The 288,358-nt window shown below is 41.8% G+C and overlaps 8 protein-coding genes and 1 long non-coding RNA gene across 13 annotated transcripts in view; 4 read left to right on the top strand and 5 right to left on the bottom strand.

The window, feature by feature from the left end:
* The window catches only part of hs3st3b1a (heparan sulfate (glucosamine) 3-O-sulfotransferase 3B1a), a 12,333-nt gene extending 5,364 nt beyond the window's left edge, over window positions 1–6,969 (top strand). The window contains exon 2 of the mRNA XM_034220260.1: window positions 5,081–6,969. Coding sequence (XP_034076151.1) covers window positions 5,081–5,699 — 619 coding nt within the window. The 3' untranslated portion in view covers window positions 5,700–6,969. The remainder of the gene's footprint in view (window positions 1–5,080) is intronic.
* A 25,944-nt stretch (window positions 6,970–32,913) lies between these two features.
* LOC117548486 (peripheral myelin protein 22-like) lies at window positions 32,914–35,647 on the bottom strand. Its single transcript, XM_034219811.1, has 5 exons — window positions 35,475–35,647; window positions 34,636–34,726; window positions 34,356–34,449; window positions 34,116–34,256; window positions 32,914–34,008 (listed from the first exon to the last, which is right to left on the bottom strand). The coding sequence occupies exons 2-5, from the start codon at window positions 34,711–34,713 to the stop codon at window positions 33,854–33,856; spliced, it is 468 nt and encodes a 155-aa protein (XP_034075702.1). The 5' UTR covers window positions 34,714–34,726; window positions 35,475–35,647; the 3' UTR covers window positions 32,914–33,853.
* A 13,855-nt stretch (window positions 35,648–49,502) lies between these two features.
* cdc42ep4a (CDC42 effector protein (Rho GTPase binding) 4a) lies at window positions 49,503–61,809 on the bottom strand. Its single transcript, XM_034219810.1, has 2 exons — window positions 61,563–61,809; window positions 49,503–52,481 (listed from the first exon to the last, which is right to left on the bottom strand). The coding sequence occupies exon 2, from the start codon at window positions 52,361–52,363 to the stop codon at window positions 51,323–51,325; it is 1,041 nt and encodes a 346-aa protein (XP_034075701.1). The 5' UTR covers window positions 52,364–52,481; window positions 61,563–61,809; the 3' UTR covers window positions 49,503–51,322.
* Window positions 61,810–65,510: 3,701 nt separating this feature from the next.
* LOC117548663 (protein sidekick-2-like) lies at window positions 65,511–158,039 on the bottom strand. The gene is given in 46 exon segments (XM_034220057.1): window positions 65,511–67,424; window positions 68,751–68,880; window positions 71,225–71,369; window positions 72,508–72,648; window positions 72,734–72,898; window positions 72,985–73,110; window positions 73,221–73,382; window positions 74,040–74,177; window positions 75,675–75,861; window positions 75,980–76,095; window positions 76,205–76,306; window positions 76,727–76,783; window positions 77,011–77,146; window positions 77,240–77,310; window positions 77,586–77,689; window positions 77,813–78,014; window positions 78,231–78,425; window positions 78,575–78,673; window positions 78,921–79,110; window positions 79,276–79,391; window positions 79,485–79,722; window positions 81,135–81,285; window positions 81,447–81,556; window positions 81,710–81,831; window positions 82,005–82,196; window positions 82,311–82,409; window positions 82,509–82,704; window positions 82,901–83,016; window positions 85,727–85,908; window positions 86,252–86,392; window positions 87,549–87,696; window positions 88,750–88,886; window positions 89,175–89,351; window positions 90,167–90,269; window positions 90,635–90,802; window positions 91,072–91,188; window positions 91,658–91,799; window positions 91,802–91,854; window positions 91,976–92,059; window positions 92,313–92,503; window positions 92,931–93,042; window positions 98,081–98,214; window positions 100,607–100,754; window positions 100,996–101,102; window positions 109,630–109,792; window positions 157,745–158,039. Coding segments are annotated over 46 exon segments (6,681 nt in total). The 5' UTR covers window positions 157,902–158,039; the 3' UTR covers window positions 65,511–67,013.
* Window positions 158,040–165,928: 7,889 nt separating this feature from the next.
* On the bottom strand, window positions 165,929–181,726 carry LOC117548732. Of its 2 annotated transcripts, XR_004569364.1 has the most exons (4): window positions 181,657–181,726; window positions 168,196–168,256; window positions 167,291–167,523; window positions 165,929–165,993 (listed from the first exon to the last, which is right to left on the bottom strand). It is a non-coding gene; the product is annotated as an uncharacterized LOC117548732 (long non-coding RNA). The 2 variants fall into 2 exon arrangements; XR_004569363.1 differs by lacking the exon at window positions 181,657–181,726 and having other exon boundaries at window positions 168,196–177,939.
* Window positions 181,727–182,954: 1,228 nt separating this feature from the next.
* Window positions 182,955–185,349, top strand: LOC117548651 (keratin-associated protein 5-4-like). 2 transcript variants are annotated; one of them, XR_004569356.1, is made up of 4 exons: window positions 182,955–183,173; window positions 184,028–184,137; window positions 184,832–185,107; window positions 185,196–185,349. XR_004569356.1 is itself a non-coding variant. In XM_034220037.1 (3 exons), the coding sequence occupies exons 1-3, from the start codon at window positions 183,128–183,130 to the stop codon at window positions 185,228–185,230; spliced, it is 357 nt and encodes a 118-aa protein (XP_034075928.1). In that variant the 5' UTR covers window positions 182,983–183,127; the 3' UTR covers window positions 185,231–185,277. The 2 variants fall into 2 exon arrangements, 1 of the variants encoding a protein (XP_034075928.1); XM_034220037.1 differs by lacking the exon at window positions 184,028–184,137 and having other exon boundaries at window positions 182,983–183,173; window positions 185,196–185,277.
* Window positions 185,350–190,438: 5,089 nt separating this feature from the next.
* LOC117548598 (uncharacterized protein K02A2.6-like) lies at window positions 190,439–194,558 on the bottom strand. Its single transcript, XM_034219961.1, has one exon. The coding sequence runs from the start codon at window positions 194,027–194,029 to the stop codon at window positions 190,439–190,441; it is 3,591 nt and encodes a 1,196-aa protein (XP_034075852.1). The 5' UTR covers window positions 194,030–194,558.
* Window positions 194,559–209,163: 14,605 nt separating this feature from the next.
* Window positions 209,164–281,094, top strand: LOC117548650 (protein tweety homolog 2-like). Of its 3 annotated transcripts, XM_034220035.1 has the most exons (16): window positions 209,164–209,254; window positions 209,340–209,453; window positions 209,564–209,674; window positions 260,626–260,798; window positions 265,482–265,593; window positions 269,840–270,060; window positions 272,140–272,235; window positions 273,621–273,693; window positions 275,518–275,587; window positions 275,683–275,738; window positions 276,946–277,038; window positions 277,128–277,220; window positions 278,070–278,212; window positions 278,333–278,515; window positions 278,730–278,808; window positions 280,062–281,094. In XM_034220035.1, exons 4-16 carry the CDS (start codon window positions 260,674–260,676, stop codon window positions 280,140–280,142), a joined length of 1,425 nt encoding a protein of 474 aa, XP_034075926.1. In that variant the 5' UTR covers window positions 209,164–209,254; window positions 209,340–209,453; window positions 209,564–209,674; window positions 260,626–260,673; the 3' UTR covers window positions 280,143–281,094. The 3 variants fall into 3 exon arrangements, with proteins under 3 accessions (XP_034075926.1, XP_034075925.1, XP_034075927.1); XM_034220036.1 differs by lacking the exons at window positions 209,164–209,254; window positions 209,340–209,453; window positions 209,564–209,674 and adding exons at window positions 256,875–256,981; window positions 258,219–258,307; XM_034220034.1 differs by lacking the exons at window positions 209,164–209,254; window positions 209,340–209,453; window positions 209,564–209,674 and adding an exon at window positions 256,576–256,981.
* A 2,426-nt stretch (window positions 281,095–283,520) lies between these two features.
* LOC117548705 (charged multivesicular body protein 6-like) lies at window positions 283,521–288,158 on the top strand. Its single transcript, XM_034220117.1, has 8 exons — window positions 283,521–283,757; window positions 284,193–284,302; window positions 284,711–284,798; window positions 285,009–285,095; window positions 285,468–285,533; window positions 286,818–286,898; window positions 287,577–287,652; window positions 287,757–288,158. The coding sequence occupies exons 1-8, from the start codon at window positions 283,692–283,694 to the stop codon at window positions 287,804–287,806; spliced, it is 624 nt and encodes a 207-aa protein (XP_034076008.1). The 5' UTR covers window positions 283,521–283,691; the 3' UTR covers window positions 287,807–288,158.
* The last annotated feature ends 200 nt before the right edge of the window (window positions 288,159–288,358 follow it).

The following is a 288,358-nucleotide window of genomic DNA, read 5'->3' as shown; positions in this document are numbered from 1 at the left end:
AGTTCACTCCATAATATCCCCTTGAGTTGTTGACTTTCTCATCTCTCCCTTTAGTAGTATCTTCAGAGAGAATGTGTTTCCTGCTTCCATCTTTCTCTTCACAGCAGAGACTCACTGACAGCATGTCAGAGCAACTTTAGCAGCAATCTGCCTCAGCCATCTTTGGTTTACTTCTTTGAAGTCTTGTTTGCGTTTGCAGTTCCCTTAAGACCAGCATGCATCTGTTGGGAATTACCCAACCGTACCAATCATTCTATATGTTGGAAACACACATTTCATGCAAAGAATAGATAATCTAATTCTGTTTTAATAAAACTCTAACATTATAATTGCGGATGTTTTGACAAAGTAATTAATGCCAATTAAAGTGAAATACATGTGTTCGAAAAACTACCGTCTGTAGTCGACCAAATGTTTTGATTAGCATCACTTTGCTCTTAACTGTATAACAACAACATTATTTGTTGTATTAGTACCAGAATGTAGTCGAAAATTACATTATTATTTTACATTGGTTTTTTTTCAAAGGAATACATTCGCGTTAGTCACCTGCTCTCTTTTCTTTCTGGGCTAGCTGTTTCTTTCAGTTTTTCTCAGAAGGCCGTTTTCGTTCCTTTGTTCGTTCAGAACTCGTCCAACCCTTTATTCCAAGAAACTGTACTTAAGCTCACACAATTGGTTAGTCATTGTTCAACAAGGCTGATGTCTTTCTGCATTTTGCTGAAGTCACTTATTCAATTTTCCTTTGTACTTTGTGGCATTCTCAATACCAATTTTGAGGTTTCTGCTGGTGATAGTGCTGCTGGAATAAAAAGGTCAGGCAAACTGATTCTCTCTCACTACTAACTTTCAGATTTGTTCCATTTAAACTTGTATTCAGACTCAATTGATATAATTAGACTATATGACGCAATGTATCAGCTCCATCTGGAGTACATAAAAATGACACTTTTTTGCACCATTTAGCTAGGCTTCTCTTAAATTCACTAAATATGTCTTTTAACACAGTTTCTAATTCAATAGCCTCAAACATCCATACATGCTGATATTGATTCCATTCAATATGGGTCGTCATCACAAATCCAATGTTAGTGGTTTGGCATTGTCAGTTTATGTTGTTCAGCATAAACATACAACCCTGAAAAATAGGTTCCATACACAACTTATTGCGACTTTCCAAATTGTTGTGTGGGGGAAGCCGGAATTTCCCATACACTGTTTCTTATCCTCTTCCTTCTCCTCCTCCTCCTCCTCCTCTTCCTCTCTTCAAACTGGGCCTGTTTCCCCAGGCAGCCAGGTGGCCTTGAGTTCTGCATACTGACGGTAATAATCATTGTTGTTCAGGAATGCTGTTAAGATACTGAACGCTGTTGGACCTCATATGAGAAGTTCCTGAGTTCAAAGCGAAATGGTGATGACTTTCACACGCATGATAAGATGAGCTGCAATGACCACAAACGCCTCCACTAAAGATGCATTCTTTACTTTATTTCTGTCTGGAACTCATCCCACAGTATACTGTCTGATTAGTACAAGTGGCTGCATACCACCACCTCTCATCCTGTCTTTGAAAATGTTTCCCACAGTAGCTCAACCCCTCTTAAAGCTGCAGTGTGAGATTAGGACTCATCATGACATTAGATAATGATGAGTTTTTTTCCGGAGCAGTCCCTTGTCACAGTGGTCTGAAAAGCTGAAATATAGATGCCAATTAGAGTCAGTCAAGCCGAATTCTGCAGGATACAAAAAGTTTTGTTAGAGTTTTCTTCACCTTACTTACTCCTGTGAACTCATCATTGAGGGCATCATCCATCAGTCGAGCACAAAGCCACACGCAGCGACGTTGTAAATGCCTTACCTTTGAAACTGTTTCCTGATAACGGTACATGTAAACAAGGCAACATATTTCAAACACCGTCTCCCCAGCAGCCAGTTTAATGAACACACCTGACTGCCCAGCAGACAAAACAGAGAAAGATTACGCAACAAACTGCTCCTGGATTTATATCTGTGCGTAGGTTGCAGTGAGGGTGATATTCTTGTGCTACCGCTGCAGGAAACTGCTGACACAGCATCCAAAGTGTCCAGCGACTTCAAACTTTGACTTAGGCTTCTGGGGTCAGGGGGGTCGACCATGCTGTCTCCATCCTCCAACAGTGCACCTGATTCCATCTAATCCTCTCCTTGCTCATTCCAGTCCTTCCTCTCTTGCTTTATCTAATTCTACTAGCAGTCTTCCTCTCAGCCTCCCTCTGTTATCTCCTCAGACCCTGCTGTTCTCATGTGAGTTTAACACGACATCTTAGAGCAGAGGAGGGTTATCTGTATGCCCAAGCATCAATATAGATTCATTTTAGTGCACTAATTATAGGTACACACTCTAGAAGCTTCCTGGCTTCATGACTTTAGAGCTCAATTAGATGTTATATGTTTTCCGCATTATGAAGTCCAATACAAACATGCTTCATCTGTGAAGGGGTAAAAGTCAGCTCGCTGTGGTTTAATTCTAGATAAAGGACTGCTTTTTTTGTACTACCTTAAAGCTGAATGATGATTTCAGGTTTGCATGGCTGATTGATAGATGAGGATGCACTGAAACCTATTGGTTCCAGGCGATATTATTTATTAAGCAGAACAAATTGTGAAAGCTTGCTACATCTGCCCCCCTAAGGCAACTCTCTCCCTCCTCGTTCAGTCAGAGATGTTCGCCCCTGCTCTATCTCTGGTAAGATGAATAATGCATGTTCTTCTTACACAGATTGTTTTGCTCGGGGACTGAGTGGAACGTTTGATTGGTAGTACGTTTGTATGTCCCTTGAGGACAGGCCTACAGTGCTACACTTGTGTGTATCCAAGAGATGCTGAGGATAATTGAAGTGGGTTCTGATGGATTTGTTTGTGTCTCACACACCCATTACCTTGTTTTTTCCACCACATACAATGGTGACTAAGACACTCAGGGAGAAGAATAAATGTGTAGAGCCTCAGGCCTCCAAAGATGGGAAAGAGCAGAAGGTGGTGAAATTGCATAAGTAAGGGAAACTCTTGTGTGCACTAATGAGCAATGGGTGATGCATACTGTTCCCATAATGACTAGCTCTTTCCCAGTGCTCTGCTCAGCAAAGACCATTGCTTGTTTTCACCACATGCATTTGTAAGATGAAAGCTGCTGGGTTTGGGGAGAGATATTGATGCTCCTTGTGAGTGTACCAACATATGGTTGAAAATGATTCTAATAACTTTAATGACATGGCTCCTCCGCTTCCCGTTGTTCGATTTTGATGAAAAGCTTACAATCAAAACATGAGAATATTACCAAATTCTTTCATTATTTAAGATTTACAGTTGACTGATTTACACTATAATGAGGTATGTTCGGGAGGCTGATGCTTCTGAATAATGGCGTATATTTATTTTCCATCTTTAGCAGGAAGCAATATTTCTGCACACTGCTTTTGCTTTTAAGGCCTTTGTTGAATTTGTAAGAGATAAGAACTGCAGGGACTGAAATGTAAGTTTGATGCAGATAATAAATAAATCTCTTGAATCTCCTGAGTGTGTGAATCTCATATTTTCTTCTATGCAAGGCAATAAAACATGTATGAGTGATGTTGTGTTCACAAGTATCCGTCCCCAACAAGAGTAGTAACATGCGGAAGTGTTCACAGCTGGTGATGAGTTTATTATTTTATTTTACCCGGTTTACACTGTAAATAGGTGAATACTCGGTTAGTCTAATTTTTTAGTATGCAGTCTGGGGTGGATTGAATAACATTGTTATATTGTTGGAGTGGATGTAAAACCATTTCATATCAAATGCAGTTTGCGTAGAGGCGGGCCGCTCCGACACAGTCTTGAAAAAACAACATTTGGGTTTCATGCAGCTGTACAGGAGTTTGTGTGATCACATGTATTTCTTCATGGATTAACTTCTTACCATTGAGTCTCATCATCGTGGCCACATATCTCTCTCGTTCTCTCTCCCGAGACAAGCCAGCCACCCAGCCAGCCAACAAGGCAGTCAACCAGCCTCTAATGCTCCAGCGTGTTTGGCTTAGTCCTAATCCCCCTTGGCTCACTTCAGCCATTATCCAGTCAGGGCTGCAGTTAACAGGCTATATTTATGATCAACCAGAGCCGTCCAGGGTCAAGAAGAATATGCAATTATGGGGACAGACAGCTCCCAAGCTTTGCATTTTCTCCTGAGAAGTGCTCCAAATCCTCCAAATCTTCAAATTTCACAAAACATTACAGACAAGTATGAAGAGAAAGGTGCAGTCGCTGTCATCTGTCTTGGCATGACGTTAAGAAGCATCATTCTGCCTATTCACAGTTAAACCGCCCTTTGTATAATATAATGAAGGTGTGGAATATTTCAATGTGAGGATTGTGGGGTTTGAAGAGGCTTGCGGTCTTAAGGTAGATTAAATTCAGCTGCAGGAGATTAATGTATTCCTTCAGGGTTTGTTTTTTGGAATAAGGCATGAACTGTGCATTGTCAGCAGTGATTGATAGCACCCCAGATTTACCTACCAGGCCCTGTCACTTTTAGTACACTCACGGACTGTTAGTGTTGCTCATGATGTCTTCAAGTGTCTTCTTGATGATGATTGACTTGCTTCAGCCTGACAGTACTTTAAACCTGCCATGGAGCTACTGCATCAAAGTTAATCTCATCTCCCTCTATGTGTCTTTTGTGGGTTGTTACCTTTTTTGAATTGTCAAGTCAAAATCAAGTCAAAGTCAACTTTATTGTCAATCTTTCCGTTTGTGTGTACAGACAGAGGGATCGAAATACCGTTTCCCACAATCCCGAATACAAAAATACTAATATATATATAAAAATGTGTATACAAATATGTATATACCTATGTATACACACAATCAACAGACACATTTATACATATGCAGACATTAAGACATAAATAAAAGCACAACAATCAATATATACAAAATAACAGTCACTTCAATATCTTTGGGAAATGTAAGTGGAAAGAAGACAGTGTACAGAGTTGGTTTTGCATGCCATAGAATGCCTGCAACACACATTTTAAATAAGTTTGTTTGTGTTCTTTTGCAGGGAATTAATGCCAAAGTCATCAGAGGGCCAGTTGACCATGGAGAAGACCCCCAGCTATTATGTCACCAAGGAGGTCCCAGCAAGAATCTACACCATGTCTAAAGACACAAAGCTGATTGTGGTGGTCCGGGATCCTGTCACCCGGGCTATCTCAGACTACACCCAGACTCGCTCCAAGAAGCCGGACATCCCGTCTTTCGAGAGCCTGACCTTTAAGAACATCTCAGCGGGTCTGATCGACACCACATGGAGCGCCGTTCAAATTGGCATGTATGCGAAGCACCTCGAGCGCTGGCTCCAGTATTTCCCCACAGAGCAGCTGCTGTTTGTCAGCGGAGAGCGTCTGATCAGCGACCCTGCAGGTGAGATGGCTCGCGTCCAGGACTTTCTTGGGCTCAGGAGGGTGGTAACGGAGAAGCATTTCCACTTTAACCCAGCAAAGGGCTTCCCCTGCCTTAAGAGACCCGAGGGGAACAGTAAGCCGCACTGCCTGGGGAAAACCAAAGGCAGGACCCATCCTAATATTGACCCAGAGGTGGTCCAGAGGCTAAGAGACTTTTATAAACCCTACAACAGAAAGTTTTACCGAATGACCGGCCATGATTTCGGCTGGGACTGAGAGGGAAACTATGATAACTAACTGCTGCTGGTCTGTGTTTCATTCTGGAGAAATTGTTATACAGTGTGTGTACAGTATTTGGTGGATGTGTAAAAAGTTCAGAAGTCTATTTTATGATAATTTATTGTTATGATATGAACTCACTTAGCTGCCTAACCAGGTTTATTCATGACCCACCCAACATTTCATGATCAAGTTTTAATTATTATTTGAGAACATTAACATTATTCTAAAAGCACAATGTTTTTACGGGTATTATGCGTAAGGGTGGTATCCTTTCTTTTTACAGAATGACACTTTTTTTTGGCTTCAAACCCCCCTTTTTTTTTACTTTTCCAAATGCTGCTTTTGCTTTACCTTAAGATGAACGAGATCTAACTTTACAAACAACTGGTAATATCCCCTTAACATTTGCCTGACCCTCAGAGGTCTGTGGACCCACTTAGTCAGGTCGATACAGGCCTCAGCTGATCCAGTGCCACTTGCCAGGTCGATCAATATAGTAATAGCTCCTCATCATGTCAATTAGACCTGAGTGATGGCATTGGCTTGATCTCTCCACAACGCAATAAGACATGGATCCATTAATGATAATAAGTTTATGGTTGACCCTTGAGCCAACTTCAAATAAATATAATAACATATAATTCCAATGCAATGTTTTGACTCAACCATGGTTCCTACAGAGGAATGTTTTGAGAGGTTTAATCCAAAAGTCTTGTAGGATTCATTATGCCTAGTCATTTATTGCTTTTTTATAAAAGAAAATGATTAATATGATTTAATCACATTCATTGATCTGTACTGAAATGGCTCTAATGGATCATCCTGCAGAGATTTTTTAATTTTTTTTACCACAGGTAATAATTGATGTGTTAATGATGCCCTTACCCATAATTCACCAGCTGAAATAAGCATCTTTGTATTTTACTTTCAGTCGCTAAAGAAGAGTAAAATAACCTACCTTGGGCCAAAGTCCTCGCTTAAATGTCATGTATGGTTGAGTTTTATTCAATCTTTATCGAAATACATTTGTAAGCATTTTAACAGACGTCATCTGTGTAATGATGTACTGCAACCCCGCTGCACTACTTTGCTGTATGCATTGCTATACAAACTTTAAAGGAAGCAGGTTTGATTGAGAAATTGATTAATAGGTGCGGTGATGTCATTTTATGAAGTAAGAAATAAACATGTTTTACCAAAAGCATTAACAGTTATCTTTGGCTTTATTAAATAAACATAATTTTGCTATGTTATTTGAAAAACATTGGTTGGTGTCATTGTTTTATTTTCCGAAAATGCTGAACTTGTGGTACTCAACCCCCACCTTACCTGTATACTGTACTGCATCCCTGCAGGCAAAGGTGCACTGCTGAGTCTAATTCACCATAAACTGGCTAATTAGCACAGCGTTGTTAACTACTTTTAGCTTCCTCAGCCCATTATCCCCCCGGCTTTTGTTGCCATGACCCCAAGAAACACACAAGATTCAGGTTACTCATATAATAATAATAATGCATTACATTTTTTATTAGAGCGCTTTTACAGGTGCTCAAAGCGCTTTACAAGTACACATTACACATATTAGACATGTAAGAGTCATTACTGCGGACATTACCCACAGGAGCAAATGTGGGTAAAGTGTCTTGCCCAAGAACACAACGGCCTGAAGCAGTGGCGGGATTCGAACTGGAGTTCACCAACGCTCTAACCACTGCGCCAAAACCGAAATATGGTGAGACATATGAAAAATACTGGGTGACACTTGACACTCCACAGCCGATAATATGAAGTGAGGTCAGATTTCAAGCCGCTGTTTAAATGTGTTTATGTGCATGTAAACAGGGATATATTTTCCCTGTCCGTGTGTTTGATCCATGACATGCTGCTGCTGCTGCTGCAATATTCTGTCACAGACTCACAGTCGTATGCACATTCGCTTTTGTTCCCCGAAGCATTCGCTAATCTTCTGTTAAAATGTTCTGTCATTTTTTTAGAGAAGCACCACTGGTTGTCTATGTACTTGCCCTAAGCAACCTGTCCCATCTATCATCAAGAGCAAAAGGTTACGGTTCAAGCTAGATATGAATCACCCCGCTCTATTAACGAAACAACCTTTATTTAACTCTCCAGAAAAACACCCTCATTTTCCTGGGGCTGCCAGAGGTGATGAACCAGTCTCCCTGGTGGCAGCCTGCTAGTCTGATCACTGAGGAAGCAGCTCCCTTTGCAATTACAGGGATAGAGGAGGGGTGCTGTAATTGCTATGCTTCCAACTGGGGAATTGCTGTTAGCACACATCCCTCCAGGCTGTTGTAAAGGAGGCTGCTGTTGTTTGAAGGTTGGCAAGACATGAAAATAAATCAAATCAAGTTTTATTTATATAGCAAATTTATAAACGATTTTTGGTCGAGCCAAAGTGCTGTACATATAATAAAAATAGCCTACAGTAGAGACACTTTACAGCTAATACAACAGCACAGATTGTTCAGAATATCAGTATGACAATACGACACCCTCTGTCCTTAGACCCTCACATCGTACAAGGAAAACTTCCAGAGAAAACCCACAGTTTAAGGGGGAAAATGGGAGAAACCTCAGGGAGAGCAACAGAGGAGGGATCCCTCTCCCAGGACGGACAGACGTGCAATAGATGCCGTGTGTAAATCGAAGAGATAAGACACCTGGCAGCCCTCAGCATCAAGCGACTTTACACATTCACTTGCCAGCTACCGCTCAGGAATAGAATCAGAGCCGCTGAATATGAGCGAAGGAAAATAAAACATCATACAGCAGCTCAGTGTTTGGTTTGGAGAACCGATGTACAGAAATGTGGAGATTGGGTGCTTGCAGCGCGATGAACTGTCACCTCATTATGATGTCAACGAAAAGCCTTTATGTTACAAAGTGTCACTCATGCAAAATGTGAGTTTGACATGTTTGACCTGTTCCTGCCCAGAAGTTGCAATTTATTCATCCATTCTAACATTAACATTTAGTCAAGTTCTCCAAAATCACTCTGTGACGTTAATAATTTAGCCTTTATGTGACATTAGCAATATATGCAGAAGGAAAGAGAGAAATCGACAGTGAGAGAGAGGGGGGGACATAGGTGCCTCTATAGGGAAATATCTCAAGGACATGGTACTTAGACTTAGACATACTTTATTGTCATTTCAACAAGACACAGAGTGTACTATTAAAACGAACATGCCTCAGCGTACTTTAGTGCAGAGATACATAAGGCATATACTTCAAAATGTAGCCTACAAATGAGAAAACAAGGGGTGTAATCCTGTCATATACTGTAATGTCTATTGTACTTATTTTGTTCTCTCACTGACTTCAAACCTGCAATGTGTTGAGTTCTGCGGAGACTATGACATGTTTGCTAATGCACCTCAACTTTTCTTTTGGAAAAAGGTGAGAATACTTTATGTTGTTTATCTGCACAAGCTCTTCTTTGAGAATCTACAGAAGATAATGAAAGTTGAAAAGGTTAAAGGGCAGCAGATGTTTAACATTGACAGCAAGTATAGTTCAGATAGCTGAAGCTTCTTTAAATACCAGACGTGTGTATCTATAAATAGGTGTGCTTCTTCAAACAAACTCCTATGCATCAAGCCTGTTGTATGATCATGAAACTATTGTCCCCCCAGTAAGGTTTAAAATAGCATTAAAAAAGCAAAAAAGCTCTAAACTTGAAACTACTCTTATCTATAGGACATAACTAACATAGCACAGATAACAGGGAGATAGTGTTTCCTACTGTAGTAAACTTTGTCTCAGTAGTTATCAGGACAATTGTCTTCCTCTCTGTCCCTTAATCTTCTGTTCTGCATTGTCCAAACCCTTAATCCTAATCCAATTGGAAGGGCAAGCAATAATCTGAGACAGTAGATTTAGAGTTGACATATATGTGCCGACATAGCTAATCCACATCTAATTCCTCTTCCAAAATGGCTTCTTAGCAATGTGTGGGACCAACTTGATGTGTGAAACTTCAAATAAAACCTGGGTGGGAAATAATATTTCAAAATGAGGAAGATGTTTTTCTAAATTACAGATGTATGCGCCACACAACCACACCCCGGGCTTGTTAGGTCCAATCTAGAGGTGCTGCTGTCAGCTCTACATTGGCAGGATACGGTAAATGCTCTATTGCATCTGAAAGCAACTTGTCATAACACATAGTGTAACTAGACATTTCTCAACATGTTGTTCCTTTAACAAGACAGGTTTCTAAGACATCTGTTGAAATGCAAAGGAGCTGTGGTTAAGTACAATTAATTCTCTGTAGTGGATATTATTGCTCCAGGGCCAAGTATATAAAAGGATAATTCTGTGTAAAACCTCATTCTCATCATTGTGTAAACTTCAACAGTTCATTAAACATTTGAGAATTGGGTGGAGAAAACCTTTGTGATAATGCCATAAAAGTATTTACTGTTGCACAACATTCTAGCTAGAGAAAATATATAAAAATCATATAACAGATTTTCACTTTATTGCGGTTATAGTTTAGGATTTGTGAAAAAACCTTTGACATACTTCACATTTCAGCTGTGAATGTGTCAAGACCTCTATTTTCACACTTCTCATTATCACTTACTTAGACTTATATTTTAGCACATAATTTGCTGAATAGGATAGGTGAAGAGTTGTGAGACATCTTTTTAATCACATTTTGGATTCAGTAATTGCTTTGACACTAATTAGCCTTCAAGCATTAGCATAGCTCCATGGGTGAGCTGTTGGTATTAAAATGCCACTTATATGCTCTCATCTTGACCTTAGAGCAACACTGTTTTCTCCGGATAATGTTGTGGTTCAAATGTCCAGAAGACAAAACCTTTTTTTTCCTATGTCTTTTGTCTTTAAACCATCAACCTTATTAACACAGCTGATCTTCTCCCTAGTGCTCTCCAATAGTCGGGCTTCAGGCTTTGTCCCAGGAGATTATTAGACTTCACATATGGCACTCAACATGGCTGTTCATTTGTGAGCTTTGAAGTTTCTTGGAAATGTTTCTTTCATTATCGTGCAAAGCATTCCAATAAGCAAACAATGTCTCAAATGCTCCATTTTGATCAGCCCTTGTTAATATCACATGTTTTTTAGAGAACAAACAGATGTTGTGATGTTGTGAAGACTGAATATTGCATCATCATCTGCGGTGTAACCAGAGTTTCCCTGGAGAAAAGGGATGAAGGAAGAAGTGCCATCTAACCAATACAGGCAGTTCTGTCATTAATGCTCAGTCTGTGGTCTCTCAGCACTCATTGTTGCAGTCGCCCGCCTGCCTGGTACCACTTTAGACTGTCCATTAGGCCAGACCAGTCCTCCAATCCCAGCGGCATGCCATTGTAATGACTTTATCACTCCACCTTATTCATCCCGAGTCCTAGATAGCAAAACAATTTGGGCTGTTGAACTGTTGCAGGAATGTTGGTTGCTGGTCTTATCTGATGTCTTTAATTTTCTTTTATTTACATCAATCACAATGAGCCTGCATTTGAAAATCAGCATTATATGCTCAGACTCTGCCACCTGTGAGGCCACCCAGCTCAGACATTTAAAAGCTTTCTAGTCTTATCCTGCTTTCTCCGTAATGAGGCATGTACAGTCCCCTGTTCAAAATGGACCAATGTCACCTTCATAATCCAAGATTTGGATCTTGAGGGTTAGGGTTTTGTGGGACTCTCAGTGGGATTATTGACTGGATTGACTGGGGCATGGTCTGTTGTCTGTCTGCAACCTCCAGAAAGGCCAAGTAGGAGGATTTCTGTCCTTTAGCCGGTGCTAATCTTGAGTGGAAGGCATATTTTACTGTTTAAACTGGCCTCAGGACCAGACATCTAAACATACTGTATGTGTGTCCTATAGGGATGCTCTTTTAAAATAGTGCTCCTGATTACAGAGCATGGCAGAGACAGCCCGCCCGGCATTGTTATTTAATTATGGCTGTGTACAAGAATGAAAAATGCAAGATGTGGGATTTCACGACTCAAGGACTTGTTGTCTTCTAACAGAGATCTTACTGTAAAAAGTAACGGGACAGTAATATGTGTGCCTTGAGCATCGGAGGAACACATCACACAGAGGTAATTTCAAGGCTTTCAGGGATTTAATCTGATTTTGCAATTAAATGGTTCGTTAAACTCCTGCTCCTGGGATTAAACGGAAATTAAAGCAGTGCCAGAATGGAGAAGGGAATTTCCCAAGACACCAGGCTCTGTTTATCTCCCAAAACGTATCACTTATCTCTCCTTCAGTATTTTGATGTATTTGGTGCTCATTTTCAATACGCCTCAAGATTGTGCCTTGCAAAAAAAACCTTATATCATATATCTTAATATATTTTTGGTGTTTGTGCACACAGAGGATGTACAATGTACAATGTAGCATTTAAATAATTCAGTAGTTTGACAAAAGTTGAAATAAGAGAAAAGATAACCCTTCAAACTGGATTTTATTTTATCATCATGTATTCACTCATGTCTAGTAGCCTTCACTAAAGGCCATATTAGGCCAATATACTGCAAATGAAAAAGGGCATTGAGCGCCACAAGGGGATAAATGAAAATGTGCGGCAACTGAAATTAGATCCCGTCGTGAAACCTCTTACTTAGCCTTGTGAACTCCTCGTACTCCAACTTTTAAAGTTTGGAAATAATTCATAGTGAGCCTCAAATTGATTCCCAATGAGAATGCCATTCACGCTCACGATTACATTTCATATCTTTATAGAGCCTGCTAACTTTTCCTTATCTGAAAGAGTCCCGTCCTTGATCTCCCTCTCCATGCTGTCCTCAGTCGAAAAGCAGCATACATCAAGGTCTCGATTCGTCATGGGCTCTATTGAGTAGAATTCCTTGTGTTGCCATGGCATCAGGGGAATGCTGTCACTCATTGTCACTGAGATGACAAGCTCTCATTTCCTTCTTCGCTACTACATTTGCCCTTTTGTAAGTGTTGTTGATGCTCAAACTCGAAACAAGCAGAAACTTGATATGAGAGAAAAACAGATTATCAAGTTTTATCTGCATGATACCAAACTCTTGTGATTAATTTAGCGAAACAGCGGAAATGCCAAATAATGAATCCCAAATGAAGCTTTCCTCTCACCAGGAATCCTCCCACTCGTATTCCTCTTTCCTTCCATACTCAAGCCAGTGCTGCTTCATCCCACATCTAAAAGCCTCAGCAATTATCTTGTAATTAATTCAAAACCTTACTCTCTTTTGCTTTTCCCTTTGATGACTTCCATTAAGTCACATTGTGAGACAACATGCAGAACCCCAAAGCTCAGTTTTTCCATCCTGTGGGTGAACACCAGCTGGTCAAAGTTATACAGAGGACCTATTATAGAACCTCCTCTGATCTCCTTTCTCCCAGCTTCCCAACACAGCCACTAGTGCACAGTGTATCGAAACATGTGCTATCTCAAAACGTGGGTGCTGCTAGAAGTGGTTCCCAGTATCATTAACATCTCCAGTATCTATTGTTCACTGGGTTTCCCTTGATGATGGCTCAAAGCCTTGGGATTAACAAGGTGCAGCTCCCATTCTATCTGCCTACGTTTCAACCAATTTGTGGAAATTGGTACAGTAATGTGGTCGTAGTATGGACATTAATTTCAGTCATTACCCACAAGAGAGATCCTTATCTAGGTCATCCATCCTATCTATAGTCTTAGTTCTGTTGTTTTCCTTCATGTGTCACCTTCCATTCAACTGTTCAGTGAGTGAGTGTTACATGCACGTTGGCAGGGGGCTGAGTGCCGCTATGCTAGTTTGAGTAGTGTAGCTCCAGACCCACCAGGGTTTCTATCAAACAGCTCCAATCTTTAATAGTCACACACTTTAAAACATATCTTCTCACCTGTCAGAACGTAAATTAGGAATATAAATAGGTAGCATATCCTCAAAGAGAAGAATTTAGGGCTTTTCGACATTGGCAGTCAGTCATGGTTTAATTATTTTGATATCATATAGAACAGGTCTTCACAGGTTCAAAAAAGTGTGTAATTTTTCCGTAAATAAGTGTTTCTGTTGACTCAATGCTATGACACGTGTGGAATTAAAAGGAAAACAGTATCCCTTTTAGCACAAGGCCAAATATACTTCCTAACCTGAGATGTTTTATTGAGTGGGCTCGCAGATGACCACCCGCTCGATCCTGTTCAGCTCCGGCTCATCTGACTTGGCTGTTGCTGCAACCTTCAACAGTACAGAGAGAAAAGGGTGGGAGGGATAATAATGTGGTGGGTGGGCGGCTGGTTCGGCTTTTTAACTCATGTCCTCATTGCTTCAACCACACACACACACACACACACACACACACACACACACACACACACACACACACACACACACACACACACACACACACACACACACACACACACACACACACACACACACACACACACACACACACACACACACACACACACACACACACACACACACACACACACACACACTTTCTAGATGTCATCCCACATTAACAGCACTGTGACATGGTCCCTGCTACATCCAGTTATTAACTTTGCACAGTTAAACAGTTTGTGTTCTTCTCAGGTCACTTACTGGAGCATTTCCACCAACCAGTGACCCATTACTCAGAGGACTGGGTATGCTCTATATTCGGAGAGACAGGACAGACTAATTCAATTATTTCTCCAGTAACACAGCTACTATTATCATTATAATGACTTTCTTATTTTCAAAGAATAGGCTGCATGTGGCCATTTTGACTCATTACACACAATTATTATAATAGTGTTATTTTATGATTATTGTCTAATCATTTTGCCATCAATTTCCACTAATTTCCTAATTTAAGCAGTTTTGTAAGAGAAGATGTAAGTAATCTTACAGCTAAACCGGAAAAAAAGTATGTTTGGTTATAATGTAATTTTGGTTTGATTGCATCCTTAGATGTGCATTGCAGCAGGTCCAAGTATTGTGGTGGGGAAAGTAGAGCAAGTAGTTGAGGGGGTTGTTGATAAGATAGACTTTACAGCCAGATGTGGGTTGTGACTGAAATAATTATAACCAAAAATCACCCGCATATTGATTGTGTAATCTCCTACAAAATACTTTGCTACTGAGTTCAGTATCTTCATAAAGGTGTTTTTAACTTTCACTTTTCTCAGAATAATGAAACGACATGGTCAACACACTCTCACTCCATAATCGTCCAGGATCGACGTTTGGTCAGTGTCCGTGGCGTGCAGTTGTGACGCTCCTAGGCTCCTTCAGCTTCATAAAGGGACGCAAATAGCTTTCAACTGATTGCAATGTATTCCCATCTGCGGCGGGATTTGACGCTCATGGAAGCACGGCATTCGTTTGTGTCGGCTGCCCTTAAAGGCAATGTGAGCGTCCATTCTCATTGGATAACGGAGAATTGTACACCCGGAAGTAAGTATTCCCCTTACTGTCGATTGATTTTACAGTGATATCTGCACTACTCATCGACTAAAAAACACCAGATTATCCTTGTTAATTACACAACATTGATTGGTTTAAATTGTGTGCAGTGCTTTTGTATTTTTCCCCTTCGATTCGGAGAAACAAATATTTTTTCGGAGTAAAGGATGGCAGAAGACACTACACTACCCAGAATCCCCAGCTATCGTTTGGACTACACCATGTGCTCTGTTTGACAAACCCCGTGATAGTCCTCAAGCTCTGTGATTGGAGAGTGTGCACCGAGGGTTACGCCGAGCCTCGGACAGCACTTGAAATGGGATGGAACCACGGCAGACTGTCCAAAACTGGATTTGAACGGGTCCACCGCGTCCCCCCTCCCCCACCCCGTCCCCAGAACTACACATGCTGGCTATTCTGTTTCGCAACATGTTCTCTATCTATGGCAGGGGTGCCCAACCAGTCGATCGCGATCGACCGGTCGATCGCGGGGAGATTCCCAGTCGATCGCGAGATGTGTCTAAAAATAGAACAACAATATTCTGTTTTATCGTTAATGTCCTATAACATAATCTTCCTGTGCCAGAATAATGCACTTGAACGCATCAAAGCTTTGTGATTGGCCGGCGTGACCCCATGTGTCGGGGCGTGGCTGGTGGGCAGTGGGCAGTTTCGGTGACATTGTCCGTGTCAACAGGAGTGACAGTCCGCACACACACAAGACCGCAATTATGGCAGAAGCAAAAGAGCCCAAAATATATCATTTTCACTCCGAGTGGGAGGATGATTATTTTTATCTATTCCAATTCAAACTCCATCTGTCATCTGCAATGCGAGCGTGGCTTTATCGAAGAAGGGTAATTTAGGAGCGGCATTTTCAAAACAGTGCACAAACGCTACGAGACGGAACTCCCTCCTAATTCTGCCCTACGCTCCAAAAGGGGAGGGGCCTGAAAGGACAGCTAAATGCACAGCAGTCCATTTCCACCAGGCCCAACAACAAGAGCAAGGCTGCTACCATAGCATCTTATCGTGTCAGTCACGTTCTTGCGAAACACATGAAGTCTTTCAAAGATGGCGAAGTTGTGAAAGAAGCATTCCTGGAGGCTGCAGACGCGCTTTTGGGGACAGTAAACAACAACAATAACAGTAGCATTTCAACAGGTTTTTGATATAATAAAAACTCAAGTTGGATACCGTTATTAATCAGCTGTGAGTTTTAGTTTGTTTGAACCTAGTCATTATAATTATTGTACAAAATGGTATAAGAATGCAAACTTAAATTGATTATAGTCTATTATCAATTCAGGTTAAGAAACTGTTGCTTGCATCCTATTAAAGGCATTTATTTTTATACTCTACTAAAATGCAACAAAAAATTCTTATTTATTGCACGTTGGCAGCAGATTCCTGTGTAGCTTCAGATCTGAGTTGTCTTATTAGTAAGCCTAATTTATACTTTTGAAGCAACACTATTTCTATATAATGGCAAAGAAAGGGTTCAGCGTCTTTTCTTTTCTCCCTGAGTCATATGTGGCAGCACTGTTCAATGTTTCTTGAAAACATTACCCACTGTAGTATGTGACGTGTGAATAAACTCCAACTCTGTATCAACAACACTGTTGTGTAACTTCAGTTAAATACTTGTATGTGTGTATATTAGAAAGAGCCGAGGTAAGATAAAGGATCTGCAGTATTTTATGAGGTATTAATCGTACAAAGGTCAGTTTTATACAAGTAGAAGTGTGTATGTATCTTGTAGTAGGCTGTCAGTAATGGCTACGCCTCTCTATTTGGACTGGTAGATCTCGGCAGACTGGCAACTTTAAAAGTAGCTCTCGGTTCAAAAAAGGTTGGGCACCCCTGATCTATGGCATGTCTCTACTGGGAGTTGTAGTTTTAAAAGACGTTTTCGTATTTCCCATAATAAGAAGTTGCCAGTATTAAACTGTGTACATCCTTGGAGGTTTAGGGGATAGGAAACACTCACATTTAAAACATATAATTAATAAATGGGTGAAAATTGCTTGTGCCCATAATGGCCAGCATTAATATACACACATGCCAGCTAAGGTCAGAAGAGCTTTATTTAACAGCTGGTCTTATGTTTGTGACCCCTGTTGTTAATTGATTACATTACATTACATTAATTGATAAGCCTGAAACATGCACTTGTCAAGGTTCAGAGGCACATTTTGCAAATATGGCAGTAGCCATCGATCAGCTTAAGATAAGATATACTTTATTGATCCCAAGTTGGAACATTTGCGTTACATCAGCATGTGTAACAGTTGTAAATATGCAATGGTGTTTATTTGTAAATCATTTAGTATAATCACACAAATTCTGTGCTTTATATTTAACAATTCTGTGTTCTTTATTTATTGATTGTTCAATACCTGACAAGGCCGGAGATGAAATTCATACATCTTATAAGAGTATAAACATTATGTATAATATCAGTTAAAATAAGTGCTTCAACATAGTTAACATTGCTGGAGGTATGCACAAATATTGATAGATGTCTTGCAATGCACTATTGAGGAACCTGCGACCCAAGTTTTTCATTCAATGCATAACTACACCATAGTTGTGTAGGCCTATATCAGGGGTGGCCAACCAGTCAGAGGTTAAGAGCCACATTTTTTCTATGTTACTGCAAAGAGCCACATCAAACACACAGTCACTGATACCGCTTGTTTCAGTTTTTTGTTTTCTGGAGACAAGATTTCAACCACGTCACTGATGCATTTTTGTGGCATTGGGATATATATTTTTTAAATCCTCTGGAGCAGAGAGGAGCTGTGAATTATTGTTATTGATTAATGCATCAGTGTTTCTTAGGGTCAAAAACACTAAACCCACAACTTAAGATGAAAGCGTTTAGTTTATTTAATAAAAGAGCACATGTTCAATGTGAAAAGTGACAGTAGTTATAGATTATTTGCAATTTGGTGCTACATATATATATATTTTTTTTATTATATATATAACACCTTCAATTCCAGGGGGGGGCGCGGGGCTCCGTTGGCGGGGCGCGGGGCTCCGTTGGCGGGCAGCGCCCCTCTAAGACAATGGTAGGGGAAACACTGGATAGTGTTTAATCAACGATAGGTTTCCCCCCCCTCAAAGGTGATTGGTTCACTGCATCGCAGGTATTATTGTGATTGGCTCTTGGGCCACATCAAAATTAGACGCGCTGTCATCCTCTCATACTGACACCTGACACCACACATACACACGTAGGGAGAGCCGGGACGAAAGTAACACGGGACGAAAGTAACGGAGCTATTTTATCCGAGCCCGAACAACTTTGACCAGCCAAATTACGTCAGAATTATCAGCATTCAATACTTAACAGACCTACTAAATATCAGGTTTAACTGTCAGTGTTGTCACGATACCAACATTTTGGTTTCGATACCAAGTCAAGAATTGCGATTCCGATTATTTTTCTTAAAAAAAGGGAAACAGTCTTAAATGTAATTATTGTGCTTTATTTCACACCAGAACCATAACCATAACACAAACTTTTAAACAATGAGAACAATAAATAAAATAAATGACAAGAATTCGTATTAAATAAAATTAATACATTTCTTACAGACGGGCCTCGTGGTGTCCGTAGGCTTGCCCTCACTGTCAGAGATATAGCTAAAATACATCGCTTCTGGCGTCTTTTTTCTCAACAAGCCGAGGCGCAGCGGCAGTTGTACTCCCACTTGCAGCCATGCTTCTGGTTTTCTCACATGCTCTGGCAGCTAGCGCGTGCACGAGAGAGGGGAGGGACTTAGAGCGTGCTTGAGAGGGGAGGGACTTAGAGCGTGCTTGAGAGGGGAGGGACTTAGAACGTGCTTGAGAGGGGCGGGACTGCAGGCACGGCTGCAGTGCAGGGAGTGGAAGCAGAGCGCTGAACACACACGGCTCTTATTAAAACAGCGCTTTCTCACCGGAGTACTTTCCCCCGTCATTCTTAAAGTACCGATACTAATGAAACGGAGGAATCGTAACGTTTTTAACGGCAGGGTATCGCGGTATACCTTTCAAGTATCGGTACACCATGCAAAACTAGTCAGGAGTCAGTGTCTCTCCCCCAAACTCACACATATAAAATTCGATATGAACTGAAGAGCCGCATGAAACTAGGCAAAGAGCCGCATGCGGCTCGAGAGCCGCGGGTTGGCCACCCCTGGCCTATATGATATGTCAATAAACCTTAGAAAATCTTGAAATCTTGAAAGGGATGTGAAAAATAGTCATTATATACAGTCTTTAATGAACTATTAGTAGAGAATAACGAGTAATGAATATACTTTATAGGGATCCTATTAATATCTAATAATAAAAATAATGAAATTCAATAACATGCTTTAACCACTAGGTGTCCCTTTATATCAGCTGTGCACCTTTATGGTGTAAATACAGCCTATCTACCAATTGGATCAAATATAAAAGTCAGCCGAATTAGTGTTGATACTGCAAGGAGACGTATTGTGTGAAAAGAAATGTAAGATGTTGTTTAATGGCTGATATATTTATGATCCACGTCACGTTTTCAGTTCCTCATGTTTGTCTAGAAGTCTTCTCATCAGGGCTCTATAAATACAGAACTACGGCAGATATGTAATATTTAATGCAGCCGAACCGTGTATTACAATGCCGTTATGTGATGACTTTCAAAGAGAAAAGCAAGCACACTCGGAATAAAGTATTCTTTTATTTTTAAGTTTTCGGTCTGTTTCCGGTATTTGTTAATGACGATGTGCTGTGAGAAGTGAGACTGGAATTGCACAGGGGGAAATAACGTAGGCTATCTTTAGATGCGGATTTTGTTAAACTAATATGTTTGCGCTGTGGACCAACACTATACGTTGACGGGGAAGGGGGTAGCAATAAAGATAACACCATTAAACAGTTACACAACATAACAGAAATAATATCGATAGCAGCGTCCCTAGCAACCACCTTGGTAACAATGAAAACGTTCTATGGACGCAATTTCCTGAAGTAATCTTCGTAATAACTAGCAAACTAAAGATCATGTACATCCACTGCACACATAATCTGAAATGACAACTCATATTTCTCGCATCAAATGACATCAAAACGCATTTTAATGGCCAAACTAACTTTAAAATAGGCATTCTCCACCGAGTATAAAACGAAGTTCGGCCATGTTTGTTTTTTCTGCAGGGAGAAATTTGAAGATCACGTGACATAGACGCCAGCCATTGGAATGAATGGTGAAAAAAAACGAGGTTTGTCAAACAGAGCACATGGTGTAGTCCAAACGATAGCTGGGGATTCTGGGTAGTGTAGTGTCTTCTGCAGTGACGTGCGGTGAGGTTCATGGCTGGTGAGGCACTGACTCTTTCAGAGTCAGATTTACAAATATTATATTCTGACCTTAATCGAAATATTCTGTTATTTTCAAAAACTTTTTTGGTCTGATGTTTCGATTCATTTTAAACAGACCGTTCAACAAAAGGATACCCACCATCTAAATATTGGATTGTTCTTTCTTAGTAAGAACCAATTTTCATTACCAATGTGGTATTACCTTGACTTGAAGATGAAGTCCATGCTATCCTTCTGGACAACAATCTCCTCAAGTCCTCCTTATCTTCCTCTAGTTTCAAAAGTCTAGTTGTTGTTCGCGTCTATACCGTCTCTGCGTAGAATAACAGTAGCAACAAGGACCTGTGGGCTCACGTGCGCCCCCTTCAGTGCGGCAGAGGTTATGGCTGCCTCCCCTGGTGCTTTTTTCATTGCCGTTGTACGGCGAGCAGGCCCGGACTGGACATCGGGAGGACCGGGAGGTTTCCCGATGGCCTGGCCTGTTAAGTGGCCTGCTGGCTTGAGGAATTTTTTTTATGTATTGTGAACGCTGCGCAAATGTGGGTCTGACTCTGCCTCACAGAGAGGTGACTGGCTGTCTACATGATGTGGCCTGCCGACATGGCCACTTTCATACAGATCATACACTAATGCCCTCGATTGGTCTCGTGTCATTCAAGCTCGGGAGGGTGTGTATGTGTGGCGCGAGCAAGCGAGAGAGAAAGCGCGTGCACTGGTTACGTGTATTGTTGTTGTTAGCATCCGGTGCTAGCTAGCGGCGCTAACGGAATGAGCTGTCAACAAGGTGGAGGAGAGTCCTCTCCTGTCAGACTGAGAGACTGATAACAACAGCTCAGGTGAGGTAAAGGACTCTCTGAGTGTTTAGATAGTTAACTTAGTCTAAGTTCACTGTGGGTCTCAAACGGTTTGGTCACCATTTATGTAAACACATATTTCCATTTGAAGGGGGAGTGATTAGTACAATATGCATGAATAATACAAAATAAAAAAGTTAACTAGGTGAAAAAAGGTTAAACTTTAAAAACTTGTTGAGAGCTAAAACTAGTCTTTGCTGCTGCCTCAAAGAGGAGCAGGGGGAGAGGAGGGAGACAGGAGAGGCTGGTTCAGGAGCACAGACACACTATGCCATGCTAACTATAAATGAACCAAAAACAAATAAATAAACAAGTTTCAATGTTTTTTCATATTGGATATGGTATGTTATTGGTTATGGCCATGTTCTTATGATTTTATGATTATTTAAATGTGTACAGTTCTGTTTCATATGGGTGTAGTCTCTTTATTTCCCCCTCAAAGTGCACCAGATTGATGCATTTAAGTCCAACATTTAAAAAAAAAAATCTTCCGCGGGGACCCCCCTAGAGGATTTGAGGTCCACCTCCACTTAAAATATGTTCACATGGATAGGTTCCTAAATAGATTTGCACTTTAAAAAAAAAATAGTAACCCATGTCCATATGTTTATTCTGGGGTAGTTTTAAAGTTTATGACTATCACTATGGGCAGCAACGCTGTAAATATTGACAAATAAATCCAGGAAAATTACACAAAATAAAACTGGTAGTGGCCTGGTTGGGTGTATAATTCCCGGCCTGACTTATTGTCCCAGTCCGGCCCTGACGGCGAGCCTAAATATCATATATACGTGAAATAAGTTATTTAGAGACCATGGATGGCGAGGATAAATGTAATAAAGGGATCTACAAACATTACATTGGTGACCTACAGTGAGATGGTAACAGGCATGCGCTTAGTGCCCGCTTTCCAGACAGTTTCTGTGAGGTAACGCATTCTGAGGTGAGGCAGAGCTCATCTGTGCCTCACCTTACCACACAGTAACTGGCTTGAGCGCGCTCACAAAATAAGTGCCCGCGCTAAATTAGTGCCCGCGCTCCAGCAAGTTACTGTGGGCTTACGTGAGGCAGAGCTCGTCCTTGCCTCACTTCTCATCGCTCCCATGTAGTTGTAGCGGAGCTCGGCAAATTTGCTGATTTTGACTATAAAAAGCGATTAGAATCAAACATAAATCACATTTACAACACAGATCAGTGGAGACATTTTATTATTATTACTATTTAGTTTTTCTTTAGTTGTTTTTCCGTTACATTGTAGTATGGCCAGTCTATGAGTATGACAGGTGAGGCTCTGCCTCCCCTGCCTCCCCTGACTGCACGTCGCTGGTCTTCTGCCATCCTTTACTCCGAAAAAGCTTCCAGTTCTTTATCGAGTCAGAGTGGAGCAGGAAGTTTTGGTCCTGTAAGCACATATTTTCTCAAAGTAAAAAGAAGGTTACATTCTCTTGTTTCACCTGGAACATCCTCTGTTTACTTTGGAGTGGCCTTTACTGCAATGTGTTGTACACTGTGCAGTAAATTATCAGTGTAACCAATTTCCAACAGTATTAGAAATGTGTTATTTTACAAATTATTTCCCATGTTTTTTTGTCTTTTGTGGCATGTTTTCTTTCCTTGTTTTCCAACCAGACGGAGAAAGGCAGTTTTTTGAGTTAGCTGTGTCTTGGCGTCTTCGCATTTGGTCTGTTGGCGCTGAGTGACTGTATTAAAGCAGAGTTAGGGCTAAGTAGGAGTATGTTTATGTGTGTGTGTGTGTGTGTGTGTGTGTGTGTGTGTATGTATGTGTGTGTGTGTGTGTGTGTGTGTGTGTGTGTGTGTGTGTGTGTGTGTGTGTGTGAGAAGGGAACACTTGAATTAAAAAGACCAAATTCCACATAAATCAGCAACAAATCATTGCAAACCACAGGATCAAAGGAGCTGTCGGCTCTAAAGATGGCTTTATGCCATGGGGAGGCGTGTGGTGCAGTGGATTGTGCATTAGTGTTCGGATCAGGGGGTCACAGGTTCAAACCCCACTGCAGTCAGCATGTCGTTGTGTCTCTGGGCAAAACACTTCACCCCAAATTGCTCCTCTGGGGATTGCCCACTGTATTGAGTATGTAAGTTGCTTTGGATAAAAGCGTCTAACAAGTGACATGTAATAATAATAATAATGCCCTACAAACTTTGAGAATCGCTTTTAGCTCATCAAGAACTCACCATCCACCCAGAGACAGCATGAGTACAGCTCAGAAGACTCCGCGCTCAAAAGGCTCTCTCTCTATCTTTTCCCTTTCCCTCTTCTCTCTTTCCTCCTGCAAATAATGAACAGACTAAAAATAAAGCTCAATATCTGACCTACATTGTAAGAACATGTTCTGAAGCAATTCATCTTTAGAAAAGCTTCTTAATACAGGAAGCAAGTGCACACCACAGATTACTTAATTTATATTGAAGGCAGTTTAATAGCTGACATGACTTTGCTGCACTCGTCCTCGTCCTTGCCTCTCACTCAGTGTCTAATACAAATCTTTGTCAAAGTTCAGCCTCAGGTTTCGACAAGAACATCATGTCAGATCATTTATGGGGTGTGAACTAGAAAATTGTCTAATTTTGTCATACAAACAACATTCTTCATATTATTTCCTAGAGAGTGAATGGCCTTTTGCATTTAACAATACATGGATTTATGATTTCCTCATCTTCTTTTCTAAAAGTTGTAAACTGAGTTTGGTTTAAAGGTCACCTACAGTATTATGCAAAATCCACGTTTTCATGTCTTTGTACATAAACATGTGTCTCTTCTGTGTAAAGAGATTCTGAAAGTTTCAGGAAAAGATATTCTCTCACTTTTTGCCCTGATCCATTTATATAAAAACCTGTCTGAAAATGAGCTGATCAGATTTTGGCCACTTTATGATTTTATAACGATTTTTTGGCTTTAACCATTAGCCAATAACCAACCAAGCTTTGACTGATAACACATTTTTAAAACGTTGGGATAAACCCAGCGGGAGTGGCAACAACTTACTTTGCAGGTGTGCTCACAGTAAACAATTTTGATGAGAACATTTCTGCTGCACTATGTCACCATATCACTCAGTGTCAAAAATGGTTGCCCACAACAAACATCCTGCAACATCCTGCCTCACTGTGTTTTTGAGCAGGCTGCTCCAAGATCAAACAGACTTTGGTGAGCCTCAGCCGTCAGGGTTGATCAACGACACTCACCACTCGTCTTTAGCGGCGGTTTATAATGTGAACGCTCACAGGCTTCGCATCAGGCCGCTAGGCTCCGTACATCTGGCTGTGCAGTAACCACCTACAACTGGCCTTGGTGTATTTGCGTGTACATATAAAGTTAGCTAACACATGCAGAAAACATGGGTTTTAAACAGTCTGTGTGTAAAGGAATAGTGACTGTGTTTACCTTTGAGTGTTTATCTCAGGTTTTATGGCCATACCAGATTTATGGTGCTTGTTGTGCTCTGTTGGAGGTAGGGCAGAGGAACGTGTGACATACAGTCCTGCCCTTGCATAGTCCTATCACACATCCAGAATTAATGGACCTTTCTAATTGAGATGGCACTGAGTAAACAAATTACTGCTCTCATCGCTATGTTTCACAGCACTGGGGTTCTTTATGTGTGTGTGTTATTAAGTGTACATGAATATACTTTTACACGTCACATTATTTTTAAGTGTATCCTGTATGATGATTTCTTCTGTTGACTTATGTGGTGCTTCAGTCAGATGATGTACAGCTTTAAGGATATAGCAAGTCAGTATTTGACCGCTCTGCTCCACCATGGGCTTACAGCAAACAAATCCTCATGTTACCCTCTGCTAACCCAGAGCTTCTTCCGAAGAATCCTGCTTTTCATGAGCCAGAAGTTTAGTGTTTACAAAAGGAACATAGTGTGAACTTTGGAGCTGAGAAAAGGCTTCTTGACAACCACAGATATAAATAAGTCTTATTAAAGCGCATTAACACATTCGGTGACAATGAAGATGTAACAGCTCATTACTTTTGTCAGAAATTCTTTCTTTTCAGCAGATAAATGAATGCAGGGATTTGTAAGTAACAATGCTTAAAGGTGGGGTAGGTATTAAGTCATTTCGGACGGAGAAACAAGCTCGAGTGAGCTAGAATTTGAAAATACACAACCGGAGAAAATCTGCCACTTCCTTACAGAGCCCCTCCTCCAACACACACGAACGCGCACATGACCAATGGGCACGAGATAAATTTGTGCACAGATGGAAGGCTGACAGGCAGGTAGGCCGTTCAGTTATTTTAGCCGGGCCGGCTAAAATGATTGGTCGTGCTTTTTACAGTAGGCCTACCTACTGTGGCTTCCACAGATGACATTTTTTAATGGATTTTTTGTCAAAGCACTTAAGATATATGCTAAGAGCATTCCATGGAATATAACAAAAAGTGTATCTCGAGCCGGTTTCTCAAACTTACCTACCCCACCTTTAATGAGGGATATTATTGATACAGTACATTGTGGACACTGAGTCATATACCAACCACTGTCTGTGCACTGCACATTGACAGACTTCTTGGATGAATCATGTGAAGGTTTGCAGGTTATTCTTCATTTAAATGCAGCTAGCAAAGGGTCAAGGCTCTTATCTGACAGCCATCAATTTCTGCAACTAGCTGAGGAGGAAGCAATTACAAAGTTTATCTCCAGCCAAGTTTAAAGACCTGAAAAAAAATGCTTCACACCATGTTGAGAGTTCAAGGAGAAAAAAAGGGATCTACAATGTGGGTTTCTGTCCATGGTATAACTACCTTTTCTTTTGATCACTGTCCTCACTATTGGAGTGATATAACTATATCAATGTTATGTTTTCATTTTGAACTAAATAGGTAAGCGTCAGGCAACATGAAAGTCTGTTTTTTTAACAAAAAAGAAGACAGATTATTGTCCAAAAAAGCTTTGCTATCCTGGTCTGATGGGGGTGACACAATGCTTCATGCTTCACTTCACTGACCAATAAGAGCGCTGTGTCTGCAGGTTGAAAGGTTAACTGGCTCATTTGTTGATGCTCTTTTTGATATGGCTAATGATCACCTTTGTTTGCTTTTGCCACTTGACACGTCTTTCAAAGATATCCAAAGAATGCACATTTCTTTTGAAGCTCCACATTTTTTGAAGCTTGGCATGCTTTTGTTAAGGAAATCATTTTCAAGGATATGCAGTAAAGAAATACGTGATATTCCAGAAGCTAGATGTATAGCTGGCAGAAATAAGGTACATGCCAGCTGTGCAGAGGGTGCGCCTGGGTTGAAGTGTTTTCTGTCTTAACAACAATTCACTCACCAGTTCAGACTTTTCCAAAACACATTTATTGGGTTCACAACCATGTGTGGGCCTGGGGCAATTTCTCTGCCTGACACCATCAATGAGGAACAGGAGGCTAAGAGACATTTGAATTAACCTGACTTGTCTCAGTAAACTGTTATTTCGGTAAGCATAATACAAAATGTGTTTTTGCAGAAAGACACTAGAGTAAAGGGGTGGTTTTGAACAAATTATATCTCGGAAGATCTCAGAAGAATTTGTGGATCGAAACTTTCATGACTTTTAATAACTTCAATAGCAGATTCAAATTGCTCTTATTGGAATGTGAAACTGATTAGGTTACCCAATAGTCTCATGTGTCATTGTATTGCTCATATTTCATGTTGACTCGCTCAAATTAAAAATAATAATACAATATAGTGATTGAATTGAGACTACATTATGCAGGTAATTAAATAAAGTTCCTTTTCAGACAAAATAATATCATTATCTTTTGAAAAAACTGATAAGGGAAGATATTGTTACACACTTCTCATTAAAGCCAAATTGGTTGATTCATGATGAACCAATAGTGTGTGCAACCATCCTTTCGTAGCTTTACTCTTGCAATTGTACAACCTTCGAAATGTCCCATCTCAGCTGCAGGCTGGGTAATCATTAGCGATGTGGGTGCTAGTTCATCCAGACTGGTTTACTGCAGAGGAGTGATCGCAGAGCAGATGTTTGGGCTCTTCAGTCTGCAGACAACATGACCAGAGGAGACATGGACACAGTCGTTAGATGAGACATTGGAGTCACTGTCAATATTTGCACAACACAGACGTTTAGGGGAACCTATTAACCCCATCTGAACTCAGGAGTCTGTACTCTGAGCAGATCTTCCTCAATTCGCTCTCACTCTGTCTTAATATTTGGGTGACCGACCATTCTCCCTGACAGGGTTAACTATGTGATAACAAGATTTAGACTAGCTGCTTACAGCTGGGGTTCCTCAGTGTTTACAGGTTTATGTCAGCAGCTTTAAAAAGGGTTCCTGGCCTTCGTGCTGCTTACATTGCCCAGTCACTATCACATCAACACTCTTCAGAGCTCTTATTGGGAATTCTTACTCATACATTCTATTTGACGATAGGAAGTTATCTCTTTGCTACTCTAAATCCCCGCAAAAATAAAGGCACATTTTGATCATATTGTGAATAAGTTCATTTACACATGATTAACTTTTTAGCTGTTGCGCTGTCAGCCATTGTATCTAAATCTATGTAATTCACTCTAAGACTAGATAGAACACACAGAAGCAATTTAAACAGACAGTAACAAAGATTATATCTTTTGGGGTGGTCCTAATAAGGTGAGTGGACCTGACCATTAACATAATCAAAGTTGCGGCACAGAAACAGACTTTTTACAAAAAGCTGTAAGTCTCTCTTGCAGCAAAGTATATTGGGCACAACCATTTCTCAATTGAGGACTAATGAGGATAAATTGCCTTAAACGTAACCTGACTTGTAGTCATCCTGAGCTGGAGAGGAAGAAGGAGGAAATAGGCCATTACATCCAATCAGAGGATGCAGGCGATCCATGGGATTTTTCTGCTGACGAAGCCGAAAGATAAGAAAAGTATCCTGGCAAAGAGTCTGGCAATCTGTTTGAGCAGATAGAGTCTGGGAACTGGCAACTTCTCGATCTACCTGTGTGTGTTTGTGTGTGGCTTTGTGTATGTGAACTTTTTTAGCTGGTGTAAGCAACAATCTTATCCATCACCGGCAGCGGTGTGTTTGCTAAAGGTGTAACTCTAGCTTCCCTCCTTCCAGACTCCAGCAGCCACCAGGACTCTGATCATCAGTCACCAGAGAAGGGTATTGAGGCTGGGAAGACAAACAAAGACACCCAGCACAAGCACCTACTGCTCGGCTGGTCTCGAATCCCCATCCACTCTAAAATCCACCAGGGAGACTGGGGCCACCGACCAGGGTCAGTGAGGTTGAAATAACACAGCTACTTCAGTTTGACCCCTCAATTAGGCCAAGACCGCCATCCTTCATTTGATCTGCCAGCAGATATCACATCCGCCACTCAGGCTTATTTAGCCCACTGACAGATGAATGCCTTTTTATATGCATGCATGTATGTATGTATAAGTGTATATCTATTTCAGCGGTGCTCTGTTACTATGAAATCCAACAACGTTGTAAAGAAACATAATAGATTATAAAAATAACTACAAGAAAGTTAACACAAATGTTCACAAGATGGCGGAATTAGCAAGGAATTATTCATATGCAGAAGTTTTAGTCAATTACACGGAGAAACTAATTCCTTAGAGTACTATACAAAGGGAGTTTTTCAGTACCGTCAGCCTCTGACTCCAAAAGCAGTTTCCTGGCACTAAATAAGAGAATGATGTCTTAGCGAAGAAACACTTTCATAGACAAATACATTTAATATTTTCATTTCGGGGTGATCACCTTTTCAGTTATGCGTTAAGAGAAGATAATCCCTTTTGCTCTCAACTATATCATGTTTTCAAACCATTTGTGTGCCACTCTGTGTGTAATCATCCTCACGTGCCTGGATGTGCAAGCTCTCACAAGCTCTCTCAAATTATCTGCATATTTTCATCTCCAGCTTAAATGTGGGAAATGTATTTGAAGCCCATAAATGGATCAGCAGCCGCGCAACCGCGCTGCTCCATGTTTCCCCACCGTGATGCATCTCAGCACTGTCACACTGCTCTCTCATTTGGAGGAGCCCTGCTCAGGCCTGAAACACCAGAGAGGGGCAAGACACTCTCCAACTCACTGTTGTATAATTAAAGGAGAAACGTATGCCTCAGTAGCCTCGTCACACCAGTATAGTAACCCTTGTTTTCCACCAGTGTTAGATTAGAAGGTCTTTGTTGCTGGTTAGTGGCTACACAGCTTTTCAGTGTGTCTGAAGTATGTGTGTGAGGTGTACAACAAGTTAGCGCTGCTTCCCAAATCCCTCCATGCTATTTTTATGGATATAGCCTGAATGTGCAAATGAATAGCAGTGAAGATGTTGTTTTTTCTTTGCGTATGCATATGTGCACGTGTTTAAGTCAAACGAAGAAAAAACAGAATTCTTGTTTCTCACGCCCTTGTCATCTCCCTCCTATATCTTCAAGTCTCCCTGTGAGTTTTAGGCAGTTTCAGGCAGGAAATGGGACAGGGGGATTCCTCTACATGGCGGGGGGCTTAGGCGGATGCTAGTGGCAAGATTTAACGGCAGGGGTCATGGGTCAAAGGTGACTCCAGGTTCCAAATGTGCAACTTTGCCCAGATCATGTCCGGGCCACCGTCAAAGTGGGCAGCCAGCCGCACTCTAATGTGTATTAGCAAGACAATGGGAGAGGAGAGGGGCGGGAATAAGATGGGCTTTGATTTCTCAGAGATTTATGGGCGTGATGAAATCAGCTTTGAATAAACTGGGCTTGCCCATTTTCTCTATCATTTAGCTACATCTGAAGGCTCCGGGGTTTGTTCTTGGAGACAGAGAGCCTGGAAGAAAAAGGCAACAAATCTAAAGAGAAAGAAGAGAGGAGGGCTACAGCTTCCTCTGACGTACTCACATGTCCCATTCAGGCACCCATCAGCTGGCCGCAGTCCTATTGTATGTGCTGCTTCACGACCATTACTGCCCCACCAGAGACATTTCCATCCGTGGACTTATGGAAATGATCCTGATGCGTTCCTGGGATACCAAGAAAACACTCGGCTGCAAACATGTAAATGTCCTCGGCTGTTGTTCTGCAACAGTTTAACACTTGAGAGAGTCAGACATGTCAGTGAAATATCCTGGTCTGTATCAGGTAGTTAAACAGTGTTGATGTATCTAAACAGCTACGAAGGTAAGGGCCCAGTGGTGATGAGGGTGGCTTCCTCTGAATCCCCTCTCCCCCATCCTGCATGTCCTGCAGTAAATACTAAGTGCCCCCTGATGACCCTCCCAGTGATAAATAACCCTTGGGGTTGAAAAAGAGCTGTGAGGCCATTATAGGCCTCAGGAGTTTTCTTGACATCTTCAATATGTTATCAGTATGCCCAGGGACTTTAACCAGAGCAGCATTAACTGGCCTCTCTTTTGTGTCACAACTGATGAACCAACAAACCTGTGAATGTGAATGTAATCCACCTTCTGCATGTTCAACAGGCATACTAAAGGTATATAATTGATACAGTAGGATTTAACACATGTTTGTAGGTGTGTATGTGTTCCTAGGGAATTTTGCTTGCCTGAAAATCACACAGCAGGCGTTCATATATGTGTGTGCACAGATGGCTTTGGGTAGTATTCAAACTAATGGTAATTGCACCTTGGGGTCTGAAGAAAAGGTTGGTGTTTGTATTTCATGGCTGCTGGTGTTTTCTGTGAACATCACTGCAGTCTGAGATGTTTGGATTCTTGTCATATAGCAGTAACATGATTCTTACATGAAACTTTAGGAACATCTACATTTCAGTACAACACATTTACACATTTAAAAGTTCACCTAAATATTTTATCCCCTTGGCAAACAACACTATTTTTGTACATTTGAGAGCTGGCACCCATAAACTTTACTTCTGATGTTAAGTAAGACATATATAAACTGGTTTTGATCAAAGAGCAGAATCCTGTTTCAATAATCCAGTGTGGTGACAACTTCTGAGAGGGAGCATGAGAGAAGATTAGTGTCATGTTACTCCAGTATTGTTCCACAAACAGAGCTGTAAATGTATCTTCTTTAGTGAGAACAGATATATATATATAAAATGCTACATGACTTCAACAGAGTTTTAATTATTCCTTTCAAAATTACAAAAAACTTTAAAAAACATCTTTTGTGAAAATGAATTACAAGAAAGGTGTGTTGCAGTCACCACCTAGTGGAATTATAAGCAAAGTGCTTGTCATATTTGCAATGAGTGTCAACACTAATTTGTGGGATACGGATTATTCCATGTACCTGTAGAACAAAAAAAGAAAATTAGAATATAACCAAGGATATTTACTCAAGTACTGGACTGTTTAATTGTGAAAGTGTATGTCTCTTTATACTTCAACTAAAGGGAAATATTTGCTGCATTCATAATTTTACAGCTTTATTGAATAATTATTTCCTTTGCCTTGTTCCTGATGATAAATACACATCAAATAGCAACTCATAATATATAATAATATCTTATAAAGAAGTTCAAAAGTTCAGCTGCAGCATTAGTAATTATGCAATGGCATTACTTTTTATTTAGTAAAATATATAACACTTTACCAGTAGCCTATACATGAATTAATCCTATTATGACATTTAATGTTGATCCCTGAAACGGTCTCCAATTATTTTACAACAACATATAATACAGATAGTTTTGCTAATATGGAATCATTGTGCTGGCGATACAGAACAGAAGAAGCCTGTGTTGTGTCTGCAGTGTAGGTATAACCTGAGTAATAGATTTTGTATTGGTGGTTAAACATTTTATAAATGTGAAAGAGAGGGGATAATCTGTCAGGGAAACTTGTCAGGCATGAAAGCAGATCTGTGTTTTTTATGATAAGCTTTACGGGGTAGCAGCCAATGATCTAAAAAAGGTCTGATGTTTAACAACTTTTCCTCACAAAGATGCTGTTGCGGCATTTTTCTTGAGTAACATTTAACTGTATTCTTTGATTTATGTTGTTTTGCTGAAATAATGTGCCAAGTTACCAGCAAGTGTTAACCATGTCCTCAAACTGCAGCCAGATGGTGCTATTTGTATTTTCAAAGTTTGTCTGTTTATAGTCTGAACATAAAAAAGCTATTTGATCAGCAGTTTTACTGAGCAATCATTTTTATTACGAATAACTGTGTTCAACAAACACGTTTTTAACTTTGCAAAAGCATTGATGTCCCTCACTAAGAATTGATTGTCTATTTCAACTCAATATATTTATAATATATAAATGTGTGTCTATGTGGTGATATTTACCAGCATCCGAGTTCCCCTGGGGTTAATGTCCTGGGCTGGGAGTGTTTTGTGTGTCAAAGCTCCAAGTGTTAAAATGAAGCTACTGCAAGGAGCTGTGTGACTGAACGTCAGTCTTAAACACTTTTGTAATTTGCCATTACCCATACATAGAGTTATTTAATCAGATAGTATACAAACAGTCAATTAACAAGACATATAAGGGTCAAATGTGATTGCGTTTTGTGAGCCCCAAAAGTATTCGCACAGCTAATTTATCCAACTTTTGCAAACTCCATATAGAACAGCACAAATCATTAATTTCAAAAGGGTTTATTAAGAAGAATACTGACAAAAATGCAAACTGTTTGTTTGTACAAAGCAAATTAATCACAGCACAGGACACACTTTCAACACAAGGTAGGCTATACATTTCAAGAATAGTAGATACAAAAGCACCATTTTTTAAAACTACATAACAAAAATCCAAAACATTTTTATATTTGGTATATCAAGTAAAATGATAATTCAGAAAAACTTCATAAGTTTACTTCTTAGTGTTATTTTTATTTATTTATGAGGAGTTTCTCATTTCCTTCAAGAACAGATATTCTAAGTAAGGCACGTGGTTCAAAGCATTTGACACTCAAAGACAAAACATTTGAAAAGCTTGATACTCTGGCGGTTTAAGCGACATCTCTTTGGCACAGCTGCATGATTTGTGAGAGATAAAAAAACTCTATCACATAAATGAGCATGACAATGTTAACTTGACAACACTATGTACAAAATGTATGTAAAAATGTTATAAATATGTCTAAAAACCACAGACACTATGTACATATTTGTACTGAAGGCAGGATTACTCATCTTTGTTATCACACATGATGGATTTGTGGAAGTCAGGTGCCAGGATGCAACAAAAGTCAATATGTCTCCAACACATTTACAAACACGTTTTAAAGATAATCTGTCACCGCGGGAAACACGTGTAGTGACACTCAGCTTGTGGTAAGATTCACGATGAAAACAGATACTTTTCAACATGTGAAGGGAATGTAGTGGATACTGAAATACAGCAAAAAATAGATCCCCAGCCGTGTTGTCTAGATTTTTTGTTTGAAATGATTAGTGACACATCCACTTTTGTTGTAATGGTTGGATGTCAGTCTATGGTCTGTGGGCAGTAGGCACAGTGCGATGTTTTTCTTGTAAGGGGTATCCTAACAACCCCTCCTTATTTCTCCTCTGCTCTCCTCATTCTTTCTTCCTCAGGACGATATAAATGAGACCGCTGATGAGAGTGAGAGGGAAAGACACCCAGGCCAGCACATAGGCGTAGCCAAATTTTACGGATCCATCATCTGGGCTCATCACGGTGTAGATGATCGCCGCACACATCACGAACACACCTAGGACAAATGAAGAAAGAGGTGAGGAGGATCTGAAAGCTGATGATCTCATGACTCCACCAGCATCTGCTCAGGGTGTGACCCTTCAGTGATGAAGTCATACTCACTTGCCAAGATCTGGAAGATGGCGGTGAAGAAGAAGCGTCCGCCCTTGACCAATTTGAACAGCTGAAACAGGAACGCAATGAGGGAGAAGAAGCAGAATAGCAGGGACAGGATCATGAGGGCTTGCACTGCCTGGAGCCAGTCTGGAAACAGATGAAGAGCATGGGTTTAGAAACACATTCAATTCTGCAATGAAGGCACAATACAAAATGTAGTTTGTTTTTTCCAGAAAGCTGACAAACCTTCACTGATGGCTGGCTTGCAGTGGTAGCCTCCATTAGAGTTTGTGCAGGTGTACCACAGATCTGTGGTTCTATCCCCACCTACAGACCAGGTCTGGTAAACACAACAACACAGAGACATTTGAACACACTGCAGCATCCACAGCACAGCCTAGAACTATTATAAACGGGACCAGAAATGATCATTACATTGAAATAGTTGTCTAACTTACTCACATCATGAGCCTGTGCTTGTTTTTTTTTCACAATTTAAAATTATTTGATAAACAGGAATACTTACACTTGCTGCCGTCGACACGATGAGAAGAATGAGAATGATGAGGTGCATAACAAGCACTCCGAGCAGGATGAGCAGCATGATTCAAGTAGATCTAGAGGGATATAGTACAGAAAATAAATCAATCCACATGGGTTTACAATCCCTCCAAAAAAAAGGCGTGCAGGTCAAACTCATCTCGACGTCAGGTGGCGCTGTTCCCTCGCTTCTGCACTAACCGCAATGTTTACCTCAATGTGAAAGTATCACCTTACACTCAAACGTAGAAAGAACAGAAGGGGAGAACTTTAATTCCTTCCTGATGGCAATAAAACAGTCAATGCTGAGTTTAAAGTGAGGCTGAAGTAATGCAACTACATCGATTCTCAAGTTGATAACAAGATGTTGAACTTTTTATCCATTTTAGAGTTCCAAATGGTTTAATTAAAAGTCATTTTGTTAAGGACTGCGCGTTTGCAAACTAAGTTAAAGACCTCCACTTTGGAACTGTATGAAGAAAGGTCTATATGAGTGAGAAAGGGTTGATTCACGACTAATCAATGCATGCTGCTGGAAAACAAACGCAACCCATCTGCAGGAGAAACATTCCAGCGTAGTGGCGCCATGCGTGCGCCTCAACGTTAGGTGTAAGTAGGCTATCTAACTTTAAAAAATGGTGAATAACAAAAGAGTTAGTCGGGTAAAGCCGCAACATATGAGACATATATTGCATTTTCGTGCTGTGTAAGTAAATCCAAAGTCGATTTAAAGTCCAGGGGTGACGTCTTGTTAAATGGTAAAAAATAAAAAGTCAATGAAAAAAGTTAAAACAAAAGGAACTCCGGCACATTACTCCAACTTACAAGTGGCTAGGCAAAGCAAGAAGCTTGTTTCCGTGGAAAAGGGAGTGCTGAAGTGAAGAGTTGGGGAAAGTCTCAGCGAGGTTCTGCGTCTCTCGACTTCTTTCTCTGTAGCTACTATTCCAGATGTGGCTCACACACCCCAGTCAGTCTCTTTCTCCGCCTGAGAAACACCGCCCTGCAGGCCCTGCACGTCACCAGAGGCCCGTCCTTTTTTCCCCTTTCCGTAGTAGCCTATCCCTTGGATTGCCCTTAAATCCACAGGATTGTTTGGAGAATCCTATGCTATTATAGTGCAAAGCCCTGAAAAATGTAAGTGAGACTCCCTCTGCATGTAAGCCCTAAAGCATACATTATTTCACTCCTAGTAATAAAACACCAATATGACATAAGTAAAACACAATGATGGCATGTTGTGTTTTATGATTCACGTGTTAATTCTATTAGTATTATTTTTGATTGTATAGATGTGATGTTTCTCTATGTAAGGCCTTATCCTGCCTGATACATCTCTATTAATTTTCTTTTCTTTTCTTTACCGGACACACGATGTTGGCGACCTAAATAACTACCAGCACAGTTAGGATGACTCCTGATGACCTTGTTCCAGATGGTTGGAGGTGGCTGGACAGCCCTCTGACCCCCCCCCCCCCCCACCCAGACTGGCTGAACTCCAACAGTGCACATGATCTTCGTAAACCACATGTCCAACAGTGTACTGTCCAGATGGTGTGTGTGTGTGTGTGTGTGTGTGTGTGTGTGTGTGTGTGTGTGTATGTATGTATGTATGTATGTGTGTGTGTGTGTGTGTGTGTGTGTATGTGTGTGTGTATGTGTGTGTGTGTGTGTGTGTGTGTGTGTGTGTGTGTGTGTGTGTGTGTGTGTGTGTGTGTGTGTGTGTGTGAACAGACCAGCTCTCTGGAGGCCCTGCGGTATGCCCAGAATGCCTCTGTGTGTGAAGCAGGCCTCCTGTTTACTCCTGCGCCTGCAGAGAGAAGGGAGAGTCTGTCCAGTGCCAGGGGGAGCTTACACGGTTCAATGTTTCGGTCATGCTAAATGGATGGAACTGCTTGGATCTCCACGCGCACATGATTCAAAGATGAGTGACAGAGATGAGCTGGCCACAGCCCGACGTGGTTCAGCATCCATCATTACACTGTGGTCTCACGCCATTTCCTTACAAGTCACAAAGATGTTAGCCGAACCAGAATGAAAATGACAAGAGTGACACACATTTCTGTTTTGAAAGCAGCCCATTCCAAACGTGATTGTAATCAGCTGCTGCAGTCGGAGAGCACAGCCCGTGCCGCTCTCTCCCTTCTCTCTTTTTTTTTGGCACATCAGGTGGATTCCTGTGGTTTGTGTTAGTAAACACTCGAGGGGAGGAACTGTAGGCTGCTGCTCAGTCTCTCTGTGGGATGCTGGGTGAGGCAGTGATGTGAGCCCTGGCAGAGGTGAAGGGGGCAGAGAGAGAGAGATATTTGACTATCTGCCGACCACTCAGCTGGAGGGGATTCTGTTATGAAGATGTAATTGGTGCAGTGGTCAGGTGGAAGGCAGCTCCAGCACCAGCAGCAGGGTGAGGAGTCAAACCTGGCTGCCCAGCTGGAGCAGGTGTGAGCGGAGACTATAATTGTCCATCACTCGTCTCTATTCAGAGGATTTCCACACTGTTTCTGCATTGTTACACACAAAGTGGGCCTTAACATGTTAAAGCTACTCTTTGTTTTTGATACGAGTTCTCATAATACAGCATCTGTGATACATTCCTCTGTTAATGACGCTTCACTGCAGTGAGCAACAACGTGCCCCACCCTTTCTGTGCTGCAGATATTTGATACAACAAGCTGTGGGATCATACTATTATGAAGCAGTAGGATATTAAATATTGTTTTATTAAAAGACGTGCACATATTCCCAATTAAATGAATCCTCCATACGGCTATTGTTTGAAGTGTTGTGGTAATTATTTCACCGTGAAAACCGTTTCCCAGTTTCTGTCAGAATATCAAAATATGTTTTTTCTTTACTCTGCATATGCCAATCTCTTTGACTGATTTCTTGGTGCCTTAGTGATGGATCAACCATAACTCTGAGGAGTTATGATCTTTCTCACTGAAAGTACTGGAAGCCATCCAAAACCATTGACCCGTCCCCCTGTTCTTCTTTTGAAAGTGTGGGATTACAAAGCAAACAGGCAGAAGCAGCTCACCACCAGTTACTATAGTTACGGCCATTGTGGCGAAGCTGCAGTTGAAACTTAAAACCAACACACCCCGTTTCATTCAGGGATTCATCATGTGAGCTATATTTGAAAGGTAACTATTTAGAAAGTAAAAAGTGTGTCATTTTAAACCTGAGTATTTTAAATTTCCCAAAAAGGCATCACGTTAGTGAGGAAGAGCTGCACTGCTTTTAAGAAGAACCTCAAGCAAAACAGCTGCCCCAAAACAAAACCACATAGTGATTTAACTGTTGTTGAGTAAAAATACAAATCGAAATGCTATGAAACATTGGGTTGTGTATATTAGAAGAAAATCTTTTTTTACTTAAAGTACAACAACCCCAAGGAGAGAAGGGATCCACAATGTTGTTGACTCTAGTTTGAACATAATCCTCTATTCTTACAATGATAATATGTTATTTTGTTGGTGGCTTGATATGGCTGTTTCCTTATATGTGAATCTATAAAAACTTCTGGATTGGATTTCTGTGTTGAGGGCCGCGATTCAAGGTGAGTATTAACTTTCGTTTTCTTTTTGCCATCACTGGAAATAATCTCAGGTGTACGTTTGTTTATTCAAAACCACAGCAGCCCAGCCCCTCAAGTGCTCATATCAAAAGTCAAGTCAAGACTTGTATTACAGTCGAGGTTACAGGAATCATCCGCTGTTTTGTGAGAGACTGAGTCCGCCTCACTTTTAGCCCAGCCCTGGTATATAGCCCGGGCTGCAGGAGGGGCCAAATTACGCTTTTAGACTTCTCCAGCTCCAATAGCAAACACAGGGCGGAGGGAAGAGTGAGACAATTAAGGATTAGGTTTGGACACAACCCTGTTTTGGCTGCTTGGAGGACGTCTTAGTGGGACAGCTAGACAGTCAATTTTACTTGTGGGAATATGAAGGAATGGTGAAACACCTCAGTGCTCCTTCACCTTTGGAAGCCACTTCCAAAACAAGAGGAACCACTAAAGCTCTGAGGTCAGTCTGGTCAAATGTCATCAGGAATAGCTGAAAACGCCTCTCCGTAAAATATCTCACTGGACATCTCTGAATCATCACAGCTGGAAAACGTTGGAATGTACAGCTGTTTACAGAACATAATGTATTTGTTGCAGCTTACAACTGCCGAAATCGAAATACAGTATCAAACACATCACTAAGTTCCCTTTGCAACCATAGACAAGGACATTCCTCTTGATGCATTTGACTCTCCAGGATGTGTAGGTCTTTTTCCTTGTGCCTGTTCCTCAGGGCTGAACCGTCCCCCTCTGTCGCTCTTGGTGTTTGTGTTTCACCACTTAGTGACTATCAGATAACATCCCACAGACCACGCAGGAGAGGCGCCCTCCAGACACAGACCTGCGTTAAAAGATTGCACACTTAGCAAGGCCATGTCAAACTGTTCACACACAGTGACACTGATACTAGATTGCATGTTTACACAGTCCATAAACATGAACAAAAATTGCCCTCAGAAAAAAGACAAGCTCACTGATTCTTCCACTGGGATCAGACCAGGCCGCAGACTATACTATGCAATGTCTGCAGCTTATCTATGAGAGGCTGTACTATCAGAAATCTGTGCTGGGTGTGAAAGCAACATAATAGACCGGTCTGTGTGCAAGTGTGAAGCAGGATCACATTCGGAGTATCTGTGCCTTGCATGCCCCGTCTCACCTCTCCCATTTAAAACTCTGAAGCTCCAGAATGGACCGTGACTGAGCTGAAGATCTCCATTGGTTGAAAACTAAATCAGATTAAATAGGCCAAGATGTTTTAGAGGGGTGAGGACTTTGTTTCTTTCACTTCAGAAATGTGCTTGTCCCTCCTAGTGAAGGAACAACAACCAAATAAATCCGAGACATACGGCATGACGATCTCCAGATTGTGGCACCCTAGTGATCTTAAACATGTGCTAATCATTAGCCCCTGGCTTCCTGTTGGAGTCGATGTCATCAGCACACATATCCCAACAGGCAAAACCAGCATACAGACTGTTGTTTCGAATTGCAGCGATATAGGCCTCAGGGGTTTGGAATGAAGCTATAAACGCTATGAAATAATTCAATTTGAATCGCCTTTTTACACAGTTCTCCTTGCTCTGTTATCCACAGATGAATATCTCAGCTGCATCAGACACACTTCACTGATAGTTAATTGTAATTCCAATCAAATGTCTTTGAATTAACACTCCTGGTCATATGATTCATTTGGTGATCTGCAGCTAAAATCCCCTTCAACTGCCAGAGAAGAAAGTAGTTCTTGTCCTCTTGCTATCAGTGGTTCGTTCATTCCTGCTGCTCTGCTATCTTTTCCAAGCAGTGTATCTGTGCTCCTTTGACAGCTAACAGTGCAGCCCTTACTCTGCAGGCTTCCAATTCCAACTGTATGTAGAGAAAGGTGTGTGCCAGCAATAATTCTCTTTCCTAAAGTGTTGCCAGCACTTTGAAACTTGTGTAAATAGTGTATACATGGAGAATAAGAAGCTGAATCTGACAATTAAGTGCATTGTCTAAAGCATGTATTTGTTGTAGCGTTGTATAACTAATATTCAGAGCTGCTTCTAATGTCAAAGGTCACGATAGGCCAATGTAAACACCTAGCAATGATCTCATTTGCTCTCTGAGGTAAGAGGATTAAAACGGGTGAGTGCAGCTCTGATACACTGGGGTCATTAGGAGGTTTTACACCTACTATTTTAAAGTCTGTATAAATCAGCGGAGTGGTGAGTTGGAAAGAGTATTAGCTGCAGGACAGATATAAAAATGCTAGCGGTTGTATCGTAAAAAGGAAAAGAGTCAAAGGAATAAACATGATAAGACAGTCGTAAAGCATGCAGCTGAACAAGCTTATGTTTTATCTCTACCTCGATCTATGAGTCACCTGCTGACACATGAAACTAAACTTGATAGTGGAATCCATAATACCCATGGTGTTTTGATTTCCTGGCAGTGTGTTATGAACAAGATGACTGGTCAAACTTTGTTGCCATTGGGAAGTGGGGTGATAAAAATGAACAGCGATAAAGCCTGGCATGTAGCAGAGACTCTTTGTTATGTGTGGATTCTCAATGTCTCCAGGTTTTCAGAATCTGCACTCTTCATGTCTCTGCACCTACATTGCAGGAAGGCAATGACTGTAACGGCACTGGAGTGGCACTTTCTACCTTTGGTGTGTTGTGACATTCCTGTAGAAGAAACAGCAGGTTGACAATTTAGTTTTTCAGTTAGATGTTTAAGGAACTATTGGATTTTTTTGTAATGTAATGTCATACTTATAGGTTATTAAAGGCTTTTACAAGCTAAGTATGTCAGGCATTTTTTCTAAGAACAAATGTAGGAACAGTCAGAAATGGTCCAGAACAAATAATTGGATTTGAACAAATAGAAAACAGTTGGTTATTGCAAACAGTGATTAACCATCTCTGAGCACAGTAAGGAAAGTATGTTGCCACAGAAACTGATATCTCATAAAAGTGAAATTCCAGGAATAATACATGAGTTTCTTTAATGAAACATTTTTCAATCATGAACAATGTTTCCAAAGTCTTCATAAAACAGATCTTGCCGATTAACACTTGAAACAAGACAAATGAAAAAGTGTCCTCCCTAAACGTGCACATTTGTCACATGTATGAAGGAGGGCACAGGAAGAACAGCTTGATCTACACAGACTATACTACTCCAGCAGGACTTAAGACATAGCGGATCCCACCCACTCATATCCCAGCCTAACCTCACTCTTTATCCAGAGCGATGAAAGACGTTGGGATGTATTGTTATGCTTTATGCATTCCAGATGAGACCTTAGCCTGTTCCCCCACCCATGTGAGTGTTTCAAAACATGTGTTCCGCTAAGTTTCTTTATGTAATGAATTTCACTCTTTCGTGACAAAAGAAAAGTTGGGTGTGGTCAAAAACAACAAGCAGACGGAAACAGACACAATATATATATACATTTCTTAACATTTTTGAGTTTTTTGTAGCATTTCATTGTATTTTTCTCTTGGTAAAACTAAATGTTTGGAGAAAAAATACTTTTAAAAATACAAAAGTTGTTATCCAAGACCAACCTAAGGAATGTACATTACATCCTGTTGCTGGCCATATGGTGTGGGCCAGTGGTGAACTCAGAGAAGAAAATATAGCATGGCAGCTTGGATTGAACTCTCCACTTTTTCAGAGTTGTGGGGGATGGGATGGAAAGACTTAATTGAAAACAGCAGTTGTTTTTATATTTTCCATTAGAAAATTCCCGTTCAAAACAATTACCTGGGCTCTGTTTACAATGGGAATACAATTCGGATACATAATGGTTCAAATCTACACCACTGCAGGATCTAAAGCCACTATTTTGGGCTTAATAACTAATGTTTAGTATAAATACTAGTACAAGTAGAAACACGTGTTGACTAAACAAACAAACGCAGGCATAAGTTGAAAATGCATGCTCATGGAAACCAGTGAAGCCACAAAAGTAAGCCCTCTCCTTGTTTCTCTCTTTTACACACACAGAAACGACACACTCAATCACAATACAGCTGACAACCTAAAATGCCACTTTGGGGATGTGGGGGTTTTCCGTGGAGAATATTTAATTCTCTGAGGTCATGGTTGGGTTTGTAGATCTCCAGTCAGTAAGAACTACACACGTGGTTGTGGGAGGAGGGAGCAGGGCGCTGGCCAAGTCCTGAGAATCACCAGACTTAACTACAGTGCCATTGTTGCACTATGGATAACTGGAAACTTTACAGAGAACTGGAAATTCTATGGTTACGGTAAAACCTGTTCACCTCTCACCATCGTATCCAAGGATCTGTGTGACTGAGATAGGATGGCTTGATGCCAACTCTTTCGGTTTCGTTATTGAATTTGACTTTCTGTGGTTCACCCACTTAGAAATTATTCTCGGTGCCACAGTCAAGCCCTGACAAATGACCAGCGCCTTATTCCCAATGAAACTTGCTGGTGACCAGGAAATTCCAAATTCTATCAGCAGTACTTTCCATTGAGTAGCCTTTCCTCAGTGTGTGTGTGTGTGTGTGTGTGTGTGTGTGTGTGTGTGTGTGTGTGTGTGTGTGCTTGAGTCACTGTCTGGCTGGCTATATTTCTTTAGTAAGAACGGAGGGACAGGCTGCAGACGACAGGCAGCTGGAGCAACCATAACACACCCACTCACACACACTCTCACACGTCACACACAGATTGCAGGCCACCCTGGTCACACCCAAGGCATTCCAAACACGCGGTGGCCGGCACTCACACAGTGGTCTCTAAACATGCCTACAGCTCTGTGGGTAACTCGCTCTCACTGTGCACGTCTGTGTGTGTATGGGCACACATGTGAAAGAGGGGGTCAGTGTTTGATAGTGTTCAAAATGGCAGCACTGTGCTGTTTTCCAGATGCAGTGCTGGGGTATACCATATGTTGCTGATGAAGGGCTCAGTTCACAATAAGAATAAGAATGAATAGATTGAGCAGGGACAGTGGGTTGAGTGTGTCTCCTCTCTCCTCCCATCCCAGGGGCCATCAGCACGGTGACCTCACCCTGCCTCCACCCCACACACCCCCCTTCCAACACTTCCTGACCGGCCCAAAGCAGCAGCACAGCTGGAGCATGCACCGGGAGAATTGAGAAGAAAAACAAATCCTGATTTGCATGATTACTTATCCATTCCCTCTCTATTTGTTCCACCCAGCTCTGATTCATATTTTGTCCGACCTCACTCTTGCTCACCAAGTCAGTCAAATATCCACGTAAGCACTCTTGCATTCCTCTACACTCACACACATTCACGCCCCCCTCCCATAAAGCTTGAGGTTTTCGCTGTCAACATGACGTTTTTCAGGAGATTGTGGTGTGAATGAGGCAGTGCTTTGCTTGAAATGAATCTGCTACAACTTTCTATGACTCTTTCAGCATCACAGTGAGCTGTCACTCAAAGTAAACAGCTACAGATGGAAAGGGTGGAGGGGGCTTTAACCAGGCTTTACCTTGCTAGGTACACTGCCAAAAGGCAATTGTCTGATCCAGGAAATGCTTCCGAACTCAGAACCAGACACGCCTAGATATCACATGCAAAGCATCACTTTGAGCGTTTTCTATTCAAAATAAACACTGCAGATAGATTTCGATTTCAAGCCTGAATCCACGCAGAAAGAAAAATGTCTCATGACAGATACGAGAATTTTAAGGTTGTTTAAGAGATAACTGGTTATAATCAAGTATTTGATCGAACATTTAGAATGAAAGCACACATGCCTGCAGGACAGCGACTCTTTAAAAGATCACCAGTGCTGAACACTCCTATCTTCTACTTCTGTTATTCAGAATTGAGCAGCAACATGTAAAATGCTAATATTTGGCCTACTATTGCAGCTTGTGTACAATGTCCATTCTGAATTTTCTTTCAGAACTCACTTTTTTATAAATCACTCTCACTCTTGTCTCAGTACATCATTGCTTGATTGTTTCACTGAAGCGAAATGTAAACCCAGCCTAATTCAATCTTTGAATAATCACAGATAATAAAATAAACACAACTCAACCCAAGCCAACAGACATGCACACACAATACATCTGTTTATGGTCTGCTGGCTGTGATTACAAAAGAGGGAGGAGGAGGAGAGACAGAGCCTGGCCAGCAGGACGACGAAGAGCGCCAGCATCGGCCGGACTTTCCCCCCTCTCCTCTCCAGCTCAGTCCAGAGGGAACCATGGCCAGAGGGAGGGGAGCATTAACTGAATGACGGAGTTGTTAAGCGGAGGACCAACACCCAGTACACTGTGTTTTAAAGTCATCTCTCCACAGCGCTGGGATTCCTTACCCTAGTGTTGTTTTCTATCTTCACACACACACCCTGATTTATGATGCTATCGAGATTTGAGGGAATTGAATGAGCCTTTAAACTACTGGAGTGCTTCCACCAGTGGAGGTTGCGTATGAAGTTGAAAACTGGAAGGTGATAGACTGTAATGGAAAGTCCGTCTGATTGGCTCTGCCAGAGCTGATATTAACAGGTGCACTATGAAATCACTGAGGTTAAGCTCATGTGAACAGGGGAGACTGTGTTTTATAAAACTAACAGAGGAATGCTCAGCGGCCTGAACACAGCCCCTCATCACACCCAACCAAGTATGAAGTCAGTGAAGGAGGAACAGTTTAAATACCCCTTAATATAGAAGTCAGAAGTATTTTGAGGTGATGTCATTGCTATCGGGTTGCATAACTTGGTGTCCTCTTTGTCACTTGCGTATAAGAGCAAGTAGCTTTCAACTCCCAATCTAATATCCGCCCACTAACACTTTCAATTAAAGTATTTTTTAACTATGTAAAATAACTTCAATGTGAAATTAGTTTAGTTTATGTACTTTCTACATGCAAGGCTAAAACATATTAAAAAATAACTTTGGATTGCAGAAGAAAAGAGATGCTAAATAGAGAAAGTAAGTTAGACAAAATGATCCACGTATTTCCTGTTTATCATCAGGCATCAATCTGTTAGGTTGTCCTTCAGTTCTTTCTGCCTCTGCAGTGAATGAGTGGCACTGGTATCACTCATTATGTCACGGATAGACGGAGGATTAAGTTGTAGAAGGACTGGAAGGTCAAAGTTTAAAGCGGGCCTATATGAACTGACCCTTTTTGATCCCTCACTTCCTGGTCAGCTTCAGAGTATGTTGCTTCACAGTTGGCATGCCATGTCTGCTATTAAACAAGGAGGGCATTGTGTGGACATACAGCCTCTGTTGAGACGGCGCCAAATCTATGTTGGCAAGGATGTAGCCCTACTGTGTGATCAACATCTTAAACCTCTTTCAATCCTGGGTTCACTGGTACATTTCAGGGATGGACGGACACAAACTGTGTGACATTTTGAAATCCTTTAAAGGTCACCTATCACGCAACATCCACTTTTTCATGTATTTTATACATAATCATGTGTCCCCTCTGTGTAAAGAGATTCTGAAAGTTTCAGGAAAAAAGACTCACTCACTTTTTGTCCTGATCCATTTATAAAAACCTGTCTGAAAATGAGCTGATCAGATTTTGGCCACTTTATGATGTCATAACGATTTTTTGGCTTGTGTAACCATTAGCCAATAACCAACCACGGTAACCACGGTAACCCCCCCCCCCCCCCGTCTGATGTTTGAAATTGTATTTAATCAACAATTGGATAAAAACGATGTGTGTGAAAGTATTGGTTTCACAGTGCATTATAGGTATGGGTGTGTGGAGAAGTGTAACATGTGTGGGGGAATATAGAGTGCTCACCGCCCTTCAGTTTCAGCCAGCCGTGGACATGCCTTGGAAGGGAAGCGGCCCCTGGCAGATTTCAGGGAGTAGAGCGCAGCAGAGCCCCCAGCCCCATACGATGTGGTCATGGCTGAGTGCAGGCCAGGCCAGACCTCCTGGGGATCCACATGGCTGATGGAACCGCTCTTCTTCTCAGCGGAGTGAGACAGGGTTAGCAGAGCACTGCACAGACAGAAGGGAAGAATGGAAAATGAAGGGATGAATCATTGTCTCTGCTTATGGTTAAAATGACTCCTTCATGTTCAGATTTTAGTGCTACGTGCTCGATGCAGAATCAAAGTGAAAGTTGATTTTGTAATTGCAGAGTACATTTTGAAATCATTACTTTGTAAGGAAAGAGGATGTTTGTTGGTTCATAGCAAAATGAACAAAACAACTTTCAGCCTGCAGATTTAGCAATTGTGGTTCCAGGACAGAAATATTTAAACAAGTCCAGCCCAAAGAGGCTATGACACAATCTCTATATTAAAAAAAGAGCACTCAACAACTTAAGGGATATGAGATACAGGAGCTGTGTTTCCCTCAGATTAACTTCTCCATCTGAGTAAGCCATTCCCATATTCTGACATACCTGCAACAATCTCTGTGTGGGGAAGACTGCCCTAATTTTAAGAGGATAGGCTAATTTTTCACAGTTCAGCGCAGGCATCTGAAGCTCTTTAAGGAGAGGACACCGGAGACGTTTTGCATCCTTCCCGCTCCTCCTCCCACCATGTGTGTGTGGTCTCCTGCTGCCAGCCCTGCAGTTCCAGGGTTTAGAGGTCAAGAGGTCAACACTCGGTACTGGAATGTTTATGTTCGCTGCTCCTGTTAACACCAATAACCGTAGTGCTGCGTCCTGCACTGCTAGAGGAATACCTCTGCCTGTCTTTGACGAAACAAAAGGGAAAATCAAATGATAACATTTGTTTGGTTACTTGGCAGACTTAAGTTAAGGCAAATGTAGAGCATTTAAAAAAGGCAAATATTAATTACTCTGGCAATAAGTGCTGAGATTTAATCAATAAAAAGACAGCCAAGGAGAGAAGTCTTTACAGAGCAACTAGCAAAGATACACGATGGTCATCAATGTCAAACTTCTTTCCTCTTAAATATCATTTGAAATAAAAACATAAATGAAGGCACTGACGGGTCTTACTCCCTGCAAGATAAATTGTTTCCCATTCTTAAAAAGGTAACTTGGCACAGTTCGGATTCTATACATCTTGTTATGGGCGGGTCTTCTCACTGGGGTACAGTTTGCCCTCCCAGATGTGTGCATACATTTGGTCAAAGATATGCGTATCAAAGCATGGGAAAGGATGTCTGGACGCCATCTAGTTTTTTTTCAATCTCACTTCCAACCACAAACACACAGTTGGGGCTATGGACCATGGCACTCGCTCTCCAGTTCTGTGTCAGCAAAGCAACTCCTCACACTCACACACACACTGCCCTCCTCTTCTTCTCATTGCAGAGCTCAACAGCAGAAACGCATGTTTGTTTATGACCCTTTAAAAAAAAAAAGAGAAAAGCAAAATACTGCTGCAAACATTAAAGAAAAATGCTGGAACTGCTTGGGGAGTGGTCTGGATTGTTTGGGGGGAAGCTCACACGCTTGTGTGTGTGTGTGTGTGTGTGTGTGTGTGTGTGTGTGTGTGTGTGTGTGTGTGTGGGAGGGAGGGAGGGAGGGAGAGGAAAGGGCACAGAGCCAGGCAAAGGGCGGTGGGTGTATGAACAATTTTGTATTCTGTTCCTTTTCTCCCCCATCCCCCACTTTTTACTTCCCCTCTCTCCCTCCTTCATCCACCCCCCACCACCTACCCTTCCCCAGTCCCCTATACCAGCAGGTTGTTTAATACTTTCCAGATTTCAGCATGCCGTCGGCCTCCTGGAGGAGCTGCAAGTCTGCTGATGGAATTTGGCGGAAAAGGTTGTGGGTCCAGGCAGGGGATTCTGACTAATAAACCTAAAGGCAATGAGCGCCTCCCATTGGCGGCTCGAGTTAGAAAATGTGATTTGGAAACCAAAGGGAAATGACATTTGACAGCCTCTGAAGCACATGAGAAACTACATCCAGCGTGTTTGAGAGGGAGAAACAGCTGCAAGGCAGACTCCAGTTACAATGACTTTCTATAGGGGGAGGGGGGAGCTGAGCCTCCTGAACAAATCTGCTGTCTCCGGTATCAAGTTTAAATGTAGAGGGCAATGTCAACAGTTGTGTTCAGACCGTGCCTCTTGCCACAAATAATCAAATGTTTCAGTCTTAGTGATGAGTTTTTATGTAGACACTGAAATGTGGGCATAGCACTGAAACATTTTTCAAATAAAATTCCAAAAATCTTTTTTTCTAATGATCTTTTGGAGTACAAGATAATAGAAGATGAGAGAGGGAAGATTAATTTACAAATCCAGTCTAACAGCCATTTCAGTGACACACCCATCACCAGATGTGAGTCTCGTACAACCACTAGGTGGCAGTAGATAACAAGATTTAGACAAAGTGAGTAACAGCCTGGATGTTGGATCATCAGCACAAGATGAATTATTCAGTTAGGGGTGATTAAAAAAAAGAGTTTTCGAAACCAACACAAAAGTGGTGACTATTAGAATTAAGTATTTCCCTCTCAAAGACACAGGAAAAAAACTCTAAAAAGAATAATGACTTCGTTCAGACAGAGAAAAGTAGGATCAATACACAGCAATCAATATAAATGGCCTGTTTTTACCACAAGTGTAAGAATAATGTCTTTGTCTAGGCTCCTGGCAGATTGGACGATGGTGTAATGTGACTGTGAAAAACTGAAAGTGGAAGGAGATTAAAGATCCCCTGAAGTGGAGATGAAAGATTGAATTGAAAAAAAGGACACCAAAGAAGAATGAGGCTGTGTTTGCACAGCAATCAGTTTTAATGTGGAGGGATGGTGCAGGGGTGAGAGATTGAACTGTCTGCAGCGAGTGTTAACAAAACAGAGCGCTTTGGTCTTTGACCTTACCGTGAGGGGTTTTACTAGCGTGTGAAAAACGAAAAGTAAAATCAAAAGTGACAGAACAGTTTTAAGTCTGGGATGATAAGTGGGATCTTACCTGACAGCCAGAATATTCCGTCCTCCAATCAGCATGGAGAGAAGGATCACCCATCCTCACTGTATATGAAAAATATTCTCCATTCTCAATTCACCTTTCCATTGTCTGCTTTGATGTAGCCATGCTCCATGAAGGTATCAGTCAGATGTGCTCTGAACTTAATTTCACACACACACACACATTTACTCATGAGTCATCACAGCTTCTCAGCTTGTATAGCCGATACTTCAGAGACACTTCCAACTAGGCTTCAATTGCTTCCTTCCTTCCTCTGCTGGGGGAATCAACGAATTGTGGTAGGAAATGGCGAAGGCAGTCAAGGAATTCCTTTGTTAACGTTGCTGAATGAGTAGCACTTCAACTGTATTATGTTCTGATTCACTGAGACACATTGGTTATAAAAGAAGTGGCAGGAAAAGAAAGACGTTCAGGATTTATTTTATTGAAAAATATAGGTTATTTTCGACAACACAGAAGAAACAGGTATCAAACAAAGGAAGGCATAATACACATTACACAGACAACGCCCCATTCGCACAAGGTTGTTAACCCTAGAAATGACCTGAATATATTATGTAGTGTTTGAGTGATTGGAAATATAAATATCCAGTTATACAAATTATTTATTTTACTCGCTCCCCTTCATGATTCGACACAACCAGGAACACATCTTTATTTTTTCAATCTATGAGCTCTGCCTTCCACTTAAATGTCCACAGTGATTACCCACATAGAGAAGCAAAGACAGACAGATTTGACAGGCTCTCCCAAAAGTGGGCTTCACAAGTAAAATTATTTTTAGCTAGAAAATTGGGATTTGGCACATCTGTCAGTTTCAGTTAAGGCAGTGAAATCAATCAGTGCAACTGAGCCTCGATACTTCTGGCCGTGGCTTTTAATGATGCAAGAGATACAGTCAAGCTGCAATGACTATGCAACTTGCATAAAAATAGAGTTTTTTTTTATCCCCTTGCATCTATCGCTAGCTGTGTCTTTCCTTTTCATCCACATATAAACGTAAATAACAAAGCATTTTTTTCAAAGATAAAACAAACACCAAATACTAGTAGTGTCTGGTTAAATTGTGCCTGATGCACTGATTTTAAACAAACCTTAAATCCATCACCATGAGTAGTAGTGGAAACAGTAAGGCAGCCGCTGAACTAATCAAGATCATTTACACAATTCAGTTGAACCACTGTAGCTGCATGGACGCATGAAAACAAGGAAGGAAGTGGTTACCAAACTCTTTTCAGTTTCAACTTGAAAGGAAACATTAGTCAGAAGGAGGAAGCTAATTTGTGTCAGTTATCAGAAAACTATAAATTCATAATTATGATGTCTTCAGGATATAATCTGCTCAGTGGAAAGGGACAACAAAGTGTACAATCCCTCTTCACACCTTTGGCTTCCTGTAGTAACACAATTCTTTATAGTTAATACAGGCCAATGTATCTAAATTCATTTATAACCCTGCTTTTCTTTAATTACACAGAGGCTAAGCCTGTGAATTAAAAACAGAAGATCATTTGGGGTCTGGGCTTTGTGGTTCAGCTTTACAGCAGTGTCACAAGGACCCAGAGTTACATAAGGGAAAAAAGCTCTTGACAGATCTATGGCACTTTACTATAATATTTTCAGATGAAAGGAGCTCAAGGCAGGGCTTCACACTCCAGTGACAAACACAGCCACCTTTATTGTGACAAGATCACCAGCAGTAATCCTGTGGTGACAGAGGCCCTCTGTTCAGCTCAGGCCTCATGATGTCCCACAGTCAGTGAGAGAAAACACAACAACATGAAGAAGAAGAAGAGAGACAAACCAAATTTGAAAAGCACCTGAGAGGGAAGAGACAGAAGGCATGAGCTGAGCTTTAGTTATGGAAAGTGTTTTCCCCAAAAGTTTCTTTCCAACTCCTTTCACTCCCTGCTTACTTCTGGAATGTTCCATATTCAGAGTGGCTGTTCTTCCATGTCAGTTCCCTCAGTGTTCAAAAGGTAGAGACGGATTGACAGTGGAGGGTAACGCTCTCTGACAGATGGGCTCTTTCAAAAGAAGCAGTCACTCTCTCCTTGCGGACCTACAAAGTAATAGTTCTCCCTCTTTTTCACAGTCCCATTCCCACATTACCCTTCAGACGAAAGTGTCTTATTTCTGTTCAAGTGCAAATCCACACTGTCAAAGGACTTGCTAGTTTCACATAAACCTCTTCCAGAGCCGTGTCCTTATTTTTTTTTCAGTCTCACAAGCGGATCTCATCGTCCTCATCCTCCATGAAAGATGAGAAGTTGCTCTCCTCCTCTGGCGGGGCACTGAAGGTGGCGCTGTCTGTATCGCCTGCGTACGTCTGGCTGTTTGGTTTCTCATCCAGGGCCGCAGAGCCAGAGCTGGACATGGAGCAGCTGTCCAGATGCTGCAAGTGTTTGGGGCGAGTTTCGGGGGTGTACTCTGGGGTGTAGGGACCTCCATGCTCTGGCCCTAGATCTACAGAGCTGGCTGGTTGCAGAGAGGCCTGGTGCTTCATTTCCTCTTCCTCCATCTCCTCCCCTGCTTCCCCATCCCCATCTTTCTCTCCCACCACGCTATCTTCCTCCTCACCGTGGATGCTGAGAGGCGGTGAGGCGCGGCCCTCGCTGCTCTTGCCTTCCTCGTAGCCTAGATCGTCATCCTCCTTCTCCATCACCCCGAGGATGTCCCCCAGCATGGAGGGTCCCAGGTCCAGATGGAAAGACATCACCGACTCAGCGTGCTTCATTCCACCGCCGTAGTGGTAGGGGCTCTCTGGTAGCTCTGTCAGCTCCCCGAAGCTTTTCTCTTCCAGCTCAAGAAAGTGAGAAGCTGCAGCTCCGCCCCTCCCGTCCCCCTCCACGTAATGCTTTATAGGACTCGAGGACAAACTCTTTGCCACCAAACTGTCCCCTCTGTCCTCATCGTTGAGAAAGGGCAGAGACATGGCGTTCTTCACATAAGTGGGTGACCCTCCAGGAGTGTCCAGGATATCCCTCTGCTGGTCGACCCTGTTTACAGATTGGGAGCGCTTGCTACTCCTGAAGGTGCGAGACAGGAGGCTGGGCCGAGGGGAGCGGGGCAGGGAACTGCTCTCAGGGGGGGGTTCTCCTGAGCGGGTGCTGAGGAACGAGGTGTCTCCGAACGCATCGCCACTGCGGCCCACATGCATGGTGTGGCGGAAGTCTCCCAGCGGGGCACTGATCATCTCCCGGGTCAGGTCCATGCGACGCTTGGTCTGGGAGGTGCCAGACACCAGCTGTTTGAGGATCGGCATGGTGACCGATTAGTTTGGTTTTTGGAGTCAGAGAAAAGCTTCCAAGTCTTTGATATAGTCCTTATGAGAGACGTTGGGCTGATAGTTGACTCTCCTCAATTGCAGTCAGCGTGGGAACCTGAAAGATTAGAATATAATTAATTAAATGTGTTAATTGTATCAAAATAAACGTGTCCTTAAATTCTAAACAAAAAAAAGACATTTGAAGTAAACACATCTGCCAAAATGTTATGCACAATTAAAAAGGGGGACATGCTGTTCAGTAGCACCTCCATGACAAACATATTTACGAATATCAAGAAGAAACATATATTAAAAAATAACCTTACATGTATAATAATAAAAAGTCATCAACATAACATTGTATAGAATATTCACACCAAGCGTTTTAATCCCATCAAGTAAATATAAACATTTCTAAGAATCTCATGTTCCACTAATTACAAGAGCTGAAGCTACCAATTATGCAAGTCCATAATGATAAGCAGCACTCTTCCAACATCTCTGTGAGATGACCTCTGAAATGCACTCAGGACATGAGGAGCACCACAGGATTCTGCTTTGACTGCATTATAATTGAGAGCAAAACACCAACCACAGACCAAGATGGATCAGAAAAGGATAGCTGGGGGCTGCCAGGGATTTTTCTGGTGCGAAGCTCAACTTTGGCAATAAAAGTATGACTAAAAGCTAATCTTGCAGTCACAGATAAAGTAAATTATACAATAAGAAATATACCCCTCACAATCGAATATGTTATTCAACATTCGCCATTGTTTGACAAAAGGAAGATGCAATTGTGATCCGAGACATGAGTCCCTAGCCATTTTCTTCTTCCAAGACAATGGTGTATAAGCCTATGAAGCTAGCTTACTGACAGCTGATAGAAACCGTGTCCCTGCATTATTGAAACATGCAGCGGAGACAGAGAAGCCTCACCGCAGGCTGACAGCAGTCTGCCATTTCTGCAGGTGCTGCACTGGAGGACAGGAGCAGGAAGTCTAATTAGCTATAAATCCCCAGCTCATAAAACACACATACAAAGAGCACTGTCATGGTGGTCTGCAAAAATGAAGTGCAAGCCGTTTCTACTGACAGACATCAGACACACATGCATATCATTTGTGAGTGGAAAGTCTCTATGGTTACCGCAAGCAGGCCTAAAGAAAGCGCTTACCTTGCTATCGGCACTGTGCAGTGCACCTCTCTGGCTCGCACAGTGCATTTTTCTGTTTGCCCACGCTGACGCAGGAATATCATGAAAAGTCAGCACCTTAACCTTGGCTTTGGATTTCTCACAGACAAGCTTTCAAAATATATTTAAGTCAAGAGTTGTTTTTGGTAGTAGAGCCGTTGGGAGATTTAGGGTGTTTAATGTGACAGGCTTTTAAGTGCGCTGACCTCATTCTTCAGTCTCCACCCCCCACCCAACCCCTGTCTTTGCCAGCTGAGCGTACTCTTCTTCCTGTTAATGCCCTCACCTGCTTTGGTTTCCATGGAAACACCCTCCTGCAAGCAGAGTGTTTCCTGTCAGGGGCTGCGGAAGGCTTGAGGCTTCATGCAAGCATGCAACACATGGCCTCCTTCTGTGTCAACCCAGAGCTTGTACAATGCACCCTTTGAATGGGATGTCTGCTATGTTTTCACTCCTTCATCCATGTTGTATATATTTGTATAAGTGAAAATGGGAATTCATACAAATATATAAATGTTACACTACATTGGGCAAGGAAATAAATGTATCTATAGTTAGAGAAACATATACATTTGAGATAACAGCGTTTTTGACTCGCCATGTGAAAACTTTCCATGAACTCAAACGGTTGTGCCAAAACACACACACAAGATGAAGAAACATGTTTATTATTGAAGCTGCGTGTAACGATTTGTTTTGGGGAAATAATGATGGAAATATTTCACACCCAGCCAACAAACAACCTTTTTTTCTGGCTAGTTAGCTTCTGGGTGGCATACACAGGCAAGCAAAAACAACCAGCAGATGAAACGAAGGATGACGGTGAAAGCCCGACTCCCACTCCTCCATCTCACTCCCCTGGGCCAGGATCAGGCTGGAAAGCTTTAACAGTGCCCATTGCAGGGACATGGGTGCAGACATGTGTTACAGACCACCAGACAGAACGTTCATCAGCTAAATCTAAACCAGGCAAAGGCCTTTAGCAGCAGCATCTATCTGATCTTTACATCTTTGTGAAAGTGTGTGTGCATGCACGTGTGAGCGTACATGTGAACGAAAAAGTGAAAAAGGGCCTGAGAAGGCAGCAGTTAGCGTGGGAACTACGGGGTCACAGCGGGAGGATTGACTTTATAAACAGACTTTCACAACACTGAAGGTCTGGCTGCAGCAGAAGACCCAGTGGAGACAGAGAATGTGGGACAGAAACAGACAGGAAGAGCTAAGAGGCACATCTGCATCTTTTCACTTTGACTGCAAAACGTTTACACACACTCCACACTGACCTACAGACCTTGATCCCTTTGGATAACAAATGAATCTGAGCAGTCTTGGTGTGTGGATGTGGTATTTCTAAACTTCTGAGTAAAAAGCAGCAGTGCATGAATGTCTACACACTGTGATAAACTTGAGCACACTGGGAACGATTCCAACCCATCGCCAGTGCTGCCTCACTTCTCTCATCTTTTCACATCTGTTCAAGTAAATGATATTCCAACCCATTTCCCCCCAAATGTATTTATGTCATGGGAAATGTAATGTTAGCTCTGTTTATAGATCACATAACTCAATTATCAATATAAATACCTAGCCAGGGTCTAAGGAGGGTTCTAAACTGCTTATATATATATATTATACAGTTATAGCTGCTACTTTGTGGGAAGATAAAATACTATCACCCACTTCTTCAGAGGGAAAAGCACAGATATAACGCAAGAAGGAGTTACGCAGAAATGGGTTCTTTTACTGAGCGGGGTGAAAAGAGGCAGCACTAAATCAGACGGCAACCTGGGTTTTGGATCTCAAGGGAAATGCAGCAGTCATTTATAAACACTTCAGAGAAATGCTACATCACAGGAAGTGAAAATACCAAGCTTAAGCCATGACACAAAATCACTTATACTGTCTACATGCATCGATTAAAGTTGTACAACTTAGCTAACAGCACACCTCGTCAGAAGATTGAATTGATATGCGAGACACCAGACTAATGTTTAACCTGGATACTTTGTGTTTAAGACAAATGTTAGTTTCCTGTCAATTCTCTCACACCCTCACAAGAGATCACTCACAGACATACACTCCAACACCACTAATGGACCGTTTCCCTAATTGAGTATTGATTCATCTTCTTTGTGTTTAACTTGTTCAGTGTGTATTCTACAGTCTGGGGAGGGGTGCTGCTACAGCGATGGGGGCTTTGTGTCTGCCTCATTTAAAGTCAGTGACCTGGATGGACAACCACATGACCTGAGGGTGAAAAGACATTGGGGGGTTGGAGTCCACATGCACCCAAATAAGTTGAAGAGCATCCGTCTCACTAACTTCTTAAACTGCTCTGCTTGTAAAACACTGATGGCCTTAGCATTTGTAAATGCCCCATTTGTTCATTAAACTCTCGTTCATTTCCATATGTTTAAGAGCAACACAACCAAGAGTTACTGTTCAGTAATTGGCGAGCACACATACCCACACACATGTTCCAGTAATTAAGTTGACAAATGGCCTGTAGAAGTAGGTATCTGCCATGCAACTCAGTTAGTGCGGCTGAAAGTCTCATTTAGAAAAGGAGCAGCCCAAGGACAAACATTGGAAATCACATTATCTCTGAATCAGACAGACCGGGAACAAGAGACATAAAGCTGATGCTGCCCTCCGAGGTAAATAAAGCAATGAGAGTAAACATTACAAATACATCTGTATTGCTTGCATAAAAGCCAGATTTAGCTGTTGCTTAAACGGTGCACTTTAGGGAATTCTAGATGGCATACCATTTGCTTGCTATGTTTTGATTCATATCAAGTCGTTGACCTATAGGCTATCTGAAAAGTGGCATCGTGCCCCGCCAATACATTTCCCTGGCTCTCTCCACCATGGACTTCCAACACAGCAAGCAAGCCAAGGGCTCATTTTGATCAAAGTGCAAATCCTCCGTGGTCTAAAGAGCAAGGCAAATCTAAAATCTGTACAATTTTGAAATTCAGACCACCCTTAGCCTGCAAGTGTTGGCTTTGGGTTTTTTGTGGTCAAATATTTTATACCAATCTTAATCCAGTTTAAAAATAAATGTATCAAATAAAATATTTACAACATTTTAAAGCAAAAATATCAAAATGGTTTTTGAGAGGATAATTAATTATAAAACTGAATATTTGGGGAATCTTTTTTTTTATCCAACAAAATAAGACATTTAAGCCACCACAGAAGGCTCTGGGAAGAAGTTAATTATTTAAAAAAAAAACCTCATACATTTATTGACTCGATAACTGACAGAGACATAATGAATTTAAGTTTTAGTTGCAGCCCTGGATAGAAATATAATCAAATAAGGAAGGAGAGATTCATCCTTAATTATAAGAAGATTAAATAAACACCAATATATTACTTGCAGATAGAATGAAGAAGCCCATGTGTGTATTTCTGAAACACAGACGGCAAAAAGCTCACATATCAGTGTTTGCCCTCCCTAATAATACCTGGCAAGCTAGTGTGAAGCGGTCTGATATGCTAATGACACACATCACCCAGCAGGAGACTCTGCTTTGCACAACAGATCAAAGCACAACAGATTTTTAGAGCTTCCCTGCTAATAAAAGTGTCCCTAGGATTTTTGAATTGGCATTCATATCAATGAGAACTACATCTGTTGCTATCCTTAGATCAGTGAGTAAAGCATTTGAGGTAAGCAACTTGAGCTAGAAGATCAAACTCATACGAAATCAGCAGTGTTTAAAAATAGAATTCTGAATATGGTCGATAAATGTACAACTAAACAGTTTTATATTATCTGTGTTGGATCTGAAGCCACATCATCAATAGGGCAACTATACAATTCTGTCTTTAAGAGCAGGTCAGAAGAGTTAAAAAAGAAAGGAAGAAAAGAGACGTATGATGACACTTTCAAAAGAGCCCACAACTGATGAAAGGGTTCCTGGCAATGATTACACCTTTAGCAGTTTAGCTCAAATGTGTGCTAGCTGACCTGAGAAACTGAAGAGGAGAGGACTCGTCTCTTTTACAGTTTCAGCTGACACAGCCTCCAGACAAAACACTCCATCTCTTTCTGTCCATCCTTGGCTTTGGTGAAACTGACAGCTTTTATTACAGACACAAAGAGCGGGTGACAGACAAGAATGCCATACTCAATATCAGTGCCTTGACGAATGTAAAGTGTTCTGTTGTGGTGTAAAAAAAACTGCTACACATCATTTTCCTAAATCTACAATGCCTTTTTCTACACAAACACTATCGTCCATTCCCTGTAGTCTCTGAGCAGAACTAAAGTCCCAAACATGGGACTGAAATGGCAACCAGCATGGCTCGACATCAACGTCATCTGTGTACTGGGCATGGCATCTGAATACAAGTGGAGGCTCCAATCCAGAAGTTAATATCTCAACATAATCAGAGAGAATGAAAGTTGACAAGAAAATAAACACTTATTATTATTAGTTTGGAGGAGGTTATGTTTCAGTTTGGTTTTCTTAGTCTGTTTGTCAGTAGGATGAAAGAAGTGTTTAATCTGAATCTGGGTTTATGCACTATATTTTGTTTATTGGACGGCACAGCAGGCAGCGTTGTTGTCCACCAATGGAACATCAGTGGTTTGACCCCTTGATATGCGAGTGCTTGTAGATGGTAATCTTTCCTGATGATGAGCAGGTGGCACCTAGTACAAATGTGTGTGAATAGGTGAATGCTGCCTTTAGTTGTAAAAGCGCTTTGTAGTGGTCGGATAGACTACAAAAGCGTTTTATATAAATGTAGTGAATTTACTATTTATGGGAAAGGCCTTGGCAGTGTCTATGCTCTCTGAGTGCCCTTCTAGTTTTGAATGTATTTGGCAATAACACATGGCTAAAAACCTTCCTAGCTTTATTATTCTCATCCAGCTGAGCCTGTAAGGTTAACATCTTGCTCCATGTCATTAGTAGTTGCCCCCAGTCACTACAAAACACACCTGAGCACTTTTAAAATGGGTATTCACAGAATTGCACCAATCTGACAAAATTACCACTGAGATAAGTGGCTTAACTGTTAACTGTAACCCTAACCTCGACACAGCAGCATGCTTTTCAAAAGTACATATTAGACTGGTACAACACAGCTTAATATGATAGAAAAATGTGTTAGCATGGGGTACGTCCACAGGAAGGAAAGGGAGAAAATGAGGCGGCAAACCCTCCGATCTCTCCGGAAATCTACTCAGCCTGCCCTTCCTGGCCACTCATAGCGTAAACAAGGCCTCCATGTCCTCCATCATACAGTATTACTGACGGGCTAACCAAACAAACACAGCTCATATCTCCATTAACCTTCAGTGCTGTGGGCTAGTGCTGGGAATGTGTGTTCAACTAAATGGAACATGCATCATATCATGGAGCGCCTCAACTTTATTGACTTGACGCTGAACACACCGGAACTTAACTCTACAGCAGATATTGAAGCCGAGTCACAGATGATGACAGATTCGACCTCAGGCCCAGGTGTCCCTATCGTCACCCAGGACAGACTGTCACCGACCAACCAGGTGTCTCTTAAGAGCTGCAGAGAAGTAGTGAGGTTACAATTTGAAACGCTCCAGTGGAAACCTGTGCTTCTCTATGGAAAGAATGCAGAGAACTTATGGGATGCAGAGAATCTTGCTTTAAAGTGCTATATAAATATAGGGGTCAGACAACAGAAAAGCACATACTGAAAGTACGCCAAAGCTGCTGCTAACAAAAAGTGGAGGGCTCTTCGGTGTTTGTTTTTTTAGTACAAGTTTCCACTTGACTTTTGCATTGTGGCTGTCTCCGAGTGGATAATAAGTGTACTGTGAAGTGGATACCTCTCAAGGTTTAATATACAATTATTGGATTAACACAAATCAAAAGCAGTTCAGGTAGTGACAAAAATCATCATTACATTTTGTGCAGTGACATTGTCTACCGCTATGCTAATATAAACTACATCCAACAATAATGAAACAGGATGGCAGAGAAGAATAAACATTTCCTCTGGGTCACAGTACCAACTGCAGCCAAGCAAACAAAGCAAAGCATGCTGGAACAGACCAGAAAACAATGGCACTAAACAAACGACACAGGAACAAACACAGCATTCAGACACTGAAATATGAGACGCCCATAGAATTTGATGTTTGAATACTAGGTTATAAAAAGGTAGGTGGCCGCAAATTAATGAACTGTTGCTTTTTGTCACAAGTCACACCATAAATGATGTATTGAGAGACTGTACATTTTCAACAACTGGTACATTTACCACTAAGGATTTTCTGTAACATTTGCAGGCAGGTAGTAACTAAGAGAAAAGACAACCACCCAACATGATACTTATGCTACACATCCTTCAAAAGCAACTGTCATGCCCTCTATAATAATCCTGTGGTTTACTATCACCATCCTCAGAGGCATTCCAGGGAAGAAAAAAAAAACAGTTTATATTGGCATTTCCTGGAATGTGAAGGGGCTGGACAGGACACACACATTGCCACAAATGAGCACACAAACTACAACGACATGTTCAAACATGGGTGCTGGACCATACACTCAGTGGCCACAAATAACACACTGAAGTTGCACTTCAGCCCCACCGCAAAAGGATTTTGAGACAGTGATTATCTCAAAAAACAAGTTAGTAAACTGAATCCTGAGCAGGTTGTGTTCTGGGATGTGAGCCAGCAAAAGCTGTCTACACTGTGTGCTGTGGCCAATACCAGAGTGGTTGGCACCGTGTCCAACACCACACGGAGGAAGGATAACTTTCACCTTCGGGCACTAAACACATGTCTCCTGTAGGCAATTAGACACTTGTGCAGGCTGGCTGAGAAATGTGTCGCCTGTTCTCAAAAGGCATTTCAAAAGCACTTGGCTCTGGGGAAAAGCTAAACCTGCTAACCCTGTGACACTTCAATCTTGCTGAGGAGGTTGGGTTGTTGCTGTGTCATCAACCTGAATCCATCATCGTCCAGGCAGAAATATTTGACATCTCACGAAAGCCCTCTGCGTGTTTGGGATTAGACGGTACAGATGTCACATTAACCCGTGAAAACAAAGAAAGCCACCCGGATGGCCTCACAAGAAGAGACATCAGATAATATTATCTACTCAAACAATTGCTGAGTGAGGAGCTCTTATCAGTATGTCGGCCAAGGCCTACAGACCTGAGGCCTATCACCTTATTATCCAGTCAATGTGCTCAAAAGATGCCATCCTGTGAAAGGCCCTGCCAACTAAAACAGGCTTTGGGTTATGTGTGTAATGAACTGGACAAACAGGACAGGCGTGCACTGCCTGACATGCCAAAGTGTGCAGTGGGATATTTCGTTTTTTAGTCACCTGATCAAGTAAACTAAGAACAACAAACATGAAGGCCAAATAAACTCATTCTCAGTTTACAAAAAACATATGTTTACAAGTAGTGTCAGTATTGGGAAGAATACACGTTTAATACACTTAATATGAACTGAAAAGCAAAGTGTCACCAAATATATTTATGGCCTAGTTTCGAGTATTTAGAGGCTCACTTCTGTCTATATGAGGCCTTTGAGAGCGTTCTAGCTTAGTGAAATGTGAAAAGCTAACGTAAGAAACCAATGCTTTAATTATAGCTACAAAGCATTCTCAGGTAAGCTAATTTTATGGACATATTCATGTTACTGTTGAGGGGGTTTCAGACACAAAGGCCACGGTAGACTCTACCCACAAATAACTGCTACATGGACTAGAAATAAGTCTTCTTAAGTGTCCATTTGACAGCCCTCTTGCATTTATCAGTCTAGTCATTCACTCTCATTACAATAAAGCTGTGATTCGGGGTGGGTCAATGGCAGGAGAACAATAAGTAGCTGACCACAAAAGCATCAGCTGCCTCGCGCACCGTGCGCTCTACTGAACCGATAAATAAAGCAGCTCTGTTAAATACATATTTGAGCTGTATAAACAAATAAAAAGGTGCATTTTATGTGGTTAGTGAAAGTACAAACATAAAAGCGCATGCACTTACCGAGCATCCCCATTCATAAAGCCGGGTGCTGCTTCACTTTCAGGCCCCCAGCAGGTTGACAAAGGGGTTCAGCAACCGAAAGCAAACGTAAACCGCTCGGATCAAACTGGAGAAATCCACGGAACTGATCGACAGAAAGATCTATCTTTTTTTATTTTTAGAAACGTTACTGATGCTCTCACTGCATCCTCAGAAGCGATGCTGCTGCTGCTACTCTGAAGCCAATAACTCAGCACAATGCCTGCCTCCTGCCTCGGTAGTGTGTTTGAACACGCCCTCTTTACAGGCTCCTTAAAGACACAGGCTGCCAGCATGGGGCCACCAGACAGCCTCAGTCTAATTTCCTCCCCCCTTAAAGGTGGGGTCGGTGTCATGAACACTAATGGCACATTATTATTATTATTAAACAGAAACCTGAGAAATACATCAGAATTAACTGTAATATAACCAATCGTGCTTTTAAATGGGCTCATATATTTTAAAATGCTAGAAACCATTTAGAATGTACATACACCTTTGACATCAGTCCAGAAAATATTAATATTGTCAAGATTGTATGTATAATGCAATTAGCAGTATAACCCATAACACTTTTTTCTTTTTTCTTTGTGGTATTAGAAGTGGCATGGCTGATGATAAAAAGCGGTGTGAGAGGCCTAGTAAACCTTTGTGAAAAACCTAGACATACTGTATCAAAGGAAGTTGAATAAAATAAAATCTTGCATCCTAAAATAAAGTTTCTAGAAGGTGCATACAGGGAGACACCTATCTAATTGTACATGATGAACAGCATACACAAGCTAACACGGCTAAAATGTGGGACACAGTATATACATTTTTACATTACATTGCATTTAGCTGACGCTTTTATCCAAAGCGACTTACAATAAGTACATTCGACCAGGAAGACACAACCTTGAAGAAAACAGAATCATATAAGTACATCAGGTTTCATAGAGCCAAACATTTCAAGTGCTACTCAACTGGCTATAGATAAGCCAGTCCTTTATTAGTATATAAGTGCTCTGTTAGCAGTTATTTGTTAGTAATTCTATCGCTCGAGGTGGAGTCGAAAGAGATGAGTTTTCAGTCTGCGCTGGAAGATGTGCAGGCTATCACTCTTTGTGCTGAGAATGATGCAAAATTAGAGACACCCACAGTTAGTAAAGGCAAATGGGGTTGTTGTATATGGCGATTAAATACAGATATCAGATTTGAATCACTTGTTATGCAAACTATTTAGACATTGATGATAGATGTTAAAAAGTGCTGATTTATTTCTCACATACTGCAATCACTGAAGGCTGTTTGAGTGATTGACCCATTTGTTTAACCTATAGTGTATTCCAGGTTGATCAGCTGCTCTCCGTCAGTGACCGCTAATTTGTATTTTTGCAATGGTAATGACTGGGAAGCAGCCGAGGAACACCCCAAGGATGTGCATACTCACCCTGAGCTCAAGAGAAAGGAATGTGTGAATGGTTGATAATTATCAAAGGGCAAAAGTCACACTTCTCCCATACACAGATAGAAGGACTATATATTTTTTCTTTTAGCTCATGCTGTTCCCGAAAATATCTGCATGTAGAGTGTCAATAACCCACATTCAAAAGTTATTTCCTGCCTTTGGCTAAGTTCCCAATGTGGTCTGTCCCACCAGCTGATGGGAGAACAGGACTCTTTAGGATGAGACTTTGACTGCAATGGCCTTTTGTCCAGGAACAAGCTGCATTCAACTATTAGTCGACATCCACGACATAAAATGAATCACTTTAACTACTTTCTTGGCTGACATCCACTCAAATAATCATTAAACATTTATTTTATTTTATATGTTTCCCCATAAGAGGGCTCATGTCACTCGATCTCCAAATCTGGTTATTGAATTTGGCAAGAAAGGTAATCAGAAAAAAACAAAAGCCTGCTTTTACTGCACATACAGCTGGTCTATATATGTATATATACAGTATATTATACAGTATATATATATATATATATATTTCCCCCCCCAAGCCTTGATACTGCTGTTATGGGTGAACACATTCATTTAGCACATGATCATTTATTTCTTCAATGCAAGAAAGTTGGAAATAAACACAGCATGGAAGGAATCTGAACTTCTGCAGAGGAAAAATCAAGTCTGCATGCAGGTGTTGCTGCATGAGCAATACGGCTACAGTCTTCTTTTGTTGCAGCTTTGTGTATTGCACTGTACGCTTTGACAGCTCGGTTCAGGAGAGGGTGTTTGCAATGGAGTAACAGCCTTTGCCTCATCCATTGATACGTATGTGTCTGATGCTGATGTTTAGTCTTTCCAAAAGTCTTTTCACAGTTGAGGCATTTTGGACATTCAGGGTAATCTTTAGCTGTCTGGCCTTTTGATGTTTACGTTCCTCCCAGATTGTACATGCCCTTTTAACTTTCCAGGACTATCAGTTTGGCAATCATTTCCAAAGATGTGGTCTGGGGATGTGGATCTATTCGGTATGGCTGTTGATGCCAGAGGATTAGACAAGGAGCTGCTTGATTGAACAATTTATTTCTGCAGTGTAGGGGGATCCATCGTCTATCTTTTTAGTTTTGTTATTTCACAACAGAGAGTGTAAAATGCTGCAGCGTTAAGACTATAAAGCATATCAGAGAGCAAAGACCAAATCCTTTAACCTTTTTGCATTGTAACCCCGCCCATGACATTTTGGGTGGCGGTGGCAATTTATTATGGACAAATACCATGGCAAAGGTCCAGAGACGGCTGGTTAGTTAAAAATGAAGAAGAAGCCTATACTGACTGCATACTAAGCGATATGTGACTTGTGCATGTAATGCCATAATATCAGAGCACTTCTTAAACTTTTTAGAAGCTATGACATCCCATTTCATTTCCCATCATACATCATGATTTTGTCCTCATTTTGAAAACAGCAGTCAGGCTGAGTTAGCTGTGTCGCAATTGTGCTCTGATTAACTCCAACAAGCGTCGTCAGAATGAGGACGCACTGTGTAAGTCGCTCCCATGAGGAGATACTGAACCGAAATGTAAAAATGTAACAGATTTGTTGATGTGACGCCTTGTCTGTGCATCTTTGTGTATGAACAGAAGATTATTCTGTGTGCCTCTTCACAGTGAATTGAGTAGCATTGAGTGTGAATAATTACCATCATTTAAATTTACAAAACAGAATTATTCAAACTGGTACAAAGCAATGTTATATTTAGTTTTTAAAACTGAGCTTTAGTTTTATTGAAGAAACAAGTTGGGCTATAAAAAATACACGAGTTCCTGATTTCTTGCTGGGGAATACGTCTGAGAAAACCTAAGATTTACATCATTGTGATGCCACTCAATGATACAGAAGTTAAGCAATTTGCATACATTTTCCATACACTTTTGCACATTTAACAATCTAGCAATGGGATTTATGTTGTCATTCTTTGGGTCTTTTTAAAAAAAAAATTCCCAACGCTATCAAACTGTATCCTTGACTTGACTATGTTCCCTTAAAACCCTCTGGTTAGGGAACCCTCTCCCTTAAAACCCTCTGTTCCAGCGTCCTTTGCTTTGCTTAAGATCAATGTTTTCCAGCCTGAAATAAGGAGATTACCCAGGCACACACTCCAACCCTCCCCCAGCTTTTCAGCATGCTTGCACCGGATCAGGTTCTTCTTCAAATTCTTCCCTGTAAATCGTGCTCTTATGCATCCTAATTATGTCTCTGTTGTGGCTGAGAGAATCAGGTCATTTCAGCTCTGTAGGATCATGTGTCATCTTGAATCACTTTGACTTCCAGACCATGCAAACAGCTCTTACATAGTTGTCAGCAGGGTCTGATACAGTTTTTCAAAGCTTTACCACAATGTCAGAAGTCACCTGCCTTATTTACCAGTACATATTATTCTCTATAACATGGCATTATATTATCAAATATTCAGATGAGCCATAAAGAAAAAGCCGTTACAAAATAGAATAATTTATTTAGAACTATCATGAATAGGTCCATAATGTCCCTTCATGATGCATACAGTGATGTTCACATTGGATATTTGACAGATGGTGTTTTGGAGCGACTTTCTAACTTTATACACTAAGGGTCCACCTCTGGAACAGCAATGTCCCATTCAACTTTTGTAAACCAGCATATTCAAAAGAGTTGTAGAAAACATCCCATCATAACATATGTATACAGTCAGCATAAAACACATTTTCAGTCATCATAGTAATGGCATGTTACACTGTAACATGTTGAGGACACATTATTTCACACCAGGATCCTTTGTGATATATTTCATGTACAATAGTTGCTGTCAATAATTCAATAAAGTTTCTTAAATAAACCAATATATCCTAAAGCTGCCCTCTTCTCCAGCCTTATTAACAAATATATCATATCAGCTTTTTTACTGAATGTTTACTGTCTGTAAGTTTCATGTTGTCTTATTTTTTATCAGTTTGTCAAGAAAACACGTTAAAACAAAATCAGTGTTTTCAGTTTGGTCACAGTTCTATATGTGTCAGTAATCTGATGGTTATTCTTGCACTTCTATAACAAAATGTTTCATGGTGATAAAATCTTTTGAACCAACAAGATTTGTGCTTTTGGTCCTCAGACATATTCTTTGATAACTTAAAAACAAACTGATGCACATTAAGAATGTTGTCTTAGCTTGTATATCTAATGACAAGAGTACTGGAACACAATCAACACATTCCCCAGACTACTATAAAGGTGCCACGATGCTTTAATGTGATTCATAACATTGTCACTAGTGGTGTTCGGAAAATGTTTAGCTTGAAGCTGAATGATATAAATATCTGGTAAACAATATAAGACATGTACACATAATAAACACATAATGCAGTTCCAACAATGATCAGGCAGAGTGAGGGTCAGAGGGCCACAGTGACCGCTAGTGCCTCTCTCCAAAGTCAGAGTCCATTTCTCACTATCAGTTCATTCTTTGTCCAAACATGATAATACTCCATCAGAGTTGGTGTTTCCACTGACCAGTCTCAGCAAACAAAGTGGTCCATATTCTATATGGTGCTAAGGTGGTTCTTTTTCTATAAAGCTCTCATATTAAACATTAATACAGTGTTTTTAAAACAAGGTTTTTACTTTTTTCAGAACCTCAGGTTCTGTTCTCCCTTGTTTACATGGTTGACCCTTCACATGAATGTACTTAAGCAACGCATAAACACTTTCAAATGATTGTCTTTCATAAAATACATATCACATGGACTTACCAATCACACGCGCTACACACAATCATACACACACTCTTCACAGAGGAGAAAACGCTATTCAAGATGCCTGCAATGCGTAATATTGAGCAACAACTCTGCCAAATAGACAGAAAAAAGAGAGAAAAAGAGCAAAATACAAACAAACCAACAACAACAAAATCAAAGACTCGTCCTCAAGGTCTTGTTGTTATTGGAGTGAGAGCTGTGTGTCAAACAAAAGAGGAGAAGCCCGCGGTAGGTGCCTGAGCGGCACAGCCCAGGCTGCTGGGGGGCCGGTAGAGGGTGCTGTGCTGGCTGGGGGGGTCGGAGGACAGCAGGGAGGGGGTGGGAGTCCGGCTACCCTTAGACCTGAACAGAGTGCCCTGGCCCTGGCACTGGGGCTGTGGGGAGGGGGCGCTCGGGGGGAGGAGAGGTGGCAGCGGGGGCACGGGGGGTGGATGCTGTCGTGACTCATGCTCGACGAGGGGCTCGGGCTGGGAGTAGCCGTATGCTGGCGGACGAGAGACGCCCTTCGGCTGTCGTCGCCATGAGTTGTAGTAGGTGGGGTCGCTGATGTAGTGGTTGACAAAAGAGTGGGTCTTCTGCCGGCTTTGATCCATCTCATATTCGCTGTCACTGCCCTGTGAGCCAATCAGAGAAAACAGTATAAGACTGAAATTATTAAACTGTTTGCTCTGTTTACTACAAACACAGCTACATTTATATGCTCTCAAATCAAAGCTAATTCTAATACAGCACCCGAACTCTCAAACTGCACACTACTGGGCCATAACAGAGCACAATATATCTACTGAGAGACAACTGGAAATCTATCAATGCATGTGTAACCCTAATGATCACAACACATTAGGAGCTCACCCATACCTCTGTCGAGCACAGAAGTGATAAGCGTACACAAGAGTGTCCTGGAATTGGACAGAGACCATGTTTACAGTGTTGTTAGTTACAAACTGTTTGCGTGGGAGAATTCTGTCACTGTTTCCGCACACTGACCTTGCAGAGAACACAAATGGTTAAACAGAAAAAAGAGCAACTTAATCTCACAGCAAACTTTTCAGACTTGGTAAATGTGTGTGCCTGACAAGTGCCTGCCCATCTACTGCTCTAGTGAGATACTGCAGCTTAACAGATGTTAAAGCACCATTTATTTGCACAAGTGGCAGGTAAACAGTGGGAGGCTTTGTGGAGGAAAAGAATAACAGTAGTTTGTGTCTCCCAGGAGAGCAGTGTTTGTTCAAACCGGGGTGAACAATGTTTTGACTGTGCAGGTAGCAGATAAATTGGCCAGGGAGACACAGGGGTGTGGGCCGACAGATGTTCACAATCTGCTGCTATCGGCTTCTCTGGCTTTGCATCATCACTTCTAACCCCCCCTGTCCTTTCACTGGACCTCCCTATTTCAACACACACACAAACACACTGAGCTTTTCGGATCATCACATGATGAGCTGAGAGCCAGAAGCCCAGATTAATACAGCATTTCCTGTTAGGGAAATTAATTAGTTGTGATGAGATTTCAAGACACATGAGACATGAGAATTGGGCCTGTACTTCCTTCCCATGGGAGAAATAAGTATTAAAAGGCAGATCCAAATATCTCAGCCATGACTAACGGAGGATATTTAATTTCGGGGTTATCAACCTGAGGCAAATGTGTTGCTGATGATTTGCAGAAATTATGCCAAATAATTAGTCATCTAGCATCTAGAAAAGCAGTGATTATATCAAAGATTGGAGGTTATAACTAAGATGGAACTTGAATGGGACAAAAGTAGAACATTAAATAAGAAAAGTACTTTTTTGAGTTTGGAAAGGTTATGACCCTGGAGGGTTTGGTCACTTCGATTTAAAATTCAAACAGTTGAATTTAACTTTGTAATTTAAATACATCTCCTATTCCAGACAAGAAGTGGACATGGGCTGTAATCCAGGGTCACAGTGCTTACCTGAGAGTCAGATATCTCAGAGGGCTTCTCGGTCAGACTGCTGCTCTCTGCAGGGATCAGGTCATTGTACTTAGTGCTGACATCCTCATCTGAGTAGTGCAGGCTTCCAGGGCTGGGTCTTGGTGGAGACCTGGACCAATAGAAAGAATGAGACAGAGAGTGTCTGTGAGCGACAGAAAGCACAACTGAGAGAGAGAACTGAAGACAAATGTCCCTATGGGAAAGTCAAATGGCTCTCTTTTTTGAGGAAACATTTGAGTAAACTTAAAACACCATGTCATTCATTTAACTGGGATGATTTATGTTAGCCTGCAAAATAGTTTTACAGAAGCTTCACATCCCATGGGGAATTCAGTGGGATCAACATGCAGAGATTCAGCACAGACTCATTGATTATGAAAATTATATCTTGGTTCAGACCAACACAGAATGGGTTATTTCTGCATTCCTGAAAGCCACTGTTACACAAAGCGGGGTGGATATTATAATTGGTTCTATTCTATTCCATTTCCTTCTGGTCGTGGCAAAGTGTCAGAGAGGCATTTGGGCTGAGTTCTGCATGACTTCAATTCACCACAACCATCATGAGATGCACAAACAGGATCCTTTATGAAAACATATGAGCATCTTCATGAAAGGATTCTTTGTGGTGATTATAGCTGAATTGCTGTACAGTCAGAGATTAAGACCTCTTGCAGAAAAGCTGCATTGCCCTGAGTTTTTTTATGAGGGCAGGTCAAGTAAAGGACTCCTGGTTTCTTTTATCTCCAGTCATGAAGTCCATAAAGTGAAGCAGTAAGAAACATCTGTGCAGGCAATTATTTTTCTTCTTCTGCTGTAATGATTGCTGCTGTGTTCAAGGTCTGCTGGGATTGAATTGAATGATCAGAGGGCAGAAACTGGACCCCTACCCTCACATCACTGAGCCACATCAGTGGGCTCAGTATATATCTCAGGCTAACACAGCATTAGGGAAAGAGATTGCTCAGTTGGTTTTCTGAAATAGACTGAATAATTATATAAAGTAGGAATGGCATGAAAGTACACGTTTAAATGATCTGAAATGGAAAGCCTTGTGTGTGGGATCAGAAAAGACACACTCACTCCACTGTGATGTCAAGTGTTATGTTCCACTGTAGTAGCCTCTATTCGTGAAAGGGTTAAGGAAAACAGCAGACAACCTTGACGACCTCTCAAAAAAAATGAAATATGTTCTGAGATATAAGCGGGAGCTAAATCACTGGGAATGCCAACAACAGGAAGCTTAGGAAGACACAACATGACAACGGCCATGAAAGGGTTGACACAACAGAGACATCTCCTCTGGGTTAAAGAGGATGACATGAGGGGGCGGACTGTGAACAAAAAAAAAAAACATCTACTTGGGAGTCAGACGAGTGAGATTCAGACATCCGGCCATGTGAGTGTAAGGGAGGGGCCATGGATCTTGCCAGTGATCACACTCCAAAATGCTGCAAGTGAGCTATGAATTATTTAGGAGCACTGTATTTCTCCCATTGCCTTATCTGTCTAATTCATCCGTCTTTCCCTCACCCTTTCAAATATCCCGCAGCGAGCCCTCCCACTCTTCCTCCTCAGTCCACAGATCATTAGCAGAGAGTACGGTAGCATATTGGAGCTCTTCAAAAGAGATACAGAAACTCAAGACTCTTTGATCCCCTTCTTGGACTTGTTAGTCAAGTAAAAAAAAAGCACATATTTCCCTGCCTTTAGTGCACCCCTTGCACATTCCATCATAATGTGAGAAAACCAACATCTTTTTCTTTTTTGGCTTTGACAGGAAGCAGACTCTGGACTCCCACATCCCCCAACCCAACACGTGACCATCCACCCAGTCACCAATTATGTGCTACCCGTGTCTCTACACATTCCCTTTGCCTCAATGCAGCAGTTTGTGAAATTCCTCTTATCTAATATTTACCTAAACATGACCAAAGAGACAGCCTGCCAAAGTCCTGCTGTCTGATAGAAGGACATGTTATCATACCAACGGTGTTGTACTTTGTGTTGACACAGCTCTCACAGCACTGCATGCAAGAGAAACTGGCCGGCTCTGACCCATAAGGACTCTTTGTCTAAAGCTGTGATGGACAGACAAAGAGCAATGCAGAAGCTCATGAATGCTAATTAGCTGTTATTGTGCTGTCCCCTTATAAATGTGTGCTTCACACAAGCACTGAATGTCAACTAGGGGATCAGAAGCAGGCTCAATCAGCAGCTGGGCTCTTTGAGGCGCGGTTTGTTATTTCTAGACAGGCAGATTATCGTGAGGTAACTCACTATATAACTACGATATTGATTGCTGCCTGTATCACAAATAACACTTATGTAAGACTGCATTGGCAGACAAAACTCAGGCGAAACTTAGCTAACAACATGTTAAAGTTGTGGAACATTGCACGCAGGAAACGGATGCAACAGCTGAGCATCACGGTTCATTTCCAGTGACTGACCGTGTGTAGATGCCGTTCTTGCGGCAAAAGGAGTTCTTCACAGAGAGGCGTCTGTTGTTGAGCTCCAGGGTGGGGAAGCGCCCCTCGTCCAGACGCACCATCTCTCCGTGGGTCAGAGGCAGAGCGGTGCAGTTGGAGTGGTTGCCTGGACAGGGGTATGAGGATGACACTGTGTGGGTTGTGGAGTTAAACGAGTGATTTGTGATCTTCAGTCAAAAATACAATCATTCTTCAAGATTATTTAAGTACAAAATTAAGCCAAATAAACTATTGGTAATGCTTCAACTACTGCACATCGTTGTTACATTGTATTCAACACATCCTCCTCATTAACATGCACAAAACAATTGAATTGTGCCTTTTGACAGTCAGTCAACCCAGTGTCAAGTCATGGCCTCTATTAAAACAAACAGATGAGCTTCATGGCTGAGAAAATTGGGGAAGGATTTAGGGGTTAAGAAGCCCTCTTTGTGTCCCCGCACAAACATGGTGCTTGTCTGAACTGGTCTCGCCAAGCCCTGTTTACTGACCCTGGTAACCCTGGCACCATGCTAAATACTGACTGAGCTTAAACGTCTCTGGTACGAGGCTTTAGGAAGGCTTGACCGGACCCTTCTCTTTCCCCCCCAAATGTCTCGCCTTCCCATCTCACCCCTCATCATTACTAGCAGCTTCATGCAGCATGTGACCGATTATCCCCGGATGCCCTCACTGTGATTCATTTGCCAACCATAATGTGAAGTGTTAACAATAAGTCTACTACCTGTATAATTGATTAACCTTCCCAATGTGTTTTTGTGTTTGAACTCTGATAAACAGTTTATAGGAGCAGCAATGTCACTTGGGGTAATTCAAAATCATGAAAATTGGCTCCTTGATGCAGTGTTGGGAGAGCCTAGTGCTGTAGTTATGTAATTACTCTCAGTCTGACTAATGACCTGAGCATTAGGCCGCTGCCAAGCCATTTATCTCAATATTGATCCTTGTGCAGTTAAACATGAACAATAATGTTTATTCACCTGCCTATGTCAGCTGTTTTACCGGTAACCTTTACTCCCATCTTTCCCCTGTCAGCTAAACAATGTTAAGAAAACCTTGGTAATTCATCTAATTGTCTGAGCCTTCAGTCCCATTTTCTATAATAGACTATGGATGTGCAATCGTTAAAATGTAATTCTCAGCTGAGCTGTCTAAGGGTTAGACAAATTCCAGTCAATAGCTTAGGTTAAAGAAGCAGACAGAAAAACAAAGACGTGAACAGCACATTTTCTTGAGTTTCCTACCTGAATCAGTTTTTTTCGTGTATTTTTTACTCTGGCCTCGGATGACGAGAATGAAAACAAGGAGGAGGATGAAGATGAGGCCCACCAGGGCGATCACCACCAAGAACCACCACTCCTCATAGAACGGAGACACTTTCTGGGCTGAATACAGAATGATTAATAAGTATACAATCAACAAGTATTGTTATGTTAACACATTTTGGGATTATTGTTCTGATTTAAATACCTGATATAGAGGGGGAGGGGGCACTGGGTGATCCGTAGCCATAGTCGTTGACTGCAATTACTCGAAAGTCATAAGTGACCCCTTCTCGCAGGATATCCAGGTTAAGAGTGTAGGATGTCACTTCCTTAGGGATGTCTTTGATAAGGATATCCCACAATCCTTCATCTAAAAGCAAGATAAGAAATTATATGAAAAAGGAACTGTAGTTGAGCTGTTGGAACAGCAGACCGTTTTTAATGTATGTGGCTCACCGGAGGGTCTGGCCTCAATGACGTAACGTGTGATTGGTGCACGGCCCTGATCCCCACTGGTCCAATGCAAGGTGAGGGCGGTGCCATACCGAGAAATAAAGGGTTCTCCTGGAGGGCCTGGGGCTCCTTGGGAAGACAAAAGTGGTGGATTGTTAGAAAAAATGGGATACATGAGAGAGAAGCAAGCACTCAAAACATATTATGGGCAGATATATCTCATATTTAGAGAGTCCCACCTTCTCCAGGTCCAGTCGTGATGTTGGCCTCCACCTCCGGGCCATAAGTGAGTGTTTTGGCCCGGATGCGATAGTTATACGTGACGCCATCGGCAAGGTCTTTGATCTTCATCCACAAGGGAGCGCTGCCCTTCACATCTACTGTCACAATCTTACTGACACCTGGAGTGCGAGGAGAGGAGTCTGTACAGGAAACACTAAGACTCTAGATACTGCGTTCTACAAGCGACAAATAGCATAGCATTTTGCATACAAACAAGACACATTCACAACTGTACACCGGACTCACAGACTATCAGAGACATACATATATTTGCATGAATATCAGAAAAAGGTTTATTATCCGGCAGCTTTCTAGATATCCTGATAGGAAGAGACACCGGGACCTTTTTTATAATAGACCAATTGATATTCCCTGTCTTAACTGCAATGTTCGGTTTGCTCTGGGTCCATTAGCGGATAGCCGAGGGACCGCAGCGGCCTCAGCACAGCATTCCACCTCTGCTCCCAATTACTTGACAATCTGATCCAGGCAACCACACTTAGCCAGCTATTAGCCATGTTTCTTTCAGCGAGAGAGGAAGCTGTGCATAGTCTCACCAGATAATTCCAACTTATTTTATCACCCATGCCATATATATACTATATGTTACTGCAGGGCCTGCACTCACCTGCAACAGATTAGAGCATGAGCTTAAGCAGCGTGAGTTAAAACGAATATGGTAACTAGGCAAGAGACGGTAAATCACAGTCTGAGAAAGCCAGCTGAGGGATGTCGAGACGGGGCAGAGTTATTAGGCTACAGGCAGAGTTTCTCACCATCCACTGGAGTGCAGGGTTCATAAACCAGCCGGTAGCCTTCGATGATGCCGTTGGCCTGTTTGGGCTCTCCCCAGGACACGTTGACCGAAGTGGTGGTCAACTCACTGAAGTGGATGAAGCTGGGAACACTCGGTGCTTTTGATGTAGAAAGGGAGGTGATGACAGTTGGATCAATTCACAGTGCAGAGACAAAACACTGCATACACAGCTCTCAAACTGCTGAATATGCCACTTTAGAGAATATATTAATGATAATATTTGTACATTTTCAGTGTTAAAATGATGTGAATGGTGCATAAACTGTCATAGATAAATAATAATTTGGAATCTTTATGTCATTGATTCTTGACAGTCCTCCTTAGTGGATATCTGAGTTTTCCCACATGTCAAGACGCATTTTGTTCATTTTCAATAGGAGTTACTTTCCTGTTTGCTTCAAACTGTCATGCCATTTGGGTAAATTACACTCGCGACAAAAGTACATTTTGGCAAGCACAACAGGGAAATTCAACGGCAGAAAAAAGTCTGTAGCAGGCAATCTGATACAGAAAACAAATCCTGTCATGCTAGCTGACAATACACTGAAATACTATGAGATAAAAAATGGGAGGGATTTCATTGTTCATTGTTCTTTGTCAGATCAAGAATAACATTATGTTTGGTGTCTGTAAAAACAGGTACTGTGGCAAACAGTTCAGATAAATCGAAGAAAAGAAAGAAAGCGTATTGCTATTTTAGCAAATGAGTAACTAAGAGTCAACAAGAGTGGACAATCATTCTGCGACCTTGAAAGGGAGCCGTGAGAATTGTGCCTGCTGAACCAACCCAGATCAAGCTAAGAGTCAGGACTTCGGCACAATTCTGCATAATTCACAAAAGCTTGTGTTGGCTCACTTCCCAGTACCCTGTGGCGCAGGGAGCCAAAATTCCTGCGTGTGTTTTTAAAGTTCTCAGCACTTTGTACCCCTCGCCAATGTCACAGCCTTCAAGGGGGCGGAAAAGACAAGAGAAATGTATACTGTAAACCATTTTTGTGCTGAAACCGCAGAGGAGGGACTCTCACTGGCTGGTAAACACAGACGTCTTTGTCCAGTTGCTGCCAAAAAACTAATCTACATGTGTCCCCCGCACTCTGTATTCATTGCTCCTCCGCTGTCATTAGGCTTCCACCCTCGTGGCTTGTCCTGGATAAAGGGGCCAAGAAGAAGCTGATCTCTTATGCTATATCTCACAGGAACAAACTAAACTCTTAGTTTTTGGCGAGTGGGTCTTGCTTTCTGTAACCTTATTCCAGTTTGCAGTTATGTGTAACAGAGTGACTCAAAAATAAAGCACTCATTATCTTTCCTTTTGTAGGCACACTTTGTGACTAAAGAAGAAAACCGACCTTGAGATTCTACTCCACACAATTACTTGAGCAGCATATACAATACGGTTAAACACTGAGAAGGAGTATCATTGTGCAGACGACAGAGTTAGACAGACAGTGGAAAGGCAGAGGCTTTGAACGATATAAAGAGCAGTGATATGACACTTGGTGTTGGCATCAGGTCTTAGCTGCATGAAAAATTGCATTTGCTTTTTGAACAATCAATGTAATCTCCTCAACCATCTGGATTTATTGCGGCTCACCTGCTTGCTGAGTGCGCCCTCTGGTGGGCAGGGAGCGGGGCCCATCCCCTGCAGCATTGAAGGCTGCCACACTGATCATGTAGGTGGTGTAACCTGTCAGGTTTTTAAGCTTCACCCCGAGCTCCGGCAGGAACAACGTACGCAGACGCTCCGTCTCATTCTGAAGCTGAAACTCCCAGAAATAGATCTACAAACAAAAAGAAGAATTCAGAATTTTTCGGGGAAAATATAAAAAATGAAACAGGCATGATGTAACTTTGGCTGATTTTGCAGTAACACAGGAGAAAAAGACAAGTTATCGATACCTTGTAACCCTGTATGTCCCCATTCTGAGCATCCAGAGGAGGAGGGTCCCATGTGACATCCAGCTGTGTGGCTGTTGAGGACTGGATCACCACATTTTGGGGAGGGGATGTTGGGACTAGAATGGAGCAAAATGTAAAACATATTTATTTGATATGTTCTATGACTTGGTTCAAGAAATACAGATTTAAAGTTAATTAGCACACACGGTGAGAGATGAAACATACCGGCCTCTCCAACAAACACTTCTTGCGGTGAACTGCTGGGACCCTCCCCCACAGCGTTATACACACTGAGACGGATCTCGTAGCGCTTGTGTTTACTCAGATCTGAAAGAAAAACGAACCCATTGCAGCTTTTTAATGTAAGAGTTAACATAAAATAATAATAAAAAGAAGTTACTCTAGAGAGAGACACAGTCTTAGTGAAGCCTGTGGCAAGACAACATCTCAAATTCCCCAAAAAAGGGGGGGGGGGGGGTTGTACGGCAAAGTGTTGAAAAGATGGGGTTGTTGTGGGGACAAATGGAAAATATGTCATCAAATTAAAAGAAAACACACTGATATAATGATAGGGCAGCTTGGAGAGGATCAGCAGCCGCCCCTTAGCGGATACAGCTGAGTGGGAGTACGGGAAAAAAGGCAGTTGCTGTAAATTATTATACAAATGACACATTTGTATGTACGAGATGACACACAAGCAGATGGAGAATGATGGAAGAAATACATAAAGGGAGAAACAAGACTTACTATCCAGTTCATATTGGGTGAGCGAGGATTCACTTAAGTTCCTGATGTTGTAAGGAGCTAGAGTTTGGATAGAGGATGGGAGTTTTTGAGAAAAACTAGGGTAGATCACAGGATTGGGTAGCAATATTAGATGACTTGTACGTCTAAACACACCACAGGCCTGAATGATAACATCAAATTAATACTTGGATGTAATATTGAGTGCATTTGAGACTCCAGGTGGCACAACTTTTAGTATTTAAGCAGCAGTAATTGATGGATAAGCAGGGAAAAAGTGAACTCACCAGCCAGATCAGCCCATTTGGCAGAAGGACTGTTAACAGTGCGGACAGTGAAGCTGCGTATCCGGTCATAGTGTAACTCCCGGAACCTGACTCTGAAGCCCAACAGGACTCCGTTTATATGATCCTCAGTAGGAGGCTGCAAAGAGAAGAGGTCTGCTTGCTTAGTAACCAAAACGTTCAAACATTGATCCATTCTCAAAACACAGTGCCAAGTAATTCAACTGCATACCTGCCAACGAACAAGTACGGACGTGGTGGTGTGAGGTGTAACAGACAGGATCGTTGGGGGTTTATCTGGGGCTATAAAAAAAATAAGGGTGGAAAAAAAAGAGAATTTTGTGTTAGCAAATCAACACAGCTGAGCAGAGTGATATATAATTCAAACAGTCTGCTGGAGAACAGCTTGAGAGTAAACACACGCAGTGTTGACGTAAAGCATTTTCTGTGAAAATCCAAAGTCAAAACACTGATGTAAAGTCATGTTCATAAACATATAAAAGTGTTTTTGCACAACCGAACAGAAAGTCGAAAACTAATGAATGTGCTGCATGATCGGGCCAGTCTTCAGATCTTACCATCCTGTAGTGTAGTGATGGCCTCACTCTCCTGGCTGTATTCACTGTCTCCAATGTCATTGGTGGCTTTCACACGGAACTGGTATGAAGTGAAAGGCTTCAACCTTAAGAGAAAGAAAAAGAGTGGTATGTGTGCATCATGTACAGCGTGTTCTGCCTTACTCATTCTTTTTTCTGACTGAGAAATAAAAATGGCTGATGCTGAGGGGGAATATAAGTGGACTAACCTGTCCACTATGTATGAGTTTGTCTCGTGGCTGACTGATGCAGAGTGGACAGTCCAGTTGCTGTCGGGCAGCTCTCTGTACTGAACTGTGTAGTAGCGAACCGGGGAAAGTCCGTCGCTGCCAGGTTCCCATGACAACAGTACTCTGCGAGCCTGCACTTCCTCTTGAGGCACTACGGGACGGCTTGTGGGTTGGGGTCGTGCTAAAGGGCACACACACACACACACACATTCATGATCACTTTAAAACTTAAAGGGATAGTGAGTTACTTATTCATAGTCAATTTCTAAAACTGTCTGACTGCCATCTACCGTAGTAATGCACCGACTCTAGATAAGTTATTTATACTACCCCAAGTCAAACAATCCTTAATATTTAGAGGCGATTCATTCAAATAGCTTTAGTATTTTTCACATACCTCTCTTCTCTGTTGTGACCACCAGAGCTTCAGCGGCCTCACCCCAACCCTTTCGTGTCTGAGCGGTGAGACGGTATACATAAACTGCTTCTGGTTTCAGTCCGGACGCTGTGTACTGCCGCGCGCTGGGGCTCAGCACGTCTACTGTGGCAGCGCTGCTACTCGAAGAGTTTCTTCTGTATGTGATCTGATAGGCTGAAGGACGAAATCATATCAATATAAAGTCATGCAGGAAGGACAATTGAGCAAATAAAACAAATTGGCTGCACAGAAATGGAATAGCAGACAAGCAAAATAGCTTCCCTCTAAGCTCATATGTGAAAGTCTGTGTGCTGCAGACTCACCCAGGATAATGCCGTTGGGCTGTGCAGGAGGCTGCCAGATGAGCCTGACTGAGGAGGTTCTGACTTCTGGGAAGAGAATGCCAACTGGAGGGCCAGGGACTATCACACGCAACATTACCCAAATGACAAATCAGGCAAGAGTATTAGATGTGACAATTCTACTGATTAAATAAGTAAGTTAAAGGAAAATCATCAAGTCTTATTACATTTGTGATTTAGGCTACATTTAAATACAATATTCATTATGTGATTAGCAAATCATGAAATTATAAGCAGAGTGATACATTAGTCTTTTTGTTTTTGTTACCAATAAGATCAAATAGGCTGGTAGGGTGGTTGTGTTTACCATCATCCAGGGTCCGTTCTAAGATGGACGGCGAGCTGCTCCTTCCGTCTCCTATCCGTGTGAAGGCTAGCACCTGGATCTCAAACAGGACATATTTTCCCAGGGTGCTCAGCTGGACACTGTGAGTGGTGTTGCCCTCCACCTCCCAGAAATTGGGAGCTGTGTCTGAGTCCTTCTCCTTATACACCACCTGAAATACACAGGGAGTTTCAGACAGTTAGAGGATTTATTCAGGTGATGAGGAACAGGAAGATATTTTTTTTACTCTAGTTCCAACTTAACTTTGCTAAATATTGATGCTCTGATTACATATTGGTCTGAAATATAATTCAGATGAATGCTGTTGACTGCTGACCTTGTACCCCAGAATGAGTCCATTACGGTCTGTCTCTGGGACTTCCCCCCACCGCACCAGGATGCTGCTGGAGGTGGTGGCGAAAGCTGACACGTTGGTGGGGCCACTGGAGGGTACTACAGTCAAAGGTAAAGGACTAAGCTTAGCACAGATCAAGCACATGTGCTCGTATGTGTGTGTCATGTGTAAGCATATATTTCCTTCCTCACCAGATTCCCGCGTCCTGCCGTGGACTGGCTGGCTCCAGGGCCCAGAGCCGATACCATTGATGGCCTGAACTCTGACCTCGTACTCCATCCACTCCTCCAGGTCCTCGATAGTGAACTCCCTCTCCAGCCGGTCCATGATGACATGGGAGAGAACTCCCCCTTTAGACCCGGCTTTAGAGTACTGGACCCGGTAGCCAACGAGATCTGGATTCCCATTGTACTCCCACTCCGGAAGAGGCTAGGAGGATTTTTTTGTGTCTTTATTCCCACAGTTCAAGCAAGACCGTTGTAAATTAAATTATAACTGAGGGCATAATGAATCAGTAAGTCGTGAGAGGCCGTACTTCACACTTATTTTACAACAGCTAAGAGCCGTTGTCAGGAATGATGAGAAGTAATATAGAAAGAGAAGCTAAACCCTCTTGGCACTTACTGCACTTAGTGGTTTAAAAAATATAGTAATACTGCATTGTCTTCAAAAAAAGCACATTCACTAAACCGGTTGAATCAATAATAATGTAATTCTAATATAGAGCTGGCAATAAAGGCCTTGAAGTGAATAGGTACAGGTTTGAGTATATCATTAATATTGAATTTATATGTGATTTCAGGGTGTTCATAATCCTTTTAAAAGTCACTCAGCCAGCAGGAGTGTAAAACTAGACCTTCTTGTTTTTTATGCAGTATGTGTTGACACATGCACATGATTTAGCAGAAACCAACCTAAATATGCACTGGGGCTATTTATATAAAAGTGATGGTGTTCTTGGAAATAACATGGTCTTCTTTTTAAACTTCCAATAACATGATGTGGCATACACACTTTAACTAAGATTTTAACACACACACTCTATAATATGCTCGCAATCATTGAGTTCTGTCATTCTTTTGAAGTGTCATATCACACAGCTGACACCGAACTGCTGTTAAATCCAGGTGACATGCTCTCTTTCTAATCCTTCATGAGCTGCTGGAGCATTTTGCCTCTGTCTCTCACTGCCTGGCGCCGCTCAGGCTCTGGCACAGTGATGATAATGGACAGATGTAGCGAAGAATACATTGGCCAAATGCTGACGCAGGAAGCAGCAATAGTCAAGGACACAGTGCGTGCAGCTTTCCAAAAACATTATTAGTGCCTTTAAGTGTATTCATCAGATCACAACCCAGAGAGTACAAGAATAAATTGATAAAGTACAAAATAGTGAAAACGTGCCGAAATTAAATTGAGATTCTCAGACGAGAGATGCTTGTCAGTCAGATGAGGTAAAGCCAACTGTCAAAGGGAAAGTCTTCACCTAATGTCAAACTTTTTAATATATAAGAAAAACATGTTTTGGAATTTAAATGGGACAAAATGAAATTTACAAAATCTGATTTGACAAAGCTTATCTTATCAATGTTGTATCCAATTAATATCCCAAGGGCATTTTTTCCATTCAGCCCAACATGATTTCCCAGCAACGAGAGAACAAAAAATGATAGACATTTTTCAAATAGCTTTTGTGCATGCAAAGGCATACATAATTGAGCGTAGTCTGAACAGAAACAGTCAAGAAATTCATATCTAAATCTAATAATAATCTTATAAAACTCCAGTAACTTCATACAAAGTGCATCAGGCCCACTGAACAATGACTTGTTACAACTTACCACCCAGCGAAGCCACAGGCTGGTCTCACTGGCTGTCCGCAGGGTGACATTAGCGGGGGCGATGTCGGGGGCGGCCTGCAGGGTCTCAATCTTCCTGGAGGGCTGACTGGGAGGACTGATGCCCACAATGTTTACCTGACGCATTCGGAACCTGGGGTAAGAGAAACCAGCTGACGGTGAATAAATAATCTAAAGATTGGTGTTTTATCAAGATTTGCTGGTGATATTGAAAAAAGGATTAGATTTATTATTTAAAACTGGATTAGATGGAACTTTAAAAATGCCCAAAAGGAAACTTGTGTGTGTGCTCACCTGTAGAACGTATAGGGGTTCAAGTCCAGAACTTCCAGTGATCTAGCATCGGGTTCATTAGTCAGCTGATGAACCATCAGCCACTCTTCATTCTCTCCTATTATGCCAATCTGTAATGCACAGAGAGAAGAGGGTAATATCAGCAGCATAACTCATTAAAATAATGCAATGGCATCGTATAACATGCGTGCAACATGAAGACATCAAACTGAAATAACAGACTGCTGTCATTGTGTTAAAAATAGATACAGTACGAATCTCACCTGGGCTTCAACATGCCAACGGGAGATGGACGTCTTGCCATCATAACCAGGTTTGAACTGTATGGTGACGGAGCGAGGGCCGATGTTTGAGATGGCTAGGTTAGTTGGAGGACCGGGCAACTCTGTGGAAGAATAAAGAGGAAACACAGATTAAACTACATTTCAGAGTTTTTAGTCATCGGTGAGTACAAATCAGTTGCGTCACAGTTAACTGGTTGAAGCCCTTTAATTGGATACTTGAAGTATAGATGCAATGTCAGCTGAAAGTCAAATAGTTTGTTTAGTTATTTGTCACCTGGTGGTACACCGGAGGAAATAGTGGAGGCGGAGAGCTGGCCCTGGCCCTTGGCGGTCATGGCTGCTACCTGGATGGTGTAAGTGGTGAGGGCAGTGAGCCCTGTCACCTTGTACTCCTGAGTTAGGTTGGGTAAATAATGGGTCACTCGAGTATTGGTCCTGTTGAACTCCTCCCAGGAGATACGGTAGCCTGGAAAAAGAGGCCAATCCCAAACAGTGTTACACAGTGTTCACAGCTCTGTGACATAAATAGGAAGAAGCCGAGAAGACACGTTTACGTTACATAGTTATCTTTAATGGATACCTGTGAGAACTCCATTTTTCTCCTGAGGCTCCTTCCAGCTGACTTTTAGTGAGGTGTCCAAGATATCAGTGAAACTAAGGTGTCCCACAGCGCCAGGGGCTGTAAAAGAGATACAAACAGACGGTAAATGAACCAAACAACAGCCTGACATGCAATTATCTGCAGATACTATATAATGTCCTGAATGGGAGAACTTACTGTCCTCATGGGTGCGTGTGCGCTGAGGTGGGCTGCGCGGGCCGTCTCCAGGGGTAGTGAAGCACAATACCGAGGTGTAGTATTCTGTGTACTTTTTCAGGCCAGAGATGTGACCAACATGAACACTGTCCTGGAAGTTGGGACGGGCCGTCTTCACACTGACCTCATTTGAACGAGTGAGTTCCCACGCCAAAAGCTGGAAATTATACGGGACAGGGTGTTAATATTGTGGCACACGACTGGTGGCATCAAAATGTATGAACCAACTTATAAAGTAAAAAGTCGAATAAATAATGTTGACATATTTGAAGCCTGTGATTCATGAAAATATAGAGCTTTCAAGCTAGCTCTGACCACTAGAGTGCACCAGTTGACAGAAAGGGGCTGCTCACCTTGTATCCCTGGTTGATTCCATTGATAAACTGTGGGCTTGGGGCACTCCAGGTAAAACGCACCGTGGTGGAGTTGACAGCCTCGACTTGTACATTTCCTGGTGGTACGGTGGGCACTGATCCAGAGTATGAAAGAAAACAGAGAGACATAGAGGGGAGAAATAGATGGGGAAGAAGAGAGAATAGTGATGAGATAATGAAGGAAAACAATAGGGAAGGAAACCACTTTTTCCAAGAGGAACTTTCAGACTAGCCTGGTTTTTTTTATTGTGGCCCTTTTGGGGGAAGGTAGAACATGCCAATCAAACAGGGTGTGAGAGCACTTGCCTCAGGCTGCTTCCAGATAAACCCTGCAGCAGTCTATTTGAAGTGAGCAAGTGATTCTGATGTAAACCTCAGCGAGTCACTTATTAATGAAGCTGATTGGCCAGTATTGCTCCTCATACTGTATCTCCATGCCATAATTTGATTCCCTTCATGTGTATTTAAATGCACATCGTGATCCGCTCTCGAGCCTTTAATGGAGCGAGTGATGGAAACAGCCAATTCATGAGAGCAGAGCAAAACAACATAAGTGCCTTGTTCACTGTCGTTTTTCACTGACGTTGACTTGGATGATGAAATTATTATTTATATATTTCAAAGGATAGTTTTTTCTGACTAATACAGTACATTTTGAATGCCGATTCACCAGACTCTAATTGGGAACAGCTCATTTATTCTACTTTTACTCAGATTGATCAGTCATCACTCAGAGTATGCAGAAGTTTCCAAAGTTTTAACAATAATGTGTGCCAGGTAAAATCCATAATTTCTAAAGCAATTGAAGCTCTAATCCAAGGCCGAATTTACCATATACGTTAGGGGGACACACATCCCCCCCAATATTCAGATACGCTCAAAATGTCCCCCCCCCCCCAATATATAGCCTAACTGATATACAAAAATAAAAATGTTTGGTCCCCTCCAATGTTGACTCCATGGTTACGGCCTTGCTCTAATCATCCAGCGAAAACTAAACTAGCATACATTGAAGCCATATTTGAACGCCCACAAACAAACAAATCTTCCCAGCACATAACATAAATTAACTAGAGTAAACAATTAATACTCTACTACAGCAGCATGTATCGGGATGAACAAATAAACCGTAAGAAAAGACCAGAGAAAGCAACTCAAAAGCAACGATTTTGCAACACAATTATACTAACAACCTAGATAGACAGAATATGTTTGTGTGTGTTTTAATGAGGGTTGAGACCATAGACTGTATGGTTGAGACTTGCTGCGTTCAAGTAAGTACGAGAAATAATTGATGCTTCTGCTTTTCTGTCTTTTTGTTGCTCATTGTTTTGCCTCTGTAAGGTATGTTAGACTTGCTCATGACAAAAAGCTATCGACATAAATTAACCTGGAAACCAGTGTTACAGACACAGCATCACAAACAGCTGTTAAACTAATGAAATAAAAATATCTGCCGATTCACTCTCTGTAAGTGGAGTGGCACAGATTTCACAATTTTCTTATGAGTGCTCTTGAGAATATCTAGTGAGTCTGGGGTAGAGGATCTCTCTCTCTATGGAGTGGAATTAACATGACAGGAATTCAGAGATATGTGATTGTGTTAAGCCTTTCAAAGCTTTATATACAAGTTAAAGGAAATTAAAATAAAACTGAGAGCCAGCTCAGCTCAACTAAACCAAAAGTGATATCCTCTTCCTTGTGTTTGTTTAAGTCTAGCAGCAGAAATTTGAACTTGAAGTGTAATCTATGAATTGACTTTTCAGGAAAGACAGTAAAGAGAGCATTATTCAATCTTCTTGTAATGAATGGATTAACCTTCCAACACGCTGATGCATTAACTATAGCCTACTTTGGCTATATTTCTCAAAAAGCCTCAGTTTTACGTGCCAAAGATAATCTTGGATTTGGCTTGATACACGTTACAGTGACAAATGTGACTTTCATCCTCTAAAGATCTTGAATAGGCAGGGGGAGGCGAGGAACATAAGGTGCTAAAATCACTGGGCGTGACGGAGATCTCTAGCAGTATGACACCGGGGAAAGTTCACAATGTGTGTTCTAATTATACTACTCAGCATGAAGAATGAGAAAATAACTCAACCGAGGCAGCTTACTTTGGCACATCGAAAGGTATGTCACAATCCTGATCATCACCTGGTAATGTCTGTGCAGAATGAATTAAATGTGTGCTCTCGGAGAGGCCGGCTGACCTCTCCAGGTGGTCAAAATGAATGATTTATTTTCACACCACTACAAAAAAGGTGATGCAATAAAAAATATCTACAAGATGAAAGGGTTCTGAAAATAAAGACTAAAGTAAAAGCTTGGCTTAAATAAAAAAGGCTCTTTTGAAGCAGAAATGAACATGATACAAACCAATAAGCAGTGCTGAGGTAAATACACATTTCTTTAAAAGCCTTGCTGTTTAAGTCTGTACTGCTGATTGAGACTGATTGAGGATTAGTTAAAACTGCTGTACTCTCCTTGACAATGTGTGAGAATCACCTTTTCAAGGTAACCAAAGGTGGTTTTTAAAATGTGCTGCGGAGAAAATATGGCCATACTGGTCTTAATTTGATCGTTATATTCACATGATTGGATTAACCATCAGTCGGAAGTTGTATGTCGCAGGCTTAACATTAGCCAAGGGACTAATATGATGAGGCTGCCAAATGACATTTGTAGGACTAAATAAAGCCTGTGGTACTTATAGCAAATAAGCTGCAGGATTTTTAAATGTGTAACCTAATGCTTTCTGCCAGGCCTCCTTTTATGCAGTGTGGTATTATGTGGTGCCCTCACCCCCTTGCAGTGTCCATTCAGTGACTCGGTGGCTGTAGGTGCCTCGGCCTGCTCCGTTATAGGCCGCCACCTCAATCTCATAGTTGGTCCAGATGATGAGTTCCTCCAGGAGCAGACTGGTCTGGTCTGAGTTGGTGATGTTTTTCATTTGACAATCAACTGGAAGCCCCGACAAACAATACCTGGTAGCACAAGGAGTAATTGTTAGAGGAGGAAGGAAAAACAGAAGTATAAATCTATTAGAAAGCAGTTTCTTGGAAAAAGAGCGGGAGGGAGAGTAATGGAGGAGAAGCCAGGCAGAAAAGTTTTAAAATCATTACAAAATGAGAGGTGACAATGAATGAATGGAAGGGAAGGTATTTAATTGGCACCAATTACTCTACTGCAGCGGTGAGCATGAATAAAGCGAAATGGAGAGGAAGAAAAGGAGCTGACATAACAGTTATTATCACATCTGAATGGCACTGGCCCTGACGGGCACCTATCTCTGGGAAGAAATAATGCAGGCTGTCATGGTCGTCTTACCTGATGATGTAGCCCTGGAGTGGCCCATTCTGATGGCTCTCCGGGGGGGGCTGCCATTGGATCATGATGGACTGATTGGTGCGACCACTTGCGATGACTGTCTGAGGGGGGGCGCTGGGAGGCTCTTCGGGAAGAGTTAGTCTGCAGCAGCAAAAAGTGAAATAGTAAAAGGGAGGTGAAAGAAGAGACAGAGTGAAACCAAGCATTAATTATCATGAGTTGCTGCATATGTCCATCCCATTTCATCATAGGCATCAAATCATAGCAAAGCCCGCTTACTGTATTTTTTTAGGAAAACCTTAAAGGAAAGTTGGGATGAGTATGTCTATGTCTTTGTCCAACACATTCTCTATAATACTGTCCACAGAGGGACATCTTGCTACGGCATGACAAGGATCAAAGAGGCCTTGGTGAAAATGGAGCAGCACAATAGAGAGGCAGTGCGAGTGAAAGAAAGATATAAAAGAACAAGAAAGAGAGACTCAGGCAGACTTTTCCCCTAAGCCAATTTAAGATGACATCTTGATTTCTCCCCAGTACACCGGAGAGCTGCTCTGGAGGAGAGGAAGCAGAGTGTTTAGGATCAAAGAGATGTGCCCAAAAGATGCCTTAGAAAAACCCTCCACCCTCACTGATGCTCAGTCTACCTCCTGTGGTGCACATTTGTCTGGGTACATTCACACAGGACCTCAGCTGTGTGAATGAGGAGTGTGAAGGGTAGTGATGGTTATGAGGGAGAATGTAGTGATTGCTATGAGGGAGAGGGTAGTGATGGTTATGAGTAATGCAGATATAAAATCAGCAAATTGGTTGTGTTCATGCGTACAAGGTCAGACAGCAGTTTGTTTAGGTGAACCATTATGAGGTATGAATGTGCGTGGGGTGTGCCAGTATGATGATGAACGTTACACTCGAGATTGGAGTCTGTGGGAAGCTCTGCCTCTTTCAAGCCTCTCTGCATTTTACAATGCAGTACAGCACCGACAGTTAATAGGAGGCAGAGCGATGAAGCTGGGTCAGCGCTCCCATCAAGTCTCCACAAAGCGCAATTTCAGCCCATTCACAGTTTTATCTTGAAAAGACACGTCCCCAAGCTGGCTCATCTCTCACTCACTCCCACAGGAGAGAAGACAGAAAATAGTGCACTTACAGGAAATAACTGTTTTCTATTGAAACGCCATGAAGAAGGACGAGAACAAGTTGTTCCAGAACTGTGAAAGTCGTCGAAGTTTTGTTCTCGCCAGTGTTCACATTACACAGCAACATCTTTAATATTCAGTAGATGCAGCTAACCCACCGGTCAGTCTCCTTGCTGAACTGGCCTCTGCCCACGTCGTTGACGGCACACAGGCGGAATTGGTACGAGCGCGCCGGGATGAGACCCCCAACAGTGACCCCGGTAGACTCTGGTTCAATATTAGCCAGCAGCACCGTCCAAGGGGCATCTGCGGTGGAGAAAACACACAAATAAACAGAGCTGCAACAGCAAACGAGTGGTAAATGACCTTGCTTGGGAACATTCTTGAGAAAAATCTATTCAGCAAATATAAATTATTGTTATTCTTAGCTATTGCACACCATTGTTTCATTTCCAGTAATAATATTGCAGCTACTGATAAAAACGGAGTCATTTCTTTTGTATACACTTCCACTAAATATCAGATTGAAATTAAATGATCCGCAAACCAGATCCCCATCTGCATACTTGGATTTATTTTCCTCTTAATGAGTTGTCATTTTATGAGTAAGCCTGAGCTTCAATGAGAACTAGCTGAACTGTTTACTCTCTATGGGTGAGAGCATTCCGACTCCTTTGATTTTATCAAGAGAGAGGAAGACAAGAGCATTAGGCATCAACATGATTTGGTTCCCCTGATCATTGAGAAGGAAGAGAACAGGTGAGGCAATTGAGTTATTCTGATTGCTCAGGGTAAGAGGATGCGACTGCCAATTTTAGGGACACAATGAAAGCGTACTATATATCAAGAGGGGAAGCAAATAAGTGCTTCAAGGCAGAACAAAGACATAATACTGACTTTAATAAGACAAACAAGACATTGTTGCCTTATTGAAGAGAATATGAGCCGCTGTCGTGGATATTTTAAACTCGTCAATACTGTAAAGATGTACAATGAGAGTAATCAATAATAAACTGGTGAAAGCAAGCAGCGCTGTCTTTTGGTTATTTATTTGAAGCTTCAAAGGTACATGTCTCACAGAGTATAGAGTAGTCTGCAGGAGTGCACACAGGGTATAATGTGTGTGTGTGTTTTATAGAGGACTGTTGCTGTGCAGGAAGCAAAAGAGATAAGACTTTCTCTAGAAACTATTATCTTACAATGCTCTCATAGGGAGAGCCGCATCCTCCAGGTAGGACCTTGGCGGGAAGCTACCGTGTGGTACAACAGGTCGAGTTGACCAAACAGATTCTAAGCATAATATCATCATTTGGTTTTACCATATAAAGTAATATAAGAAATTGCCACTACACCACTCACTGTTCTCTGAGACCTCCAGGATGTAGCGGATCAGGGGGCTGTTGCCATCGAAGGCCTGGGCCCATGTGAGGTTTATGGCCCTTTTCTCTGTCGTACTCAGAACTGCTATTGGATTTTCTGGAGCATGGGGCAGTTGCCTGTGTGTGTGTGTGTGTGTGTGTGTGTGTGTGTGAGAGAGAGAGGGACGAAGTGATAAAGAGAAATTGAATCAGACAAGAGAGGCAGCAAATAACAGCATTAAACAGCCAAACTGAGAGCATTGCATTGTAAATATTAGAGGGTTTGATGGATTAGAGAGGAGAGCAGCGATAAACCACAACAGTGGGGGAAACATTCATCCATCATGTCCCGGAAGGGCGTAAATAAGCCGAAAAAAATACAGACAGCAAGATAAGACAGGGCAGACATAAGGCAAATATGCAGACCTGACTCTGAGGTGGGCATTGCGGGAGTCATTGCCCCCCACTGAGGTCACCCTGCAGGTGTATGTTCCGATGTCACCCGACCACGTTTGGGAGATGTGCAGGGTCCCGTCGGGATCCTGCCTCAGGCGTGGGGACGTGTTCACGTCAATCACCGAGCCGCTCTTCTCCCACACGTACCTGGAGGTACATTCATATACAAATATAGGAGTAGTACAGACACACACACTCGCACTCTGCGTGTGGTGACAGCAAATCCGTTTGCTTTGCGGAAGTTCATACAGCAAACACAGAAGGCGCTGACACCGATGAAAAGCCTTGTGAGGCTGATGGGAAAGGGATTTCAATCTTAAAGCCATCTTTCTCTGTCACACATACAGTACAAAAACTCTCCTCCATGCATTTTTTCCCTTGTCATAATCCCAACCGTACATATGCCTCCCAGGCCCATCTTTACACTTTACACATGCACAACCCAGGAGCGCCTGTGATTAATTGCGACTGTTCGGGCTTTCCAGCTAATCTCCTCTGCGTTGCGTTTAATTAAAGGGCCGCTGTCTGAAGTTATTACTCTGTTTACATATCATTGTTTACCCCGAGATCTGATCAATGCCTCGGGCCCACAGATGACAAGCACTCTAATCACTGGGCTCTACAGACATCATCTCACTCCCTCTGAGACAGATGCATGTGCACACACTCATGATCAAGAATGTCGGAAGAAGTTAGGAGAAGCGATGGTCTTAATTCTCAAATCTTCCCATAGAGGCCGTATAAGGGTGGATAACATTACAAGATCTCTTGCTGATTGTATAAACTAATTAAGTGCAAAGTTAAACCCGAGCTTGTTTTCAAAACTTGGGTTGCATTAAGTATTAGCTGCTAAAAAATTGTTAGGGTTAAATGTGAGGACATTTGTACATGATTTAAAAAAAAAAAAAAGACAATACATTTGACAATATTCCCACAAATATTTCAATGTGTGTTATCGTTACCTCACAGTGACACTGGGGTCATGGGTCACACCGCAGGTCATAACAGCCTTGGTCCCTTTGATGACACTCTGGTCTTGTGGTGGTTTATTGATGCGGGTTCGTGCTGCAAAAACACATCGAGGTTGTTATTCAGAGACTATGCAACTATACAACCATTGGGCGAAGTATTTTACGAGGCTTTGTAAGGACTGATAAAAGTCATTTAAGCTCAGAAAACGACTAAAAGCATGAGTCATTTAACTATACACTCATAATAGCTTGACAATGACCTCCAGCAACCAGGTACTTACTGCATCTAAGTAAACAAGCAATGGATTCAAAAATAAATGTGCTTCTTGAGATTTAGTTTGTAGTCAGAGTTTGCAGTATTTCACATCTGTGCCGGATATGATATGAAATGAGGACACAGGGTTGGCAGAAGATGCAAGCAACTAGAATGATGTGCAGAGAAAGAGGGTATCTTCTTACCCCAGACCAGTAGGTCAGATGAAGCCTCATCTATCCCCCTGGAGTTACTGGCCATGCAGGTGTAGGTCCCGGCGTCAGACAGGTGAGAGGGACTGATTAGCAGGCTGCCTGACTCCAGCAGGGTGAACCGAGGCAGCTGGACAGAGCCACTCGCCAAGACACGTTCACCTGCAGGGAAGGGAGGAAGTGATTGATGGTATGGGATAGAAGACAGGGAAAAAATGGGGGAACAGGGAAGAAAGAGAGATTAGGGTATTGGAGAAATGTCAGGTAAAACAAACAGGAGGGAAAGCAGTGCAGCAAGTGTGAGGCAATAAAGCTTGTTTGGATAAATTACATATTTTGAATCCTTTCCATGGCTCTCATCTGCTTTGACAAGGCCAAACGCGGCATAATAAACCCCCCACCGCAACACCTCATGCTGTTAGCCCACGCACCTTTCTGCCATGTGATGGCTGGCCGTGGGGCTCCTGACGTTTCACAATGCAGAATGACTGACATGCTGTCAATCACGGCGCTGTCAGAGGGGCCAGCGGTGATGTTGGGCGCAATACCTGGGAGGGGAGGGGTCAGCCACGCACAGAAACACAAGCACACGGAGGAACACAATCAGATGAGACAGGGGTGATAATGAGACATAAACAGCTTTCTCCCTAATAAAGCAGGCTCCAGCTGAGAGCTTAATAGACTTGACAAACGAAGCGGCTGTCAGGTCTCATTCTCAAGGACAGCACTGAGAATCTGACAAGGCCCCTTCATCTCTCTGCTTCTGTCGCACATTCTCTGATTCAAAAATAGCCAATAATTGCAGAGCATCCAAGGTGACAAATCTGTCAATGTGAAGAGATATATAGATAGATGGGTGTCGGAGGTAAGACAGAGAGAGGGGAGAAAAGAGGATTAGAGATGAGAACAGAGGAGCGGATTTAAGAATAAAAAAGAGAAGGAACAGAAAGGGGAGGATGAGCAGAATTAGGAAGCAGACGTGCAGATAGCTTTGAAATATTTTCAAGGGGGACCTACTAGTAACAGCGAGGTAGGTGTGTGTCTGGATCTCTCCTGCGTGATTGCGGGCAAAGCACTGAAACATCCCAGTGTCGTCTGGCAGGAGACCGTTGATCTGGAGACTGCCTCCCACCAAGACCCTATACCTGGGGGATCTTTTACCGGGCTGATGGGCACTGCATCTTTATACCACACTATGTCTGGCTGCGGCGTGCCTGCAGAGGAAGGAAAGGATTATTTGTCTTCTTTGTCACTGTGCTCTTTCTTCTGTTTTTGTTTCATACTTCTTGCATCTTCACACATGCACTAGCACACAGATAAACAAACAGCACTGACCTCGTGCCTGGCAGGGGATATCCACCACCTTCTCCATCTCTGCACTGATGTGAGTTGGAGGCTCTTTCACAAACAGAGGATATTCTGTTTCAAAGAAGGAAAAAAGCATAAACATTGCTGCATTAAAGCCTCTAAAAAAACAACTCAACATTTGTCTGGCTTTTTATCTCGACCCTTCTCTGGTGAACAAGCATTTGCAACACTCTGGATAACAACATCAACTGAATGATTGAAGTTTAAAATGTTCTCTCAACATGGGGGTTATCATGGTGATGTAATATTTGGATAATTCAGGCTGCTCTGAGCAAGGTTAACATGTAAGCTGTTGGTTGTTTACCTAGAACGTGCAGGAAGGCCCCGGCAGTGACTGAGGCGACGCTGCTACTTCGGAGTGACGCCTCACATTCATAGAAGCCGCTATCACTGACTGCAGGCAAACTGATGACCAATCGACGGCCAAAATCTCGGATCCCTGTACTGACCAATACCCCGTCTTTCCTCCAAGTAATACTCATTTTAACGAGGGGTCTGTAGGAGAAAAAGATGAAAAGGAGAGAAAGAGAGCAAGCGATATAAAAGTGTAGTTTGGGTTTTTAATACAGATTTATATTCTTTTTCAAGGTTACGGAGCACCGGGGGAGCAATGGGATACATCTGTCATTCTGATTAAGTCTTTGAATTGGAGATAATAGTCAGAATTTAGGAGTGAGATTGTGCGAGATAGGGAGAACAGAGCGAAGCCTTGAATCAAAGGGAAGAATGGAGGACAGCCTCAAAATGAGAGACGTACAAAATACTTTTCTATCATGTTCAAACATAAGGTTTCAAGATTCATTTGAATGACAACATATTGGATGTGGAGGTGAGAAATGGCAGAGGTGTTTTGATAATGTGCATCTGTCTGTCTGTGTGTATATTTTCCTCAGTACTCATGTTTGTCTGTGTTAGCACTTACCTTGCGTTAGCGACACACTCCATGATAGCCTCGTTTCTCCCCATGGTTACACTGGTGTTCTTGGGGGCGATGATGATAGTGGGGGCGATGGGGTCTGCAGGTCCTCCCACATCTATCACACAGGCACACAGAAGAAGATAGAAAAACGTGAACAATCTATAAACCATAAGCAGACCTCAGATTACGCATGTGTATCTGCCTGACACGGCCAACTGAGCAAGACTACATCCTTATAGAGAAAAATCTGTCACTACCACCAGCAAGTAGCCGGCATGCCACCGCCTAACTATTAACACTCCTGTCTTTACTTTTAAATCCTCTTTCTAGAGCACACAGCATTTTCCTGAGCACAGTGTTAGCCCAGGTGTAGAAGCCATTATTGTAGCATAATTGAGACAAACACAAAAGGCGATTAAATGCAGCACCATCACTCACAGGTTTCACAGAGCCTCCAGCCAACCATCGATTCACTGCCCTCAATCAGTGATCTCTCTCTGAATCTGATCTCATTTTCCCCCACCTCCCCAGAGTACGGGTATGGGGGCCTGTGTGCTTGTAGGTTGTTTGAGTGATTGTGGCGTTACGCGTATTTATGGTGTGTGTTTGTACAGTACGCTCGCATGTTTTGTGTTCTTGTGCTCAACCATCGCAGGTATTAATAGGCCCCCTAAGTCAAGTTTTATTATCATTATTGCTATTTTTGAGCCAGCCTCATTGTACAATGATACACTTTCAAGTCCCACTTCTGTGGAATCTCAGCGGTGTAATGACAACGCTTCCTGTACAAACACTGCCTGATGTAGGCGCAGCCCTCCTGATGGCTTATTGCTGTTTGGGTCTGCTCTCCTTTTGATTGCTTCACTCTAGTCTCCATCTGTAGCGTGTCGTGTGAATCACGATTTCCAGTTGCAGCGCATTTTTTCAAAGCCAGTTAAATAAAGTGAATAGGTTGCTGTGAAAATACAATTACAATGTGAAATAGATAGTTTGTTGGGGCTCCCATATATTCTTAAGTGAAATGCCAAAATCTATTAAGCTGAGGGTTGAATGAATGTCTTGGGTGCAAATGTAGACCAAAGATGCTAATTGTATTTAAAGTAGTTATATAAGCTAACTTTTAACCACCCTACAGCTTCAAAACAAGCAGCTACTGTAGGAAGGAAAAGAAGACAAAGTTAAACGAAGCCGCTGTTGCCATTTTAGTGACATATACAAAAAAAAAAGGATGAAAGTTTACAAAACTAACAACATACCTCCATTTTTTATTTTCAAAATAGGGTTTTGAAATGATAAATATGGACTGCTTGAGTGTGTGTTATTCAAAAGAAAAATATTTTGAGGCGGATGATTAACCCATTGATTGATGAGTAAATAGATACATTTTTGCTACGCTGCAGACGAATGAAAGGATTTAGAATTATAGCATTTCATCACGGCAGTGCAAACATCATCTTGAGGGCATTATTGACGTTATCATTTATTTGCGAAGTGAGGACCAATACATCCATGTAAAACAACTTGTTGTCAAGTCATCAGAAGAGTCAGGAATTGACAACAAATTAAAAAGGATGCAATGATTGACCAAGTCCAAAGGATTTATGAGGAAAAATCACTTGGGTTAGAAGTTATTGGCTAAAATGTAAGATTACTAGCAGTTGGCTGATTTATGTCGTTTTTAATTATTCTTAATTAAAGGACAAGATTATGTGGAAAGTTTGATTGGTGTGGGTCTTATGGTCTCTGAGCTCCTGACATATAGTGCTGTAGTGGAGAAGAAATAGACGAGAGAGAGGAGAAGGAGAAGAAGGATCGACTTATGGGGAGAAAAAGGGAAACATTGTGTCAGCGCTAATGTTCATTTTCTACCAAGAAGAGCAAGAGAAGAAGAATAAGGCACAAGTTGGCATTCCTTTTGGGGCACCACTGTGAAATAATCCCCTTCAAATAGAGTGCTGACATTAGACTTTAATATCTATTAAATGTGTTACAGATTTGTGTAAATGTACAAATTAAACCAGTTTGTTAAATTAAGTTAAATACCATAATATTTGGCTGAGAATATGGTCCATGTTTGCCAATCACACAATGAAAGCTGGAAATCCATTAGACAAGTCAAATAACTCATTTTATTTTCCGGAAGACGTGATTGGTTCCTTGGCAGATACTAATTAATGTATGCAGTTCCTAAACTCTCAGTGCTGAGAATACCTCAAGTGTGTAATCTTCTAATTAAAGGGAAAAGTAAACAACGTGGTGACCCGCATAGCAAGTTCCTGATACTAATGTCCACACATTGTCAACATATGTCTGTGTCCTAAGACATCTTAAACACCAGTCGACCGTAGATAATTTCACCAGTCTAAAGAAGAAATATGAAAGCAAGAAAGCAAAGCAAAATGTCTGCCCACTTTGAGTGTTAGCCAGTGTCAGTTTGCTTTTTGCTATAAGACTCATCTCTGTGTCATTGGTATGCCCCCTTTGGAACAACTCGCTCCCTCCGCTGCATATTAGTTTCCTTCACAACTGCAAAATGAACAAATGCAACAGTAAAAACCTTATTGACTTTCAGATGCAAAATACGGTTGTGTGATCCGCAAGGTCAGATTCAGTGATATTCAGTGATATCTGGTCCCCACAGATTGCTGTGTCATGCGTATTGAGCACTGAATTACAAACACTGTATTAACAATATGATGAGCAGATGCTGAAGCGAGCGAGAAGCTGTTATTAAAATATGCATCTCCACATGGGAGCCGGTTAAATTCTCATTTGATAGTCAAAACCACATTAAATAGCTCATTCAAATCACATGGGATCCTCTGATATCTTTTATCAAATATTTGCGTGTGGTTTGAAATATTACCACAAATATCTTCATAGCCTGCTCGGAAATATATTTTGGTGGCTTCTTAAATTGTCTAGTTGTAGTCAGCAAGTCATTTTGTCTCGTTGAAAGTAAGAAACAGTGGGTGGTAGAATATGAATAACTTTGTTCAGATGAAAGAAGGTGATAGTAGGTGGGAGGATGGAGAAGCATCAGGTTCAGCTAAACACTAATGATGTAACTATACACATGCAGGAGCATTGCCAAACTTATTTTGAAGTTGTGTGAGCATGTTTAAGTGACATCGACCTTCTCATCTGAGAGAAATATGTGTGTGTGTGTGTGTGTGTTTAATCATTCCCTGTGTGCTCAGTGTCATTTTCATAAATCTGCTTTTGTGGGGTACGATTAAACTGAAGGTCCACTTTATAGGTCTGTACACCGAGACAGTCAGAGAGGTGCTGCAGGAGCTCCACCTCACACACCTCGTGACTGTATTTCACTTCTCAAGACAGAGGTCGGAGGAGGACGACTGTCGAATGAGAGGACGACCATTGAAGGAAATGGTATGATTATATCTGTTTTCGCAGGGAGGGAAGAAGAAGCGGCAGAAAGGACTGATATGATGGGCGGCCAGTAGAGAGCGCTACCTCAGTTTTGATTGTCTTTGACTGATCACCTGTTGTGTAGCTGCTCTGTTCAACAGAGGTGGGAAGTAGTGGAGTACAAATACTTCGTTACTGCACTGATTTCTCCAAAATTACCTACCCCACCTTTAAGTACATTTTTCTGATTTTCAGTAGTTTACTCCACTACTTTTGATGAATTTTTACTTCTTACATTTTTAACACAAATACCTGAGACTTTCTACTTCTAACAGTTTCAAAACAGGTTCCTTACTTTAGTTTTAATCTGTGTTTGGTGGCGTGCTCATTATTATTTAGAGTCAGTGCGTGCCTATTGATTTTAAGACGATCCGTGTATCCATCATTTCCTGGTCTTCTCTAAAGAAGAGGGCCCAATGAAAACATTGTCATGTTGCCGTTGTTCAGCATGGAAACATTCATTAGCTAACAATGACATTATTGTTCCATTAATATAAAGGGAGGTCAGTTACTCTTAAAACAATTTATGGGTACTTTTTTAAGTACATTTCAAAGCCCATACTTCTTTACTTTTACTTGAGTAAAGAAGTTTAGTCAGTACTTTTACCAGAGTATTTTTAAACATGAGTATCTGTACTTTTATTTGAGTAAAGGATGTGTGTACTTTTGCCATCTCTGCTGTTCAATAAACAGATGTTGAGCTGAAATATAATATGAACAAAACTTTTTGGTAACACGTTATATTAAAAGTAGGGATGCACGATATTGGTTTTTTGAAACCGATACCGATAACTTCCTGCTTCTCAAGACCGATACCGATAACAAAAAAATATTTACGCCACTAATTATTTTAACGCGATTAACGCATGTGTATTTTTTTTCCTCGGCCGCCCGGTAGTTTCAGAGCGCATCGAGTTTAAAATACCATCTACAAGCTGATGCTGACAGCCCCGCTCCTGTCGCCCGCTTGTGGCAGACCACACTTCCACGCTCACCGGCAGGCACCGACTGGCTGTTGGGAGGACCGGGAGGGTGTGTGTATGTGTGGCCCGAGCGAGCGAGAGAGAGACTGTACGTGTATTGTTGTTGTTAGCATCTGGTGCTAGCTAGCTGCGCTAACGGGTATACGGAGCTGTTTAAATGAAAACAGAGGAGCGACATTTCGCCACAACTGCGCCGAGCACTTGACTTTATGCAGGAAGCCAGACAGTGGGACATTGTACGAAAAGTGTGCGCAACATGATTGCATCGTCCAGGTAGCTCCGGTTCGAGCATATGCCTTGAGTTGCGTCACAGCCAGGCATGAGTTAGGGAGCGCTGGATTTGTGAAAAACTCCCCTCTTCCTAAACCACAGTACTGGCAAAACGGGAGGAGCCGAGTGAAAAACAAGCGCCCCTCATCCCAATCCACCCACACCGCAGTAATTTTTCTTTTTTTTACCCCACAAAATATATTGTATATTATCGGGGCTATTCATACTGGTATCGGGTTTATCGGGATGACGTCATAATTCCCATCCCTAATTAAAAGGTACACAAATTAACCATCAACTAGTTGTTAATCAACATGCATATTAGCAGTATATTGGTTCTTTATTAGTCATTATAAAACACTTATTAATGGCTTATTCTACATGATCTAATGACCCGCTAGTGCGGTGTGTTTTGTTGGGTGAGAGAAAGCATTTTTATGACGCACATGGATCTGTATGTGTACTCACTCTCCACTGTCAGCATGATGGGCTGACTGGTTTTGTTCTCCCCATTCTTGTCATTGACCGCCTGGGCGTAGTAGCGTCCCGCATCAGGGGCCACAGTGGACAGGATGACCAGCGTGTTGTCCAGGGTGATGGCACTGTATGAGTAAATATTCGTGCACACACCAGTTCAAGATACCTTTTATAGACATTGCATTGCCTTACATGAATTCCCATGAAACTCACTTAAACTCAGCTTCACAGTAATAAAGACACAAACAACTTTAGGTAGCATTGAAAGTAGTTAAATCAAAATGGGGTCTCCAATCCAGCTCCCTATTAATCAATCATCCCCAGACAACGGGTGTGCGTTACAGATGTGTCCTACGCAAAACAACACACACACACACACACACACACACACACACACACACACACACACACACACACACACACACACACACACACACACACCACACACACACACACACACACACCACACACCACACCACACACACACACACACACACACACACACACACACACACACACACACACACACACACCACACACACACACACACACACACACACACACACACACACACACACACACACACACACACACACACACACACACACACACACACACCACACACACACACACACACACACACACACACACACACACACACACACACACACACACACACACACACACACACACACACATAAATTATGTCTGCAAAGAAGCATACAAAAACAACTTTTATGAGCACTTTCATTTTCAAGTTACTGCAGTGTCTTAAATGAATCGTTCTTGATCTTTCTCCTTATTTGAAACTCACAGCTTTCGGGTATAAATACAACAAGTAAAAGACAGTAAAACTAATTGAGGTGAGTCTTGAAAATAAATTAATATATCTAGATAGAATAATAAGTCTTTCATGAGCTTTGAACTTAGATGTCTACATATTTTAAGTCTAAAAGCCACAGTCAAAGCCAATCTGTGTGCAACCTACCCCAGTGTATAATGAGATGAATAATTTCAACAGACAGATGCTAAAAGGGTAAGCACATAAAGTCAATGATCTAGCAATAAACACAGCTATATCTTGTAAATTATGTAAAGTTGATATAATGTGTGAGCATCATTTTGGCTTGCCTGATCAGAGGAGTGTATTCTAGGCTCAAGATTGACTTGACATTTGTGATAATTGTAAAAACTGCACTCTAGCAATTAGCTTAAAAAAATACCGAGCTATTAATTTAAGATCCTTCTCGAGTATGGCTAAATGTTGGTTAGGCTGATAGGCTCAAATGTTTGAGAGGGGCCCATTAAATGAGAGCTGACGGTAAGCACACGGCCAGATTAGGCTCTTCGTATCTGTCAGCATCTGCCTGATCGCTGCAGGATAAACAGACACACTCCTGGACAATTAAGAGCTGTGACACTCACAGAGTCAATAGACACTTGCACCGACACACAAACAACAACATACACACACGCCTGTGAATATCAATGTGGCCTGACACAAAGCAGGCACACAAGCGGTAAATGCAAAGTGTCCTGTCAGTGGCTCTCATTGTCACAGAGCAAAGATTCACCGCTTCACTTCTGATAAGAGTCAGCTGCATAGTTACTGGCTGTGGAATGGGCAGAATCATTAACAGAAGGGGTTGAGGTTTTTACTCTGTGCTTGTGCTACCTTTTTTGTTGGCCTTGCAGGCAGAGGTAACACGCACGATCCGTTCTTGAAGCAGGAGCATAAAACTCAGGGTGAAAGTCTTCATGTCAGCTATGGCATGGTAGAGTTAAGCTGCTGAATAATGCATGAGAAGATACTTTTTTGAGAAGTTGTGGAGTGCCTACCTCTATTTGTCTGAATATCAACATTTATTTCAGGTTTCATGCTTCACAATGTCTCTTCAGGGGAAATTTCTTATTTGAACAGGCAAGAATCCAGTGAGCAGAAATAAATGCTACTACACACAATGAGACTCGCAGCAAAGCCCATACAGATATACAGTCTCCCACTGTGCACATTTAGCCTCACACATTTTCTTCCCAAAAACATGCACACACAAATCCACCCAGGGGTGAGAGCTGTCAGTCAAACATATCATCAATTGTGGCCTTTTGTCCAATTTAGTCTAATTGGTTCCCCTGCTGCCTTCTCTATCTCTTCCCTTCAATCATTCCGCCTGCAAAGTCAATAGGGGCGATATAATAACCCGCTTTATCATTGAGAGGTGATTCAATGATGAACACTGGGCCCGCGCCAACATTTGTTCATCAACTTCTCTGCTAAACTTCACTCATGGAGCTGGTGGTATTGGAGGAAATCTATGAGCGGTATTGAACTTCTTTGAATTCTCTGAAGTGAAAGATGTTCTGCTTCAACAGCAGCTCACGTTCATCGACAACTATATATATATATATTTATATATATATATATATATGCTATTGCTCAGACACAAGCAGAGACAAAAAGAGACACACAAAAGAGCAGACACTCAGATCAAACCAAACTAACCAAAGTAGACTTACATTCGGCTGCTGGAGGGAATCTTACGCCCATCTCTGAACCAGGTGATCTGTGGTCTGGGGAAGCTGTGTATTTGCGGTGAGTGGATGAGAGCACCCTCACCCTGAGATACAGTTTGAGACCTCTCCACTTCCACAAAACCACCGATATCTAGCAGGCATAAAGAATACAGTTTAAGAAGTGGAGAATTAATACAAGAAGAGAACATTTTAGAAATGAATCCAGCAGAAGGGAAAACAAAGATTGTCATAATTATCACATTATGTACCTTTCTCAAAAAATAAGCTTCTTTACTCAGTGACTCATCCACATACTGTGCTTGACAACCCTTTAATAAAAACGGTGTCCTCCTCTTGCACTATTGGATGTATGGAAATAAACCAACACTTACAGGCAACCTGTACTTCAGTACTGCACTGCATTATAGCTCCCACTCGATTCCTCACAATGCAGCGGTAGTGGCCAGCATGCGACCGGTCCAGCGAGGGCATCAGGTACCTAATGGGTATACACAACACAAAGATCCATTAGTCATCATCAGAATGACAGACAGCAGCATTTGTCATATTTTTGCTTTTATCCCTCACACTCAAGATGCTAAATGTGGAGAAAAACAGCATAGAGAGTTCTCATTCATAACACTCCGTTCGATGTCTCACTATGGGATGCGCCTCATCGCGGAGCAAACAGAAGCATCAATCTCATTACGCCAATCCTGATTGGCTGGAGATCTTGATGTCAGCGTCAGGGAAATCACCCCCTATAAGTAGCTTGCGCCACAACGCATGCGCCATTCAAACACCTCTTCTCGCTTCAGAGCACATCTCTATAGTAGCCGGACAAGCTTAACGGTCCACAGACTGAACCCAAATATAACCATTTCGGTCGACGGGCGCTCGCCGGCTACTCCTTCTGCTTTGCAAGAAGACGGTAATACTAACGCCAGTTAGTATTAAAATCGACCTCGCCGTTCTTTCCCCGGAAAGTAAGGTAAGGTTTTGATTTTTCTCAAGCTAGCTACGCACCTGTTGCTAGCTAGCTTCCCCTTACTACCGACACCACGGTAGCGAGGACGCTTTTCTTTTTCTCTCTCACGGAGGAGAAAAGGATTAGAAGTATATTGACACACCAGTCAATATTCTTTGAGAACAAAGGACCCACACCGTCCCTTTTTCTCTGGATTAAGGACGGGTTGGTAACACTTTTTCTCTCAACGACGTACCTGTTACGAGCGGGTCCTCTCCACGCCACGAGGCGAACAAGATGGACGCCTCTCCCCCCTCACACCAGAGGAGTCAGGGACTCGGAGGCTCGGTCATGCGGCTGCGGGTTGAAGATAGCAGGCACAGACTCACACCAGGTCTGCTCGTCCTGCCTCGGGCTGGAACACGCCCAGGAGGCTATCGACAACCCCGGCTCGTGCGGGCATTGTGCCCTTTTCACCCGAAAGAGCCTCCACCGACGGCTAGCACACCAAGCTAGCTTATTGGAACAGGACTCCCTCATGTCCACTGATTCGCCGTTTGGCAATCAAGACACGGGGGGCGTCCGCCGCAGAGACTGAGCCCCTCACTGTGTCGGTCTGGGGCTCACTAACAGCGGGCAGCTGCGGAACCGGGATCCCACGCCGTTCAGGCCGGGACCCGGTGGCGGCAAGAGACGCGGGGAACGGAGCCCCACGCCTCACCAGGCGGGAGCTCCCGGCGAGACCTCACCATGGCCTCGCCCGCAGAGGCTCGGCCTGCTCCGCATACCGCCGATGGAACTGCTGGTGGCAGCCCACCTCCCACAGAGGATGGGTCACCAAGCAGGAACCCCACGCTGCCAGCGAAGGTGGACCGTTTCCAGTCGACCATGACTGAACGGTCCTACAGAGCCGCAGCGTTGTCCGCCAGGGCTCTGAACGTTGTTCAGGATGTGCTTGACATGCCCATCGTTCCCGAGGGGATTTTCGGCTCCGCTCTTGCCTCCATGCAGAGGAGATGCGAGTCGAAAAAGAAGGAGGACGAGGCCCTCCACCTCTGCCTCCCTCGAAGGGCCCAGCCGCTGCCTTCGCAGCGGCAGCCCTTCGTCCAAGCTGCTCCGAACCCTGCTCAGTTCAAAATACCAAAAACGCAGAGGTCGCAGTCCGCCCCGAGTCTCCAGCCCAGGCAGGGGACGAGGGCGAGCTGGCCTAGAAAATCTCCGGTTCCGGCTGCAGCCCAGGCGCAGCCAACCCAGAATTTCGGCCAGCAGTCGAGGAAGAAGAAGCGAGCGGCGTGACAGCCCCTCCTTCTCCCCTCTGTGACAGAGCTGGAAGTCTACGGTTCCCCAGCTCTAAATGTGTTCCCGCCGCCTCGAGAGATGCCTCAACACCATCCTCAAGTCCGCGTAAACACATGTCACACACTTATTGATTTTTCTGTCATAAAACATTTTCCGCTGACGCATCCAGGCTTCGAGCCAAGGGCGCAGCTCGAAAATGAAAAGAAAAACAATAAAAACAATAAACAGTCCGTCAACTGTTCCCCTTCTGAGAGCAGCTACGGCCTCTCTCAAAGGGCGGACAATTGACGGGTCTGTGAAGGCACCACCGTCACGCGCATGCGCAGTGCCGGCTGGGGCTGTAAAGGCACCACCGTCACGCGCATGCGCAGTGCCGGCTGGGGTCGTGAAGAAAAGCCCGCCCCGAGTCCCCAGCCCAGGCTGGAGACGAGGGCGAGCTGGCCTAGAAAATCTCCGGTTCCGGCTGCAGCTCAGGCGCAGCCAACCCAGAATTTCGGCCAGCAGTCGAGGAAGAAGAAGCGAGCGGCGTGACAGCCCCTCCTTCTCCCCTCTGTGACAGAGCTGGAAGTCTACGGTTCCCCAGCTCTAAATGTGTTCCCGCCGCCTCGAGAGATGCCTCAACACCATCCTCAAGTCCGCATAAACACATGTCACACACTTATTGATTTTTCTGTCACAAATCATTTTCCGCTGACGCATCCAGGCTTCGAGCCAAGGGCGCAGCTCGTAAAAATGAAAAGAAAAACAATAAACAGCCCGTCAACTGTTCCCCTTCTGAGAGCAGCTACGGCATCTCTCAAAAGGCGGATTACAGGCGTGTCTGTGAAGGCACCACCGTCACGCGCATGCGCAGTGCCGGCTGGGGTTTTTAAAAGCACCACCGCCACGCGCATGCGCAGTGCCGGCTGGGGTTGTGAAGGCACCACCGTCATGCGCATGCGCAGTGTCGGTGGGGATTGTCGAAAGGGGGCACCACTGTGTTCAGACACTAGAGGGCCCCATAACACAACAAATAGAGACTCAGAGGGGAAGAGATGTGACATCTCCACTGGCTCTAAGGAACATGCAGTGGAAGATGCTCACATCATCTGCCTGGGTTTTCAAGACAGTAACACGGGGCTACAGACTCCAATTCACTGTCACCCCCCCCTCGCTTCTCGGGCATTCTGCATTCGCAGGCCCGAGGAGAGTCAGCCCGTATTCTGGAGAAAGAGATTCTCTCTCTCCTAGAAAAGAGGGCTATATCTATTGTACCCGCCGAGCAGAGTCAGGGCGGCTTCTATTCCAAGTACTTCCTCGTTCCCAAACGGGGAGGGAACGGAATTCGGCCAATACTTGATTTGAGGGCTCTGAACAAATATCTAAGAAGATATAAGTTCAGAATGCTCACTCACACATCTCTGCTGCGGCTCGTGCGACAAGACGACTGGTTCACATCAGTCGACCTGAAAGATGCGTATTTTCACATCCCAGTATATTACCCACACAGGAAATATCTGAGATTCGCATTTCAGGGGATTTGTTATGAATACAGAGTACTCCCCTTCGGTCTGTCTCTCAGTCCAAGGGTGTTTGTACGATGTACGGAAGCCGCGATAGCCCCGTTAAGACAACAGGGTATTCGCCTGACGACCTACCTGGACGACTGGCTGCTTCTCGCACAGTCGGAGCAGGAGGCTGTTACGCAGACGAATGTCCTCGTAAAGCACCTGCTCAACCTGGGTTTCATAATAAACACAGAGAAGAGCATGTTGTGCCCCGCGCAGACTATACTCTTCCTGGGTTTACGCCTGAACTCGGTGCCCTTTTCAGCTCGCTTGTCAGCGGAAAGAGTGAAAGCTTTCAGAGCTTGTCTCGCTCTTTTCCAGCTGCGCAAACATGTTCTCTTCAGATCATGCCTGCGATTGCTGGGGCTCATGGCGTCAGCCATCCTGGTCGTACGACTGGAACGCTTACACATGAGGGAGTTTCAGCGCTGGGTGGCCGCCCTAAAACTAAACCCCGCGCGCCGTGGCGCGCAGACAGTGATGGTTACTGTGAAATGCGTAATGGCACTGCGCCACTGGCTGCAACCGACTTTTCTAGTACGAGTTGTCCCTATGGGTGCTGTCCTTTCACGGAAAGTGGTTACCACGGACGCATGTCTGACAGGTTGGGGAGGTATTTATGAAGGTCGCCCGGTGAGGGGTCTCTGGAGCAGAGACCTCCAGCGGGCACACATAAATTACCTGGAGCTTTTAGCGGTGTTTCTCACCCTAAAACGCTTTATGCCTTTCCTCAGGGGACATCACGTCCTCGTGAGGACAGACAATACGACCACGATATCGTATATTAACCGCCATGGGGGTTTGCGTTCTCTCCAGTTACACACACTGGCGCGCAAACTTATCCTATGGAGCGGTAGGCGTCTCCTCTCTCTGAGAGCGACGCACGTACCGGGAGTGAGGAACCTCGGGGCAGATCTACTGTCCAGAGGTATACCACTTTATGCAGACTGGACTCTACATCCAAGGATTGTGAGCCAGCTGTGGGTGCGTTACGGCAGAGCCGCGGTGGATCTGTTCGCATCGAAAGACAACGCTCAGTGTCAGCTGTTCTTTTCGATGCGCGATCTAAATGCACCGTTAGGCGTGGATGCACTCGCGCACAATTGGCCCCCGGGCCTTCTGTACGCGTTCCCACCCCTGGCTCTGATACCCCCAACTCTGGCCAGAGTGAGAGAGCAACGCCACACACTTATCCTGATAGCTCCGCACTGGCCAGCTATGTACTGGCTGGCGGAGATATATCAGCTGCTGTGCGGGCAGCCATGGCAGCTCCCACTACGCAGGGACATACTGTCCCAAGCGGGGGGGGCGATCTTTCACCCACACCCAGAGCGCTTGGCTCTATGGGCCTGGCCCGTGAGTGGTACAATCTAAATACAGTGTGACATGACGCTGACCCTGGCAGCTGCCAAGCGAGCCAGTGGCACTCATGCACTATCTGTACAGTTTTCATGCACTCAGTTCGCCCCAGGGCAAACAGAGTGTGGTTGAAGCCTGACCCTGCCTTTATCTTAAGGCGGTTGGTTCAGGTACCACATTTGACATTAAGGCATCCTCCCCGCCACTGTATTCCTCCGGGGAACAGCGGCCGGATTTGCCGTGTCCAGCCCGTGCTTCACGCACGTACAGGGACAGATCAAGGGTGCTTTGTCATAATGACCAACCCCTTGTGTCCTGGGCTAACCCTTATAAGGGCAAGCCTGTTACTAAGCAACGGCTCTCCCACTGGTCTGTGGAAGCAATTGCTTTGGGGCTCATACGAGTCAGAGTTCGCAGGCACCCTCGGGTCCGCGAGCTCTTTCGACTCAGAGTCTGGCTGCATTCTGGACTCTGTCCAGGATGTCTCCCATCCAAGACATTGGTGCAGCGGCGAGCTGGTCCTCGCTGCTCACTTTTGTCTGCCTCCTAACAGGCTGGACGTTCTGCTCCCAGAGTGACTCAAGCAGTGCTGGGCACCTGGTTGAGTCAGAGCTCTACCTGTTAAGTTCTGGTTGGTTTGGTGATTTTCGAGATAAGCTCGTCTGGCAATACGGGAGCTACAATTTCCCATAGTGAGACATCGAACGGAGTGTTATGAATGAGAACTATAGGTTACTTACGTAACCCCAGTTCTCAGAGTAACATGAAGTGAGATGTCTCACCAGACGGCCCTCCTTGCTATGGTGAAGCGAGAAGAGGTGCTTATTTTGAATGGCGCATGCGTTGTGGCGCAAGCTACTTATAGGGGGTGATTTCCCTGACGCTGACGTCAAGATCTCCAGCCAATCAGGATTGGCGTAATGAGATTGATGCTTCCGTTTGCTCTGCGATGAGGCGCATCCCATAGTGAGACATCTCACTTCATGTTACTCTGAGAACTAGGGTTACGTAAGTAACCTATAGTTTCTTGCTGGCAGGACTAAAGAAAAAACATTGTTATTTCCGTCAAGGAGGTTGTGTTCTGTTTGTTTTTCTGGCTGTCAGTGGGATTATAGAAAAAAACGACTGGCCAGATTGTTTATGAAACTAGGTAGACGGGTTTAGCATGGTTCAAGGATACCTACCTTTTGAAACCGGATTCCATTCAAGGGGCATTGACATTTACATTTGTTAGCATTTCAGTATTTGTGCTGCATTCATTTGGTGTTGGAATAATCAGAAAAATGATTTCCCTAAAATTCCAGGAAACAGCTTTCAACTTGTTTTAAAAAAAGGCACTGAGCAATACAATACAACACCTTTTATTTTGTCATAAACAAACCAAAGTCTGAAAAACGTATTCTCCAGTGGGAAAATGCAGCCATCCGAGGAGCACGTGAAGGCAGCATTTCCTTGGTGGAGGTTTTTTCTGAGAGCCATTTTAGTTATTCTGTATCTTCCGTGGGTTTAATCAAATCACACAAGCAACTCTCACCTGTTAGTCCTGTGCGGCCATAACACTGTCTGTCCCCTGATGTGCATTCATGTTAAATGGTGTGTGTGAAATGCTAGGTAGATAACCCAGAACTGAGTCCCCTTTAATTGGTTTGCTACAGCCACTTAGGAGTGAGGAATCCACCCCTGCCATGTTCCCACTGCACTGCAATTCAGGGAAGGGGTGGATAGGGGGGGGGGGGTCTAGTCTGATTAAATGGATTCCAGTTCTCCTCTTTGATCAGGGCTGGTGAAGAATAACAAGCAGAGAGCTGGCCTGCAAAGCAGACCCTGAGACTAAGCCACGTGAGAGCATAGCCAAATACTGAAGAAAGTCAGGGAAAGAAGAGGAGGTGGAGAAGAGGGGAGAAAGGATGTGAGAGAGGGAGAGAGACATACAGGGGTGGGAAAGTGTGTGGTAGTGGTGGGGTTTGGGGAGTGGTGTAGCCAGTGATAACAATCAGACAATGCCACCTGAGAGAGTCTGTCCATGTCTAGGGGGCTAGACAGACTGTGAGTAGAGCGTGAAGGAAACAAGTCTAGAATTATAAATAAACTGACTTTCACCTCAGACTGCAACTGTGATTTCTGAACACGCATGCAGGCTGCCACACTGGCACACAGGCATACCGTAAATGGACAAATGGGAACACTGATATATTCCCACATACAGTATACAAGGCGTTTCCAGGGTTGGTTTGTAGCCAGTGCCCGGCTGTGAAACAGTTGATCGTGTTTTCACTGCAGAGACACCTGCTCTTGGCCCTGAAAACGGGTTCAACTTGGGCACCATTGGGCATATTTGCTTGGCCAGTACTGAGAACTGAGAGCCACAAAGAGCCTGCCACACGTCAGAGGCTTCAGTGGAGCAACAACGGTTTCTGGGAACAGTAGAGAATTATTGCAGAAGCAGTAGTGCAGAGATCCCAAAGTGGCTAGAATGCAAACACACACACAAATGCCGAGGAACATTAACCAGGCATGCGTGAGACGTATTATTTATTACAGACCATACTTTGCAAAAAAACATGCCTGCTTTCATTGTGGTAGCAACAAAGCACTCATTCAAAGTATTTATGATGCATAATTAATATTCTGTATGTCTGCCCGGTTGTTGTTCCACGACATGGAGTTTTATATAATGTGTGCTTGCATTCCTCCATTAAACATAACAGAAATAAAACAAGTACTTATTAGTATGTTGGCTCTTAATCTTATAATGATTTGTCAAAATGGCTTCAGTGGCTAGGCTAACATAATCCATGTAATGAGAAAGAGAGATACTCCACATACACAATTCTTACTATTTCCTATTTCTTTTTTCTGCAGTATGTTGCCAAACATGGTCAAATATATATTTATAGGGAAATATGCATCAGGGGACAGTACTTTCTGTGGCAGCTAGCTTTAAGAACTGGCAGGCTATCCAAGGTGTAGCAGTATCGGCCTAACACTCCGCAGTTGGCCAATGCTACTGAACCCTACTGGCACACTATTGGCCACGTCACTCTGGAGAAGAGTATACAGTCGAGGAGGTTGTGCTTGCAATCCATCTGGCTTTTGGAACTTTAATAGCAACATGGGCACAGCTCCAACGTAATCTGCGTCTGTTGTTGTGAGGGATCTTCACGCTGCCACGTAAGCAGTGAGGTCATGATGTGGCTCCTCTGTGGCTCTGGTCCGTGGAAAAGCGCGCTGGTTCTTAAATGGTTGTACCAACTGCAAACCAAACTAGCCCCAGCACTGAACTTGAACGAAACTCATTTCAGTGGAAAGGGGTAAGGGCCTTGTTAGCTCAGGCTATAGCTTTGTCTGGACACTTTGTGCTGTTAGTAGAATTCTTAAGCCATGTGTTTAGAGGCTGAAGTATAAGGGTAATACAAAAGTGCCCAGAAGAACTCCACGGTCAGTGAAACAGCATCGTTCTGCTGACAGAGCAAAGTAGCCCACCCACACTGCACAATCTGATGAAGAATATGCATTGTTAGATTTTGTTGCAGCAATGATAGTTTCAACAAGCAGCAAGAGAGAAAAGAAGAGTTATCTGCTCGCATCATCTCTGCATGTTGAATACACTCTGAGATACAAATCGGAATAAATCTGACAATCCCCTGAACAATATGTTATGTCCTAGGGGAGACATGCAGCCAAATCAGTCTTGAATAAATCCATAGAAATTAGTCTTCAATATGAATGAAAATGAGCAATCAAGCTATTAGTTACAATTAAATGCCCACTAAAATGTCCCATGTAGTATGCTAATTATAGTATGCTAAATAAATGATAGAATCAGCTCGGGCAAGCAAGTTTGCATTCCTCACCTGTATTCCAAGGAGAAACGTGTGAGCTCAGTCCCATTGTAGATCCATTTGAATTCCAGGGGCCAGCTGCCCTCTGCCATGCAGGTAAGGACCAGACGGTTCCCCTCCAGATGAACCTGGGTCTGAGGAGGCTCCATCTTAAAATAAGGTGGGACATCATCTACTGAAAAAAAGAAATAGAAGAAGGGAAGGAGAAAAGTGAGAGTGAGGTACAAATAAATATTGTAAAAGGAAGGAAAGGAAGGGTAAGAAAGGCAGCAATTCTGTGATTCAGAAACCCCTTGAGCAGAAACAACACAATTACAGCAATTCACAGGACATAAGGACTCAGAACAAGCTATTTGCATGTTTCTCCTGCACTGATTGGGAACTTGAAGGTCGATGGGAAAGCCTGCCAAAAAGCACATGACATACGTTTTTACAGCGAAAGCAGGCTACTCTTTTATTTCAAACTGAAATGCTTTGGCAAAGAGGTAGAAGAGCAATTTTGCACAGCAGAGGAAGTGTAAATGAACTCTTCCATACCTCTTGATCAGTAAAAGAGGATGGGGAGAAAGGCGGGGGATGGAGAGAGGAGGGGAGGGGGAAAATACAGAAAGCAGAAGGAGAGAAATACAGCCGAGATTGTACACAAAAAAAGAGTAAGTAAGTAGAAGGAAGAGCAAGTGCAAAACTAGGGGAGCAAAGGAGGTGGGGGTGGTAGGGGCTGCTTTAGAAAACACAAAGTTTCCCAGCCCTAAACCCCCTTCTGTGACAGGATGAGTTATGCTCTGTGCTTCCCTTCATTTATCTTTATAGTTCTCTAATGCAGCCAGATTATACAGGCCCCATCCGCAACACTGCACACAGCCAGGGCAGCCACAGAAAGCCTTTAAGGTGATACGCAAGGTCCAGTACTGGGCTTGGAGACAAAGTGCTTTCATTTGAGCTGATGAAAAAGGCATGATCAGACCTATTGATCTGTCTGCCTTGCAAGCCACAGGCGACACTGACCCGATTGTGCCAGTGTTTGTGGCGGGCTAATTAAAGTCTGTATTAATAGTTGCAGTAAGCTGCCAAGGCCTGAAGCACGCCTGGTCGTCGGTCTAGCACACTAGCTGACTCACTCTCACGGCAGATTACTGGAGCCTTATTTTCCATTTTCTTCCACATACAGGTTAACGCTCCAAGATTGATGGCGGTGAATGCAAGGGACAGTGCGGTTGAACCAGGTGAATGTGAGGGCAGCCTCACCAAGCAGGAAAGGGGATGTAGAAAATTGAACCTGATTGAGAGTGTAAATAAAAGAATGAGTGTGCACCTCTGTGTCTCACATAGGTGGCCATGCGCACACTAACAAACTCAGATAAGACACACATATACTGTACACACCAGCACACACAATACCCCTGGAAGCTGCAGCCTACTCCCCCTTCTATTACCCTCAAAGACACCACTCATAAAAGGAGGCAAACAAACAGCAGCCACGTCAATGCTAAAAACAATTTCCCACTACCGAAATAATCTGTTTTTCCTACCCTTGTATGGACTTTTCCTAAACAAACACTGTCAAACCTAACAGGCCCTTGAAACTGATCTGTCCGAGCCCAAATGTAGAAGCCATTCCTTTTGTTCCCCAGGCAGTAGGCCTACCCGCTGGAGTGGTGGCTTGACTGTAATTCCATCCACCAGTAAATGCATTCCACACACACACACACACACACACACACAACCACACACACACACACAACCACACACACACACACACACACACACACACACACACACACACACCACACACACACACACACACACACACACACACACACACACCACACACACACACACACACACACACACACACACACACACACACACACACACACACACACACACACACACACACACACACACACACACACACACACACACACACACCACACACACACACACACACACACACACACACACACACACACACACACACACACACACAACACACACACACACACACACACACACACACCACACACACACACACCACACACACACACACACACACACACACACACCTGGGGCTTTGTGGCTACATGCACTTAGCAATGCTTCTCCATCAACAAGCCTCCATTAGAGACCTGAACATGCCAAACCCAGAATCACACATTGATCGTCTGAGGCGAGAAATATGCGTAAAAAGTTACTGACGTTATTACCATTGTAGTTACCCGTTTGAATGCCTTTCATGTGTTTATATTGCCACTGACTATCCGTAGCACCTCTTACCAATTTTACATTTCGACCGAAGTCTATATTTTCAGGTACAACCTCAGAGAAAAGGTCACTATTTAAGATCAAATACTGTTCAGGTCCGACGTCCAACAAAGATTGCTCACCATGCAAACACATCTGAAGTGATCTTTAGGATCTTTAAGACGCAGTGAAAAGTTAAATGACTGCTGACTGCTAACATTTCTTACTGCTGAAGGAAGATGGGAACAATTCCCTCGCACACTGGGCTCTTGCAACTAATGAGTTTCCGACAGAGAGCCTCTCCACTGACCCTCATTCTCCTCTTCCTCTTCATCACTGTGCTTTTGATCTCTGCAGTGAACCACAGAGGTTAAAAAAGGCTGATACTTGTTGGTGCCTGTGCTGGACAATCCATTTGTTTTAAGAGTGTGTTTTCTTATTTTTATTGTTTCTTACGTCAGCCACTGCAGATAAATACTTGTGCATGTCAACGTGGGAACTTCTGTGTTTTTTTTTTGCTCATGCAGGTAAAAGCTTTCCCATGTAATAACAGTACAAGCTCTCATTCACTAGAGATGGCTCACTGGAGCTGAGTGTGCTGCTGTCAATAATGTGTCAGTTGTTTTTACCTCCATTGTTGTATCATCATCGCTTAGCGGATCCATCATTTCTCTCAGGTGTCATCTAGTCTTACAGCAGTGTGGCTTCATGTAACAAAAGCATGCTGTACATACCAAATACATACAGCAGTACATGTCTCGTCGTGGTTACAGAAACACAATCCAGTATAGACAAACATGTGAATGGACATTCAACATAATGATTGGAGGACAATGGTCCATCAGAGAAAGGCTGAGTGCTGCACTGTGTCAAGGTAAAGCTGACATCCTTTCTTGAAGGTACAGGGGTGGAGGGATACAAAAATAAATAATTTGCCATGAAGAACTGTCGCTTCCTCCATTCCAGCAAATAATGAAAGGTTGGTTTGGCAGGTGCAGTGCGTGCGTGCTGCAGGCTACCAGATGCAAAGCTAGAGGGCAGTCCTTCTGATCCGTGAATTCCTGCAGCACTATGAACAAAGATAAAAGCCGACCAAAATGGCTCAGCAGATCTAGGGTAGACCAAAGACCTGGGAGGACCAGGAGGGCTTTAATGTGGCTGATGTGCAGAGCAGCTCCCCAACGGTTAAAATGCACCACCAGAGCCCATTCACCAAATATATTAAAACACCTTATTCTAACCTGACAGCTGAGGTTGAATGGTGGCATGGCTCCAACAGGGTCCCCTGCTGCATACACATAATTGTAATGGCTGTGAGACAAAGACCACAGGCACAGGGGCAGCTTTATAAACCAAGGCCTATTGTGCTCCCCATTGCGCCATGCTGGCATCCAATCACACAGACTGTTCACATTCGTCTTTTGTCTTGTATTATTTCTGTTGCTTATTTTGTGGCTCACCTCCTTACCCCTGCTCCCCTCCAGCAGCAGGGAGCTCTTCTGCCCTCTGTGTAATCCTCAGGCACTTTTGTATGTAACCACATCCTGGCTGGCACTCTGCTCACTGAGATGCGGGGATAAAGTGAAACACCCTGCCTGTAGAAAACATTTAGAGGTCTACTGTCTAGTTATCCTCTCACTTTTTCTACATGATTCATTCACTCCACCTTGCTGTCTCTTTCTCTCCACCTCTCCCTTGACACACTCTCGTACATACATATGAACATACTTCCCTGCTACATAGACCATCTCCAGTCCTCCTCATGGTGCATCTTGTCATCCAGGAAAATGTATTGCCCTCTCCAATTGGACTTTAACGTGCGAGATGGGTCATGGTTAGCCTCTCTGATGGGGGTTATGCAACAGTCATGGCGCTGACCTTGGCCTAGTAATGGCTTGGTGAAAGGGTGTGGGTTGCGAGGTTGGTGGAGGGGGGGTTAAAAGCATCTTAAAAGCTGATGAAACATTTCCTTTATGGATACACAGCACACACACACGCATACTTGGGATGTGTGGCTCTTTTAACAATGAAATAAACCCACACACACACAGCGAAAAATATTCACACCTCCACCCCCAGCAAAAACACCATCTCCATCCTGGAGGTCAGGCTGATCGGTCACTCTGCCACCAGCTGCTGTCACCGTGACAACTGGCACCCCCACCAGTTTACACCTCCAACACTTAGGTGAGTCAGAAAAAAGGCGGACAAGGAGGGGTGGAATTAAGAAAGGCAGCCAACGAGAAAAGACAGAGAGGAGGAAGAGAGACCGGGAAGCAGATGGTGGGAGAAATGCACAGCGTAATGATAGGAGAGAGACTGAGGAGTTATGTAGAGGCAGGATGAGGTGAGGAACAGAGAGGGGTAACAGAAGAAATGGAAAGAGAGAGGGGGTGTCCTCCAACGCTAGGCAGCAAGGTGAAGCGACCCATTACAGCCGAAGCCAAACAAGCAGGCCAGGCCTGAAAGACAGGGAGAGGAGATGGAGAGCCTCCATCTTACCCTACACTCATTTAGAGAACTGGCCCATGTATCAGCATCTGCCAGTCCATCACAGCTCCATGTTCCTTCCCCCTTTGTATTTATAGCCCCTAGAACATGTTAGTGCCCCATCCTGTTGGACTATACTGTATACAATCGCTTTGTTGTAGCAATAGGTTTTTTGATGGCCCAAGTGACATGCCTTTATATGCTCATAGAGTCATGCTCACAGCTCAGAGGACAGAGATGAAGCTAGAATATGGATTTTCTGATGTTAAGCTGTCTGAAATGTTTTTCTTTTTGATGATGCATCTGCTTTGATGTTGCAGAAAAAGTCCTCAGGTCGCCGCAGATGAAAAACAGCCCGCATCCCAGCTGTGTTTAATGGATCGCCACGGGTTAATTGATGCGTAATTTATGTGATTAATTGAGGTGTAATGTACCACAGTGACGTGTCTGGGATTCCACTCGCTGCGGGCCTGTGTGGGTGCGTGTGCGTCTATCTGATGCTTCAGCAACACAATTAGAAGCACTAGCATCCAGCCAACGAGTGGAGATTTAATTATGAGCGAAGACGGAGCGTGAGGCCAGTCAATGGGCAGCAGATTGAATTATCTGGACACATAATTCAGCCGGCAGCGCAGACAAATTCACAGTCACACACATACTCCAACACACACACACACACACACCTTTCTGTTTGGAGTTCTTCCCTGTTTGCCTCACTGCTCCTCTGAGTGCCTCACTCCACCTCTCTGCTATGCTCTGCATGTCTCGATATATTTTTTCTTTTTTGATTCCCTCCTCTCTTTTCCTATCTTAAGTTCTCTTCTCAACAATATCAGTGTCCTCCCTTTGTGTTGTGGCAGTTTCTCTTTCGTGGTGGCCTTGATCTCTCCCAATACAGTCGTTTTCATACTCGCTCTCCTTGCCCTCTTCATCAGTTGTCATCTGTCTTACTTTCTCTCCATGTCCCTTCCTTCTGAGCTGTCTGTTGAGATGTCTCTACAGTTTTTTCACGTCTCTCTGCATCGCTCCTTGGTCTCCTAGTTCCTCCATCCGCTCGCCCTGCTCTCTCCCTCTCTTCAGCACTTTCTGAGTTACGAGCAGTATATTGTATGGCATACCGAGGGACGTGTCTGTGATATCCAGGAGCCTAATTAGCAAGTCCAGCTCCTGGCAGAGAACACGGCACGCAGAGGAGCACAGGCACAAGGCCTGGCGTCAATTAATGAGACCTCACACACACCCACAGCTACTATTACAAAACGCCCTCTGCAGCATCAAGTCTCCAGTCAGCTCTGCCTTGTCCGATGAAACAGTGGGGGAAACCACATATAAACAACTGTAGTTGGATGTAGCAAAGTTATGTCTTCAATCACCATGGGATAGTCGTAGTTTTTGTCAAAGATAAAGCAGGGATTGTTGTCTGACTGTGACACTTAAATAAGATGTATGTGTTATGGCAGCGAGCTGTGAACATATTCTTGGAACCAGTAGATAAATGTATCAACTTGTAAGCCAGGCGGTATGGCAATTCTTTACTTTCTGAGGAAAAGATATATGAAATGGGTTTTTTTTTTTAAGGAAGTTAGGTTCGGAGAGCTTTATGGGTATGACCACAATGGGAAATGATTCAGGCTTGCAATTCGTTGTAGCTCGTGTGTGACTGACATCACAGTAATATTTCCCCGGGGAAGCAGACGGTTTCTATGATTTGGAAGAAGAAGTAAGGTTTTTGTTCGCCAGAACTCATCACATTCTCTATCCAACTTTCCTCTTTTTTCTTTTCACTAGGGAGAAGGAAGATGGTAGCGGGTGGGGGAGAACATAAGTACACATTTTCACTTGATCTTTGTGAGAGCTAATTTACATTGTTTGAAGAACAAGAGAAAAAAACAAGAGAAAGTAACACAAAACAGATAAACGACAGTAAGTGGAAGAAACGGTGAATAAAATGAACAACGAGAGCTGCATCGGGAATAGGAGGCGGCCAGCTTTTCTCAAGGCATGAGAAGGTTGGAAATAGGCCTAAGTGAATCTAGAAAGTAGGGCAAATACTAATGGAGGGAAATAAACAAACGCGCTGAAATGTGAATTCCACAGGGCCTTGGGTCATTAGAGTTAATACTGCACTCTATGCCATCTGCTGTGATTGTTTACACTAGCCTGGATAATTAGATCCTAATTAGTCGACGGTATGGTGAGGGGAAACATTATTTCACACGCATTGAGATGGAGATGATCAGATGCACCTGCAATGCTGTGCTGCCTGTCCATCCTGGGACCATGAAGATATCACACAGGTCTTGATTTAATTGCTTGATGCAACAGACAGACTATTTTCCTCCCACCATTAACATATAGATAGAGTTGTACTCTGAAAGAGAGTCAGCTGTGCTCTTGACATTACGAAAACCTGTCTGCTCCTTGTTCTCCTTTATCCCTCTCACTGTATGTGTGTGTGTGCAGGTGTGTGTGACTGTGCATGAAAATGTATGTGCATTTTCTCATTCTTGTGTGTTTGTGACTGTGTTTCTTTAAGATACAGGCACCAGAATATTATCAGGTAAAATGCATAGACTCAAACTGCCATGTCCCATGCAGGCTTTACTCCCCAGCAGACCCTCTTTGAAATTCTGAATTAGATAGATACCACTGGCATGTTAATAATGTTTTTCTAGGTGCAAGGGCGCTTACCTAATATATGCGTGAGGAATGGCTTGTGATTGTGATTCTTATCAGTGTGGCAGAGTGCATGGGCACCAAGCAGTGAGTGGCAGAGGCTGGCAGTAAATGCTAATAGGAGCGAGCAGCTGACAGAGACAATAATTATTATCTCCCTTCATTACATTTACAAAACCAGGCTGTCTGTATGACTTCCTTCCTGTGAGCCCAGACAGCATCAGTGTTGGCAATGCTTTATACTTACACACGGATTGCACAAGGACCAACACCTTATTTTGTTCCATTATACACACAGATTGAAAAACATTGGGAAAGCATTTTGGGTTTTTTTCCCCACCTTTTTTATATTGGTGTTTTTGGTGGAGGTCTGGGGTCATGTGTAGCAGGATTAATACCTTTGTGAGCAGCTCAGCCTGCGGGAAGACAGAGTCCCTGTTTCTAATTGAGACCTCTGGCGTGTGAGAGCTGACAGAATGGAACTCGTCACATCACCACCCTCTCTGCACCACATTACTGTGGCCCTCTGTCTACTACTTTCTCCGACCATCAATGCGAGAGCACCAAGTCCTTCTTTGTGATGGTGTGAGAGCTACGCCATCACTACTTAAAACCACTCTTCAGGTGGAATCTCAAAGCTGCCCGCCTTCCATCCCACATCTCACCAGGCTACATCTGTGACCTCTGAGGCATCTTAGTCTTCTTTGATGATTCCTGTCTCTGAAGTGCACATGCCCCCAGAAGCAGGGAAGACAGAGTAGGAACACAGCTCTGTGGCATTGTGTGAAGACAGGCAGCAAGCACTACGCCAGCAGGCAGACAGCAGATCTGAACGCCCTGACATTACGCTAATGGAGGCGTTTGGCTGGTTCTTACATGACTTCACACCACATTGTTCATCTCAATTATCAGATACAGTAACAGTAACAGGAGCTGAGTGAGAAGCATGTAAATTGAACAAAGCAGAAAAAGATTCTCAGTCAGAGATAGTAATTGTTGAGCTTTTCCTCTACATGATAAGAGGGTTTAGTGCAAGAAACACAACTTGTTCAAATCTAGTGCACTTGAAAATATCGTATGTGAATACTTATGCATGCATGAGAATAACATTTGAAATTAAAGATGTGTACTATATTCCTTTTGATTATTTAAGTACACAACCTCGAATAACAAAGTGAACTATTTGTCCAATACATTTGATTATATAGCTGTTATAAACAAGCAATTCAACTCTAAATTTTCTTAATCACACTTCTCCTTCTAAAATGTCTGACATCTGTTCACCTAATGAAGATAAGTCTAACAAGCACACATCTCCATATGTAAAGATTTTGACATGATGATTGTAGGCTGTCTAACAAGAAAACCAAACCATAGCCCTTGATATTTATCATAACACCGCCGCAAGCTGCAGCTTCGAGCTCTGTGCCAACAATGCTATCTAATATATGAGGTCGATGATGTTTTCTAATTATATTCATAAGCTTGCACTCAAGCTAACATGGCTTTCAGTGTTGCTGCAGTGATGTTGGCAGGCTTGTTTTCTCCCATTTGGGTTTAGGATGAAGATTAAGCGCCTTGCTTAAAAGAAAATCCACCCTGTCCCATGGAATCAAACCTTCAACTTTCTACCACAACACATCCATTTTCAAGACAAGAATAGAAAGGTGTAAAGAAGATTTGAATGTGTGAAAGCAAAAACCCAGGTCAGCTCTATTGTGACACAGTCTCATAAATATGCAAGAGCTCTTTATAAAATAGGAAATTACAACCACAGCAATTTTCACACAATGTCACATATATCCTGGAGGTTATAGTTGGAAATAACATCAATTTAAATAAAAACTCCATCTCCAGGTTAATGTATTCAGAGAGCATCCCCCCCCCATTGTGTTCCTGAATTGCACCCATCACTGCTTTTAACAAACCAGTGTGAAAAAAAAATCAGTTTGGTAATTCTCTGAACTTTCTCCGCCTCTAAGGACTTACAACGCGAGGCATTGACTGTTGTTGGCTGCAATCACACATTGAAATATGCGAACGATCAAGCCGATATGGCATAATGTAACAGGCGCCCAGGCAACGGGATGAGTGATTTGAAGGCTTAATGTGGTCCTCCACACCACATAGAGTTATGGCCTGTGATTTGCATAATAAACGTCTGCTAAATTTCCACTTTTGGAAACGAATATCACTAAATGAACACCCTGACACGGAGCCAGATGGGGGACGTAGGAGTGACACTTTCTTCACGTTAGTATTTTCTACCCATGATGAGACCTAATTCCATATTACTACATCTATAAACCATGCATAAATACACATCAAATAGCGTTTTTTCAAGCCTCATAATCCCTGGATAATCTTCATCTACAATATGAGCAACACTAAATTGAAGGGAAGACTCACAAATGAACATATTTACATCAGTCCCATTAGTGAGACACTGAGGAGATACTGCTCAGAGATCTGCCGCTGCTTTGAAATGCCTGTAGGCACTTAAGAATTGTATTAGAAGTACTGTAACGCTTACCATGCCATGGCAAGTAATGTGCTTTAATACACATATGATGCAGTGGATTACATCTCGGGATATTAATAAATCATCTGTTTTATTTATCACTTCTGGTTTACCATAGCGAGGAAAATGACATGTTTGACCTCATGGATTTACTGTAAGGGCTTGTCGTGCTTTTCTGCATAATGTGTTTTGATGTCAGTCTGTGAAAAATGCAAGTGGTTGCATACTATTCAGTATAAAGTATATATATATACACTATATAGATTGTTCTGAATGTACAGCAGGTATTTACTTTAGTCTTCACATTTGAGTGTGCATGTATAACTATTCATGAGGGTACATGCAAGTGTGTGTGCGTCTCTAGTGGATCTATGTATATTTGAATTCTTCATCAGATTAAAGAGGCGTGCATGTACTCCACAGTCTCTAATGACAGACAGATCAAAGCCCATCATGTTCCTGCCTGAGTTGAGGGGGATCATTAGTGATGGGTCAACGGGGCATCATTAGCCAGCATGCTACCCCGGCAGCATGTTTACTCTTCCTGAGTCGCATTTTCTGAGTGCGCGCACCTGTGCATGTGTGTGGGTGTGCATGCCTGTGCGCTCATCAAATGCATCCGTATTGCTCTCTGATCTTTGCACAGTGTGTGGGAGGAACACAGCTCTCTCCTGCGGCCCATTTCCCCACAGACAAATGCCGCTCCAGTGGTGAGAGCTAGCCTCATCTATTGTACCTCCTGCCTCCATCAACTCACTTTCCATCTATTACGACCCAACAGGCTGATCTTCCTGGCTGAAGCTCATAGTAAAACCCTAGCCTTGCTGATTCAATAGGCTCTGGAGGGTTCTGACAATGACCAATTCACTCATGACTATTATTCATCACAAAACCTTTCTGGCTCTCCAATAAAATCCACCTCCCACCTTTCCTACTCTGTTTGGTATGCTGTAACAATCCATCACTTACAAATGCATATACCATACACACACATAACTTCTCTCACAACACTGAACAAACTCTCTCTCCCACGTTAGAAATTGCTATTTTGGTGCAGGGGCTATTCCTTCTCTCAGCAGTTTCATATCAATTCTTTCTTCCTTTACAAACATTCCCTTCTGGCTGCCTTCTACCATACTCTTTTCCACTGCCAACTCTTTCCCTCTCTCACCTTCAGACGCCACCCATCCACTGCCTCCATGCCTGACTGCTTTGACAGGCCCGAGATTCAGGCGGGGGGGATTTGGTCCCTCCGTGGAGCGGAGCTCTGGCAGTGGGGGTCCACTCTCTAACCGCTGGACGCAGAGCCCTGAGCCACCGATTAAAAAGTCATGAAGGCTTTTAGGGGCATGCAGGGCTGCAGTTTCCCACTCCTCTGTGGATTGGCTGCCTGAAAATAGTCTTTGTGTTCCTGAGACAACAGTAGAATATGCAGGAGGGGGGAGTTTGAAGAGATGCGGGTTAACAGAGCAGCCGTGCGTGGGCCACCTCGCTCTCCCCTGTGCTCTTAAGCAGCACTTTCCCGGCCCATCGCTTCCTCAGATTAGATGAAACACCCACAGTCCATATACACTGTACATCATCGGCCCCTATATGAGCATTGTTACCGGGCTTTACGAGTGTGGGGCTAGAGTTATTTTAAAGAAGTGGTCTCCTCCCCATCTTTCCATCATGCTGAAATTAGCTATGGGAAGTGAAGGTCATATAGGTCAGGCTCTTTACAACTTACAACAAAACACTTTAACATCACTCTGGCTTTATAGAAATAAATATCTGGCAGCAAAGATGTTCAATGCCTTACTTTGAAGATGAATAAAATGACTAATCAGAATGACTGTGAGCTAGTATATCATCCGCCTGAATAGCTTGCTTTCAAAAGATGCCACACAAATCAAGGTGGTGACCATTTGCCTCATAATGGCTGCAAGGACAGGTCGTATACAACAAAACATGTGTGAAACAAGATCTTAATGTGCAGTGAAAAAAGGACTGGCCGCCCACCATTGGGTTACTCTTACCAACAGCAGCCATCCATACCATTGTCACAAATAGCAGCCAGAACTAATGGAATCAATAACGTCTTGCAAATATTTACAGGACAAGATAGCCTCAAGGCAATCCATTTCAATCTATAGGACGATGGAAGGTTCTACTGTGGCTGTGTTTCAGGTTAGAAAAATCAATAATGTCAGCTTTGGAAATAAAAGGGAAAAATATAACAACAACCGCGGTTCAGTCTTTCTTTCCTCCTTCCATCATTCTGACCCTAGTTTAGGTTACTACTTTTTTTCTCGCAGTCCAAGTTTGACATCCCTGGCTGTGCCTCCCAGCAGGTAACCGCAGGGAGTGCATCCAGCGAGGTAGTGGGAGACAGCTTTTGAAGAAGGCAGAAGCTAGTGGAAGTGACAGGCTGTTGAAAGCTTGGGAGATAACAGCATCTGCTTCTGGAAGTCTTAACAGGTAGAAAGGTAAAGTAGAAGGGGAAATGGAGGGGTGAGAGGGCCAGGCAAATTCTCTGGATAATAGGATATAAAAACAATGTTTCTCATTTTTCGCATACAATCGCATGCAACAAGGAAGGAAGACTGAGTGATGGAAAAGCAAAGCGTGGAAGCGGTGCAGAGAATAAGAAGTAGAGTATATTAAAAACAGATTGCATCCAACTCTCTAGGGGCAGATTCTTTTTTTATGCAGAAGGTTGTAATCCCTAGTTTATGTTCTGTAGTAACTAGCTCGATAAAATACATCAACCGGCACATAAAAAGTGAATAAAACAGATTATATAAAAAGGGTGTCAGGGCGTCAGGAAGATATAGAAGTTGAGACCGCCCAGAGTGATGGCTGATTTATTGATGCATTGATGCCTACTAAAGTGCAATCACGAGTTCAGCAGTTTCGGACAAATAGGGGATAATATCAGGCTTTTCTCTGGTAGGCACACAGTTACCGGGCCTCATGCAGCTCAGCGGTCTCCAGCCTAATGAGCATAGTTGGAGGGAGAGAATGAATGAAGTAGAATCCGTCTCTCTCTCTGATGCCACTTGCTGTGTTTTCGCTCTCACATGCACAGCGCTCCCAGGGAGAACGATCAAACGGAGCTACAACTTCTGCCAGCGGCTATCAGTGTCTCTTTAACAACTCAACCTTCCCTCAGTGGGAACATACATGTGGGAAAATTGGTCTGTGTGTGTGTGTGTGTGTGTGTGTGTGTGTGTGTGTGTGTGTGTGTGTGTGTGTGTGTGTGTGTGTTAAATGGCCACACAATTACCCTCTAGTGCAGGGGTGTCAAACTCAATTTCATCGCGGGCCACATTCGCATAAAGGTTGCACTCAAAGGTCCGGTTGTAACTGTAGCCTATAAATATATAATATATATATGAAAATAATGTATTATATTACATTATTGCCTCTGAATTGGATTATTATCGGATAGGATAATAACTTAGTAATTAACTACGTCTGAAAGCAGAAGTCCAGGGCAAATAATTGCAAGTCTCTTCAGTGCACATGTCACAAAACGAGATGCATCGTGGGACATGTAGTTTATGGGCAACGTGCTCCTGTAAAGTGGCATGTAACCGTATAATAAACGTATTATATTCTTTGCAAGCTCTTGCGGGGCCACATAAAATGAAGTTGCGGGCCGGATTTGGCCCCCGGGCCTTGAGTTTGAGACCCCTGCTCTAGTGGGAAGCTTAAGCATAAATAGACTATTTTAAATGGCTTTTAGGTTATACAAACAGTGGCTTCACAAGGGCAAACAACAAGTGTACGGTTAATAGCAGAGCCACATGTCACCATAACTGCACTGTATCAGAGTGTATTCCACTGCCCCATTGCGTGAAAACGCAAGTACCTGGTCAACTGCTTCATCACCTAAAGTGCCTGTGTCAATGAGTGTGTGTTACAGGAGAGATAAATCAGACATATGTTCATAAATCAACTGTTTCACCGTGGTTTATGTTTTGCACTCAATGCATCATGCAGATATGAATACTGCATGGTCCACACTCTGAAAAACGACTGTATCCTGATCTGATAGATATTTTACAGCACGCCTCAATTAATTGAATTTTTCAACTGTGCAGTGAGAGAAATCCATAAAACAGATCAAACCGAAAATGCACTGGATAGAAAGTGTGTGTGAGCCGGGTTATGCTTAGGAGAGAGAGGCAGGGAGACACAGAGAGACTGACCGCACAAACTTGGAAGGCCCACTTGGCAAATGTGGTTTTGACTGCCAACTTGCGAAAAATGTCAATTACTCTCTCTACATTTAAAATGTTTATGAAGGCTTCTGGGCTGAATCAAAGACTTCAACCTCAACGGCTCCGAGAAAATATTTTCACTCAGAGAAAATCAGCTTTAATTATTGAGAGCGTGGCTTCAAGTTTATTAGTGTTTTTCAGGACTTCCTTCAAATAGCTGTCCAAGGCCCCTCTGTACATATCAAATTGATCTTATTGATTCTAACCTTCTTTCCTTGTTGCAGACTGTCAAAAAACTCATTTCTGTTGCCTTTCGTGGAGGGCTTATGAAGCATCACAAAGAACTGTTTTGCAGGCAAAGAAGAAATATAATAACAGCTCTAAACACAGATATTGTGGAATGAATTGAGAAACAAACAGAAGCAAGAAAAAAGGCACAGCCCATATCTTGCAAAAATCTGCAGAGGAGGCAAAACAAAGGGTGAACATAAACACTAAGGAGCAAGTGGTGATGCTGCTGATCAAACCATTGTTGGGCCGTTATGTTAGTTGACCATATAGTGAATCAGACGTCCTGGCCCCATCATGAACTGGTCCTGGTCCAGACTCCAAAGCACAATGCTGTATATCTTTCCCAGCAGTGCATCAGAGAGAGACTGAGAAACAGACTGTGCTGATCTTTCCACTTTCATAAGAAACAGTGTTTTAATCCCTTCTGGATCAAAGGAGAAAGCAAGCTTTGCCTCCCTTTCATTAGGGAGGGAGGGAAGACAGCATAGAAACCCTCTCTGATCTCCAGGAATGAACGGCCAGGTTTGATCAATCAATAATCCACTAGCGCTGGCCTAAGTGCTCTTGCTGTAATCACTCTTTTCTAAAAAATGGAGTATGATGGGGTGGGACCAAAACATACCCGCACAAACTTTCATCAAAAGAGCCTTTGGTCTGGGAAGGAGTCAAATTACACTGTGCTTTGTTATGTTGTGTTCCTGCAGAAAATCTGCTGCCTGACATGCATTGCCTCAGTACTTAAGTCCCATCGCTCAAACATGAAAGTCTGAATGCTGGTGAAAGGACAGAATAGGGATCAGCCAGGCTGACGGAGTGGATAAGAACAACTGGGCTGCTGTCTGACTTTACCATTGTTGTTCACTGGTGGAACGTAATCTTCTTAATCACAAGCTAAACCTGCAGAACAATTGACCCATTTTCATATGCGGCTTCTTATCTTTGAAAGCGTGCCCATATCTCATTTAGAAGTGTTAGAAATCCCTTCTTCAATCTAGGTGATCTGTTCTCACCAACCTGCCTCCACATCCCACTAATCCTCTCTGATCTAATCCCAATGCATATCAGCCAGAGAATGCCATGTTTATATATTGAGTACTTTGGTTCTGCTGTGCTGTTTTACAGTATATGTACATTGTTAGAAATCCCTGCGAAAGTAATACTCATTACTAGCTACTGTTGTATTTATTAATTATATCAATCCTTTCCTTGCTTGGTTCTTTTTGTGCATCAGCAAAACCACTGCTTGCATGACTGTTTCGTCTTAAAATGACATCCCTGTATTATAGGGCGGACTGGACAAGTTGATAGCCAATCAAAGGACACATTAATTGTATCATTGTTCCTATAGGTCTTTATTAATATGGCCCAAAATCCTAACAGAGGTTATCTCAAGGCACTTTTCATTTAGAGCAGGTCTAGCTCAATCTCTTGAAATTCTGACGTCCAACTCAATCTTTGGCATTTTTATATTTAAAAAATGGCTTATAGTCAGGGTGAAAGTAATCATAGTTACTGGTATGGAAATCATTGATGTAAGCTCGCATTTAAAATTGGATTAACAGGTCCAACCCCTAAAAAGAAAAGTCAAGTGCAGCGCTTAATCACATTAGTCTCAAAGAGCCAGACACCCACATTTTAAAACAACTTATGACTGGTTGCTTTTCAGAGGAGAATAATATCACTCATGATTATGGCAGGTTTTAACTGGAGGGAGTAGACATATTTTCTGCACACATTATCTAATGTCTAATGGTTTTACAATGTGGGAGAAAACAAGCATGTGCGCCAAGATGCTCAACACTGACCAATGTGAAGAGTTATGAAGACGGCTACGGTTATGTTACTGACTGTGGCATCGTTATAGTCCATTTATACAAGCCAGTGTCCGGTGGAAAACTAACTGTATTTGCTGATGTAAATTGCTTCTAATAGTTATTATATTATCAAAGAGACTGCTGAGGAAAAGTTTGCAGAAGGGATTTAATACAAATTATTACTGCAGTTTTGCACTAGATTTAGTCATATTTTAGATCCCCCTTTCTATCAGTTGTCTCTATAGAAATGTTTGAGTTGTGTGGCGGTTAACTTGTATTTATATGTATTTTCTATTGCTGAAAGCGAGAAAAGTGATTTCTACATCTAAGGGGCAAACATTTTTCTTGCAAATGACCAGAACAGGTTTATATAATGATGTTTATGTGTGTGCATGTGTTTATCAGTTTGACAGTCTACCTACACAGCAGAAGAAATGTTACTGAAGGATTACCATCGCAGTGACAGACTGTCTGGAACTCAAAAAAACGTCTTTTTTTCTTGACTGGATGCCAGCCATCCTCCCTCTTTTTTTCCCTCCTCTCCATTTCCCCCAATTTTCTCTGTCTCTCTCTCTCTCTCTCTCTCTCTCTCTGCTCCCTTTCTCAATGAAATGAGAAGGGATGGGTTCTTGTCAGCATGAGCAACGGTGGCATTATTGTCAGCGTGAGCTGTCTATCGTTACAGTGTGTCGGGCTGGTCCCCTCCTGTCGGGCTGTCACTGTGTTGCGGGGATGAGATGAGAAAACTTTGGCGGATTTTGTTGAGGGGGAATAAAGCATGGCACCCGACTGATCTGACACCCTTATCTTCATGATATCAGTTCCCTCAAACATAGACAAGTCAGCCAACTGGATCAAACAAACAAAAAATCAATATGAAGTACATCAGATGCAGCCCATCTACTAGTCCATATGAAATTCATCTGACATAAGCAGCTGATGCCAAGTCCAGAGAGTATCAGTGAGAGAAAGCCTGATTCAAGAGCTCTGACCTCCAAGAAAAAGCTTTACTGAAATTAAACAGGAAACTGGACATTGTCAGAATATCATCTCTCCTTTTTCCTATCTCTACTGCTCACACTGCTCACACTGCCAAGTTTAGAAATCCCTGCCAAAAAAAGATCTCTAGAAGCTATACTCTTATCTAAAAAGATGTCTTCTCTGGGGCATACATGTTTGGCCTCCACATGAGGCCACCAAGTGAAAACAAGCTCTTTTTATTTTTTCCCGTTGCTCCCAGGGTGTCTGAGCTCTACCCAGGGAATAAGTGTTGTGTAGACCGGAGCGAAGCCACCAGCTGCTGACCTTTAGCAGCATCACACAGCAGCGGGGAAGGCCTTGGTTTACCCAGCTCACATCTTGAAAACAGCTAATCAAAAGGTCTCTAATGGCTTGCCACCTGTGAGGAGCTATGTGTGTGTTTGCCTGTTTAATTATGTGTGTATTTATGTAGTGGACCAGCATGTGGGGATGCATGTGTGTGTGTTCGTGTGTGTGTGTGTGTGTGTGTGTGTGTGTGTGGTGTGTGTGTGTGTGTGTGTGTGTGTACATATGCTCATAATGTGTTGATTATATCATTACAAGTCAACAAGGAATATAAAATTACCTCTTTGACACACTACAAAGTGTTGGCTGTGCTGCAAAGGCCTTCAAAGTGGGTGGGATAATTGAATAAATCAAGTCTGAGTTTCATGCTCATCCTTTCATTTGTAGGAACCACACGGCCAATCAAACCACTGCAGCTTTCAGCACCATAACCACACCTTAACCAAAATGAGGTCATGGTCTGGCCACCACTGACTAATCTTCTTCTGTGAGATTAAAAGAAAATGCTATTTATGCATTTCTTTAAATATGGGAATGCAACTTACTATTCATAAGATTTAACTGGTTGTCAGCATTTGAATTGAGTTAGAAAAACCTAGAAGCTAATTGTTTAACTGATAAATATGTATTGTTTTAACATTCCCTGCTGCATTTGTTTGGTGTGTTACTTTAGCGTGAATTCTCCGTATTTATGCTTGAGGCTGTGGTAATGTTAGAGAAGAAAGTGCAATTACACCAAATAAATCCTCTGTCTCAGAAGTTAACCCACTTTTGAGAACTATCTTGCCCTTTTCCCCAGCTAAGGAATAAAACCCACCATGTGACTGTTTCAGAAAACCTCCTCAAAATCCCTCATAATCAGCACTGCTCTTTGAGAGACTGTCTTCAGGGATACTGAGGTCATCCTAACAAAGGGGAACCTCACAAAGTAAGATGGGGTAACACTCAAAGTATCCACTCATTGATCGGATCAATATTACGTTACTCCTGTGCGAGACGAAATTTAGGAGATGGAGGGGGTATGAATATTGGATTAAGATATCTTACTTGTGAACAAAATCCTAGCCGGAGGAGTCGGAGAAGGGCTGGTGAAGACAGAGGAGGGAAGCGGGGTGAAATGGTTGAGGGTGGTGGGAGTGAATGTCCCGGCTGCTATTATAGCTCCCGGAGAGTAAGAACTCAATCAGCGGTCAGGCGAGAGGCCCATTGTGCTGGGCTGTAATGGGAACTGTGAGATTTTATTAAGAGAGAGCAATTGCATGTGCTCCTCATCAGGGTTTCCATTGTGGAACTGGTGGTCACAATGACGTCTGGGGAAGATAGAAACAAGGTATTTACTGTCTCACATGCGGAAGAATAGACAGCTCCCAGAAATAGGGTTCCACTTTGACGTTAGGGGCTCTGTTGCCTATAATTGTAATGGCATCCTCTTGTTCGATCAGTTTCAGTTCCCATTCCTCTCAGTCTATTATTCCTTCAGCCTTTTGCCTTTCTTACTCGGTCTTCTCCTTCTCCAGTTATTTAATTTCTTTGCTATTTAATTTGTCCATCCCCTCCCTAACTCCCTATGTCTGGTAGAACTACACTAGCAGAAAGTCCACCATAGAAAGTTTTTCTCTGATGGCATGCATAGCCAGCCTGTAGTGGGGCTATTTAGAGGAGACAAGTAGAGGGAGTGGAGAGAAAGGTGTGGGAGGACAGCACTGTGAGAAGGTGTGTCAGTTTGACTAGTGATGGATCTAGCCTTGTCTGTTCGATGCTGTCGGAGTTGGGGTTCTTAAGAACACAGACCGTAAATACAGCATGGAAGTGTATTCATTCCTCCCTAGGTCAGTAGAGATAACTATAGGTAGAGGGCATGCTGTTGATTGCTTTGTGTTTCATACAGCTTCATGGGAGGACACTAATAGATTTTCTGTCTGTATAGGTTAAATTACAATTCCCTTACTGCTGAGATTCAAAATGGCTCCCATTAACTATGTGCCATCACAGCAGAATAATGCCCGTTTTCTCTTAAAGGAACTTACTGGTTGTATGGGGCACTTTTAGAAAACTGTGCTTTAAATTACAAGTTTAAAAAAAAAGGGCTTTTAATAACCTAGAGTTTTCAATACAGGACATTTTCAATTCAGTGCCAATACTGTGTGACAATCAGGTATACAACAAAAACAAAATGAAACCAACATCTACCTGGAAGATAAGAAATAAGGGCGAGAACTAGTCTGGGCTCAAATATAGAGCTATGAGAAGAAAATGATTAGAATATATTTTAGGTCTGGGTTAAAGTTATAACCTCATTAAAGTTAGAGGATGTCATGACTAGAAAACTGCTAGGAAACCACTAAAGAACAGTGGTGTCCCATTGCACAGTCCCATGTCTATTTATCTTTTCATTATTTCAAACGACTTCATCCTCTCCTACCAACGGGCAAGTTTGATTACAATGGAAACTCAATGTTTTCTCTTTGTTCAGTAACAAGTGTCATTGTCTCTGAAAAACACCGATGGGACTTAATTATCGAAATGAATGAGTCACAAGAAACCTGAACGGTAGATTGTTGCAATTATCTTATCCTACTGGCAAATATTTTCTCCCACTTTAGAAAAAGATTATTTTTACATGACTTGTGAAAATGGACTTTGCAGTGAGCCACATCATCTGACTGTGAGATGATTTTCTATTGAATATCATCTGACTGTGAGATGATTTTCTATTGAATTATGAGCTTCTATCATTACTCTCTGTCCTGATATGGCCCTGTCCTAATGAATCCAAACCTACTACTCTCTGGTCCCAGCCACTACTGCCTCTCCATCATGTCCAATCTGATAAAGGGATGAGAGAGGATATCATGTGTTCCTCACACAAATCCTGCCTGTAATCCGTACATTGTTGTTGTTCTACTTCCCTCACTATAATCTCCTTGCAAGTCCATTCTGTACCCCCCAAATCCACCAAATATAGCATATCAAACATCACGGTCAACCACAATTCGGGGATACAGAGTTAGAGGAAAGAGACTGAAAACAACTTTAAGAAGTTATCGGTCAGAGATTGTGCTGGTAATGTATGTGGCATAATGCTGCTACACATGCTGGCCATCTGATAATAAAGCAGGGCAGAAGGGTGTGGAGTTGGGATTACATCCCCCGACAGGGATGGGGACCAGCACGGGCCATATGTGGTCCAGTCTCTCATAATCCCATTTGACCACAAAACACTTAAAGTCAAAGACATCTGAGTAGAGGGCAGATTGAGGGATAGAAAGATGTGTTGGAAATAAACGGATGACATGGTGTCAAATGTTGCTCCGATCAACAGATTAATCATCTACCTTTAAGTCCATCAACGCAATGATCAGCTCTGAACAAAGCCCTGCCAAATGTTATTTTCTCCCTGACTACCCCCCCCTCAGAGCTGGCTTGACTCTACCAGTGCTGGGTTCACAAGTGTGTTTATTTCACTTTATCACAAGCTCCATCTGCTCAGTTCTGTGGATGTAAAGTGATTGCTGTCGCACATCATTTCTCTGATGCGACTGGATATTTGTTTTCCGCCAGAATGAACCACATGAAGCCTAGGTAAAGTTGCATGCAGGTAATAGTTTGTCCCCAAATATACACACACACACACACTTGAAAACACATACTGTACTCCATCTTTAACTGCATGGCCTTTATTTGTATCCAGATGCTGACAGTTCCAATCATGAAAAGCATCTAAGCCCATCAGCGTCAATAATACGCTTTGACAAAGGGAACAAAAACCCGCAAATGGATGCAGACACTTTGAGAGGCACAGTGAATTAGACCAATCCTGAAATAGGTGCGCTGCACAACAGCTGACATAAACTATAAACCCGTAGACTTGAAACAAAAGCATTGTTTTTAAAGTCTAAAAATACTACTATAAGCATGGTTCACATCCAACATAAAATGCAATAGGTACACAGACCCTTTTTTTTCGATTGGATCTTTGCCCATGATTAACAAGGGAAGAGCCAGGTGTTGTTGAGCTTCAGGGTCAGTTTGGGGCTCTGCTTGCTGGTTGATAGTGGCAAAGCTCCACTGAACACTGAGAACTTGACTGTATGCCACAGGATTCAATTTACAAGCTGTTGGTTTAAGCTGGCACATGAACAGCCCTGTTGTTTGCACCAGGACACTGTCTGTTTTGGAGGCTTTTTGTCCTGCAGTTAACGAGCACTCTGATGATAGAGAAACTGTAATGGTTGATTACAGCTGTGATAATGGTAGATTATCTTGTGTACTCCTCACAATAGTTGAAAACCTGTCCTCAACGAGAGAAAGGTAAACACATGAGGAAAAAATTAACTCTGCGATTACAATGCTGCAAAACCTGGTGCTTTTATGTGATGTGCTGACAGAGGGCTCAGTGCTCTCCACCTGTGGATCTGGATCCCAGTAAGGGGGATCACGCATCCCACTATCCTTCTTTCATCCACTACGTCTTCCCTCACACACATAAACACACACAAACCGGCATGAACACACACACATTTAGTCACTTACAAAAGGTGTTCTTAGAGGTACACCAGGGCATTGTTCTGTATTCCTGTTGTATTCTATTATTTTAGGGGTTATTCAAATGCATAAACAATGCTGCAGGCATTTCGCTGTATTTCAAAAAATGCTGACTGAATATATTAAATAAATGTTCTGTCTTGTGCTTCTAATTCTGGATAAGAAACTTGCTTCAAAACCAACATATGGTACGTAGGTAAGCGGATGAGTAAACAGGTTACAGACGGAAATTCTTTATGGTGGGTTTTAGGAATAAAGACAAATAACTGTGTTGATTGGGGGTTTTAATCAGGTTGGATATTTGCACATCATTTCTTTATAATACACCCATTTTACACGCTATTTTACATATTATTAATTTGGCACAAGGCATCAGAGGGCTGCAGTAAAAGCAACATCAAATTACATTTCATTTTGATCACTTTGAAGGAGCCAAACAAACCACGTCTTCACATACTCAACAATCCCAGAGAACAGAGAGCAGAAAAACAGAGCGCACATAACAAACAAAGGCATTTATAGTCCGCCAAGCACAGGGTGCAGAGTAGCCAATCAATCTGAAATATATTTCTCTAAGAGTTCAAAACTCTCAGAGATCAAATGGTTTGGAGAGATTGTTCTCAATCACGTCAGGTCCACAGGTGTCTGGGGTGAAGAACCACTGCTTTCGTTGACATCACTGAGATGACAGTTAGCGGGGAACGGCATTTAGAGTGCAATACAATTAATCTCTGACTAGAGGCCCTTCAGCCACAGCTACAGTGTCTGGGTCAGGCTTGTGATGAGGTCGTGCTGAGTGACCAGGCTCGGTCTTCAGCTGATTAGTCAAGAGAGTTTACAAAGCCGCCACAAATGTGAGCAGCCATTTGTCAGGCGCCCTGTAATTAATCCATTTCCATGGGAGCCTGGTGGGACTCTGTGGGGATCACTAAGGAGGCCCTTGGAAGGCAATCATTAGACACACAAAAACCGAACTGTGTGACACACTAAAACAAAGACACATAGACCTGTTTTAAGTGACACCGAGCTATCTGATGTGTTCCCAGCCGTTTTCCTCTCACTAAGAGGGTTGATTAGAGAAAGGCCATAGATCAGAGCCTGACGCAGCCCCCACTGAGGGAGACACAGGTGGAAAGGAAATAAAGAGGACCAAAAAAAGATTGCTCTCTCTCAGAGGACTCATTCATCCAGGCCCTTTTAAGGTCAACACTCGTCTATCTGCCATGGCAGGCGGTATTTTAGCGTTGTAAATGGATGACATTTCCAGGAGGATGTCTTGAAGATGTCTTGCACAGCTCAGCAATGATGGGAAAGGTAATTCACATACAGTATCTACGTGAGACAAGGAGGACTGGTATGGTAATAGCTACATTCTTTGTTGATATCATTCCGCACGCCACAAGAGGCGATTCATGCTCAGTGACGGAGCAAATGTTATTTCAGTCACACAGGTGTTTGACACCATGGCTGAGCGCACAATGTTATCTCCAGCGCGACCAGAAAAAAACAGATGTCCAGTTTCTCCCATTACTGCAGCATCCCGCTCACACCGGGTATTCACAAAGTCACCCAGTCACCCACGCATTAAAGACAGGCAGCTGCCTGAGCATTAGTGTCCAGAAATTCAGTAGAGAGACCTACATAAACAAGCATGACAGTTGGTTTTGGGGATGCGGGAAATGCTGATTGACAGTGCTCTGTCGGCCGGATTAGAGACGTTCATTTCGTCCTGAACTCAATTATATTTTACAAAGGCTGACATCCCCAGTTAATTGCAGCCTTTCCACATGAGGGAATTATTTTCAGTTCTCAATTCCCTGGCCATGTGTACTCTGTTCCACATGTGCAGGCTTCATCTAATATGTGGAAATGTTGCAAATTAGATCAGTAAAAAAAGTAAGAAAAAAATCTGGGAAAATAAAACTTAAGGAAGAGTGGAGAGGCAGAAAGAAGTGAAATGCTGGGACAACTTCAAGAGAGAAGCGTCTGGGTGAGTTGTCTGCCTCCGTCTCTCAAGTGTGTCTGGATCTTAGCTCAGAGACAGCTTAGTTCAGAGACAGATCCAGAGTGACAGCATTGTGATGATTGACACGGTGAGGAAGAGGAGAAGAGGAGAGGAGAGGAAGAAAGGAGAAAAAGGTTGTGCAGCGCCACTGGCTCCACCGTAATGAAAATGTGAGTCTTGCCCATGGAAGGATGTGACAGGAATCCCAGGCCGGGCTTGTGCTGAGGAGGTAATGTCAGGGAGGTAATGTCAACGAAGCCCACAGGCCCATGTACATGAACGTCTGCGTGTATGTGCAGTAAGTGCCTAACACGTGTGTGCGTGTGAACTGTACATGTATGTGTTTCTGTAAGGGGGAGTCTATGGATGAAGGGGAAAAACCTTGAAGCCTGGATTACCTAGCCTTTTTTCTAATTCCCCACGACTCCTCTCTCTAGACATCGCATGGTTGACATGTGTCACCACACAGTCAGATTACCAGGCCTCCTAATCCACCTCTAAGGCTGACGGGGTGGGTGAGAGGGCTGAGGATGATCTACCACACCAGGAATAATCCAGCACCTAGTATTTCCACGTTAAAAAGGGAGGGGGCTCATGCTGTTGCTCTCCTTACTGTCACTGTTGCTGTATGTCGAAGGTGCCACGCAGCCTCGGATTAGGTGTGTTGTTTATGGTTGACATGTGGACAGACAGCTGTCAGCAAGATGTGCTAAACCAAAGCGCTGTGCAGGCCCGTATCCCTCGGTTACCCTTGGGCCGTCCCTGATCGGCGGGCAGCTAATCCCGTATCATTGTTTCGTGGTTTTGTTTGTTACAATGGGTATCGGTGACATCACTGGTGTTGACACCGGCTCACCAGCAAACAACACCACTGTTTATCTTTGTCTGTGAGATACCGGGTGAAAAACATTCCCAGAAGGGTACAGACAGCTGCCAATGAGATACCAAAGCAAAAAAGGACGAAAATATACAGGAAATATTTACTGATAATAATCTCACCAATCAAATGAATAAATGTTCTTTTTTCAAAGCAACAAAAAAATCGTCTTTGTTGTGTTAAACCGGTAGTAATATAATGTGATAAAATATATTATACATCTATTCAGGTAAATACAGCTTGATAAACAGGCATGGACAAGAGATAGTGATTTACATAGTGCTATAGATAAAACAATGAATCATATATTTCTATTGCAATGACTCACCCACTGTGTGTGCTCGGGCCGACATGATAGTTTCAGGGACAATTGACACTGATCTTTCATGGTCATGGTCATTGTGATCCTGAAAAGCAAGTCCTGGAAAACTATAACTTTTCAGATTTTCAGAAGTCTTTAACGGCTAAAGAACATCAAATAAATAAAGAAGTCTCTCAGGGAAATTAAGCTATATCTAGCTATGTCCAGTCTAAGTCTGAACAATTTCTCTTGATTGTGTTTTATCGGATTAGTCTGTTTAGGTATTTCCTGTGGTTACATGTTTATTGAAAAAGACCTTGGTGAGAAAAACATCTTCCTTATCCAACTTGATAGAGTCAGAAGGAGGTCTGGATAGCAGGGCAGTAGGTGAGGTCAAGTCCTTACAAAGCATAGCGACTCCCTGCTGCTGCGGGGCACTTCACTGATTAAGACAGGCCAATCACTCTCAGTGTCAATGTCAGGTCTGCTAAGGACATACAGTGCAGCTCCTCTCTCACCTTAGAGGAGAAGAGGAGCTGGGCAGCAAGGCAAAGGGCCAACACAGGTTCAGCCAACCCCCCATTAGCAGGAGTGAACCAGTGCAACCCAACCCCAAGAGGCCCCTGACTCACTACAGGGCAGAACCGGATGCTTATTAAACTTGAACAGCTCCAGGATAGCCTTCGGTGCTGTTGCCATAATGATGTAAACAATTCATACTGGTATAATTCTGCAGGGACAGAATTATTTTAGCGAGTCATTGTTCTGTCATTGTTTTGAGTGTGGGTGTTGCTCTCCATCTGGGAGATAGGGAAGTCATTAACTGAGCACAGCCAGTTTCCAATCATTGTAAACGTAACGGTGAAATTGCTAGAAATTACATAAAACTACTGTCTATAAAATCCGTGGAGAAGCACTTATAACCCCCTCTCCAGATGTTGGTTAGGGTCAGAGCTCACACTGTTGCCAGACATTGAACAGTGACTAAACTCTAGATGTTGATGAGAGAAAAAAAAGAAACAACCACCTGATAACTACTCAGGCTGCCCCCAACACCGTAGTGCGGCCTCAGCGGTTATCACAATATATGAATGATTGTAGACAATCATCATGATGGAGTGGTTGAGCTTGGCGTGTAGGGAATATGTAATGCATACTCTATGTGTCCAGGCCGAGCTGTTCAAACAGTATCTTTATGGTTGGATGTGTCCCCGGGGAAAGCAATGCAGAGGTTAGACACAGAGACACAGATTGAAGACTGGCCACCTCTCTGCTACAGGGCCTGGCCACCAACCTCAGATAATTTTTAATGGCACACTAAAATGCTGCGTAAAGACTAAATTGCTGCCCTCAATGGGCAACAGATGATGGAATTAAAGAGATTTAGAGCTATAGGGGAAATGGGCTGTGCATGTTTGATGTGGGCCTGGGAATGAGGGAAGAGAGGGGAAGAGAGGAAAGAGGGCAGCAGAGCAAACCAAGGCAGCATCTGGCCCCTGTAGGGACAACACAGCCCTCTGGGAAGTCTCTACGGAGCGAGAAAGGGGCTGACTGATAGCTCTTTCTAACACCCACTACGCGCACAGACTGGCACTCAGCTACTAGTAACACCTGCTGCACCCATATGGCACTACAATATCACCCATCACCTAAACAAAACTAGAACATGTGAGGCATAAAAAAAAGTCCTAACTGTGAAATTGCAAGGCCACACAAACACTTATCCAAACCCTACTCCAGGTAACCATAGCAACCCCTCACCTGTCGCCTCCTGGAAAAGAATAGGCAGACAGCCAGGTCAGGGTGACACATTTCCTCTAACTCACAAACACACATGTGCTGCACGGTACTCTCTTATATTTCCAACAGAGCATAAGCAGACACACATAGTAATACTGCGTATACATATAGGATTTATCATCCCTCGCCGAGGCACACAGACACATAAGCACAATAACAGATTTAATCTTCACTACTCTGGCCGCAGGAAGCTGGCAAAATGGCTTCAGCCGTCCACCAAAATGGCAACAGTTATCCTGACCTGGCATATTCTGAGCCCGAGTGAAAACGTGGCCCAGTATAAAGGGCCAGTGGGCTGCAGCAGCCTCTCTATTCATTAGAGACAAAACCTGGATCTGTGGCATGATCTGGCCGGCTGGACTTATGAATAGAGCCAGCAATCCAGTAACGGCAGACCCTGTTAACCCTTTAACTATCTCGCTGTATACAACATAGAGGGAGAGGGAGGTTTTGGTGTGTGGTTCTAGGGGGGATAAACGTACAAATTAAAAAACTGGCACTGATGATGACAGCTCTGCGTAGCGTTTGCACTCATGATCGAGCCATGAGCCACACAAAGAGACTAGGGATTCCAGACACACGGCTGCCATATACAGGGCGACAAGGAGTCAAATAACTCCAGCAAAAATGTACTAACCACAGCCTCATCCCTCACGACTCTCCCACACAAACTTGTGCTTTTATCTCATCCCAAGTGTGGAGGGATGTTAAAAATAATTCAGAGAAAAAAGGGGGGCTAGCAGACTGATAGATTCAAACAAGCTCTGGTGTAAGTGATGAAGCTTAATAAGTTGGGATGGGACAGGCTTTATACTAGGTGATAAGACGAGGGGGATGGGCCCCACCACCTTGGCTCTCATTTTCCCTCGCTCCCCTCGGCTTTCATCTCACTGCACACCGCAGACACAGTGACTCACCCAGCGAGAAAAACACAACCAAAACCAATAGCCGGCAGATAACATCTCTTACGCTAACAAGCTTTTCACTTGGGGATACCATCAACTCCCTGGTTTTTTATCATACGGCTAATTAAGGACAGACTGAGAAGCAGACCTGCAGCTATCTATCCACCCTTTTTGTATCCTCCTTCCTCTCACTCTGTCAAATCAGCTGCTTTTCACTGTCGCTGTCACTCTTTCTGTCATTCTCTCTGCCTCTTTCTTTCACTCATACACACACACCCGCACGCATACACACACACTCTATGTCTCGTTTCAATCCACACTCCATTCACTTGCTTCTTTCTGCCTCTCTTTCCAATTCACTACCACTGCTGCCATCCCCAACACTGTGTCCAGCCCAAGGCCACTACTGCCTCTTAATCCCATTAGACCAAACACAATCAATTATCCAGCCAGCCATAAGGATCTGAGAGCATTAAAAGGTTAGCTGAGGAGATTTAGAGCCATTGATGTCTATGACAGGACTGAACCCCTCGTCCCCCTCCTGTGAGCACTCCCTGCTTATCAGAGCGTTAGAGTCTGCGTCTGTGTGTATGTGTGTCGGCGTGTGTTCATCAACATGACACCCCGGCACCGACTTGAGCCACCATGCATTGCTTGCGGATCTTTAATCATGTCCCTGCAAGTCCCGGCAAATTACTGCCTTGTGATGGTAATCAATAAAAGCGATAAACGCAGCCAGGGACTGCAGCTGCTGGGGTGAAGAAATACCGCTGGTTGAGTTCTCATAATCTGAACCCTCTTCTTGCCAAGAATAAAGGGGGGGGGGGAAGAAAAACTCTCTTCTTCCAACTAGGAGAGGCACAACATGTGGGGAGAGAACAATGCGCCCTCATACACTGGACTGCCATAGACAAATGAAAGAGATGTGGAGTCACAGGTGCAGGTCAATCAATGCTATCAGCAGGTGGACTGATATAATCATATTGTAATCTGGACGATCCCCACCACCTCCCCTCCACAAACTCCATGCCCTTCTGCCGCTCCATTCATCGCTTCATCTATTTTTCTCACTCCCTCCCATTTATCTTTCCCATACAAGCCTTTCTTTCACCCTCTCTTCACTGACTTGTTCCTTTTCAGGCAAGAAAATTAAATATGATCATTCCTCTTCAAAGGCACCACTATTAGCTGCATAATGAATATTCAGTTAATGTAGCAGAGAGACTGTGTGAGTAACAGTAATAAGCGACAGGGAGGAATAAAATGTGAACCTCTCGGATCGGTTTTCAACGGCCTTACTGCACAACTACAAAAAAAATGAATGAATGTGCACTGGCATATCATTTTCCATATACTTCACAGCCAAACACGAAACATTAATTATTACAAATACCTTATTACCATGAATGAGCAGTCCTGTGACATTTAACAATGTGATTGTAGATCTACCTCATCAGAGTCCAATACATCATTTATGGCTCATTAATATTTCCAATGATGAATCATTGATTATAGGGCTATTATGAAATACTTCCTCAAATCTCATGTCCCTAATACGACCTCGGCTGGAAAATCATTTGGCTAAGGCTTGAAAGGCACCGGAGCACTTGTGGCTCTAACTTTAACTCCACTCCTAAGGACTTGTCGGTCTGCGCTCCAGATGCAGCTGCCAAGCACCTTTTCCACCGGGATTCAAATGTGTTTCCTCATGCAGACACGATAGCCACTTTCCAATTTCAACTTCATCTTAAACCACCAATTTCTGCTGCCGTGGCGGTGATTGAAATATGAAACCTGCATATATACAGGCCATTACAGCGAATACAAGGCCCCAGCTGATGTATGTCTGCCCGGGAAAGTAAGAGCAGAAGAAACAACAGGGATCAGCTACAGTCAGAACACATTTCTATTTATTTATTATTCAATAACGTTGAATTGGCCCCTGACCCCCTGCAGCAACTCACACCAAACTACCCTCAGAAGAAAATCGCAGCCTAGCTGAATCAGGAGGAAATCAAACACGATTCCTGCGGCTCGGTGGTAAGAGAGTTCAAGTCTGACAGAATTTGATGAGTCTCCCCTTTGAGTAAATCCTTTTTGCTGTTTTTGATTAATTTCATTTCAAACCTTTATTTAATCAGATTGGTCCCATTGAAATCATAGATCTCTTTTTCAAGGGAGACCTGCAGCAAATAGGTTCCACATGAAACATAAAACAATAAAGGACATCATACATTATATTTACAGGTTACATAGTTATCGACATTTACAAGTGCCCATAGTAAAAACATGCAAAGGAATGAGATTGCTCAGTTTCAATTCTTGCTGAAGATTGTTCCAAGCAAGTGGAGCTGCGCACATTCATGTGAAACAGAAGTCGAAAGCAGAGACATTACATTCCTACAGCAACACCACGAACAGACATGCCAACATAGAAATAACAAGTAAATAAATGAGTCATCCCATTAAGCAGAATCGTTATGAGCATCCTAGAAAGTGATGAGCATTTTTCTGAGCCTGCGTTTGCTCTCTCTCCCTCTCTCTCTCTCTCCATCTCCTACCCCCTCATAACGACATGTTTTTTTCAGGGGCAACATGTAGTGCTTTTATCTGTCCTTTATGCCTTTCTAATTTTCAACAGAACCGTTTGATGGGTAGGTACTTCTAAACTAATTTCAGCTTGAGAGAAACAAATTATAAAGTAACAGTTGTTCAAGTGCAAAATAAATGAATTAAGTAGCATAGCACATAGCAAATACACCAGGAAATAGAGGGGGGATTAGAGAGGTAAGGGGCAAATGCTGCTAACACACTGTTGTCTGCAGCTTTCAAGGTTGTTTCAACTGTTAACTAGAGAATGCAATTCCTGAAGAAATTGCTAGTGGGAATGCTTTATGCTGAAAAGCTGACGCTAAACTGCTATGCTGAAATGTAATGTGTAAGAAGAAAGGGAAGAATTTAGATTGAAATGATACATGAACACTGGGGGATTGAATGTGTGATGAGAGAAGAAAAGAAAGTAAAAAGGCTTGGAAAAGCAGCAGAATATTTGAACTGCAAAATTTTGAACTAACTTGATGGTGAATGATCTGTCGCCATGCCAACGGTTTTTGATGACATCCCATAATACGCTTAGATGCGTTGATGGCTGCATTGTTACCAAACCTGTGAAGTCTTGGGCAATTTGGAGCATTTTCACTGAAGTCCTGAGAAAACCGTGTTTCATGGCGAGCATTGTGTTGCCATCAAATCAAATCAAGTTAAGTTTTATTTATATAGCACATTTATAAACGATTTTTGGTCGAGCCAAAGTGCTGTACATAAAATAAAAATAGCCTACAGTAGAGACACTTTACAGCAAATACAACAGCACAGATTGTTCAGAATATCAGTAGGAGAAAAACGACACCCTCTATCCATGGCAACGGTATTTGAAGAAATCTCAAAACTGTCCCATAGATATCTTCACGGCTGGACTGTTAGCACACATGTGAAGTTTGAGCACTTTTTAAAATGTTCATAGGAGTTATAGCGACATCGTCTTTTATGGCGAGGGAAACGGAAACGGCATATGATGAAACCCCATAATTGACGTAGGGCTGGACCGTTAACCATTATCTGAAGTGTGGTGCTGTTTTGACCCTTTTCATAGGCGTTACGACAACATCGTGTTTTATGGCGAGGGATGCGTTTCCATGGAAACGGCATATGGTGAGATGTCAGATTTGACATAGAGCTGTTGAGGCATGGAGAGGTGATATACAGGTGAAGATTATGGGACGACCGGACCGTGTCCATTGGAGCTACAGCGACATCGTGTTTTATGGCGAGGGATGCGTTTCCATGGAAACGGCATATGATGACACCCCATTATTGATGTAGAGCTGTTGAGGGCAGGACCATAACCATTATCTGAAGTCTGCTGCTCTGAGCATGTCAGTTGGAGTTATTACATCATCGTGTTCCATGACACAGGTGTTTATATTTGAGCTAATGACGTGTCCAGAGATCAAAGGTTTCCATGGTGATCAAATAAATGTGGCAAAGGCTAACATTTGTTGAACAACACATTTGTAACAGGTTTGTTAAAGGTGGGGTAGGTAAGTTTGAGAAACCGGTTCGAGATACACTTGTTATCTTTCATGGAATGCTCTTAACATCCCGATAGCAATGAATATCTTAAGTGCTTTGACAAAAAATCCATAAAAAAATGTCATCTGTGGAAGCCGTAGTACTGTAAAAAGCACGACCAATCATTTTAGCCGGCCCGGCTAAAATAACTGGATGGCCTACCTGCCTGTCAGCCTTCCATCTCGTGCACAAACTTATCTCGTACCCTCATTGGTCATGTGCGCGTTTGTGTGTGTTGGAGGAGGGGCTCTGTAAGGAAGTGGCAGATTTTTTCCGGCTGTGTATTTTGAAATTCTGTTGCACTCTGAACTGGAAAGTCAGAAAGCCCAACTGCTTCAATTTAAATAGATGGCTGGAGGACTTCCTAAAAATCTTAAGTATGGAATAAACTGCTTTCTCCCTGTTATATTTGGTTAATCCAGATAACAGGCTTTGGGATAAGATAAGGGCTTTCCTGGACTCAAACCATCTCGGTTGCCAACAATAAATATAATAATATATATTAATAAATAAATATAAATAAAGAGAAATGAGCTATGAAGAAACAGAAAAATAACGGTAATAATAATGAAAGAAGTGAAATGGGAAATGGATGAATAGGTGAATTAATCATAAGAGGAAGAGATGTGTGTGTGTGTGTATATGTACATATGTGTGCATGGTATATACAGTGGGGCAAAAAAGTATTTAGTCAGCCACCAATTGTGCAAGTTTTCCCACTTAAAAAGATGAGAGAGGCCTGTAATTTTCATCCTAGGTATACCTCAACTATGAGAGACAAAATGAAAAGAAAAAAAATCCAGAAAATCACAGTCTGATTTTTAACGAATTTATTTGCAAATTATGGTGGAAAATAAGTACAGTATTTGGTCAATAACAAAAGTTCATCTCAATACTTTGTTATATACCCTTTGTTGGCAATGACAAAGGTCAAACGTTTTCTGTAAGTCTTCACAAGGTTTTCACACACTGTTGCTGGTATTTTGGCCCATTCCTCCATGCAGATCTCCTCTAGGGCAGCGATGTTTTGGGGCTGTCGCTGGGCAACACAGACTTTCAACTCCCTCCAAAGATGTTCCATGGGGTTGAGATCTGGAGACTGGCTAGGCCACTCCAGGACCTTGAAATGCTTCTTACGAAGCCACTCCTTCGTTGCCCGGGCGGTGTGTTTGGGATCATTGTCATGCTGAAAGACCCAGCCACGTTTCATCTTCAATCTTCAATTCCATCAGATGGAAAATAATAGGCTGCTGCTCTAATTATGTCAATTGGAGTTATGACATCATCGTGTTCCATGACACAGGTGTTTATATTTGAGCTAACGACGTGTCCAGAGATCAAAGGTTTCCATGGTGATTAGTGAGAGGAAAGCATTTTCATTGTTCTGAATGAGAGATAAACCTGTTACATGTGAACGCTTTGTTGAAGAAACGTAACAGATATCGGTGACATTTCAAAACGTGAAGCATGTCAAGGAAGTTGAGCATCTGAAGTGTACTTTTTGTGCACTTTCCGGTTAATAATGTGGGCTTTTTGGCAGTTTAACTAAAGGTGCGGCTGCTGTGGTGGGGAAAGGTGAGGCTGAATTTACAATGGATTTGAATGCAGACATGTTGAAAGTTTTTGTCACTTCATGCCCTCAAGAGGCATTTTGTTTAATTATTTTGTTTAATTTTTTTTATCTTTCAAGCTATGAGATGTTTTTCTACGTTTGTCATGAAAAATTATGTCTCAGGAATGTAGGGTTTGGGAATTATGGCAGGTTTAAAAGAAAGTATGAAGGCAAAGTTAAATCTGTCCTCCACTCTAGCTGTGACATCACGCACTCTAAAATCTGAAGAAGGCCTCTTTACCAAGGTCTGAACAATGTTTAATATCTGTAAAAGTAAGAATCAGATTTAAAAGTTGTGTTACACAAATAATGTCAGAAGGATGTGTGACATTTTAAAGTTGGAATGAGGTTTCTGAGTGAAAGTATGAAGGAGCAGTTAGCAGTTGAAGTTGCATGAAGATTGTTGAAGTCTGAAGAGTTCTCCATTGACTTCCATGTTAAAAATGTTATGGGATGTATCTTTGGAATTATGAAAGTTATGAATGATAAAAGTAATAGCCATTGATTCCCGACCGAGCTGAACGTTTTGATGTTTGAACGGAGTTTCTGCGAGGTTCAATGTGGGGGAAGAAGCAGCGCAAAATAACCCTGCGGAATAATAAAGAATTTGGTGCGTAGCATAACAGATAGTTGGAATGCTGTGTCAGCATTCCCACTAAATAAGTTCAGTTTGATGGCTTGAATCCACTGGTGCAGTCTAACCCGGTTAAGCCAGATGCTCAAATGGGGCGAAGCCTGCGAGCTAGTTTAGGCAGTCAACTCGAGCACTTATGCTGCATTCATACATAACGCCCCCTTGCCACTCTACAACCAACCAAACAGAGTCTCCTTAATACGCCGCTCTATTTAACCTGCCAGATCTCTCTCCATGCATTGCTTGCTGCTGCTATTGCTGCGGCTCAAGGTTAGCTCCATGGTGTCAGTCATGCCCAATGTCCGGCACTCACAGTCTGCCATCCTCCTCAAGTGGCTGCCAGAGAACACTCACCAAGGTTAAGTCTGTCAGCGCCAATGAGTATTCCACTTATCTCAATCAAAGTCCTTCACAAATCTTTGAGGGATTGGTCCAGCCTGTGCTTCAAACTCTGGAAAAATACGTGCATTAACTTAAGGAGGGGAAATGGAAGGGAAACAGTCACGCTGTTGCGCCTAAACTGAACAGCTTGACAATAACATCTTGGATTATTAAGCAGCAACCAATCAAATAAACAGATTCAATTAATCAATTAAAATGGTTTCCTACCGAGGGAAACAGATGAACACATTTGCATATTCTTGTTTGCCTTAAATCTGGTGTGTTTTTAACGAAAGAACACTATGAGTGATACTTAATTTTTCTGTGGGCCACACTGGGATGACTGGAGATTTTTTTTCTTTTGATGTTGATAAATAGAAAAATAAAAATACATCTTTAGAAAAAAGAGCCTGCGTGTGATGGACTGTACAGATTACTAGCTGATTTCAAGAAAAAACATGTACGTACTGCATATCTTTGCTACGGATTTCAAACAGCAAATGTAGAAATAAAAACATTTCTCATGTATATTGGATACACTTTGTACAAATGCCTTGCAATTAACATCCATTTGTTATAAATAGCCATGTAAGGTAATGACCGTGTTTAAATGGCAAAATACAAACCCAGAGAGATGAATTGACACATCTTTATGTCCCCAAAGTGAGTCTGATAATAATGAATTGTGCTTTTATGACAAATTACTGCAATTTGTTTCCACAGGAAACAGTCTATAAATTGGTCGGCGGGCAATGTAAATGTGTTATTTGTGCGGCATAAATCCCCAGCTAACAATATGACACCTGTGGATTTTCAAAATTACAAAAAATCCTCTTTCAGCCCACCCACCTGCTTGATAATTCATGTGTAATATCAAATGATCCACTTGCTGTGACATCATACACAAATGGAGCAATTAGTCACAATAAATACTAGAGTAATTAGTATTGTAGAGACATAACAGTGAGGTAGATACAGGCTTTGATGTATCAGATTGTTTGTGTCCAGTGGGTACATACTGTACACTGAACAAAAATATAAATGCAACATTTTTGTTTTTGCTCCCATTTTTCATGAGATGAACTCAAAGATCTAAAACATTTTCTATATACACAAAATAACCATTTCTGTCAAATATTGTTCACAAATCTGAAAACATCTGTGATAGTGAGCACTTCTCCTTTGCCGAGATAATCCATCCCACCTCACAGGTGTGGCTTATCAAGATGCTGATTAGACACAATAAAAGGCCACTCTGAAACGTGCAGTTTTGCTTTATTGGGGGGTCTGAAAACCAGTCAGTATCTGGTGTGACCACCATTTGCCTCACGCAGTGCAACACATCTCCTTCGCATAGAGTTGATCAGGTTGTTGATTGTGGCCTGTGGAATGTTGGTCCACTCCTCTTCAATGGCTGTGCGAAGTTGCTGGATATTGGCAGGAACTGGAACACGCTGTCGTATACGCCGATCCAGAGCATCCCAAACATGCTTAATGGGTGACATGTCCGGTGAGTATGCTGGCCATGCAAGAACTGGGATGTTTTCAGCCTCCAGGAATTGTGTACAGATCCTTGCAACATGGGGCCGTGCATTATCATGCTGCAACATGAGGTGATGGTCGTGGATGAATCGCACAACAATGGGCCTCAGGATCTCGTCACGGTATCACTGTGCATTCACAATGCCATCAATAAAATGCACCTGTGTTCGTCGTCCATAACATACGCCTGCCCATACCATAACCCCACCACCACCATGGGCCACTCGATTCACAACATTGACATCAGAAAACCGCTCACCCACACGACGCCACACACGCTGTCTGCCATCTGCCCTGAACAGTGAAAACCGGGATTCATCCGTGAAGAGAACACCTCTCCAACGTGCCAGACGCCATCGAATGTGAGCAGCCATTTGCCCACTCAAGTCGGTTACGACGACGAACCGGAGTCAGGTCGAGACCCCGATGAGGACGACGAGCATGCAGGTGAGCTTCCCTGAGACGGTTTCTGACAGTTTGTGCAGAAATTCTTTGGTTATGCAAACCGATTGTTGCAGCAGCTGTCCGAGTCGCTGGTCTCAGACGATCTTGGAGGTGAACATGCTCGATGTGGAGGTCCTGGGCTGGTGTGGTTACACGTGGTCTGCGGTTGTGAGGCCGGTTGGATGTACTGCCAAATTCTCTGAAACGCCTTTGGAGACGGCTTATGGTAGAGAAATGAACATTCAATTCATGGGCAACAGCTCTGGTGGACATTCCTGCTGTCAGCATGCCAATTGCACGCTCCCTCAAAACTTGCGACATCTGTGGCATTGTGCTGTGTGATAAAACTGCACGTTTCAGAGTGGCCTTTTATTGTGGCCAGCCTAAGGCACACCTGTGCAATAATCATGCTGTCTAATCAGCATCTTGATATGCCACACCTGTGAGGTGGGATGGATTATCTCGGCAAAGGAGAAGTGCTCACTATCACAGATTTTTTCAGATTTGTGAACAATATTTGAGAGAAATGGTTATTTTGTGTATATAGAAAATGTTTTAGATCTTTCAGTTCATCTCATGAAAAATGGGAGCAAAAACAAAAGTGTTGCGTTTATATTTTTGTTCAGTGTAGTATCACTAGATAACAAGATTGTCATTCTTAAATACTGGAGCATTTTTGAATGTCATCATGATGGGGCATTTATTTGTGTATGTGTGTCTGTGTGGGGGGGTTTGTTTGTCTGATCCCTCCATCTCCAGGGGCAGCGGTTCCCTCTTTCATCAACCATGCCAAACCAATGTGACTGTCACTCCCAATCTGCACAGAGAGGGGAGGCCGTGCCTATTTTTATAAATGTATTCATATTCATTAGCCCCGAGTGTCATTCATAGCAGCAGTTCTTTAATGCAGCGCATAATCGTCAGAGGCTGGAGGAGCCTGCCTCCTCTCATCCCACAAATTAATAACACAGGCAATCACTGCAAAGGTGTCTACTGTCAAACAACAATGGCTCCTGATTTTCATCAACTGTGCGCACCTCCTCATTTCCACATGACACACAAAAAGCACTCATCAGTGGTACCCCTTGGGGAATCTAAAAAAAATGCCATTGTACCAGCCTTTGAAATATGAAACCATTCATTTAAGTGAGAATTAATTACAACTGCTTTTTTTTCCCCTTGACCCACCGCAGTATTCTGCCTCATAACATCTTGGTGGCAACCGGTTAATTGTGCATAATAACTGGTGTGAACGTCGGCTGCTAATGAGAGCAATTAGGCATCAGATTCGCAGGATTTTACTTCAGTCGCTCAATCAAAGACAGCACACTTTGCCTCAATGGGCTTGTATGTGTCACATAAAGCACATGATAAACTACTTCACATCAACAACAAGAGCACATTTTCAATGATTGATAACTGGGAAAGATCCCACTCTAAGCCTGACTTTACTCTACATTTTAAGAAAAAAATATGGTTTTTATATAATCATTTTCACCCATTGTGTTTGTCTTTATACTGTACATCCACTTTCTGATACACCATTTTGGGCACTGTCCCTCCTGAAGTAATGGATGTGGGCTGCTTCTCACAGCCTTGCCATGTTTTTTTCATGGCCATTGTTTCTGCTCCACCCCACTTTAAATCAAGAACACAATGCATCCCTCCCCAGCCCCACCATACTTCACTCTGGACAACATTAATAAAACAAGCTTTCAATGATGCAGAGTGCAACGCCACATTGGGCTGTGAGCAGTGGTGTGATTAAAGCTTTTAAACACCGCCTCCCTTTGAGTTTGCATATGTCAGCTCTGCAGTATGTGTTTGTAACAACGCTGGTGGGGAACATGCTCTCTCTGTCGTTCACCCTGTCTCTTTTTCTCTTCTTGACTATTCCTCACTAATGCAGTGGGGGCAGGAAAAGTGCTGGGTCCACTTTAACATATAAAGCAACAACAGAAGCTTCAACAATACAATTGGACTGAGGTCCACGGAGGAAGATAAAAGTGGGAAGGTAGCTGCTGTGCTACAGTGATTGTGTCTATTGTCCAGGTCTAACGGCTGCACTGTCTTCCAATCTTTGCATACTGCACAAACCCAGTCAACCCACTTATTCCACTCTGTTACTTCAGACAATTCAGTTTTCTGTTGCAGGTTTTTTTTTAGAGTCACTGTGAAGCATTTGAAAGACACAAGCGGATGAGCAAAACACAAAGTAATTTCTTCTCACAATTCCTTCTCTATAATCTAATGACGACGACCCCTTGAGTGATTACAAAAATGTAAATAAAGCTTTTTAATTGAATTTCATGAAATTAAACATCGGCCAGAGCAACTTCATTAAACTGATATAATCCCTCTGACTCTCCATTTCTGCTGTGCCCACTGGCATAGAACATGTCCAGCATTGCTACAATAAGATATGTGCTCAAACATTTCCTTTCACAGAACAAGAAAATTACTCTTTGAAAGCCCTCCTCTTGCAAATGAAAACAGCTTGACCAGTAATTTGTGAAAGCTTTGACGACAATGACACAGAAAATTGTCAAAGGCCTGTGAAGGAGCAACACAAGCAGCTGCAGCCATCGACTGGAATCTGCTCACAAACTACATGAGGCGACCCTGCTTTGGTTTCTGCCGCAATTCTCTTGCTTAAGTCAGGCATCACAAATCAGTTTTGAGCCATCATATGTGTGTCACATGTGATGTAGATCGGATTTGGCTTTACTCTCTGGGGTAAAGCTCTGTGTGAGCCTAGAGTGTGTTCACATGTCAGCTGCATCTCCAGCAAAGAGACAGGGGGCCAACATTGTCAAAAGGCTTGTGGTTGTGGTACAGTACATGACCCCAACAGGGGACGCTCAGGTGCGTTTGTTTAGGTACGGCTTTCTGGTTCTGAGACAAGAGGAGACAGTGACCGGAGCATTTGGGACATGGCAGTCCCCTGCAGAATTAAACAGGCTGTGTTTCAGGCCCCAGTGACAGGACATCTCACTCAGATCACAAAAGGCAGCACTGATTGTGTCTGACATGTGCATCTTCCCTCAGATGTATTGTCTTTGTTTTGTCTGGATTACTTGCGTGTAGTTATTTTGTATTTTTGTGAATCCTTTGTGTTGTGTGCGCACTAGAGTGGGACTGTTTTTTTTTCACCAACTGCCTACTTCACACAAATTGATAATATGACCTTTCTTATACACATTGCCTGTCTGCATGAGTTTATTAGAGTGTACAAAAAGCTTATTTCGATTAAACAATTACACTAAGGGATAACCAGATTGTGTTGTGTCTAACAGGCTGAGCACACCATAGACATGCGGTCGTGAATGTATAAAAAAAGGGTGGCAGGGGGAGAAGGGGAAGGGTTACTGTTTGGGATCAAACTGGGCACACTAATCCCTTTGATCCCCCCATTTTACTGTCAGCTGTTTCCTAGCTACTGTCGGATCTGCACAGAATTTAGGATTTGTGCTACTGTACACCACAGCAATCTCTACCCCACTGATGCAGCGCTCTCCTTTCTTTCCTCCATCAATACCCCACCATACCCCCACACCTATTGCCTCCACACAATGTCTATAGCAATATTTATTTCTCTTTCTGTTCCCCTTTCACCATCACTTTATTGCCGTTGGCCTCAGCTGCGACATGGCATGGAGACAGGTTGAATTGGAAAGTATTTTGCACAGAAGACCATCAGAGCATGACTCTTCACATTGAAAAACCTGATTCTGATGTTGTCTATTCACACGGGACACCAAGGCTGCGCCCCACTTTCATTAGTTGTGCTGAAAAACAGCATTCTAATACTAGTTTGGTTTGAGAAAGCGTCATTTGCCTATAATGAAACAATAAGAGCACATGTGCAGATGCATGTGTTAGAGGAAGAAAAATATTTCTGCGAATCAGTGTACATACAAACATTTGTTGTGTGCATCTGCTTACATGTATTAAAGCAAAAAGGATTTGTTTATTTGGAAGCCACCTATCAAAGGAAAATAAGTGGATCTGCACAGGTTTTCCTTCGTCCTTGTCAGTATTGCTTGCTTTCAGAGGTGAAACGCCCTGCAGACTCCCCACTTAACCACTGATGAGCTCTCCCAAACTGATCTTAAACCTTTCCAGGCAGTAACACACAACAGACTCGATTTGCGTATTGGCAGATTCATGCTTCTTTGTCAAACACTGGCATGTAGGGGAAGAGTGAATACAACAAGTTTCTCAATTTGCTGATTTCAATGGGAGCTGCTGTGCTGTATTGATTTTCGAATACGCTGCACACCTACATAATTTGTATCATTCAACCAGTCAAGCTCTCAGACTAGCCCTATTTTTCAGTGGCTTTTTGTTCATTTTCGATTAAGTGCTTTGAATCTCACCAGTCAATTATTTCCCTGGCACATAAATGAAAATGTATTCGAGGAAATTAATGGTAAAGAAAATACCTTTTTCCAAGGTAGACATTTTGACAAGTTATAGGAAAAACACAGGTGTATTTACTAAGCTGCATTCCACTTAGGGGAGGCCCTGCTATTGTGCTCACTGGAATAGCTTACTGGGTCAATTAATGGAAGTGAGCCATTGTTAAAGTTAATGTAATGTTAAACTATATTTGTCCTACTCTGACAAGGCAAAATGTCTGCTGTGAAAAGAGATCAATTAAAGTCAAATATGTCATCACTCATAGCTTTCACCGGAAATGTAGGTGCATGAATACCATGAATATTTTTGAATTACCCTATACACACCATCTGGCTGATGCTTGTTTTCTAGATGTGTAAATATCTCTCTTCATGCAAACTGCTTTAGGATAAAAATGCAGACTCCCATACAGTGCTGGACAAAGGCTCTGTCTGGGCTTTGATTCCTGGTTGAATCCCGCATATGGTTTCAGTCTGTCACCTGAAGCGCTTTGATGGCTTGCGCAGAGAGGCCAAGGAAAGGGAATCCAGATGTGACATGAGCCAATAGAGCAAGAAACCAGCAGTATTGCTGTCAGCTCCCATCACTATTACACTTCGTAACTGACAATCTGCTGATGTAAGAGGCAAGGACAGTGATCAAAGATATGTGTATTATAAAGTGCTGCCATACAGCAATGCCAAGCAGCTGTACTCTATGCCATGTATACCAGAGAGGAATCCCTTATCAGCATACACATAGCTTAAGATGTATCTCACTTGATGCCTTTGGATTTTCCTTGCTTTAACATCAACCTTGACATCCCTTGGTATCTCCAATGCAAGATATTTGTTTAGAGTGAAGGTGAAGTACTGTCAAAATGGGGTAGGAGTGGGAAGGGCTGATGTTGAGCTCGGTCTATCTTGGGGAAGAGGAGGAAGTCAGGTGTTGAATCACAAAAGAGATATCGAACATGATATGGAATCCCACAACCAGGACGATGGGGAATGTAAGATAGCTCCGATGGTTATCAGGACTGAGCATGCGGCTTTCAGAAGATGCAGCTTGAGGCATTTCGCCAAGACCCATAGAGGGACTGGTAGGCCTGCTGCCAAGCACAGCCTGAGTAGCAAGCTCGGCCGATGGAAGGCATGGAGGCTCTTTTTTTTCCAGACGAGACCCTGCTCCAATACTGGAAGTATGACCGTGAACTGATATTGTTTCTCTGCTCAAACAGCCCCGCCAAACTGCTAACCCATGACCCCACCCCAACGGCACACAGAAAATGCTTTCTTCAAACAGCAAGGTAAAAGTGCGTAGAATCAGCTGAACAACGCTAGTCTGATATCAAACAAGCAGGCAGCGAAGAAGAAATAAAAGCAAGAAAGAAAACATTCTATCCAGTTCCATATGTGTCAGGGTTTGTTCTTCATCTGATTTGCTTATATTCCCTTTTACATGGTTCTGTATTGAGTTGGAAAGCAATCTATCCACATACTGTAAACACATATTGCAGGGAATCATGCTGCTGGTTGTTGGGAAACACAGCCAAGTGTTGTGAATAACTAGGTTAAGGGTCAGCAGGACTATAGATCAGAATGTGAAGATGTGAATCCATTTATGTGAATGAATAAAGAACTATGGATTGGTACCACCAGTAATTTTTACTAGGAAAATGGAGACAAAATATGCCCGCCTCCCAACTCAGTTTCTCCTCCATTACTGTATTTCTTTGCCTCTTTTGCCATTTTATTCACAACACAAGAATACACTCACCAGTCCCCAGGAGGGGCAAGCTGAATGAAAGCAGAGATCCGCAGTGAACATTATGCTGTAAAAAGCATTGTTCCTCACCACCAGTTTTCCTTGAGTTGCCTTTGTGTTGTTCAAATGTTTACATGGAAGAGCTTGGGGGCTTCAAGACAGATGCATGGTCCAAGAAACCTGCCTCAAAATACCTATTTTCCCTGGATGGAAGTAATGACACCATTTGTGGGCTTTTCAGATAAACTATGATGTTTCAATGGAGCAGCATGCACAACATCGTTGCTCGCTTGTCACAATAATATCAGAAAAATGAAACAAATGGTGCCAATTATAATTCCCCTCCCTATCCAAGGTAATTTCCTTTCAATTTCTGTCCCAGCTCAGGGCCTGTTCTGAGGCTTTTCTTTTTTTCTTAATTGTTGAAAAGGGGCCTCCTGGTCTTGTGTCAGATTGATTAGACTTTTAGCTGGGAGAATTAATATGTGAAGAATTTGTCTCTTCCCCCTTGCAGTGATTCTCCCGTCAGTCTCATTAGTAAACAGGAGGAGAAGGAAACAAAACCGCACTCAGCTATGTGATTAAAATTGGCCCCAAAAGAAGGACTTGCTTCTTCAGTCGATGCCGTTATTATTGAGGAATCTAATTTAAGAAGCCTATACCTTTCCTCAACTGTATTTTCACCCAGTAGGATAAAAACAAATATGCTTTCAGTGGGTAAAGAAAGTCAGTCTACATGAAATGATTGTGTGGGGTGAAGATTTTTCCCTTACTCCATACTGTAAGGGTACTGTGTGCCTTGTTTAATCTTTGGCCATTACCATTGTCAACAAAAGCTCACATCATAGAGTAGGTACTGATTGCACAGCAAAGCTAAACTCCAGCATAGTAAGTAATCATTTCAGTCAGCTTCCCTAATATGGCACATGACAGACTCCTGGTGGGAGATAGGACTCTTTTCCCCATGCAAATAGCCATTACCATAGCCCTTTGGGCAAATGGCAATTACCGGGCAAGGGGTGAATGCCAAAACCCAGCGGTACTAGTTAATTTGATTAAATTTCCATTATGAACTATAAACACAGTTTTGCTGCTCGACTGAGCCCGTTAAAGGCCTCCTGAAGCTAAAAAACGTTGACAGCTCAGCGGCCCTATTGTTCTCCGACAATAAAGTAGATTGTTATGATTTGTCACCCTTAAACAGGATAAGGCACTTATATCTTTTTTTTTGTGGGAAACATTAGCGTGATAGTTATTATTATTTAAAAAGACAAAAAGGTATCAGGCTCTTTCATTAATTTATTTGAAATTTTGCTGCCAGTGAGCACATATTTCTCCTTTTCTAATTCATCTGTGATATGTTCCATCTTGGTGAATAAAGTGTCCTTTGGCAACATGAATAAACATGTGTAGAAAGCATTTGGCAGCCAGAGAAAAAACTGCCAACCTGCCAGACATGGGAGGCATGCGCTGAAAACACACAAGGAGCCTGATTTGGAAGCCATGCTGCCACCACGTTTCACCTGAGGCTGTGCAAGCCACTAACTGGTCTTTCTGGGCATGAGCCATGTTGCGAAGAAAACAAGCATTTAGTCCAAATTTCAGCAGACATCTGCTAGCTCTCTGGAGAAGTAAACATGTTTAATTAACTACATTTCACCAAACAGGGAGATACATATGTCATAAATATGCACTGTGTGTAATTATGGTATGGTGGCGGAGAAGTTACAGCACTTCCACTCCCACGTCAATGTGCCCCATATGGGACTTGTGACGTGGTCAAAGTGCTTTAAGTTGGGGAAGATGCAATTATTTCATCACATATAGCTCAAGATTCAGTATCATGTCTAAAATCAGATGCCGAGGGCCAATGTGACATCAATGTGAGTATGTAGGTCTACTTTTGTGGAGCTACATGCAAAACAGATTAAGCTTTCTATTATTTGTGATGGAGTGTTGTATGCGTGGGCGCAGACAGTCGGGTTTGTCATCAGTCTTTGTTGGAGCAAAGAGATGCCTTTGATTCTATTAGAACTGTATTATATTTCTCTTGATGGAGTTGTGTAATCTTGTACACATTGATTTTTCTATCTTTCAGTGGATGTGTTTGCATGCGTGTGTGTATTGGTGTGTCACTGGTGATTTGTGATCCTGTGCCTGCATTAAAGCAGGGAGTTTTAATCACACAAGGATTCAGAGTGTTTTTAAACAAATGCTTTTTTTGTAAGCATGGTGGATTATCATAAGATTTAAAGATTTGGAAATGCCTGACAGCTGTCAGGCTGCATACTAACGTACGTCCAGAAAATTATAGCAGCTGCCGTTTGGCAGAATATCAATGCTGGTATCTAGATTAAAGCTCAATAGCCAGAAATATACAGTAAGTGCCAGCAAGCCACACACACACACACACACACACACACACACACACACACACACACACAACACACACAACACACCCACACACACACACACACACACACACACACACACACACACACACACACACACCACACACACACACACCCACACACACACACACACACACACACACACCACACACACACACACACACCACACACACACACACACACACACACACACACACACACACACACACACACAACACACACACACACACAGCACACACACACACACCACACACACACACACACACACACACACACACACACACACACACACACACACACCACACACACAGCACACACACACACAACACACACACACACCACAACACACACACACACACACACACACAACACACACACACACACACACACACACACACACACACACACACCACACACACACACACACACCACACACACACACACACACACACACACACACACACACACACACACAACAACACACACACACACACACACACACAAACACACACACACACACACACACACACAAAACAGCACACACAACACCACAACACACACACACACACACCACACACACACACACACACACAACACACACAACACACACACACACACACACACACACACACTTTGAGGAGTGGTGAGAAGATACAGAGATTGCTAAGAGGCAAAGAAAGACAAAATCTCATATCTATTTACTTGCTACTTCGATGAGGGGGCCGAATGTGTTTTAAAATGGCGTGCTGGGAGCAGCCTGTGGCAGGAGAAAGGTTCCCCCGTGGACTCTATCAGGTATACTCTTGTGCACTGGAGCAGCCAGCAGTATTAAACACAGCAGGAGCCTCAGTAGGAACCTGTTGAAAAACAAGTACACACCACCTCCGGTTCCCCAGGGCCTTGTGTGCCTGTATGTCGCGTAATTTATGACATCCTCAGAGGTCCTCCCCTCTCAGAGACTACAACATCTATAACTTTATGCACAAGCACAGCCGCACTGCCAGTGATTTGTAAACACGGATGCCCCGTGAGGATGAGATAGGCTTCCTCCTTCAGAAGAATAAGACCTCTCTGGCTTGTAAGAGAACCCCTGCAAACACTGCAACAGCGTCTTCACTGAAGAACCTAAAGCAGCGGCTGTCTGCCATAGAAGAGGTCCTTCTCAATTGAAAGAGCGGGCAGACAGAGTGAATCTATCACCAATGCTAATGCTCAGCCTGGAACATTCAAGGGGCCTGAATACCAACCGCAAGATGAGAAAGAGGTCTGTTGGGGGAGAAAAGGTAAAACCCTGTGAAGTAGCCTTGAAGCGCTCAGCAGATCCTCACAGACTCCAGGCATGTTAGCTTGAGAAAGGGATGGTAATAACAACTAGAGGAACTGTGCCCTGCATAATAAAAGACGCCTGAGACTCCTTTTAGATAAGGCTGGGAGCACTTTAGAGCAATGCGACTTGTTCAAAGACAAACAAGCAAAGGGATTATGCTGCTTTTAGCACTTACTGAGCATTGTGATTATAAGATCAACAGTGCAGAGAGAATACACTTCTCATACGAGTCAACTTTCAATATAATTCTTTTTTTCTCCTTTGGGACCTATGAAGTTATAATGCCTTAAGGATTGTCAAATATGCGTCTTCATTTTGTGGTTCTGAATGACCCTATGTATAAGAAATCCTAACCCTGCAGTTGGAACCTGAAGCATAAAGTTAAACGCCATTTAATGTTAATATGCACCAAGACTGCAGATGAAATTCATAGGCCAGTAAGCCGCACACAATTTGAACTTACCTTGTGAAAACTGGCACTTGTGCTTTTTCAATTCTGCAATAGAGGCATGAAGGATTTGCTCTAGCCGGCCTTCTCCCCCAATATACCATGTAGTGTGTATACCTCACTGGTCAGGAAGTACACGTCATCCACTGACAGATGCCAAGTGACAAGTGATACCATTTTCACAGTCATTGTTTGATTAGCGAAGATAATTTCTATGCCTTTATCCACATTTTTCTGATTGTGGTGGATATGAATGAGCCTTACATGTAGTGATTTATTCATTCTGTTCTATTACTTTCGCACTTCAAGTGAGAGAGCATACATGGACATAAGGCAAATGTAACACAACCTTCAAATAACGGCTTTGCTCCATTGTTCCAGTTCATACAAGGTAATGAGTGGCTCTGCTGCACTGTTAAGGTGGCAAGTAGGCACAAGCAGTGTAACTATTTGTATTGAGGTTCCTCAGTTGGGGCCACTGTTCTTTTTTACAGTTTTTAAATGATGTAAAACAGTAAAGCTAATAACATGCATGTGAATTATAACATCTAGACGACTTAACATAGCAGAAGAAAACACATTTTAGAGCAATATAGTGTGTTATAAAGATATTTAGGTGTAATAAAAATGTATCATAATGACAAATGATAATGGACTGATTAAAACCCAACCTACATTGGCCACTAAATATTAGTGTCCTGCTTTTCAGAAGCAGACATTGAGCTTTGGGAGCATGCATGTGGTTACAATAGGGAATGTTGTGGAGGCTAAACCTACAGTTTATATACCTTGTTGTCTGTGAAACTTAAAAGGAAAATAAAACTCTGTTTTCACAATTTGGTTTAAGTTTGGCATTGTGACCAGATCAGTAAAAGCAAACAATTCAAATTTTTGACACCATTTTTTTTTTTTTTTATCAGATAATTTTGCCGAACCTCAATCGAAACAAAATAAATCAACATACTTTCTTGTGCGCTTGTGTGCCAGCAACAACAAAGATGGGCGGCTGGAAATCAGAGTTGTGAAAATTACCTTGAGCCTGAGCGCTGTGGATAAAAGTCGCCGACAACAGAATCCAACAGGAGACCCACACCTGTCCGACCTGTCCAGCCCGCCCAGCTGTAACCATGGTCCGCGGCACCACCGTCGAGACCCCGGTGCGCCTTCCCCGTCTCCACGCTGGGGACATGTTGCTCGGTGCCCACACACTCCCGGGAAGTCCTGGCTGCTGCCGGTCCTGTGCGTCAAACTGCTCCTCACTGGCGATGAGGGTGAGTGACTGGGGGATTGTGGGGAGAGCTCACTCCGTCAGAGAGCACCGCGCAGGCAGACAGGCACGCGGTAGTATGAAAAGCCTGTGGACAAGTCCCGCATGAGCAAGGCGGAGTCAGTCCAATTGCATTTTCTCGGCTGTCAAGTGTGCGAGCCGGAATATTGACACCATCTACTAACTGCTCCGAATAACCTCTGCATGTGTAGCAAAGATAGATTAGTTAAATAAAAAATATAGAGTATAAAACGAGTCAACACAGAGTGTAAGTTTATATGATTAGATGACAGCTTTTGCGCAATCCAAAATTGTAATGTCACTAATTATAAATGATAAAAAAATCTCTTATGTGCGCATTTGTTCTTTAAATACCTTACCATTGCAGCTACTTTTGCGCAAAGTACTCCATTTCATTACCAAGTGATCAGCAGTAGTTTGCACAGTAGCTTTCAGGTGTGTGCTGTTTGAAAGTGTATACACCTTCCTATAAAGTATTATGTGCGTAAAAAACGGTCTTTATAGTTCCATTGTGCCATTATACGCTGCCACAGACAGACTACACATTCGGGCATTTAATGAATTGACCATCTTCTTAAACCACAGCAGCGCGCACAACCCGAGCCCAGGACAAGTCAAGTGCTCTGTACGCTATTGCCCCCACGCGGCAGAAAGTTGAAGGACATTTCTATTTGGACAGCTGTGATTGATTGTTGACACATTCAAACTAAAAGCCTGGGGTTTTCAAACTACCTGATGACAACTAAATCTTTCCAAATAGCCGATTTTGGATGTTTCTACTGCCAATGATAACGCATTAACTGGGTCACAAATGGTTTGAGCAATTGAATATTTCTGTAAATCTATTTGTTCTGCACTGGCCTCAGTTAACCCCTGGCTCTGTGGTGTGGTTAAAAGCAGAACAGCCAAGCCATTACACAGACAAATGGCAAAGGAAATAGCTTACACCTGGGCAATTTAATGTGATTCAGAAATTAATCTGAGATCAAGGATGGCAGACTGTTATCGTCTCTGAATGCTTGAGCCCTATCAGAATATTTCCTCTATCACGACACAGGGGATAAAAGGCGAGTTTGAAGGCTCATAAATGGGGGCACTTCTGAAACCAGAGGAGGGTACATATGGGCTGTGATTTCGGCTTTGTTGTCCTTGCTCCTTTTGAGCCTACTGAAAAAATTGCATGCGGGCAAGGTAAGCTTGAAAGAGCTGTCACAGTTTTTCTGCCTTAAAAACATACCCGTCTGTGTGCCATTAGATGTTGTGAGTACTATCGACTACAGGGAACATCCAAGCTACCATGAGCGAGGTAAAGGCTGCCGCTGCTTTATAAAGAGCCTGGTTAAAGTATAAACAGAGGTGGTTCTCTCTGCCTGTGGGATGTTGCCTCACCTCAGTCCCTTTTATGCTGTGCTTTGTGTAGTCCCGCAGTGATTTCCCATGTCCTTTGCTCTACAAATAACCAACTTCCCATTTTCCCTTTGACTTATACAAAGAAGCTTGTTTGGTGTCATCCATATCGCCCTCCCTTTTTATTTTCTCTACCCCCACCTTGCACCAATCCCCTCCTGATAATGATGTGCTGATTATTAGGCTCTTAGGCCAGCAGATTGCTCTCCAGTCTCATTCGCATGCAGTGGAAAATGGCTGCTGTCTTGGAGCCCCCCCCCCCCCCCTTCGTGCGTATCAGGCAGGTTGACATTAGCAAGCTGTTGGGAACAGTGCTCAGGCACCTGGGCAGGTGCTCTGTCTCCGTCTTTATAACTGTTTCCCAGCAAAGGGAACAGAGCCTGCCTGATGCGACAAACCACGCAATATGGTAGTGTATAGCTGACATTTACACATATGTGAATAGTTACTTTTACTTGTTAACCCTTGTGTGGTGTTGGGGTCAAATTGACCCGATTTCCATTTTCAATGAATAAAACAAATATAAGGATATTTTCGTGCAACCTGAAACTCAATGGCCGGGGCTTATTTATTGTGAAGGACATGTGGAATTGTTTTGATTTTTTTCCACTTCCAATACCCACCCGCATTTATGTCCTTCATAAGAGGTTCGGGTCAATCTGACCCGGATACAATACCCGGACAGACAGAGAAAAACGCACAAACACACAAACTAAAGACACACAAACACACACAATTGTATGCATAGAGAAGCTGTTTGATCCTGTTTTCCCTTGATCTTTACCCTTTGTAGTGTGTACACAAAACTATCCTAGAACATTATAAACATTTTTAGATCTTCCAGAAATGTATACACATTTTACATTTTCTCGCCGGAGGAGGGACTAAACAGAGACATAACCTCACATTACAGTGTATAGTGCAGAACTACAATTATCTACCAACAAAATGGCCAAAAGATATTCTGCTCAGAAAGCCTTGGAGCTAATAATGGATGAGAGTGAGTGGAATGCATTAGAAGAACACGGTGAAGTGGAACAGGAAGACATTTCTGAAGATGAGGATAATGTGGAGGTAAACTCAGAATTTGACAGCAAATTGGAAGATGAACTTGACTCAGAGCCAGCTTCTGGAAGACCCCCACAGTCAGCTTCTGGAAGACCCCCACAGTCAGCTTCTGGAAGACCCCCACTGCCAGCTGTGAGGTCTGTGGACCCTCAAAGGACTAAAAGACACAGACTACATGCAGCAACTGCAACAAGTACAGTGCTATACACACGAAGAAGTTCTGTACATCATGTGTTCCCTAAACGGACTTGCCCATTGACTCACATGATGTTCTGCAGCGTCACTTCCTCAATATATTTTTCGGATATACTGTATTTTATGAATAGTGACTGTTAATTGTTTTTTGTGTTTATATCTGTTCTATGTCATTTATATGGATGTTTCATTCTCTCTAGATTTCACAGCCAAATATTTTTGGCTGTGTGGTTCTTGTGTTCCAATTGCTGATAAATTGCTTTATTTCCTTCAGGGCTTTGATTATTATATGACAGATTAAAAATAATAAACATTAATGAAAAAATGTTTCAATTGCGGATACAAGCGGCCGAGATGGGTTTTCTCCGCAGGGTGGCTGGTGTCTCCCTTAGGGATAAGGTGAGAAGTTCGGTCATCAGGGAGGGACTCGGAGTTGAGCCGCTCCTCCTTCGCGTCGAAAGGAGCCAGTTGAGGTGGTTCGGGCACCTAGTTAGGATGCCACCTGGGCGCCTCCCTAGGGAGGTGTTCCAGGCACGTCCAGCTGGGAAGAGACCAAGGGGTAGACCTAGGACCAGGTGGAGGGATTATATCTCTTCGCTGGCCTGGGAGCGCCTTGGGATCCCCCAGTCAGAGCTGGTTGATGTCGCCAGGGAAAAGAAAGTTTGGGGCTCTCTGCTGGAACTGCTACCCCGCGACCCGACCACGGATAAGCGGGAGAAGATGGATGGATGGATGTTTCAATTACATTTGTCCTAGAAAAGCATGAGCAAAATGTAAACCTAGTTTTTATTACAGTGTATTTTTTTTTTAACATAAATTACATTTTTATCACAAAAAACTATGGACACTTCCATTGTTAAATTTGATCTAGCAAAGAGTATTTTCAAAAACTAATCATATATTTCATTTATATTGTTGGGGAATGAGTTAAAGACAATAAAGAATTGTGCATGTTGAATTTAGTTCTGTATTTTTTTTTAAACCCTGAAATATGTCCCGGGTCAATTTGACCCGAACATTACCAAAGGGTGCGAAATGTGAACATAACACAAGAGTTAAGTGAGACCCATTAGGTGACAGTGTTTCAGATCATTTATATATATTTACTCATCTGCTAACATCAAAAGGACAAAAGTCTTTAATTTTCAAAGAAATATTAGAAATGTTTTCAAATGTGAACAATATTGAGGGTGGTTGGTTCAGGGATAAACGCAATGGATTTAAAGATGAGCACATGGAGGCAGGAGTTCCAGATCATTCTTTTTATTGTAACTTGTTGATTCTTGTTATTCCTAATTGTTGTCTGGTTGATCTGGTAAAAAAACACACCTTAATTAGCTCAAACATAATATTCATGCTTCAAATTATAATCCAGCAAAGCAGTTCTCTTTTTACATAATTATATGTAATGTATACATAAGGTAACTAAATGCAATCTAAACAGTACAGAAAATAGTGATAAACTACTCAAGCTGCTATGAAAATACAATATAAAGGAAAGGAAAACTCACTGATAATTTCCTCAGACAAACAATTGGTGCTCAGGAGTTGCATGAGGCCAGCCAGCTTCTTTGTTCATGGGGGAAAGGATGTGCCACAGGTGAGCTGGCTGCCTTTATTGATTAGCTAGCTCCGCCCTTCCAGGGTGGCAGGAGGAGGGAGCAGGTAGAGGGAGGTTGGAGTGGGAGACAGATTTTACATACGTACATATGATTTCCCTTTAATTAGTACCTCAGCCACTCTGACTCTACCATCTGAGCTCGGGAGAAGTTTCTGACCCTTTCTTATGGGCCAAGATGCCCGTGATAGATTTGGGTCCACAACAATTACACTGGCATCCAGGGTGAGATTTGGTTTCTCCCCTCTCCACTTTTGCCGAGTTTGAAGGGGAGGTAGTTCTTTATAATGCTTGCCCAGAATTGCTCTGCGAGCACTTGACTGTGCCGCCATCTCCTTGTACCAGAAGGTCAGGACGGGCATATACAACCGGGGGAAGGGCTGCCTCAAGCCACCCCATCAGGAGAAGATTTGGGGTCACTGGGTCAGGGTCTGATATGTCAGAGGAGATGTAACCAAGGGGCTTGGAGTTCAGGATTTCCACAACCTCTATGAGTACAGGGGGGTATACTACGAATCTAGTTAAACCTATCCTGGATATGTTTTGAGTTATCCGGTTGACTTAATCCAAAACAAAGCCGCTCTCGCTAAACTACAACGCTGGCTATCAACTCGTTCGTTCAAGTCAGCCGTGTCCTATCTAGTTAGGTGCGCGTTCACATAAAAGAGGTGGTATCTGGAGCATTCGACCAATCACAAACATGGAGAAGCGTACTGACAGCGCAGCGTCATACTTCCTGAATGAAAAGTCAACTTTAATATTAGTCAAATATGAAGAAGTTAAACTTTAAACATCCATGACTTAAACACTTTGTCCAGGGTAAAAGCCACATAGCTGCACCTGCAAGGTGAATACAGCTGGAAACAGAACAAGTGTTTGAATGCGTACATTAACAGGTTTATGATATCACTAATTATTGTGGCTTGATATTGAGTAAGAACATGTTTTTATGAACCACACAGCTTCCGGTCTCCCACGACCCGACCGGAGAAAAAGACGTGCTGCAGGCAGTAGAAATACATTGCTTTTAAAATCGTGCTGTGCAACACGAAAAAAGGGACAAATCGTGTTGGTGAACACGAATCAATAGATTAAAAATCGTGTTGGTGAACACGAAATGCCGTGAGACTGGGTTGGTCTAAGACACGATCTGACTTTAATTACATTTGTCTCGAGTGTTTCGTCAACTTAATGTGTTGCTTAAAATAATACTTCTGCATACAGTATGTGACACTGTGAGTGTTGCACGGCCAGATACGGCTCAGCTGACTCAGATAAGGAGATATATGATACGTTATGATGTGATATGAATGATAATGGAACACATCGACCTCTGCACTCACAGTGCCGCGGACTGTAGGCAACGTAATGTTACTTTGATCCGGTTACTTATGTTGTGGCAGATATTTAATTAAGCTTTCTTAAAATAATAGTATAGTTATAATAGTCAGATTACTCTGAAGATGGGAGGTGATGTTCTATTCATTTTCACGTTCACAGTCGGTGATTTTGGCCGGCCGTCTTTCCTGCAACGGCAGTTTAAACTGTATTTCCTGCTCTGATTGGTCAGCAGGCGTGGTGCTTTCGCTGAGTTGATCTCTTATCCTGGAACCTATCCTGCTTCTGAGCACAGACTAGGTTCCAGGATAAGTCACCATGGAGATCTATCCCGCTAAAAAGTGAACCAGCTTCGTAGGACCGGAAATCCCAGAAGTTATCTTGCTAAACGAAAATCCTGCTTCGTAGTATACCCCCCTGGTCTTCCCTGACAGATTGATTACCCAAGGTTGCACACAGGGGAGGCGTGTGGCGCAGTGGCCTAATGCGTTGGAATTCGGATCAGGGGAGCACAGGTTCAAACCCCACTGCAGTCAGCATGTCGTTGTGTCCCTGGGCAAGACACTTCACCCCAAATTGTTCCTCTGGGGATTGCCCACTGTATTGAGTATGCAAGTCGCTTTGCATCTAACAAGTAACATGTAATGCACATAATGCTTTCTTATTGGCTCTCACCTCCCTTTCCCAGGTTCGTCCAAAGTGGGGAGCATGCGGGGGATTCCTCAAGAAACGCACTTTGTGTTTAGACAATTGTTCTTGAAGAGCAGGGATTAACTGGTCAAAGGTTTTTTGCAGCTCCCTCGCCCCTCCCACAAAGTTGGTGCCATGGTCTGATATGACTTCAAAGGGGGTTCCACGTCGTGCTACGAAGTGGTGTAATGCAATGAGGAAGCTGTCTGTGTCCAGACTAGGGAGGAGGTCGATATGAATGCACCGTGTGTCTGGTCAGACATTTGAAAAGTATTCCCCATCTTTTCTCGCCGACTTTGACAAGGTAAGGGCCAAAGCAGTCCATCCCTGTGGACCAGAAAGGGGGCTTGAATAATCGCAGGCGAGACAAGGGTAGATCAGCCATCCTAGGAATTACTGGGTTTGCCTTTCATTTCTTGCACTCCATGCATGAATGCTGGTGTTTCTGCACTGCTTGTCTTCCACGCAAGATCCATGAATTCCTCCTGAGGGTGGCAAAGACTCTCTCCGGCCCAGGGTGGTGTAGCTCCTTGTCAAAGTCCTTAATCAGCAGTTGTGTGATGTAGTGTTTTGGATCCGAAACCACAGGATGGATATTGTTATAATCCAGATCTTCACTTTTGCGCAACCGACCACCCACTCTGATCACTTTGTGTGTGGCTCTCAAACATCAAGTCCTTAACCAGATGCCTACTCAAAACGTGTGCCAGATTTGCAAACACAAAATAGGAGTAGCCAGCAAGAAATGCAGGCAATGTGGTGCCAACCAACCCTACAAGGAGAAACTAACCAAACAAAAGGAAAAGGTTGCACAGGAGTGGAAGGCCATGCAGCAAAAAAAAACAGTGTTAACAAAGTTTATGACTCAACAAATCTACTGCTCAACAAATGGAAACTTCTTGAGCGGCATCCCATCTTCCTTCTTGCCAAGAGAGGCACAAATGGTTTTGCGGCCGATTGCCTCTGTCCATGGCAAATTGAGACAGAAGATGGTAAAAATGCACTCTTAACCATAAAGAGGATTTACGAAAGCCTTCTTAACGTGACTTTGGCAGTTGAACCAGCAACCAGAGTGGGGGAGATTCCACCACTAGACATTGAGGGTCCTTCAGCCACACAGGCAGAAAAGGCTGCGGACCCAGGATCAGATTCCTTGTCTGTACCTCTCCTTACCACCAAGACTGACTGAGTTCACTGACACTGAGTTCACTCTCATCCTCACTCCTGTGTCCTCCGGCCTGACTCCAGCTCTGTCCTCCGGCCTGACTCCTCATGTCTCCTCCGGCCTGACTCCTGCTGCGGTGTCCTCCGGCCTGACTCCTCCTGTGACCTCCGGCCTGACTCCTCCTGTGACCTCCGGCCTGACTCCTCCTGTGACCTCCGGCCTGACTCCAGCTCTGTCCTCCGGCCTGACTCCAGCTCTGTCCTCCGGCCTGACTGCTGCTGTGTCCTCAGGCCTGACTCCAGCTCTGTCCTCCGGCCTGACTCCAGCTCTGTCCTCCGGCCTGACTCCTCCGGCTCGAAGGACCATGAAGAATATTGTGTGGTGAGGGTGGTTGGTTCAGGGATAAACAACGCAATGGATTTAAAGATGTGCACATGGAGGCAGGAGTTCCAGATCATTCTTTTTATTGTAACTTGTTGATTCTTGTTATTCCTAATTGTTGTCTGGTTGATCTGGAAAGAAAACACATCTTAATCAGCTCAAACATAATATTCATGCTTCAAATTATAATCCAGCAAAGCAGTTCTCTTTTTACATAATTACAGTGGGGGAAAAAAGTATTTAGTCAGCCACCAATTGTGCAAGTTCTCCCACTTAAAATGATGAGAGAGGCCTGTAATTTTCATACCTCAACTATGAGAGATAAAATGAGAAGAAAAAAAAAAAATCCAGAAAATCACATTGTCTGATTTTTAAAGAATTTATTTGCAAATTATGGTGGAAAATAAGTATTTGGTCAATAACAAAAGTTCATCTCAATACTTTGTTATATACCCTTTGTTGGCAATGACAGAGGTCAAACGTTTTCTGTAAGTCTTCACAAGGTTTTCACACACTGTTGCTGGTATTTTGGCCCATTCCTCCATGCAGATCTCCTCTAGCTCTCTAGCAAACTTCAGACGGGCCTGGACATGTACTGGCTTAAGCAGGGGGACACGTCTGGCACTGCAGGATTTGAGTCCCTGGTGGCGTAGTGTGTTACTGATGGTAGCCTTTGTTACTTTGGTCCCAGCTCTCTGCAGGTCATTGACTAGGTCCCCCGTGTGGTTCTGGGATTTTTGCTCACCGTTCTTGTGATCATTTTGACCCCACGGGGTGAGATCTTGCGTGGAGCCCCAGATCGAGGGAGATTATCAGTGGTCTTGTATGTCTTCCATTTTCTAATAATTGCTCCCACAGTTGATTTCTTCACACCAAGCTTACCTATTGCAGATTCAGTCTTCCCAGCCTGGTGCAAGTCGACAATTTTGTTTCTGGTGTCCTTTGACAGCTCTTTGGTCTTGGCCATAGTGGAGTTTGGAGTGTGACTGTTTGAGGTTGTGGACAGGTGTCTTTTATACTGATAACGAGTTCAAACAGGTGCCATTAATACAGTTAACAAGTGGAGGACAGAAGAGGCTCTTAAAGAATAAGTTACAGGTCTGTGAGAGCCAGAAATCTTGTTTGTTTGTAGGTGACCAAATACTTATTTTACCGAGGAATTTACCAATTCATTCATTACAAATCCTACAATGTGATTTCCTGGATTCTTTACCCCCATTCTGTCTCTCATAGTTGAAGTGTACCTAGGATGAAAATTACAGGCCTCTCATCTTTTTAAGAACTTGCACAATTGGTGGCCGACTAAATACTTTTTTGCCCCACTGTATATGTAATAAATAAGGTAACTAAATGCAATCTAAACAGTACAGAAAATAGGGAGATAAACTACTCAAGCTGCTATACAATACAAAGAAAAGGAAAACTTACTGATCATTTCCTCAGACAAACAATTGGTGCTCAGGAGTTGCATGAGGCCAGCCAGCTTCTTTGTTCATGGGGGAAAGGATGTGCCACAGGTGAGCTGGCTGCCTTTATTGATTAGGCTCCGCCCTTCCAGGGTGGCAGGAGGAGGGAGCAGGTAGAGGGAGGTTGGAGTGGGAGACGGATTTTCCACATAATGTGTTCGATCAAAGCATTCATCTTCATACAGTAATTCCAGTCTAAATGACAACCAAAAATATTGACAGAAAAAAGAGAAATTTAAAATATAAATGGCATCTTTCAACACATATCACTGTAGATTTTGATCGTCTAAATGATTAGAAACTCTTTAGAGACACTGGCCAACAAACAAAACAGTGTGAGATTCTTTAGAAAACTTCAATGTCATGTTCAGCCTTGAACAACCTTGGACCGCATTTTTTAACCGCACAAGTCTCTCTCTTAACAAGTGACTTTTCGTTTAAAGAACGCAGAAAACAAGTTAATGTGGTATTAGCCTTATTCTTTTGTCAATCAGGTTTAATTTCCGATATAATATTTAATTGTGTTGTTATTTGTTCTGCTCATGGTACGCAAAACCCAATGTACAATAATTGCCAACAAACATGTCTCTACAAACACACCATTGAGCGAAAAGGAGCAGGGAGAAGAAAAACATCTTATATGAACTTCCCCTTTCTAAAAAAAAGAAATAGAAATAGATGGTCTGTCCTTCATATTTCTTTTTCACAGCCAAACATATTCACAGCCAAACATAACAGTATCTTAGGATACAAAGAGAAACACAAAAAATACTTATTTCCCACTTGACGGTTAACGGAAAGAAACAAAACAACAACAAAAACAACACAAAAACATCACATGTATAAGGAAAAGTGCAACACCCTCACCTGAGTCCTACTGGAGAAGAAGGTGGAAAGCGGCGCATAATAATAATAATAACAATGGGACCTGCAAATAAAGAACAGACATCACATCAAAGACATCAACAATATTTACCAATGCAGGACCAGAGTGCATAGACGTATTCACATTCTGCTTCATATAGTCCCATTTGTATACAATTTCTTTAACTGAAAAAATACATATACTATTCTTTAGATCCTTCTGTTGAGAATTCCACAATGTTACACCAACCACCGAAATACACATTTGCTTTAGAATATTCCTTGCATAAGGATGCTTAAAATTTAATTTCCTTCTGTGGTCTTCCTTGTCTGATCCAAAAACAAATGACTGTTATAAATATACTGGTAACATTCTGCTTTTTGCCCTGTGCATTACTAATAATGTCTGTAACTCAACTATGTCTTTGAATTTTCAAGAGTCCTGACTTAAAAGACAGTCGGTTGGTGTGTTCTCTTGAATCAGCTTTATGAATTATTCGTACTGCTCTTTTCTGTAATATTGACAATGGCTTTATGTTGGTCATATACGTGTTGCCCCAAACTTCTATACAATAAATAAAAAATGGCAAAATGAGTGAACAGTATAACATTCTCAATGCCTTGTAATCTAGCAAATACTTTGCCTTGTTTAGAGCAGAAATATTCCTAGACACTTTTAACATGTGCTATTTGTGATTTCCATGTCAGATTATCATCCAGTGTCACAAATGGAAATCGAAATTCAGAAACCCTTTCAATAAAAACTCCATCAATGGACAGTAAAATGTTTTCATCTTTTTTGTCTATTAGCAAAAACCATAAACTTAGTTTTATTCAAATTTAGGGTTAACTTATTTTCATCAAACCATCTTTTAAGTTTGACCATTTCATGTCCAATACACTTTGCTAAAATGTTTAAATCATCTCCTGAACAAAGAAAATTGGTGTCGTCTGCAAACAACACACATTGCAATAATGTTGACGTTTCACATATGTCATTGATGTACAAAATAAAAGTTTAGGCCCTAAAACCGAGCCCTGTGGGACACCACATTCTATGTTCATACACTCCGATGTACTACCAGCAAATTGTACATATTGTTCTCTGTTATCTAAATAACTTTTAAACCAATCTAGAACTACTCCTCTCACACCATATCTATGTAATTTCGAAATTAATAGGTTATGGTCTGTCAAATGCGTTTTTTTAGTCAATAAATACACCTATTGTGTATTTCTTTCTTTCTATAGCTGTTGTAATTTATTCTGTTATTTTCATTAAAGCTAAAGCTATAGATATATTGAAGTGGTGAGAAAACAAAACTTGTTATATAATATGCTTTTATGTGACATTCACTTGGTGGTTCTAGGACTTGGATAGACCAATCTTTTTTCACTCATATGTAATTATCTGAGTCATTAGAGATTTGATCCTTTTGACATTAGGAACTTTGAATGTTTAAACATTTTCTAACAAGCAGTTTCTCAATTGGTAGTTAATGGTAGCATCATAACTAAATAAACACTCATGTTGGTCAGGGAGATGCACCATGGCTTTTTGAAAGCTGTTCCATTTTCATCAGCTTGCCTGATTTGAAATGGCTTGATTGAAATGTGTTTCATTTGAGATTGGCCCATGCTTCACTTATGCATGCAGGCATGATAGTGCAAAGTTGCCATGGATTACCAGCCTTTGCCAATCAAATGTGGTCATACCAACAGCAAATGTTTAAAAAAGTCCAGCCCAGCTATTTGCTTCAGCTTTGTTCTTCATTCTTTTATGTACTCCTGTGTAGACGCTGCAGCCATTTGTCACACATGTTGCTATTATTGTTTTTCCAATATGAGTCTGCTCTCCTCAGAAAAGAATGTGTTCCCTAACAATTTCCAGCACACATACACACACACTCTCTCTCACTCTCTCTCTCTCACACACACACACAAATAGATACAATACACATGTTGCTGGATCCGTATACCATCTCGCCGAGAAAATCAGATTTCTCCACAGTAACAGATCATCTCACAGCTCTTTCCTTGAGACAGAGGTAAACTCCAACTGCAAATTGAAACATGAAATATACAACCACGCTGCCGCCACAAGATGCATAGCTGTGTCTCAGCAAAGACATCAAATGGTAATATCACATTCTATGCCGCACTCTTAGATCTGTTTTACCCTCACAACAAAATAGTATTTGCATGTATTTGTGCATCTTCTAGGCTTAGGAGGATTCCACCATACATTTCTAAATACATAATTGTAGACAATATTACATGAACTCTACAGCACATCAAATGCCTCCTGTAAAGCTATCTCAGTTTATGTTTAAAAGAAACAATGGTGGGTGGGTCTCAGAATGTTAATAATATCAGAATGTTATATGGTTATCACCCAAGGGACAACTCACTTAGGAATATTGCCTTGAATCAGTGGCATAATTGGTCTCCTCCAGTCTCACTTTGATGTAAATAACATTAGCAATTTTCCAGTCATTTTGCATTGATCTTTCACTGCAGTATTCTGCCCCAAGAAGCAGCAGGAAATTGAATGTCTTAAACTGGAGATGTGAAGGGTGCATTTCATTCAAGTTGTCTGAGAAACTGCACACCCTGAAAGATGCAATATTATTGGGATTGATTCTGTGCTTTGCTACAGGCAATTTCTGTCCACTATACAGAAATGAGAACATGAAATGGTATACATACACATTCACTGACATTACATTTAATGGCCATTGCAGAATCAAAGAGTGACATTATGACTTCTCATTTTGCTATACAATGCCACTCCAGGGCCAAGTCTTTATCAGACTGTTTGCTTTCAACATAATTCCTTTCATAAATCCAGCTTGCTTCGTGACAATTTGACATTTGTTTAGTGAATGTTGTGTCCTATTTTATGTTTGGAACTATTGCTCCTTCCTGTGTTACTCCCCGTGACCTTCACCACACTGATTCCTCAATTTATTATTTCTACTCTACTCTCCAAATCCTTGTTTAGAATGAATAGCTTGCAATAGAAAACACGGCTATTGTATTTTTGTTTATCTGTCCTTCCTCTCGTTTAGTTGGCTCCATCTTAGCAGCTGATAGTGTGACAGCTGCACACGCCACAGCATATTAAGAACCTACTTTCATTACATATGGTCATTTTGAGATGTAGAATGAGTGCAATTGTAGTTAACAGCACCACATAAATAGCGAAACAATCAATGACATTGCGCTGCAGAGTTATGAGTTTTCTCTGAAAATAAATCTAATCAACAAATCAACAATTATGACTGCTTTGTTCCCTTGCTTATGGAAAGCAATTCATAAATCACAAGACAGTGTCGATCCCTTTAAACAAAGGGAGGTAAACATGTGAATAGGAGGCAGAATGATAAAACAGCATATCCCTGGTAAGTTTTAGATCACTGGCTGATAAAGGTCATCTGTGTCATCTTCATATGCAGCTGTTGGAAGGTAATTAAAGCAGCCATTTACATGCAGAGCAAAATAATTGTTCCACTTCTCAACTCTGCCTTTTGGCTGATATCAACATACTGCAAAATCCTTGAGCCCATACACCTCGCCATGGTATATCATGGCATTATAAAATACCCAGGGCACACTAAAGATTAGGAGGGATGAATAGAGATATAGAAGCCAGAGGTTTTAGCATGCAAAATTCTTCCCTGTAGCCCTCACTCTGCCATTAGTCTCCTGATTATATAATACTGTTGCAACATACCTATTCAACGCAACATCTAAACATAAGAATCCCTATATTAGCTTTAATAATATTTTAAAAGACCATGTGGAGCTGGTGCTCTTTTCCAGGTTTCTATTACAGCTTGGCATTGCTGCAACTACCAGGAAGCTGGTTTTAAAAAATAATGATTTCCAAAACCAACACTCATATATTCACAGCAAGCATGGGCAGAATTGTGCAATGAAAACAGCATGTTTGACCCATCTGTGTCGATCCCACAGAGATGAAACTATTGTGTTCTCGGTCTACATACATTAGCTCCATTTCCAAAACAGTGAATTATGGGGCAAAATGCTTGTAACCAGATCAATTGGTTTGAATTATCACATTGTACAGATGGCATTGTAACATACTAGCGGGCTAAACTTAAGCCAATTTAAATGCCCAAGTAGCTTAGCATTGACAGATTGATTTATGTGGTTTTGGCCTGTAGTGTAATGTAAATGAATGTGGTGCTGGAGAGCTCCCATGAGGGTTGTGCATTGTTTAGGCTGTCTCGAAAGCACAAGACAAGGTGTATACAAACATTAGCATTCAGACCAAACGCTCTGCACCCTCTCCTTCTTATTATCAACACAATCACAGTGTAAATGAGATGACTATAAAATAAGGAGTGACTCATCTCTCTCAGACTGCATGGCAAGTTAGAGCATATGTCATTATGTTAAGTTGCATCAACTGTGCAGTGTCAGTTAGAAACATTTGCTCTCAAAGTGACTGACATCGATCACTATTTCGATATGAACAAAAAGATAATGTAGCATACAGCTGTGACACACTAACAATTGGTTAGACTGAGTAATGACAGCGATGATTCTCACAAATGTCTTGCAAGAGCTTTTCAGCTGACTGTCATTAAGAAATGATTCCCAATAGAGAGAAATTAAAACATTAGCAACATGATCCTGTCCTGTAAATGAGGCTTGAAAGACTGCTCCCTTCCTCTTTCCTAAAGTAATTGGCCGTAGGAGATTAGATGACCCATTAACAGTTTATTGAAAGTATTTGTTAGATTTGCCATAAAATGACATATTGATTTTCATAAAGCAACAATAAAGTGGGCAGTAAAGCACATCCAACCATAACCCAGTTATAAAAGCATAAACGCTGAGGAGATTTGATGGAGTTCTTCAGGCTAAGGGTTTATATTCTTGATGGAAAAAAATATATTTTCAGTATGCAGCCCACGTCTTACACTGTTCAACACCTGACTGTTAAAGCCACACAAGGTTAACAAAGCAAGACATCATTTTCATTAGAGAAGCCACTTGAGCTAATCATCGAGAGCTTTTGTGAAGTGATTATATCAAAAACATAATTAGTGTCCTTGTGACGTCAAGACATTTTGTTAAAAACAGGACAGCTGCAGTTACTTCAGTAGGCATGGACTTATGATGGAGGTCATTTGTGTCATTAGGAGTATGGAGCCAAACATTTTATCTCGGCACTCAATATGGCTGCTTCACAAATTTGATAGAGTGCCAAAACGCAATCATGTCCTTTAAGTCTATTAAACATTAACCACTGAGCAGGCTTGTGGTTGCCTTTTTGACGACAGTCTTGGAATGAATAACACATGTTCAGGTTCATTTATATTTTCCCCCTCAGGCAATAAGAGAGGGAAGTTAGATATAACTTCCTGTTGATGCAACAGCCTACATCTGACATAATACAGTCAGGCTCCAAAACTCCAGGAAGAATGCCTGCAGGCTTTAACAGACTCAATAGCCTACAATTGAGCCTTTATCTATTCCCAAACTCACTGTCTTTATGTTTCATCTTGGGGTTTTCTACTGTCGAGGGATCATAGTCAAACACATCAGAAACCGCTTCATCATTTCATGTTCGTGGTTCTTATATTTTATACGCACACAGTACAACACTACCCATAAGGAAAACTCCATTAAAAGAGACTGTTGTGCCTCAGCTGATGCCATCCCCAAGTGATTATGCTAAGATCAAGTGATGATTGAGTAAAATCAAGTGTAGCAATTTATGTAAGACTATTATCACAAAAGGATAAAGACTCCATAGAAGAGACAGATCTGTAGAATGTGTGCTGTGTGATTGACGTTTGCTGGATAGATTCTGATCTGGACCTGCTGTCCTGCTCTTACAGGTTTTTATTGGTTTAACTCTGTTGTTTCTGACTCAATACTGGCTGCCAGAATAAAATAATGATACCTCATCTCATAAATCTTGGCATAAAGAAACACCCAGGGAAGTCTTCAGGTTGATATACTTCCATTATCTCAATGCGAGAGATTTGGTCTATTTTAGGTAGGTTAAGATGTGTCTTGTGACCTAACAATATCTTGATCTTGAGAGAGCATCAGACAGAAGGAGATGATCTGCGTCAATGAAGGCTCTCCTACGCTCGTCCTGTCATCCCCAAAAAACAATCCTTGCAGCAACAACTTTCAGTAGCAAAGAACTGTAGACCAATGCCATCTAGCCTTCTCCTGGGGCTCTTTCCATCAAGCCAAGACGTGTCTGACTAGCGTTGGCAGGGGATTGTCCCCAACCTCTGATGTTTTATTTGCACACTGGATGTGGGGGAATCATGATGAAGGTAGGTAGAGTGCAAGCAACTGGCAGACTAATGGAGTCAGATGTGGACTTAGTTTTGATGTGAATGTGTGCCGCAAGGCCATGCACTGACTGTCCTCTGTGGTTCTGTGTCACCTCAACACAGTTCACTCAGAGTGGATGTGACTGCGTATACTGCCACGGCCAGAAAAACTCTCTTTGCTTTTTATCACCTGTCTAATCTTCCAGCCACCCCAGCATGCCTTCTAAGCAAAGGTGAGAAGGGCAGCTTCCCACTATGACGTGGCCTTTCAGGGCATTCATGTCCTGTTCACAATTTTTTACTTAGGGGAAATTACCGTCTTTTTAAGAAGTGCTATGTACGAATAGAACCAGTAAACGTGGGTTGTGTCAGCCATCTTCTTGGTCTGATGAAAAGGCTCTTTCATTTCCTGAAGGTAGTGAGATGGCAGCATCTCTTCTGAATAAATGCATTACTGGACCAATTTCACTCTGGATGTGGAAGGAACTTTTACGCATAGAGAATAGCTTGTTAAGTAATAGTTTTTTACTTGCAAATCAGAAAACCAACTAATTATTCTTTGCATGATGGTACTCTTGTGCTTTTCAGTTGTTTACATTTTTGTTTCATATACAGACCCACTGACATGCTTTCCAGCGCTTCTTGTGATTTCCGAACAGCATTTATTTTTTGCCCTGCTGTTCAGCTATAGTCTGAATTGATGTTTTGTAAACCTATCATGACTATAATTTCTGCTAAAGTGTGGTGTCCCAGCAATCGCTGAGAATCAATGTATACAGTCTTACTTTCTCAAGGAATGGGACCATGTTATCAACCCTAAAGTGACAGTGGTGAATAGAAAGTTGGAAAGCTCCTGAACTGGGACTTGACTGTATATCTTGCATTGTAGTCCACCCATCAAGTCCTTTCAGGTCGAGGGAAGTTCACCTCATTGCCTTTGGATATCAACCACACATGTTTATTCTCAGTAGGATCTATATTAATTACCCTTTCATATTATAGATCAATATACACTATTTTATTCAATGTGAAACACAAACCTAAAATGAATGTTCTGTTCACCTATAATACCCAAACTGCTGTGATATTGCCTTATTCAATACAAATTAGCTTTCCCAATCACATACCTTTTTTTTAATCCTGGACCAGCTCATGTTTCATTTATTCGTCAGTCCTCTCTACCTCTCTGTTATTCCAATTTCCTGTTTCCCCCGTCTCCAATTTTCTTTCACATTCTCTATTTCAAATGTCAAGTAGCAGCTGCCAGTGCCTTGCCATTGCAGTTTGTGCTCATAAATCTGGGCTAATTCTCCACCTCTCTTCCATGGTGTATAAATCTTGTCACTCTCAAGAGCACTGGTCCTTTTGATGAATGGGCTAGAGAAAGTGCTGGATGCTAAGCAAGCTTCAGTAGTGTGCATAGTTTGCACAAACAGGGAGAGTGAGATGTTAAAGTTAGCAGTAGCATGTATTTTATAAACTGATTAGATTTTTCTGCTTCTAATGTAGAAACAATACATTTACACTGCTCAAATGAAATGGAAAGGATTACAGACCGAGATGCTGGTATTGTTTTCAGCTTGTGTGTCATCATGATGCTCCTGGAGACCCTTCTGTAGCAGGAACTAAAATAGAGGCCTTTTTTGAGAAATGTGCCCGTCTGTCTGTGTCCATCCGTCCGCCCACGGACACGTTTTGTCGCCATAACAATGAAGGTAGAGAAAATGAGTCTGTTCAGTACAAGGTAGCCAAAGGACCATTGCCTAACCCAGTTATCTCATAACTTTATGGCTCTAGCCCAGTGCTTCTCAAAGTGTGGTCCGCGGACCACTGGTGGTCCGTGAGCGCCCCCTAGTGGTCCGTGAGTATATTGGTAACATTTCACATTTGAAATAAATGAATAAATGTAAGTTTTCCGCACTCTCGCGGGAATATCTCCGCAATGGAGCGAGCTTAAGTTTCACTTTCGATTGCATAATAGTAACATCCAAAGCCGTGTGCAAAGGTTGAGGTTTGACTAAGCACGACACTGGCTTGTCTAATCGCCATAACAACATCAGTCAGAGATAGTTTGGTAGGAAGACTAGTTCGTTGCCACACAAGCGCCACCGCTGGGTGTTTTGTTTAATGAGAGGGAATGAGCCTTTATTGGCTGCTAATCACAAACAGTTGTTATGCATTGCTTGATTAATACCATCTGCTTGAGTAGGCTCAATTGATCTCCATGTCAACACACATTACCAAGTCAGCTTGACCACTTGCTGGGAAGCCAATCATAATCGATCTTCTCGCCTAACCGTGAGCAAGAAAGAGACAGACACCCTGCCAGCATGTCAAGTGCCAGAAACAACAGACATTTTGATGACACGCTCCTTCAGCACACTCTGGGCATTTGTCCATCACTTTGAACAGTAAATGAAAGTGCCAGAGATGACATCAGTCATTATGAAAAGCCTGCCACAGCACTGATACTTTGCAGGTGATACTTTGCAGGTGATGATGGAAATGCTGTAGTTGGTCTCTAGTTTGCAAACAGAGGTAGATGTTGCTGTCTGAGCTGATACATCTCTGTCTGAAGCATTGGATGTCAGAACACTCCCTAGTCAAATGTTACTAAATTCTCTAATCAACAACCGCAAGATGAGATCTGAAAATGATGATGTTGCATCAGGGGTTTCTTCTCAGAAATACAGTATAATAATGTGTGAATTTACCTTGCAATGTGTTACAAATCATAACATCAAGATTGATATGTGTTACCGTGGTGTGTGAGGAGAGTAACGTACTAAAGTGAATGGGACAACAAAGATAGATGTGACTCAGATGATATAAATTGATGCCCTCTGGACACAGACACCTCTGTGGACCCAGTGGGCCAGTCTTAATCAGGATAGCCAAACAGAATGGGCCATTTCATTTTTTCAGTGGTGCTAGAGTCGCCACTGGCCCAAAGGTCCTACACAGCTCCAGATGGCCTGGGTGTCCTTGACTGGTAGGAGCATAAAAGTTAAAGAAACAGCCCTCTGGAGAAGTTGCCCATTCAAATCTCTAGACAGGCTGAAGGTCCGCGTGGTGAATGAGAGTATGCCTCAACTAATTCCAAAAGTTAACATTTAGACCCCATTTACTCGGGAGCGCAAACGCAAATGGACCGAATTCGTTATCAAAAAAGTATTCCGTTCACACGCATTCAGCTCATTTAACGTGTCCGTTCACACAAGACCACTGGAAAGGCTGTAGTACATATGCCGGGCCTGTAAGTGGCGCTGTACTTCCGCACGAGACCTCTCGTAAGCGCTGAAGACACTGTAGTACATATGCCGGACCTGTAAGTGGCGCTGTACTTCTGCCACAAAATACACCAAAAGCAGCGAAGAAGACCCTCGAGCATGATTGCCATGGTTGCCCTTCTGTTTATGCCCCGCGGTAGATTTAGCAACATGTAGTTCATGTAATTCTCCATGTCCACTTGTTTCTGATGGTTGTGGTAGAGGAGCTGTAGATTTTGCACTAACATCTATAGCATGGTCAGTAGCAGTAGCACTAGCAGTAGCTACTGACAGTAGCTACTGACCATGCTACAGCAGTGAGCAGCAGAGGTGGGGCTATGGCTTCATCGTTATCAGGAAATGATCATATAGGGCGTACACACTGAGCCGTTTGGCCCCCCAGAGCGTTCCGTTTGCAGATCTATCCACCTTGGTACCCGTTATCGATTGCGGGGTCCGTTTCCACGGTTCCGTTACGGCTATAGGCCTACGCGAGAGAAAAGTAGCAGATACAACCCGTTTCGTTCTCGTGTAAACACCGCTTTAGTAAGGCAGTACAGTTAAACTAACCCTGCCCTGATAGCTGCAGTGGCTAAATAAAGCCCAGAGAGGTTCCTCTGTGTGAAGGTGAACAGTGTTTAACATTGTGTTGATATTCAAACAATGGTGTCATGCGGTTAGTGGCCTTCTGAAGCTGTACTTAGGCAGAGTGGAGCTTTAAGCTAAATGTTAACATGCTGAGCGAATATAATGTTTTCCATGTTCCACTTATTAGTCCTAACCTTATAGAGGTAGATGTTATTATAACCATAACAAGGAAGATAACCTTAAAAAAGGGATTTAGTTACTATGGATATCTGAACAAAATTGAATGGCAGTCCATGCATCGCATTACTTCTTAGAATAACAACATTAAATTCACACAAGGTGTTTAACTGATACCTACCAAGGCCTCTCCCTGCTAACATCTTTCCCCCCTCGTTTTCCCCCTGTCATCTCGGAATGTGACATGCTACCTGCCAATTAGATCTTGCTTTCTATCAAGTTGATAGGAGTGATGTAGGGATTCAGGTGGTGAAGCAGAGCCCTTGGGCGATGGCTCGGGTAAAATATGAGTTTCTTGCCAATCCTGATGAAATGCTGGAGTCGCCCGCTATGCTGCATGCCCTCCTTGCCGTCGTATATCACCCAGCTCTGCCATATCCTCTCCGACAGGTTCAGTAAATCTCTCGCTGTTTTTACTTTTTAAACTGTTACTCATTGCTTATCTTGAGTCATCATCCCAAGGCAGGCTGTAGAAGAACATTGTGGACATCATGCCTGCTGCTGTTAAGCCAAGTGATGTAACTTTAATTACAACTATCCAATGCGATATTTCTTGTGATACCTCTTTGGATGATAGAGCATAGCAAAATATTCATTCAGAATGCTTTCATACATATTACAAATGTATGTTAATTGCTTGTGCTGGCATGAAATTACATGTAACTGACAGCAGGAAGTGCAAGCTTTAAGTAATAAAACAAAACCCTCTCATAAAAAAAAATTCAGCAACATACCACTTTTATTTAAACTAGTCTCCCTCTCTGTGTACTACACTACAGTATGTCCATGCATTCAAATGTGTCGACAAGTTCACTCAAATCCCCAAGGCACAGTGTATGTTTGCGTGTATGCGAGAAAAAAGGAGGTATCAGCAGCATTAATCTAATTATCCTGACACTAAGTGAAGTGCACAAAGGGATTATGGAGGTTAAGTACTGCATTCCATTAGTGGTCTGACACTTATCACCCCAATCAATTCATTATCTATAATTATCCCCGATATCAGTGGAAAAGACCAACAAATTCTGCTGGAGTATAAGAACCCCCCCGAAACTGTGTGGTACTTTCAGTGTGTTGAATATAAAATGCTTGAATCCATGAAATAGCCTCATTTCCACACTCGCAACAATTCACTTCCCCGGGATGCACAGCAGCAGGGGAGGCTGGGTGGGGATTAAGCTGAATTGTCACTAGGGTTTGTATCAGATGATCCGGGTATGAGAGTCAGAGTGAGTGGGAGGTGAAAAAAAATGCAAGTCGCCCTCAGGTGCAGAGGGGTCTACTTAGCACATGAATAACGGAATGGAATAGCTGGTGATTTATTCTACAGGAAACACAAGGTTTTGACAGAATGTTTTCAGACGGCCAGTGTTTGTAGGTGGCTGTGTGTTTTAACTAGGGCCGGGACTTTAACGCGTTAATTAAGATTAATTAATTACACAACAATTAACGCGTTAAAAAAATTAACGCATTTTAATCGCACTTATTTTTGCACCGCGGAACGTTTCTCACTGGATGAGTTTCAGGCGTACCGATTATACTGGAGCACCAACTAACGTTCATGACTTCAGACAACAACAAACCACAGTGAACAACAGTGGGAAATGTTTTAAAAAACGGACCGATGGAAGCGTCGATAAGAGCACGGTTGTGTGCAAATTATGCAAAAAGGAATTCGCATATCACCGCAGCACATCAAGCCTCAAGTATCACCTCAATGCAAAACATATAGCAGCTAGCGTGGACGTTAGCCTCTTTTATCGCGTTCACACCAAAAAGAGCCGGTACTAAAATTAGTTCATGAGAACCTTTTTACCCCCACGAAAGTCCCTGCTAGAGAGCAGAGAGCTGCTAGAGAGCAGGGACTTTCGTACGGCTCTCTTGTGAGAAAAGAGCTATATTTCTGATTGGCTGGGCGGATTGCAAACCACGCCCCGTAAAACTCCCAAAAAGTTTTGTGAAGCCGCCATTTTATTATCCTCGCATTAGCATTATTAGCATTAGCCCAGCGCAGAAACGCAGAGAGACTAACTTATGGCAACACAAAATAAAACATGGGAGCGGTGGAGATGAGGAGGTGTCGGCGTTCTGGCGATTTACTCGGAAGGCTGCTGGGACTCCCAGCAGCTTCTACTGAAGCCAGTCCCCAACTCCGGGGACTTCCGGCCGGGGACTTTGGGCGGCAGTATACGCCGTGAAGTGGTTTGCGGCCTGCCAGTAAACCCAAAGCAGAAGAAGAAGAAGTGACGTCAGTGGCTTAATTTGACTAATCCACCCCCAGGTTCAAAGAGTTCTCATGAACTAAATTCTCATGAACCTTTGTGGGAAAAGTACTGCGGTGTGAATGCGCCTAATGGTATACTAAAATCCATGTGAAAAAAATTGCTTCTCACTGTTCTTAGGTCAAATATTTATATGTGATTAAAAATGCGATTAATTTCGATTAATTAATTACAAAGCCTCTAATTAATTAGATTAATTTTTTTAATCGAGTCCCGGCCCTAGTTTTAACACTTCTGTAGCCTACATTGCTTTACGCTCGAGTGCACATTAGTGTCTGGATGCAGCCCTCTGAATACATGCCATAGAATGTTTAAGTGTGAACTCTGTGCTAGTTGCTGGCTGCTGAGCTCATCACAGGTGAGGGTCGTGTGTGAGCTGCTGTCACCTGTCCTCCGTCAGTCCTCCTCCCCTGCTTGTCCCCAAATCTCACAGCTGCTCATGTCATTCATTAATAGATGCCCTAGGGCCAACAAAAGCTCATAACCACATTTTATTACTGTCAATTCACTCTCAGTCGTCAAGGTCAAATCTGCTTCACTGGCGCTCTACTGTCCAGTATTTTTGTTATAGAGAGCAAGTAGGAATGTGTGTTTGACTGAAAAACAGGAGGCTTGTGAAAAAGAGAAAGAGACAGAATGATAGAGAAGGAAGTGTCGTAGCAGCTTTCAAATCAGCTGTGGTCTAGGGAGAATAATCAGTAAGGTAACAAACGTACAGCAACACAATATTCGTATTAAAAGCAATAAGGAACTTTATACTTGCAAGTATGACGTCTCACCAGAGAGCACGTACTGTTCTGAGTAAAACAGGCTCTCTTTATAAGAGGACATCAAAGCAGATGTACATTACAACATCATTCTGGGAGGCCAGCTGATACCCCCTCTGGCACTGTATGCAAAACCATCACACCCTACAAGACAGTGGGATATACAGATAATCCCTTATCGTAAATTCCTTCCCCTCATCCTTCCTGTAGTGTCATAAAACCCCCTTGCAAAAACATCTGTTGATCACTCACACACATTCAAAGGTCACTCCAGGGATTTGACCTAATCAGTCAAACCGTTGACATGACATTTTCAGAATACAGCAGTTTACATTTCATTAGGTTTACACTGTATTAAGCTTTAGTACCATACTTTCCATCACAGAAGTAAGGAAGGGAAATTATAAAATGTCAGGAGAGCTGTCATGTGAACAGATGTAGTCTGTTCTCTGTCCTTGATTAACCGTGATGAGTATAGCTCCTGTGAGAATACAATATGTAAGTAAAAATATAAAGGCAATCTGTTTCCTTGGTAGTTTTTAATCGCTGGACCATTGTTTATTTTATGGAAGGAAGTTATCGGTTTTTAAAGACAGTTGAACACTTAATAAAATGAAATGTCAAATCTGCCACAAACTGAAGTTATTCTGAGTTTGATAAATCAACTTCAAAATAATATCTTGTACGATCCATTCTGCATTGTACTAAAGACATTACAATAGAACGTGTAACGTGGAGGTGTTTAATACGTTTAAATGATTTAAGGGATTTAAAGGTTTATTTGTCAGCTGTGACATGCTCCTGGGGCTTGGGAAAATACTTGTTTTAAAAGAGAAATATGGGTACAGATGCAATAAACAAACATATCAAATGTTATGTGTAAAATGTCATAAATTCAAGGCCGACGATACAATAAAATGTCCACAAACAACAAAAACACAATGTGCATTCATACTGTATGGGTAGCATTGCTGACTGTATTCTTCCACATTGCTTTTTCTATTTTAGTGCTTTATGTATTTGTGTAGCACTGGCCTACATCTACTTGGCTGTTTTTTATTGACATGCCTCAAACAAATGGCTCAGAGAAAAAATGGGTAAATCCACACAAGAAATATAATTCACATTTACTTTAAGAATGTCTACTGAAGTTAACAGAAAACCGGCAATCGAGTGTAGATCAGCAAGCATTTCATAAGTGTTATGTGTGCTATTGAGGTATTGGAGGAAAAAAACAAAGGGGAATATAGGGTGGAGCTGTAAGAAGGGTGGGACACTGGGCCTCTGGCCTGAGGGCAAGGCACAGCATAATCAGCTGATGGCCCTCCCATAACAGCCTATTGACTACTGAGGTTGCCTTCAAGACAGTGCGCAGGGCGTCACACATCAATGTGATTGGCTTCAGACTGTTGATGTAATGATGATCATGTAAGATCAGTTTGACATTGAGCTATCTGTTATATATGCTCTGGGAAAGTCAGGATTCTTCTTCCAACTGCAGTGTGCAAAGTGAGTACTCTTTCATTTGTATGTCAGCCTTTATTTGATGTGTAAAAACAGGACCATTACAATAACTCTGCACATTGTTTTATCTATAAAATGTACTTTTGAGTACAAACAAAAAGCAATTTATTGTTTCAAACATCTGGTATACTACTGCTATCTTTATTTATGTATTTGTGAACTTTGTTTTGTATTGAGTTTTAGAATGAAAAAGAACAGACATAAAACAAAATGGGTCTTCAAAATCACATATAAAATGGTTAAAAGACTGCAAAGCTTTAAAGGTTGTACTATTTTTTGGGGAAACCGTTACACAGAGCCAGTATCAAATGTTCTATACACTATATGTTCTATACAAAATGTGTCCCTGTTTGAGTACTTGGCTATGTTTCAATAGTGAGAGGTGAGTAAGGGTTAGTGCACACAGATGTCCAGGGAAGGGAACAACAGATAGGTAACACCGAGCAACCTTTCATTGGCCTAAATTAAACTCTGATGTGAAGGGGTATGTTGCAAGCCTCAGATAAAAACAAGCCTCAGATAATACAGATGAAAGAGGTACACACAAGTAGGAAAACTGAGTAATTTCAAATTCAAATCCCGTCCTGTATTAAGAGAAGCCAGTTAATCCAATGATCAGCAAATGTATCCATTAAGTTTCAAAGAAGAGTCAACATTTCCATACTACAAGTTTAATTGTCAAGCCCTATTCACTGTATTGTTGTTTGGCGTTCTAAAATCTTCCTTTTTCAAATGGTGCGAGCAGTGTTTGGAGAACATTCTTTGAGTACAAATATTGCTAAGAGATAATGAATCACCTCTTAGACAATGATTGACCTTATCTCTGCTAATCCACCCAGGAATATGGGTGAAATTACATCACTACTGCATTCTCTAAAACAGAGATTCAGAGGGATCATTGCCCAGCACTTTCTCTGAATGAGGAGTTCCCCTAATAGTGATTGAAGAGGTAAGTTGTGTTGGCAGCTCTTATCCAAATGTTTCCATCTTTCCAAACGTATTTGGCCTTTCCATATAAATCCAGAAATCATAATTTTCCTCTCATTATTAAGTTGTTATATTCTGTTCAGAAACTTGGGTGTTTGGTAGCAATGTTGTCATAATGAAATCAGTGTTTACTCATTCATGTTGCATTGCTCATTATCCTTGCTTACCACTGTCTCTATCCTGAAGGCCCCGTGACAAGTAGTCCTGAAACATACTTCTGTGGTGTTCTGAGAATTTTGATTTTGTGTTAACAGAGAATAACTCGGAAGTGGCATTTGAGGTTAAAGATTTTTTTGAAGGGTAGAATTGCTGTTCAGGCTGACTTCATTCCTTGTCTTATGCATGTTGGAGATGACGGAGCAGGCTGGAGTAAAGGCCTCAGGGATCAAACTATGACATCAAGCATTTTATCTAAAGACAAACTGTTCACAGAGACATCCGCAAATACTGCAAGAACTTTGAACTCAATTTGAGCTAGCAGGAAACTTGTACAATTCTGACAGGCTGACAGTCAATTATAAGCATCTTCTCCACAGAGTTTCTTTTTTGTATATACAGCCGCAATTCCAATTCTAGACTTGAAAAGGAGTCAATCTTTCCAGACAGTGATTTCTTCCAATAACTCGTCTCCCCTTGTCTGTGTGTATTTTTAACAGGCAGACCCATGGGGTTAAAGTCTTGCAAACCTTGCAACTCCTGCCTGCAAAGTAAGGAGGACTGCAGAGCGGCTGATGGCTGCTCATGTGTGTGTGACCACTGGAGATATTGCTCTGAACACTGCTGTGACATCTGCTGCCAGATGTGTGTGGACGTGTGCTCTGGCTTATGTTCAGGAGACTGCAGCTACACCTTCTGTACTCTCTGCCTCGGCATGGCACAGAACTGTATCTCCTTTTTTACCACCCAAAAAACTGAATCATCAGAGTCACAACGTAAGTGTCCAATCAAAAACATAGCTTATATTCTGATGATCTATTTCAGCTAAACAAATGTTAACCTAAATGTTTTTATCTGCTTTAGAGGCTATGATGGATCCAGTACAGCGTGCCTTTTGAACATGATGGACCAGTGACCAAACCAAAAATTTGGATTGATTTGAAAACACAATGCAAGTAAATTCAGCTACATAGCATTTGTTTATACAATTAAAAAAATAAAGGTTGATGACATGGTGTAGGGTTTTGTTGCAACTGAGTATTTTTCATGAAAAAGGAGATTTTAGTTGCACTGTAACTAAATGAGGTTTTTCATTGAACTATTTAATCCACATTGACCTCTAAAAATCCTGCCAAGCGTACTATGGACTGGATCCAGCCATTGTTATTGTTTGCTTCCAAGTGCATTTCAGTGATAGGCTAAGTGCATTTCAGTGGTAAAGGGATTTCTGATCCCGAGACAGAACCGCATTTAAAGACTAAACCAACCGTTATCATACAAGGGTCAAAACAGGCCTCTGTAGAGCATGTGTGTATTAAAGTATGAATGCATGTGTGAATGTGTCCGGAGGCTAATTGTAAAGCTCTTTGTCCCATAGGGTTGAAAGGCACTATATAAATCAACCCTGTCTCCTAAAAATTACGTTCCCACAGAACTAAACTGCATTCTGAATTACGTTTAGCTAGAAACTTATTTACTCCCACGTTACGTTCGTTATGAACGTATCTTAAATACGTTTATTTTCTACATATCTTTGCCATTTATTGTCTTGCTTATAATAATGATAATAGTGATTTATAAATATCATTTTAGAGCACACCTTTGAAATCGACAATCGGGCTCGATATATGGTTAAATTAAAATCAGTAGGCGAGGCTGTCATTTCGCCAGCTGTTACTCTCATGAGCGAGGCAGAAAATAATAGTTTTAACATGACAAAAAGCTGCTGTGTCGTTTATTGCACCTCACACATTAAAACAAATCCAGAGTTACGTGTTTCTGTACTTCCTCTAAGAAGAAAGGACAGTAAAAGAAGATATCTGTGGCTTCAGTCTTGATCGCCGTTCAAATGACAGCGTTGGTTTCCCCAAAAGTGGGCGGGGCTGTAAAGTGACGTAGATTTTTACTATCATCTATTATTCAAAACCATTCTATTTATTCTAACGTAAATTACATGCCAGTGTTTTATCTTTTTATTTATTTGTTTTTATTTTAAATCGTATAATGTCGGACTTTTTTTGTCGTCTGTGAGGAAAATAAATGGGGTTTAGAGCCTCAAAATACTGAAATCTGTATTTTTTTAATCTTTTCCTTCTAATTTGTTATTCTTTTCTAAATAACACACTGTTTTTTACTCAACAATAACACACAATTATCCTTGTTTTTATTTATTCGTTTAATTCTATAATCTTGGGCTTTTTAGCATGCTTTTTAGCCGTAAATAAAGTCACCAGAAACAGACGGGACATTTCGAGATTTAGGATGGCCGAAGACACTACACTACCCATAATCCCCAGCTATCGTTTGGGACTACAGTCCCGTTGACAAACCCCGTGATGTTGGAGTGGCAGTGCGCCAAGGTTACGCCGAGCGTCAAGCTCTTTGAAATGGAACGAAACCACGGCAGACTATTCAAAACTGGACTCGAACGCCCCCCGAGAAATACACATGCTGGCTATTGTGTTTCGCAACATGTTCTCTATGGCGCGTATCTACTGGGAATTGTAGTTTTAAAAGACGTTTTTCCCAAGATTAGAAGTTGCCAGTATTAAACTGTGTACAGCCCTGGAGGTTTAGGGGATAGGAAACACATTGGTGTGTACACATTTAAAACATGTAATTACTAAATGGGTGAAAATCGCTTGTGTCCACAATGCGCAGCATTAATACCCACATGACAGCTCATTGTTACTTTGTAATGCTACTCCACTACAATTCAGAGGTTAACCTGGTATTTTTACTCCACTACATTTATTTTAGTTACTTTGCAGATTCTGATTAATGATGTGAAATATAAACAACCCTTAAAGCCATAGCCGCGGGAAGTAGGGGTGCTGGGGGTGCTGCAGCACCCCCTGTTGGCGAGTGGTGTACATTTGAAAAACTGAGTGACCACCTAAATAAAAATGATTAAACTACATCAAATAGTTATGATTTCACTTAAAATAAAATTAGCAGTATACAGTAGTATATAATAGTCATAGTATATATTTGTATCAGTCAGGTGGCTTGAATTTATTTTCCAAATAAATAAAATCCGAGTCATCTAGGTCGTAGGTCGTGGGAGAGTGACGTAATTGACGCGACACACACACTGCAGAGTGACAACTTTCTAGAATGGCACAAAAAAGGATTTTGGATTTTTTTCTCCAACAAACAACCCAATAAAAAGAGTGGACCACCAGCTACTCCTCAGCCCACCACCTCTACAACTAGAGTAATATGACACAGAAGAGACTGACACATCTGACTTTGATGCATGTCCATAGAAACATTTTGGATAATGTGGATCTATCTGCTCTAATGAGGGTCTTCATTAGTGCCACCCCAGGCTACATTTGGAGTTTTGTGAAGCCCCAACACAAGGTAAGACGATATTTTTTATTTAATGCTGCTGCCGCTGTGCAGTGTTTTGCCTTGTCAATCAGTTAAAATTGAATTAATAGTTTTATTAATATTGTAAATAATATTTCCTGACTATTTGTAATGTTATGTAGGTTCGTAAGACCCATAGTTAGCATGTGGGCATGTGCAGCTGTTGCTAAGTGATGTAGGTCTATAATGGTGTATTAAGCCTAACAGAGGCGAGACACCAGGTGAATAGGGTAATTTTTTTTAACTTAAAGATATCAGCTGGAAATCTCTCCAGTTAATTACCTACAATGAGGCAATTGTTTCTTGTATTACAAGTTTTCTGAATATGCAAATTACCCATTATCTCATTAAATGTGCGCATATCTTAACACATTTCAGGAACCGAAATCTGAACTTTGGATAAAGCCAGGTTCATAATGCTCGTTTCATTTTGTAGTCATATTAGTATCTAAGGCTTTTACAGAAGGGATTTTGGATATCTCTTTTTATCACTCCATTAATCAGAAAATACTGTCAACAGCCCTAAAATATCCATTTTCGCCATGTTTCTAGGTATAACAACTTATATAATTCAGGCTATGAATGACATATGAACAAACCCTTCTGTAAAAGCCTTCATAATATTGATAGGAATATAACTGGAAGGTTTGGTGTATGTAAGTGCAACTGAAGTGGAAATGTCGGACTCAGAGTAGGAGAAACAACTCATTTTGAGAAAACGACCTTTAAAGATTGCAGTGAGGCGCTAGCTAAACCCTCCTGTTCTTTGGATGACAGCTTGCGCATTGACGCACTCCGTGAAGGTATTTCATGTTCGGGGTCATTTGTTTTTTGTATAACCTTGCTTCGTGCAAGTGACAATTGTTGTTGTCTTCTCTGTGAACGTTTTTTTTCGCCGTTCTTTTGCCATTTTGAGATTTCAATTTCTAGCGGAAAGCTAACCAGGAAGTGTTTTAGCACACCACGTGACGCATCTGAACGAATCACGTTGTCAGAAGTTGACACCAGCCAATGAGATTTCGTTTCTTGGTTTAAGACCCTTTTGTACGTTCACGGTTGCTGATACAAAGGCAATGACCATATTTGGATCTGATGAGATTGTGCAGGAGAGACGGAGCTTTCCAACGATATCTCTGTTGACATCGTGCAAACAGCGGTCGCGGTACTTTATGTTACGTTAGAATGCTAACTTTTGGTGAATTTAGGAGAAATATACAGACGCAAATAGACAAACTATAGTAAGAAAACCACTTAAATGTGTATTTTGTACATTTTCCTTCCAAAAGCCTGAAAGAAAACATGTTATGGAATCAAAATAGCACAACATCTCAAAATTGACCAGTGCTTGAAAAATGATGTTTTTGCCTGCGGTGTCTCGCCTTAAACAAACAATTTATGTGGCTCGTATCGCTGACAGCCGGCCCCCTCCCCACTTTTGGCAGCACCCCCTGAGCAAAATGACTTCCCGCGGCTATGCTTAAAGCAGACTTTAGTTACACCTGAGTACAATTCAGGGGAAGGTGATTGTCAAGTGCCAACAATCAGGAGAGATATTTGATTGTTGGTGCTTGAGAAGACTAAACATTTATCTGCAGATCTCTATAAAGTATATTCATTACTCGTTATTCTCTACTAATAGTTAATTAAAAACTGTATAATGACTATTTTGCACATCCCTTTCAAGATTTTGATCATATACACAACTTGGGTCGCAGGTTCCTCAACAGCGCATTACAAGACATCTATCAATATGTGTGTATACCTCCACCATTAAACTGTCATATTCTGCACATTTCTTATTCTATCTACATACATAAGAGTATAATTAATGTGTATAATATCAGTTAAAATAAGTGCTTCAACATAGTTAACATTGCAGGAAAGCAATATATTAGACGTTAAGTACTTTGTCAGGCTTAATATTCATCGATAGATAGATATCCCAAAGCTTTTTTCTTGTTTAAAAGAAGACCTTAACCTAAAGTATTCTTTAATGTGTTAATAAAGGTTCATTCGTTTTCTGTTTTGCACATCCTCCTATTAATATCTTTGTACATCCGGCACTAAACTGTTTTATTGTAGAGATCACTTATAGTATCTTCTTGACTTTTTATATTCTATATTTCTATCATTGACCTTCTACTTTCCCCCTATGAAAGTATGTACTCTTAATATTTTTTTCATCAAATAACATTATTCAACAAAAATAACATTATTCAACAAAAATAATTCAACAACGTGCTTTAACCACTAGGCGGTGCACACAAGGTACACAATCTGTCGTGTTATTCAATAATACACGTGAGTTCAACTGTCACAATTACGTGTCTCTTTATTGGTAGCCCACATGCTAGCACACACCTAGCTCACATGCGCCGTTACCATAACATGTCCTCTGCCTATGACGTAAATCAACCGTGCCCGTAAGGCTTCACTCCTATTGGCTAACACACACACATATACAATAACACCACATCTCCCTTTTTATGAATCAATGGGTAGACTGCCATTGACTCCACAGACCTTAGAGGATTATTCTGCCTCTGTAGGGTGGAAGGTCTGTTCCTATCTGAACCAGATATAAAATAACAGTTAACTCCAGACCTTCATGAACTAAATGTAACCCTATGATATTTTGTGTATTACACAACATTAATGCACAACATTAATAATAACCAGTTTTTTTTACTCTCTTATAAAACTCTATAATATCTCTTAGGCTTCTGGTTTGTTTACAAGTCCAACCTAGCCGGTCTCACCACGGCTCTCCCAGACCTGGTTCTCGGGGTAGGTGGCAGATCTTGAGCACCGGGCTCCGGAGGTTCTGCAATATGCGGCTCTGGACCACCTCCTGAATGCTGCTCAGCTGCATCCCTGCCGCTCTGCTCTGACGAGGAGTACATGGGGATGAGATGATGGCGATTTCGCCGGACTGTCCCATGAGGTCCCTCAAGAATGTAGGAGCGCGGTGTGTTGTGACTTCCCATAACCGTTCCACTCGCCTTCTGATCCGTGACCCAAACCTCTTTTCCCGGTGTAAGCCTCTCGAGACTTCTCACTCGATGACGCAGGTTGTATTGCTGTGCATCCTTTATTCTCCTCTCTCTTTCTCGCAGAACTACAGCCTCGCTGTCGGGAAGAGCAGGATCCAGCAGCGCTGGTAATGTTGGCACCGTCGTGCGAAGCCTCCTCCCCATGAGAAGTTGCGCAGGGCTATACCCGTTTTGTAGTGGGGTGGTTCTGTAAGCCAGCAGAGCCAGATATGGGTCTGCTGCTTTCTTAAGGAGACTCTTTACAGTCTTCACAGCCCGTTCTGCCACACCGTTGCTCTGTGGATATTTCGGGCTGCTGGTAATGTGTTTAAATCCATACGACTCTGAAAACTCTTCAAATGCCCTTCCCGAGAACTGCGGCCCGTTGTCTGTGACCAGCGTCTCAGGGATACCATGTCGTGCAAAGATGGATTTGAGATGGTGGATTACATCTGTTGATTTTGTGGGTGTCAGCAAAGCCATTTCCACATACCTTGATGCATAATCCACTACCAGCAGATATGACTTGCTTCCCAGCATAAACAAGTCGGCACCCAGTTTCTGCCATGGTCGGCCTGGGTATTGTGTTGGCATCAGCGGCTCTTTGGGGTTCTGTCTCTCCTTGCTGCATGTCCGGCAGTTGAGAACCAACTCATTCAGCTGCTGACTTAGCCCTGGCCACCATACAGACTGTCGGGCACGCTCCCTACACTTCACCACTCCTTGGTGACCTTCATGTAGTCTGGCAAGCACATAATTTCTCATTATTGCGGGGATGACGAGTCTGTCCCCCTTTAACAGTAGTCCGTCCTTTACAGTTATGAACGCTTGTTCCGCCCAGTATAACTTTATGGCTGGTTCGCTGTTGCTGTGTGCTGGCCATTTCTCTTCACACAGCTGCATCACTCTTCCGCACACACTGTCCTTTGCCAACTGCTCTTTTAGCTCTTCCAGGTAAGCCGTGCTTGCTGGCAAACCATCGATAATCATGTCCACATAGATATTCGTGCTCTCGAGGAACTCTTTTTCATCTGGTGTGGAGTCACTTTTCACAGGTGCACGTGACAGTGTATCAGCCGTCCACAGGCTTTTCCCTGGCACATGTGTGATTGAGTAGGAATAACGCATCAGGCGCATCTGGAAACGTTGAATCCGTGAGGGAAGCGCATCCAATGCCTGAGACCCCAGGAGACTCAGTAGAGGTTTATGATCCGTTTCCAGCTCAAAGTGTCTACCGATGAGAACGTTGCGAAACCTTTCACAAGCCCAGGTTAAGCCTAAAGCTTCCTTTTCATATCTCTGCTCCGTCTGTGTGAGAGAACGTGACATATAGGCTACCGGCCTCCAATCCTCTTCCCATTTCTGCAGAAGCACACTCCCCAAGCCGTATGATGATCCATCTGCTGAGACCTTGGTTTCTCTGTTTCTGTCATACATGGCTAGCACTGGTGGAGATATCAGAGAGTCTTTCAGATCTTGGAAGGCTCTGGCCTGATCGATGCCCCACAGCCAGCAGTTCTTTTTGGAGAGCAGGTCTCGAAGTGGCTTGTCTCGCTCTGTTAGCTGCGGTATGAACTTCCCCAGCTGGTTGACCATGCCTAGAAAGCTCCTCAGCTCGCTCACATTTTTCGGCTCTTCCATTTTCCTTACCGCCTCTGTCTTGCTCGGGTCTGGTCTAATGCCGCTAGCAGTGATCACATGGCCCAGGTATGTCACCTCCTGTTTGGATATGTCACACTTTTCCACATTCAAGGTGATTCCTGCCTTTTGGATCTTCTCCAGCACAGCATACAGACGAGCGTCATGCTCCTCCTGTGTTTGGCCCCACACCAGTACATCGTCCATGTGACAGAAGACGCCCTCTAGTCCCTCAGTTACTTCAGTTGTCATCCTGTTTTGGAAATGCTCAGGGGCTGAGGCTATGCCGAAAGGTAGCCGATTGAAGTGGTATCGGCCAAAGGGTGTGATGAACGTTGTGTACTTGGCTGAGCCTTTTATTAGAGGTATTTGCCAAAACCCCATGTTTGCATCTAACTTGCTGAATATTTTGGCTCCAGCCAGCTTTCCCAGTGTTTCTTCCACTGAAGGTAGAATGTATTTTTCTCGACACACAGACTCGTTCAGTTTATTTAGATCCAAACATATGCGAACAGCTCCTGTCTTTTTAGGCACCACCACCATGCCAGCGCACCAATCTGTAGGCTCCTCAACTCTGCTGATCACCTCCAGGTCTTCCATGTGGGACAGTTCCTCTTTGACTTTGTCCATCAGTGGCAGTGGAATCCTTCTAGGCGTCTTCAGAGAAAACGGTTGGGCCCCTGGTTTCAGCTTAATGGCATATGGCTGCTGCACCTCTCCAAGACCGCTGCATACTGTTGGGTAATTAGTCTTTAGCGTGTCCATAGTGACGTTGTCTAGTCGTGCCACTAGCTTCAGCGCTACACTGGCAGGCCTCCCGAGCAATGCTGTTTGCAAGCGTCGAATGACATACACATCCTCCATAAGTTCTCTCTCTCCTTTCTTCAGCAGCATACTAGCAAAGCCCACTACGTCTAAAGGATTTTTCCCTGGACCCCAAAGTGGCTTCCTTGGCTTTTGAAGAGCTGGTGGAGCTTTGTGCTTATAGACCTCCTTAAACACGGAGTGAGGAATGACTGTAACATCAGCCCCAGTGTCAATTTTGAACTGCACGCTTTTGTTGTTAATGTCAATGTCTGCCATCCACGGATCATTGTCGGCCTCAATACTGCCTAAGAACAAGCTTTCCTCTTCTTCATTAATCTCATGCACGCTTTTAGCTGCTTTACACACGCGCATATAATATCCCATTTTCCCACATGCATGGCATTTTACATCCTTGGCTGGACACTCAGTCTTTACATGTGAAGGAGAACAACCACAGTTATAACACTTTGCATCATTACCCTTGTTGTATTGTGGCTTGGCTTGGTAGCTATTAGCAGATTGAGCTTTGTTTTTAGCATATTTGCTACTGCTCTTAAACACTCTGTCCACTAATTTAGCGTCACATGCCTCAGTTCTATCGTCACCTCGCAGAGAAGATTGTTGCCGTTTCACCTCTTCACTCTGCCGAGCCATGGTAATGGCTTTTCCCAAGGTAAGGTCTGAGTCCAGTTGCATCCGTTCAGACAGCCGCTTTTCCGTCAATCCGACAACAAGCCTGTCTCGAATGAGTTCATCATGTAGCACTCCGTAGCTACAATGCTCCGCTAGTGCATATAGAGCTGTGACGAACGAGTCCACTAGTTCACCTTCTCCCTGTCTGCGCATATTAAACTTTGCCCACTCATATATGACATTTTTCTTGACAACGAAGAAGCCTTCAAAGCCATCCCGCACACTTAGTAAGTGTCTCTCTGAGCCGCTGTGAGAGTCAATCCACGTAAAATATCATCTGCTTCATCTCCCATGCAGTATATCAATGTGTTGACTTTATTCTCTTCTGAGCTACTGTTCAGACTACTTGCCAGGCAAAATCTCTCGAACCGCCGTATCCATTTGGCCCATTCCTGCGGTCTTGAAAAGTCGAAAGGCTCCGGTGGCTGGATGCTAAACGTAGCACTCGGTCCCGCCGCGGGTCGCGCTGCATCTCCGTTAGCATTCTCGTCTGCCATGTCCTCTTCCCTTTTCACCGTCAATTGGCTCCAAACAATACTTTTTCCCGGTCACACTCCACGTACTGTCGACAGGACTTCTGACACCATGTCGTGTTATTCAATAATACACGTGAGTTTAACTGTCACAATTACGTGTCTCTTTATTGGTAGCCCACATGCTAGCACACACCTAGCTCACATGCCGCGTTACCATAACATGTCCTCTGCCTATGACGTCAATCAACCGTGCCCGTAAGGCTTCACTCCTATTGGCTAACACACACACATATACAATAACACCACACAGCATACAAATAATAACTTTGTATTATTAGTGTAGGACACTTGTGTATGTATAACATCTGAAGATGTGTAGTTTTATTCATGTTTTTACATAATTTTACAGGATATTGCTATACTATTTCTCATGTTTTACTTCTAACATTAATATCTGATTTATAAAACATCACAGACATAAAGGTATATCCGTCATTTAATGGTAAGCTATTGAAATTGTGATTCCATAGATGTTTCTCCCATCACCCAAATCCCCTGACTATTCTCTCAACTCAGTATTTATATTCTTATATTCAAAGAAAATCAGTAATATCTTTAAAAACTACAAGTCCTTTTCTATCAGCTGTGCACCGTTATGGTGTAAATATAACATATCTACCAATTGGATCAAATATAAAAGTCAGCTGAATTACTATTGATACTGCAAGGAGACGTATTTTGTGAAAAGAAATTGAAGATGTTGTTTAATTGTTGATATATTTATGATCCACGTCAAGTATTCAGTTTTGGCGGCAGTTCCTCATGTTTGTCTAGAAGTCTTCTCATCAGGGCTCTATAAATAAAGAACTACAGCAGATGTGTAATATTTAATGCAGCCGAACCGTGTATTACAATGCCGTTATGTGATGACTTTCAAAGAGAAAAGCAAGAACACTTTGAATTAGGTATTATTTTATTTTTCGTTTTCGGATATCATATCTTATCAGGGCCGTATTCATGGAGTCAACATTGGGGGGGACCAACAATTCAATACAAATTTGAATACTAATTTCCTGCCATTCTAAAGGAAAATACATAAAAAATCACTAACACATTGGATACTTTAAAACCTGTTAAACCCCATGCCCCTGCCCGTGGGGGCAAAACACAACAATAGTCACGAAACTGTGTCTCAGGCATGGGTGTAGGAAGCATCCTCAATGTGGGTGGGACAATTGGACGGGGTGTGTGGGCGGGCGGGGGACCTAACCTCCTCTAGGGGGGTCCGGGGGGATGCTCCCCCGGGAAGATTTGTTTTTAAATGTTGAAGTTAAAAGCATCAATCTGGTGCACTTTGAGAGCAACATTAGGGACTAAATCTATGGATACATCTCAACAACACCCATGTGAAACAGAACTTCCATACCTGTTATTCTGTTATTCTCTTATTTTGTATAACTATAATGATCATATAAAGGTGTGCCTTGGAAATACTTGTTTTGCATCAATCTTGATACAGGGTACTTATTATATGTTATAGTTTGGATTCCTAAAGCTTTTAGTCTACTATCACATCATTCAAGGGTGGTTTTCACAATAAGTAATGGTTTATTTTTTGCACGGACACTATCATTTACATTTTTTTACTATGTTCAATCTGAATTTACTTTAAAAACATCTATATTGATTCTGACTTTTTCTACATCCAACTCACAGGTTTATCATTGCTTTGAGAAAAAAGATTATTCATTTAACCATTTTTAGAAGTGAAGATATAGTCATTTGTTCTTTGTCATTTTCAAACCTGAGACCTGAAAAACAGGCTTGGGGCTTAACTGGTTAAAATGTTTTACCATAATGTCTAATTGTGCATTGTATTACATCGCCCTATTTTATCTAGTTTAGCTTTTCTTGTTTTGTTGTTTGTAATGGCAGAGATTAGGGATGAATAAAGTACAACTATAACCATAATCACATTAAAGCATTTCAATCCATAGAAAGGTCTGTGCCACGCAATTTCAGTAGAAACAGGAACACTTTATTGCCCTTTTGTTTTACAGCCACGACTCGCTCTAGCTGCTTGCTGCTCATTCAAAATCAAAAAGACCCCCAACTTCCTCCCAGACACCCGCCCAAAAAGCCCAACCCTCAAGTAAAGGACCCAAAAGCCTTTTTGCGCTTATCGTTGGCACTGATAAAAGACGGGCATATTCCTTCAAGGTCCAGTCTGTCCAGTTTCTTCTGGTGCACATAACATATGGCCACATTATTCAGCCTCGTTTGACTCATCGATGATCTAAGCCATGTCTTAAGCCTCCTCAGGGCACTAAAACTCCTTACTAAAGCTTCCACCTGACCGAAGAGACCTCTCACCTCTGGCACCATTTCCTGAATAATGCTAGCAACATCTGAGCTTGTTTCATAGGTGTAATTAGCCCCAAACATGGCCAGCTGCACCTGCAGTAGTCTTGAATTCAATTCAGGATACTCTTCTACCACCTTGTCCATGTCTCCGTGTAGCAGCACATTTTCAAGCTGCTGCAGCTTGTGGAATCCAGCATGTTCAAACCTCTCTATGAATTGAGTATTCACTGTGTCCAAGGCATTGTAGAATTGGACTCTGTACAAGGACTGGGCATCGGGATGGATATGGGCTGCAGCCTGACCGGTGTAACGCTTTGTAGGTTTGCGGACATGAGGGATCTGAATTGGTTGTAGGTCCAACTTTGTTGCCACAGCAGTTGCTTTCGAGAACAATACATCAAAATGCTCCTCCATTCGTTTGACCTGCATGCTTGTTTTGACATGGTCTACAGCCTCCAACATGCCTGAAACGGTCTGTTTCCTAAGCTGCAGGGAGGTGTTCAGGCACTCCAAATCCCCCATCAGGTCTTCAGCCATTAAAAGGCCGAGCACAGTGTTCCCTTTAAGAAATGTTCCATGAAGACCATTGGCCTTTGCTGAAGTTTCAGGTGAGCTGCATGATGCCATTTCTTCAAGGGCCATCAGCACTGACTCATACTGCTTGAGAACTGAGCGGATGGCAGGGATACGTACAGTCCACTTGGTGGGACAGAGAGGCTTCAATGAGGTGAAAGTTGAACCATGCTCTGATTTTGCGATATTCTGGAAAATCAACTTGAACTTGCCAGATTGATTAAAGAAGCCCCCCAATTCATGGACCAGACCCATTGCATCTCTTACTAGTGGAGAGGCTCCACAGGCAGCCTGCGTAATTAAGTTCACGCAGTGGGGACCACGGTGACAATACACAGCCAGTGGTTGTTCTTTCCTTAAAATGGCTTGTACTCCCTGCAATCGTCCGGCCATGTTTGCGGCACCATCATAAGTTTGTCCTCGGAGTTGAGACAGAGGAAGCTGTAGGCGCGTCATCACATCACATGCCATCTTGGCTATATTTTGCCCTGTTGTTGATGACACTTGGTAGATTTCCAGGAATTCTTCCTTTGGTTGTAGATCTGCATCTACAGAGCGCACACATATTGACTCCTGCTCAACTCCTGATATATCTTGGGTGCCATGAATGATAATTGCGAACTGGACCACTGGCATTGATGTTATTTCCGACACAATTTCTTTGATGATTGTATTGGCCATCACCTTCAACAGTTCGTTCTGCAATTCCGGACTGGTGAAATCGAGGGGACCTTTTAGCCAGGAGGTCAGCTCTGCATCGCCCGTTGCCTTGTACTTTAGAAGCTGGCTTAAATTCCCACTCTCCTTCTGATCGCCTCGAAAAGCCAGACCAAGTACCTCACACCCTCAACAATCTTCATCAGATTTCTTCTTGCTTGTTGCTGCCATCTTTCAAGCTCACGTGAAATGTGCACATTAACAGGCTCTGGCTCCTGAATCCTAGTCATCACAGCTAATTTGTGACACTGGCTGTGTTCATGCACACTACATTTCTCCAGTGCCTTCTTCCAATTGTTATAACCAGTCTTGACAAACGCTGAATCTGCTTTTGACGCAAGCTTAGACTTTTGTGCTGCGAAGTATTTAGCACAATAGAAACAGAGGACCCCTTTTACAGAGGGGCTGTAATGGAGCCATGTATGATCTTCAAACCACTTCTCCTGAAAGTAGAGTATTCTATTTGATAGGGTTTGACTGGGTATGACTTTCACAAATTTGGATGATTTGGGCAAAGTCCAAGCTCCTCCCCTTCCTTTCCTGTACCTTCATTTTCGCCTGCCTGGCTGCTCTCTCTCTCATTGTCAAAAAGTCATAGAATAGCAATTTTATTTTAATTAAAAAAATTAAAATTTTAAATTTAAACTTTTTTTTTTGTTGCTATTTATTGGGGGGGACATTTTGAGTGTATCCGAATATTGGGGGGGATGTGTCCCCCCCAATGTATATGGTGAATACGGCCCTGTATCTTATTAACACCATATCCCAGCGTGCATTAAGGCTAAAACATCCAATCAACGAGCTTCAAGCTGAGGATCTTGGGTAATCAGTTCGGTGGGTTTGTGGTGTGTATCGCTCGAAATGTCCCGTCTGTTTCTGGTGATTTTATTTACGGCTAAAAAGCCCAAGATTATAGAATTAAACGAATAAATAAAAACAAGGATAATTGTGTGTTATTGTTGAGTAAATAACAGTGTGTTATTTAGAAAATAATAACAAATTAGAAGGAAAAGATTTTTAAAAAATACAGATTTCAGTATTTTGAGGCTCTGAGCCCCATTTCTTTTCCTCACAGACGGGAAAAAAAGTCCGACATTATACGATTTAAAATAAAAACAAATAAATAAAAATATAAAACACTGGCATGTAATTTACGTTAGAATAAATAGAATGGTTTTAAATAATAGATGATAGTAAAATCTACGTCACTTTACAGCCTCGCCCACTTTTGGGGAAACCAACGCTGTCATTTGAACGGCGATCAAGCCTGAAGCCACAGAGATCTTCTGTTACTGTCCTTTCATCTTAGAGGAAGTACAGAAACACGTAACTCTGGATTTGTTTTAATCTTTGAGGTGCAATAAACGACACAGCAGCTTTTTGGCATGTTAAAACTATTATTTTCTGCCTCGCTCATGAGAGTGGTCAGACTACTGCTTGACCTTTCATCTAGAACCCACCTCACCTCTGCCCACTTTGACAACCTAGGATGGCTTAGAGTAGACGACAGAGTACAGCTACTTGCAATGGGCCTGGTCTACAAGATCCACTACACCTCTATGGTACCCATGTACATATCAACATTCTTCCCAAAGGTCAAGGAATACCATGATCATAACACCAGAGGGAGCTCCACAAATCATGTGAAACCCAGATTTGGCACAAAAAAGGGGGAATACACGTTTCGCAATTATGCCACATCAAGGTGGAACGCTCTTCCCACAACTGTAAAGGAAAGCAAAACTATACTTACCTTCAAAACCTCTCTTAAAGAGCACCTTCGGGGGAGAGCATTGCAAAACTGGCCCCGGTAATGGTACAAATCTCAACCTGTCGTTCAATGGACAGCTCCCCCCCCATCTATGTATATACTCGCATTTTAGACTCTGTTACTAACTGTATATCTGTAGACTTGGTATGTCTTAAATGTCCGGTTAGGATGTATTAGAACGAAATCTAAAATGAAAATTGTAAATAAGCAATCTGTGTAGAGGAAACTTCTGTGTAGCTATGCAGTGGGAGTCACCGACTCAGGAAGGAGACACGGGAAGAGCAGTAGCTTTGATGTCAAACACATGATGGTTTATTTGGAGTTAACGGCCGGAGGATTCACATCACAAGTCCAAGAGTCAGAGGTTCTGACTTCACGGTAGAGTTGCCACGTCAATTCTGGAGAGCCTCTCTCTTGCCAGCCCATCTAACTGGTTTCGCAGAGAGTAAACAACATATTTGAGGAGATAGCCTAAACAGTGTGGGAACACAGAGCTACTTGCCTCGGACACTTATGACCTCGAAGATTTTACCTTGGAGTCCACAAATACAGAGAAGGAAGTGTCCCAGTGTACCCACAACACAGACCATCTGTATCCCAGTATTGACCGGTCACAGAATGGGAACAATAACATTATTGGCTAAGCCCCCTGTGTCCTTAAAGAAGGTAAACAGACATCAAGGTTTGTCCTGTATGTTACTAATTGGCGTCTTATGATAATTATTTCCACAACAATCTGTATGTAAAAAAACCACCTGTATGTAAATTGTAAATAAGCCATCTGTATGTCAAATATGTCTTAAATGACATGTTGAATTGGAAATGGGGGACCCTGATGTAAACAAGACGAAAGTCTTTCTCTGGTCTGCATCCCCTTAACAATTGTATGTTTTGAGCTGTACTGTACTGTACCCAATATACAAGCTGTTAATAAACTTTTCAATCAATCAATCAATCAGTAACAGCTGCCGAAATTACAGCCTCGCCTCAGGGTCGGCTCTAGAACAAATCGAATGGGGGGGCAAACATTTACCAAGGGGGGGCACACACTGCCGTCAACAACCAACACACAAACACCAACGCAACTTCAATTTCAAAAAACATGCTGTAAAGTCTATTGTCTTTCACACACATTGCAGGGGTGTAGTGCTATTGTATAGCGCCCCTATGACTTGTGCATACATGCACGGTTGTGGCACGACCACCAAAACAGAAACATATAAGGACAGGGTGTCGTTTTCTCATACTGATATTCTGCACAAACTGTGCTGTTGTATTTGCTGTAAAGTGTCTTTACTGTAGGTTATTTTTTATTATATGTACAGCACTTTGGCTCAACCAAAAATCATTGAAAAATGTGCTATATAAATAAAACTTGATTTGATTTGATATGGACATAGGCCACCATATAAAAAGTGTGCAAATGTATTTAGTATCCTATCCATGTGAACATGTTTTAGGTGGGGGTGGACCTAACCAGAGGGTCTGGGGGCATGCTGCCCCGGGAAGATTATTTTTAAAATATTGAAGTAAAATACATCAATCTGGTGCACTTTGAGAGCAACATGAAGAGATCTATGGATAGCCTACATCTCTCAGCATCCATATGAAACAGAACTGTACACAGATTTACTTTTTCTTTATGGATATTTTACTAATCATTCCCCTTTTAAACTATTCTTGTGTTACTGTCCTATAGTATTTCATACCCGTTTTTCATTTATTCTCTCTTTAATAACTATAATGATCATATAAAGGTATTCCTCGAAAATACTTACATAAATGGTGACCAAACCGTTTGAGACCCACTGAGATAACTTACACTAAAGTGAACTATCTAAACACTGAGAGAGTCCTTACCTCACTGAGCTGACGTTATAAGATCCTCTCAGTCTGACAGGGGAGGATTCTCCTCCACCTTGGTGTAGAAACAGCCCTTTATATCCGTTAGCATAGCTAGCTAACCAGATGCTAACAACATTCCACGTTACCGCTCGCGCACTCACAAAATGCGCTCGTGCCACACACACACAGAGCCGAGCTTGAATGAAACACAGAGACCCATGTACTTATACTGTAGGCTACTGTATATCATATTATTTTCGATGGCTTTACTGTATAATCAGTATAACAGATGAACAGATCGCCACTGGGCTTTCATCTAAACACACAGCCACGTAATGATAACAAAAAAAAGGTCGGGGTCATTGGTCAAGCAACACACCAATCAGAGAGCAGCAATGAGCACACCTCAGGCTGTGTTTTATATTTGTATTCTTTATTTCTGATGTATTTCACACAAAAAACCTTTAGTGGAAACGTTTTCACTTATATGATTAAAAAAAGAAAAAAACGGCAAAGTGGCAAGGCTTGCCAACCCTGCGTTGGGGGGGGCACAGTGACTCATTTGGGGGGGCATGGCCCGCGAATGACCCCCCATGACGCCGACCCTGCCTCGCCTACTGATTTGAATGTAATGTATATCGAATGTAATGTATATCGAGCCCGATTCTCGATTTCAAATGTGTGCTCTAAAATGATATTTATAAATGACTATTATCATTATTATAAGCAAGACAATAAATGGCAAAGATATGTAGAAAATAAACTTATTTAAGATACGTTCATAACGAACGTAACGTGGGAGAAAATACGTTTCTAGCTAAATGTAATTGAGAATGCAGTTTAGTTCTGTGGGAACATAATTTTTAGGAGACAGGGTTGATATAAATGCAGTCAATTTAAAATGTACCATGTCTTCTCAAGTGATATTCAGTTGAGAGGACATTTAAACCTCTCTATCACTCATCGTTTTTGGGTGTGCATGTTTCTGTTTTTGGGAAGAAAACTGAAAAGCACATCTTGTCGGGCTTGAATGACTAGTGTTGTGCTTGCACAATATGTACAGGCTGATTCAGTGACTAAGGAGCAGCACTGTAGGGCAGAGAAAGTCTGCAAATAGGTTTTCTAGACGAGGAGATGGGGAAAATGGAATGGACGGAAGAAAATACTTAAGTGTAAAAAAACTGTATTTTTCATTGCAGTAAAAGGAAAAGGTGTCTCGTAAATTAATAGTGCCACTGTGAAGAAAACTAAAAATGTTCTGTAAAATGCACGACCTTCAGCGTGTGATTCAACATGTTCGTCAGTGGAGCCTTTATAAATGGTGTCATAATCTTCAACAGGCAATTTTACAGCAATGAGGAGTTTGATCAAGGTACTATAGGACACGAGGCACCATCAGCATAAATTAAAGCATGTAATGGTTAAATCAAGCAATAAAGTGTATGTGTTAAGAATGTCACGAGGCTCAGGACCCAAATGCACAACACCAGAAACAGATTAGAATTAACAAGGTCTTTTATTTAAGGTCAAATACAAAACGCTCACTTGGAGGATCAAAAACTCTAAACCAAAAAACATCTACATGACTATCAAAAATATACTTCACACGATCAAGGGATGACTGGCAGGCTTGACGAGACAAGACGAACTGACACAAGACAAAGGGAGACGCAGACTATATATACACACTAGGTAAGGGGACACAGGTGGCAACAATTAAGGGAGGGGCTGACAATCACACTGGTGGGAAAAACACACCAGGGCAGGAATGCTCTGAAACGAGAGGGAAAGGTTACTACAAAATAAAACAGGAAATCACAAGACAAGGCAAAAGACAAAAGGACTGAACTAAATAAATTAACTTAACACAACTGTCTAGACACCACAGTACCCCCTCCTTTACGGACGGCTCCGGACGGCCCAGCGAGTTCAGGATGGCTTTTGTAAAAATCCTTTATCAGGTTCTGGTCCACGATGAAGCTAGACGGGATCCATTCCCGCTCTTCCGGTCCATAACCCTCCCAGTCCACTAAAAACTGCTGACCCCTTCCTCGTTTTCTGACCTTCAGCAGACGCTTGACAGTGTAGACCAGACCTCCATCAATGAGCCTGGGAGGAGGGGGGGGCTTGGAAGCGGGAACCATTTTGCTTTCCTTGACCGGCTTGAGTTTGCTTACGTGGAATGTTGGATGGACTCTGAGTGATCTAGGCAGGCGCAAACGAACAGACACAGGGTTAATACACTTTTCCACAGTGAATGGGCCTACAAATCTTGGTGCCAGCTTCCTAGAGACTACGTTCAGGGGCAAGTCTCTGGTGGATAGCCACACTTTCTGACCCGGTCTGTACACAGGTGCAGGACGGCGATGCCGATCAGCCGCTTTTTTCATGCGGGCCGAAGTCCTAAGGAGGACCCGACGTGCTGAAGCCCAAATGCCATGACAGCGCCTGACCAGTGCGTGTGCCGAGGGAACCATGACTTCTTTCTCTGTCTCTGAGAACATGGGAGGTTGGTAACCGTAGACGCACTGGAACGGGGTCAATCCGGTGGCAGAGGTAGGCAATGAGTTGTGGGCGTATTCTACCCACGTGAGGTGTTTACTCCAAGAAGCTGGGTTTTGGGACACCAGGCACCGGAGGCAGGTTTCCAGTTCTTGATTCAGTCTCTCCGTTTGTCCATTTGATTGGGGATGGTAACCGGAAGAGAGGCTGACAGAGGCCCCGATGAGGCTGCAAAACTCCCTCCAGAAACGGGAGACAAACTGAGGACCCCGGTCTGACACGATGTCCTTGGGAAAACCGTGGAGACGACAAACATGGTGCAACAACACTTCAGCCGTTTCTTTGGCCGATGGCAGTTTAGGCAAAGCAATAAAATGTGTCATTTTAGAGAATCTATCCACCACCGTGAGGACGGTGGTGTTACCTTTGGATTCTGGCAGTCCGGTGACAAAATCCACTGAGATGTCGGACCAGGGCCGACTGGGGATAGGCAGCGGCCTGAGCAGACCCATCTGGGGCCTGGAAGAGGTCTTATTCCTGGCGCAGATGGTGCAGGCGGCCACATACTCCTTGACATCCTTCTCCATAGATGTCCACCAGAACCGTTGCTTGATGACGTACATGTTTTTTTTTACCCCAGGATGGCAGGTGAGCAGCGAGGTGTGAGCCCATTGAATGACCTTAGGACGCACAGTTTGAGGAACAAACAACCTATTTGGGGGGCAACCCCTAGGTGTCGGGCTCTCACCGTTAGCTCGTTTCACCTCTGTTTCTATTGGCCAAGTTACCGCTCCAACCACACAGTTTAGTGGAAGGATGAGCTTTGGTTCCTTTGCCGAGGGTTCAGGATCAAAAACACGAGAGAGTGCATCTGGCTTGACATTTTGTGAACCGGGTCTAAATGACAAGGAAAAGTTAAAACGAGTGAAGAACAAAGCCCATCTTGCCTGACGTGAGTTCAGTCTCTTAGCTTTTCGGATGTACTCAAGATTTTTATGATCCGTCCAGACTATGAATGGTTGCTCTGACCCCTCCAGAAAGTGTCTCCATTCCTCAAGCGCTGTTTTGACTGCCAAAAGTTCTCTGTTGCCTACATCATAGTTGCGTTCAGCAGGTGTTAACTTACGTGACAGAAAAGCACATGGGTGAAGTTTGCTGTCCTTGGCTGAACGTTGTGACAACACAGCCCCAACTCCATCATTGGAAGCATCCACCTCCACCACAAACTGCCGTAGTGAATCAGGAGTGATGAGAACAGGAGCAGAGGTAAACCGTCTTTTCAATTCCTGGAAAGCTTTGTCGGCCTGTAGAGTCCACAAAAACTGAACATGGGTTGAGGTGAGTGAGTGGAGAGGTGCAGCTATGGAGCTAAAATGTCTTATGAAACGTCTGTAGAAGTTAGCAAAACCGAGAAATTGCTGTACCTTCTTCCTGTTGGTGGGTGTGGGCCAATTTGCGACAGCACTGACCTTGCTTGGATCCATCTTGACCTGGTCCGGAGCAATGATGAAGCCCAGGAATGAGACAGTGGTCTTGTGAAATTCACATTTCTCCACCTTCACGAATAGTTGGTTTTCCAGAAGGCCTTGGAGGACCTGGCGGACATGCTGAACATGGGACTCTTCATCAGGAGAGAATATCAATATATCATCCAGGTAGACAAACACAAAATGATTCAAATATTGTCTGAGCACGTCATTCACAAGAGCCTGAAATACAGCAGGAGCATTAGTTAGCCCAAATGGCATTACTAAGTATTCATAGTGGCCACTGGGGGTATTGAATCCAGTCTTCCATTCGTCCCCCTCCCTTATCCTGACCAAGTGATAGGCATTCCTCAAGTCAAGTTTAGTGAAGATCTTAGCTCCTTTTAACAGTTCAAAAGCAGTGGAAATGAGGGGGAGAGGGTACCTGTTTTTTACCGTTATATCATTCAGGGGAGAGTAGTCTATGCAGGGTCGGAGGGATCCGTCTTTTTTACCCACGAAGAAAAATCCCGCGCCAGCAGGAGATGACGATGGACGAATGAGGCCCGCCTTCAGAGATGAGTCAATGTAATCCGTCATAGATTGTCTTTCAGGACCAGAAATTGAGTATAGACGTCCCTTGGGAATGGGGGCACCCGGTAGTAAGTCAATTGCACAGTCATAAGGTCGATGAGGAGGCAACGTAGAGGCCCGAGTCTTACTGAAAACCTCCCTCAGGTTGTGGTAACAGGAGGGAACATTGGGCAGGTCTGGTAAGTCAGAGGCATGGTCATGAGTTACTTCCTTCGTCTCCACCTCACTACCTGAAGTAACCCTTCCTACAGACAGCCCTTCAACTTCTCCTGGTGAAACCAAACATGTATGATTACATTCTCTTCCCCAACCCTTCACCCTACCAGAACGCCAGTCAATGTGAGGGTTATGTCTTTTCAACCATGGGAAGCCTAAAATCATAGGGTGTTGTGAGGAGTCGAATAAATGGAATGTCATGAATTCTGTGTGGTTGTGATTTATGATAACCTGGACGGGTTCTGTGTGGTGAGTGACTTGAAACAATAATCTTCCATCAAGGGCACTGGCATTTAAAGGTTGAGCTAAGGGCATGGTGACAATGTTCAAGCTTTTGGCAAAATTCCAGTCCATAAAACTTTCGTCTGCTCCTGAATCAATGAGAACATTCTGTGTTAAGGTTTTCTTACCTAATTTTACTTGGATAGGAGTCAGCGTACGAGGAGAGTAGTCAGAAGTTAGTCGGCTCACCAGCGCCCTCCTCTTGCCTGGGGAGCCCCGTCTTTTAGTGAGCAAGCGGCCATCAGGTGTCCACGATGCCCGCAGTAGAAACACAGGCCCTGGCGGAGGCGCCGTTCCCGCTCCTCCAGTGAAAGTCTTGCTCGGCCAAGTTGCATGGGTTCCTCTGATGTGGTGGATGGCGTTGTCAAAGGAGGCTTGATCCAGACCCCTGGAAACGAATCCTCCCTCATCCGGATGCCACGAGGAGGCCCCCTGGAGCTTGGTGAACGAACTGCAGGATGTTCACTTTCTTTTTGTCTATCCCAGAGCCTATTATCTATTCGTATAGCCAGAGCAATCACAGAGTCTAAATCTTCTGGAAGATCTAATGGGACTAAGTGATCTTTGACAAGGCCTGAAAGTCCATTTACAAAGGCGTCCAGCAAGGCCAGATCATTCCAGCCACTGTCTGCTGCTATTGTCCTAAACTCTATGGCATAATCAGACACTCTTTGATTTCTTTGCTTGAGTTGAACTAGAGCTTTAGCCGCTTCTCTCCCTGGCGCTGTACGATCAAAAATCTTTTTAAGGGAATCAGTAAACAGTCCGAGTGATCTGCAAAGGGGAGAGTCTCTAGCCCATTCTGCTGTAGCCCACGCTGCTGCTCTACCAGTCAAGTGTGTTATCATGAAAGCTATTCTAGACTGGTCTGTTGGAAAAGCAGAAGGCTGATGTTGATAATGCAGGTCGCATTGGACTAAAAAAGGACGACAGTCACCTGAGTCACCGGAGAATTTCTCTGGAGATGCGAGACGAGAGCATGAAGAAGAAGTAGGTCCTTGGATCACAGCCTCAGGCAGGGGTGCAGCCGCGGAAACAGTTTGAGATCCAGCTTCCAGGTGGGCAAGGACACGAACAAGCTGATCTGCCAGGTGGTTTACTTGGCTGTTCACAGATGTTTGGAAGCTTTCTTGACGACCACTCAATTCTCTCACTCCCTGGTCAATTGATTTCAGCTGATCGTCATGCTGAGACAAAAGCGTGCCTTGTGAGCGCAGAGCTGCTCTGAACCTGTCTGGGTCGGCTGGGTCCATTCTTTGGTCAGTTCGTACTGTTAAGAATGTCACGAGGCTCAGGACCCAAATGCACAACACCAGAAACAGATTAGAATTAACAAGGTCTTTTAATTAAGGTCAAATACAAAACGCTCACTTGGAGGATCAAAAACTCTAAACCAAAAAACATCTACATGACTATCAAAAATATACTTCACACGATCAAGGGATGACTGGCAGGCTTGACGAGACAAGACGAACTGACACAAGACAAAGGGAGATGCAGACTATATATACACACTAGGTAAGGGGACACAGGTGGCAACAATTAAGGGAGGGGCTGACAATCACACTGGTGGGAAAAACACACCAGGGCAGGAATGCTCTGAAACGAGAGGGAAAGGTTATTACAAAATAAAACAGGAAATCACAAGACAAGGCAAAAGACAAAAGGACTGAACTAAATAAATTAACTTAACACAACTGTCTAGACACCACAATATGTTAAACAGGACTTGCATTTAACTAATTCATGTAAGAACAAAACTATACAGTTGGCAACTCATGAGATTACAGTATAATAGAAACAAGCCAGCATTACCGTGTCAATGAAAAATGATGAGCATAGCTTGGAGAGAAGGTAGATTAATCATAGTGAGAAAGCAGATTTCAGCTGCAAGGCAATTTAACAAAAGCAGATGAGAAGAATTGAGAGTGTCATTGGTTCATATGAAAGGATGAAATAAACTTCAGTCACACAAATGGCCTGTCAGAAATCTATACTTTTAACAAATACCAGATTTATAAAGGTATTTCCTTTTGATATTAACTAGATGTTTTTCCTTCAGAAAATGGATTTGAAAGTATATTGTATACAATTGACGGGTCACAGCGCAGTTAGACATTGATGCACTTAAACTTAATGTACTTACCAGGATCCCCTATGCAATTGGAAGCAATAACAGCAACACAAACAAACAAACAATCTTCAACCTTTTATAATGACCATAAAATGATTCATACTGGCTGTTAGCAAAGATAAGATTTATTATTGCAGTGTTGGATTTTATGACGCAGTACAGGTGTACCTAATAAATTAATACCTACATAAGCCAGCGTCGTAAATCTGACAGTCAATTAAAGTGATTTATACATTTGTTTTTCTGATCAAGTTGCACTGTTATACAGAAAGTAAATCCATTATTCAGCATAATTTAACCACATTCATATGGTAATGTTGTACTGACAAAATAATGGCTGTTTTCTACAGGAAAAAACACCATATAGTCAATTTCAGCTTGCAGTGGCAGCATAAGATTCTAGTTTGACCCACAACATGGCCTGCAGACAACAGCATGGTCAGTGAGATCTTGATATCTCTCCTTTACAACAGATTGATTGACAGGCGAGTGTTGAATAAAGTCTGACTGTGTCCTTCCATAGCGGCTGTGGGGCCAAGCTATCTGCTGCTGCCTAATGATACCAGAGATGAGAGGCACACAGACTTTGACAACGGGTCTGAAAACAGCTCTCTGCACAGCGGCGGTGTTTGGATTTGTAAGTTCAGAGTTCATGAAATGTTTTGTGTTTGAACTGAAAACCAATAGCTAATAGGGTATTGAAGGATAAAATATAAGTTTTGAATTCGTATGTTTTTCTATTTTCAGAACAATGGACCTTTACAATAGGCTCAAGCTTATCGTCGCTATCATGGCTGAACAAAAGCTCTGCGAACAAAGCCAGCCTTCCTGGGTCCCACCCCTGTGACGGCAGAGACGGTACCCTACTAATACTCCTGTTGCCACCTTTCATCTCATGTGGATGGATTTATTTCTTGTGTATCCGGATTTGTTTTGTTACAAAAGGGACAACCATTTCACGTGTGTTTTTCACTACAAGACTCTTAGAGAGACAAACAGTATTCCCTACCCCTCAACTAAGCAGAAGCGATGCATTTTTCAACTCTCGAGGATTAAACTGGCCTCATCCTGGCATACAAGCGGTACTTCAAAGCACTCGTTGGATGTCTGCAATGTTTTGCACTTTGAGGCAAACAAAAATATAATTTGGCTGCACACAGCGAACAATCTGATATCACTTCTGTGAGATACGGGCGCCTCAGGACACAAGGTGCTATTTGCTTCCACTGAATTAGACCTTTTTATTATCCTCCTTAAAATTGCGAGTTTATGGATGTTTTAAATGATTGAGTGAGCAATGTCTCTGCATCAAAAGACACTTAGAACGAGCTCTTGCGAGGAAAAACCAACAACACAGTGGACTGTGCTTTTGTTTTATTTTCCTCCAAATCCCTCTGGAGTTTGCAGTGCTTTCAGTTCAACTCAAATTCATATCCCTCTCAAACTCAGATGATAAGCCGTGTGGCCTAGTTTACTCCTTGAACTGACCTTATCCTGCTGGAAGTTTGCGTGTCTATATTTTTATCTACAGTAAGTCCTGTGAGTCCAAAGCAATTTGTATATACTTCACTCACCTTGATTGATCGGCTGAGTGTGGTTTCTTTGTATGGATTTTTCCTTTTTTTTCAACATTTATAGAGTAAGGGATAGAACGAGTGAAGTCTTATTTAATAGCAGAAGTCCAGTAGGAGCTCTGTGATTTAATATACTGTCTACAAATGTTTCATTGAGGCTTTATAGGGTACCTAATTACAAAGAAAAAGCTGATATGTTGTGAATACTACTGGGTTGAGTCCTCCTTTGTGTGGTTTTACAAACTAATGACACCATAATAAGTTCAGCAAAAATAAGTCGGTTTGCTATCTTGGCTCCAAAATGGTGGAATGAGTTCCCCATTGACATCAGGACAGCAGAAAGATTACACATCTTCCGGCGCAGACTGAAAACTCATCTCTTTCGACTCCACTTCGAGCAATAAAATCAAAAAAACAAATCAAAAAACAAAACGCACTTAGATACTAACTAGGCAAGGCAAGTTTATTTATATAGCACTTTTCAACACAAGGCAATTCAAAGTGCTTTACAAAAAATGAAAGACATTAAGAAAATGGCATTTAAAATCAGTCATTAAAAAGAAAAGCTAATAAAATAAACATTAAAAGAAAAAATACATGGATAAAAGTTACAGTGATAAAAGTTACAGTGCATTCTAAGATATGAATAGTTCAATTAAAAGCAGCGACAAAAAGAAAAGTTTTCAGCCTGGATTTAAAAGTAGTCAGAGTTGTAGCGGACCGGCAGGTTTCTGGGAGTTTGTTCCAGATATTTGGAGCATAATAACTAAACGTTGCTTTTCCATGTTTAGTTCTGACTCTGGGGACAGAAAGCTGACCAGTCCCTGAAGACCTGAGAGATCTGGATGGTTCATAATTTAGCAGGAGGTCAGAAATGTATTTTGGGCCTAAACCATTCAGTGCTTTATAAACCAGCAGCAGTATTTTTGAAATATATTCTTTGACACACAGGAAGCCAGTGTAAAGACTTCAGAACAGGAGTGATGTGATCCACTTTCTTAGTGTTAGTGAGGACTCGAGCAGCGGCGTTCTGAATCAGCTGCAGCTTCCTAATAGATTTTTTAGTGAGACCCGTGAAGACACCATTGCAGTAGTCGAGTCTACTGAAGATAAAAGCATGGACAAGTTTTTCCAAATCCTGCTGTGACATTAGTCTTTTAATCCTAGATATATTCTTCCCACAACTGTAAAGGAAAGTAAAACTATACATACCTTCAAAACCTCCCTTAAAGAGCACCTTCGGGGGAGAGCATTGCAAAACTGGCCCTGGTAATGGTACAAATCTCAACCTGTCGTTCAATGGACAGCTTCCCCCCCCCCCCATCTATGTATATACTCGCATTTTAGACTCTGTTACTAACTGTATATCTGTAGACTTGGTATGTCTTAAATGTCCGGTTAGGATGTATTAGAACGAAATCTAAAATGAAAATTGTAAATAAGCAATCTGTATGTAAAAAAACCACCTGTATGTAAATTGTAAATAAGCCATCTGTATGTCAAATATGTCTTATATGTCTTAAATGACATGATGAATTGGAAATGGGGGACCCTGATGTAAACAAGACGAAAGTCTTTCTCTGGTCTGCATCCCCTTAACAATTGTATGTTTTGAGCTGTACTGTACTGTACCCAATATACAAGCTGTTAATAAACTTTTCAATCAATCAATCAATAGGTGATAGTAGGCTGATTTAGTAACTGTTTTAATGTGACTGTTGAAACTCAGGTCAGAGTCCATGACTACACCTAGATTTCTGGCTTTATCTGTTGTTTTGAACATTGCAGACTGAAGCTCAGCGCTAACTTTTATACGTTCTGACTTGGCTCCAAAAACCATTACCTCAGTTTTATCTTTGTTTAATTGGAGAAAGTTCTGACACATCCAGTCATTGATTTGTTCAATGCACTTACTCAGTGTTTGAATTGGAGCATAGTCTCCTGGTGAAATTGTTACGTACATTTGTGTGTCATCCGCATAGCTATGGTAACTTATTTTGTTGTTTTTCATTATCTGAGCCAGTGGTAGCATGTAGATGTTAAAAAGAAGAGGCCCCAAGATGGAGCCTTGAGGAACCCCACATGTCATATTTGTCAATTCAGATGTGTATTTACCTATAGAAACAAAGTTGTTTCTGTCCTTTAAATAGGATTCAAACCAATTTAGAACTGTTTCCGAAAGTTCCACCCAGTTTTCCAGTCGGTCTAGTAATATGTTGTGGTCAACAGTGTCAAACGCAGCACTGAGATCTAATAATACTAACACTGAAGTTCTGCCACTGTCTGTGTTTAAGTGGATGTCATTAAAGACCTTTACAAGAGCAGTCTCAGTGCTGTGGTTTGGACGAAAGCCTGACTGGAACACATCGAAACAGTTATTTAAATGCAAGAAATTACTCAACTGTTGAAAAACAACTTTTTCAATGATTTTACCTAGAAATTGGAGGTTTGATATGGGCCTGTAATTGTTCATTACTGTAGCATCTAGATTATTCTTTTTTAAGAGCGGTTTAATGACTGCAGTTTTCAGGGCCTGTGGAAAAATACCTGAGTGAAGAGATTTGTTTACTATATGAAGTAGATCTGAGGCCATGCAAGGCAAAACATCTTTGAAAAATCCTGTTGGAATAATATCAAGGCAGCAGGAGGAGTATTTCAGAAGTTGTATAATGTCCTCTAGGTTTTTATCATTAATCTGATGGAATTGTGTCATGGTGTTTGAATTTATGTTAAGTGGACACAGAGACAACACATTTGCTGTACCTGATGCAGAGGCACTGACTGCTTGTCTGATTTTCTGAATTTTGTCAGTGAAGAAGGAGGCAAAATCATTGCACGCCCTGGTGGATAGAAATTCAGAGGCTACTGACACTGGGGGGTTAGTTAGTCTGTCGACGGTAGCAAACAAGGCACGTGCGTTGTTTTTGTTTTTGGTAATGATGTCAGAGAAGAACGATTGTCGTGCGTTTTTCAATTCCAAATTATAAAGGCCAAGTCTCTCTTTATAGATTTCAAAGTGAACCTGGAGATTTGTTTTTCGCCACCTACGTTCAGCTTTTCGACACTGTCTTTTTTCTGCTCTCACGGGCATGGCCTTTCTCCATGGAGATATTTTCTTCCCAGTCACTTCCTTTACCTTAGTTGGAGCAATGGCATCTATAACATTTTTAATTTTTGAATTAAAATGATCTACTAGCTCATTTACTGAGATGTTAGCAGGGGCAAGTGTGGAAGAAAAATTCTGAGTAAACATTTCCCTAGTAATTTCAGTTAAATATCGCTTTGTGGTTACCTCTTTTTGAACATTTTTGTGAACAGAAATAGAGCTCTCAAAGAAAACACAGGAATGGTCAGAGAGAGCAACATCAGTCACCACAACCTTAGAGATATTCAGACCCTTTGAGATAATTAAGTCCAGAGTGTGCCCCTTATTGTGCATGGGCTCCGTCACATGCTGAGTCAGTCCATAGCTATCAAGAACACAAAACAGTTCTTTTGCCCCTCTGTCCTGGGGGTTGTCAACATGGATGTTAAAATCACCAACAATGACTAGACGGTCAAAGTCAATACACACTATAGACAGCAGTTCAGTAAAGTCATCAAAAAAGCTTGCACAGTATTTGGGTGGTCTATAGATATTTAGGAACAGAGCTCGAGAGGAGCATTTCAGCTGAAGGGCCACATATTCAAAAGAATCAAAGTTCCCATAAGATGTCTTCCTGCATTGAAGGGAATCATTGAACAGAATAGCAACTCCACCCCCTTTCTTATGCATTCTTTCCTGACTCATAAAACTAAAGTTGGGAGGTGTTGATTCGATAAGAACAGCTGCACTGTTATTTTGTTCAATCCAAGTTTCTGTTAAAAACATAAAATCGAGATTGTGCTCAGTGATACAATCATTGATTAAAAATGTTTTTCCTGCCAATGACCTGACATTTAATAAAGCTAGTTTAAGTTTGTTAAACACACTATCAGTCATGTTTTTTTTGTAACAAGCTGTGGCTGACATGAAATCACTGCTAAATTAGATAAACTCACACAAACGTTTGAGCGCTTCCTGTATCTAAGATGATTCACCGTTCTTACTCTATTACCTATCAACACAGATATCGGCAAAGCTATAGGCAGGCAGGGCCCCGGGATGTCCTGGAAAGAGTTGAGAGTGCCATACGCCCTTGAGCCTGGACCCAGCACATATCAGTAAGAGTTAGTTGCATTTTGTACACACACATCCTTATCAGGCTTCGGAGACTGCAGATGCTTTCTTGATGACGACGGGGGAGATGGTGCGCGTCTCTGCTTCAGTGATTTTGGTGGGCGTCGTTGAGGAGCGGGGGTAAAGGACATGCTGCCAGCCCTGCGTATCGCCTTAGTTTGGTTATTGAACTCCAGGAAGGAATCGGTGCCAGCCCTGCGTGTCGCCTTCATGCGGTCATCGAACTCCAGGGGGGTGGGCGAGGGTGAAAGGGTGAGCGGAGAGTAGAGAGAGCTGGGGGATGAATGAAGAGTATCCTCAAAGGCGTTGACAGGGGGGGGGGGGGGGGTGACGGGCAGTGGAGAATCCTCCATGTGTCTCATAGAACATTCCTCAGGCGGGTGCAGTGATAATTCCTCAGGGTTTTCTGCGCGATGTGTTGTGTCTTTCTCCTGTTTTGATTCCTCTTGCCGCTTGTCCTTGGCAGAGGGAACAGATTGATGCCGCTTGTCCTTGGCAGAGGGAACAGATTGATGACGCAGGCAGTTGAATATGTTAGAGATAAACAATTTCACTCCTGATTTGTTCAGACAAACTCCATTTGCCTTGAAAATATGTCTGCGATCCCAGAAAAAGTTAAAATCGTTAATAAAATGGACAGAATGGTCAGTACAGGCAGTTGAAAGCCAGGTGTTCAGTGCAAACAATCTGCTGAATCTCTCCACTCCTCTTCTGACTGGCGGTAGAGGGCCACTGATGAACACCTCTGCATTTAGAGAGCTGACAGTTTCCAACAAACATTTCAAGTCTTTTTTCAGCACTTCTGACTGTTGTTTCACAACATCATTTGTTCCAATATGTGCAGTACCACATTCTTCACAGTCGGATGTTCAGCCCCAATATGCAACTAAGCACTCATATACTAACTAAGCACTTTGTATAACAAAGCACTTATATACTAACAAAGGACCGGCTTATCTAAAGCCTGTTGAGTATCACTTGAAATGGGTTGTCTCTATGAAACCTGATGTACTTATATGATTCTCTTTTCTTCAAGTTTGTATCTTGTTGGTCGAATGCACTTATTGTAAGTCGCTTTGGATAAAAGCGTCAGCTAAATGAAATGTAATGTAATAACTTTAAATACATTGTCTAATGGGGCTTGTCTTGAAAAATGTGGGCGCACAAAATGGTAACGGTAATAGAAAGTCAGGATGAGGCCCCAAATGACTGAGGATCTACCTCAAAAATGTGTATTAGGAAGAAAAAAAATTAGGTTTTGAGGGGATTTTTTCCCACCTTTGCTATCTTTCATCTTTTTCCCTCTTTCTTATCTCTTTGTGGCTGAGTGCTTTTCTCTTCCCCTGCTCGCTGTCTGCGTTCTCCTCTCATGAATTGCATTGCTTTTACTGAATGTCTTCTGGTTAGGAGTGGAGAAAGTCATTGTGTGCTGCTGTCACTCAACTAGATTACAGTTCTGGAGGATCCTTATTACTAACCCTCCAAAAATAAGTACTGTAGGTGTCTTCTAACTTTGCCGGCCAAAAATATCTGAAGAAGATGTCTGTTTTTTTTCCCCCCATTTTGGGAGGTTGTGGTACAAATAAAAACATGAGAGAAAATATTTGGAAGACTAAATCTGAATTTGATTCAACAAAGCTTCTATCAACAAATACTCACACACTTGTAACCTTGTAGATGTAGAGATCTAAAAAAGCAAAAGATAAAGAGACGCGTGTCATTCAAAGATGAAATCCCCCCTCATTTTATTTGTTCTGTAGCCTTGTATTTTTTCCACATCAGTTCTAGTCACATGTCAACATTCCTACTGAGCTGTCAGCCTATATAGCTGTGGCCTTGTTATGTTTATAGTGTTTTGATGGCTAAAAGGTACCTACTGCTGTGAGAGGCTTTGCTCCATCATTAGCACAATAGACACACAATGCTTGCTGCATGGAGTCATCTCAACATAGAACAAACAGCTTATTGCTTCTCATCTGTCCAAATCAAACCGGCTGACTCATCTAAAAGAAACGACATGAAGTGCCTGCCTCTTTCACTCCTAAAATTGTTTAGATCTTTAAAATGTCTCGACTTGCAACTCTGACCATGACAAATTGGGAGCACCTGGAACACTCCATCTGTGAAGTAAAGCAAGTAGTGGCTTAAAAAGTTTAAAAAAGGGCAATGGTGTGTGTGTCCAATCTCAGTTTCGATAGAGTGGAGGTGGGTTAGTGCATGGTCCGTCTCTTTTTGCCCTCCTACCGTGTGTCAGGTTTTGAGATTGTTGGAGATGTGTAGGTAAGGCCTGCTAGGAGCACTGCAGTTTGGTGAGGTGGGGGGCAATTATTTTTTTAGTGAGATTGGATTTTATTTTTGTCCACTCTGAGACCTCCATCTTATCCTGCAACCCAGTTCTCCCACTCCATTTTCTTCTCACCGTGCAAAAATTGAAAGTGATATAAAGATGTGAGCGAGAGATGGAGAAGACAGTTAGAGATGCTAAAAAAAGGAGGGCAAGGGAATGGCAATAGATGCACTGGGAGATATAGTGGAGAGTGAGATGGAGGGCGGACAAGGTGGCAGGAAAGATTTCAGCATTTCCAGTGCACAGCAGAAAATGTCTGACCAGATTTCTCATGATAGATTTTACTCATGTGGAGAAACAAACTATGTACCTATCACACTCCTGTGGGTTATTCACTTCAGTTTCCTTCTAGCTTCAAAGTATAAACTTCTGAAATGTCATGCACACAAAACCAGCAGTTTATAAAAAATGGTATAAAGGGTGTTTGAGTAAAAAGTATTATAATCAGTTAAAAATCTATAAAGCCCTGCCTACTCTCCTCTCAAGTGAAAAGTCAGACACCCTCATAAATAGTGACAGAGACATCGCTCATCTTGGATGCATTACACGTTCGCATTTGATAACAGCGACTTCTAACAAATCCTCTGTACTCCAAATGCATTCCAAAAACTCTGCAGAGTCCACAATGGAAAGTATTTAACAGATTCACCAGCGTGCATACAAAGAGGAGAAAATCATTAGCTAAAAAGAGGGAGAAATCAATGAATAGAAAAAGGCCCTAATAGCGTTGGTGGCACGGTTGTGTTCAGTTGGTTTGCATTCATAATGTATAGGTCGACAGCCCATTAGACAGCGTTAAAAGGAAATCAGATTCTGGCCTTCCTCCAAAGGCATTAGGCGATGGGGTCAGACCGAAAAAACAAACTGGTAATTGACCAATAGATTCAGGTAAATTGTTGGTCCCTTGAAGGAACAACAATTTGGTTAATTGCATTTTTAACAGTGGGTGGGTTTTTGGTTTGTAGGTGTATTGTGAATTGAACATATTACTTCCAGTTCTTTAAACACATGTCTTACCAGCTTAAATGCAAACTTCCCAGAATCAGTGTAGTGCGTTCTTCAACGTTGCATTGGGAGAAATCGAGAAGCTATAAATATGTAAAATAAAAAATATGCTTTTGCACATGATTTGAAAGATGGATAACTGGGGTTTATACGTTCTGCTTGTATAAAGGGTCAGAGTTTGCTCAGCTAGACAAACAACTTTAGTCCAGTGAATACTAACAAACCCTCAAGAGCACTAGTGGACACTAATGGACACTAACAACGCCTAAACGTCAATGGCGTTTAGGTGTTTCTTGTCTGAGTGTGAATTTCTCAGTTGTGTCTGCTACTAGCATGTTGAGTGTGGATTGCTAAACAGACTGGACCGTTCGGTTGCTGGAAAGCTTCTTGCAAATGATCAAGTGCTATCTTTTTATTGCAGCATATATTCTTAAAATCAACATGCATTTAAACAAATTATCTCTGCAGGTGCCGTGATTAATTCTGCTTTTTGATTAGCCCTTACCCAAATAGAAAATAAAATGATTGTAAATGTTTGAACAAACATGTCAATAAATTAATAAAAGCCTACTAGAGCTTCTACGGCAATAAGCTTTATTGTTAACAAAGGGCTGTCCCCTTGTCATATTTTAGTACACAATTATTGTATTCAAAATATAAAAAAGAATATTGATATCAGCCAAATCTGCTGTGTCTCTTTTTGTCAAATGAATTACGTCAAGGGAGGTCAAGAGAGAGAATGTCTGTTAACATTACTGTATAAAAAGTGTATAAATATTATCAAATCAAGTTTTATTTATATAGCACATTTATAAACGATTTTTGGTCGAGCCAAAGTGCTGTACATATAATAAAAATAGCCTACAGTAGAGACACTTTACAGCAAATACAACAGCACAGATTGTTCAGAATATCAGTTTGAGAAAAACGACACCCTCTATCCTTAGACCCTCACATCGTACAAGGAAAAACCTCCAGAGAAAACCTACAGTTTAAGGGGAAAAAATGGGAGAAACCTCAGGGAGAGCAACAGAGGAGGGATCCCTCTCCCAGGACGGACAGACGTGCAATAGATGCCGTGTGTAAATCGAAGAGATAATACATTTTACAGCATATAGACCGAATGTTAGGAAATGCATGTGACTGTAATAAGAAGATGAATCCACGAGGATGTCAGCTACAATCCTGTGGAAGCCATCAGGGAAGCAGCATGACGAGACCCAAGGCAGGACCGCAGAGACAGGTTCAGCCACGACCCGAAGTCCACGACTTAATCCAGAACTCAGGATAGAGGATCCAAGACACAGGACTACAGCAAGAGGATCTGCCTCGACTCCGGATCCCGGCGTAGATATAGATACAAAACAAGAAAAAATATTTGGCTGGGTTAATTGGAACAAGAGAATACACAGACAGGGGCGCCGCCAGGGATTTTTGGCCCCATGAAAAGATATCACATTGGGCCCCACCACCAGGCCCAGGCCATGCCAACCAAGCACAATGCTGTAACCACACCTCCAGAACCCAACCGACTCATTTATGCTTTAAATAACTCTACCTGTACAGGCTTGCATCTATCTTGTAGTGCAATACTAACTGCACAATATTTACTGACACTGAGCGGTGAACATATAACACTGTGCAGACGTGCAACATTCTACTGCAACATTCTGCTACGGTAGAATTCACTATTTGATATAACACTAACATTCCTGACAATAGACCTCAATAGTAATCTTTTATGGTGTACATGCCTTTTTTAATAAAAAAATGTTAATGGTATATTCATAAATCAAAATAAATATAACTTAAATATACATGACCTCTTAAATTAAAATAAAGTGAACATTAACACCAATATTATCATTTATAAAATGCTATGACAAAAAAAATAACAAGCAGCAGATTTTTTAATTAAATATACATACCAACTACAAAATAAGCAGGTATTAAAGTGTAAACGGACAACAAAACGGAAATGAAAAGGCCTGATGGTGGTGCTAAATCAGAGCCTATTACCTGTTCTCAGTCTTTTTCTCATCATGCATCTTGTGTGTAGTGATCCAATATCGTTACCATAGCCTTGCCCTTTAACAGTTATTACGAGCCTTGGCTCAGCCTTACTCACCAGGAGCCCAGCGCCTAGCCTTCTTACAGGCAAAGTCACTGATCAAGTCCTTGAAGTCCAGCTTTCTAGTCAACTGGCTTGTAATGGACAGCATGGCAAGACTGCAAAGCCTTATGGGGGGACAGGGCTGCTGAGCCTAAAGATGGATCTGTTGGTCCTGGCACCAGGGGGAGGGACAACTGATTTAGTATGAATAGCTGCTAAAAATGTACCTGCATTTATTAAATGTCAGCTAAAAGAGGAGTGAAATGAAAAACCTCTGAATTTTCTGTGAAGATATTAACAGTATAAAGGTGGGGTAGGTAATTTTGGAGAAACCAGCTCGAGTGCGCTAGAATTTGAAAATACACAACCGGAAAAAATCTGCCACTTCCTTACAGAGCCTCTCCTCCAACACACACGAACGCGCACATGACCAATGAGGGCACGAGATAAGTTTGTGCACAGATGGAAGGCTGACAGGCAGGTAGGCCATCCAGTTATTTTTGCCGGGCCGGCTAAAATGATTGGTCGTGCTTTTTACAGCGCCACGGCTTCCACAGATGACATTTTATTATGGATTTTTTGTCAAAGCACTTAAGATATTCATTGCTATCGGGATTTTAAGAGCATTCCATGCAATATAACAAAATGTGTATCTCGAGCCGGTTTCTCAAACTTACCTACCCCACCTTTAATGTCAGCAAAACATTACAATTATTATTTACAATGGACTACGCTTAGATAACAGACTAATTTCCACCACACCCACCTTTTCTTTTGAAAAACTGGGTGACATACTGTCGCCCTTTAGTCCCTCTCTTGTCTTTCTCTCCTTTATTTTCTTTCTTGAAAGCCTGACTTTGTTAGTCGTTGAGACATCGTACACACGTAAGTACTAGCATCCCTGCTCACATGCTCTCACTCTGCTAGAAAGGGCCGGTGCTGCACAGCGTTTGAAGGCAGGACCAAACCATTACATGTAAATAGAGGGTGTTCGATGCTTTGGATAATTAACTTTTGGAAGAAAATAAGTTAAATGAATCGTAAGTTTAATGAGTACATTATCAATATGACGTTATATTAATGTTAATTATTGATGATTGATGAAACATGTTTGGGCCCCCTGTCAGACAGAGAGGGAAAAGGTCATTGGATAAAAGTTATTCTTGATAACCCTCTAGAAAGATCTCATGAACTTCCCCACTCAATCTATCAAGACCCGAGCAGTTCTAATAGATATAGGATAAGAAACAGAGATAGGGAGCACAATCAGATCAGATCAGATAAATTATTAACATATATCGATATTTAGTCACAATTCAATCACAATTTTGGTCAATGCCGGTATATTGCAACAAGCCTATTTTCACATGAACAAAAAAACGGGATATGGTCTGCTTTAATTCAAGTACAAGGAATTTCAAGAGATTGAGTCAGTTTTTAACTGTAGCTTTCCTTCAGTCTGTGAAAGACAGTTAGTATGCTGAACACATCCACCAACAGCTGCAGACAATGGCTTGTTCACAACACATGCCAGTCATGTTCCAAAGCCTTAAGTGAATTCCAGGCGTGGTGCCACTGGCCTGAATAGAAACCTGACCTCACAGTAATGTGTAGCCTTCAATTTGATCACGGCAAAAAGCCCAGGCAAGGGAAATCTGATCTGCCGGTAACGTACCTTTACAGCCTTGGCTCTTTGACCCTCCGACAGTACCTCCTGGTCAAACATAAGCCAGCAGCCTGGTCAGGAAGGAGGAGGAGTAGAGGTGGAGGATGTGGATGTAGACCCCTCGCCCTGCAGGTGGGACTTTCAACAGTGGAAGAGACCTGCTGCTGCTCAGTTACAGTGATGAACGACTTTGCCTACCCTCTGATAATTGCTCACTCAGGGGCAGAGAGAGGTCCATTAATCAAAATGAGCCTTGGTACTGCAGGAGTCCTCCACCTATGGCAGACTCCAGCATGCCTCAACAACCCTGGGGCAGACCCGGAAGGCATCAGCTTCAAAAGACTGGTCAGGACACTGTCATTCTGCAGTGACAGTCAGTGAATCCGCTGACGCCCTGCAATCTAACCTGCCGAACAGAGCAGACACGGGTACGAGAAGGGAGGGGTCTGCACTAAGTGACTGCCAAATAGAAAAGCCTCTCAACTTCAACTAGAAGCAAAGCACCTTTGGGATTGTCACACAGCCTTTGTTGACATGCCTGAGAGTAAAAGAGACGGTAAATGTGAGAAAAGACAGTCGGAAAGAAGAAGAGCAGTCTTTTTTCTGCTGTGATGAATTGAGGAACTACAGTGAGAGTAAAAGGTCTGAGATTGGTTCTCTCAATAATGCATCACTTGGAATGTCTGTTCGTGGCTGGTGACAAAGAGTTTGCCATGTTTTATAAATAAAGGAGAGGATGCAGCCCGATCACTTTGCCTCAAGAGTCAAATCCATTAGATCAGAGAAAAGTTATCTTGTTAAAGGACGAGTTCGCTCCCTCAGTTAGATGGATGGGAAACCACAATCAAGGTCACATTCTCATCTGTTTAGGAGTGCAATTTAAGCAACTTAACGATTAGAAGAGGAATACAATATGCTAAATATGTTATGCTCTGATGGTTGTCTTTACACATTACTTGTTACATAACATTTCTCTTATGCAAACACATTTGCAAACTGATATTTCTAGGTTGGTTGGTGATCATTGAAACTTTTGAATGCAGGTTCATTTATAAACCCAGTTGTTTAATTGTGTTGGGTGGGCCATAACAAGTGTTTTGTACATATTGACTAATGTCTGGCTCCATGCAGTTATGCTGTCCCAAGTAATTTGACAGTTTTTTATTTAATATATTTCAGTACATATACTTTGGGAAAAATTAGCAATGAAGCATATTTACTGTATATTTTATGAGAGGGCCTTTGGCTTTGCATAATTGTATTTTCTTCAATATGTAAAAACATTTGTGACCCGCTCTATCGAAATCAGTCGGAAGTCGCAACGGCTCATTTAAAAATAAACGTGGATTTACGTAAAAAACAATTTTTTCGGTGTTCGGGTGTTTTGTTTGATTTTAAACAAACAAAGTCTTGGCTTTCAGAATATGAAACTTTTATTTCCAAAATCACACGATAAATACATTTTTGAAGCTTGTAAAGGGACGAAGACAGGCTCACAATCTGCTATAGTATAGTAATCATAGTTAACACGACAGGGTCCGTTACAGTTTGTTTTCATCTGATTTCAATTAAACAAAGTCCTGGCTTTCAGAATATTAAACTTGTTTCGGCAAATTCAGATGGTAAATACAACTTTGAAGCTTGTAACGGCATAATTACAAGCGGAGAACGGAGTAACTTAACGTCACAGCAGGTAGAACAACAGCCGGTGTTTCTCTTGAGTGTTTTCCCCGGGAAACAAACACAATACACACAAACGCAAAATTACAAACGAAAATATCTTCCCTCCGTAGTATTTTTATCATTTGCTCCGCTAATAATCAATCAGATCGATGGATTCCAGACAAGAGGAAACTAAACCCTCTGCTTGTGAAATGCTGTTGTGTTTTGTGAAATGCTGCGGCGTTTTGTGAAATGCTGTTGTGTTTGTGAAATGCTGCGGCGTTTTGTGAAATGCTGTTGTGTTTTGTGAAATGCTGTTGTGTTTTGTGAAATGCTGTGGCGTTTTGTGAAATGCTGTGGCGTTTTGTGAAATGCTGTGGCGTTTTGTGAAATGCTGTGGTGTCTTGCACTTCAGGGCCACCGTATAAAGAAACCAAACGATGTTTACATCAACTAAATTGAACAGTAATTAACATCTCATAACAAAATAAGATAAGGCGACTACTTGATTTAAAAAATATTTTGCGGTCCATATCTCATTAAAATATCTAATGTTAGGAACTATTAAAGACAAAATGGGGACAATTCTGTTCTAATGTAGTTTGCCCATTGTAACTGCTGTGCAGGACATACTGATAAAATAGGGCCTCTAACTAATTACCTTAAATAAACTAATGAATGAAACCAGTTCAATACGCATTGGGGAGGTGTGTGGCGTAGTGGGTTGTCCGTAGGTATTCGGATCAGAGGGTCACAGGTTCAAACCCCGCTGCAGTCAGCATGTCGTTGTGTCCCTGGGCAAGACACTTCACCCCAAATTGTTCCTGTGGGGATTGCCCACAGTATTGAGTGTGTAAGTCGCTTTGGATAAAAGCGTCTAACAAGTAACATGTAATGTAATGTAATATTCTTATTCTTATCATTCTTTATGAGTGCAGTGACGGTCTAATTCAGTGGTTCTCAAAGTGGGGGGCGCGCCCCCCCAGGGGGGTGCAGAGGCATGACAGGGGGGGTGGGTGCGAGAGAACCAGGAGGAAAAAATGGTTATTAAAAAAAAAAGATAAAAAAAAGAACATATTTTGAACAATATTGAATTCGAAAATGAATATGATACAGTACTATTAACATCTGGGTCTCTGGTGTTTTCATTAAAGCTCGGCTCTGTGTGTGTGTGTGTGTGTGTGGAACGAGCCATTTGTGGTTGAGAGAGAGCGAGAGAGAGAGAACAGAGAGAGATAGAGAGATTATAGAGAGAGAGAGAGAGAGAAGAGAGATAGAGAGAGAGAGAGAGAGATAGAGAGAGAGAGAAGAGAGATAGAGAGAGAGAGAGAGAGAGAGAGATAAGAGAGAGAGAGAGAGAGAGAGAGAGAGAGATATAGATAGCTCGATAAGATATTCTCGTGCGATCTCGACTAGCCTCTAGAAAGAGAAGTCGATAGAACCAGTACCCTACGGAATCGTTGTTTTAGCTTCTGGTGCTAGCGAGCTACGCTAACGGATATAAGGAGTTTTTTCAACAACAAAGTGGAGGAGAGTCCTCTCCTGTCAGACTGAGAGACTCAGTGAACTAAAGGACTCTCAGTGTTATCTCAGTGTGTCTCAAACATTTTGGTCACCATTAATGTAAACAATTATTTCCGAGGCACACGTTTATATGATCATTATAAAAAAATAAGAGAATACATTAAAAACAGGTATGAAATACTATATGACATTAAAACATGAATAAAGTTTGAAAGGGGAGTGATTTGTAAAATATCCATAAAGAAATAGTAAATCTGTTTACAGTTCTGTGTTGAGAGATGTATCCATAGATCTCTTCATTTTGCTCTCAAAGTGCACCAGATTGATGCTTTTAACTTCAATATTTAAAAATCTTCCCGGGGGAGCATGCCCCCGGACCCCCTATGTGAGGTCCACACACCACCTATAAAAAATAGCACTTGACCCCTGCGTACATTATGTATATGCGTGGGGAGTGTTGCAGTAGAACATTCCACTGTAGCGCTGGTACATTAATGGGAAACCCTAAATGTTTGAGCACCCTCTATGAAACGTCAAGCTACCCCACAGCACCCCCAAAATAAATCTCTGGCGCCGCCACTGAGCCTGACTATTTGTGTTGGGGGGGCCCGACTTTTTTTTTTCTCCAAAGGGGGGGCCTGACAGAAAAAGTTTGAGAACCACTGGTCTAATTAATCTAATTATTTATTTAGTATTCTATAACTTAATAACAGAGATGGTCAAACTAAAGTGGTAGAGACATGGCAGAAATCCTACAATGAAGCGGGACATTGAACTGTTCACCCGTGAGAGGGCGATCAAGAAAAGAGAGCGAGCTGCCCAAGCCCCCAGGAAGTGCGCCGGACTCAGATGAAAATATTCGTTGTGGCCAAACGGCGGTACTACACTTCCGTTTGGTTGCCAGGCCCGGAAACACTTTTTCCCATTGACTTACATGAGGAAAGAGTGGTCTGTAAATCATTGGATAATTTGTTTTAAACTACCCAGTATGAACACTTGTATAGCCCTTATTAAAAACATTCGTTCCTCAAGTTGTAAAAATGTGCTAATAACGTTATTCTGAGAGTTATTTCCCTCTGCATTATGAACGTGCATCTAACCCACGGGACCGCGCCGCCCGGCACGTTCAAGTTACGTGTTCAGCATGGTCCGGACCAATCAGAGCACACTGTGCTCACAGGGAGGGTGGGGGCTGGAGCTATTGGAGCTACAACGAGCCGCAAAAGGCAGAGAGTGAAATTCAGTGAATACACGTAGTTTACAGAGATGCTGTATGAGAAATCAATGTGAGTTGCGTTTATCTTTACCCATGGATGCACAATAAGAACGGACCCATATCGTCTTACTGCCATCCCACGGAGCTGTAATAATGGATATATTGCATGTTTGCTGTAATTCATTATTATACTACATGGGCAGTATGATTAAATCTTGTACCGTAAATGTTGTATTAAATAAAGTTAATATTACCGACGTTATTAACGTCCCTGTAGCTTCATATTGCACTGTGTATATATATATATATATATAGGCCTATACAGTGCAATAATTATTTCATGCTAAATGAAGCTCTGTTGCTTGGATATCACTAGATCCTGTTACAGCGTAATATAAGTACATAACGATTGATGTGTACATTAGCATAATTACTAGCTAGCTGCTAACTGCCGCCTCGTTAATATCAAATCCATCATAATAACAAATCATTACCATGCTGTCATGAACGCGCGGTTCTGTAACTTACGTGTACCCAAATTGACGTGCTTGATGTGAACGAGCATTTTGGTTAAAGTTGCGCATGCGCTATGAGCGCATATACGGGTACTTCTCAGGCATGCCGGGTAATCTGTGACGTTTCGCTCTCTCAAAAGTTGGGCCATTTTATCATCATGCGCCAATGAGCAACTCTCATATAAATGAATGAGGCCCCGCCTCCCACGCTGTATCCAGTTCTTATTATACATCCATGGAGCGGCCCCGTTGAGGGAGTTTACAGATGAAAAGACACAGAAAGACAGAAGCACAATAACAAGTAGGCCTACGCTATATTTAGGTGTTTTTTTTGTAAATAACCGACGGTATCAAGAGGAAGTAAAGTCCCCTGGGTTGTCGCCTATACTCTAACTATTACTGCCATGATGAGACAACTCAAAATCAAATTTCCCAAATCCGACACTGAGGTGGTCTTAACGCACTGGCAGATGACAGCGCTGACAAAGTGTGTTTCCAGCAGCGAGACGCTACAATACTAATTGTGGGCTTATCATGTTGATTCGGCCACAACAGAAACAAGAAAAACAAACTCTCGCTCTCTCCAGAGGGGCAGGTCAGCCAAAAATGCCAAACGGGCCGTTGCCCGGGCAACATTAGCCCGTACCTGTGCACGTCCCTGGACTTGATATTAACGAGGCGGCAGTTAGCAGCTAGCGGCTAGCTAGTAATTATGCTAATGTACACATCAATCGTTATGTACTTATATTACGCTGTAACAGGATCTAGTGATATCCAACAGAGCTTCATTTAGCATGAAAGAGTTATTGCACCGTATGAATATATACACACAGTGCAATAAGCTTCTTAGTGCAATAATAAGCTACAGGGACGTTAATCTAACGTCGGTAATATTAACTTTATTTAATACAACTTTAACGGTACAAGATTTAATCATACAGCCCATGTCAGGCCCGGACAGGCCATCGGGAGGACCGGGAGGTTTCCCGATGGCCTGGCCTGTTAAGTGGCCAGCTGCCTGAGGAATTTCTTTTTTTAATGTAGGTATTGTGAATGCAACGCTGCGCAAATGTGGGTCTGACTCTGCCTCACAGAGGGTGACTGGCTGTCTACATGATGTGGCCTGCCGACATGGCCACTTTCATACAGATCATACACTAATGGCCTGGATTGGTCTATGTGTGTCATTCAAGCTCGGGAGGGTGTGTATGTGTGGCGCGAGCGAGCGAGAGAGAGAAAGCATGCGCACCGGTTACGTGTATTGTTGTTGTTACCATCTGGTGCTAGCTAGCTGCGCTAACGGATATAATGAGCTGTCAACAAGGTGGGGGGAGAGTCCTCTGCTGTCAGACTGAGAGACTGATAACTACAGCTCAGGTGAGGTAAAGGACTCATGAGTGTTTAGATAGTTAACTTAGTCTAAGTTCTCAGTGGGTCTCAAACGGTTTGGTCACCATTTATGTAAACACATATTTCCATTTGAAGGTGGAGTGATTAGTAAAATATGCATGAATAATAAAAAATAAAATGTTAACTGGTGAAAAAAAGTAAGATAAACTTTATAAACTTGTTGAGAGCTAAAACTAGTCTTTGCTGCTGCCTCAAAGAGGAGCAGGGGGGAGACGGGTGAGGCTGATTCAGGAGCCCAGACACACTCACATATAAATGAACCAAAAACAAATAAATAAACAAGTTTCAATGTTTTTTCATATTGGATATGGTATGTTATTGGCTATGGCCATGTACTTATGATGTTATGATTATTTAAATGTATAATGTATAATGTATAATGTTCTGTTTCATATGGGTGTTGTCTCTTTATTTCCCCCTCAAAGTGCACCAGATTGATGCATTTAAGTCCAACATTTAAAAAAAATCTTACCGGGGGACCATGCCCCCGGACCTCCCTAGAGGATTTCAGGTCCACCTCCACTTAAAATATGTTCACATGGATAGGTTCCTAGATGTGCACAGCAATGCCTAAATAGATTTGCACAGCAACACTGTATATATTGACAAATAAATCCAGGAAAATGGCACAAAAGAAAACTGGTAGTGGCCTGGCTGGGTGTATAATTCCCGGCCTGACTTATTGTCCCAGTCCGGCCCTGGCCCATGTAGTATAATATTTTACAAATGATGAATTACAGCAAACATGTGCAATATATCCATTATTACAGCTCCGTGGGATGGCAGTAAGGCGATATGGGTCCGTTCTTATTGTGCATCCATGGGTAAAGATAAACGCATGTAGTGCTGAACACGTAACATGAACGTGCCGGGCGGCGCGGTCCCGTGGGTTAGATGCGCGTTCATAATGCAGAGGGAAATAACTCCCAGAATAACGTTATTAGCACATTTTTACAACTTGAGGAACGCATTTTTTTTTTAATAAGGGCTATACAAGTGTTCATACTGGGTTGTTTATTTACTTTAAAAAAAATTATCCAACGAGTTACAGACCACTCTTTCCCAATGTAAGTCAATGGGAAAAAGTGTTTCCGGGCCCAGCAACCTAAAGGAAGTGTAGTACCGCCGTTTGGCCACAACGAATATTCTCATCAGACACCGGCGCACTTCCTGGGGGCTTGCTCTCCCCTCACAGACGTAAACTGATGGGAGACACGTGGTTTATGTTTTGTTTACTTGGTGGGTAGGTCCTTAGTGATTTCTCGATGTCCATTGGTCATTTCAGACCTTGATGGCTGCCGGCCGAGATTTCCTTGACGGACACACGAATCCACCAATCCCACACAGTGTAAAGTCAAGCTGCTTTGAGCGGCCATATTGGCTGCTGTGCCCTGGTTACAGTCTCACAGGAGATACCACTGGAAAGCTACTCTTCCAGCGATTCCGCGGATATCTGAATCATATTTCTACTCCTTATAATCGAAAATATATGATTAATTACGTAAAATTATGCGCACCTGTCATTATATAATGTGACATATTTCGCTTAATATTTGGAGTACAAAAACAATTCTGATATCATTAGAAAGCTAGGAATATCCTCTTTCCAACAGTGTATACAACTCAAAATGTGTCTTAGGGTCAATGCAACTGATTTCGATAGAGCAGGTCACATTTGTATAACCCCTGTCTCAACCTAGACCTTGAATTTTTTTTAATAAAATCATAAAGGCAAAATTGTATTCTGGGCAACCGACATTACTATGGATTAATTGTTTTAATTACAGGAGTTCAATGCATGAAAAATGAAAAGGTCAACATTATAATTAATGTCATCAAGATGAAGATGCTGAAAGTGAAATGCCTTTTTAGTGAAGAATAATTCCATTGATTTAACTGAGCTAGTTTTCTTTATGAAAATTCTCAAATGCATGAGGTCACACACTGAGGTTAGAAACCCTTTCATGCATGATTTATTTCATTTATTTAATATACATATTCTACTTTAAAACAAGTAAGAACATCATGAAAATAACATGTTTTAAGTAATAGTGCAATTCAGTAGACACCATGCATTAAAGTTATAAAAAAAGATTGAGGAACTCACTAGGTCCAAGAAAATGTTTTCAAAACATTTACTAAGATCAAATGGTATAAATACACGTAGCACCCATCCCATGTAGCTGTTGATATGTGTAGTAGCACTAGGAGGGGCCTGGGATTCAAATGTGGCTAAATAGGCTACTTTTACAACAATTACTATTGTTACAACGTGTGTGCTCTTTTCCTGAAATGTAAACACCTGACCTTGGCCTGATATTGCCGCCAATAGATTAAGAATGTACTGCATATCTAGGTTTTAAACCTCCCATTTCATTTGTGTTATATTCCATATTTATTTGATTGAACCCTTTTAAAACAGTTATTTTTGAATTACTATGAATAACCAGTGATTAAATATGACTCATACATGCAATTAGACAAGCTTTCGTTAATTGTTAGGTCAGAGAAAAAACAATACTAATTCAACATAAATGCAGATAAGAACAATAACCCATTTAAGTAAAACAAAATATTTTTCCTATGACTTTTAAGTCTTTAAGTGCTTTAAGCCTGGTTGGTTTGGAGCATTGAGGCCTACATTTGTAATGGCCGTTTCACTTGTTCTCAAAAGCTTTAAATACAAGTACCAGTTCATCAGTGCTCACCAGTCCTTGGAGAAGTTAGATAAGAGGAGGCGGGGTAATGAATTGCACGTCCGACAGAGCAAAGAGAAAAGAGCAGCATCAGGAGCACACTGTAGGCGGGACAAAGATCACACCATTGGTAGTACAAAGAAGACTTCCCACTCCTCTCATCTCCCTTGCAGTCACATGAATAATCAGCTAAGTAACAATCCATGTGCTATTTGATGTTGGTTTATCAACAGCTTTGCTTAACCACTTGGTTCAAATGTAAAGCTAAAAATATAAAAACAAAGCTAATTACGCTAATGCTAAAAAGCAAATAGCTACACGATTTGTGTATTCCACTTCAAACTCAAAGTTTGAAAAAGCTGAAAAAACATAAGCACGCATCGTATTCACCTCTTGTAGTTCACACATTTCCTAACCACAGGATAGCTGGGGTCAGTGCCGGCCCTTGGCAAAGGCAGTATAGGCGAATGCTAAGGGCGCATCAACCCATCGGGGGCGCCGAAAATTGTGAAAAAGAGGAGAAAAAAAGTTAGAAATAAAAAACACAATTTCCCGATTTTGGATCAACAAAGTACATCTTGTTATCTTATACTAACAGAACTACGCCTATATTGCGTACAGCGCCCATAAGGCGCACTCCCCCCCAAAATCAAGTTGAACTGCCCCAGTAAAAACCAGAGGTTTATATGAAATAGTTATTTTTTTTGAAATAATGGTTTTAGTGTGCAATTATAGGTTTTAATTTTGTATTTGTGTTCATTTAAAAATATATCAAACTCCCAAAAAACGTATACAGCTTCTGTGTGCTTTTATTAACATTGGAATTTACTGTGTAAGTGGCAGCGGGGGGGAGAGCTTTAGAGGCTCTGATAACATCAGCTCAGTGAGGTAAAGGCACACCTTTATATGATCATTATAGTTATAAAAAAATAAGAGAATAGATGAAAAACAGGTATAAAATACTATATGACAGTAAAAAATAGTTGTTATTAATAAACAAGAATACAGTTTAAAAGGAGAGTGATTTGTGAAATGTCCAGAAAGAAAAATGAAATCTGCTTACAGTTCCGTTTCATATTGATGTTGAGAGATGTATACATAGATCTCTTAATTTTGCTCTCAAAAGTGCAAGTATATATTCCCGGGGGAGCATGCCCCCGGACCCCCCTAAAGGATGTTAGGTCCACCCCCCACTTAAATCATGTTCAAATAGATAGGATACTAAATACATTTGTACACATCTTGTGTCCATATCTTTCTGTGTTGGTGGTCATGCCACAACCGTGCACGTGCATGCATGCGCGAGTGTCTGCATTTTGGGGGGGGGGGGGGGAGGTTAGGGGCGGCAACTTGCCTAGGGCAGCACATTGGTCAGGGCCGGCCCGGGCTGGGGTGTTTCTCAATGTCGAGGACGCTTGCTTGGTAGCCATGTCTTCCGAGTCAGGTCCTTCAGAAGTGAGGCAAGAATCCTTCCTAGCCTCAGAAAACGAAGAATTGTGGACTAGGCTAACAGGTGTGCGTCATATGTAAGGCCCCGCCTTAAATGGAGCGTGATTTCCGCCAAAGATTTTGAAATTGGTCCATGCGCAAAGCATTGTGGGGAGTTTAAGACCGCGGAGTCTACACATGTGCAGCCTCGAAATTTCTCGCTACGAAGTACGCCGGCCTCGGTAGAATTCCAAGTATGCTGGACATTGGAACAGTCCTTCGGCGGCACGATGAGGTAGTATGCTTGAAATCGTGGCTCTGGAGCAGCCTTCCTCGACATTGAGAAACACCCCTGGGGTGTTTCTCAATCGCGAGGATGCTGGCTTGGTAGTCGCGTACTTCCAAGTCACTTCCTTCAGAAATGAAGCAAGTATGCTTCCAAGCCACGGCTTAGGAAAACGAAGAAGAATGGAACAGGCTAACAAGTGTGCCACTCTCTCTAACGGGGTGTTTCTCAATCGCGAGGATGCTGGCTTGGTAAGGCAAGGCAAGTTTATTTATATAGCACTTTTCAACACAAGGCAATTCAAAGTGCTTTACAAAAAATGAAAGACATTAAGAAAATGGCATTTAAAATCAGTCATTAAAAAGAAAAGATAATAAAATAAACATTAAAAGAAAAAGTACATGGATAAAAGTTACAGTGCAGTCTAAGATATGAATAGTTCAATTAAAAGCAGCGACAAAAAGAAAAGTCTTCAGTCTGGATTTAAAAGTAATCAGAGTTGCAGCGGACCTGCAGGTTTCTGGGAGTTTGTTCCAGATATTTGGAGCATAATAACTGAACGCTGCTTTACCATGTTTAGTTCTGACTCTGGGGACAGAGTCAGAACTAAACATGGTAGGAGCTCTGTGATTTAATATACTGTCTACAAATGTTTCATTGAGGCTTAATAAGTTCAGCAAAAATAAGTCGGTTTGCTATCTTGGCTCCAAAATGGTGGAATGAGTTCCCCATTGACATCAGGACAGCAGAAAGATTACACATCTTCCGGCGCAGACTGAAAACTCATCTCTTTCGACTCCACTTCGAGCAATAAAATCAAAAAAACAAATCAAAAAACAAAACACACTTAGATACTAACTAGGCAAGGCAAGTTTATTTATATAGCACTTTTCAACACAAGGCAATTCAAAGTGCTTTACAAAAAATGAAAGACATTAAGAAAATGGCATTTAAAATCAGTCATTAAAAAGAAAAGCTAATAAAATAAACATTAAAAGAAAAAATACATGGATAAAAGTTACAGTGATAAAAGTTACAGTGCATTCTAAGATATGAATAGTTCAATTAAAAGCAGCGACAAAAAGAAAAGTTTTCAGCCTGGATTTAAAAGTAGTCAGAGTTGTAGCGGACCGGCAGGTTTCTGGGAGTTTGTTCCAGATATTTGGAGCATAATAACTAAACGTTGCTTTTCCATGTTTAGTTCTGACTCTGGGGACAGAAAGCTGACCAGTCCCTGAAGACCTGAGAGATCTGGATGGTTCATAATTTAGCAGGAGGTCAGAAATGTATTTTGGGCCTAAACCATTCAGTACTTTATAAACCAGCAGCAGTATTTTGAAATCTATTCTTTGACACACAGGAAGCCAGTGTAAAGACTTCAGAACAGGAGTGATGTGATCCACTTTCTTAGTGTTAGTGAGGACTCGAGCAGCGGCGTTCTGAATCAGCTGCAGCTTCCTAATAGATTTTTTAGTGAGACCTGTGAAGACACCATTGCAGTAGTCGAGTCTACTGAAGATAAAAGCATGGACAAGTTTTTCCAAATCCTACTGTGACATTAGTCTTTTAATCCTAGATATATTCTTTAGGTGATAGTAGGCTGATTTAGTAACTGTTTTAATGTGGCTGTTGAAACTCAGGTCAGAGTCTATGACTACACCTACATTTCTGGCTTTATCTGTTGTTTTGAACATTGCAGACTGAAGCTCAGCGCTAACTTTTATACGTTCTGACTTGGCTCCAAAAACCATTACCTCAGTTTTATCTTTGTTTAATTGGAGAAAGTTCTGACACATCCAGTCATTGATTTGTTCAATGCACTTATTCAGTGTTTGAATTGGAGCATAGTCTCCTGGTGAAATTGTTACGTAAATTTGTGTCATCTGCATAGCTATGGTAACTTATCTTGTTGTTTTTCATTATCTGAGCCAGTGGTAGCATGTAGATGTTAAAAATAAGAGGCCCCAAGATGGAGCCTTGAGGAACCCCACATGTCATATTTGTCAACTCAGATGTGTATTTACCTATAGAAACAAAGTTGTTTCTGTCCTTTAAGTAGGATTCAAACCAATGGTAGTCGCGTACTTCCCAGTCACTTCCTTCAGAAACGAAGCAAGTATGCTTCCAAGCCACGGCTTCGGAAAACGAATGTCTATCTAATTATGAACTTGCTTTACTTTCACGGAACACATTTTTGGTGATAACAAACAAATGTAAAAAAGTAACATATTTACCAACACATGTTCTATGCCACTACATACTTACATTTAAATGTGTGCTGCGTCGGTTTAGCCATTCTCCGCAAGGGTTTTTGAAATTGGTCCGTGCGCAAAGCATTGTGGGGATTTTAAGGACGTGAAGTCTACCCATGTGAAGCCTCGAAATTTCCCCCAAACCAAGGACGCGGCCTCGGTGGAATTCCAAGTATGCTGGAGATTGGAACAGTCCTTCGGGGGCACTCGATGACCTAGCATCCTTGAAATATTGGCTTGGAAGCCAGTATCCTCGAGATTGAGAAACGGCGTGTGTTGTCTTCCTCTGTAGCATAGAACAAGCCCCGCCCCTTTACCTGACGTTTATAGAATGTTCCATTAATGAACACGAAATTAAATATAGCCCTCATAATGTTGCCACGCAATTAACTGTATACCCATTACACTTTCTAGCTAAAGTCAAACAAAATATACTCATTTATAATCTCCCATATTTGATCTTTGGAACCAGAACTATAATGTATGTGATACATTTTATACTCTTATAAAGTGTAACCTTTTACGAAAGGTTACTTGTACTTTTTAATGAAACTTCACGTGGCCCAGGCCACTATCAGCTCAAGAGACAAAATAAGTTTTGCAATAGCTGGTGAGCATTGTAAATCATTAACAGCTAAAAAATAACAGATATTTCCCTCAGCAGATGGTAGAGACCAAAAACAGAGCTACAAATATTATTGGCCAGAAGCACTAGTTCAACTGATTTAGTGGGAATGCTGATACATATATGTTATTCTACGGACGAAAAGTTTATTATTCCGCCGGAATTTTGGCCCTCTTCTCCTCCCGCATTGAACATCGCAGAAACTCCGTTCAAACATTAAAACGTTCAGCTCGGTCGGGAATCGATGGCTATTACTTTTCTCATTCATAACTTTCATAATTCCAGACATACATCCCATAATTCATCAAATGTTTAACATTGAAGTCAATGGAGAAACTCTTCAGACTTGAAAAATCTTCATGCGACTTCAACTGCTAACTGTTCCTTCATACTTTCACTAAGAAACCTCATTCCAACTTTAAAATGTTACACATCTTCTGACATTATTCGTGTAAAACAACTTTTAAATCTGATTATTACTTTTAGAGATATTAAACATTGTTCAGACCTTGTTAAATAGGTTTTCTTCAGATTGTAACATTAACTAGAGTGCGTGATATCACAGAGGGTAGAACATCTTGAGATTTGCCTTCATATTTTTTTTTAAACTGCCATAATTCCCAAACCCTACATTCCTGAGACATAGTTTTTCATGACAAACGTAGGAAAACATCTCGTAGCTTGAAAAATGACAATTAATTAAGCAAAAAATAATTAAACAAAATGCCTCTTGAGGGCATGAAGTGACAAGAACATTCAACATTCCTCCATTAAAGCCCATTGTAATTTCAGGCTGATATTTCCTCACGGTAGCAGCCGCACACCTTTAGTTAAACTGCCAAAAAGGCCACATTATTAACCCGAAAGTACACAAAAATCACACTTCAGATACTCAACTTCCTTGACATGCTTCACGTTTTGAAATTTCACAGATATCTGTTACGGTTCTTCCACAAAACGTTCACATGTAAGAGGTTTATCTCTCATTCAGAACAATGGAAACCTGTGATCTCTGCACACCTCGTTAGCTCAAATATAAACACCTGTGTAATGGAACACGATGATGTCATCACTCCAACTGACATGCTCAGAGCAGCAGACTTCAGATAATGGTTAATGGTCCTGCCCTCAACAGCTCTACGTCAATTATGGGGTGTCATCATCATATGCCGAAGGTCAAGAGAAGAGAGAGAGTAATGTAATAAAACACGGTTTTCTCATAACTTCAGTGAAAATACTCCAAACAGCCCAAAACTTCACAGGTTTGGTAACAATGCAGCCATCAACGCATCTAAGCGTATTATGGGGTGTCATCAAATGCCATCGCCATGGCGACAGACAACTCGCCATGAAACAGGATGTCGCTGTAAGTCCAATCGACACGGTCCAATCGTCCCCCAATCTTCACTTGTATATCACCGGTCCATGCCTCAACAGCTCTACGCTAAATCTGAGATCTCACCATATGCCGTTTCCATGGATGCGTATCCCTCGCCATAAAACATGATGTCGCTATAACTCCTATGAAAATGTTTAAAAAGTGCTCAAACTTCACATTTGTGCTAACAGTCCAGCCGTGAAGACATCTACGGGACAGTTTTGAGATTTCTTCAAATGCCGTTGCCATGGCAACACAATGCTCGCCATGAAACACGGTTTTCTCATAACTTCAGTGAAACTGCTCCAAACGCCCCACAACTTGACAGGTTTGGTAACGATGCAGCCATCAACGCATCTAAGCATATTATGGTGTGTCATCAAATGCCGTTGCCATGGTGACAGATACTTCGCCATCAAATTAGTTCAGAAGTTTGCAGTTCAAATATTCTGCTGCTTTTCCAAGCCTTTTTACTTTCTTTTCTTCTCTCATCACACATTCAAGCCCCCAGTGTTCATGTATCATTTCAACCCAGTCTCATGGCATTTCTGTTACGATTATTGTGTTATGTCACGTGTTGTATGTCTTGTTTTGGGTGTTTTGCTGTTCTCCCTGTCATGTTTTCCTCTTGGTATATTGTCTGGTCCTTTTCCCTGTGTTTTTCTTCCTGTCGTTAGTTTCCCTGGTGTGTCTAGTTGTCTGATTGTGTTCACCTGGTGTCCCTGTGTTTTCTCCTCCCTCCTCACCTGTCTCTTGTTTGTTTGATTAGTCCTGGGTGTATTTAGGTTCGTGTTTTCTGTTAGTCTTTCTGAGTTCCTTGTCGTATTTGGACGTTGTTCACGGGGTGAGAGTACTGTTTTGTCAAAGTTTGTTCCAGTAGCCTTGAAATAAACTACAGGCCTGTCTCTCTCCTCCCGTTCCTGTCTAAAACACTTGAACGCGCTGTCTTTAGACAACTCTCCTGCTATCTCCATCAGAACAACCTTCTGGATCCGCACCAGTCTGGTTTCAAGGCAGGTCACTCCACAGAAACTGCCCTCCTTGCTGTCACTGAGGAACTGCACACTGCTACAGCAGCCTCCCTCTCGTCTGTCATCATCCTTTTGGACCTGTCTGCTGCATTCGACACAGTGAATCATCAGATCCTCCTTCGCACTCTCCAAGCACTTGGAGTTTCAGGCTCTGCACTTTCCCTCCTCACCTCATACCTCAAAGACCGCACCTACAGGGTTACTTGGAGAGAGTCCGACCCTTGTCAATTAACTACAGGGGTCCCTCAGGGCTCTGTTCTTGGTCCCCTCCTCTTCTCCTTGTACACAAATTCGCTCGGATCAGTCATTAGCCCGCATGGTTTTTCATACCACTGCTACGCTGACGACACCCAATTAATTCTGTCCTTTCCCCGCTCAGAGACCCAGGTCGTCGCAAGCATCTCTGCTTGTCTAGCTGACATCTCTCAGTGGATGTCTGATCATCACCTCAAGCTCAACCTTGACAAGACTGAACTGCTCTTCCTTCCGGGAAAAGAATGTCCCACTCTTGACCTAACAATCAACATTGGCACCTCTGTTGTTTCCCCGACTCAGACTGCAAGGAATCTGGGTGTGACCCTAGATAACAACCTGTCCTTCACTGCAAACATAGCTGCTACAACCCGCTGCTGCGGATACACGCTTTACAACATCAGGAGGATGCGTCCCCAGCTGACCCAGAAAGTGACGCTCTCGTCATCTCACGCCTAGACTACTGTAACTCCCTCCTGGCTGGTCTACCTGCATGTGCCATCCGACCTCTGCAGCTCATCCAGAATGCAGCTGCTCGCCTGCTCTTCAACCTTCCTAAATTCTCCCACACCACGCCGCTCCTCCACTGCCTTCACTGGCTTCCGATAACTGCTAGAATCCACTTCAAGACAATGGTACTTGCGTACCATGCTGCAAATGGATCTGGCCCTTCCTACATCCAGGACATGGTTAAACCGTACACCCCAGCACGTGCACTCCGCTCTGCATCAACCAAACGGCTCGCTGCACCCTCGATGCGAAGGGGACCCAAGTTCCCATCAGCAAAAACACGTGGGTTTGCTATCCTGGCTCCTAAATAGTGGAATGAGCTCCCCATTGACATCAGGACAGCAGATAGCTTACACACCTTCCGGCGCAGACTGAAAACGAATCTCTTTCGACTCCACTTCGAGCGATAGCACTATTAACAAAGCACTTATATACTAATAAAGGGCTGGCTTATCTAAAGCCAGTTGAGTGGCACTTGAAATGTTTTTGCTCTATGAAGCCTGATGTACTCCTGATGATTCTGTTTTCTTCAAGTTTGTATTTTGTTGGTCGAACGCACTTATTGTACGTCGCTTTGGATAAAAGCGTCAGCTAAATGCAATGTAATGTAATGTAATGTAATGAAATAAAGGTATTTTTTTCTGTTCATCTGCATTTGGGTCCTGCTTGCACCAAATATGGGCCCAGCAGATCCTTTTGAGCAGGAATTGTTGGATTTTACTTTTTCTTTGGCTACCTGCTCTGATCAATGGATGGGAGCGTCCGGGGTTCAGCAGCGAGAGGCTGCTCTGGCAGCGGCGCGCCAGATAACTATGGAGAAACCAGGCTTGGTGAGATTCTTGCCGGGCGGGATTTTGGATTTCCTCATGGTGTGTTATCCCCTGCCTGACAGCCCCAGGCCTCCCAACTCCCGTTATGACACCACACGCATCGGTGTGGTCCGTTTGGAGTCAACCCTGCCATGGTTCCAGAACCAGTTCAGCCCCCAGCAGCCATGGTTACAGACCCAGTTCTGGCCCCAGCAGCCATGGATTCGGCTCCACAGCCGGCCCATACAGCCATGTTTCCGGCTCCAGAACTGGACCTTACAGCCATGTTTCCGGCTCCAGAACTGGACCTTACAGCCATGTTTCCGGCTCCAGAACCGGACCTTACAGCCATTTTTCCGGCTCCAGAACCAGACCTTACAGCCATGTTTCCGGCTTCAAAACCGGACCTTACAGCCATGTTTCCGGCTTCAGAACCGGACCTTACAGCCATGATTCTGGCTTCAATTCCGGCTCCAGAGCCGGCCCATTCAGCCATGTTTCCGGCTCCAGAACCGGACCTTACAGCCATGATTCTGGCTTCAATTCCGGCCCCCGCAGCCATGGTTCCAGGCCCAGCTCTTGCCCCAGCTGCCATAGTCCCATCTCTTGTCCCTTCCCAAGTCCCTTCTGTAGTCCCTTCCCTAGTCCCTCCTCAGGTCACTTCTCTAGTCCCAACTCTAGTCCCATCTCAAGTTTCTTCTCGAGTCCCCTCTCCAGTTTCCTCTCGAGTCCCCTCTCCAGTTTCGTCTCGAGTCCCCTCTCCAGTTCCCTCTCGAGTCCCCTCTCCAGTTTCTTCTCGAGTCCCCTCTCCAGTTTCCTCTCAAGCCCCCTCTCGAGTCCCCTCTCGAGTCCCATGTCAAGTTCCCTCTCCAGTCCCAACTCAAGTTCCTACTCAAGTCCCAATTCAAGTTCCTACTGAAGTGCCGTTGGAGGTTCCGCTGGGGGTCCTGCCAACTCCATGTCTTGTCCCGTTGGGGGTCCCGCCGACTACTCTCCTGCCGGGGGTCCTGCCAACCCTATGTCCTGTCCCGTTGGGGGTCCCGCCAACTACTCTCCTGCCGGGGTCCTGCCAACCCTATGTCCAGTCCCATTGGAGGTCCCGCCGACTACTCTCCTGCCGGGGGTCCTGCCAACCCTATGTCCTGTCCCGTTGGGGGTCCCACCGACTGCGCTTCTGCCGGGGGTCCTGCCAACCCTGTGTCCTGTCCTGTTGGAGGTCCCGCCGACTGCTCTCCTGCCGGGGGTCCTGCCAATCCGGTGTCCTGTCCCGTTGGGGGTCCCGCCGACTGCCCTCCTGCCGGGGGTCCTGCCAACTCCTGGTCCTCTTCCGTGGGGGATCCTGCCGAGGCCTGTCCCACCGGCGGCGGTTCCTGTCCGGCCGACACCGGGTTCTGCCCGGCCTTCGGCGTTGTCCCGTCGGCGCCTTCCTGCCCGGCCCCCTGAGAGCCGCGGTCTTCGCCCTCGAGCCCGGCCCCCTGAGAGCCGCGGTCTTCGCCCTCGAGCCCGGCCCCCGGAGGGCCATGGCCTTCGCCCCTCCATAACCCCCACCTTGGACTTTGTCTTGCCCCCGGGCCGTCCGCCCGAGTCCCCCTTCTCGGCTTCTGCCTTGCCCCCGGGCCATCCGCCCGAGATCCCTTCCGGGGCCTCCGCGGTGCTCCTGGGTTGTCAGCCCAAACCCGTCCTCCGGTCCCCCTCCACCCACCCTGCTGGACATTGTTTTTTTGGTTTTTTTTGGACGTTTATTGGACTGTTTTGGTGTTTTAGGGACGTCTGGATTGTGTTCACCTGGTGCCCCTGTGTTTTCTCCTCCCTCCTCACCTGTCTCTTGTTTGTTTGATTAGTCCTGGGTGTATTTAGGTTCTGTGTTTTCTGTTAGTTTTTGTGAGTTCCTTGTCGTATTTGGACGTTGCTCACGGGGTGAGAGTAGTGTTTTGTCGAAGTTTGTTCCAGTAGCCTTGAAATAAAGGTATTTTTTTTCTGTTCATCTGCATTTGGGTCCTGCTTGCCTGAATTTTACTGTAACTAAAGTCTGATTTAAGGGTTGTTTATATTTCACATCATTAATCAGAATCTGCAAAGTAACTCAAATAAGTGTAGTGGAGTAACAATACCAGGTTAACCTCTGAATTGTAGTGCAGTAGAATTACAAAGTAACAATGAGCTGCGTGGGTATATATTAATGCTGCGCATTATGGACACAAGCGATTTTCACCCATTTATTAATGATATGTTTTACATTTGATAACACCAATGTGTTTAATACTGGCAACTTCTAATTGTGGGAAAAACGAAAACGTTCAGTAGAGATGTCCCATAGAACATTTTGCGAAACACAATAGCCAGCGTGTAGTTCTGGGGGAGGCGTTCGGTTCCAGTTTTGGATAGTCTGGCGTGGTTTCGTTCCATTTCAAACAGCTGTTTGACGCTCGTTGTAACCTTGGCACACTGCCACTCCAACATCCAATCCCAGAGTTTGAAGATTAATCACGGGGACTGTAGTCCTAAACGATAGCTGGGGATTATGGGTAGTGTAGTGTCTTCGGCCATCCTAAACTCAGAAATGTTGACAATCGCAATGATGCTCGAAATGTCCCTTACAGGCCTACGTCTGTTTCCGGTTAATTTTATTTTGAAATTCAGTGCCTGACGGACGCCAAAAAAGCCAGAGATTATGGAATTAAACCAATAAATAAAAGCAAGGATAATTGTGTGTTATTGGTGAGTAAATAACAGTGTGTTATTTGGAAAAGAATAACAAATTAGAAGGAAAAAAGATTTAAAAAATACAGATTTCAGTATTCTGAGGCTCTGAGCCCCATTTATTTTCCTCACAGACGGCAACAAAAGTCCGAAATTATACGATTTAAAATAAAAGCAATAATTGTGGCTTGATATTGAGTAAGAACATGTTTTTATGAACCACACAGCTTCCGCTCTTCCACGACCCGACTGGAGAAAAACACATTACCAGTAGAAATACATTGCTTTTAAAATCGTGCTGTGCAACACGAAAAAAAAGGTGAAAATCGTGTTGGTGAACACGAATCAATAGATTAAAATTCGTGTTGGTGAACACGAAATTGTCAGGGTTGAGTGAGGTAAGGTGATTGTCAAGTGCCAACAATCAGGAGAGATATTTGATAGTTGGTGCTTGAGAAGACTAAACATTTATCTTTAATTGACATAAATGGAAACGAGTAATAAAGTATATTCATTACTCGTTATTCTCTACTAAGAGTTCATTAAAGACTGTATATTATGGCTATTTTGCACATCCCTTTCAAGATTTCAAGATTTTCAAAGGTTTATTGACATAATCATATACACAACTACGGTGTATGCAATGAATGAAAATCTTAGGTCACAGGTTCCTCAACAGTGCATTACAAGACATCTATCAATATGTGTGTACCTCCACCATTAAACTGTCATATTCTGCACATTTCTTATACTATCTACATACATAAGAGTATAATTCATATGTATAATATCAGTTAAAATAAGTGCTTCAACATAGTTAACATTGCAGGAAAGCAATTATGTTAAGTACTTTGTCAGGCTTAATATTTATCTGTAGATAGATACCCCCAAAGTGTTTTTCTTATTTAAAAGAAGACCTTAATCTAAAGTATTATTTAACGTTTAAATAAAGGTTAATTCGTTTTTCTCTTTTGCACCTCCTCCTATTAATATCTTTGTACATCCTGAACTGTTTTATTGTAGAGATCACTTATAGTATCTTCTTGATTTTTTATATTCTATATTTCTATCACAGACCTTCTACTTTCCCCCTATGAGAAACTATGAAAGTATGTACTCTTAATATTGTATGTATGTACTCTTAATATTTTTTTAATCAAATATAACACATAAAAACAATAATTCAATAACCTGCTTTAACCACTAGGCGGTGCACACAAGGTACACACAGCCATAATAACTTTGTATTATTAGTGTAGGACACTTATGTAACATCTGAAGATGTGTAGTTTTATTCATGCTTTCACATCATTTTACAGCATATTGCTATACTATTTCAGACTCAGTATTTACATTCTTATATTCAAAGAAAATCAGTAATATCTTTAAAAACTACAAGTCCTTTTATATCAGCTGTGCACCGTTATGGTGTAAATATAACCTATATATGAATTAGATCAAATGTAAAAGTCAGCCGAATTAGTGTTGATACTGCAAGGAGACGTATTGTGTGAAGAGAAATTGAAGCTGTTGTTTAATTGTTGATATATTTATGATCCACGTCAAGTATTCAGTTTCGGCAGCATTTCTTCCAGTTTTTCCAAAGGTCTTCTCATCAGGGCTCTATAAATATAGAACTACGGCAGATCTGTAATATGTAATGCAGCCGAACCGTGTATTACAATGCCGTTATGTGATGACTTTCAAAGAGAAAAGCAAGAGTGCTCGGAATTAAGTATTATTTTATTCTTTTTAAATGTTTTCCGGATTTCATATCATATAAACACCAAATCCCAGCATGCATTGCGGCTAAAACATCCAATAAGCGAGCTTAAACCATAGCTGAGGATCTTGGGTAATCGCTCGAAATGCCGACGTCTGTTTCCGGTTATTTTTATTTTGAAATTCAGTTCCTGACGGACGCCAAAAAAGCCCGAGATTATGGAATTAAACCAATAAATAAAAGCAAGGATAATTGTGTGTTATTGGTGAGTAAATAACAATGTGTTATTTTGAAAAGAATAACAAATTAGAAGGAAGAAAAGATTTAAAAATACAGATTTCAGTATTCTGAGGCTCTGAGCCCCATTTATTTTCCTCACAGACGGAAACAAAAGTCCGAAATTATACGATTTAAAATAAAAGCAATAATTGTGGCTTGATATTGAGTAAGAACATGTTTTTATGAACCACATAGCTTCCGGTCTTCCACGACCTGACCGGAGAAAAAGAAGTGCTGCAGGCACGAAACACATTACCAGTAGAAATACATTGCTTTTAAAATCGTGCTGTGCAACACGAAAAAAAGGGGAAAATCGTGTTGGTGAACACGAATCAATAGATTACAAATCGTGTTGGTGAACACGAAATGCCATGAGACTGGGTTGATAATTTCAATCTAAATTCTTCACTTTCTTCTTACACATTACATTTCAGCAAAGCAGTTTAGCGTCAGCTTTTCAGCATAAAGCATTCCCACTAGCAATTTCTTCAGGAATTGCATTCTCTAGGTCAGGGCTTCTCAAACTCCGGACCAAGGTCTGGATCCGGACCGAACTGCAAATCAATCCGGACCGAACCCTGTGTCCCATTATTAAAAAAAAAAAAAAAAAAACATTATAAAAAAAAAAATTATAAAAAAAAAAAAAATCTGATTCTGATGTAAATTAAGGTGGACCTATTATGCTATATTGGAAAAAATATATTGTAGGGCCATATCTATACAAATATAGGTCTGTGAAGTTTTTTGCTTAAAATACCAAACAGTTCACCCATTGTAGCCATGCCTCATACTGCTCATAGCCCTCTGTTAGCTCTGTTAGAGAAACGCGAATTGTTTCGTCCTTAGCTTGAAAAAAAAAGAGGAGGCGGAGCTAATGCCTGATCAGAATTCTACCGGAGATAAAGTTAAATTCTGTTGTAATAAAACGCCATCCTGTTCTTATCCACATCAAGGATTATTTCTGAAACAGTATGGATCTCAAATGCTTTTTCTCTTGCGGGTTTATCACAAGGTGAGTTCCTTTTTTGATTTCCTGCTTTTTAAACACATGTGCTCTCCAGTACAGGTTAGCTCTGAGTGTTAGCGAGGCTTGCTAATGTAAACAAAGATGAGATTACGTCCAAAACACGTTCAAAACGCGTCAGGCATTGTTTCTGATAGCAATTTTCTGTGGGTCCGCTGCCGATTTGACGTCAGATTGGCAGCAAATCTGTATCCGCTCGTTGTAGCCTACCCCTGTTTTTTAAAAGATTTGGGTACGGAGGAAAAGAGAGCAGGTTGTATTTTCTGACGCTGCGTGAGTTCCCAGACGCACCGGGGACACATATTTATGTATAAAAGACATCACAAAGTGCATTTTGCATGATAGGTCCCCTTTAATGTATATTGTCTTGTGTCTGACGCGTTCTGAGAATGAACGTGCATATATTTACTTGTGTGTGCGAGTGTCACACGCATTTAAGTTAACCACAAGTTTACCTTGACTTTCTAATGCTTCTAATGCCATTTTTGCCGAGGTTCAAGGCATTGGCTACAGACAAACAGTGCCATTTCTCCCACTAGTTCAAGCCATGATACTGTATGTATGTATGTATGTATGTATGTATGTATGTATGTATGTATGTATGTATGTATGTATGTATGTATGTATGTATGTATGTATGTATGTATGTATGTATGTATGTATGTATGTGTGTATGTATGTATGTATGTATGTATGTATGTATGCATGTATGTATGTATGTATGTATGTATGTATGTATGTATGTATGTATTGAATGTCTGTGTGTATACAGGGACGCCGTTTACCGACAGGCAAGTGCTTGGACCAGAAGGGGGCCCCCAAATAAAGTAGATTAATCCTATCCAATCCAACTTTATTTACATAGCACTTTAAAACCTCCTGACCAATAGCGCGCCAAAACTGCTTCTTAATTTCAGTTTCGTTGCTCTGCTCCGGGGGTGTGGGGGGGACTTTACTGGCATTGATCCTTACCATTGACCTTGTATAAAATTCACAAGTGGACCTTTAACAAAAAAGTTTGAGTACCCCTGCTCTAGGTTATAATGTTGCCCTATAACTGCTGGATGTTTAAATGGGATAAACGTGTTTGCAAAAGCATTATAACAGGTGATGATATAATGATGATGAGTGTTTTAGAGGTTTGTGTCTTGTGTTCACTACATGTTTCTGCTGCCCCCAGGTGGCAAAACAAATACGTTATTGCATTTTTTGTCGATGTGACTGACTGTATACTGATATTACATATTATGATGATATGTTCTAGTCTTAATAATATGATGAGGGCTCGATAACGAGTGGATGGCAAGGTTGAATGGGAGCAGCAAACTTTGGTCAAATGGTCGTCAGTGAAATATCTTAACATTCATGTCAGCTGGAGCCAAGTCTTATTATCATTCCAGGCTGAAGGTGCACATTCTGAACCTGGACCTGTTTGTGTAGATGCCCATGTTTTTAGATGGGTCTGTGGATTCCACATAACACAGCTGGTCATTAAATGAAAATCAGTTCCTCCCATCTCATCCTCACACACAATAAACTACCTCCTAGCTTCCAAGCCAATCTGCAGTTACCCCGTTTTTTTCACAGTCCAGTTTATGTGCTGTGTGGGTGTCACTCTTGTCCTGTCCTGTCGCTGTATATACACCACACATCTGCTATAATGAGAGGGAGGAGAGTGAGCCTTGGCTTCAGGGACTCACATGGGAGCCCAGATTATTGTCCTTGCATTTTATCGCCTGTAGTGGTTTATCTCAGTATTAGCGCTGCACATCACATTAGATTGGATTACAGCATGGTGACTGAGACCTAAAGAGTAAATGAGCAGTAATTGGCACAGCGTTGCACATTGACAGACAGCTCAGCTGACGTCACACTGCTATGGGGACAGATCATGTTCCCTACTTTCATAGGAAGTATTCATTCTCCAGCTGTGCTTTTGGTCCATCCATTTAAACCACAGCTGGAACAACTGTGCCCCCACTTATTCTCACTCACATCACAAGCTCATCCCTCAGATATTTGCATGACTTAATAGCAGACTGGTGGTTCACAGTCCCACCTGCTTCTCACTCAGTGTGGAGACATGTAATGTAAAGCTTAAAGCGAAGCAGGGCGTCTCCCCCCACTGGACCGCTCCGTCCACCAGTCCAATCGGCTTCTCTTTTGCTTTGTCATAACATGAAGCAGACACTTCACTAATTAAGTCTTGTCAGCATCTGTTCATCTGTTTCTTAGCAAGATGTATTGTATTGATTTTAACGTTCCAGTTATCTATTTTTACTTAAATTGAGCTATAATCACAATGATGACTTCTCTAAAGAATACATAGCTCTGCTTGACGAATTGTTTGATAATCTGTTGGAATGTAGAATCCAATTAATGATGGATCTTTTATTCATTGGCCAGACATGCCATGTGGCTTTCTGTCAAGCAACAGTGCTATGACTGTGTGTCCAGGAGTGATGGTGTGTTCATGGTGAAAACAAATGTGATAGTGTATGCTCATCTGTCTTCCTTCTCTCATTCACAGTATCATGGCGCTCACTTGGTGAAAACATGTTCTTCACTAACAGTGCCTGCCAAAAACCAGTTGTGTTGTATTAAACTAATGAAGACCCAGCTGGCTCAACTGTCCTCAAGCTATAATAAAGTGTTCAGAAAACTTTTATAAAAAAAAAACTCCTCTGTGCTCCAAGGCCAAATGTTAAGTCTTCCAAACTGCACAAACCCCTCATTATTTAGATTCCATTAGACAAAGGTTAACAGGTATTTGGTGTTATTGTTGACAAAATGGTCTTTTCCTCGAAAATTGGATTTTTCTTATTTTAAAATCACAGTTTCTCTAAATTGGTTTGCCTGTCTAGAAAACATCCACGACCATCATAAATAAAAATATATTAAAAATAATGAGTATGATGGAGGTAGCAAGAAAAAAATGTGCCGCATGTAATAAAAGTGAAGCAGGTAATGAGGAGCGTGGACAGTATCTGAGTATCAGCGAGAGAAGCAGGATTGTTATCATTACAGGCTCCTCTCATTTCCACTGTCCGTGGGTCTATTCTCTGCGGCTACACATACACACACACACACACACACACACACAAACAAGAAAAATTGATTACCACCTCTTCCTGATTGCAGGCCCTCTGTCTTCTAAATCTAAATTGCAACTCCCGACACAAAAGCAGCCCATGTAGCTGAAGCCCACTAAATCAATATCTCCCTCTCTCCAGCTTCTTTACTACCAAATAAAAAGTACAACCTTTGCAAAGAAGTGAAAAGCCCCAGTATATATGCAGGACAAGCTGTCAGCCTTCTATGACCTTGCATTCATGTCCAAGGCTGATGGACAATATCTTGACTAGTCTTCATGATGTGCTGGGAGATTAAATTGCAGCTTCCACCAGTGCTCATTTTGTCCTATTGGCACTTATTGTCCACATACAGTGTTAAATTCCCCGGGCTGCGGCTTCATATATTCCCCACACATCCTAGAAACAATTGAACATTATTCCACCAGGAGCCCTATCTGTGTAATTACTGAATGACTTTACATTCCATTGATTTGCATTCTTAGCTATCCAAATTATACAATACGCTGCATTTAAACACTGACAAAACTGCTTGAAATTCAGTGAATGAAGTCATTAAAGTATATCAGCAGTTTTGAGAGTACATACACTATCTATAGAATACTTAATAATAATAATTCCTACCATCAGCTTACTGATTCAAGAGCCCCCACCACGATCACCACTCCCTCAATCCAATACTTTTATCTGACATCAGCCCTCACAAACCACCTTCACTTTCTCAATGCATTCTGTACACTTGGTCCCCAGTAGTGTTTGTCAAATGTATAACAAACCAGTGTTTAATGAGTCCTTATTTGTCACTCAGACAGGGCACTTAACACGAGAATGAATCTGAGACCTTGTCCTTAGCAAGAGCCATTATCTGTAATGGTTGTCAGCTGTTTGGAATGCATTACCCATGTGCCACTGCATTGCTCTCGTGTGTATCCTTGTCTAGTTTAGCATTCAAGTGTATGTATGAGCATCCTTGGTTATTCAACGGTGGATATTGGAAAAGTTGCCAACTCAAATGTGTCTCTGTTATTTGGCCTATTCTTAAAAAAAAATATGTTGGTATGAAATGACTGAGGTTGAGAGATATCAATGACAGAAAGAGAATTGTGGTAGCCCTCTCAGGTTAGCCTTGCATGATGTTGGCTCAGTTCCGTCTTAAAAGAGGACTCAGCATCAACAAGGACAGTGCTTCTATCTGGAGTACTTAGCCCGCCTGCATTGAGTGCCAATTTCACTCTTTGTTTCTATTAGCACACAATTCTGTGCAACACACACCACAAAAAGCTGCATTGAGAAACCACACACATAAGAGCTTCAGTAAGTAAGGTACAAGAATGAAAACAGCCACACATATGAGAATCAATGTTGTATGAAGTCGATAAACTTTGCAACACAATGCACATACTCATGAGTCTAAAGAGCAGACTGTAACATGAATGAAGATGGATAGATTAAAATGCTGCTGCCCACTTATTATGCGGCACCAGGCAGAGACACATAAGCTATGCAGCAGATAATTATGAACTTAACCATATCAAACTCACAAAATGTGTAGATGGGAGCTGATATTCTCTCTCTGTGAAATGTTATGTTGATAAGCAGCAGATGACCATCAGTTCATGGAGGAAATAAGCTTACGGTTTGCAATGAGTGTGGCTAAGAGTCCCAGGGGCTTAAACTGTAGAACATGAGCTCAAAAGTTAAGATGTAATTATGATAGGAAGACCAGTAAAGCAAGCTGTAACACATTGCTTTGAATAGAAATATGTATCAGTGCTTTGCTGAATATGAAGTATGTGGAGAAAAGGTGAATGTGATCCAATACTGACAAAAGCCATTTATTAGATAACAGGGAAATAATTATGCATATGAGAATACTGCCTCCCTTGGGATAATATATAATATGACCCTCTACATGATACACCAAGAAGCCCTCTCACACATAGGAGTATATTTTTTAATCCTGATAAAACATTATAATATGAGTAATGCTGCATAACGCCAAACAACGTCAAATCAACAACCCATATAAATATGAACTTGGCATGCACAATAAACTATTTAAAAATACTTCAGGAAGATGGTGGCAGACAGAATGAAGGGTCTGGCCACCATCAGATCTTCAGGAGAGGAAAAGTCACATGACTTACAGCATTGGTGTGGGCACACTCTGTTGAATCTGATAGTGCACATATTTGGCACGCTGTGGCAAGTTCCCGCTTCACCACGCAAATATGGAGCTGTACTGAATCAGCCAGATATTGTTGTGGTCTAAGAACTCTCTTATGACACTTGGAAAAAATCTGCCATAGATTGTTGTGGTCCTGGTACTCTGTTCTTCTGACACCTAGAAATGGCAGCCAAAGATTTGTTTGCCTGTGGCACTTAATCTTGACACTTAGAAAAAGTAAGCCAACGATTTTTGTGTCTGGGCCACTGGAGCATGCTGGAAGCTAAAGCCAGGGGTTGAAGAGACAGTATTGGGGGTATTGGATAAGATTTAGGGGGGACTTGGGGTCAGCCTGGGGATCTTACTTCAGGGTGTTCCAGGGCAAAAGAGAGCATTATGTGGGGCACTGGGTGAGGGTTACAGGGCCTGGGGTGTATTTACCTTAGCTGCACCAGGTACCCTCTCCTTTTCTTCATGTGCTTTGTTTGTTTCCACCCCATGGACCCACTATCAATACAATGCTGCTGAAATTATTACCATCAGCAACCATTTGGAATGATTGGATTTGCTCCAAAGGCTGAAAAATAGACTTAGGCTGTATCATATGGTCGACTTCGCACTGCTGTAAATCCGTAATTGGATAAATTGCATGCTAAGAAAGCCATTTTCCTGCAGGGAGAAAAAGGAAAAATGTGCCAATGTCAGTTTTGGTTTTTCTCCTTGCAAAAATCATTACTGCATGAAATAACCCTTATAGAAGTGGGAAGCTGTATAAGAAATTGTATAATCAGGAAATCAAAACTGCTGTCTCACATTGCTTGATGTTTGAGGGTTTTTTTCATTGTAAATTCCTATCCACAAACAGAGATATAAAGCCAAAGAGACTAGACATCCAGGAAAAGCCCACGGTTTAAGGCAGCCTTCCTTTCAGAAGAACCTTTAGTAACTGTACAGTGAACAATAAAATAATGATATGTTTTGGCAACAGAATGGTCTTCATCAGCACATGAGAACTAACCTCTTCGTTTTACAGAAACCCTCTGAGACCATTGCCAAGCTTTGATAGTACCGAAGCATTTATTTCCTGTCCTTTTACAAAGTTTGCTCATATTCTGAGGTCATAGATGGTTAGAAGTATTACATTCGTAGTAGGGCACCCATATGATTGTGCTTCTTGCAGCTATGTTACTTTAATGTGTGTTCCTTAATTGTTCTAATGTGTACAGGCTCTGAAAAAAACCTCTAATGGTTTGTATTAAACGATAAATTGTCTTTCTATATCTCTCACCTCCACAGAAAGTGCTTGCTGAGCCTTGGTCATTTTGTCACTTTTTGGAGATAGTAGCTCATGTCAACAAATACTCTTTGCAATTTTGCAGAATAGATTAAATATGGTAGGCGACTTTTCATTAATCTACCGAAGCAATCTCCTACATAAATCCTTACCTAAATTTACAAATCTCCTTGATCATAACTGTAGCATCGGAGGGACAGTGAGTATTTCAAAGTGGCAATATCCCGAGGATTGCTGCATTGATATTACACTTTAATGCAATCTCAGGAGTCACTGAGCAGCACAGTTTGATTGGATAATACTGGCACATTGAGCTCTCAGGCATAAATCTTGATTCCTATGTATAAATCACTCAAAATAGAGCAGGGGGATTTGAGTCACAAATCCAAAAAAGCAATAACCATGAAGGAGGTCCAACACAACACATTTCCACATTCCACTGAGCAGTAACTGTTAAGGCTTGAAAGGAGCACAGTCGTGTAGGAAGTAGACATGAGGCTCTTCAAAACACGTTTAAATGAACCAATCACCCCTTTGATTGTTATGAAGACAGTCAATCAGGAGGTAAATCCAGCGCTTTTTGAGGACACTTGAGCACATGATGAAGAAGATGCCAAGGACTGTGTGAAGAGTATTTTTTTCCTTCTTTTTCATGAAAATAGAATCCGTAAATCACATCACATAGCCAACTGGTGTCTGGAAGGCAGCTCATGCATGTCTTATTCTACACTTTGTGAAAAAAACGGTTTAAAGGACTCTCTGTAATTCAAGAGAGGGGTGTGACATTAATCTCAAGGCATTCTCAGTCAGCTGTAGTTGAAATATTGCAGCACACTGAAAAGAAGCTCACCTGCTCCTTATGGAATATTGGCTAACAATTTTAAATTCAGCAGGTTTTGTACATTATGTTAAACATTCCAATAGAGCTGTTGGAGCACTACCGACCTTGAGACTTGAGTCACTCACTCACTATATGACTTTATTCCTCCACTGCCCACTTTGAGGTCTACTGTGCGCGGTCTAATTTGCTTGACATCAAAGTACTCTTTGATATGTATTTCTTTTTTGTAACATCAATGCACAAACTGCTGACCCTAGAGACTATTCCTAGAGTAGCAGATCGGATCTATCAGCCAGTGTTCATTAAGATTAGATCTCACTTTATGGATAGTATTATACTCAAAGGGGCTCTGTGCAATGATGATGGGTTGAGATTTTTTTCCTTCACAGATACACATCCTTTAAAGATAGCTGCAGATTTTATTGCTCCACCTCTTACTACTCTTTTTAACCTCTCTCTCAGCACGAACAAAATCCCAAAAGTATGGAAGTCAGCTTATGTCCTGCCACTACTAAAAGGAGGGGAGGCCACCTTATTAAACAATTATAGACCCATCTCTAAATTGTCAGTTCTGGCCAAGGTTCTTGAATGCCTAGTGAGTGAACAGGTAAAGGTGTTTTTATGTAACAATGACATCCTGTCGAAACATCAGTCAGGCTTCAGAAAGCAACATAGCACCATCACTGCCACAATGAAAGTGGTAAATGATATTACGAGTATTTTACATAATAAGCAGAGTTGTGCAGCTCTATTTGTTGACCTATCCAAAGCTTTTGACACTGTCGATCATCGCATTTTGAAGCAAAGGCTGGTCAGTATAGGCATGTCCAGCCATGCAGTAGGGTGGTTTGTAAACTACCTCTCTGAACGGTCCCAATGTGTTCAGTTTGATGGGCTGTCTTCTGAGTGGTTAAACATCACTAATGGTGTACCACAAGGTTCAGTTTTAGGTCCGCTATTATTCTCTATCTATATTAATAGTTTAGGTGAAAATGTCGAAGGAGCAACCTTACATTTGTATGCGGACAATACCGTTATGTACTGTGCAGGTCCCTCGATTAACGAGGCTGTTGTTAAATTACAGGCTGTTTTTAACATTATTCAGGCTCAGCTCTCTGAGCTTAAGCTTCTTTTAAATGTGGATAAAACCAAGGTAATGCTCTTTTCTAAAGCTAAAGCTAAAAATACACCAGAGACTGCTTTGGATATTGTAACTACGCAAGGAATACAACTTGAAGTGGTTACCTGTTACAAATACTTGGGTATCTGGCTTGATGACTGTCTCACTTTTAAACTTCATGTCAATAACCTGCTTAAAAAGCTGAGGGTTAGGCTAGGTTTCTTTTACAGAAATAAGTCCTGTTTCTCGCTTGAGGCCAGGAAAAGGCTAGTCACTGTGATCTTTTTACCTGTGCTGGATTATGGTGATTTGTTATATATGAATGCACCTGCCAATTACCTGAGCAAGTTAGATGCTGCGTATCACAGTGCACTGAGATTTTTGACAAATTGTAAAGCACTTACGCATCACTGTACCCTGTATACCAAGGCGGTTATGCCATCACTTACTGTACGGAGGCTCAGTCACTGGTACTTTTTCATTTACAAAGCCATGTTGGATAAACTACCATCTTATATCTGCTCCCTGATCTCTCTGCGAATTGAAAGTACTTATTGCCTGAGATCGCATGCTGTGGTTTTATTAAATGTGCCAAGTGCTAGGACTGTCTTAGGGAAGAAAGCTTTTAGATGTGCAGCTCCACTAACATGGAACAGTCTGCAAAAAGAATGGAAAATTACCAAGCTAGTACCACTACATGTTTTTAAAGCTCGGTTGGATGCTACAAAATCAGATGCTGTTGGTACCTGTACTTGTGGTTAAATATGTAAATTGTAATCCCTGTACATTGTTGCTGTATGATGTCCTTTTGTTGTTCTGTTGTTTATGTTTTTATGTCTTCTTGTGGAACCTACTGCTGCAGGTCTCCCTTGAAAAAGAGATAATTGATCTCAATGGGATTTTACCTGGATAAATAAAGGTTTTTGAATTGAATACAGTAGAGCAAGAGGTTCTCAGCATTACATAAAAGTGCTGGGCTGCCACCTAATGGTGCAGCTTCTTGTTCTGTGCAGGGAGAAGATGCATGGACATTTAAACCATTTCCTAATTGGTGGTGAGTTTAATCCGAAGCCCTTTAAGCTTCCACAACTATATTTCATAGTAAATCCTCTACTGCCAAACCCCAGCAATATTGGTGAATATTTGGTTTACAAAGGTACATTTACATAGATGAGTTTAATGAGACTCAGACTTAAAATTGCACTCGCCGCAAGCAAGTATTAATAATAAGACTGCAGTGGACTTTGTGGCTTAACTACATATATCCTTAGGGTACAAGTTTAAACTAGCCTCAATGTGATTTGTGGGTCTGACATTTTTTGTCTGCACTGAGATAACAAGAATAAATTAACAGTGGGAAAAGGGGCTTGAAACATGTGGCCTGAATTAGTGAGGCACAGACAGAGGAACAGTTATTCATGTAATTCTCTTGTTCACATTGGTCCCTTGGATTAAACACTGAGAGTGATTGGCACTGCAATCACTGTAGAGTTTTCTGGCACCAAATCCAACTGTTTGTGAAAGCAGCACAGACGTGAATTCATATTCATCTGGTGTATTTCAAGTATACCTACTCAGAGTATTCAGACTCACAGCACACTCTGTTGGCACCCTGTCCGTGGAGGTGCATCAAAGCATCCAACTAATTACATCAGCCATATGATATCAAGATGGTTTAGCTTGCAAGGAAACCGCTCGGCACACTATGTAGATAAAACAACTCATCCTCGGGATGAAATGTAAAATGAAAAACGTTCAACTTCTGTTTTATCTGCCTGTGGAACATTTTCTGCCAATAGACTATTTCATTTTATTTGGTTGATTATTACCCAAGACTTTCTATCTACACAATTGAGTGACGGTAATGTCCAGTAGGGTCTGTTCTGTTCTATCTTTATTTCCGTTAAATCTGCTCTGGTTTCCATTGTTCTCCATTGTACATTTTCTCAATCTCCAAAAAGTTGGACAAAAATATATGAAATAGCTTACTCAAATGTATATTACTGCCTTCATTTTGGGGGGTTGTGAAATTTTCCCCACAAGCAGGGTCTTCCTATCAGTTGTTTCTTACTCAGCTTATGCTCACTCATGCTACTAGTTGTTTTCCCATGGTTTTCAACATTTAAAAACTCATGTATCCAGTTAGGCTAAGGTCTAAGCCGACTCCTATATTTTCCCATGTACTACAGTACCATTCTCTCATACAGTTGTACTGCAATGACTCACTACATCTATAACCATTTGCATGAGTTCCCATATTGATATATTCATTTATTCCTGTACTGCAGCCGTTAACTGTGTGCATAGGTTGTGTAAAACAAGTCACATTACCCTGCATGTGTTGTAGCTAATTGAGTCTCAGTACACCAACATAAATCCCTGCGCAGTTATTACAGTCAGAGCGTTGATTATGATGTGTTAATTATACCATTATCGCTGAAGTAAAGCATTTGACTGTAAATAAATGAAAGCATAAAAGCCAACATACTGTACTGCTAACTGCAGCATCTCATTACCATGCTCATTAATGTTCACCTCAGTGCGCCTCATTGTCCACAAGAGGTCAGACATTAACAGCAATAGCCATAAATAGTGCGTTAAATACCCCTGCCTCTGTAGCCTACAACAAAAATAGCTGCTGCAAGTCGAGGCCAGAGGGCAGAGCTTTTTCACATTTTATGCGACAGTGTTATTGTTTTATGAAACTATTGAGATATCCTCGTTAAAAAAATCAAATGTTGAGAAGTGGGCACAGGCCATTGGGATTCATGCAGTGTCATCGGCAAGTATTTGGTGTTTGATTATTTTTATTTTTATGTTTGCAGCTGCTGCGAAATTCTCCCCACACATTGTTTTCAGTGCAGATTGTTCACATAACAGTGTTTGCTTTTTCATAATTTAGATTTAGAGAATACACTGTGGCCTTGCCCACTTGACTGAAAGTGGTTGTGTTACGCCTACTCTGCATAAACCAGGCAGGTTCAAATCGTCACTCGATCCCGTGTCTCGGATAGAGACGCTTGGCCTACACTGAAGCTGTGTATGTTTTAGCAGTTGCGCTACTGCAGTTTACAGCGAACTATGGCAACCGGAGTAGGAAGAAGTGGAAATCTGCCCTGTTCTGGAGATGCAATGGCAAAGGAAGAGCTTCCTATTTAATGCTCTGTGGCGTGTGTACCCGCTACTGAAGTCACGTGTTTTTTTAATTTCTCAAAAACCTGGAAGTATTTGAGTGACAAGAAAGCACACAGTCAGTGGGACTAACTTTTTAAGCAGGAATGGCCACTGCACGGCTCGATTACGTTGCCCCGTGGTGGACATACTGGCTGCACAATTTCCCTCACTTCAATTTCTTTTTCCAGTCGATAGACAACACTTTTAAACCGGAGGAGGCAAGCTATCAGCAGGTTGGTAACTATACTTGCGCGTAAAAGTGCACGTAGTTTGCGCAAAAAAAAACTGCTGTGTTGAACTATAGCTATTTTGTACTTTGTCTCTGTGATGCTCCTTGAAATGTTGAGAGTTTTGGTCCCAATGTCAGGAAGTCAAATCCCATACACTACTGCAGTTCTCACATGATGACACATGACCTGTATTAACTGGCCTGTGACATATTTCAAGTTGCATACTGTACGTTTGTGCACTCTGATTTGAGATAAACGAGATCTTTGTTTTTAACAAGCTAACTCTTTATTTCTCTTGAACACTCAACTATCATGTTTATTACCTCAACTATATTCCAGGCACTTTTTCATGCACCCATAAAATAAATCACAATAGATGATTGCCCATTCTATCACAACAAACAACACATTCCCTGTTAAAAATGGTTGTTGCTTTTCCTTTTCTCACAAATCATTTTCATGATTGTATTTTAAGAGAAAATTAATCCTGTGAGACATATGTTTCCAGTGTAAAAACGTTATTTCTCAAATTAAGTAGGCCTATTTCAATTTCCCCAGAGTACATTTATGGCCTTTTGTGGCCATGTAAATGACCCAAACTGTCATGTTTAGTGATGGGAACTGACTGTGGGCAGCAGGACCAGAGTCATTATAGCAAAAAATGGGGTGTGTGATGGAGTCAAAAAAAGAATGCTCATGCTCTATCTTCAGTCCATCACTTTATTATTCCTGTAATATCATGCCTTTATGTTATGGACTTCATTTTCTTCTATTTTTGTCAGTGTAACTCTTTTTTATAATCTAGATGTGTTGTTGTTAACAAAGTACTTGGACTAATTCTCATATTATTATTTTATTATATTTCAATACAAAAAAGTCACATCATTTCACAACAGCATGGACTGATAGGCATATATTTAACTAAACATCAGTAATCAAGTTCTTATGAGCAACACTATCAATACTGCATTATTTTATTTATTTCAACAAAACACTTTGTTTAATTTCTTGCATGACAGATAATGCTGTTTCCAAATATAATTTAGAACAAATGTAGACATATTGGTTTACTGTATGAAGGAAATGTTCTATACTGATTTGATGGTAAGACTGACTACACACACCCTTTATTGTCTATGATGATATATTACAAAAACCCTTTCCAAAAAACATGAATGTCAAGATTCTCAAATATCTGTCTGTCTTATGTCCTTCACTGTTCTCTCTCGTCATGATTCAGGGTCTGGGTGGGTCATTGAATCCCAGCAGTGTCACCCTGGCTCAGAGTGCCAGTCAGTGAGGAGTGAAGAATGCTATGGTAGCATCACTGTAGGTAGCCTAGGGCTCACACAGGCCCACAAGCCTGAAATAACTCATGTTCTGCATTTGATGCTCATCTGTTGACTTTAGAGGGTAGTGTGCAGAGCAGCTAGAGACACATTTCCTAAGATTTGGTCTTTACTTTTTAGTTAATTAGAAAGTCATACATACTTAAAACTTATACCTACTTTATACAAAAATCAATTTGGGATCAATGGCTTCCTGTCAATGACCGCATATACTGTAGTATTTTTCAATCTCTCTTTCCTCCTCCCTCTCATTCATCCTTTGCCTCGCCATAACACTGCAGCATGAGGAAATTGAAGTGCCTGCATGTCTAATTACAAAACAATGGAGTGGAAAATTAAAGGAGAAAGTGGAACTAGCCGTAAATCGAACCAAGATTGAAATCACTGTAACATTGCGAATCTTGGCTTATCAATGTTGTCCTCAAAAACACATGATTAGCAAATCATTGGATTAAGGCTTTGGCCTGGGTAGTTAATGGAGGGCATCTCAACTTGCACCTTTCTGTATCGACTCATTTAATTTGAGGTGCAACAAATGTTACATCACTGTGTATAACATCAAGTAGTTTTTTTGTCTTTGCAGTAACATTGAATCTGCAATGTGTGCAATGCATGATTGGCATTTATTCAAAAATCAACATGATCCATTAGCTGTATTTCCCCCAAGACCTCAAACTTTTATGTTTCTATCCAGTGCTGAAGGCAGCAGTCAGTAGTGATGATGTTGATCAATAGTAGCTAAACGCTTACCTCAACAATATTTTTTGCTCAGTGTTGGTTGATACTGGTGGCTTGTTTTTAATCAGGCTGTCAACCTTGCTTTGAAAATAAATTACCATGCCAGCGATAGTATATATTACTGTTTGTTTTTCCTGAGCCCTGTTTATATGTCAGTCTACCTCAGCTATAAAGTCTGATGACCCCATTTCAAATTGGAATACACTTATTGTTAACCTACCTGATGAATAAGGGCAGAAGAGGGCTCAGCACATTTTAAACAGAAATTGAACAATGAAGTACTATGCAAAGAATATGCTAAATAATATCATTGAAATTCAGTCACAGTGTCAATGTCATCCAAATGGAATAATTAGTCACAGACGTAGTCGAGAAAAGTAGCTTTGCTTCTTCAGCCTGACCCAGTCTTTCTGAACTTGTGAGTGCTAAATCATGAGTCCAAATGATTTGCAATTAAAATTGAGGTCATGCCGATTTTTTCTTGTTTTTGAACTAACCATGAGCTCAATGTTTTGCGTTTGAGCCCACTAGATGAAATGTTCTTAGTGTTGATCATCACCTTTGGAGAGCCCCAGTTGGGATTTTTTTGGTTCCAATACCAATGTTTGTGCATCAGTTTAAACATATTTTAAATGGTTTGGGATTTGCTTTGTGAGGCTTTTGTAAAGACAAACGCATACCTTGCTGTGTGCTCTGCCTTAAGATAGCTTGCAATGCCATGGGAAATAAGCTTTGGTAAACCATGACTAAATAGTCATATGACATGTCTGTGAGAAATCAAACAGGATTTTAAAGTCATTGGTGTGAAACTACAAATATTCCCCCTGGTAAAATGTGATGCTAATAAACAAAGAAGTTTGTGTCTACTTTTAAGCATTGCCAGTTCTGTATTTCTTTACTCTCTATGTAGTGATAAAAGTAGCAGCTCTTCAGAGAATAAAACAAATCAAAAGACCATGGGGATTTATCATAAAATAGTGAGTCTCTTTTTAGAGAGTATTTTTTTGTGCAGAGTTCCCATATACATACTGTGCCAATACAACGTGTTCTGCTTTTTGAACATCAGTGTTTCAGATCCTTCAGGCTTTGAATATTTTTTACACTCAGAAATCACAAGACTGAATGAAAGCCATCGTGTCACATGATTCTCCCCTCCCACAGCCTTGGATCATTTTCTGTTTTCCTCTTAGCCACAGTCCAAGTTCTGCTGTTGCAGTAAAATGAACATTCTCCATTGGTTGTCCTCCCCACAAGTCCTCAGACCTCTATTTGTTCTGTCCCCTTTGCTGTAGGCAGCAGTCAGTTGTGATGTTGATCAATGGCAGCTACACACTTACCTCAACAATATCTTTACTCATGAGTGTTGTTTGATACTGGTGGCTTGTTTTCAATCAGGCCGTCAACCTTTTGGCTAGCAGGGTCACCCAGCCCGACATCTCAAGATCACACATAACAGATGGCTGCCTCTTTAAAGATATAATAAGTTTTGAGTCTTGACTTTAATTGATGTCATTTTTGTTGGTATTTTTCCTCTTTTCACTCTCCACTCTCCTACCCCAGTCTCTGATATTTCTAGCCTCTGTTGGTGCCGTGGGTTTGGGTCTGAGCATGCTGGTTTTGGCAGTATTCCTGGTCTGTCTGTGTTGCTGCCGCAAGGATATAGATGAAGAAGCCAAAAGGCCTAATACCTGCTGTCTCACCTGGTCTGCTGCCATCACAGGACTCATCATATGGTGAGTCTGAATGGTTAAATAATTCAATAAACCAATGTTTCTTGTGCGACTAAACTCTGATTAGTGACTGAACATATCATCATGAACTACCTGAAAGCTGTGTTTTACTTTAGGGGGATTCTATTTGGTCAATTCACTCATTTTCTTTGGGAAAAACCTGCGAAAATGTCATCCGGACATTCAGGAAGAGGGACGAGAGTAACTAATGGTATGATTGACTATCTATGTAATAATAATAATAATAATGGGTTCCATTTATAAAGCACTTCATATTTGATTTCAAATCCCGAAGTGCTACAAGTAGTGAGCATGAACAGTATAAATAAACATTACACAACACGGTAGAATTAATAAAAAGCAATACAAAAATTAAATTAAATAAAAATTAAATAAAAGGGTGATAAAAAGGTCTTGGCAAAGGCTCTTTTTGTTTACTTGGACAAAGCATTTGACTGTCACAGAAAATGATTCTCAAATTCAAATATGAGTCAAATGACTTGGACCTATCTGCTGTATGTTCCCTAACTTTTCAGTCTAAAAGGCTATAACCAGAGATGGGGTCGTTACTAAACAAATGTAATATATTACTTTAAAAAAAAGTAATATATTACACTACTTTGTTACTCTCTACATAAAGTAACTCGTTACTTTATTCGTTACTTTACTCGTTACTTTACTCGCAGGGCCGGCCCGCCCCTCCCTACAGGCAGATCACGCAGACTGCTAAAGTTTCAAATGTTCTCTTTATCAGTTTCCATTGTCGCATAAGACTGATCCAGATAGCTCCTGAATGTTTTCCTATCTGACCATGGCTGTCCTCTGTCTCCTGCTATCTGTATTTTGCGCAGTATATCTCTGCTCACGCTGTTGCGTCGGCGTGTTCTCCTGCGTCTGGCCTGGGCACAGTTTGCACCTCACCGTCACATTCCTGTCTATTCTTCGGAGGAACTCAAAATAATGGGCATACCTCCACCCCTCGAAAGTTATCGCTGACTCAGCCATGTTTATACAGCACTGCACGTGGAGATGTGGATGCGCAGATTACGTACATATAAACCTGCGGCGGAAACCCTTCTTGTCTGTCAGTGTGATTATGACTGATTTTAGTAAGTAACGCGTGTCGGGGCAATGTTAGTAACTGTAGTGTGATTACTGAATTATATAAGTAGCGCGTTACACTACTCCGTTACCAACAAAAGTAATATTATCAACCAACCAACTCTGGCTATAACAAAGAGTGTTAATGTGCACTTGTTGCTTGTAACCCGAAGATTTAATTATTTCTTTCTAAAGAATACTGATGAGGCTAGATAAACTGGAGTATTTCTGACAGGCCACATTATCAGCAGGGCCCCTGGTCAGCTGAGAGTTAATTAATCAGACTGCTAAATCCCTCAGCTGACTGTTCAGATGACCATGCCCACCAAAACATTGACCGCTAATTGCATGGATTGGTCCATTGAAAAGCTCTCGCAAACCACAATGCTCCTGCCTTAAATTTGACCTACTATTATTGTGCTTTCTCTATGTACCAAACTGTCATATTGCCGCATTATGTATTCTGTAGTATCTATTGTACTTTTCCCATATGTGGGACTATTTATATAAATATTCTGATTCTGATATCTTAGTTTAGCTGTGATGGATAATTTAACTTTAGCTAATGATAAAATATACCTAGTCAAACATGATCATGTCAGAAAAGTAAGAGAACAAATGAGCATCCAAAAAGGTTTGATTGAATTTGTGCACAGTTCCGTTTAAACTTGTGACCGCTATCTAAGTATTGGGTTTTAACTTTGTTAGTGTGCTGCGTCCATACCAAGCTGCTGCTACAGCACACAAGGCCATTGTGGTGTTAAGTGACTAGGCATGATGTTGTTTAGCAAAGAAGCTCTGTCATCTAGTCTCTGCTCAGAGCTCCCATGTCTCTCTCTGTAGAAGCGTTTCAGTATCGCCTGCTCCCCCTGATAACACCATTTTGTCCTGTTGTGGCGAGAAAGGATGAGACGAGAGGCAGATCTGAAGCCGACGGGTCTTAGTTTTATTAAAGTGTCAAATATGTTACAACACGGCAACAATACCAAGACTACCTTGATTATATAAATATCACACACATAATGCTTTTCCCTCTCCTGACTGCCTATTCTTCCTGATGATTATGTTGGTCTTAGTTTGAAACCGTTCCAAGCACTGGAATGGGCCATAGTGTCACACACTTTCTCTGGCACAGATCCAATCTTTGTTCCTCTAAACTCTCATGTCCCGCTGACCTTTTCTTGATGGCAACGAGAATATTTGTAGATTACAGATTCTATTGAACAATCATAACACAAAACACTGACCAATCCAAAACCTTGGAACATGGTTCTGAGAATAGAGTCTCCTACAGTCCTTAGCTTGGGATTGTGAAGTGGTTCCTTTTGACATGTTTTTATATTTTTATACTTATTGAAGTTTTGTGCTTCAGCAGCGTAATTGAAAATATGCTTTTAGACATTTATGAAGGCTTATACTACACTGGATCGAAGAGGCTTTGTAACTAGAGATCGATTTAAAACAAGAATTGGCATTTGACTTTAAAAATGTATTTATAGTTATTTTATTATGCACAGACATGGAACGTTTAGTATAGACAAACTTTCATGTCTTTTAAAAAAGATGATTTTTTTTTTATCATTATCACCTCTTTTACTTTTCCAGCCTTTTCAGCGTGATACAGTAATGTCAAAATTACATCTCAGTCGCACTTAAACAGAACTCAATAGGAGAAGGATTTAAGAGGCACTCTTTGGATGATTACTTCTGACCCCGGGAGAATGAATACGGGTAAATTAAGGTTAAAGATGGCAAACAAATCTAATATTATTCTAAAATCCTTCTTGCCTCAGTCGTTTTCTGTTAACCCTGATACAATTTATTATTGCGGCAATACACCGGTCTCCACAGAATCAAGGAATTTATCTGTTATTACTTGTTCATCCACTGTGGCCATTTGTTCTGCTTGCAACACGTTTTGAATACTAAGATGCAATGGTCCAGTCATCACACAGACTGAAGTGATCCATCCTCAGAGAAACAAAGGCACTATATATCCTGGAGTGCACATATGCCTTAGTCCTTTGGTTTATTGTGTTGCTTTCTTATTACACCTCTAGCTGCTACAGACAGCCTTTTAAGAAGCCACAAGATCACTATTGCTACCCTGGAGGCTAAACCCATGATGACCTGTGTTATTAGTAGGTATTTCTTGTCGCAAACATGTCACTAGGTTGGCCACATAGTTGATGAAGATCTCACTATCCAGGTCTACTTAGATATACTAAAGAAAAAGTGTATTGAAAATGTAAAATAATAGAGCAATGTTTCTCTTTCCTGTTGAATGATACATATATAATAAATGCTGTTGTGGATTATCTTGTATTTCTCTTTGACTTAATTGTAGAAAGAACGCCCCCAGTGACACTAATCATACCCAGAGGGAACTAGTTAAATAGATTAGACACAGGCCATGGTTTTCATTATGCAGTGACAGGATGCTAATGACCCTAAAAAGAAACACACCTATGTTAATAAGCACTCGCAGTGACATATCACACACACCCTGACAGGATGTATTCAAAGATGAAAACTCCCCGGCCTCTCTTTCATTTTCAACATCTTTTTGTTGTCTTTGTCTCACTGCGGAGGATGTTTGTCTCCCTGGATATTGTGTATGATTTTTGTGGTTTTGCAGCACATGGTGTTCAAAGTCATCAGCTTATGTGTCATTGTAAAAGTAAACTTGGACAAAGTTTTCCTTTATTGTGTCTGTGTGTGTGCATGTTGTGAACCAGAAACAATAATCCTGCTCTGACTGCTAAGCTTGATCGATGAGCTCCCCTCTCTAGCGATTGAACATTCCCCTAAATGCTGTTAAAAGTGTTACTAACCCCCGACCCCCATGTCGAGTGACCTTACTGCAATAAAGTATGATGAAATTGTATCATTGCTCTTGTCACTGTGTACTGCTACACTGACTCTGTGGGTGAGGACACTAATCCTCCCTATTACAGAGGCTCTGAAAAGTCACACACTGCGGGAAGCTGGGAAATGGGGATCCTTTGCATTCCCTCCGATACATTTTCAGGTGTCAAACAGAAATCTGAAATAAAATATTCAAAGACGCTACCGAAAAGAGAAGATTTTATATTTTTAGCTCAGAATGTGGGTAAGAGAGAAAGGGGTAAAACAGGTGGAAGTAATATGACAAATACAAACATGTTGTTTTTCACATATCAGCTTCAATAGGCCTACATGTGTCAGCCAGCAGGAAGAGGTGAGTGTCGGAAATGGCACAGGAGAATGTTCTAAGACTGCAACCTTCATTTTGTTTTCATCTAACTGAAGATGATTCATTTATCAATATGTTTGTTTAACACTTTCCAGTAGCCAGGATCATGTTTTGAACTGTGATTGTGTAATAATAAAGGTTCAAGGGTAGCAAGAAGATGATAATACAAAGTCTTTAGTAGTATGATTCATATTAAGCTTGAATGTCTCCCGTTTGGTAAATGATATGTCTTTCTTTCTTCTCCTCTTATAACCTAATGAAGCCTTTTATCAATAATTGCTGTGATAAAACAAACAGGGATTTAATTATGTTTATTGTATTCATTAAATCTGAAACTCTTTTTCTCACAGTTCGGCTGTGGGAGTCGGTTTCTATGGAAACAGTGAGACCAACGACGGGGTGTACCAGCTGACCTACTCGCTCTCCAATGCCAATCACACATTGGGTGGCATCAACAATCTGGTGAGAGGAGCATGCCCAGCTTTCTTCAACCTTCAACTCTCAGCATCCACATTTCCGATGTGTTCGCTGAAAATATTTGTATTTATATCCCTTACAGTTAAATAATTTTCCAGTCGATTTAGTGTGGTTACTGGGCAATAAATCCAGTATGTTAGTGTAACATTATTTAGCTGTACTTGTCATATGCTTCCTTATTGTGAAGGTTTTCATTTACCAGCATTGTTTATTAGCCATGATAGTGCAAAGTATGACCTTTTCATGGCTCTACTTGAGAACAATGAATTGCTGCTGGTAGACACCCAAGCCACCCTCCTTTACTAATGGAGTCTGCATCTGTCTCGAAAACTAGCACTTCACCGCGGGGGGTCCATATCCGCTTTTGTCACAGTGAAGGAATTGAGGTGACTGCTGCCTCAGGATTTGTAAATGGGGATTCTTGCTATAAAACTCCTGACCTGCATTCAGGGAAGTTATTTGGGAGACTTAGGGAGGAGGACATAGGGAGTCAGAACAAGGCTCTGCGAGAAGCGATAATCTCAATGAGGAAGAAGAGGTTTAACTCCATCTGCAGTGCATTAATGGATGCTAAGCCTCGCCTCTTCCCAATCTCCCAGTGTTACTCTGTACTGTGTGCGTGTGTGTGCAAGTGCAAGGCCATGTCACATTCACACATCCACAAGGACTTCTATGCAAACATATTGTATTACACTCAAACAGCTTTGTGTACACTCAGTGTGTATGAGAATTAGATTTATCCCATGTTACACATTGATTTGTGTATTACAACTGTTACATTTATGATGGGTAAAAGATTTTTTTTTTTAATGAAATACACAATTAGTTTCCAGTTCATTATCATCCTGCAACAAATCTCCCTATCATGAAGGTTATCATGTTCCGTTTTTGTTGGAAGTGTTGTTTAGAGAGGTGTTGATTGAACTTTATGGTCGTTTTGGAACATCCGTTTACCCTCCTCTTGTTGATATAAATTCAGTGGATAAAACATTAAAAGCAGTATACAGCATAATTCAATATAACTCGGCAGCATTGCAAACTACATCCTCCAAAAGGACCGTAAAGTTGAATCAAGACCTCTCTGAAGCAGTTTCGCTTGTATTGGACTGCATTAGTTTCAGCTGAGTGTAACAAATAAGCTGGGAAAGGGGTGTAGTTTGCAGCACAGCGTTTTCTTTGCGCTGTAGGAACTAAATGGGATTCAGCTCTGATGATTTCACATCCTTGCTTCCGACTTTCTCTGCTGTATCTCGATATTGATTTGCCCCTGTAGCATGATGTATATTATAGCTGCCTGAGAAACAGATATGTTCCCAAGGGAAACACAGGCTTTCTCACTTACAAGATCATAGCGTGATGTAATGCACTCCACTTAAAGAGCTGATGAGCTGGCCGGCTGTGCATCCCATGAAGCCAAAGCTGCTTTAGTTTGTGATTGAGACAGTAATCACTGATCCTCATTGGTATACCAAATATGTTCTTGATCATTGTTGTGTGCTCCTCTTAAGTTGTTTCAAAAGTAATAACTTCAGAAGTTTACTTTATCTTCATCCGTTAATATCCTTTCTTGAATTTTATACGCAGGTTGATTTAAGATGTGTCCAGTAACATACATACTAAAGGCACAAAAGCAATCAAATCTCTTTGATTCACGAGGCTCCGGTGAGGTTTACACTCGGAGCTGTTTTGCACTACTGATGGCTGGTTAAGGTTGTTCTCATCATAAAATATGCACTCTCACACTCTGCGTGGGATCATCATGTGTCATACAGGGAAAGATTTGATCAGGAAGAGCCATTGTGTCTCTTGCTATTGAAGGAGGCTTTTGATTGTTCACAGGCATCCTTTATCAGAGCTTTATATCCAGTGTGCTGCTTGCAATATTAAGAGCTCGTCAGCTCTGCCCGGAAGTATGACAAAACATGGCCATCAGGCTATAAAAGAATGTGCACCTCCAATTGTACAGACACAGATACAGCCTTCCTCTGTGAAAGTGAGAGCTGTCTTGTGATTCTTTGAACAAAAATGATTACTACTTTCTGCACTTTCCACATTAGATCACCTGAATGAATGTTCTCCGAGTCCTTATTCTCATTTTGCTTATTTGTTACCTCTGGATCATACATATATATTTGATATAAATATTGTTTTATAAGATGGGACATGTTTGTGTTGCAGCAGCATAAAAAGACCTGGCATTGTACAATAAAATTAAAAGACAAGAAATAAACATTTAAAATGGTCAACATCTAAATAGCAATACAAAAAAGTAAAAAATATACATGTTGATTTTTGTTTTTATATACAGTAACATCCAGATACATAAAACCACTGAAGGCAGGAAAGTTCAGTTGTATGTGAATTGGCTCTTGGAGTGCTACAGCTGTGAGTCTCAAATCAGTCAGTTTAATTTAACAGGCGTGCCCGACGTGGTAAAGCCTCCTTGTGACCCTCTTTCAGCAAAAGGGAGCTTTAATCCATTTTAAGAGAAGACGGGACGGTTCAGATTAGGGAAATGTGGAAATCATCCAGAGCAGATAGCTGACGGTTCCCATTTCTCACACCCAGGCGGAGTGGCTTCCAGATAAGATTCGGGGAGTTGTGGCAGGAGCTGTGAGAGATGATGAACATAGAAGTGGGGAGTGAGAGCAGTTTACTGGCAATCTCATAACCCCCCTGGGAGTTTTGGAGTGGAGGATGGGCCTCTGTCTTTGTCTCATCTTCACATGGATACTCTTTCTTCCTCACAGACCATTAGATTCTGTAGAATTAATATATGAGTGTGTTTGAAATGTTAAAGTGTCAAGGAGACTGAAATACATTTTTATATTCTTTCTGGTGAGTTTTCATCGTGTAGAAATGAAGAGTCTTACTCAGAATACTTAAGTGTGTTAAAGAGGTTAGGGTTGTAATGGAGAAAAAATGATATTTAAATAAGAAGTGAAACTGCTGCAAACTGCTTTAGATTAGAATAAAGGAATGCAACATCTGTTCAGAATAAGTGGAGCCTCCTACTCGGTGTAATGTTAAAAATACTGTTCTAGCTAAGTCAATGTTTCAAGGTGGTGGGTGTGCGTCAGAGGACAATTTGGTGAATGCTGCTTTTAAGAGGTCCTTCAAAAATATATTTGCTTTTCCTAAACACAACTACACTTTTCTGGACATACGTTGTTGATGTTATGGCTATTTAATCCAAATACTCCCTTACAGGAATAATTAAACGGTTTGGGAAATATACTTATTCACTGTCTGGATGAGAATGTTCAGTTAACTGCAAGTCTACAGCTAGCAGTGGGTTTGCTTAGTTTAGCACAAACACTAAAAACAGGTAATTGGAATTTTTAAATGTATGAGAATCTACCCCCTGTTGCTTTTCTACAACTCAAAATGAACATAATCTCATCTTTTGCTTAAAAGAATGTATAAACATACAGTAAATGTTGCATTTTCCAATTGGTTATGTTATCTCGTCTAACCTACTTATATTTCCCAAGATGTAGAACTGTTCTTTATGCAAACTACATACATTTAGGTTTTGACAAATATTAAACCAACTCTAAAATCTTAGCTGGATCCAATAGTTCAATGTTCGTCCTTGTATTGAAAGACCTACTAATCAATGTTGGAATGACAGCAGGTTTCAAGCAGGTATGTTTTCCTTTTTGTTCACATTTGCAGATATAACACCCACTTCTTATCTGTAAGTGGGTCAAGCTATTGTGTCTTTGTTTTAAAAAAAACGTGTCTATGGTGGAGAAACAATTTCCCCCTGTCAGCATCAGGCTAAAAAGGATCTGTTTGTAGCTCCCTTGATGCTGTGAAAATGCAGGCGTTTACTGCATCACATAGTCCTGGTTCAGGCTGAAAAGTCAAATGTATTTCCTTTACTCCACCGGGCCTCCTCCCACATTTCTCTCACTATCAAAGACCCCTGTGATAACAGGTCTCCCTGGTATTGTTATCAGCATTCCACTCTAACATTGTTTACCTGAATAAAACACATGGTTGAGGAGAAAAGTTAATCTTCTCTTGGGGGAGTGCTCATGGTTTCTTTCGCCTTTCTCCATATTTTCAATCTTCTTTTTACGAATATCCGTTTATGAATTTATTTATGTTCCTGTTTCCTTCTGACCTGTTTTTCTCTGACTTCTCTTCACCTCCCCTACTTCTTTAATCTTTTACCACTATTGCTTTTTTGATTTAATTCTCTTATCTTTATTTTATTTTCTAGGTTGCAGGAACCCTGGGCAATGTTCAAACTGGACTCAAGCAGCACCTGGAACGACTTGATGAAATATTTGCCGCAAAGTCTGAATTCCTCAATTCTCTGCGCTTCATGCAGATGATGGTCAACAACGTCATCCACGAGATGATGGCTCTGCCCGATATCAACAAAGCCAATGTTAACTTGGCAGCCATTGCAGACCAAACAGCCCTTGTTGAGTATTACAGGTAGGTGGAGCCTTAGTTACCACTGCGGGGTAATTAACAGTATTTTATTTCCTCAGTGAGTGTGGGAAGTAAACATACCTCTAAGCACGCAACTATAAGTGATCCAGACCAGACGGAGCAGATTGAATTTTATTGATCCTCCCTGCGGAACACAAACCGGAAAGCTATTTTCTCCTGATTGCTGAATAAATGAAAGCTGAAATTGAGCTTATTGGTCACTGTGAAGATTGAGCTTTATGTTCTCACAGAATGTTATGCATGGCAGGGTCGCTGTTCGACCATAAATGATCATCTTACCCGCAGATCACTGCTTGCATTGATTGCAATTATTATGTTGATGTTTTTTTCACTTGGTTCTGGAACTGTGAACATTTATTGAGGCAAAAACTGAAATTCAATAAACAGAGCAAAATAAATTCATAAACCCAATCAACAACAAAGTAGTCAAAATGAATAAAATATCCAGCATTAATTCAGGATACGATGATAATTTATTAGGCTCCAGGCTGCTGCTCTAAACTGTGAGTGTAATTTTAAAGCTTAGGTTTTATTCTTTAGCACATAAAACTTCATAGTGTTGTTATGCCGTGAAGTGTCAATTTGCAACCTGTTTGTTACAGTACTGACGTGTATTTTTGGACTAAACTGGAAAGGAAGACTCACAAAGATATATTTAGGGCAATGCTTTCTGCAAAAAGGATTTGTTTGATATACATTAAAGACACAAAAGTAATCAGGGAACAGTTCTTATCTGCATGTATGTTTTGGCAAGTTCTGTACAAATCTAAGATGATATGTTTTTGGTCAAGCCAGCAGGTTGTAGATATACTGTAATAGAACATTTCAGAGTGTAAAGCTGTCATGCTGAAACACACTGAATACCAAAGTGTTTTGTATTAATACTGCGACCTCATTCCAGTTAGATTATTCAATGTTGTTTTATATATTTGTCTATTTGACCATTTAAATGTTGACTAGATTCAGGATTTCTCATAAATGTACCTGCGTTTTCTTTTTTTACTTGTTATAAAAGCAGCTAGAGTAATAGCAGGTGGCAGTGACTCGTTGCATGACAGAGCACAAATAGCCACAGCTAGTGTGTTCTTACTGACGTTTTCATACCATTACTCCCATGCATACATATTCCCAGATGATATGCTGTTCTATCCTATCAAGACTCAAGATCCCATTTAGGACTGCAGTTGTCACTTTGTGCATTGTGACACCAATCTCCTGGGTGTTGATTGAATTTCATGCAGCCATTGAGCTATGAACAGCCTGTGGCAGCTCTTATTGATGAACTGCAAATGTTACGGCCAACCCGATGTTATTCGAACAAGGAAAAAATGATACTATTCTGTTTTCCAATATCATATCTCTTCTATTTCTGAATTATTCCCCGTCCCTGTGCTCAGAGAAACTAGCTGCAGTTCTGTTTATGCAGATAAAGTGTAGTCTCTTTCAGTTATCTTCATCCTTATGCCCTTCTCTGTAACCAGAGGAAGAACCAGGCTGCTTTTTTTTCAAATACCATAAGTGAATCACATTATCTAGTGACCTTGGTGTATATACTACAATACTGCAGCTACTTTGCAGCAAGTCCACTTCAAAATGTATCTCTTGGTGTGATCCTGATTATCACAGTCTGTATTTTGCTCAGTCATTGCTGAAAGATTCACAATGCCATCGGAGCTTGTGGATTTAAGAATGGGTCATGAGCATTCCCACACACACACACACACACACACACACACACACACACACACACACACACACACACACACACACACACACACACACTCCAGGCTGACTGTAGGCAATTTCTGTGAAGGACATTTTCAGAGTTTGAAAAATGAATGCCTATGGATTTGTGGTGTTGAATTATTAAGCCAACAGGCTTGAAATGACCTGAAACAGATGGGCTATAACTAGGAGAAAAGAATGCTGATATCCACTACAGACCTCATGCATGCAGTCCCCAACATGGCCAGCAACTTCCTGAGGCTTTTACATAAAGTATGCAAGCCAAGGTAATCAGTCAGGGTTGTTAGACTGATGCTTATTTTTCACGTTTCATAGATGGCTCACCTATCTGCTGCTGCTCATTCTGGATCTGGTCATCTGCTTGGCCATGTGTCTGGGTATGGCCAAGCAGTCTCGGTGGCTGCTCATAACGTAAGTACCCTGTGTGTATGTGGAGGTATTCGCCCTTCATCTTGTTCCTGAGACCTTTGTTCTATTGTGGTCCATCTCTTGTCTCTTTGGCCTCTGCCTGGATCACAGACAGTCAGACTCTCTGGCTCCATATAGGTCATTCCATTAACAGCACCAGCGATAGCATTACATCCTCAAATAGCTCTGATAATGGCTCTGGCCCTACTCTTCTCGTCAGTGACTTGCCTTTTATTTCCTCACACAATTAAAGGACACTATTGTATTACACACTCAATTACATCGTTTGGTGAGTGTAGTGTAGTCAAAACCACAGTAGTCTGTTTCTCTAAACAATACAAAATACATTTGGACCCCTTAAGCTCTGAAAGAAATGGAAAGTTTAGGAGGAGAAACATTTGATTCAGGAAATTGTAACCATTCATTTAAACCAAAAGGGATGTCTGACAAGCAAATCCACAGTCCAGACTTCCCATCCCATTTGCCCAATTTAGTGCAGCCTACGTGTCAGTGTTAGCAGATGATGCCCAGGATCCCTCTTCACTTCTCTCTCTGATGGGTCTCACTAATGCTTATTGATCGCACAAGCAGGATGAGTCCGCTCCCTTTACAAATGATTAACTGCTCCCAGGCTACTTAATTGGGGCTTTCAAGAAGGTCTGAGTAGAAAGCTGAGAACAGAGACCTTTTTACATCAATCAAGGGGCCATTCCCTCTTTTCTACTGGTTTATCTCCCTCTAATTCACAGCACTTCCTCTAGCTTCTGCCAATGATCAGGAAGAAATTCATAGTGGGTGTTTTCTTTTTATATATATATTACTTTTTTTCATAAACCTCCTCATATGAGGGCAGATTACACAAGAGGTTGACAAACTAAAGCTTGTGGCAGCTTTTGATCAGCCGCTTTGCACAGTAATAGAAAGCAACTATAGACAATGCAGCCAATTTAGATGTTGCAAAATACATATATGGGAAAGTCCCCAGACTTCAAAAAGTATTATCTTTAATCGTGGCCTTGTGAGACCTCTATTGAACAATGATGTTACTCCAATCAAACTTATATCTGAATAGAATATATATTTTTTTATAAGTCTAGGGCTGACGACTGAATTCAGCTTGAAGTCATAAGTTGATTTATATTTATATCATCCCATAACGTAATTCCAGCCGCATTGTCTAGTAGTCTAACGTGCACCAGTACAAAGTGTGAATTTGGCCTCTGTCGAACAATTTCCAAGCGAACGCTGGGAAGAATATATAAAATTAACTTGGTGAAAAAGAGCTGAATATCATTGGTATAAAGGCACGCTGATTCATCTGCTTCTCTTCTATGTCTTTTTATCTTTGTCTCTCTATTTCCCTGGCACCCCCATCTCTCTCCCTCCAGGATCATGGCTTTTGTAGTGCTGTCTATGATCCTAAGCTGGGCCTCCTTGGGAGCAGGCACTGCTACAGCTGTGGTGAGGAAACAGTCTTTTTTCCAGATCTCTCAGAAATGTTGCTTCACTTGCTTCTTATACTTGTATTCATTTTTAAAAACCATGCACTTTTCATGGTGGACCGGGGTGGTTCTTATTTTTAGCTTCCCCAACAAGGGTTTTACTGTCAACATGAATATGTTCTTGGACATATTTCCTGGTCTAGTACATATTTTTAAAGTCCACAGCCTGAGCTTTCCTCTGGTCAGTCATGCAGTAAAGCTGATTACAAGACCCTGGTGTTTTAGGTTTATCAACCCTTAGCCGCACCGTTGTAAACAAACCTTTTTCTAACATTAATTACTAGCTCTTCTTTCTTTAAATCCCTTCTCGTGCTCAGCTCTATTTGTCTTTCACTCCTCCTTATTTCTGACAGATTGTTTTCCTCTATTTGTCTGTACACCATGTGTTCAGCACATCTGCGCTTAAAATGGAGATCGTATTAGGGGCTCTGTGTCTGGGGTTTAAATAGGAACCCCTTTGCTTCCAGCATTCCTCCATCTCCTTGCCTCCTGTAGATTATCCCATCTGTGAATTATCCCACAGTATTTCACAGCTGGACAGCTGTTTAGCGTGAGACTAACATGACCTTGCATTCAAACCATTATATTCGAATACATCTTTTCTCTAGCCTGCTTCTCTCTATCACCGTCAGTTTGTTGCTTTACAGGTAATCTCAAGTAAATTTGCTCAAAAAAAGTACCAGTTTAGCTATTAATAGGTAGGCCAGTCCTCGTCATAGAAGTGGATTATCAAAGAACATACTCATCAGTAAACAACATTTGAAATATGGGACAGTATGCAAAACATTCAAATGTATGCATGTAATGTTGCAACTTTTTTCACCTCAACATCATTACTCGAAAAACTGCATGGCGGTGTCCTAGAAAATGCTCATAAATGTATACATATCTGATGAGACGATAAACAAAATGTCCCCGCTAGTATAATGAGATGGAGATGAAGGGTAATGTACTAACAGGGCCTGACACACTCGTTGCGGTACAGTTGAAGAAGCTTTACAGTTGTACTCCCATGTTTTATTTTGTTGTATCCTATTTTCTACTATCGAAATCATTTGTTTTTTATTTAAATAATTGCTTTGTAAAGTCCATTGATATGTGTTCTACCAAGACTCTGTAGAAAACCCCTTTTTGATATGGGGCTGACATAAAATGCATTGGACACAATAAACAAAAATTATGTGTGTCTTTGATGTTTGATGATGCATTGCAATATATTTCTTCATTCCTTTTGAACACGATCAACTTAAGCAGCAGCTGGTTATCATCCACAACTATCAATTATGCATGTGACTGAGGAATTATTAAAGGTTTATTTGCTGTTTGCCCTTTTTTTTATTGCCTTCTTTTATGTTTGAGGGAAGACTAAGTGCACAGAGACTGCGTGACCTTGACATCTTATTGTTTATGCATGCGCATTAGCAGGTCTCCATGGATTCATTCAGTAGCATGCTAACATTTAGTAGATTTCCTCCATGGTCATCAAAGCAATATATGGTCAACATGGTCTCTTTACATGTCTTCATATTTATGAGCGTGTGTCCAGGCTGCTTTATTGCACGCATATGTTTGAATACTTGAATTTCACAGACTCTCTTCGGAGTTAAATGGTAATGAACAATGTTGTAAAACAAATAGTGTGAGTTGTGGTGAGATCCTCTTCATTTCAGGTCAGCGTGATTTCTTCATAGCATCAGAAGTTGGATCTGGTTCATGGCTTGAATAAATACTGCTCTCTTTGTCTCGCATGCTTGCTAGATTACAGTTTGTTGTTTTCTTACAGGGCACCAGTGACTTCTGTGTGTCTCCAGACAAGTATATTGTTAACCAAACCAAGGATTTCCTAACTGCAGGTAATTTATCTCTACAAACAGACCTGCAGAAATACCAGCTTTGAATGTTAAGACACAATCTATCTCCCTGTCTCTTTATTTCTCTCGCCCTCCAGATGTTGCTCACTATTATTTGTTCTGCAGCCCGAATCTACCAAACCCTTTCCAACAGGTATTGACAAACTGTATACATTCTCTGCTTTCTGCTCACACATATCGTTTTCTTTACTTTTTACACTAGAACATGTATTTCTATTGCCAAGCCACTTGATCATTATCAAGCCTGAAACGGATCAGTTCTGAGAAATGAGCCCCCAACACTAATTTAATTACTTAACGTGATAAGCTTTCATCAAAGGATATAAGTGGGTCTTCAAAAATTAGCCATATCTTTTACTCTTTGCATAATCTCTGCCTTGCGGTTGTCTCACTAGCAACAGGTCTTAGTTATTTTTGCAATGTACTGTATGGCATGAATAAAGGCAGCAACTGTTAAGAGGAAACTGGAAAATAATGGCACGGAGGAATTGTTTCTATGTTTAAAGACATCTGCGTCGCTTTTTGCATATAATATTTAGACACCTCCTAAACTCCAGAACAGCTAAGTGGTGCAGCTTGAAATGCTGGTGCATAAAACATGTACTTAAAAATAGCAATGATATAGCTGAAGACGTATAACCTTGCATTATACGCACACAACTCCAGTTGCTGTTGATTTCTTAATAAGAGGTGATTTACATATATTGGAAATGAGGTGTTGGAGCTGAAGGACTCTGAATACAATTTCTCTAAAGTAACATTATTGCCAAGGTCACTTTACTGTACATAACCAGGTTCACAAAATGATATTATTTTCAAATGCAAGAACAGGATACACATAATCTGATGCCAAATGCGGAGGCTGCTCACTTGCATGTTATGTATATTCATACAGGGTCTGGATTTCTTCATGTGCAGTACTGTATTTGTAGAACATGTACTGAGGGAATCCTTAGAGGATAAATCCATGACAAATAATTATTAAAACCCACATGCTTAGTTATCGTCACAGTATCCATTTAAGGATTAATGATGCCTGTTAAGTAGGTAAGGATAATCTCCTCGTCTGATGGCCTAGTTGATATAAATATTGCTCTTTTGTTTGTGCTTAAAACTGGGTTGGGGGGGAATAGGAGGAGGGGCAGTGATTGGTGGGTGAGATGGTTGGTGGCTAAGGATAATCTGTGCCTATCTGTCTGGAAAGAAGTGTGTCCTCTGTTAAGCGCATTATAAAGCCTTTAACACCGAATTACTTGTTGACATGCTACTCCCAAACAATACTCTTTGATATAATTCTGTCTTTGTTTGTTGTGGCTGTGCGTGTGATTATGTTTTCACAGTCTTTGACGATCTGTCAGCGTTCTTTGACCACCATGCAAATCCAGATCCAGGGCTTGCTGCAAATAACTGTGCCCATTTTTCCCACTGCTGAGGTAAGTGGCTGCTTGAAGGAGATATTATTAAACCATACTACGAGAAAGTGTGTGTCATTTTCACTTCTCTTTTATACCTTTTTAAACAGAGAGACCTTTTGGGGATCCAGCGACTGCTGAACTCCACTGAGTTCAGTCTACACCAGCTAACAGCCTTGCTCGATTGCCGCGGGCTACACAAGGTAAGGTCAGATTCCGACCAGAACAATTTTTAATAGGGATGTTTGTGGCACAGCTCAAATCCACTTACAGGACCAACTTGACTGCTTTTAAAACCGTATTTTTATATTCTTCCCCTGGACTGTCTTCTTTAAATGCACCATTACATTTGTCAGTATACACTATATCTGCTAGACTGGCACTATTCAGCACAGTTCCTCTCACTTCTCAATCTTACTTTACAAATGTTGCTTTCAGATTGTCAGAGTTTTATCTGTGAAGGCAATAAAACATCTCAAGGCTGAAATGAGTCTTTCCGCTGCGGTGATTGTAACATCAGATGTAGGCTTTTAGAGATGACAATTGTATATTGCATCTACCGTAGGTGTGTCTGTCTTCAACAAAACCCTAGAGATAAGTTAAGGTGGGGTCGGGTAGGGTCTGCCCTGTTGTCACTTTAGGCATGGATTGGGGATTGCATTAAAAATGTAATCAGTTTTGTGTCAGCATGCATGCCAGTAATATATGCTGTTTATATTAAAAAGGAAGGATTCAGTGACAACACAAATAACTATTCAAAGGTCATGATCATTCTCAAAATATGTTGAATCTCATGAATCAAATATAGCAATCAAACAAAGAATGTGTCCATACAATGCATCTCAACTGAGAAACATTGGTTGTTTGAAATAGAGATCATATGTTGTTTATAGTCCGGGTAAAACTTAATTGGTTCTTTTAAAAATTAATCACATGCATAAGAGTCTAGTGACATTAAAAAATAATGTTTTAGTAGTCACAGTCTGTATTATTATTTTTATTTTTATTGGACATTGACAATAACGGAGTGTATTGTGCGTCTTCTCTCCTAGGACTACCTGGATGCCCTAATGGGTGTGTGCTATGATGGGGTGGAAGGGCTCCTCTACCTCTCTTTGTTTTCTCTGCTGGCTGGCTGTGCACTCTCTGCCATGCTGTGTGCAATTTTCAGAGTGTGGACGCTAATGGGCAGCAGGTCAGAAACAAGCGACCCCCTTATTCCATTACGTACTGCCCACAATGCACAAAGTGTTAAAGCGTGCACTCTCTCTCTTTCCTATCCTAATTTGTGTGCGGTTGTACCACTTTTATCCAGGGACAAAGAGTATGACGACATAGATGAGGAGGACCCATTCAACCCCCAAGCGAGGCGGATGTCTTACAACCCCAGAAGGTCCAACATACACAGTTTCTGTAGCTATACCAGCAGTCTCGGTAGCCAGGCCAGCATTCAGCCACCTCTGCCATCTGCTTCTAATGCTTCACCGCCTGAATACATGTGAGATCAATAGATAATGACAGCATATTGGTATTTGTTTTTGTTTGTTTGTTTTTTTTAGTCAATTTATTGAACATGTCAGAAACAAAAACATACAACAATAATATATATATATATTTTCTTTTTTTCCTTTTTTTTCTCACTCAAATTAATAATTATAACAAAGTACAAACAAAAAAATCTCTTACTGCCTTGCTTTCCCTCTCCGTCCCAGGAATCAGTCCATGCTGTTTGGAGGAAGTCCACGATATGAGAACGCCCCGCTGATAGGGAGAGGATCCCCACCGCCCTCGGTGCGTTGGCCCTATGAGGCTCTAGTGTCCCTCGTTTGACAAGGACGATGGCACTTCTGACTTTAACACAGCTACAACACTAACAGAAAGCATGCATAGCAGCACCATGAAAATAACAACACATATACAAAGTGTCGAATCTCACAATGTTCACACTAAGTGAGGAGAGTTTGCATGTGATGAAAGACTGCTCTCTGCTGGCCATTGACTGAAGTGCATACAAGTGTAGCCCTGTGCCATATCTGTATGCAAACACACACTAATCTTTTCACCACTGCCTTGGATTCTATTTCTACTAATTATAAAAGTGCTAAAGACTAGTGCATACATTTACACATGTGTAAAATAACCATAGTTTTTGTTGAATAAAGACAGTGTAGGTACCTAGTTTTAATGGTTGGACTTCTCTTTATAAGCAAGTTCGAGAGCTGAAGCTTCATGAAAGGAGATGCTTAAAATCCACAGTTAAAGTTTCTTTTGACATTATTTTCTGTTCAGTGCATGGCTGACTCACTGCTTAAAATGCAATCACTTTTTGTGGGAGATAAGGGGGTTATGTGTTGAAAACGTGCCTCTATGGGGCTCCAAGCAAGGCTCTGCCATATGTTTTTTTTGTTTTTGTGCATATGCTTTTTATTTGTTTGTGTAACGGATGGATTTTCTTCTGTTTTAGTTTTTATGAATCAGCTCTGCTACTAACTTTACTTGCTTCTATGTAAGCGGTTTCTCAAAAAGGTTTCTGATTGCTTAATGTTAACCAGTGTTTTGTAACTAACCCTGTTGTTATTTTCACTTTTTTTACTCGGATTTTTAAAAACCGTAAGTTTCCTGTTCTTCCTGATTTTCTTTATTTCATTTTCATTATTCTACTTGAAACACGCTGTGGGCCTACCTCTGTAATTATACTGGCTATGCAAAATAGTCTAACCTATAACCTTAAGGTTCCATACAGTACCTCAACTTTGTGACCTTTGACCTTCCGGCACTGTTTTATCCACAGGGTGTTTTATGTGAGTGTAAGTTATTCTTTGACCCCTGACCTATGCCCCTGTCTGCTCTTCACCCGATCGTAATTCCCAAGCTACAATAAAGCACCATCTCCCAATTCCAAAACCTCATCATATAAGCAGATCATAATTAAATGAAATCTTTTCAAACTTAAATCAGATCATTGGATGTTTAATTTGAAACAAACATGCAGTTGTTTAAATGCAGATGTGCTAACTTGTGTTTTTCAATCATTTCCATTGCAGTACTCGCCCAGTATGAGGACCACCTATCTGTCTATGACTGACGCCCAGATTAGACACTTTGGGACTGACTTCCAGGCGTAGCCTGCAACGCAACCCTTTCAGAGCAGCACTGTTCGAGACTCTGGGTTCTTACCAAGGAGGCTGTCCTGTCTCTCATGGTTTAATCCTGTTTACCTGAGCTGCAGACAGCTGTCCAACTCTAGGACATTAAAGCAGAGACAATTACCACAGTAACACACCAATGCAGTGCACTTAAAGCCCTGCATGCAGTTTTGAACAGACAGCCTGTTCATCTCAAGACTGTTGTTGATTTTGTCATGATGTGTGGAAACACTGTTGCTCCAATATAAACATTTATATGAGCCAAATCAATCATTTAAACTGGATGAAAATTGTTTCTTGCTTTTTCTTGTATTCTAGTGGCCTGCATGGATATGATCCGCATAACGGTCAGTATACTGATGGCTGATTATGACCAGTAGACCATCCATCACAACAACATTTCGATTTTTGCTAAATCTATACTCTTTGTACGTCTCTGAAATGAAGCCCTTTGTGTAATTACGGTGCTAAGTGAATGCAACACCATCTTTTTAACCACTCAAAATAATGACAAAAATGCAAACCATACCAACATGGATTTGCTAGGAGAAGCCAAAGATTTTACAAAGTTGTGATGAGTTTTATATTTATCTTTCTAGATCAAATAACAGGTTTATGCATCTGATAGTTATCATTGTTCTGAACTTCAATGCATCACCTGATCAGTGATGAGTAAAGCAGTTGGAGTGAGGGGTTTATTATTATAAGAGCACACCATTTCTAATAGACTTTCAGTCATCCATCACTGTTCTCTGACACAGCTCGTAGAACATACATCTGGATTTGCAGAAATGTAAAGTTCGTTCTCAGATCAATCTACCGTCAGTATCTTGTGGATGAGTCATTGTTTTCTTCAGTGTTGAAGAAACCTGCTTTATGGTGTCTTTTGTGTTGAATAATGTATCAAACTAAACTAATATTTGACTGTAAACGCTGTATGCAGACTTGTGTGTTGTGTCTTTCCTTTGTTATACTACTTATGCTACTTGTGATGGTAAACCCAGGTGCGGAGGGCTGGGCGTCCGGGGCTGCAGCCACGGATCTTTTATGTAGCATTGCGCTCTGCCAGTCTGAGCCCAGAGTAAAATGCTTTTGTGTGCACAAACTAGAGGGGGCCAGCAAACACAAGTGTGATTTTGGTGACAGTACGACTATCTTGGACAAAGCTATAGTGGGAGTGCCAAATCCGGCAGCACCAACACCTGGTCTGCCACATGTGGAAGCCCCTCTTTAGTTTTTCACCTGCTGAGCCCAGAGCAAAATGCTTTTGTGTGCACAAACTAGAGGGGGACAGCAAACACGAGTGTGATTTTGGTGATAGTACGACTATCTAGGACAGGGGTGTTAAACTCAATTTCATCGCGGGCCACATTAGCATTATGGTTGCACTCAAAGGGCCGGTTGTAACTATATAAATATATATATAAAATAATGTATTATATTACACTATTGCCTCTGAATTGGATTATTATCGGATGGGATAATAACTTAGTAATTAACTACCAACTACGTCTGAAAGCAGATGTCCAGGGCAAATAATTGCAAGTCTCTTCAGTGTGCATGTCACAAAACGAGATGCATTGTGGGACATGTAGTTTATGGGCAACCTGCTTCTGTAAAGTGGAATGTAACCATAATAAACGTATTATATTGTTCGCAAGCTCTTGCGGGCCACATAAAATGAAGTCGCGGGCCGGATTTGGCCCCCGGTCCTTGAGTTGGGTGCCAAATCCGGCAGCACCAACACCTGGTCTGCCACATGTGGAATCCCCTCTTTAGTTTTTCACCTGCTGAGCCAACACATCCTCACTCCCAGGTCGGCCTATGTTGACGTTATGTCAAGTCCTGTGTCGGCTTTTTCCAACGCAAGGGGGGGGGGCTTAGCGTCCATTTTCAACGCAAGAGGGGGGCCCTTAGCGTCCATTTTCAGCTTTCCGGGATGTCCATATGCTTCTATGGACGCTCATGGAAGCACGGCATTCGTTTGTGTCGGCTGCCCTTAAAGGCAATGTGAGCGTCCATTCTCATTGGATAACGGAGAATTGTACACCCGGAAGTAAGTATTCCCCTTACTGTCGATTGAGTTTACAGTGATATCTGCACTACTCATCGACTAAAAAACACCAGATTATCCTTGTTAATTACACAACATTGATTGGTTTAAATTGTGTGCAATGCTTTTGTATTTTTCCCCTTCGATTCGGAGAAACAAATATTTTTTCGGAGTAAAGGATGGCAGAAGACACTACACTACCCAGAATCCCCAGCTATCGTTTGGACTACACCATGTGCTCTGTTTGACAAACCCCGTGATAGTCCTCAAGCTCTGTGATTGGAGAGTGTGCTCCGAGGGTTACGCCGAGCCTCGAACGGCAGAATGTCCAAAACTGGATTTGAACGGGACCACCGCGTCCCCCCCCCTGTTCTGCTGAACATGGGCTGTAGAGAACCGTGCAGATCTTCCCTATTGACACCAGGACCAGACAGTCTTTCTGAGTGAAATATAATAAAGTAGTCATACAACGCAGTAAAATTCAACAAAATATAGCCCATAGTGTTAGAGGTAAAACGGCAGGGATGACCCAAAGAAATATGTTACTGCGTTTTAACAACCCCCAAAACATGTGCTTTGCGCCCAGGCCTCTCTGTGCCCCTGACCTTATATCCTAGGTCCACCCCTGGTTTAACCTTTACTCTTACTCTAATAGCCCAGATACCTTGCGATAAGGCTAATTGTTTTGTTTAGTGTCACCTATGAGAGGATGCTTCATATGGAAATATGCTCAACCATTGCATTCAATTAAAAAACCTGGTAGAAAAGGTGCCTCTATTCCATAAAACGTATTACAAATACAATTGAGACAATTGTTGACAGCGATGACTGCTTTGTTTTGAATAGTACACAACTAACTTAAACACTATCACATCATCATTTTATTTGTAAGGTTACTCTTTAACCAAAGCATAACAAAAAACACATTTTACAATGAAATTGTATTGGTGAAATTAAACAAAACCATGGCAAATTGGATACTGTATAAACTGAGGTAACTGTTTGAACAAAAAAAGAGACCATCCCACAGCAGCCTTCTGTGTTCCTGTTCAGCTCAGGTTAAGTATCTTTTAGGAAATGTTGGTGTCATGATCTCTGCCCAAGGTGTTGAGTCTGGAACCCCTGTGGAGTCTGGAGCTGTCCATGGTACCTGGCCATAAGGTAATGCTTCACCAACTTAAATATTAAATATACTCATATTAAAGTATATAATATAATGACGGGTTTGATATGATCTTTCAGAGTGTTGTCACACTGAAAAATATTTGAAGTAGTTGCAGACCGGAGCGAAGTCGAACACTGCAGACCTGATGTCCTGTCTCGCTTGCCGTAGGAAACAAAACACTGTGGACATGGTGGCAGACAGTTAGCCCTGCTAGCCATCATAGGCTGTTTATTATCATGCCAAAATGTTCGGAATTAAGTAATAATTTGTCTCTTGATGAAGGGGGTTCTGGAGGGGATGTGGCTAAATAATGGGAAACGTTTTCGGGAGAAAGAGTCAACCTTCGCGTGTAACGGAACAAGACAAAGCCATTTTGGTGAGTTGATAGCGGCTGTAGCAGCAGATTAGTTCACCGTTACTTGAATGCAAGGCAATGGGTAGCTCAGTGCATAGCGCTGTAGCTAACAGGCTACATGGATTATTGTTAGCTTCATTTCCTAGCATGTCACTGTTATTCAGAGTCTGTACAGAACGCCTTTGTTGGGACTAGTTAAGTGTTGTCTTTGGGTGTGTGTTATGAAGTCTAACACCACAGTGAACAATTCAATGCGTTACTGAAAAGTCATATAATGAATATTACTTGCTGAAATTGAATTGTATCATATGTGATGGTCAACTTATTAGATGTTCTAAACTGTAAATGATATTGTTAAATGTAACCAGAGTTAACACCATCTTAATCATGTGTAGCCTTTCTTATTATGATATTGTCAGTTGGTTAAAACACACTTGACTTGTATTTGTTTTCCAGCAATTGAAGCAGCAGAGAGATAAGTTGAAGCAGTATCAAAAGAGAATCTACCTGCAGCTACAGAAAGAGCGGCTTCTGGCAAAGCAGCTGCTAAAAGATGGCAAGAAAGAGTAAGCATTAAACAGACCTTTTACAGTTCACATCTGAAACAATACTGTATGTATCACCATGTAGTAACACTTCTATAAAGGCAGGCAACAAAATACAATAGAGAATGTTAAATCAAAATGATATGGTTTTCTGTTGTGTTTCTGTGTAATGTTTGTTATACATCTTGAAACAAGCTTAAAAAAGCAGTGCTGCAAATGATACACATGTATTATTTTTGTAATAGTTATTAAGAAGTGAACACTAAGTAGGTGTTGATTAAAAAGCAACGCTGCATGATAAGCCTATATGTAGAACCTTCGTTGAAGACCCCTGTATGTTTACTGTGTATGCAATACCACGTTCTGTATGAATACTTTAAAGCTTACTCTCTGCTGTATTATGTTTTCCCTTTGTATCTGTTATTAAAGGAAAGCACTGCTGCTTCTTAAGAAAAAACGATATCAGGATCAACTACTAGAAAAGACTGAAAATCAGATTTCAAACCTAGAGCACATGGTAAGTTTAGTGAGATTACACTCTTCAACGTCACCAAGCCAATTTTATAATAAAGTAAAATCTTCCAATATATATTTTTTTCTTTTACAGTATAATATGGCTGTCTGATATTCAATAGAGGCAGGACTCATGCAATGAAAAACATAATGAGCCACTATGCAGTCATGGTGTGGGAGTAATTTTGCAACTTGTTTATCTTTTTATCAACAGGTCCAAGATATTGAGTTCATGCAAATTGAGATGAAAGTAATTGAAGGACTTAAGGTTGGCAATGATTGTCTGAAGAGTATGCACGAGGTAAATTTGCTTTCATGTCAGAAACATCCCTTTCACATTAAACAATAATATTACCACCTTAAGCTTTAGATATGTTAGTGAATACTTCAACAATGTCAAAGTTTCCACTGATACACATACTTCAATTAATGTGATCCTCTGGTGAAGAAAGCAGCAGAGAACGCTTGTGGTTTGTGTTAGCATAGCTGGTGCACATTGTTTGAAGATTAAAAGATTAAGAAGCAAAGCCTTGGCTACAGCAGTGTGACTGCTGCACATCCTTGGATACAGTGTACAGATCTTGTTCAAGAAATTCACAAGCCAGCCAGAATATGTGGAAACAACCTTTCATCTAAAAACACCTCTGTATCATGAAGTTTCTCTTCTTGACAGATCATGTCAATTGAAGATGTGGAGAGAATCATGGATGAGACCCAGGACTCGATAGATTATCAAAAGGTAAATGTCTGCTTGATATCAGTCAATAATTGTTTATCAAAACCTGCATAGAATGTTTATTTTAGCTATAAGTTTAAGATCAACTTAATTTGCACTATAACAAATCAAGTGCATTTTATTTTATTTGAATAATGCAATTTTGTATTTGAAAATCATTACCAAATGTTATATGTTTAGAGGATGCACACTGCACACTGCACAAATACAAAAATAAATACATTTCCCATTACATGGATAACTGTCCATGTTGATAGTAAGACAACATAAAATCAAAGCTGTCACTGTCAGAATCAGAATACCTTTATTAGTCCCATAGAGGAGAAATGTACATTGTTACAGCAGAAAAGAGCCAAAGACAGCTTAATGTTACCTAAGAAGCATGCATACTTCCTAAATATTAAAGGGGACCTATTATGCTAAATCCACTTTTTCATGTCTTTTATACATAAACACATGTCCCCTCTGCGTAAAGAAATTCTGAAAGTTTCAGGAAAAAATATTCACTCACTTTTTGTCCTGATCCATTTATATCAAAACCTGAAAATGAGCTGATCAGATATTGGCCACTTTATGATGTCATAACGTTTTTTTGGGTTGTATAACCATTAGCCAATCACCAACCCTCCTTTCCTCATATTCCAAAAAATGGAGGGAAAATTCATTATAGCGGTAGTGAATCACCCGGTGCTGTATGATCAGTCTCTGTTCATCTACCGGGATACAAACCGGAGGAGCGAGGCATGGAGGGAGGTGGCAGAGACAGTGGGTGAAACTAGTAGGTTTTCGCCTGTTTGGGGATTTTATATCCAGTTTACTTCGTTTTAACATTGCTATTGCTTTGTATGTCGGGGGCGGGAGATTCATGTGATTGGTTGTTGGTCGCGTTGCTCGCAAAAAATCCCCAAGCTTCAGATACGCCCACCTAGCACTGACAGGGCTGAAACAGAGGGGATTATGGGATGCTACAATGCATGATATGTTTGGTGTTTCGAGCCAAACACTTCAGAAAAATTATTTGTATATATCTGAGACCTATAATATATATTGATGAAAAACAATATAATAGGGGACCTTTTAAAGTTAAACACATTTTATAATAAATAAAGTTACACAATTTACAAAAAAACACATCATGTAACAGTTCTGAAGATTTAGCAGCCAGGCATATATTGCAGTTATTAACAGCATATATATATTGCACATATTGCACATAGTTGGTGGTTAACAACAAGGAGTGTTATAGTGCTATATTATGCTGTCAGCTAACACGTTTTGCTCCTGTAGCAAATAGATGAGCTGCTGGCTGGAGCCCTGACGCAGGAGGACGAGGATGCTGTTTTAGCCGAGCTGGAAGCCATCACTCAGGTGGGCGTTGAGTGGGCCTTGCACCTTTCTTACCACAGAGAATGTTTGCTGATCGTGCATTATCTTTCCCTGTAACATCCCACTCCACATTTAAAGCTACACACTGAGGCCTGGTGTAAACACATGCTTCAGATGTTTGCCACTAACTGCATTTATATTTGACATGATTTGTAAAATATCAATATCTGGAGGAGATGAATACTTCTAGCAATGTTCCAAGCCACAGTATAATTAATTGTCAGCAATAATAGGGTGTATAATTGTTATTTTAAATTATGCAAACTGTCAATCCTATCGAACGACACATTATTTCACACTAGAAGACAGATTTTAACCCTTAGGATTTTCAATTTGGAAAAAGTAGAAATAAATGCTTTTGAGCCTTTTTAGCAGGATAACTAACATTTGTTTGGATGTGCCATCAAACAAGTTTGGGTTAAATAACTTGGCTCATATAATAACAATGACAGCCTTAGTGCTGAGTGATATTATTGCACTTCAGGGAAAAGGTCAATATGCATGACTCTGAATCTGACGCTTGCATTACCAACATATTTAACTTGTTAGAACTAAAAACAGTTAACTTTGCCATTGTTATATTATTGTGCTTTCGTGATTGGTTATTTAACCTTGTATTGTTGCAACTTGTATTGTTACTCTTCCCTTGTCCGGAAACAGGGAGAAGATTTAGCCCTTCCAGAGGTCCCTACTGAGCCAATAGGAGGGGTCCCAGAGGCAGCTAAGGCTGAACCGGGTATGGCTGTTTTTCTAATCTTATATCACAATGCATTCCTCACACTCTTGATAAAGTGTATTTACAGTAACTGATATTTGTTTTACTTTGACTTTCTTGTCTAGAGAGGAGAGAAGCAAAGAACAAGCCAGAAAGAGAGATGTTGGCAGCCTAACAGAGTACTTTTATTGTTGGAAATAGGCTGTCTTGTTCCGAGGAGCTGTCTGTTGAATTCAGTATTTAATTCCTAACTGTTAGAAGGTGAAGATGGGATCTGCAGATATCAGTGCACCTTCACACATTCGTCAGGACCGGCACTGTGTCTGCACTCTGGTTTACTACTCTGTTGAAGTATCTACTTAAAGGATTGGAAATATTATTTTCTTCTGTGTCTGAATTAGATTAGCACAGCAATGTCACATTGTAACTTCTCTGGTTATGGTGTCACATAATTAAAAGGACACATTTGTAGATGTTTTACACATTAATTCCAACTGTTTTCCATATAAAGCTGAACCTTGGCAACATGTTTTCTTCAATTTCTTATCATTTTATCTTTTATAACTGCAAACAAGTAAGGTTCTGTGGCTCTAACAGACATGTTATATCATAGCATTTGATTCACAACTCTAGATTGTGTTTCATTGTTTCTCCAGAGGGGGGCACTACCTCCTAGATTTTCTTTTTGCCCAACAAAACAGGTGTGTTCATTCACCTCCCATCAGTG

Source organism: Gymnodraco acuticeps, unplaced genomic scaffold (assembly GCF_902827175.1).
Source record: "Gymnodraco acuticeps unplaced genomic scaffold, fGymAcu1.1, whole genome shotgun sequence".
NCBI classification, from domain to species: domain Eukaryota; kingdom Metazoa; phylum Chordata; class Actinopteri; order Perciformes; family Bathydraconidae; genus Gymnodraco; species Gymnodraco acuticeps.
This window is presented reverse-complemented; position numbering and strand designations above follow the sequence as displayed.

Bases quoted from the DNA above. Each gene is read 5' to 3' on its own strand.
- LOC117548486 (XM_034219811.1), bottom strand. From the start codon at position 34,713: ATGCTGCTCATCCTGCTCGGAGTGCTTGTTATGCACCTCATCATTCTC. The intron at 34,257-34,355 runs GTTTGTCAGCTT...ATCTGTTTCCAG, and splicing joins CAAGCCAGCCATCAGTGAAG to ACTGGCTCCAGGCAGTGCAA. The intron at 34,009-34,115 runs GTGAGTATGACT...CATTTGTCCTAG, and splicing joins CATCTTCCAGATCTTGGCAA to GTGTGTTCGTGATGTGTGCG.
- cdc42ep4a (XM_034219810.1), bottom strand. From the start codon at position 52,363: ATGCCGATCCTCAAACAGCTGGTGTCTGGCACCTCCCAGACCAAGCGT.
- LOC117548651 (XM_034220037.1), top strand. From the start codon at position 183,128: ATGCTCTGGGAAAGTCAGGATTCTTCTTCCAACTGCAGTGTGCAAA. The intron at 183,174-184,831 runs GTGAGTACTCTT...TATTTTTAACAG, and splicing joins TTCCAACTGCAGTGTGCAAA to GCAGACCCATGGGGTTAAAG. The intron at 185,108-185,195 runs GTAAGTGTCCAA...TATCTGCTTTAG, and splicing joins TGAATCATCAGAGTCACAAC to AGGCTATGATGGATCCAGTA.
- LOC117548598 (XM_034219961.1), bottom strand. From the start codon at position 194,029: ATGCGCAGACAGGGAGAAGGTGAACTAGTGGACTCGTTCGTCACAGCT.
- LOC117548650 (XM_034220034.1), top strand. From the start codon at position 256,853: ATGGCCACTGCACGGCTCGATTACGTTGCCCCGTGGTGGACATACTGG. The intron at 275,588-275,682 runs GTAATTTATCTC...CTCGCCCTCCAG, and splicing joins CAAGGATTTCCTAACTGCAG to ATGTTGCTCACTATTATTTG. The intron at 277,039-277,127 runs GTAAGTGGCTGC...CTTTTTAAACAG, and splicing joins CCATTTTTCCCACTGCTGAG to AGAGACCTTTTGGGGATCCA.
- LOC117548705 (XM_034220117.1), top strand. From the start codon at position 283,692: ATGGGAAACGTTTTCGGGAGAAAGAGTCAACCTTCGCGTGTAACGGAA. The intron at 284,799-285,008 runs GTAAGTTTAGTG...TTTTATCAACAG, and splicing joins TTTCAAACCTAGAGCACATG to GTCCAAGATATTGAGTTCAT. The intron at 285,096-285,467 runs GTAAATTTGCTT...TCTTCTTGACAG, and splicing joins GTCTGAAGAGTATGCACGAG to ATCATGTCAATTGAAGATGT.